The following is a 274,846-nucleotide window of genomic DNA, read 5'->3' as shown; positions in this document are numbered from 1 at the left end:
AATAAATAAAATCTTTAAAAAAAAAAAAAAAAGAAACATGTTGGGCGCCTGGGGGGCTCGGTTGGTTAAGCGACTGCCTTCGGCTCAGGTCATGATCCTGGAGTCCCTGGATCGAGTCCCGCATTGGGCTCCCTGCTCGGCAGGGAGTCTGCCTCTCTCTCTGGCCCTTCCCCCTCTCATGCTCTCTCTATCTCATTCTCTCTCTCTCAAATAAATAAATAAAATCTTTAAAAAAAAAAAAAAAAGAAACATGTTGGGCGCCTGGGGGGCTCGGTTGGTTAAGCGACTGCCTTGGGCTCAGGTCATGATCCTGGAGTCCCTGGATGGAGTCCTGCATCGGGCCCCCTGCTCGGCAGGGGGTCTGCTTCTCCCTCTTACCCTCCCCCTCTCAAGCTCTCTCTCTCTCATTCTCTCAAATAACTAAATAAAATCTTTAAAACAAACAAACAAAAACCAATACGCAGGCCAACAACTAGTGATTCTTTCCCTACCGTTTCCCAGAAAACTCCGTTTCCACAGATCAAGATCTCGCCGAGAAAACCTGCCACCTCCTCTGACAAAGGTTTGCAGGGATTTGGTGCGGTGCTAACGAACACCCGTGACACTTGACACGGGACCCCCGTCACCAGGACAACAAGCGCGTTTTGCGGCAGGGGCACAAAGCCGCGCGGGGACCCGCAACCTGAGGTTGCCGCGTCAGCTCACGAGCACGGGCCAAGCTCGCAAAGAAGAGCCCGGGTCACGGAGAGGGTCACGCAGGGCAGAAGCCGCCCGGCAGCTGTGCGCCCAAGTCCGCAGCCCGCACCCGCGCCCCACAGGGAGGCCCCGCCCCCGCCCCGGCCCCGCCCCCGGGCCCGCCCCGGCCCCGCCCCGGCCCCGCCCCCGGCCCTCCCGACGTTCGTCCCACCTGTCCTCTTGGTCTTCGTGTCTCCGCACGGCTGTGGGAGGCCGGGCCCCGGAAGGCTGACGTGTCCTGCTGGAGACACAGCGCGCACTAGGGTCCTCTCCCGGCATCAGCGGAACCCGCAGCATTACCTCCAGGGCGGCAGCGACGACCCATTTCTCGGTCATCAAGTCAAGCTGACGCAGAGGAGAGAGGATCGAGGTACGGTCAGAGGTCTGCACACGGCAGGAAGCCTTAGGTCGTGGAGGATCAGAGACTCCCAGGGACGCCTGGGTGGCTCGGTCGGTTAAGCGGCTGCCTTCGGCCCGGGTCATGGTCCCGGGGTCCTGGGGTCGAGCCCCGCATCGGGCTCCCTGCTCGGCGGGGGGTCTGCTTCTCCCTCTCCCACTCGCCCTGCTTGTGTTCCCTCTCTCGCTGTGTCTCTCTCTGTCCAATAAATAAATAAAATCTTTAAAAAAAAAAAAATGACCAGGGCACCTGGGTGGCTCAGACGGTTAAGCGTCTGCCTTCGGCCCAGGTCATGATCCCAGGGTCCTGGGGTCAAGCCCCGCATCGAGCTCCTTGCTCAGTGGGGAGCCTGCTTCTCCCTCTCTCTCCCTCTCCTTGTGCTCTCTCTGTCAAATAAATAAAATCTTTTAAAAAAATTAAAAAATAAACAGACTCCCAATTCTTTGTGCGCTCTTGAACACAGCGCTGATCAGAGAGCAAAGGCTCTTCATCCAGTTCAACAGTGAGTTTGCCGACGGCCTGCACGAGGGGGAGCTGTGGGTAGAGGGAACGCCGGTGGTCCCCGGGTGGAAACCAAGGCCGCCACAGTCGCCTCTGCTTGCCATCTGATCACTGCACGTCCCTGTAATTGGCCAGCGCCCAAATATCCACGTTGCTAATCATGGGCTTTCACCCCGGGGGCATGGTCATGGGAGGAGAAGCTGGCTCAGCACTAGACCGGGAGGCCACCTCCTTCCTCCTCATGTCGCCTGCCCAACCTCTCCCACACTTACGTCTCTCTGTGGAATCCCAAGCTGCTTTAAGAATTCTTTCCCCTGTTCCATCGAGAGCCTGGTGGGGTCCATCGGGGTTGGTCCGGCCCAGGGACTCTGTTGCCCTGTGGGGGACAGAAAATGAAACCACTGAATTCTGCACATCCCTGGACTCCCCAATGCACAACGCGGCCTGCTCCCACCTCTCTGCCCGCCGCCGTCTCCCCTTTTACCTTTTGTTCAAACTACACCTACATAATCTTCTACTAGTAACACAGTACCAATTTGAATGAGAAATAAGGCAATGGATTTTTAAAAAATTTCTCCACTAGACTTAACATGTTTTATATATATGTGAAATGCAGATTCCATATTTAGGGACCTTATACTGTACCATAAAACACTTGGAAAAAGTGATCATGTAATTGGGTTCAAAAAGAAAATTCAATATATTAGAAAACTGGATATCTTACACTCTATAGTTCCCCTTTGTCATAATTAAACAAAAGTAAATATAACTACACTATTTAACTTCTTTATAAGATTAGGTATGGCCAAACTATTCACTACATTTCCAGAAATTCTGAAATCAAATTCCTTAAAATCAAAAATGAAATTCAAATGGAAATTATAGAGAAGGAAATAAAAGATCAAGCACTTTATGCCAAAACTTAGGAGCAGGGCAAAACCTGGTTCAGGGGGAAATTCCTTAGTCTAAATGGCCATATTATATACAAATATAAAATTTATAGGAAGTGTTCATCTTAAGATATTGTAGCGGGGGGCGCCTGGGTGGCTCAGTCGCTAAGCAGCTGCCTTCGGCTCAGGTCATGATCCCAGGATCCTGGGATCGAGCCCCACATCGGGCTCTCTGCTCCGCGGGAAGCCTGCTTCTCCCTCTCCCACTCCCGCTGCTTGTGTTCCCTCTCTCGCTGTGTCTCTCTCTGTCAAATAAATAAATAAAATCTTAAAAAAAAAAAATATTGTAGTGGGGGGGGAAAGAAACTGAAGCAGAAAAACAAAAGATTACAAGAGGGGGGCGCCAGGGTGGCTCAGTCGTTTAAGCATCTGCCTTTAGCTCAGTTCATGATCCCAGCCTGCTTATCCCTCTCCCCACACCCCACTCATGTGCTCTCTATCTCTCTCAAACAAATAAATGAAATCTTTAAAAAAAAAGAAGAAGAAAAAAAATGAAATTAGTTAATCAAAAACTAAATGGGATTAGGAGTACCTGGCTGGCTCAGTTAGTAGAGCATGCAACTCTTGATCTCAGGGTGGTGAATTCAAGCCCCACATTGGGGCAGAGTTTACATACATACATACATACAGAAATGGGATCTAATGGGAAAATAGAGTATAATAGGAAAATACATTATTTCTTTGGAAACAGCAATAGAACACATTACCACAGACTGTCATAAAAGGATAGTAAAATTTATCATAATAGATTATATTAGAAGAAATGCCGTATGTAATCTTGAGGCAAACATATTTGAAAATCCAGTGTAAAGTACAATTTCCTCTTCGAATTTTTTTTTTTTAAGTAAACTCTGCACCCAGTGTGGGGTTGGAACTCTCCACCTCGAGATGAAGAGCCACATACTCCAGCGACTGAGTCAGCCAGGCGCCCCTCCTTCAAACTTTAAATGACCAAAATTGAGTAGCGCGAAGCATTTCCCAAGGACAAATTAAGGTAGGATAATTCTTGCCTCTCTGTTGGACTGGGAGCTGCTCTGTTTCATTTATGGCTTCATGATCAGGGCTCTGAATTTCAACCAGCTCCAAACAAGTTCTCATGAACACACCGGCATAAAAGATAAATTAATATAAGTCACTTACACTTTTTTAAAAGCCCTGGGTCTGGGTGATCATTCTCTGCAATGATCTGAAAGGTAACACTTGTCTAAAAATTAACATTTTTGAAATAGTTTTTGAATCAGGATCTGCCCGAAGAAATTCTATTAAACGATTAATGAATCTTTAACACCTAAAATGGCCCCCGCTCCCTATTTTCTTCTATTTCTGTGAGGGGTACACAGAGGCCCCAAATAGTCGTGGAAACTAACCTGTGGTTTTGTGTCTGTTGGTGGCCACTCAGATATGTGGATCCTGGGCCAACTCCACTGGAGACAGAGGACTTTCTGGGATGACTGAGAAGGCCAGGTCTTCTGCTGGGCTTTTATACAGCTTGGAATCCCCAGGAAATCCCTTCCCACTAATGCAATCAGCCTAATCTAATCTTGTGTGAGCTCATCTTTGTGTGTGAGCTAATCTTTGCCTGCCTGCCCAGGATTGGAAAGGATATTTGCTTTATTGGAAGAAATGTTTTATTGTTTACATCCTCAGCACTTTCATTGTATCTCATGTGTATGTATCTGAAACAATACACTATAATTTGGTTTTTGCCATTCCCAGGGATTTGTAAAAGATACACATATAACTATATATTTTCTAACACTATACACAATGCTAAAAATGTTTATGCACATGTTGCTGGTGGGAGAGGTTGCGCATGCGTCGGGGCATGGGCTATGTGGGAAATCTCTGAACCTCTGCTCAATATTGTTGTGAGCCAGAAACTGCCCCAAAGAATAAAATCTATTTTTATTTATTTGTATTTATTTTAAAGATTTTGTTTATTTATTTGACAGAGAGAGACATAGCGAGAGAGGGAACCCAAGCAGGGGGAGTGGGAGAGGGAGAAGCAGGCTCCCCACTGAGCAGGGAGCCTAATGTGGGGCTCAATCCCAGGACTCCGGGATCATGACCTGAGCTGAAGGCAGAGGCTTAACGACTGAGTCACCCAGGTGCCCCTAAAATCTATTTTTAAAAAATATTTACGACTATGCCAACATACTGGCTGATTCATTCTACATCTTGCTACGGACGGGGTAACTTAGTCTCCCCAAGCCAAGGAGCTCATTGGCAACCAGGGCTTTGAAAACCGAGGTGAAGAATGGTTCTGTTTATCCACAGAATTAGAGCCCGCTTCAGCTGCTGAGAATGCCAGCAGGGCCAGGGTCAGGGCCAGATTCTGTCATGGCGCAGGCAGGATGCTGCTCTTCAACCCCCAGGAGACCTGGAAGCCAGGAGGCATCCCAGGCCTGGGCAGGGAGGGAGATGCTCTGCCAAGGAGAAGGATCCCAGGAGGATTTCAGTATGAGGATGCAGTGGATGAAGAAGGAGATAGGTAGAGCTCAGGAGAGTTCTCAGGGAGGGTGTTCCCTGGGTGGGGTCTGCATTCAGGTGGGTTTCTCCACCCACATGCTTCCTGACTCTCTCCTAGGACTGGGGAGAGGGAATGTTTTGCACTTGGGAGTCCTTCTGCCGGTGGGTGGGGGGGTGGCATGGAGAAAGGGTATATTGATGACTGCATTTCTCAAAACTCAGGTGTGATTTCTAAGATAATCTCATCTGAAGACAAAGCTCAGAGAATTTAGGAGGAGAAAGAGAAGGGGTAGGAGGAGGGAATGACTGGCTTTTGGGTAAATGTCCCATCCTGGACATAGAATACTGTGTTCTCTCTTCCTCTACAAACACTGTGTTTTTAGGGCTTGAAAACCTTTACTTCTCTACCTCTGATGTTCCTGCCTAATGAGTTTTTAAAACCACTTTGTTCCTTTGATTTTCATTCAAGTGAAGGTCAATTCACTCAAAAAATAAAAATAGATGATTTTTGTGGTTTTATGCATTCTAATGTGAAAAGCATTTAGAATGGTTCCCAGTAAATGGTAAATGGTAAAATTCTTTGTTTTTGCTCTTCTCAAAACCACTTTAAACCCTATTATTTCTCTAAAATTTCTTGATTACAAAGTCATTCGTTAAGTCCTTCCTCAGTCTCTTAATTCCCTGTCACTCAGGGTGTGAACCATAGATTGGCAATATTGGAATAATCGGAAATCTTCTGAAAATGGAGAATCTTGGGTCCCACCCAGCATCTTCTACATACATGTCTGCCATTTAACAAAATCTCCAGGTAATTATTTTGTACATGAAAATTTAAAAAGTACATTTCCAAATCACCCTGCTCTCTCCTGAGAAATAGACAATTACTCTGTACGATTAAAAAAAAAAGCTCTTAGATACACATGTAGGTGGGCAATAAATAGGTAGATAATCTGTGTTGCTTCCATGCCTGTAGGTTTTTTTGATCTCCAAAAGTATCATACTGACAGTTTAACGAATCTCATGTTACCTTCTTTCCATCAGTATCTAAGACTGAATTAAATAATGTTATTTTCCCAAAAAAGTGATTTTTTTAAATTAATCAGATCGCTTGTGTCAACTGAAATGGTTCGTACAACCCTCTCCTTTTGTCTTGGGACACATTAAGTAGTCTTCTCTTGAGTCATTGCCAAAAGTGTTTTCATTTCAGGAAATGTTGCCCTTCAGATTTTTATGTCTATATGAAATGGAAAGTGGAAATGCCTGGACTCCGTTTAACCTTAAGCTGAGGTGGAGACACTGTGTCCGGATTTCATCCTTGAGCGCTCTGCTATGCATAGATAGATCTGGAGTTTGGGACAGAAGCCTTATCTCTGTTCTCATCGAAACTTCACCCTGCTCACACTGCTTCTTAGAAGGACAATTTTGTAATCTGTCCTGAGATTCCCCGCCTCGGTTGTCTCCTCACTGCAGCATAATTGATTGTAAAGTGGGAAAAGGAAAATTCTGGCAGCTGAGAGGAGAGTTGTCTTACTTGACTATTCTCCATTCTACCCAAATTCTGGTTTCTTCAAGAAGCCATTCCTCTATAGGCAGTTGGGAAACAGAAGGAGGTGCTCCACCCCACACAGGATCCGTCAGGCACAGAGTCCAGCTTCAACTCAGCCACGGGCACGAGTCTCCTCAGAAAAAAAACATAGCAGTTTTCTGTCGTGAGAAACACATACCTTTGGGTAGAGATACACTAACAGTGCAGACTGGAAACGAAAGTCTCAGGCTTGCATCACAGAGGGATGGAACCGTCATGAAGGAGTCTCAAGTATGGAGGCTGGAGCAAAAAAGAAGTGGACGCTCCCCTCACCCATCCTGGACCCACTTGACTCCTCCTTCTTCTCCAGTCTTGAAGACGCTTCACCTCCCGTCTTGTCATATCGTGCATAATATTTTATATTGACTCTATTTATTCCACATGCAACCCATAACATCACGGGGGTCTACCTTCACTCCATGGAAATCTTGCTTTATGATCTCATCCTTTCCACAACCTTCAAGTTCAGAAGATTCACCGAGAGTTTTTTGACAATTCTCAGGGATCAATGCTCTCATGATTTTCTCTGTTCCCACCTTACAGTTCCCCACAAAACCCATCTTTGCCTTATATCCACGCAGACATAGCCCTCAGCCCCCAGCATCGTCAACCCGAAACAATCCACGTGAAGACAAAATGAGTTAGTTAGCCACGGGACCTTTATTAAAGACTCTGAAAGTACGATGGTGGGGGAGGAATGCTGGCATTCCCAGCAGCAAGTTGTGTGATGAGTTCTCACAGAAGTTGTTTCATTCCCAAGGGCCTCCTTACTGCTCTACCATGAGAATCCTTCGTTCTTCTGCCCCAACTACCCAGTGCCCTCACTCACAGCCCCTTCTCCTCTATACCGGACACTCTCTTGCCCCGTCATTTTGCACTGGTCTTCTGTTTTTATTTATTTATTTATTTATTTACTTACTTAGTTATTTTTTTTTAAGATTTTATTTATTTGTCAGACAGAGAACAAGCAGGGGGAGAGGCAGGCAGAGGGAGAAGCAGGCTCCCCACTGAGCAAGGAGCCCGATGTGGGACTCGATCCCAGGATCCTGGGATCATGACCTGAGCCGAAGACAAGACGCTTAACTGACTGAGCCACCCAGGCGTCCCTGGTCTTCCATTTTTAGAGAACAATATTCTCCCAAGGTTTTTCTGCAAACTGCTCACTAAATTCTTCCTGACTTAAGGAATGAGTGTGTTTTTTGCATTATTCAAACACTTAAGACAGCGATTTTTTTTAAAGATTTTATTTATTTATTTGAGAGAGAGGATGAGAGAGAGCGAGCATGAGAGGGGGGAGGGTCAGAGGGAGAAGCAGGGTCCCTGCCGAGCAGGGAGCCCGATGCGGGACTCGATCCCGGGACTCCAGGATCATGACCTGAGCCGAAGGCAGTCGCTTAACCGACTGAGCCACCCAGGCGCCCAACAGCGAATTTTATAAGTTACTATATATATAATATATATATATATATATATACACACACACATACATATATATACACATCTATATATTTCAATATATACATCTACATACATATATTTTTTGCTCATATATATAACTTCTTACAACCTCTGGTAAGTATCAAGAATGTGAAGGGTCTTCGATTTTACCCTGCATGCAAACTAACAGCTTAAGATCCCACTGAGTCATGGTGCTACCAGGAAGACTCTGACTCTCCTGGGTGAGAAACAAGGACTTTATTACTCACAGCACAGCAGGAAACACGAACGTCATTTTCCCAGGAGTTCCTCTGTCCCTCAGGGCCCATGGGCCATGCGGAAAGGCTCAGGCAGATCCTGCACAAGCAGTGTGTTTAAGTCACATCTGAGGAAACATCAATATTTGAAAGGGAGCACCTAAGGCCACCTGCATACTCTTAACTTTTTTTTTTAAGAGCGAGAGAGAGAGGCGGGGGAGGGGCAGAGGGCGAGTGAGAGAGAGAATCTTAAGCAGGCTCCATGCCTAGACAGAGCCCAGTGCAGGGCTCGATCTCACAACCCTGAGATCACAACCTGAGTGGAAATCCCGAGTTGGATGCTTAACTGACTGAGCCACCCAGGAGCCCCATACACTTAACTTTTGAGGGAGGCTTTATATATATTTTCCTGCACAGCAAATAAATCTGCTCCTTGCCCCCAAAAGAGATACTGTATTTTCCAAGTTTATTTGCTATATGGTCTAGAATGAAAGCCGTCATTGCCTCCTCCAAGAAGATATCACAAGTATGAGAAACCCAGAGAGCTTTTCAACAATGCCCACTCCTCATTTCTACACTCTCTTGGCTTCCGGTTAACTTTCCCATGAGTACAACATCCCATTGGTCACTTTGACTAATCTCACTGACAGGGGCTGAGATTAAATCCATTCCATGTTTCTCATGCAGTCTTTAAAGCATGATCCGTCCACTGATGTCCCTCAGGATTCTGGACACCTTCAGCCTTACAAATTCTGTAAAAAAAAAATCAGGGTTTAACTTTGAAGACCAGATAACTATCCTAAATTTTACATTTGACATTTAAAATTAAATCCACATACAGCGTGATACATTAGTGATTGCATCCACTCCGCGTATGCTAGAAAGGAGGACATCCAGGACACATGCAACATCAGATCGCCAACACTCCAACTTTTCCACTTTGTGCCTTAACCTAGAGTAGCAATACTCACATCACTTTTTTTTTTTAAGATTTTATTTATTTGCGAGAGAGAGAGAATGAGAGACAGAGAGCATGAGAGGGAGGAGGGTCAGAGGGAGAAGCAGACTCCCCGCCGAGCAGGGAGCCCGATGCGGGACTCGATCCCGGGACTCCAGGATCATGACTTGAGCTGAAGGCAGTTGCTTAACCAACTGAGCCACCCAGGCGCCCCTCACATCACTTTTTATTCATTGCACATCATGATATCCTTGTGAGCGGTTGCAAAGTGGGAAGTTTTATAAAAGGTGGATTCATAAAGGGGCATGAATTACTACCATTCTTCCATATGTGAATACGATGGCTAGATACACAAGCTGTGTGAATGTCATTTTCGAGTGTCGATGGGACTGTGTGAATCTGTGTGAGTGTGTGTCATAGTAAGTGTGTATGATTCTAGCAGAGAGTTTGTACGTGTGGCTGGGCGTGAGTTTGTGATAGAATATGTATGTATATGAGTATGTGACAAATGTATACATTTGATTGATATGGCATTGCGTGCATGTGTTTGTATTGTGTGCTTTTGTGCGTGTGCTCACAGGCATGTGTGGAAGAGGTTGCCCACTCCTCTGCACCGTTATGGCTCTCATCCCAGGCTGGGAAATTGAGAGGCACTGGATAGTGGACCTGGATAAAATGTAGATTTGTTTGTAGGAAAAACCAAAGGGTTCATTTGAAGTCCTATTTTATATTTCTTCACGTATTACAAAAGCAACCAGTGCTCATTCCTGAAAATTCATCAAAAAGTAAGTGTGGAAGACTGTGGTGATCATCCAGTGCACTTGAACTGTGTACTCAGCATTTGCTTATTTCATAGAAAAGGAGCCATCTGGTGCTTAATCTAGACTTCCACATTAATTGGTGTTGAGTGCTTGTCTTTGGGTTCCACCTTTCACTTTGAAAATCCTCAGGTACCAACTTTTCGCGTATAACGTAATGACAGTTCACTTCAGTGGTCTGACGATTTAGGAAGAAATCACTTTTGGGTGGAAGAACTTGTTAGCAAAGCAGATCCAGGGAGACACACCGACTCACTGCCAGTCCCTCGGAGCCGTCAGACCTCTGAAATTTTCCGCTCCCCTCCACGTGAGAGCTGTCTGCCTTCAGAAATAGAAAACAGTCTCTACCAGTCATTTCAACCGTCCCTTTGTAGCGATTAACTAGAGACTTATAACTGGTTTTGGTAATTACCAGCTTCAAAAAAAAAGTTCTTCGTAAATGTTCTCAGGTCCCCAGCCAGCACTGTCATTGCCTGGAAAGGTGAAATGGTAATTGTTCTTCTGAGGGATGGTGAGGTCACAATCACTGCTCCATATCACAGGGTCCAGGGCTGCCTCCCCCCACAGGCACGAGCTCTTGTGACCATGTACTGTGAGCTCTATTTGATGATCCCAGTTGGTGGGTGGTGAGCATCTCTGCCTTAATCAGTGGATGTTTCCCAACTGCCTGTCCCTTTGTTCTCATGAACTGTGACTCCAGAGCATCCAGGTTCTACCTAGCCCGGATGAGGAACACATCACCCACTAAACTCCCGACAAATATGTAAATTGTATGTTTTGGCACAGTGTATGGTTATTTATTCATTCAGCCCCCAAATTGCAAGCATAATTATGTAACAATCACACCACAAGAGAGAGGTCAGCAAGCCAGAATGAGCTTCTTACTCATAAGAAACAATAAATAGTAATAGTAAATGTAAATGAAACATTATGGGATTGTTATGAAGATACTTATATAATTGAAATTTTATTCACACTTCTAGTGAAGTAATTTGGAATCTGTGCAATTAAAAAATTGTTCCTGAAACAATCCAGAGATTGTGAGGAGATCTTTGAGTGTGTAACTTTTAATGTGACAAATTAAATATATCCAGAAATTGACTAAGCTTCGAATTTTTGGAAAAGATTCAAGAGAAGTTAACATGTGAGATGGCCATTCAAGAAAGTGAAGAAGAAAATGTTCTTGGGGTGCCTGGGTGGCTCAGTTGGTTAAGCATCTGCCTTCAGCTCAGGCCATGATCCTGGGGTCCTGGGATCGAGCCCCACATTGGGCTCCCTGCTGAGCGGGCAGCCTGCTTTTCCCTCTCCCTCTGCTGTTCCCCCTGCTTGTGCTCTCTCGCACTTTCTGTCAAATAAATACAGATAACACTGTACCACTTTACAGATGGTGAAGATGCCTCAGGACAGAATATTTACAATTCCTCCCTCCCATTCCTTACAATATTGCTGTCATTTATTTTGCTTATCCATAAGCTGTAATCACCCAGTACCTTGTTGCTATATTGAGTTTGAACAGTTATCTATTACATCAGTTAAGAATAAGAAAAAAATAAAAATAAATAAAATCTTTTTAAAAAGAAAAGAACATGTTCTCAAGTAGCATGGGGTGAAGGTGGAGTGCAAATTCAGGTTCAGTTAGGAACATTTTGTAGGTCACAACCTTAGAGATAGTAGTTTTAAAAACAGGATTACATGGAGGGATATTAGCATATTTAAAACATTTTAATGTAGGAATAGACAAAGGACCTGGGTTAGGACAAAGGAGAGCACAAAAACTTATTTTCACTGATTAAAAAAAATGAGATGAGTGGTGACAATTAAAAAAAAAAACGCATCAGGCAACCAACTATGGGAGAAGATATTTGCAAATGATATACCTAATAAGGAGTTAATACCCAAAATATATAAGAACTCACACAACTCAACCAAAAAAAAAAAAATTGATTTAAAAATGCACAGAGGGGGGCGCCTGGGTGGCTCAGTCATTAAGCATCTGACTTCGGCTCAGGTCATGATCCCAGGGTCCTGGGATCGAGCCCCGCATCGGGCTCCCTGCTCCGAGGGAAGCCTGCTTCTCCCTCTCCCACTCCCCCTGCTTGTGTTCCCTCTCTCGCTGTCTCTCTCTCTGTCAAATAAATAAATAAGATCTTTAAAAATAAATAAATAAATATAAAAATGCACAGAGGACCTGAATAGACATTTTTCTAAAAATGACATACAGATGGCCAACAGACACATGAAAAGATGTTCATCATCACTTACCATCAGGGAAATGCAAATCAAAACCACAATGAGATATTGCCTCACACCATTCAGAATGGCTAGTATCAAAAATACAAGAAAGAGGGGCGCCTGGGTGGCTCAGTTGGTTAAGCGACTGCCTTCGGCTCAGGTCATGATCCTGGAGTCCCGGGATCGAGTCCCGCATCGGGCTCCCTGCTCGGCAGGGAGTCTGCTTCTCCCTCTGATCCTCCCCCCTCTCGTGCTCTCTGTCTCTCATTCTCTCTCTCTCAAATAAATAAATAAAATCTTAAAAAAAATATATATATATATATAAGAAAGAAAAAGTGTTGGCAAGGAGGTAGAGAAAAGGGAACCCTTGTGCACCATTGGTAGAAATGTCAATTGGTGCAGCCACTCTGGAAAACAGTATGGAGATTCCTCAAAATATTAAAAATAGAAACATGATACAACCCAGCAATTCTACTTTTGAGTATTTACCCAAGGAAAATGAAGACACTAATTTAAAAAGATACACCCATGCCTATGTCCACTGATAGGCAAATAGATAAAGATGTGATAATACAGGGGCACCTGGGTGGCTCAGTCATCTTCTGCCTTCGGCTCAGGTCATGATCCCAGGGTCCTGGGATAGAGCCCTGCATTGGGCTCCTTGCTCTGCAGGAAGCCCGCTTCTCCCTCTCCTCCCTGCTTGCACTCTCACTGTCCCTCCTTCTCTCTCAAATAAATAAAATCTTTAAAAAAAAAAAGATGTGATCTACATACATGATGGAATATTACTCAACCATAACAAAGAATAAAATCATGTCATTTGTGACAACACGAATAGACCTAGAGGGCATTATGCTATGTGAAATAAGTCAGAGAGAGAAAGACAAATACCATATGATTTCACTTATTTGCAGAATCTAAAAAACAAAACCAATGAACAAACAACAACAAAAAAGAAACAGACTCACAAATATAGAGAATGAACTAGTGGTTGCCAGTGGGGGTGAGGGTACAGGGATAGGTGAAACAGATGAAGGGGACTAAGAGGTACACATTTCCAGTTATAAAATAAGTCACAAGGATGAAAAGTATGGCATAGGGAATATAGTCAATAACATTGTTAATAACTTTGTGTGGTGACAGATGGTAACTATACCTATCATGGTGAGCATATCCTAATGTACATAGTTGTCAAATCACTATGTTTTACACCTGAAACTAGTATAATATTATGTGTCAACTCTACTTCAATAAAAAAATTTTTAGAAATTTTAAGAACACATGCGATCTGGGATAAAATCGCATGAATTTTTGGAAGGTAGATTTTTCTTTAAAGTGTGAAGGTACCAGTTGGCCACATTGGAATGAAGGAGATTTGGGGGGAGCACTCTCAAATCTCTAAAGTGAGGAAGTAAGTGGAGCCTTCTACTTTATTGAAATTCACTTCAGTGGATAAAGAAAATGTGGTATATATACACAATGGAATATTATCCAGCCATACAAAATAAGGAAATCCTGCCATTTGCAACAACATGGATGAATCTTCAGGACATTCTACTAAGTGAGACAAGTCAGAGAGAGAAAGACAAATAAATACATGATATATATATATATATGATATTGCTTACATGTGGAATCTAAATAAAACCAAACTCCCAGAGAGTTGAATGGTCATTGTCAGGGATGGGTGGCAGGTGAAATGGGGAGATGTTTGTCAAAGGATACAACCTTCCAGTTACAAGATGAACAAGTTCTTGGGTTCTAATGTATAGCAAGTATAGTAAGTATAAGATGGATCCACATGGATGGATCTCATCCCAGATTTCTTGACAGGTGGGTGACTTGTGAGAACAGATCCAGTATAGATCTATTCTTGGATAGGTGAATGGACATCAGCCCTGTAGGATGTTGTAGAAAAGACACCGTTCAAATAAAATATGTTTTACTCTCAATGAAGAGTAAAAAGACAACTCAAAAAGAAGAAAAAAAGACATAGGACCTATGGAAACATTTCACAGTAAAAGAAATGCAAATGGGCATTTCACATATAAAGAGGTACCCATCTTCAACGGAGGTCAGAGAAAAGTAAATTAAAAAATACCATGTTTGTTGTGTGACCACCAGCTTGTTAAGTTAAAAGGTTGCTGGGGCACCTGGGGGGCTCTGTTGGTTAAGTGTCTGACTCTTGATTTTGGCTGAGGTCTTGATCTCAGGGTCATGAGGTCTAGCCCCACATTGGGCTCCATGCTGGGTATGGAGCCTACTTTAGATAGATAGATAGATAGATAGATAGATAGATAGATAGATAGATAGATAGATAGATAGATAGATAAAAGTTTGCTGATATGGTCTTTCTGAGATTGGTAGAAACACACCACTTCATACATGAATGTAGGGAATATCAATGATCAGTGATTTTGAGAGACAATTAGGGATTCTTTATCAAGAGTTGAAAGATACATATTCTTGCATATGATTCTACCCGCTGGAAGACATTTGAACATGTACTCAGAAATGCCCCCACAGCTGTTACTGATGGGCATGCAAATAATAGCACAAAAACAAAGAAAAATACATATAAATCAGGGATCCCTTTGATTATCCTAGACTTTGAAGATAATCCCCTTACACGGGCGCCTGGGTGGCTCAGTCTGTTAAGTGTCTGCCCTCGGCTCAGGTCATGATCATGGAGTCCTGGGATCGAGTCCTGCATTGGGCTCCCTGCTCAGAGGAGAGCCTGCTTCTCCCTCTACCCCTTGCCCCGCTTGTGCTCTCTCTCTCAAATAAATAAATAAAATCTTAAAAAAGAAAGATAATCCCCTTACATGAGGGACACAGAAGTAAAGCAAATCAGGAGGCCTGTGAAGGGCAACAGAACAGGGCAAAAGAAGGGGAAACACCCTCAGAGTCACAAGGTTCTGTCATTTCCTTCCTTGTTGCTTCTCTGGAAGTCTCCTGGGAATCTTCTGGAGTCAAATCATCCTCTTCACCTCTTCTTGCTTACAGAAGAAACCATGTTAAGTGTCTGGACCTGCCCCAGCTTCCTGTCCCTATCTGGGCACTGGGAAGCAAGGGCACAGTCCTTACTCATTTTATGGGGTGAGAGAGGCATTGAAGGTTCTATGAACTTTGTCAAGGATTCTTCTTCCCTCATGTCAGATCCAGCCCCCAACTCCAGGCAGCTCCCCATGGTTTCTTGAGGTACAATGAAGAGATGATGTACTTCCATTTAGACTCTTTTGCTATTCTGCCCAATGTATGCAGTTTCAAGATTTCCCTATATATCGCCTCCCAGATGACCCTCCAGGACTACAATGAATGAATGTTTGTCTCTCCCAAGCATTTAAGAAATTTTAACATACATATATTTTTTTAATTTTATAATTTAATTTTATATTTTTATATATTATATATAATATAAAATTTAAAATATATAATACACAATAATATATAAAGTTTCAAACATGTTAAATATATATAACATATAAAATATATACTATAAAATTTAAAATGTTATATATTTTATATATTTTTATAACATATATATTTATATATACAATATCTAAATTTTTATATATTATATTGTATATTATATATACTATTATTATATATCATTTTATGCTCCTGAGTGAGGAACCCTGAAAGATATTGAGCTCTTTGTATGTTTCTGTTGCATTTCTCTGTCTGAGCTTGGAGATGGCTGTGCATGCAGGATAAAGAAAAAGTGTCCTTGGATTCCAGTTCTAAGGATGGTTTCCCGTACCCAGATTCCTCACCTCACCTGATCCTGCTGTCAGTCTTGCTAAAAGGCCTGTGGTCTGGAGTTGCTGAGGCTTCCTTAGTTCCAGATTCTCTTCCTCATTTGAGCCTGAGGGCTGGGAAACAAATGCCCCACGCCCCACACATCATGGGACACCTCCTGGTCCTCTCCGTGTGTCCAAAGGCCTGACAACAGTTCTTGCACATTATCTGTGGGTCGAAGAGAAGGGTGGTCAGTGAGTCAGCATCAATCACAGGCAGCTTCCAAAGGTTATCATCAAGACATATTTTTTGATGTGGGAATTGGTTTTTCTGGAGGGGACACAGACACATGGCTTGTGAAATTCATGATGCAATCAACAGTCATATCCACAACCCATTTTATATAGGGACACAAGGGAGGCACCTGGGTGACTCAGTCAGTTAAGCGTCTGCCTTCGGCTCAGGCCATGATCCCAGGGTCCTGGGATGGAGTCCCACGTCAGGCTCCTTGGGAGCCTGCTTCTTTCTCTCCCTCTGCCTGCCACTCCCCCTGCTTGTGCTCTCTCTCAAATAAAAAATCTTAAATAGGGACACACGGAGAAAAGATTAAAAGGTCCCAAGATGATGATAATGATTCAGTTGTCCTTATCAGCTCAGATCGTGGATGCTGAGCAAATTCCACGGAGCACAATGTAGCTTCCAGGATCACTGAGGAAGGATGAAGATGAAGGGGAGCCTCAGTTGGTCTTTATGTTGCCAAAGGAGGCCCCTCTCAAGCTCTGGCGCTAACCTAATCAGCTCGACACAGTCAACTTTGATCTAATCATCCCCCAAGATATAAAGGATTATTTACTTCCTGTTTACTTTTCCTCCGCATTTTTATTTTACCACGCCTGTATGTATCTGATATCATCAACCATAATTTGATAAGTCTAATTTCCAAGCATTTAAGAAATTTTAACATATATGCACATACTTTTTTTTTTTAGATTTTATTTATTTGAGAGAGACAGAGATAGTGAGATAGAGAGCACAAGTGGGGAGGAGAGGGAGAAGCAGGCTCCCCACAGAGCAGGGAGCCCAATGCGGGACTCGATCCCAGGACCCTGGGATCATGACCTGAGCCAAAGGCAGACGCTTAACCGACTGAGCCACCCAGGCGCCCTTAACATATACGCACATACTTTTAAAGCTAGATATTACTTCCTGCAAGTGCAAGATAGGTACACACGTCAATAGACTGTTTAATTCTGTATCATGACTTTTCTCTCAATTGTTTCTGGAAAATCCCCTTTTTACACATATACCTCTAGTTCACCCCATTTCACCACTGTTGGTCATTTATTTGTGTCGACGAACTGCACTTTTTGGTTTTAATCTCTGATCCTAGTCATTGGGCATTTGTTGTTTCTAATATTTTCCTTCCACTGGCAATGCTGCCACGAACATACTTGGGATATGTTCTTGTTTGCTATGATCTTCCCTGTTGCTATGAACAGAAAGTAAGGAACTAAATTTCTGCATCATCGTGCTCATGAATCTTCATGTTTAAACAGATTTTTAAATTTTTTTTTTAAGATTGTATTTATTTTGAGAGAATGAGAGAGAGAGTGGGAGAGAGCATGAGAGCAGGGTGAGGGGCAACGGGAGAAGCAGACTCCTCGCTGAGCAAGAAGCCCAATGCAGGGCTTGATCCCATGACTCCAGGATCATGACCTGAGCCGAAGGCAGACTTAACCGACTGAGCCACCCAGGCGCCCCCATGCATCTTCATGTGTAGCGACCATATTGTCCCCTGGGGTGGTTAAGCCAATCACACCCACACTAACCCTGGAGGAGAGTCTTCGATTCCCCACATCATTGCTACACCCAGTAATGTCTGAATTTTCACTGCTTGTATGTATATGAAATAGTGGTGGTTTTATTTCCATTTGTTTTATTATCAGCAATGCTGTATGTAACATAATATAATATCCATTACAGGTGAATTGTCTTTTTGAATTTCTTTTCCAATTTATTGTGGATTGTTTTCCTTTAGTTTTAATGGGTAGATATTAGTTTTTACATATTCTGGATATATTTCTGAGTGATGGGAATTGCAAGTATGTGCTTCCATTTTGTAACTGGTCTTAAATTATATTTTCAGACAGAAGGTACCAGTTTTAGTGATATAATAAGCGACAGTAATGTAGGAACTTTGTTTAGATCCTGGTTCAAAAAAATAATTTAGAGAATGTGTTTGAAAAAAAAGTGTGGTGGGGCACCTCGGTGGCTCAGTCGTTAAGCGTCTGCCTTCGGCTCAGGTCATGATCCCAGGGTCCTGGGATCGAGCCCCGCATCGGGCTCCCTGCTCTACAGGAAGCCTGCTTCTCCCTCTCCCACCCCCCCACTTGTGTTCCTGCTCTCGCTATCTCTCTCTCTGTGTCAAGTAGATAAATAAAATCTTTAAGAAAAAAAAAATTTTTTTTAAGTGTGTTGGAGTAATTTGAGAGAATGGATTATGAACTGGGTATTAGATGATATTAAGCAATTTAAAAATAGGAGCACCTGGCTGGCTCAGTCAGTAGAGCGTGTGACTCTTGATCTCAGGGTTGTAAGTTTGAGCCCCACGTTGGGTGCAGAGAGAATTTAAAAATAAAATCTTTAAAATAAAAAATAAATTAAAAAAATAATTTTGTGTTGTGATAGCCTGGGAGTCTTTTTTATTATCTTTTTAAAAAAGATTTTATTTATTTACTTGAGAGAGAAGGAGAGAGAGCACGAGCAGGGGGTGGGGCAGAGGGAGAATCAGACTCCCTGCTGAGCAAGGAGCCAGATGCAGGACTCGATCCCAGGACCCTGGGATCATGACCTGAGCCGAAGGCAGATTCTTAACCAACTGAGCAACCCAGGTGCCCTTTTTATTATCTTTTATATACTTGAATAATTATTTATTAGAGATGAATCTTATGGCTCATAACTTGTTTATTAGAGAAATACAGAATTCTAGGATTCCATCAAAGTATTCCAGCTCCATTTCCCACCCAACCCTCATCCCAAAGGAAAAGTTTGGAGTGGATGATACAAGACTGGCAAAACGCTGACATATCTTGAAGTGATCTTAAGGGTAAATAGAGATTGAATTTATTTTCTTTAATTGTGTGAATGCTTGAAACTTTCATATTAAAAGCTTTAAAGAAAATAAATCAATATTGGGAAACTATCTTCACCATTAATTATTTTTAGTTCGTGCTGGCTTCATTTTTATATAAAGATGCATGTCAGATGTACTCATGGGTAAGACTGACTTGTAAATTTACCTACAGAGACATCCAGTCCTTAAAGATCCAGGGCCGAGTTCCTGCTCTCTTTTGCCAAGAATGGGAAGACGGGAGAGAAATACTCCACTTGGGTAATGGGTCTGGTAGACATTTTTTTTTAAGGTCTGATTTTCCTGTCACTCATAATGAAATTATCAGTGAGAAGAATACTGAAAACATGTTTTTCATTGATACGGAAGAAACCCTTCTGATGAGCCTACGTAGTAATCCTTGTACCCTTCCTTGGGCAGCACTCACTTCTCATTTCACGGTGGAAGAAGCAGCAGAAATCTCGCAGGGTCTTAAATAGTTGTGGGTGGGAGCTGGGCCAGAAATAAGATAGGGAGGAGTCCCCTGTCTTCCAGGCCCTCTGCCCCCTGGCTGTGCTGTCCCGCTTTCTGACACCACGACAGGACCCTGCGAAAGTCTCGCCTTAGCTAAGTGTGGGGCTCTGCACTGGAAACACAGCCACCAACATCACTTCCCTCAGACCAGCCCAGGTTCTGAGGAGCGGCAGGAAGATGGAATTTTTCCAGCCAATAGGAGTGAACTGGGCCCTGCGAGGGGCCTATAAAAGGCAGGTCCTAGAGGCCAGTCCACACTGGCAGAGAGAGCATCGTCCCTGGGGGCTTCAGGATGGACCTGGGAACTGAAGGCGCAGACCCGCGCAGCCCCTCCATGCGACAGCCCACTGACCAGCCGCCCTGCCAACACAACTCCTTTAAAGAAAGGGGCTCAGGGGCGCCTGGGTGGCTCAGTCGTTAAGCGTCTGCCTTTGGCTCAGGTCGTGGTCCCGGGGTCCTGGGGTCGAGCCCCGCATCGGGCTCAAGAAGCCTGCTTCTCCCCTTCCTTGTGTTCCCTCCCTCACTGTCTCTCTCTCAAAAAATAAATAAAATCTTAAAAAAAAAAAAAAAAAAAAGAAAGGGGCTCAGATGTGGCAGAGAAACCACTCGAAGGAAAAGAAGGGACGTTCTCTTCCGTGTTAAGAGAGAGCTGCACCCAGCGGCAAGGTAGGGATCTGGGCAGTTTGTGTATGGAGGCTGGAAGGAGGGGTAGGGGTCGGGGGTTTTTCTGAGATAGGTGATAGGAAATGTCACCCAGTCCTCAGAGGGGCTTTGAGAAACATGGCAACGACCCCCTGGAACCACATTGCTCTGGTCCACCTCTGACACTGGCTGACAACCTCAGTTAAGAGAACTGTCCACAAAGTCGGTCGGGGATGGACTAGGGAGGTCTGTGGGCTTCGAGGGAGGCCAGTCACCGAAGCTCCCTTTTCCTCCAGGGTCAGTGCCCAAGACCGATGAGAATTCCAAGGAAACTGAGCTCAAAAGAGACGGCGGCGTCTCTGGATCAGGTAAGAGTTTATATTCGTGGGGAGGAGGGGCAGGACATAGGGTAACGCAGTCTCCCCGGTCAGAGCACTGGGAGCCCTAGGAACAGCCGGGAACCTAGTTCTGGTTGCCAGCTTTGGTCCTTGTGTGTCCGGGATGGACTGGGGTGTTGAGGCTGTCCTGTTGGAGACTCTCCTTATCCACAGGGTCGGAGGGCTCCAGTTAGAGGGAAATCCCCTCCAGGCTCTTGCTCTGGGCCTGCAGGTGTGCGGACAGAAACGCGGGTGAAACACGCAGGGCGTGGGCACGGAGGGGGTATGTTGAGTTGCTGAAGCGGGTTAGGAGGCTCTGGAATACAGGGAGCACTGGGGACCCTCGATGGGCCCGGCGGCGCCTCATCCCGTCGGAGGATGGGGCGGGACGGAGTGGGAGACAGGCGGCGTTCACCCGAGGGGGCGGGGGTCCTGGGAATCCATCTGGCAGGGGGTTCGCGCACGTGCTTCCTCGGCAGGGGCCCCTCTAGCAGCTGAGCGCGGTGTGACCCCGGGGAAGAAGAAACGGGGGGCGCCGGGCGAGGACCACGGCTGCGAGGGCGAGGTCACCGCGGAGCGCGGTGTGACCCCGGGGAAGAAGAAACGGGGGGCGCCGGGCGAGGACCACGGCTGCGAGGGCGAGGACACCGCGGAGCGCGGTGTGACCCCGGGGAAGAAGAAACGGGGGGCGCCGGGCGAGGGCCACGGCTGCGAGGGCGAGGACACCGCGGAGCGCGGTGTGACCCCGGGGAAGAAGAGACGGGGGGCGCCGGGCGAGGACCACGGCTGCGAGGGCGAGGAGACCGCGGAGCGCGGTGTGACCCCGGGGAAGAAGAGACGGGGGGCGCCGGGCGAGGGCCACGGCTGCGAGGGCGAGGTCACCGCGGAGCGCGGTGTGACCCCGGGGAAGAAGAGACGGGGGGCGCCGGGCGAGGGCCACGGCTGCGAGGGCGAGGAGACCGCGGAGCGCGGTGTGACCCCGGGGAAGAAGAGACGGGGGGCGCCGGGCGAGGGCCACGGCTGCGAGGGCGAGGAGACCGCGGAGCGCGGTGTGACCCCGGGGAAGAAGAGACGGGGGGCGCCGGGCGAGGACCACGGCTGCGAGGGCGAGGTCACCGCGGAGCGCGGTGTGACCCCGGGGAAGAAGAGACGGGGGGCGCCGGGCGAGGACCACGGCTGCGAGGGCGAGGACACCGCGGAGCGCGGTGTGACCCCGGGGAAGAAGAGACGGGGGGCGCCGGGCGAGGACCACGGCTGCGAGGGCGAGGAGACCGCGGAGCGCGGTGTGACCCCGGGGAAGAAGAGACGGGGGGCGCCGGGCGAGGACCACGGCTGCGAGGGCGAGGTCACCGCGGAGCGCGGTGTGACCCCGGGGAAGAAGAGACGGGGGGCGCCGGGCGAGGACCACGGCTGCGAGGGCGAGGAGACCGCGGAGCGCGGTGTGACCCCGGGGAAGAAGAGACGGGGGGCGCCGGGCGAGGACCACGGCTGCGAGGGCGAGGACACCGCGGAGCGCGGTGTGACCCCGGGGAAGAAGAGACGGGGGGCGCCGGGCGAGGACCACGGCTGGAGGGCGAGGAGACCGCGGAGCGCGGTGTGACCCCGGGGAAGAAGAGACGGGGGGCGCCGGGCGAGGACCACGGCTGCGAGGGCGAGGACACCGCGGAGCGCGGTGTGACCCCGGGGAAGAAGAGACGGGGGGCGCCGGGCGAGGGCCACGGCTGCGAGGGCGAGGACACCGCGGAGCGCGGTGTGACCCCGGGGAAGAAGAGACGGGGGGCGCCGGGCGAGGACCACGGCTGCGAGGGCGAGGACACCGCGGAGCGCGGTGTGACCCCGGGGAAGAAGAGACGGGGGGCGCCGGGCGAGGACCACGGCTGCGAGGGCGAGGAGACCGCGGAGCGCGGTGTGACCCCGGGGAAGAAGAGACGGGGGGCGCCGGGCGAGGACCACGGCTGCGAGGGCGAGGTCACCGCGGAGCGCGGTGTGACCCCGGGGAAGAAGAGACGGGGGGCGCCGGGCGAGGACCACGGCTGCGAGGGCGAGGAGACCGCGGAGCGCGGTGTGACCCCGGGGAAGAAGAGACGGGGGGCGCCGGGCGAGGACCACGGCTGCGAGGGCGAGGTCACCGCGGAGCGCGGTGTGACCCCGGGGAAGAAGAGACGGGGGGCGCCGGGCGAGGACCACGGCTGCGAGGGCGAGGTCACCGCGGACGCCCGCGCCGGGAGACGCCGGGCGCGGCGGGCGCGGCAGACACGGGTCCCCGGGACACCGGGCGCCTCCACTTCGGAAGAGGCTGGTGACCACCCTGCGCGCCCTGTCGGAGGCCATCGCCCAGCACGCGGCCCAGGCGTGCGAGCAGCGGGAGCACTGCCCGCTGAGCCGGGAGCAGCGCTCGGGGCTCGGGGAGCTCTGGGGACCCCGGACGCGGCCTTGCAGGCCGTCCTCGCCATGGCCGGCCAGGCGGCCTGCGTCTTCCCGGCCGAGAGCCGGCTCGTCCCAGGCCCGCCGCCGGGCCCCGGGGCCCCCGCTCGCGGTGGGGGAGAAGCCCGGGGCTCCCCGGGGCCCGAGCTGGGTTAGGCCCGGGCGTGGGAACAGAACCCTGCTCCGGCTCAGAGTCTCCCCCCAAACGAGCAGGGCGCGTTCTAGACACAGTGTGGCAGTAAGTGCCAGAGGACCCTGGGGTGGTCCGAGGAAAGGTACTCCCGACATGGACTCAGAATGGGGAGACAGACATTTTCGTGCATTTTGAGTATCTTGGGACAGCCCTGCCTTATTTTATAATGAGAACACGTATCAGGGTGTAATTCATGCGTCTTTGCGCATTTTAACGTGTGGCGAAGGAAGCAGACTTACATCCTCCCCTTTGATGCTGAAACGGCTCTAAGTCTTCGGCCTCCCACCTGCAGCACTGAGGCCACAGGCCTGGGGTAACATTCTGTGGGGAGAGATGGCTGTATCGTTCAGTTTGATGAAATCGTAAGACCTGAGTCGAGATGTATTCATGTTATTGACCGTATGTATTTATTCTTACAGCTGTCTCATATTATATGCCTAATTTTGAATTGTCTTCTCTTTTATAGATTTCAAGTTATCCTATTTATGAGAGGATATTAAAACTAACGTAGTCATATTTTATATATTTTCTTTTATACAGTTTCCTATTTGTATTTTATACGGGGATCACAGAGTCTTTCATCGTATAAATGTATATAAATTCTCTGTAAGAAAAATAAACATTTTTGGGTATTGTCTTATATTTGGTTCATAATTTCCATATTACATGTGATGAAATAAAAATTAATACCTCATGTATTCTACTTATCGAGATGGAGTTTGTTTTATGGCAGGTGTGGGTTAGGAGGCTGCTTCCTTTTCACCTCTACTACATTTCCACCTTGACTTTCCTCCACCTAGAAGCTCTTATTGTAGGTAGGGGATAGCAGTTAATCATCCTCATGAATGGGGCAATTCAATGATAATATATTACAGATCAATTTGAACCCATGACATGACTTCAAATTATATAAAACAAATGCCTGCATATGAACAAAAATTACAATTTGCAAGTTATATTTGGGGATTGAGGATGCAATTACAAAAGGATCAAAAAATAAAATCTTAAAATAGTAATACAACAGAATAAGATAAAATATCAGAATAAATCAATGAAAATGTATCAAATGTATATGAGAAACTAACTAAAATTTCTGAAATATATGAAAGTAGACATCAACAAATATAAAATCACATCAGTGAAAATTCCATATTATCAAACATCAATACCTAAACTAATTACACAAATTTAATTTGGTCTATCAGTTACTCATTGGAGCTAGGCAGCTTATTGCAAAAAAATCCTACAGATGAAAATACAAATAAGGATAGGCAAGAAAACTCTGAAAAAGAAAAAAAATGAGGATAAAGTTTTAGTTAAGCAAGATGAATAAGCTCCAGAGATCTGTATAATATTGCACATATAGTCATCAATGTATTGTACACTTAAAAATCCATTAAGAGGACAGATTTCATGTTAAGTGTTCTGAAGAATAAAGAAAAAAGAGGAAAAAATAAGGCTAGCTAGCTCTCTGAAACATGTTTCTTGAACGAGACAGGTCAGTAGAGATAAAAATTCAAAAACAGACCAAAGTATTTGAGAAAGTTAATAAGCAAGAAAATATTGGGGATGGCATCATTCCTACTTGGGGTTTGGGAACTTGATATTACCATCACAAAGGTAAGAAATTGATTTACTCTTCACATTCTATAACAACGACAAATACAACCGCATGGCCAAAAAAAAACCCCCAAAAAACAAACAAAAAAACCTCTTTTCAATACAGACTCTGCCTATTAAATTGAAATAGAAAATACACACTGACTCCCTCCTGCTGCCAGGACAGTGGGCTCCGTGAAGGTCATGGCAGCCAGGACACGTGGGAGAGAGGCAGCCAGATCCTAAGATAGGGGTGTGTGATTCTGTGACCTCCCCTCCCCTCAGAACTGCAGTGAGAGGTCAGGCTTGGGGAACTGAGAATATCATTGGAAAACTTTTTTTTTCCCCCCAATTGCTACTTGCCAAAAAAGAATTACAAATTCCCAGTTAGCATCTCTCAAATGTTTGGGAGAGGCTTTCTCTTTTCCACAAGCCCTGGAGGTAGACAAGTGTTCAGGGGGAGGGCAGGAAATGCTGAGGTCTGATAGTTGAGGGACTGTTAGTGAAACACCTGAATTTCCCTGGATTCTCTGCTCTGCTGAGAAATTCTACCCAAAATGGAGTTCTTTCTAATACTCAGACCACTGAGATGCCGTATCATTTAAGTTATAAGCATAGACATGAAATCAGATAAAGTGTCCAAAAAAGATTTGCAGAGTTATAATCACAAAGAGAAGAATATGCAGATGAGGGGCGCCTGGGTGGCTCAGTTGGTTAAGCGACTGCCTTCGGCTCAGGTCATGATCCTGGAGTCCCGGGATCGAGTCCCGCATCAGGCTCCCTGCTCAGCGGGGAGTCTACTTCTCCCTCTGACCCTCCCCCCTCCTCTCACGTGCTCTCTTTCTCTCTCTCAGATAAATGAATAAATAAAATCTTTAAAAAAAAAAGAATATGCAGATGATAATTTACATTGGGACTCATTGGACGTATTTGCCAATATACTTGAAAGTGTAGATGATACCGAAATTTGTTAGGAAAATATGCTTTGCCAATACTGATCTCCCTAGTGGTAACAGAAAGTCTGAACAGAGTAATAACTACCCAAAGGGAGAAGTTTATGAGACCCTCACAAATGAAAGCACCAGGATCAGATGGTTATTTTTTTTAAGATTTTATGTATTTATTTATGAGAGAGAGAGGCAGAGGGAGAAGCAGGCTCTCCACAGAGCAGGGAGCCGACGCGTGACTAGATAGATCCCAGGACACCCTGGGATCATGACCTGAGCCGAAGGCAGACTCTTAACCGACTAAAGCCACTCAGGCGCCCCAGGATCAGATGGTTAAATGGGCAGATTCTATCATTCCTTTAACTCTCTTATGAGCCAATACTCATTTAAATAGCATTGGGTGGTTACCACATCCTTCCACAGCTATATTTTTGCCGAGTTTTCAGTAATCAGCTCTGATTGCTTTTATAATTAATTAAGAAACCTGAGTTCAAAGTAATCATTCGTTTTCCCTACACACAAACACACAATTTGGTCCATGCCCACTATCAAATACTCCGATACCCAAGTCGGAGATCAGAGCCATAGTGGTGGACAACCCTTAGTTCCCAGACACACAAATACACAAACATTACACGCAGGTGCAAACACCCACGCATACGTACAACACACTCAAATGCACAGCCGTATACCCTCACACAGGTATACACACTCACAAACACTCCACAGCAAACCCACACTCATGCACACATTCATCAAATACAAGCATACACTCACATTTACACACCCTCACCCCTGCACTCACGTCCCCAGTCCCCCGTATGGGATCGCATTCATAGTCAGCATGCACATGTGTATCTCAATGTGCTCAGATGTGGGAGAATACAGGAATCTCCTGACCGTGGATGCCTGAAGATGGGGGAGAGGAGCACTTTCCACCTTTTTCACTCCTTCCATCCCTGCAACAACCCACAAAGATGATACTTACCACATGCAATATTTTAGAGTGCTGTGAGCATTGCCCGGGCAGAGCTGGCACGTGCAGGCATGTTGTAGACCAGGGTACAAATGAGGACAGAGGGAGGGGCTTAGAGGTGGTGTGCAGAGAGCATGGGAGTGTGGAGGATGCAAAACTTCATAGGCATGTCGTGCCATAACACTCGATAAATGCAGATAGGTACAGAAAAGCAAGGGGGAAGGCTAAATGAACCCTGAAGTCCTGGATCAGAGTCAGGGACATATGAACACACACTTAGCTGTGGGGACACGAGTAGACAGGTGGATAAAGAGAACTACAGATATATGTGTAAAGAGATCTCGTAGGTCTACTCAGAGGGCCTAACAGCAATGAAATGCCAGGAGAAAGGAGCACACCCAGCACCCACATCTTTTATCTAACACTGTTCTCTAATCAAAGCCTCCTTGGAGATATGGCTGAATCTATGGCAGGAGCAGGGAAAATACAAGATGAGCCTGGAGCATCTTGCAGTGACAAAATGTAAGAGTAAGGAAGTGCTCAAAAAACAAAAAACTGGGGGCTGCCTGGGTGGTCAGTTGGTTAAGCCATTAAGGGTCTACCTTCTGCTCAGGTCATGATCTCAGGTTCCTGGGATGGAGCCCCGCATTGGGCTCCCTGCTAGCGGGGAGCCTGCTTCTCCCTCTGCCCCTCCACTGCTTGTGCGCTCACGGGCACACTCTTACTCTCTCTCAAATAAATAAAATCTTGAAAAAAAAAAAAAAAACCTGGGGACATAGCAAAGGGACACAGTAGCGAAACCTGAAAGGACTCCCGCACTGCACCCTGTCAACAATTCTCTGATACCAGCTGGGTGTCCTGCAATTCCATGTAATTCTGACTTTCTTTGCTTAGTACAGACCGCACAAGTTAAGGGCAAGGCCCTTCCCGAGACTGCCCCCAGTCACAAATCACCACCTACAAGGCAGGCATTCCCAAACCCAGGCATCTGCCAGCCAGCTACAAATTTAAGGCTTCCCACAATCCCCTCTGGCTGGATATTTGCTGGGAAGACTCACAGAACTCAGGAAAGTACTGTATGTATGACGATCCTCGATAAAGTTAATTTGTCTATCGGGACCCCTAAAACAGAGGCCACCCCAGTAGCCCGACCCGCATCACAAATCTAAACCTAAGTTAGACTGCTCTTACGTGAAACACCCTGCAAGGAAACCTAACATACACCAATGACAATCCTCCAACTCAGCTTCAGCTAGCTGACCTTACCATGGAAAACAGTGCCTGCTGGCTTTATAAGGACATCCCTGACTTTCTAGTCAGTCATGCCAGGTTTCTGCATCGCCTCTTCTAAAACTCGCTCTCGCCCCAAATCCCTCAGGAAGAGCGCTCCACCCTTGTGAGGCTCTGTCCTCCCCCAGATCAAGGGTTGTCTTCCCTTGAATAACAGACAGCAAACTCGTTACTAAATTGTTTTAGTTTTGTCGTTTGACATCATCTTATTATAAAGGACAGCAATAAAAAGCCAAATGAAGGCATCCATAGAGCAAGATCTGGGAGGGCTGCCCACATAGTAGCTTCTGTTCCCCACCAAGAAGCTCCCTGGAGGTTCTCCAGATTTTTAAATTAAGGTCTCATTACCTAAGCATGGTTGGTTAAATCACTGGCCGTATGACTGAACTCAGTCTCCAGTCAGCCTCCTTCCCCTCCCCAGAGGTTGGGCAGCTGAGTATTCCAATCCAATCATGCAGTTGGTCTTTCAAAGGTGTTCAGTCCCCTGTTCTGAAGCTATGTGGGGAACCCCTGCCCACAGTTGCCTCCTTAATATAATACAGACACTCCTACCACTCAGAAAATCTCAAAGGTTTTTGGAGCTCTGAGCCAGGAACCTGAGACAAAGACCAGATGTACATGTTTTATTATACCATGGCTCCCAGTGACCAAAGCTGGAAAAATTTAAGCAACAAAATAAATTACATAGCATTGAATTATAGCACAAAGTATAAAATACGTATAAATGAGTTGAAGAAACAAATAAACAAGGGAGAAGTGACACAGCTTCCACACAGAAGAATGGCAAATAATATACGGGGCTACTTTGCCCTCCAGGAGGAGGTGCTTAACTCAACACCCCACCCCCACCCTCAAGCATCCTCCCTCCCTCCCCCGACTCCACACTTGGCTGTGGGCTGTGCTTAGAGTCTCCCAAAGAACAGAATATGGAAAGGCATGCAGAGTAATTTCACAGTGGAGAAGCCTGGTAAACACTACCTTTGCTAACTGATCAAGATTAACATCATCCAAGATAACTCATGTTAATTGCATGAACCTCTCAGGCCAGATGCTGTGATGAGATGTGATATTCTTCTCAAAAACCCATAAACCCAGTCTATCCATGAGAAACACTTCAGACAAATTCAACTTTAGAGGCATTCTAAAATGTATGGGACCAGTACTCCTCAAACCTGTCATGATAAAGAAGGGAAGTCTGAGAAAATGTCACAGAGCAGAAGAGACTGATGACATATAACGTGATGTCCTGGATTGGATCCTGACAGAGAAAAATGACAGTGTTAAAACAACTGGAATGTAAATAAAGTCTGGAGTTTAGGCAATAGTAACATACCAATGTTGGTTCCTTAGTTTTGACAAATAAACCATGGTAAAGTTAAGATGGTAACATTTGGGGTACTGGGTGAGAGATATTTTGGAACTCAGTGTTATCTTTACAAACTTTCTGCAAATCTAAAGTTATTCCAAAATAAAATGTTTACTTTAAAAAACTGCAAATGTTTATGATTTAATAACAGAATTATATTAAGGTATTTCTTTTTAAAAAGATTTTATTTTTAAGTAATCTCTACACCCAATGTGGGGCTTGAACTCACGATCCCAGGATTAAGAGTCACATGCTCTACCCCCTGAGCCAGCCAGGCGCCCCTAAAGTATTTCTTTCTTTTTTAAAAAAAATTTTTTTATTTATTTGACAGAGAGAGACAGTGAGAGAGGGAACACAAGCAGGGGGAGTGGGAGAGGAAGAAGTAGGTTTCCCGCTGAGCAGGGAGCCCGACTCGGGGGCTCGATCCCAGAACCCTGGGATCATGACCCAAGCCGAAGGCAGAGATTTAACGACTGAGCCACCCAGGCACCCCACCCTAAAGTATTTCTATGTTTGAGTTAATACCCTTTTATTTTTCCTTTCAAAGGTGTCCATTTTGCTCCGGTGGGGATTTCAAAAGGGATAATACTCCTCGTTAAACAAAATATATTCACATCATCCAGCTTCAGATTGCTACTTATCTACTGCCCCAAGCTTGGTGAAATGCTCCTCTGTAACCTCTTGTAACCTCAAGTTGGAAAAGCAGAAGTCCATCTTGAAATGTCTTTTTCGCCAACATAGCTAACTGCCACCAAGATTTAACACAGAACAATCTACCTTCTAAACATCCCCAAAGTCCATTCAATCTTTTCCTATACACCCAATCTGTTTACTGGCTGCCTACCACCTGCACCCTTTGTTTTTTGTTTGTTTGTTTGTTTGTTTTTTTAAAGATTTTATTTATTTATTCATGAGAGAGAGAGAGAGGCAGAGGGAGAAGCAGGCTCCCCACGGGGCAGGGAGCCCGATGCGGGACTCGATCCCAGGACCCTGGGATCATGACCTGAGCTGAAGGCAGATGCTTAACCGACTGAGCCACCCAGGCGTCCCTTCCACCTGCACCCTTTGTAAAATTCAACTGACACATCTTCCTATGTTCCTCTTTGTCCCCTGCAGTTTACTCTTCAAATGTTGACCTGAAAATATTTTAATATGCTCATCTTTCTCCATTAGCGTTATCGTATTTCAAATGTCCCCAGTTTCTCTTAGGATATAAAGCACAATATTTGCAACACAGCCTCCAAAGCCAGCAATAAGTAAAACCTGATTTTTCCCTCCAGCTTCACCCCAGGCCATTTGCATCACAAATCAGGACCACCGCTCCCATCCCTAGTTTCTGGGAAGACTACCCACATGCTATTCCCTCTTATCTGACTGTCTTTACAGTTCCAAGCTCAGGTACATCTTGGGAAATTTTAATATATCTCAATTTGAAAGTTACACATTCAAAGATATTTCCAGTATCCTCACATTATTTCAGGACTGTTCTATGGAATCTTAACTTCTGCACTGTAACTGTTAATAAAAAAACAACTAAGTATACACATGTTAATTACAGAAGAGTTCATGTACCGTGCTGTTGTTATTTACTATTTCATATTAGGCCATTGTCAGTCTGTCTTGCTCACCCCTCTCTCTGCAGTGAAACTGGTTCATAATTGTTCTTAACATGCTTTGAGGTCTGAGTGCATCCACGATTGAACAGGAGGAGGACAATTCATATTTCTCTGATGAGATGAGGGAATTATGTATTTCTTCCACAGCAGACACAGTAGAGCCCGGATATGCTGGGGTCATGGCTCAGGAGAACAAAGGGACTAACGGTTGGAAAACATGCAGTGATGAGTACAGCGGCGTTCGTTCACCAGCCACCAACTGGAATCATCAAAGAGAGCCAAGTAAACATAAATGATGGAGGAGAGGGCAAAAAATGATACAAAGGTAGTCACCAAAACAAGGATGTTTTGAGTGGCTCTGGACTCAGGGGAGGGTCTGGGGGAGAGACTGTTCTTATGGATGTGTTGGACCCTCTGCTTGTGCCTGGAAAGGAGGAAAACCATGGAGCTGCTGGCCAAGGTCATGAGTCCCAAACCCAAACTGTCATGGAAAGATGTCACTGCTGCATATGCTGAGTCTGCGATCTTGGCACGATGCTGTGAAGAACAATATCCCAAATCTCTTTTCTTTGTAATATTTTTGTTGTTCCATTTACCAGTCACATAAATAGGAAAAAACATATTTACCCCCATGTGCAGCACCCAGCACAGGATACTGGAGGAGCCAATGTACTTTGGAGCTTTCACTTTAAGGTCTACCCACCTGGAGTTGCCAGGGTGGATCATGATAACCTGGAAGACACTCAAGAGGCAGGTGGAACAAATGGACATACCTCTGGCTACTCTGTGAGCATATAAAAGAATGTAGCATTCATAATTGGTGAAATGTTTCAACCCTAAAGCTGCCATGGTCTCTGGGACCCCTCTAGAGAGAATGACCAAGGAGTTGGCTACAGTCAGGTGCCTGAGAATCAAATTTGTGCATCTTGGCTTGCATCCCCTGAAGTAAAGGGACGTGTGATGATATAAGAGTGAGAAGTTCCCCAGGACTCCAACGACTATCTGGAATAGCAAGATCATTCCTATATTCAAATCCACCGAGGCCATTCTGTCATTCTCCAGAACTCAATATTCAAATTCACAGGCAGAGGGTTCTACATGAAAACATGAGTTTTGGGCTGCATTTTCACAGGAAATAAAATCATATCCAAAGGACCATTGGAGTGTTTGAGAGAGACTCTTCCTTTTCCATTATTCCTTCCCCCTGAAAATTAATATCTAAAATATATTCTCTTTTATTAAGAGATTTCCCATTTTGTGTGTTTCTTTTTATAGCCCTTACAACGTGTGGGGAACTGTTATTAATGCTCTACCTATTCTAACTTATTTAATATTAACAACCCTATGAGTAAGGAACTAATATAACTCTCATTTTATAGGCGAGGAGAATTTAACCATGGGCAGTAAAGTGACTCATCTAAATAAAAGTAGAGGGGCGTCTGGGTGGCTCAGTTGGTTAGGCCTCTGCCTTTAGCTCGGGTCGTGATCCCATGGTCCTGGGATCGAGCCCCACGTCGGGCTCCCTGCTCAGCGGGGAGTCTGCTTCTCCCTCTCCCTCTGCCTGCCGCTCTCCTTGCTTGTGCTCTCTCTGCGTCAAATACATAAATAAAATCTTTAAAAAATAAATAAATAAATAAATAAAATAAAAAAATAAAAGTAGAATCAGGATTTGAACCTGGGTAGCCTAGTTGCAATGACATTAGTGTTTACTACTATACTATACTATGCCAAGTACCTAGTTATGGGTGCACACACACACAACACCTTCTCATATTTTAAATTTACTTTACTATATAAACTTGGTTTGACAGTTTCCCATTTTTGTCTAAGTATTTCTTTTATAACCAATATACTTAAGGAGTGAGGATTCAGAGGCCTTAATAAATTATAGATGCACTGAGTAATTTTATATGAGCCAATTTGATTTATTTAATGTAGACAAATGTTAAGATGGCAGCAGAAAAACTCATTTCATTTTTTGCCTGAACCAAAAAGACAATGGCACCCATAACAGAAATTACTGCACAAAACTGCTAAAATATGGGGCATGAAACATAAACAGTGATAAAGTATATCAGGGCAGGAAATAAATTAATCCCATAAAGATCACATCACTGTATGTTTATTATTTTAGAATAAACAAACTGAAACTCAAACTGATATTTGATTCGGAAAAGCTATTAAAATACAATACAAACATGCAAAATGGAATTTGAAGACTTGGAACCTTGAGCATTTAATAACTGAAAAGCAAGAGAGGTGAATAGTGAGCTGGTAATAATAATATTGAAATGATTTTTTAAAAGATTTATTTACTTATTTCAGAGAGAGGGAGAGAGAGTACGAGCATGGGGAGGAGCAGAGGGAGAGGGAGACAAGCAGACTCCCCTCTGAGTAGGAGGCCCGTCGCGGGGCTGGATCCCAGGACCCTGAGACCACAACCTGAGCCGAAGTCAGGAGTCGGACACTCAACCAAATGAGCCACCCAGGTGCCCCTGAAATGATTTTGAACCAGAGAAAATACAGCAAGAAACATTTGAACCTTAAAATTGTTTTTTTTTTTCTGATGAGATTGTATTTTTAAATTAATTCCTTATTTTAAAATTAAATTAAAATATAAAAATAAAGTCCTTAAGTTTTTGCTCTTTGCAACCCTCTATTATGATGCTAACTTTTCTTAAGGGACCTTTCCTAATTTCAGGGAAGAAAATTGTCTCACAGAACAATAGACCACAGATATTTTCCGTAGACACACATTTACTGTCTCCATTAAGCTCGTCACACTCAAGTTACAGAAGAATAAATTTCAGCAATTCCCATTCAGTCACACCTTTTCTGCTGTGAATCAGGTAATTTAATTCGTTCCATCATATTCGTTATCACACGTACATGCCTTTATAGAAATCTCAATATTGCTCCTGAAAATGTCCCTGTGACTCTCGCACACTATACCGAATAGCAGACTAATTCTGAAGTTACAATCTTGAAGCATCTTAAAATTCAGACTCTGAAAGCACTTGGGTCAAACACGAAGAACCCCTTTAAAGGAGGATATCGTTAAATTACATTAGCAGCAGTCATGCATTGACTTAGTGGCCTCTCCCCACAAGTTCAGCCTGTGCCTCAGGACTGCTCTCCCAGACCTGCTCACCTACCCAGATTCCTGCTGCATCTCCCCCTAACCTTCGAGACTCTAGTCTCAGACTAAACTAGGAGATACTCACAGACTCCTTCCTGCTGCCAGCACTGTGAGCCGGGTGTAAAGTAGCAGCCAAAGCATGTGTGGACGGGAGGAAGCCAGACCCTGAGACATGGGTTAGTGATTCTGTGACCTCACCTCCCCCAAGAAATGCAATCATCAATGTCACCTGTAGCGACAGTAACAGTTCACACTTGGGCAACAGTTCTGAAAAACTTCTTAATTACCAGGATCTATTAGAAGTTTCTAATGAGCATATCCAAAGGACCACTGGAGTGTTTGAGAGAGACTCTTCCTTTCCCATTATTCCTGGAAGCAGACAGGGTCTCACATGGAAGGAGGAAATGCTGTTTGTACCAAACCTAAAGTCTGTACCAGAAAGAATACCACAGAAAGATCTCACATCAGCCTACAGATGGTACCATCTAAAATAAATATTGCCAAAACCCCTGAAAAATAATATACAAATAACATATGATGACCAAGTAAAATTTACGTCTGGAATTCAAGAATGATTCACTATTAGAAAATTCATTAATATCGTTCATCATATTTATTAAGAGAAATCAAGAGATCTTACTTGTAGTTACAAAAACATTATTTGGGAGAATTCAACATGTATGGATATTAAATTAAAACACTCAAAATTGGGAATTGATGGATCTTTCCCAACTTGATAAAACAAAGTGTTCATCTTGCTCGCAGGGAAACACACTAGAGATATTCATTCCACTGAGACCAGAAACCACACTAAAAAAGCACATGATCACCTGTTCTATTCATTTATCATTGAGTCGGAGGTTTAGCCAGGCAATTTAAAATGGCAAAGGAATTAGAAACAAGGATGTAAAACTATGCTTGTAGATGATACAAGTATATATCTGGAAACACAAAGAACTGATAGAAAATCTATTAAGAAAAATAATTCAGTAAGCTAATAGGATATATTGTTATATAAAACCAACAGCCTTTTTGTACATAGGCTATTTTATTTTTAAGTAACCTCTGTTACTTAACTCTGTTACTTAACTGAGCTCACGACCCCAAGATCAAGAGTCACACCATCTACTGCCTGAGCCACCCAGGCACCCCTGTACAAAGGCTTTAACAATCATTTACAAGTTACAATGGGAGGGCCTGCAATTACAAAAGCGTAACATAAAATGAAATACACTAACCAGGAATAAATACAACAAAAATGTGTAAAGCCTATATGAGGAAAACTATAAAACATTCCTGAAATATATGAAAGTAGAAATAAATGAATGTAAATTTACATCATGTTCTGGGGTAGAAAAACTCAATATTGTAAAAAGGTCAATTTCCCTTAAGCTAATTTATAAATTTAAGTTTGATCCTGATATAGATACCATCAGTTTTTCAAACTAGCGATGTTACTACAAAAACCTTATAGAATAACAAATAAGAATAGCCACAAAAACTCTAGAAAAGAAACAAAATGAGTATGGCTATCCTTATGAGATATGTTTATTTATGAACAGACTATTAGATTAGTGAAGCTAAAAATTCAGAAGTATGCCAAAGTGCATAAGAAAAGTTAATAATCAGCAAAAACTACAGTGGGGATAACATCATTAATGCCTGGCATTTGGGAAATGGGAATTCCTATCACAATGACAATAAAAGAGGGGTGCCTGGCTGGCTCAGCCAGAAAAGCACGCAACTCTTGATCTCTGGGTCATTAGTTTGAGACCCACACTGGGTGTACAGATTACCTAAAAAAATAAAATCTTTTTTAAAAATGACAATAAATGGTCTTATTCTTCACATCCTATAGCAAGGTAAAGGTCAAACAAAAGAGAATATGGTAAAAAATCAGTAAAACATGGTTGAATTCCTTCCTACGACCTGCTTCTCGACCACCTGACTGTAGCCAGTGTCTGGCTCATTGTCCTTAAAGGAATCACTCGCTGACAGCTTTGGGGTTGAAAAATGTCCTTGTTGAGTTTTGATACAAGTTGGTTTTGCATGTTCAGAATGGCCAGTGGTGTATCCATTGGCACCACTGCTTCTTGAGTGTCTTCCAGAGCATCACGATTGGCCCCAGAAACTCCAAGATAATAGAGCTTAAAATAAAAGCTCCCCGGTACCTCTCTAACAAACAGCTACTTGATCCTGGACATGCTGGTAAAATGCCACTTTCCCTCCTCCCGTGACTGACAAATGAACAGCAAAAACGTCACAAAGAAGTATGGCCAGGGATTCTGAATAAGATCACACAATCACCACTTGCTGCACTTTCAATCTTCCCTCATGTCTTCGGTTGGGATTGGTGATCTGAGCCAGCATCTCCATAGTTTTCAACCTCTTAAGATATAAGCGGCGGGTCGAGCATATTCATAGGAACAACATCTCCTCCAGAATTTCCCCTGACATGAGGGCTACCCAAAGCATCCTTGTCTTGGTAACACCTTTGTATCTTTTTATGCTCTCTCTTCTACCTTTTCATTTTATTTGGCTCCTTCTGAAAATCCCAGTTGGTGGCTGCTGAACCCCTCTGCCCTGATCACTCCCTGTTTCCCAACAATCAGCCCTTTTGTTCTCTGGAGCCATGACCTTATTGTGTCTAGGGTCTTCTCTGCATGCAGCAAAAGGAATACACAACTCCCTAAAACGATACAATAGCCAAAAACTATTATAAATTGTTTAAACGATGTGTAGTCATTTGTTCATCCACTCCTTGCAGAGATTTAAGCAGGGAGTGAGCAGTCACCTAACAGAGAGGGTGTGAAAAGCAGATCCAGCCACACCAGCCTCAGAATTCCACAGGAAACAGAAGAGGAGCTAGTAACTTGCATATTTCATATGCAATTATGAAGTGTATATGATGGTACTGAAAATGTGAAAAAAAAAACCCCAGTTTTATTATTTGCTTGTATTGTTCACATAAAGAACAGACATCCTTATCACATGTCTCTAGAAATACTTCCAAACTAATATTTCGTCAGTACTAGGAAAAGTTAAATATCTCTGAAAGAGTACACCTTTTACAAGGCTCCTTATCTGCACTTGATAGAAAGCATTTAGAGGGGCGCCTGGGTGGCTCAGTCGTTAGGCGTCTGCCTTCAGCTCAGGTCATGATCCCAGGGTCCTGGGATCAAGCCCCACATCGGATCCCTGCTCGGCGGGAAGCCTGCTTCTCCTTCTCCCACTCCCCCTGCTTGTGTTCCCTCTCTCGCTGTGTCTCTCTCTGTCAAATAAATCAATAAAACCTTAAAAAAAAAATATTAATCTTGGGCGCCTGGGTGGCTCAGTCGTTAAGCGTCTGCCTTCGGCTCAGGTCATGATCCCAGAGTCCTGGGATCGAGCCCCGCATCGAGCCCCGCATCGGGCTCCCTGCTCCGCGGGAAGCCTGCTTCTCCCTCTCCCACTCCCCCTGCTTGTGTTCGCTCTCTCTGTCAAATAAATAAATAAAAATTTTTAAAAAGCATTTAGAAACTGAAAGAAAAGGTCGGTTAAAATACCTAATCTTCAAGTTAAAAATACTCTTCCAAATAACTGAGAATAAAGATTTTAGAAACTTGAGGGGCGCCTGGATGGCTCAGTCGTTAAGCGTCTGCCTTCGGCTCAGGTCGTGATCCCAGGGTCCTGGGATCGAGCCCCGCATCGGGCTCCCCGCTTGGCGGGAAGCCTGCTTCTCCCTCTCACACTCCCCTTGCTTGTGTTCCCTCTCTCGCTGCCTCTCTCTCTGTCAAATAAATAAATAAAATCTTAAAAAAAAAAAAAATAAAATAAAATATTTATAAAAAAAAAAAAAAAAAAAAAAAAAAAAAAGATTTTAGAAACTTGAAATTGCAACGGTACTTAGTAATTAATGCCGTAAGTAAAATACAGGATGCCACCCGGTAGGTCTCAAAGGCGATCTGTAATTCATCTTGAGAGGTGTGGATTCCGGCATCAAGTTTAAAGAGAGAGAAGTTAATTTACATCCACCCAGGCGCCCAGTTTTGGTTCTTTTAAAGGAACGTGCCAGCCCTCCGTCCCCGCAGCCCAAGGTCTGTCTGGCCGGAAGTCCCAGGAGCGCAGCCCAGCGAACGGGGGAGCGGAAGTGACAATTCCGCGAGAAAGAAGAGCTCTGGTGGACGTTAGTACAAAACCCACGTTCCCCAGAGCAGTTCCGCATTGCCCATCCGTCCTAGCTTCCCTCACCCCCACTCGCCCCTCCGGCTTTTGCTCAGTTAAGCGAGGAGCTGCCACTGTCAGCTCGGCCGCTCCACAAGGACCCCCGTCCCGCCCCAGGTCCCCGCGCTGCTCGGCCTCCCTCGCAGGAGGCGCGTCTCCACCACTCGCCAAAGTTTGAACGGGCACCGTGCTCGCTTGTCCAATACCGCCGCTTCAAATAAAAGCGGCCCACACTTCCCTGATGTCGGACCCAGCCTCGCTCCCAAAGACAGCAGCGGAGCGCGAAGGAACCCAAGAGCTGAAACTGAAACCGCCGGGCGGGAGAGACGAACGGACGCGAAGACGGCGCCACCCCGCGCGTTCCAGGCCCCGCCCCCAGCCCCGCCCCGCGGCGCACGCGCGCTCGCCTGCAGACCCGGAAGCGGATCGCGCGGAGCGACGGGCGCGCTCGGGAGAGGGAGTCTCCGTTTTTCTGGTTCGTGCCGCCGGCGCGCTCTTCAGGCCCCTCCTCCGCACCCAGTTTCGGGGGTCGCCTGGTAAGGTAAAGTCCTTGAGCCCCCTCGTCCCTCTCGCTGGGAGGTCGTCCCTATCGCCTCTCGCGGCGTCGCCGTGTGACGTCCCGAGTCCTGGCGCGCGGTGCGGGAGCCGGGAGTTTGCGATTCCGGTTAAGATCGCTCTGAGGCGGGCGCGGGCGCCAGCAGTGCTGCCTTCGGCCCTTGTAGACACCGATCGCGCTGCCGGTCGCTTTCCGGCTCAGAACCTTTCTCGGACTCCCGACTCTGCCCCCACCCCACCCGCGTCGGTACAGGGGTGCCTCGGTCCAGTGGATGCAGGCCCCTCGCTCCGCTCCAGGGAGGGCAGGGGGCAACAGAGATGGCGGGGAGGACGCAGGACCCTGCGCAGTTAGGGGGCCAGCAGAAAGTCTGGGGAGAAAGGACGGCAGGGATTGAAACAGGTTGCCGCAGAGCGGGGTCGAAGTGTTGGAGGAGGAATAGCGGCGGGGGGGACAGAAGGATGCGGAAACGGAGAGGGAAACACAGATGGACAAAAGGAGAGAAGAGAAACGAGGACAGAGAGACACACACAGAGACCAAAACACACAGTGTTTGGACCCAAACCCAGGTGAGTATTGAGTTGCCTGGATGTGGAATACTGAGTTGTGAAGTACTGATTTGTGGCTCTGTAATTAAAATTGGTTGAATTGTTTCAGTTATGCGGAAGAGAATGAGAGTTGTGAAACCAGGTGTTTGAGGCATCTGCACGTTCTAATTATTGCATCAGAAGAAGATTCCATTTGCAGCCCCTATTCATTTAGAGGGCAGAGGCCTAGCTTAGTCGGTTCCAGGTCATCCTCTTCCCTTCCAAGAAATGGGGGAAGACTTTCTGTCACCACATGGTGCTTTCCAAAAAGGCCATTATTAACAGTACCGTTTCTCTTTCCCCCTTTTTTCTGTGGCTCGTGTCATTCTTTTCTAAATTTGATGTATCCTCACACTTGTTTAACTTTAATCTCAGAATCCACTGGATATCTTTTAATTTCCAAATTATTTTCCTTCTTAATTTTTTGTTCAGATTATGAATTCTATGTGCTTTCTACTTTACCGTGTAGTGGAATTATTGTTTGATGTCTGGTAAATAATTTTATAGTATTTCATTATGCATCCGTTAAGGATGTGGGTAACTTTTTTTTTTTGACACTCAGAATCTAGTTTAGCCAGTTAATTTCATATTCAGCAGTTCCCTTCCCTTAAGTGATCTGATGAAATTACTGAACTCTGAGCAGAAGCTTCCAACTAAGTAAATGGTCCCCTCAAGTCCCCTTTGTCTTTTCTGTGCAGATGTTGGGAGGATGGGCTGAATTGATGTGGAACTTTATTCCAACAGAGCCCATCTGTTTATGATGCAGAGATTGCTCAGATCTCATCTCCACAGGTGACCCTTCTTCATGTTTTTCAGGACTAGTAACTATTTTCAATTTCATACATTTTTTTATTATATTTTTTCTGGAAAAGAGGAATTAAATTAACTTGGGTTTGATTAAACCCATTAAAGAGAATCTTCTCTTGTTCAGGAACATGAAAGGTAAGCTGGAATTAGGACAAGTCCTTTCTACTTAAACTTGTCTGGGCTACCATTTCAGAATTTACTTACACCCAGGTCTGCTCACTTAATTCAGACCTCTTAAAGGTAACTTGGTAAAAATATTCCCCCTCTGAGACTCAGTGCACCCGCCTGTGAAATGGAGACGATAGACCAGGAATTCTGAATCTGAGCTAATAAGATCCCTGAAATGATTTTGGGAGGAGCTCTGGAGCTGGGGTGGCCCTTAAGATTAAGAGTTGGTCCAAACTGATGGAAGACAGGCTTCTGTATCCTGCATCAACCATTCATTGGATGCTGGCTGCCTAGGGAGGAGCCAAGAGCTTGAATGGGGCAGTTCCTTTGGCCAAGTGCCAAGGGGACAAAAGACAGTGCAGTTTCAGTAGAATGTGTGGGTTTCAGCAGGAGGGGAGGGCTTTCTGAAGACATGGGTGAAAAATGTACTTGTTGCCCTCCATATAGGAGTTACTGTCCCTGTCTCCCTCCTGTTGCAGTTAGCAGCAAAGGACTTGTCTTTCCACCATATTAAGGTGCTCACATTATGTATATTGTGGCAGAGGAAGGGGTTATGTTGATTCTGAGCATTAAACAACATACTTTTTGTCACACAGAATAACCTTATCTGAGAAAGAAGCCCAGAAGAAGAGGGAAAAAAGGAGGAATGGCTCTTTCCCAGGTAAAAGTCGTATTTTTAGTTGATTGTTCTCCTGCCTAAAGTATTCACTCACACTTTCTCCCAATCTCCTCTCATCTCCATGCAGATTCCATCTCACTGTGACCCAGTGACATGGAACTTGGGAAGAGGCTCCTTTTAGGTGCTCATCCTGTGAAGGATTTTCTGTGCAGGCATTGACTGGAGATAGGGAGTAGGCTCTGTGGTGTCAGTGAGGTTGGACATTAAGGATTCTTCAGAGACCCCTTCTGGATGCCCTTTCAGCTCATATAAATAAAGATTAAAGAGATTACATATGTAAGTGATGTATTAATGTGTACAAATACTTGAGAAACTCTGGAAAAGAAGACTGACGGGGGATGTTTGCTTTTTCTAATTTTATAAATGTCTTCTGACGTTAAGGAAACCAGTATATTTCTGACTTCAAAATACTAATACTTTGGAAGAGAATGGGAAATTCAAAGTAGGAATAAGGAATAGAGAGGGTGTTTTGTTTTATTAACATAATTGGTTTTAAAACTTAGAATCAACCAACTTGTCTAACAGTAAGTGTTCTTTAAATTATTCATTGCACACCCATCTCGTAAAGACCATGAGGTCTTTATGGAACTCTTGAGGTCTTAGGAACTCTTACACAGCAGATCTTTTAGATAAAAATGTTTATAATTTAGCCAACACGTAAGAGCAGAACTTTCTGTCATTAGAGAGGCTGGGGCTAAATCTTGATTTTACTAATTATTGTTAAATGTTGTTTTTTGTTTGTTTTTTGTTTTTTTGTATTAAACCTCTCTGGTATATATTTCTGTGGTTCAATTCCACACATTGATGGAGTTTAGAAACTAAGAAGTAAAATATCCCCTTCCCATCTTATCTTCCACCATCACTGATTGTCTTCACCAGGAACCAATATTCTCTTTAGTAACTATTATAAAAATCTTATAAAAATGCATTTATATATTAATGTGATTTGAGAAAATATTCTTTTTTTTTTTTTTTTTTAAGATTTTATTTATTTGCGAGAATGAGAGAGAGGGAGCATGAGAGGGAGGAGGGTCAGAGGGAGAAGCAGACTCCCCGCTGAGCAGGGAGCCTGATGCGGGACTCGATCCCGGGATTCCAGGATCATGACCTGAGCCGAAGGCAGTCGCTTAACCAACTGAGCCACCCAGGCGCCCCGAGAAAATATTCTTCAGTAAATGTTTAAACATCATATTTTCTAAATTTAAATATTTACATACCATGTGTCTTGGAGTTGTTTTCATGTTAGTAAACAGAGATAGCTGCTTTTTTAGATCCTCATTGGACTAGTATCTAAATGAAGATACATGGGTCCTCTACAATTTCTTACTGTTACAAAGAATGCCTGCTTCTGAGCAGGCTGACTTCACTACAGATATCTAAGGATATCTCCAGATTGTATATCTTAAGCATGATTACCCGGTTAACCTGATAATGATAGTGTTCCTGAGGAGGCCAGACATTCCACTTACTAAGTAAAGATTTTAAATCAACTGTATTAAACATACTCGGCTAAAGGAAGCCGTGGAAGAGAACTAAGAAGTAGGAGATCAATGTTTCAACAAATAGAAAATACTAATAAAGAGAGAGAAATTATGGTAAAGGGATAGAATAGAAATTCTGGAGCTAAAAAGTAAAATAGCCAAAATTGAAGCAGATTGACAAGAAGAATAAAGAATCAGCGAACTTAAACATAGGTTAATTGAAATTATCCAGTGTGAGCAGAAGAAAAGGGGAAAAAAGAAAAATGAACAGAGACTAAGAAACCTTTGGGACACCATAGACACTATCAAGAATACTGATATAGGGGCACCTCGGTGGCTCAGTCAGTTGAGCAGCTGACTCTTGATTGCGGCTCAGGTCATGATCTTGGGGTCCTGGGATTGAGTCCTGCGTCGGGCTCCACACTCAATGGGGAGTCTGCTTGACAATTCTGTCTCTCCCCCTCCCTCCCACCCCCTCCCCGCACACATACCCTCTCTCTAAAATAAATAAATAAAACTTAAAAAACGGGGCGTCTGGGTGGCTCAGATGGTTAAGCATCTGCCTTCGGCTCAGGTCATGATCCCAGGGTCCTGGGATTGAGCCCCACGTCTGGCTCCTGGCTCAGCTGGGAGCCTGCTTCTCCCTCTCCCTCCGCCTCTCCCCCTGCTCATGCTCACTCTCTGTATCTCTGTGTCTTGAATGAATAAATGAAATCTTAAAAAGCAAAAAGAATACTGATATACATATAATAGGAGTCCTAGAAGGAAAGGACAAAGAAGAAAGAGCAGAAAGAATATTTGAAGAAATAAGATCTGAAAACCACCCAAATTTATCGAAATCATTAACCTTACACATCCAAGAAACTCAATGAACTTCAACTATGATAAATGCATGGAGATCCCTGGCAAGCATATAATCAACTTCTCTAAGACAAAAAGAATGTGGAAAGTAGCAAGACAGAAACAACTTCTGATGGATTCTCAAGAAGTTTAAGAGCTTATTTCTCATCAGAAACTGAAGGAAGCAATCTCATGAGATATTTAAAGTTTGAAAGATTAAAAATAAAATCTACCAGGAATTCATTATCAGGCAAACTATGCTTCAAAATTGATAGTGAAATTAAGAGACTCCTAGATAAACAAAAGCTGAGGAAGTTCACACTAATATCCTTAGCCTACATGAAATACCAGATGGAGTTCTTCAGACTGAAATGAATGGAAACTAGCAGTACCTCTAAGCCATAGGAACAAATAAAGAACACTAGTAAAGGTAACTATATAGGTAAATATAAAAGCCAGTGTTACTATATTTTTGTTTTCTAACTCATTTTTTTCTATGTGACCTAAAAGACAAATGTAGAAAACAATAATAAAAATCTGCTTTTGAGTGTATTAAACATCTGTCCATCTGTTTATAAAGAAGTAGTTTTTGAAAATAAGAACATAAAGGAAGACTATATAGGAGCAGTTATATGCTCTTAAAGCTAAGTTAATATCAACTGAAATTCAGATATTATTAGTTCAATATGTAAAGTGTAATCCCCAGAGTAACCACTCAAAAAATAACTTAAAAATATACAGAAAAATGACAAAGGCAATCAAAATGGTATGCACGCAAAGACACACAAAGAAGGAATTATGAAACAAAATATTAGACATACAGAAAGCAAATAGCTAAATAGGCAGAAGTCATACTTAGCAGTAGTAACTTGAAATGTAAATTGATTAAACTCTTCAATAAAAGACAAAGGAGTTAATTTTTAAAAATGATTTCACTCTAGATCTACAAAAGCCTCACTTTAGATACATGAATAGGTTGAAAGTGAAAGGATGGGGGCGCCTGGGTGGCTCAGTTGTTAAGTGTCTGTCTTTGGCTCAGGTCATGATCCCAGGTTCCTGAGATCAAGCCCTGCATCAGGCTCCCTGCTCTGCAGGAAGCCTGCTTCTCCCTCTCCTACTCCCCCTGCTTGTGTTCCCTCTCTCGCTGTGTCTCTCTCTGTCAAATAAGTAAATAAAATCTTAAAAAAAAAAAAAGTGGAAGGATGGAAAAAGATACTCCATGCAAATAGTAATGAAACCTAGGTGGGTAGCTATACAGATGATAGATCAAATAGACTAAGTTGTTTAATTGTTACCAGAGATGTTGAAAGACATTACATTTTGAAAAAAGGGTCAATCCATCAGGAAGATAAAACAACTATGAACAATATGTACATAACAACAAAGCCCCCAGTTTTTTGAAGCAAAAATTGAGGAGCTCTACTATAATAGTTGGAGACCTCAATACTCCCCTTTTAATAATGGAAAGAACAACCAGACATAATATCAGTAAGGAAATAAAGGACTGAGCAACACTAAATCAACTAGACTTAGCAGACATAAACAGAACACTCCCAACAAAAACAATGCACTAAAAAATTAGGAATAGAAGGGAACTTCATCAGTCTGAAAAAAAGGGTATTACTAAAATTCCACAGCTAACATTATACTCGATGGTAAAAGACTGAAAACTTACACCCTAATACTAAGAACAAAATAAGAGTGCCCCATTTTGTCACCACACTTTAACACTGTACTGAAGTTCTAACCAGAGAAAATAGAAAAGATAAATAAAATGTGTCAAAACTGGAAAAGAAATCAAACTATGTCTATTCACAGAATACATGATCTTATATTTAGAAATAATCCTCAAAAGAACTATTAGAGATACTACAGTGGATTAGTACAATATCAGCACTCAAAATTCAGTTGTATTTCTGTACACTAGCAATCAACAAATTGAAAGTAAGGAAACAATTCCATTTACAGAGCATCAAAATGGATGGGAATAAGTTTAACCAAGGAAATGGAAGATTTATACACACTGAAAACTACAAAGTTGCAGAGAAAAATTGAAACCTAAGTAAATGTCAAGATAGCCTGTGTTTGTGGATCAGAAGACATTAAGATGGCAGTACTCCCCAGAGTGAGATAAAGAGTAATGCAATCCCCAGCAAAATCTCAACAGCCTTTTTTGCACAAATGGGAAACCTGATTCTAAAACTCATCAATTTGGTTAAGGACCCCAAATAACCAAAATTAACATGAGAAAGAACAAGGTTGGAGGACCTAGAATTCCCAACACCAAACCTTTTTTTTTTTTTTTTAAAGATTTTATTTATTTGACAGAGACATAGCGAGAGAGGGAACACAAGCAGGGGGAGTGGGAGAGGGAGAAGCAGGCTTCCCGCTGAGCAGGGAGCCCGACGCGGAACTCGATCCCAGAGTTCCGCGTCAGGCTCCCTGAGCCAAAGGCAGACGCTTAACCGACTGAGCCACCCAGGCGCCCCCCAACATCAAACCTTACTACAAATCTTGAGTAATCAAAACTATAACTCCAGCAGAGGCTAGAAATATAGATCAAAGCGATAGAACTGAGCATCCATAAATAAACCCATACACCTATAGTCAATTCCTTTTTTATAAGGGTGCCAAAAACAGTCAGTGGAAAAAGAACACTCTATTAAATGGTGTTGGCACACTGGATATCCATGTGAAAGAGAATAAAATTGAAACTAACTTGTACCATATAAATAATTCAGAATTAATCAAAGACCAAATGTAAGAGCTAAAACAAACTCTTGGATGAAAACATAGAGGTAAATCTTCATGACCTTGGAGTTGGCAGTGGGTTTAATATATGACACCAAAAGCAAAAGAGAAAGAAAATAGATAAAGTGGTCATCATCAAAATTAATAATGTTTGTGCACTGAAGGACATTATCACAGAAGTGAAACATAATCTACCAAATGGGAGGAAATAGTTTGCAAATCACATACCTAGTAAGGATCTAGAACCTAGAATATATGAAGAACTTCTACAGTTCAACAACCAAAATAAAAAGAACCCAATTTAAAAAAATGGTTAAAGGATTTTAATAGACATTTCTCCATAGAAGATAAACAACTGAAACAGGCCACTGAAGAGAGGTTCAATGAAATTAGTCATTAGTGAACTGCAAAGTCAAAACCACAATGAGATACCATTTCACACCCACTAGGATGAGTACAGTAAAACAAAAAGTGTTGGTAAAGATGTGGAGAAATTAGAATCATGACACATTCTGTTAAAATGTTGTAGCTGCTGTGGAAAACAGTGGCAGATTCTTGAAAAATTAAACAATGTGACCCAGTAATTCCACTCCTAGGTATATAACCAAAAGAATTGAAAACAGGTATCCAAACATCTACTTGTACTTGAATGTTCATAGCAACATTCATTAGCAACATTAGCCAAAGGTGATAACCAAATGCCCATCAATAGATAGTGAATACAGTCTAGTCCTACAATGGAATACTATTCAGCCATAAAAAAGCAATGTACTGATACATACTACATCATGGATGAACCCCAAACATTATTCCAAGTCCAAGTGGCCAGATGCAAAAAAGTCACACTTTATACCATTCCATTTACATGAAAAATCCAAAATAGGTAAATCCATAGAGAAAAGCATTAGTGGTTGCCAGGGACTGGGGAAGAAAGGGGGAATAGGAAGCACTTGCTTAATGGGTAAAGGATTTCCATTGGGAATGATAAAAATGTTTTTGATCTAGACTGAGGTGATGTTTGTTCAACACTGTGAATGTACTAAATGCCACCGAATGGTACTTAAAAATGGCTAATTTTGTTATGTTGAGTTTCACTTAAGAAAATTGGAGAATTATAACTTGCTCAGAATTATCTTACACAGATCATTCGGAACACTCACTCCAGTCAAGTCAGCCTTTACACATCTCTGCTTCTTTTATTTTGTGTCAAAATCAGAACACTCTGCCTGTCCGCTTGGTGAAATGTGTTTTCATTTCAGGGACAGGTGACCTTCAGGGATGTGGCCATAGAATTCTCTGAGGAGGAGTGGGAGTGTCTGGACCCTGCTCAGAGGGCCTTGTACAGGGACGTGATGGTGGAGAACTACAGGAACCTGGTCTCCCTGGGTGAGGATAGTTTCCCTCCAGAAGTCGGTAATTACTTTTGTATATTTTTGCGTTTTCTCTTGAGAGCCCCTGACTTGATTGTATGAGTTTCAAATCCCTGTTCTTAAGGGAGTGATTGAAGCTGTTTTGATTGAGAATGGAAAGGCTTCAAAATGTCAAGTGGACTCTAACTTTCCTTTTCTTCAGAAGTTCTGCATTTTCATGCTTCATTAGGTGGTTGCAGAACATTAATGTCAGAAAACCGGGCGCCTGGATGGCTCAGTCGTTGAGCGTCTGCCTTCGGCTCAGGTCATGATCCCAGAGTCCTGGGATCAGGCCCCGCATCATGTCTCCTTTGTCATAAATTAATTGACCATGTGTGTGGGTTTATTTCTGGGTTCTCTTCTGTTGATTTCTGTGTCTGTTTTTATGCTAATACCATATTGTTTTAATTACCACAGCTTTGTAATGAAGGAGTTTGAAATCAGGGAATGTGATGCCTCTAACTTTGTTCTTCTTTCTCAAGATGCTTTGGCCATTCAGGGTCCTTTGTGGTTCCATACAGATTGTAGGATTTCTCTATTTTGTGTCCAGGTTTTTACATGGACATAAATTTTCAACTTATTTGTATAAATACCAAAGAGTTTGATTACTAAATCGTATTTAAGAGTATATTTAATTCTGTAAGAAAGTGGTATGGCATTTTGCATTCCCACCAGCAGTGAATGAGAGTTCTTATTATTCCACATCCTCAGTAGTATTTGGTATTTCAGTGTTCTCGATTTTGGCTATTCATAAATGTGTAGTGGTATCTCATTGTTTTAACACACATTTTCCTCAGTTGAATATATGACATTCTTTAAGCTGATAATTTGTGATATCTTGAGGACATACTTTTTAAGTTACTGCCTTAGTCACAGAAATACCATTCAATTGACTTGCCTTAGCTTTTTGTATAAGATACATTATTTTTTCCCTTTATATGTAGTTTTCTAAAAATAACTTTTGAATTTAATTTTCATTTTTTTCTTGCTACAAATAATTTATTCTAATATTCTTGTTTAGATTCATCATGTACATCTTGGTATACTAATCTAATATTTAAATATCTCATTTTATTTAAGGAAACAAAGGAAGTTTTTTTTATACTCCATGGTTTCCTTATTACTACTGCTCCTAATACTTGGGTTTCCCAGAAAATTTCTTAAGCTCTTGAAATTACATATTTCAGTTAACCCATGAAGCCTGCTTTGTTCCTGTCCTCATTTTCAACTGAACTCCATAAAAAACGTCACCTGGTCCTTGTTGACACACATCCCATTGCTGTCCTGTTTTTCTATGATTGGCTGCTTATGTTGCTAACCCCATCTATGCACATAGATGTCTGCTGTGGACCACAGTGATACAGCCAAAGATTGTTTCTATGTTTAAATACTGCTATTAACACTGTCCTTCCATATAAACATTCTGTGTTCTAGATCATTTAGTAATGCTCCTTAGGGGCACTAATTTCTGATGATGTTTTTGAAGTCAGATTATGTAACTATGTACACACACAACACACACATCTAGTTAAAAGCACTTCTCACCTGATGTCTCTTGAATGTTTGGGATTGGAATGTTAAAAGAAGATACGATTTCAGATAATTTACAAATTCCAGGAAAAGACATTGTTATTTTTCTATAACAAGCAAGGACATTTGGATTAAAAATCTTATCTAAATTGATGTTTCTCTTGTGCTCGCTTTGGCAGCACATATACTAAATTGATGTTTCTCTTTTTAAAAATACATAATTTAGTTAATATGTTACTTTTTTACCAAATATAATAACATCCCCAAAGAATTTAAACCTTGGCAAATGCTTCCTGCTAACTTATTTTCCACCATATAACCTTTGTGCCCCTAGCCAGAAGATTGTCAGTCATCCAGTACCCATGATCATCTTCCATTGCTGTACCTTTGAGAGTGTTTTATTGTATCTGCATGTGTTTATACAGTGAGTTTATCCATTCTCCTCTTGATAGCCATATCCAGGTTTTTGTTAAGAACATTCTTAAATGTGTCTGGAATATATCTATATGTATCTCATATAGTGTGTGTGTATACATATATAAGTGTATATATATAATATGTATAACTCTCTTGACTGTATACCTAGAAATGGAATTTGTGGGATAGTCAGTTTGATTTTTTTAGAGAGGTGTGAGCTGGGGTGGAGAGATAGGGGGAGGAGCAGAGGAAGAGGGAGAGAATCCCAGGCGGACTCTATGCTGAGCATGGAGCCCAACATGGGGCTCCATCCCATGACCCTGAGATCATGACCTGAGCCGAAATCAAGGGTCAGGTGCTTAACTGACTGAGCCACTCAGGTGCTCCAGAGTTTGATAGTTTTTGGAGCCAATACTGAAATAAATGCAAGCCTACAATCTTCCTGTAACACCATACTGTCTCCCTGTGGAATGTCTTCCACTTTCACCTCATACCCATGGTGTCAGTTCTGACAGAATGAGTCCGTATTCTTCCTGTTGCTCAATCGGCTCCTCTCTTTTTTCAAGGTCAGGCTTTTAACTGTCATAACACAATCATATCACCATAGATGTGCAAAGCACAAGCACTGCTCCCACTTTTCCTGTTGCTCCTTGTGCTTCACTCTTGCTTTTCTGAACCCAAATCCTGGCCTTTGCTCAGCTTTTTCATTGATCTAAACAAACTATTGGTATCTCCTGGTATATTAATTTTGAGCACCAACGCACCTCAGTGTCCACAGGACTTGCCCCTCCCCACACTGCCTTACCTACATAAGGAAAGACCCCTGTTCATACGCAGTACAGCTTGCTCAATACAGCAGTGTGATCTGGTGTTTAATAATAATGTATGCGGATATGATGAAAGAAAAAAAATACTTTAAGAAATCTGTGTGTTACAATTAAACAGTTGATAAATCTAGCAGGTTAAGTAACCAGTTACACAAAATAACAGTCTCTGGAATTCTAAAGAATTCTTCCCTGAGAACTAAAGAAAGAATTTACATTCCATAAGGAACACACAGTAGGAGAAATGAAAGACATGTTGAGAATCACTGAATTATGAAATATCAGGTTCAGGTAAACACATTTTTATTTTTTATTTTATTTTATTTTATTTTTTTTAAGATTTTATTTATTTATTTGAGAGAGAGAGAATGAGAGAGAGCACATGAGAGGGGGGAGGGCCAGAGGGAGAAGCAGACTCCCCGCCGAGCAGGGAGCCCGATGCGGGACTCGATCCAGGGACTTCCAGGATCATGACCTGAGCCGAAGGCAGTCACTTAACCAACTGAGCCACCCAGGCGCCCCCAGGTAAACACATTTTTATAAAGATTAAGAATTAGGGAAGACAGGGGCGCCTGGGTGGCTCAGTTGTTAAGCGTCTGCCTTCGGCTCAGGTCATGATCCCGGGGTCCTGGGAACGAGCCCCGCATGAGGCTCCCTGCTCGGTGGGAGGCCTGCTTCTCCCTCTCCCACTCCCCCTGCTTGTGTTCCTGCTCTCGCTCTCTCTCTGTCAAATAAATAAATATAAAAAATAAAAAAATAAAAAAATTAGGGAAGACAGAAACCTCAATTATGATCTCATGTACAGTTATGTAATAGCCAGTATATAGATCAGCTCCCTAATCATGAAGTATCAATTATCCAGGTGTCTGGCCAAAAAATATGTATAGTATATAAGGTATGTTTTGAAAACTTACCTTAAGATCAGAGAAAATAATATGGAAAAATTTATAAAAAGAAAACTTAAAAACATTATATATTACAGTAGTGTTTGTATATTACAATAGTGTTTGAAGACTGTGCTTGAGAAATTTCTTAGGTTCATTATAAGCATTTTTTTTGTAGGAGTATGTAATTCAGTATAAAATATTTACCTTCTGTTTGATAGGAAGCCTTTCTGCTGGATTTGCAATCAAGGACTTATCACCAATAGAGGACATTAATAAAGGAGAATTATACCACTTAGTGATACTGGAGAGAAATGAAAGCCATAGCCTCAAGGATTTTGATCTCAAGGAAGTCTGGGAAAATATGCATGAGTTTGAGAGTCACTGGAGATACGATGCAAGAAATTACAAAGAAGTGCCTTTGACACATAACAAAAATCTCATTCATAGAAAAGATCAACAGCTTAATAAATCCTCAGTTACTTTTCCTCAAAAGCAGAGTATTACTGTAAAAAATAATACATACCAATATTTCATGCATGACGAGCCATTTGTAAGGCATTTGTTAAAACTGGAAAATAACATAAGTGGTCCTGGAAACTGGTACATAAACTGTTTGGAAAATAGAATTGGATTAAGTTTGCAGGGACACCTGGCTGAACTGCAGAGATTTCATACTGAGGAAAAAATGTATGAATGTAATCAAGTTGAGAAATCTGTCAACAATGGTTCCTCTGTTTCACCACTTCAGAGAATTCCATCTAGTATCAAAAACATTTGGAATAAATACAGGAAGATTTTAAAATATCCTTTGTTACCTGCACAATACAGAAGAGCATACACTAGAGGAAAATCTTACAACTGTAATGACTGTGGGAAGGCTTTTAGCAAAAGTTCAAATCTCATGAGTCATGAGAGAATTCATTCAGGACAGAGACCTTACAAATGTAATGAGTGTGGCAAAGCCTTTACAGAGCGTTCACATCTTACTCAACATAAGAAAATCCATACTGGAGAGAAACCTTACAAATGTAATGAGTGTGGCAAAGCCTTTAACCAGTGTTCGAACCTCACTAGACATCAGAGAGTCCATACAGGAGAGAAACCATATAAATGTAACGTATGTGGCAAGGTCTGTAGTCAAAATTCAAACCTTGCAAATCATCAGAGAATGCATACTGGAGAGAAACCTTACAAATGTAATGAATGTGGTAAGGCCTTTATCCAACGTTCACACCTTTGGAGTCATGAGAGAATTCATACTGGAGAGAAACCTTACAAATGTAATGAATGCAGCAAAGCCTTTGCTGAACGTTCAGGCCTTACTCAGCATAAGAAGATCCATACCGGAGAGAAACCTTACAAATGTAATGAGTGTGGCAAAGCTTTTAAGCAGTGCTCACACCTCATTAGACATCAGAATACCCATCCTGGAGAGAAACCACACAAATGTAAGGTATGTGGCAAGGCCTTTATCCAAAGCTCTAGCCTTATAGAACATCAGAGAATTCATACAGGAGAAAAACCTTATAAATGTAATAAATGTGATAAGGCTTTTATCAGACGGTCACACCTATGGGGTCATGAGAGAACTCATACTGGAGAGAAACCTTATGAATGTATTGAGTGTGGCAAAGCCTTTGCTGAGCGTTCAAATCTTACTCAACATAGAAAAATCCATACTGGAGAGAAACCTTACAAATGTAATGAGTGTGGCAAAGCTTTTACCCAATTTGCAAACCTTACTAGGCATCAGAAAATACACACTGGAGAGAAACCACACAAATGTGATGTTTGTGACAAGGCTTTTATCCAAAGTTCAAGCCTTATGGAACATCAAAGAATTCACACAGGAGAAAAACCTTATAAATGTAATAAATGTGATAAGGCTTTTATTAAACGTTCTCACCTTTGGGGTCATGAGAGAACTCATACTGGAGAGAAACCTTATAAATGTAATGAGTGTGGCAAAGCCTTTACGGAGCGTTCACATCTTACTCAGCATAAGAAAATCCACACCGGAGAGAAACCTTATACATGTAATGAGTGTGGCAAAGCTTTTACCCAGTTTGCAAAACTTAACAGGCATCAGAAAATACATGGTGAAAAGAAACATTATAAATCTAGTATGTGTGGCAGTGGTTTTATTCAAAGCTCAAGCTTTGGGGATCATCAAAGAACTCACAGTAGCAAGAAACCTTACAAATAAAATGATTAAGCAAGTGTTCAAGCCTTATTCAACATCAGAATTCCATTATGGAGAGGAACCATATGAAACTAATGTGGCAAAGCCTGTAACCAGGGGTTTACACCTCTCTTGATATCAGAATATAAATCTCTAAAAGAAAGCACACAAATGTAATGTATGGCAAGGCTTATCCAAAGTTTATACGTTGTGGAACATAACAGTTCTTACTAGATAGAAACCTTACAAATGTAGTGAGTGTGATCAGCTTTATAAAAAATGTACAACTTGGGGGGTGGGGATAGGGGAATGTGATTAAGAGGTACAAATTTCCAGTGATTAAAAAAAAAAAGTACAACTTTGTGGTCATGAAAGAATTCATATGAGATGGAAACCATATAAATGTGTCAAGGTCCTTACCTCAGGAAACACCAAAGAATTCATACTGGACAGAAACATTACAAATATAATGAAGGTGATAATTTATTTAGCCAATTCTCTCAATGGACTACAATAAGAAAATTCATACTAGGGGAAGTAAGTCTATTTTGAGAATTAACCAATCTTAGATGTTAAATTCCACAGAAAATTTAAATTATTTAAAACTGATGAGATGATGTGTATCAGTAGAACAAGGATATCTGTGGAAAGACCTACTAATTATCTTCAGCTTACCATTTTTAAAGATATTTTAAGTAATATCAACACCCAATGTGGAATTCAAACTCACAACCCCAAGATCAAGAGTTGCATGCTTTTCTGACTGAGCCAGCCAGAAGTCACTGTAAATTTTTTTTACTCAATTACTTGAGGTTTCCTGAGGCTGCATTATTATTGATGACTTACAACCTGAAGTTTGGGACCCACTGATGTTATACTTTAATTACATGCATTTCATGTGTCACCATAATGGTCTCAGAAGGGATCAGTAAGGTGAAAGGACCTAGTTCATTAGCTGGGGCTTATTCATACCTATGTAACCTGGAAAAACTAGGACACTAATTTTAAGATACAGTAGGGTGTAAGTTTGAGAGCATAGGGAGTGGCAGGGAATAGTGTAAAACTGTTATCTAAATTGCCATGTTTTCTGTGATCACAGCCTCTTCTCTAGATTTGTTGGTATGACTGAGGGCCTTTGTTGATGATGATTACAGGAAAGGATGATGATGAAACAGTAGGCCAGGACATTGAGAGAATGAGACTTTCATGTGAGTAGAAGGACAGGTTACTAGGGATGGCATATGTGGTAGAAAAAATGGAGGGGGAATGATGATCTCTCCCTCTTTTGAAAGGTAATAGTTGTGTATCACAGATTAGTAGAAATTAGTCTTATTTTTGGAAACTGAAGAGAAAGTTCTAGAGGACATTTTAATCAAAAGAACCAGAGTAGTATGCTTGTGAAGGATTCAAATTTGGCCACTGAAATTGTGTTTTGATACCATTTTATTTAGGATATTATAAATTCTCATATCTAAATAAGTAAAATAGAAACCTTTTTTTGTAACACTGAATGAACCACGTGCCTTTTATTAGCCCAAGTGTATCCCACACCTCATTGGGGCATTTCATAATGAACACTAATAATACATCCTTGGGCTCCATAGGTTGAATGTCATCCCTAACAACTTTTTTCCATGTTAGATTCACACAACTTACAGTCTTGGAAATTCATATTCATAATTTCAACTTGAAAGTTACACAATTTCAAACTCTCACCCTCTAAAACCTGCCTCCCTGTTCATGAACACACACTGTATGATGATTACATTTCTACATGCCTTTCTTTTGTGCTGAAATGAGACCCATGGGTTGCACCTTTACATTAAATGAAAATAGAAAAATAGTAAGCATATGAAAAGTATTAGGAAATAAAATGTCGGAAATAAGGATAAAGATAATCTCTTTTGTGCTGGAGTGCTCAGGGAAATAAGTTGAAAAGATCAGTGTTCGTTGAGTTTACTCTCAAGAACAAATATTGACACAATGGGAATCTTTTGATAACTAGCAATCTCCGATATTTACCCTCTAAAACATTTTTTGCTAGTTTGCACTTGTGCTTACTTTGCTGGAAGAGGATGTTTGGATGTCATGAATGAGGACTTCATACAATAAAGTGTTACGAGAACGTTTATTACATAATGATGCTTTCTGGGGAGAGCAGGATAGACCTCCTCAGGTTGTTCTAAAAATGGCTAGAGAACGCAGGGAATGATGACTGGTTTGTTATGATGGTTACTATGTGGGGCTGGGGTGATGGCACTCACTTACGGTGTGCACTTTCAACTAATGCCAAGGGAAGGGGCACTTGGGCTTTATTAGCTTGCCTTGCCCAGATGGGCAGCATAGTAAGAGGTTATAATGAGGCTTAACAGGTATTGTTCGTCAGACATCAGAAATGGAGTCAGACTAACTGAATGTTTACTCCTGACTTGGTAGGGAAAAGACCACAATCTTCCTTATGCTAACACACTACCTTCATTTCCCTGGTACACATACAGACCCCGCTGCACAATATGATTGTTGAAAATGGTGAAATACTGTTTAGATAAATTATCTAAGGTATTTTTAATAAACTTAATGATGTCACAATTATATTGCTATTAAGTTACAGTCTAATATTAAAATATATGTGGAAAAATAGATGTGGAAGTGATAGAATATGTCCCAACTACAAGCCTGTTGTAGATCTCTCACTTTAAGGTAGAATGGAATGAATGGAATCTCAAAATCAGTCCTTTCATTTCTCTACCAAGATACTAGAATCAGAATATCTGTATTGAAACTTGGCAAATTATTTTAGTTTTAGGTTCAGATAAATAAATTAACTTAAATTTCAAAGGAAATAAATCTTTAAGTTAGAAAATGCTGAACTAGTAATTGTTGAATCTCATTTGGAACACCTATCAAGTCATGGGTTGCACAGAACATACTCAGGATAAAGAACAAAGTTCGCTGATAAAATCTGTCTCTCCCCACAGTTACCCTTGACTACCTTGTCATTTAATATTAATAAGGGGTATTTTTAATTTGGTCTGCAAAATGTTTTCTCTAACACCTTTTTCTTTTACCTTCTGTTGTTTAGGCGTGAATATGAAATTTGAAAAATCCCTAATATCCTTATTAAAATTGCATTATTAAAATTTCTAGCTGATTGGAAAAACTTACTGGGATTATCATTTCCATGTAAGCAAGACAAAACCTAATGATGAAAAGGGCTTTGCCCCTCACCATTCACCCTTGGTCATACAGTGGCTGTCCTGCTGTAAGGAGAGAGGGCTGCTAACGGAGGTAGAGCAGGCAGAGAACTGCCCAGGGGACCTGTCACATCCAGCACTACAACGAACACTACAACTCTGGGCTTCCTGTTACTTGGGAAATGATAAACCACCTACTTGTCTCAGCCACTGTTTTCCAGGAGGTCTGTCACTCAAAAACTGTCCTACCTGACAAATAAGATTCATATTTTGTATTGAGAGTAGAATGGAACATTTGAGAGGGGTTCCTGAATTTAAAATTTTGTAGCTTAGAAAAGCTTTATTAAAACATCCCTTCAGGGGCGCCTAGGTGGCTCAGTCAGTTAAGCGTCTGGCTTTTGATTTTGGCTCAGGTTATGATCTCAGGGTCACGAGACAGAGTCCCACATCGGGCTCTGCACTCATCGGGGAGTGTGCCCAAGATTCGCCCCCTCTCTCTGCCCTTCCCCCCCTCAAATAAACAAATCTTAAAAAAAAAAAAAAACCTTCACTGATGAGTTAGAGCTGTTTGGAACGTGTTGCCTAAAATTCACAATGTGAACAAAATATAGCATGAGAATTTATGACAAAATGTTCAGAACACTAAGAAAGTTACAGGAATAGGGAATTTGGCTCCACAAACAAAATTACATGTTTACTTATATTCCATAAGGGATAAGTCTATAAGCATAAAATATGATAATGCAAAGTTCATAAGTATGTTCATGTACAGTGATAGACTTGTAGGGTTTCCTAATTTAAACAGTTTTCTGGCAATGCCCATATGATGAGGTGATATCTGAGCAGAATCACTGAAAATGTATCATGCAAATACAAATAAGGGCAAATGGGTAGAGGAAACAGAAGGAGAAGATTGTCAGAATGGGAACATATTTACCGCAATTAGTATGTGGCTTGGTGAAATATTAAGTTTCTACTGGAGACATTTAAAATCTGGGACTCCTTAGAGTTACAATTTAAAAAATTTTAACAAAATTCCCCAGAGTACATAAGATGATATGTAATAGATCCAAAATAATGATGACCTGTTTGGAGAATGCACATATTTCTTTATGGTAGCCTTACCATTACCAAGAGAACGCAGGGGTGGGGTGGGGTAATGAATTAAAGGAAAGATAGTAAATACCATTTGTCAAAACTATCTGACAGGACGGGTCGCCTGGGTGGCTCAGTCATTAAGCGTCTGCCTTCAGCTCAGGTCATGATCCCAGGGTCCTGGGATCGAGCCCCGCATCGAGTCCCGCATCGGGCTCCCTGCTCGGCGGCAAGCCTGCTTCTCCCTCTCCCACTCCCCCTGCTTGCGTTCTCTCTCTCGCTGTCAAATAAATAAAATCTTAAAAAAAAAAACACAGAGGTTTGATCCCAGGACTTCTTAAGATACACACTTTTCCTTTTGTCTACACCCCTGTAGCCAGCCAGGGGTATATTGCTACTTCCACTTATGAATGTGTATCAAGTAAAACTGGTGGGTCTTTTACACCTCAGTTATATCTTAATGCCCGTATCATAAATTTTTTTTACCATATAATAAAATATTATACTTTGAAACTGAATAGTAACAAAACACATATTTCATATGTTTTCCTCATGAGTACAAGACCTACTGACTCCCATTTATTCCTAGTTTTACTCTTCAAATTGAGACCAGTCTTGTGTTACCAGTGCCTAATATTTGACTACAAAATTGACTTTTCAGTTATGTTTCAGATACCAAATTTTATACTAATTCAGATGTGATGAGAATGTGACTGTGTGTGCAAGGTTGGCAAACTTTTTATGTAAGGAACAGATAGTAAATATTTTATTCTTTGTAGGCCATACTGTTTCTGTTACAGCTATTCCAATATGTCCTTGTTGGATCAAAAGTACCTAAATATAGGTGTGGCTGCATTCCTATTATACTTCATCTAAAAACAGATGGTAGGCTGTATTTGGCTCATGTTCTGTAGGTTGGAGACTCCTGATCTACACAAAGGAATTAAGAGCACCAGAATAAGTACATGTGTAAATTAAAAATGACTTCCTATTTGCAAATCTCTTTAAAATACAGTGGGCTGTTTAAGAAACTAACAGTCTAGTACATATGTTTATAGCATATGTAATAGTAAACCTATAATAATGATAGCAAAGGGCAGGAGTGGAGAAATGGAAGCACACATGGAAAGGAAGGGTCTGATGCTCTATATGAGTTAAGTGTCAAGTCACATGAAGGTAGACTGGTAAGTTGTGTAGTACAACCCCTGAAGCAAGCACTTAAAAAACAGCTATAGCTAACACCAGTAAACCAAAAAAGGTTTCAAATAAAACCATTTCTAAAAATTCAGTTATTTCAAAGAAGAGAGAAAAAGGGGAAAGAACAAAGGAGACATGATGAAACCAATAGCAAGATAATTTAAATCTATATAATATCTGTAAAAGGAAATGGTCTAAAGACCCCAATGAAAAGCTAAAATTGTCAACTGTAATTTTCAAAGACCGACAACAATATGTTTCCTACAAGAAATTCAGTTCAAAAATTAAAGGACACGGGGCGGAGCAAGATGGCAGAGGAATAGGAGACCTGGATTTCGTCTGGTCTCAGGAAGTCAGCTGGATAGGGATCAAACCAATCTGAACACTTACGAACTCAACAGGAGATCGAAGAAAAGAAGAACAACAACTCTCTGAACAGAAAAGCAACCACTTTCTGGAAGGTAGGACGTGCGGAGAAGTGAATCCGAGGCGATATTCAGGAGGATAGATGGCGGGGGAGGGGCCTCCGTCAGCCGCTTCTGGCAAGTGACAGAGCCAGGGAGCACAGAATCGGAACTTTTCGAAGTCGGCTCCGCTGAGGGACGTCACTCCGGTGGCTAAGCGGGGGGTGGAACCCTCGTGGGACAGTGTGGTCTTAGGACCCTTGGGGTCACAGAAAGACTGGGAGTACCTGAGTGCAGCAGAGCTCCCAGGTATCGGAGCAGGGAAGCGGCTGCAGAGGCAGAGCCCAGGCGCGGGCTCTCAGCTTGGGGTTGTCATAAACCGTGATCCGCGGCACAGTCGGGCCCCTGCTCCTCCAGCAGGGACCCAACAAGCGGCAGATCCGGGGAGACTCCCCTTCCTCTCCCGGGAGGAGCGGTGTGGGAGCGCACCGCAGGGATCTGCTGGGTTTGGAGACTCCACCCAGGGTCGGGTGCCAGAGATAGAAACACGCGGTCACAGGCTGGGTGAGCACGGAGTGTGGCCGGAGACCGGGGAGACGGGAGGGACTGGCGGCTTTTCTCTGGGTGCTCACTGAGGAGTGGGCCCCGAGTTCTCGGCTCCTCCAAGGCAGAGATTGGGAGGCCGCCATTTTCACTCTCGGCCTCCAAAGTGGTACGGAAAGTTCGCAGGGAACAAAAGTTCTGGAGAGCAACCCGAGCAGATTACTTAGCCCGGACCGGGCAAGGGCGGGGCAATTCCGCCTCCGGCAAAGACACTTGGGAACCACGGCAACAGGCCCCTCCCCCAGAAGATCAGTGAGAACAGCCGGCCAAGACCAAGTTAACCAATCAATGAGAATGGCAGAACTCCAGCACTAGGGGAATACTGCACATAGAATTCATGGCTTTTTCCCCATGATTCTTTAGTCTTTCAAAGTTAATTTTTTTTAAACTTTTTTTAAATTTTTCTTTTTCCCTTTTTCAACCAACATCTTATCAATCCCTTTTTAAAAAAAAAATTTATTTTTTTTATTTTTCATTTTTAGAGTCATATTCTATCCCTTCATAGTAGTTACCCGTATTTTTGGCATATGTATATAAGTTGTTCTCTCTTTAAAATTTTGAGATAGTTTCTTCTAACAGATCAAAATATACCCTAAATCTCTATTGTATGGTTTTTTTCTACTCCCCTGCCTGATCACATTCTCTCCCTTTTTTTCTCTTTTTTTAAATCCTCTTCTTTCTTTTTTCAAACAACTTCTTATCAATTCCTTTTATAAAATTTTTTATAATTTCCATCTTAACAGTCATATTCCATCCCTTCATCTTATCAACCCTTATTTCTGTACATATATAAGTTTTTCTTTCTTTAAAATTTTGGGAGGCACTTTCTTCTAACAGACCAAATACACCCAAGATCTAGTGTGTGGCACTGATCTATATACCAGCCTGATCATATTTGATCATATTCTGGTGTTTTTTTTTGTTTTTTTTCTGTTTTTGTTTGTTTTTATCTTTTTCTTTTTCTTTTCCTTTTTTTTTTTTCTTTTTCTTTTTTCTCTCTTTCCCTTTCTTTTCCCACTGCTTCAGGTCTTTTCTGATTTGTTTAGAGTATATTTTCTGGGAACGTTGTTACCCTGTTAGCATTTTGTTCTCTCATTAATCTATTCTCCTCTGGACAAAATGACAAGACGGAAAAAATCACCTCAACAAAAAGAACAAGAGGTAGTACCGACTGCCAGGGACCTACTCAATACGGACATTAGTACGATGTCAGATCTAGAGTTCAGAATCATCACTTTAAAGATACTAGCTGGGCTTGAAAAAAGCATGGAAGGTATTAGAGAAACCCTTTCTGGAGAAGTAAAAGAACTAAAATCTAACCAAGTAGAAATCAAAAAGGCTATTAATGAGGTGCAATCAAATATGGGGGCACTAACTGCTAGGATAAATGAGGCAGAAGAGAGAATCAGTAATATAGAAGACCAAATGATGGAAAATAAAGAAGCTGAGAAAAAGAGAGGTAAACAACTACTGGATCAGGAGGGCAGAATTTGAGAAATAAGCGATACCATAAGATGAAACAACATTAGAATAATTGGGATCCCAGAAGAAGAAGAAAGAGAAAGAGGGGCAGAAGGTATAATGGAGCAAATTATAGCAGAGAACTTCCCTAATTTGGGGAAGGAAACAGGCATCAAAATCCAGGAAGCACAAAGAACCCCTCTCAAAATCAATAAAAATAGGTCAACACCCCGATATCTAATAGTAAAACTTACGAGTCTCAGAGACAAAGAGAAAATCCTGAAAGCAGCTCGGGAGAAGAGATATGTAACCTAAAATGGTAGAAACATTAGACTGGCAACAGACCTATCCACAGAGACCTGGCAGGCCAGAAAGGGCTGGCAGGATATATTGAGAGCACTAAATGGGAAAAATAGGCAGCCAAGAATACTATATCCAGCTAGGCCGTCACTGAAAAAAGAAGGAGAGATCAAAAGCTTCCAGGACAAACAAAAACTAAAGGAATTTGCAAACACGAAACCAGCCCTACAAGAAATCTTGAAAGGGGTCCTCTAAGCAAAGAGAGAGCCTGAAAGCAACATAGACCAGAAAGGAACACAGACAATATACAGTAACAGTCACCGTATAGGCAGTACAATGGCACTAAATTCCTATCTTTCAATAGTTACCCTGAATGTAAATGGGCTAAATGCCCCAATCAAAAGACACAGGCTATCAGATTGGATTAAAAAACAAGACCCATCGATATGCTGTCTGCAAGAGACTCATTTTAGACCCAAAGACACCCCAGATTGAAAGCGAGGGGGTGGAAAACCATTTACCATGCTAATGGACACCAAAAGAAAGCTGGGGTGGCAATCCTTATATCAGACAAATTAGATCTTAAGCCAAAGACTGTAATAAGAGATGAGGAAGGACACTATATCCGACTTAAAGGGTCTATCCAACAAAAAGATCTAACAATTGTAAATATCTATGCCCCTAACATGGGAGCAGCCAATTATATAAGGCAATTAATAACAAAAGCAAAGAAACACATCGACAAAAATACAATAATAGTGGCGGACTTTAATACCCCCCTCACTGAAATGGACAGATCATCTAAGCAAAAGATCAACAAGGAAATAAAGACTTTAAATGACACACTGGACCAAATGGACTTCACAGACATATTCAGAACATTCCATCCCAAAGCAACAGAATACACATTCTTCTCTAGTGCCCATGGAACATTCTCCAGAATCGATCACATCCTAGGTCATAAATCTGGTCTCAACTGGTATCAAAAGATTGGGATCATTCTCTATTTTCAGACCACAATGCTTTGAAACTAGAACTCAATCACAAGAGGAAAGTTGGAAAGAACTCAAATACATGGAGGCTAAAGAGCATCCTACTAAAGAATGAATGGGTCAACCAGGAAATTAAAGAAGAATTAAAAAAATTCATGTAAACCAATGAAAATGAAAACACAACTATTCAAAATCTTTGGGATGCAGCAAAGGTAGTCCTAAGAGGAAAGTATATAGCAATACAAGCCTTTCTCAAGAAACAAGAAAGGTCTCAAGTACACAACCTAACCCTACACCTAAAGGAGCTGGAGAAAGAACAGCAAATAAAGCCTAACCCAGCAGGAGAAGAGAAATAATAAAGATCAGAGCAGAAATCAATGAAATAGAAACCAAAAGAACAGTAGAACAGATCAACGAAACTAGGAGCTGGTTCTTTGAAAGAATAAGTAAGATTGATAAACCCCTGGCCAGACTTATCAAAAGGAAAAGAGAAATGACCCAAATCAACAAAATCATGAATGAAAGAGGAGAGATCACAACCAACACCAAAGAAATACAACCAATTATAAGAACATATTATGAGCAACTCTATGCCAGCAAATTAGATAACCTGGAAGAAATGGATGCATTCCTAGAGATGTATCAACTACCAAAACTGAACCAGGAAGAAATAGAAAACCTGAACAGACCTATAACCACTAAGGAAATTGAAGCAGTCATCAAAAATCTCCCAAAAAACAAAAGCCCAGGGCCAGATGGCTTCCCAGGGGAATTCTACCAAACATTTCAAGAAGAATTAATACCTATTCTTCTGAAACTGTTCCAAAAAATAGAAATGGAAGGAAAAGTTCCAAACCCATTTTATGAGGCCACCATTACCTTGATCCCCAAACCAGACAAAGACCCCATCAAAAAGGAGAACTACAGACCAATATCCCTGGTGAACATGGATGCAAAAATTCTCACCAAAATACTAGCCAATAGGATCCAACAGTACATTGAAAGGATTATTCACCACGATCAAGTGGGATTTATCCCTGGGCTGCAAGGTTGGTTCAACATCCGCAAATCAATCAACGTGATACAATACCTTAACAAAAGAAAGAACAAGAACCATATGATCCTCTCAATAGATGCAGAAAAAGCATTTGACAAAGTACAGCATCCTTTCTTGATCAAAACTCTTCAGAGTATAGGGATAGAGGGTACATACCTCAATACCATAAAAGCCATCTATGAAAAACCTACAGCGAATATCATTCTCAATGGGGAAAACTGAGAGCTTTCCCCCTAAGGTCAGGAACGCGGCAGGGATGTCCACTGTCACCACTGCTATTCAACATAGTGCTAGAAGTCCTAGCCACAGCAATCAGACAACAAAAAGAAATAAAAGGTATCCAAATTGGCAAAGAAGAAGTCAAACTCTCACTGTTTGCAGATGATATGATACTTTATGTGGAAAACCCAAAAGACTCCACCCCAAAACTACTAAAACTCATACAGGAATTCAGTAAAGTGGCAGGATGTAAAATCAATGCACAGAAGTCAGTGGCATTCCTATACACCAACAAGACAGAAGAAAGAGAAATTAAGGAGTTGATCCCATTTACAATTGCACCCAAAACCATAAGATACCTAGGCATAAATCTAACCAAAGAGGCAAAGGATCTGTACTCAGAAAACTAGAAAATACTCATGAAAGAAATTGAGGAAGACACAAAGAAATGGAAAAACGTTCCATGCTCATGGATTGGAAGAACAAGTATTATGAAGATGTCAATGCTACCTAGAGCAACCTACACATTCAATGCAATCCCCATCAAAATACCATCCACTTTTTTCAAAGAAATGGAACAAATAATCCTAAAATTTGTATGGAACCAGAAAAGACCCCGAATAGCCAGAGGAATGTTGAAAAAGAAAAGCAAAGCTGGCGGCATCACAATTCTGGACTTCCAGCTCTATTACAAAGCTGTCATCATCAAGACAGTATGGTACTGGCACAAAAACAGACACACAGATGAATGGAACAGAATAGAGAGCCCAGAAATGGACCCTCAACTCTACGGTCAACTAATCTTTGACAAAGCAGGAAAGAATGTCCAACTGAAAAAAGACAGTCTCTTCAAATGGTGTTGGGAAAACTGGACAGCCACATGCAGAAGAATGAAACTGGACCATTTCCTTACACCACACACAAAAATAGACTCCAAATGGTTGAAAGACCTCAATGTGAGACAGGAGTCCATCAAAATCCTAAAGGAGAACACAGGCAGCAACCTCTTCGACCTCAGCTGCAGCAACTTCTTTCTAGAAACATCGCCAAAGGCAAGGGAGGCAAGGGCAAAAATGAACTATTGGGACTTCATCAAGATAAAAAGCTTTTGCAAAGCAAAGGAAACAGTCAACAAAACCAAAAGACAACTGACAGAATGGGAGATGATATTTGCAAATGACATATCAGATAAAGGGCTAGTATCCAAAATCTATAAAGAACTTATCAAACTCAACACCCAAAGAACAACGAATCCAATCAAGAAATGGGCAGAAGACATGAACAGACATTTTTCCAAAGAAGACATCCAAATGGCCAACAGACACATGAAAAAGAGCTCAATATTGCTCGGCATCAGGGAAATCCAAATCAAAACGTCAATGAGATACCACCTCACACCAGTCAGAATGGCTAAAATTAAGAAGTCAGGAAATGACAGATGTTGGCACGGATGCAGAGAAAGGGGAACCCTCCTACACTGTTGGTGGGATTGCAAGCTGGTGCAGCCACTCTGGAAAACAGTATGGAGGTTCCTAAAAAAGTTGAAAGTAGAGCTACCATATGATCTAGCAATTACACTACTGGGTATTTACCCCAAAGATACAAAAGTAGGGATCCGAAAGGGTACGTGCACCCCGATGTTTATAGCAGCAATGTCCACAATAGCCAAACTGTGGAAAGAGCCAAGATGTCCATCGACAGATGAATGGATAAAGAAGTGGTATATATATACAATGGAATATTATGCAGTCATCAAAAGGAATGAGATCTTGCCATTTGCAATGAAGTGGATGGAACTGGAGGGTATTATGCTGAGCGAAATAAGTCAAACAGAGAAAGACATGTATCATATGACCTCACCGATATGAGGAATTCTTAATCTCAGGAAAGAAACTGAGGGTTGCTGGAGTGGGGGGTGGGGTGGGAGGGATGGGGTGACTGGGTGATAGACACTGGGGAGGGTATGTGCTCTGGTAAGCGCTGTGAATTGTGCAAGACTGTTGAATCTCAGATCTGTACCTCTGAAACAAATAATGCAATATATGTTAAGGAAAAAAAGAAGAAGAATAAGAAGATAGCAGGAGGGGAAGAATGAAGGGGGGGGAATCGGAGGAGTAGATGAACTATGAGAGATGATGGCCTCTGAAAAGCAAACTGAGGGTTCTAGAGGGGAGGGGGGTGGGAGGATGGGTTAGCCTGGTGATGGGTATTGAGGAGGGCATGTTCTGCATGGAGCACTGGGTGTTATGCACAAACAATGAATCATGGAACACTACATCTAAAACTAATGATGTAATGTATGGGGATTAACATAACAATAAAAAAGATGCAAAAAAAAAGAAAATTAAAGGACACAATGAAAAATCATGGAGAAAAGATAAACACTATTAAAAATAGGGTAGCTATATTAAGATCAAAGTTAATTAAAGAGCAAATAATATGGGGCGCCTGGGTGGCTCAGTCATTAAGCATCTGCCTTCGGCTCAGGTCATGATCCGAGGGCCATGGGATCGAGCCCTGCATCGGGCTCCCTGCTCGGCAGGAAGCCTGCTTCTCCCTTTCCCACTCCCCCTGCTTGTGTTCCCTCTCTCGCTGTGTCTCTCTCTGTCAAATAAATAAATAAAATCTTTAAAAAAGGAGAGAGCAAATAATAAGACCAGGAGTAATTATGAAATCTCTTTCATAGTTATAAAGGGATAAAGTCACCAGAATGGCACGAGAATCCTAAACCATGCACCCAGCAGCAGAACTTCAAAAACCTGAAAAAATGGACAGGACCACAATTACAGACCAATCCACAGTCACAGTCAAGAAATTTCCATGCCCCTTCTCTCCATAATAGAACAAGTAGACAGAAAATAAGGACCTAGACAGTTGTAACATGAATGTCAAGGAAACTGACCTAATTGACATTTACAGAGCCGTGAGATAATAGAAAATACATATTGGCTCTGCCTTTGGTTCCTGCACAGAGCTCCTTAAACCCTTATATTTTCCCAAGTGATAAGAGCACTAGGAGCATCTTTTGTTATACTGAGGCGACTCTGGGTGGGCTCCTGGGTGGGGCTGATCACCAGAAAAACCAAGCCATGATTAGAAGGTTGGGATCTTCAGCCCCATCCCCTCAACTACAGAGAGAGGAGAGGGGCTGGAAATGGAGTTAATGATCAGTCATGCATATGTGAGGAAATCTCCTTAAAATCCCAATAGTTGGAGGTTTGGAGAGCTTCTAGGCTGGCGAACACAGCCACTCCAGGAGGGTGACACACCCCAACTCCATGGGGACAGAAGCTTCTGCACTGAGGACCTTCCCAGACCTCACCCTGTGTACCTCTTCATCTGACTGTTCATCTGTATCCCTTATCATATCCTTTAATAAACTGGTAAATGTGTTTCCCTGACTTCTGTAAGCTGTTCTAGCAAACTAAAGCCAATGGGGGGGGGGGCGGGGATTGTTGGAACCTCCAATCTATAGCCAGTTGTTAGAAGCACAGGCCAACCAGGACTTGCAACTGGTGTCTAAAGTGTCTTGAGGGGCAGGAGGTATCCAGGTAGATAGTGTCAGAGTTGAGGTACATTGTAGGACACCCAGCTGATGTCGGAGACTGGCCTGTTGGTGTGGGGAAAAACCTCCCCAAGTTTGTGACTAGAAGTGTCAGATGTGCAGTGTTCTGTGTGAATAGTAAGGGAGACACAGAAGAAAGCAGCACACAGTAGAGAAGAACCAGATTTTTCCCTACACTGGAGGAGGAAAACTGACTTTTTCCTTTATAAGAACACTCCACTTAACAAGGGGATTATACACAACCTTTAAAAGTGCACGCAGTACTTTACCAAGAGAAACCATATTCTCGGCCATCAAAGTAGTCTTGCTAAATTTTAAAAGAATTCACATCACCCAAAATATGTCTGTGACCACAGTGGAATTATGATAGAAATCATTAACAGAAAAATATCTGGAAAATCCACAAATATTTGGAAAATAATGACCTCCTTGTGACTAACCCTGGGACAAAGAAGAAATTGGAAAAGAAATTAGAATGTATCCTGAATTGAATGAAAATGAAAGCAGAACATTTCATAATTTGCCACCACAGCAGGAGAAATTGAAAAACACCCTTGGGAAAGGGATAGCAACAGAACATCTATAAGCCTAAGGTATCTTTCATTTTTTTTTGTTTGCTTGGGATGTTGGACGGATCACTGTGAGCCTCCTGCTTGTAATGGGAAGTAAACTGGTAAGTGAGCTCATCTGGTTCTGAGGCTTGCTTAGTCAGGTGAACACAGCACAGTGAAAGAAGGCAAGTTTCTTGAGATTATTTGTAAATATCTGATTATGATAAACCAGTCAAGAATGTTGTAACTGAGAACAGTCCACTGGGGGTAGTTAGATGATGAAAGGCAATATGTTTATAGATGAATTAAAAATATATGGATAGGGGCGCCTGGGTGGCTCAGATGGTTAAGCGACTGCCTTCGGCTCAGGTCATGATCCCAGCATCCTGGGATCGAGCCCCACATCGGGCTCCTGGCTCGGTGGGGAGTCCGCTTCTCCCTCTCCCTCTGCTTCTCCCACTGCTCATGCTCTCTCTCTATATATATCTTTGTGTCTCAAATGAATAAATAAAATCTTAAAAATATATATATATGGACATGCTAATGGAAGTAGAAAATATAAAATGGAAGAGACAAGGGTGATAATACAGGAAGGGAATTACTGAAAACATGATTTCAAAGGTGGTACAATTACTGGAGATAATGACTTCGGGAGGTTAAGATGGGTAAGGAGAAAAGAAAAGGTCACTGAAAGTACCAGTCAGCTTTCTAGAAGATTTTCTATGGTAAAAAAAATATCCCTGCATTCTCATGCTCTTATAACAACAAACATTTATTTCTCCCTCCTGTCACATCTATCACCTCTTGCTTGGTTCTGTCATTTAAGTCTGGGATTCAGGGTAAAACTTGAGTGTACGTGGGATAGACCATTCTTGCACCAGAGAGAAGAGAGGATTAGAAGGAGCAAACAAAGCTTTTAAAGCTTACATTTACAATTAAAATACGCCAAATCAGCCAAGCTGGCCAAATTGGCCAAGCTGGCTATAAACTGGGCTACCCTCAAAGAGAAGGGTTACCTAAGTCAAGAGGGGACATGCATACTCTCACAAGAGGGTGATAATTAATTGGAAATGATATTACAATATATGATAGTACAGCTTCTACTGGAAGTAATTTTCCCTTCTTTGTTTACACAAAATAGACTTACCTTTGTCCCAAAAGAAAAAAAAAAAAAAAAAAACTCTACCCAAACATGGCTTCAGTAACATACGAGGGTGTCATAATAGTCTCGTGAGATTGTTCTTGGTTGAGAGCCTCATGTGGAGTCCTCGCTCATAACACATTATGGTGGAGCAGAGAAAAACCTCAATAAACCCTCCCATTCGGAAAAGAAAAAGAAAGGAGGGACCCAGTAGTCTCTGGTTCACAGCAAACAGGGGTAGGAATGAGGAATGATCCTTTCCTCAGCTCCTGCTTTTTTCCTGAGAATAGCTGTCCAGTCATTTGTCCTTTGTGTTTCACTATTCTTGACTTCAACTAATTACACCTGCTAGAGTATTAGAAACTCTGCCTTCCTCATACAACATTTCCCCCGCTACTTCCTTCCCATCACATTGTACAGTCCCAAAGATTATTGGACATCGACGAGATCAGTTTCTTTATAGTGCAAACTCGGTGTTCCGTCAACAGCGCGATATTTTTAAATAGCACTTATGTGATACCAAACAGCTACATTTTCCATTAGCTACAACCATGTTTTGCCAGACATGCTGAACTCTTCAGATTTCTTTCAGGGTCTTTGAGCTTCTCAGGGTCCTCTAGCAGAGCCATACCTGTGCTTTCTATTCCCTAAGCCATCTTGTCCAAAAGGAGCAATTCCACAGGAGACACTTTAATCAACTGCAGGTTACTTCAAAGGATATTAGGCCGTGTCCTTCATTTAGACTTGGCCATGATTTAGCATTTTAACTGCCCTGGACCCTCAAAAGTATTTTTTTTTTTTAAGATTTATTTGTTTGTGACAGAGAATGAGTGGGAGGGGCAGAGGGAGAGGGAGAGAGGCTCTCAAGCGACTTGGGGCTTAATCTCACAACGCTGAGATCATGACCTGAGCCGAAACCAAGAGTCAAACGCCTAACTGACTGTGCCACCCAGGCACCTGAACCCTCAGAGTATTTCTTAATTGTAAGTTTTACCCACTGGAGATGAGGCACAGTCACATCCTTAAATCCTGCCGGCAAGTCAGCTTGTTCATTTCTGATGTCAGGTCTTTACTGTAATACTGTGTTAAATGCAGTTGAGAACAAAGTGGCATGTTAGTATCTTTTGCTTTCCTGATCTCTATGTTGGTGGAGGTGATATACAGGCATGATAACATTTGCAAAGGAAACATTCGCCAAGATCTGGAGACATTTTTTTTATGTCATAATTGTGGTGGTTCTATTGGTATCTAGTGGGTATAGGACAGCGGTGCTGCTGAATATCCTCCAATGCACAGCTTCACACATCAGAGAATTATCTGACCCACAATGTCAACAGAATAGTACAACTTAGACCATGTAACATCAATCAAAAGAAAGGAGGAATGTCTATATTAATACCACATAGATTTCAGAGAAAATAAAATTACTGAGTAAAAAGGGGGAAAGTACATAGTGATAAAAGGGTCAATCAAAGCAGGTGACTTAGCAATCGTGAGTGTATATGCACCAAAGAACAGCTGCAAAAGATGTGAAGCAACAACTGATAGAAACTTACAGGAGAAATAGACAACCTTCACAGTTACAGCCCGAGACTTCAGTGCACATCTCTCAATAATTGATAGAACGATGACAGAAAACCAGCAGGACACTGATGAATTTTACACCACCAAGTCACAGGATCTAATCAGCATTTTTGTAACACAACCCAAACACAGGAGATTATACATTTTTTTTTTTTTTTTGAAGAACATGTGCCAGGACAGATCATATCCTGGGCCATAAAAACGCCCCTCAACAAATTTAAAAGAACGGAATCACAGACTCTGTTCACTGCCCACAATGGAATCCAACTACAAATCAAAAACAGAAAGCTAACGGGAAAATCTCCAAACACTTGGAAACTAAACAACTTACCTTCAAACAATCCACGGCTCAAAGAGGAAGACTCAAGGGAAATACATGGGCTGAAAGAAAATGAAGACACAACATGTCATAATCTGTGAGGTATAACTAAAGCAGCCCTGAGAGGGAAATTGATAGCACTCAATGTTTACGCTAGAAAAGGGGGAAAATAGCCAAGAATAATCTAAACTGCAGTTAAGAAATCAGAGCAGGGGCTCCCGGGTGGCTCAGATGGTTGAGCGTCTGCCTTCGGCTCAGGTCATGATCCCAGGGTCCTGGGATCGAGCCCCGCATCGGGCTCCTGGCTCAGCGAGGAGCCTGCTTCTCCCTCTCCCTCTGCCTCTCTCCCTGCTCATGCTTTCTCTCTCTCTCTCTGTATCTCTGTGTCTCAAATGAATAAATAAAATCTTTAAAAAAATTAAAAAAAAAAAAAGAAATCAGAGCAGAAAAAAATAAACACAAACCACACAAAAGGAAGGAAATAGTAAAGGCAAGAGCAAAAATAAGTAAAACTGAAAACAGGAAAACAGAGAAATAAAACAAAGAGCTGGTTCACTGAAAAGATCAATACAATTCACAATTCACTAGCAAAACTACCAGAGATAATAAGAGAAAACACAAATTACACATAACAAATTAAACAGGGACTTTTACTCCACAACTTGCAGACATCAAAAGGATAGTAAGGGACGAATACAAAACTCTGCACACGTATACTTGAAAACTTAGGTGAAATGGACCAATTCCTCTACACGGACGCCCTACCACAAATCACCCATGTGAAATAGATGATAGGAATACTTTGAATTGCGAAGTAAATTTGTAATCTTAAAATACCCTCCCAAAAAAGAAACCTGCAGGCAGTGAGTGGTGAGAGTTGAGCTAATATTGGTGCCTTATCATCCATTCTGTGTGGCCAGGTGGCCTGCAGCCACCTTGAACTGACATTACCTCCTCCCTTGAGCACATGCCCTAGATATGAGCCCACAGAGTCATAGGCAAATGTTGGTTCCTGATACAACTCTCCCAGCCGTCCCTATGATAAGCATTCTCCCCCACCTCCCAGGGCCTTCCCTTTGGCCCCTTTAGATAAGACCCCCCCACCCCCAAAAGCTTACCAAAACCTTGTTGCGTTTGGTTTGAGTTGACCAATGTGGCCTTAGCCCAGAACCACAAAGCGCTCCACTGAGGGACACTGATAAAGGCATGTGCCCCAGGTCCTGCCCTAAGCTCTCTGCCTGCACGCTGCCTTAACCTCCTCACATGACCCCTACAGGTGTGCAGAACAGCTCCCCCAGATCTGTGAGTAATAAACTTCTCCACTTCACTTTCCCTTACAGCCTTGTCATGGCTCACCATCCGACATCTAGGGCTCTACTTAACAAATGTTAATACAACAAAGTCACAATAGCAACACTAGACAATTCTATCAAACCTACAAATTGACAGAAATTCTACACAATTTCTTTCAGAAAATAGAAGGGGAAGCAATACTTTTCCCAGCTAAATTTATGAGGCCGATATTAGCATAATACCAAAACTACACAAAACATTAAGGGGGGGGGGGGAAGAGATAACTACCAACTAAATCCCAAATGAAGATGCAAAACTTCTTAGCCAAATATTAGCAGTAGAAATCAACAGTACACAGAAAGAATTGTACACCATGACCAAATGGGTTTATTTGAGGACAGAAGGCAGTTTCAAGTTCTAGCCAGTGAAGCAAGGGAAGAGTAAATAAAAGAGATAGAGAGAAAAGGAAGATAAAAGAATGGATCCATTTGCAGAAGACATCATGGTTGTGGTAGGCTGAATAATGCCCCCACCCCAAAGGATGTTCATGTCCTCATGCTTGTAACATGGGAGTGTTACTGTAAATGTCATAAGGGAGTTTGCAGATGTGCTCTGGTGAAGATCGTGAGGTGGGAGATTATCCTGGATGATCTGGTAAACTCGATATGGTCCTGAGGGTCCTTATAAGAAGGATGCAGGAAGAGTCAGTCATGTAGAAGCTGGTGAAGTGATGGAAGCCAAAGGGCAGAGCTAAACAAGTTTTAAGATGCTATCTTGCTGGCTTAAGATAGAGGAAGGGGACCATGAGGGAGAGGATGTAAGCAGCCTCTGGATATGGGGAGGTAAGGAAACAAATTCTAACCTGCAATATCCAGAAGGAGCACAGTGCTATGGATCCATGTTACACATCTGGCCTCCAGAACTGTAAGAGAATAAACTTGTTAGTTTAAGTCATTCAGGTTGTGGTAATTTGTCACAGCATCAATAGGAACATTTTTGAAGTTGCGTATGTAGAAAATCCAAAGGAATGCACAAAAATTTCCAGAAAAAGTAAAATTTGCAAGGTGTTAGAATACAAAAGCATGCAAAAATCTATTGCATTTCTATATACTAGCAATTTACACCTGGCAACTGAAATTAAAAATGGAGTAGTACCATGTATAATTGCTCAAAAAAGAGAAAGTACAAGAAATATGAGCCCAGGGCGCCTGGGTGGCTCAGTTGGTTAAGTGACTGCCTTTGGCTCAGGTCACGATCCTGGCGTCCCTGGATCGAGTCCCGCATCGGGCTTCCTTCTCAGCAAGGAGCCTGCTTCTCCCTCTAACCGTCCCCCCTCTCATGTACTCTCTCTTTCTCGCTCTCTCAAATAAATAAATCTTAAAAAAAAAAAAAAAAAAGAAATATGAGCCCATGTTCCAGTGCAGGGTCCTCTGGATCTGAGACAGATATCAGTCACTGGGAAATGTCAGAGTGACTCTAGGCATTTGGTAATACAGATTATCTCCTTTTCAGAAACTACAGTTGGAATCTCGATGACTTTCTATCTTATTCATCATTATATTTTCAGGTACTTCACTGTGTGCTTGTTAACCTCCACACACTTGATTTTCAAGCACCTGACTAAAGCCAACTATCACAGTAAGAGATTTCAGTTAACCATCTGGCCATTCAAGTTACTTCACATAAGACCTGAAAGAACTCTTCATATTTTGTACCTACTACTTTCTACCTGTCACTGCCTTATGTTCATTTTCATGTCACAAAAGTCTCAAAACAACCCACTGATTTATGTATCCCTTGGTGTAAAACAGGGGGGAAAAATGCAAACTAAACATATAATCTGGGTTACAATGTGTGGAAGGAAAAATTGTATTAAAAATTGGGGGTGGGGGGCACCTGGATGGCTCAGTTGGTTAAGCGTCTGCCTTTAGCTCAGGTCGTGATCCCAGGGTCCTGGGATCGAGCCCTGCGTTGGGCTCCTTGCTCAGAGGGGAACCTGCTTCTCCCTCTCCCTCTACCTGCTGCTCCCCCTGCTTGTGCTGTCAAATAAATAAAAAATCTGACTACAGTTGAAAATGGATCAGGTAACATATTGCTTAAGACCCTAATTTGAAATTGACCTTTTAAAATCATTGGTAGAATTGCTTCTAGTAATATTATCTAATAAACATTTCCAAACAACTTGCATTAAACTAGTGTAAGAATATCTTAAGGCAATTTATCTAAATAGTATTTTATAAGCATTTTCAACAACCACATCATACAATGGAACCTATGTGTAGAGGGGGAAAGGGAATGTAATAAATTATTAGCATGAAGAAAATTTTGTCTTTCCCAACGGAGAAATCAGGAGTTTCAAGAGTAAATATCCAGTGTTTTACTAAAGAGTATCCATTTCTTGATGGTTGACTACTGACATCTTTTAAGGCTCACTACTGCCTCTATTCTGCCCATCTGGGCAAGCTGATAAAAAAGTCCCTCCTTTAATACCAGCTGGAAGTTCAAACCACAGCAGGTACCCTCCCCCCAGCGCCACCCAGTAACCACCTTAACACACCAAACTGGTCACCATTCCCTGTTCCCTCAAGTCATTTTTGGACCAGCTTGGAAGTCTACTGTGCCCGCCCCAGAAATCTTCATTAGGTAACACATGTTCTCATAATGCTGTCAGCTCATGGCATCACCAATCTCGATATCCAAAGCCAACTTTGGTTAGGGTTCCACTGTTCCAGTGGATGGCCAAAGTGCAAATTAACAAATGTGTTGGAAGGTATATATATGAAATTTTTAGTTTATCTATTAAACAAAGGTTCCCATTATATTCTGTTCATCCTAAATTATTTCATGAGTGCTCCAAGTTCATATTTTTAATTTCTGAAATTATTTTATTTCTAAATTTTTCATGCTATGTTCCTACTTTCACTTTATTTAAATCAAGGTGCATACCATGGGTTTTATTTGGGCACAAAACACATGAAGAAATATAATCATATGGTGCAAATTCATGGATTGGGGGCAGATTTTAGGGGATCAGAGTCTTGAACTTGCACTGTCATGGCATTTTCATTATTGCCACATAAATACCCTGGGGTAGAGTGTATGTAGAGAATAACTTAAGTGCAAAGTGTAAGTATATAATCCCCAAATTGTTCTTTGATTCCATCATGGAGAGAAATTGTTATAGATTCCCTCAACTTTGAGAGCTTAATGGTGCATTGTTAGTGTGTGTTATGAAGTACTCTACAGAGGTGGTTAGATAAACTGTGTTGGAAAAAGAACATGACTCCTTCAGGGTTACGGGGAAAAAGCTTTATTAATTATAGCATGAGAGCTACAATACATTTTGAAGAAAACAGTAGCAAAATGTAATGGCAGGAGTTAACTATGAATCACGCACATACTGTTCTGGTTCTTTCCATTCCACTGCCTTCTCAGATAACTGCTCTCTTCAATTTCCAAGAAAAGGGAAATCTGCCAATAATATATCAATTTGTCACTGACAGTATAGAACAGCTATTACCATCTTCCCCTGTGTTGTTTCTATCACATAATCAGTCCCTAGTAAACAAACTATCACTGTCATCCCATGAAAGGCCAGTCCCTATAATTCATCTAGAGAAGGGGGCCCTGAAGGTAACAAGCATGATGACTTATGTGGAGGTTTGCATTATTCTCTGGCCCTCCCCAATGCTCACACGATAGTGAATCTGACAACTGTGTCCTTGTTCCAGGAAATGTGGATATGAGTCACACCCAATGAAGCAGACCCTTTCATCTTGATTCCTCCTCAGAGACCATCAGGAAAGGCCTATAAGGAAGGCTTAAGATCAATAGATTTCAAACTTCAGGTTGAAACTCGTAAGTAGTAATGTAGCCTTTTCAAGAAAACTCAAGTAAATACCTTGTACACAGAAAATAATGAGCTACTTCCACACATGGCCTTCTTCCCATGATATGAGAATTTTAACATTTTTTGACATAATTATTCTCCACTAACATCTCAGGTTAATCTCAAGAGAACTAAAGACTTAATTATTCCAGTTATATCCAGTTATTCCTGGATTCTCTAATGTGTGGTCTGTGAATTGGTCAAAAAATTTATCATATTTGTAAGAATTCTCCCCAGTATGACTTCATTGGTGAATCCCAAGAACACACTGTTCCTTAAAAGCATTTCCACATTTGGCGTATTTAAATAGGTATAGTTTCCCCTGCATAAATTCTCTCATTACTCCAAAGGTATGAACATTTGATGAAAGCCTTACGACATTCTTTACATTTGTAAGGTGGCTCTCCAATATAAATTCTCTGATGTTCCACGGTTTTGACGTTGGGGCAAAAGCCATAGCATACACGTTACTTTTGTGTGGTTTCTCTGAAAGATATATATCTTGATGTCACTGTGAGGCCCAGATAACAGCTCTGCCACATTTACATGGTTTCTTTTCAACATGGACTCTGTTGTTAAAAAATACTTGGAACTCAAGGTAAGGGCTTTGCCACACTTGTTGCATTTATAAGGTATTGCTCTAGTACGTTCCCCAATTTTGATCTTTGGGTAAAATCCTTGCCACACACATTACTTTGTGTGGTTTCTCTACTGGATATTTAATCATATCTAGTGAACAGTACTAATTTAAAACTCTGCCACATTTGTTACACTTGTAAATGTGAGCTATTTGGTGAACTCTGAGTTTAAGGCAATACCTAAAAGCCTTGCCATGTTCAGTACATTTGTAAGGTTCTCTCCAGTGTGGATTATCTGATGACTGGTGAGGTGTGACTCTCGAGTAAAGACTTTGCCACACTCGTGGCATTTGTAAGGTTTCTCTCCAGAATGAATTCTTTGGTGAATCCTGAGGTCAGACCACTGCCGAAAGGTCTTGCCACATTCAATACATGCATATGGCTTCTCTCCAGTATGATTTCTCCCATGATGCCTAAGGTGTGAACGCTTGGCAAAGGCCTTGCCGCATTCATTACATCGGTAAGGTTTCTCTCCAGTATGGATTACCTGATGGTAAATTAGGCTTGACCGCACACAAAGGCTCTACCACATTCACTACATTTGTACGGTTTCTCCCCAGTATGGATTCTCCGATGACTTGCTAGGTGTGAATTTTGATTGAAGACCTTCCCACATATATCACATTTATATGGTTTCTCTCCTGTACAGATTATCTGACGTTTGGTGAGGTGTGAGCCCTGAGTAAAGGCTTTGCCACACTCGTGGCATTTGAAAGGTTTCTCTCCAGCATGAATTCTTTGGTGAATCCTGATGTCAGACCATTGTCTGAAGGCCTTGCCACATTCAATACATTTGTAAGGTTTCTCTCCAGTATGGATTATCTGATGGCTTATTAGGCTTGGACGCACAATAAAAGCTTTGCCGCACACATTACATGTGTATGGTTTCTCTCCAGTATGACTTTTCTGATGGTCAACAGGCTTGAACTTTCGATAAAAGCTTTACCACACACGTTACATTTGTGTGGTTTCTCTCCACTATGTACTCTGTGATGTTTTACAAGCTTCGAACTTTGGCAAAAAGCCTTGCCACATTCATTACATTGGTAAGGTTTCTCTCCAGGATGTATTCTCCGGCGATTTGCAAGGTGTGAATTTTGACTAAAGGCTTTGCCACATTCGTTACATTTGTAAGGTTTTTCTCCGGTATGGATTCTCTGATGACTTGCAAGGTTTGAATTTTGACTAAAGACTTTCTCACATACATTACATTTATATGGTTTCTCTCCTGTATGCATTATCTGATGTCTAGTGAGGTGTGAGCCCTGATTAAAGGTTTTGCCACAATCATGACATTTGTAAGGTTTTTCCCTATGTGCTTTCTGCTCTTGCATCAGTGTCAAAGGGTGAATAAAGTCACCCCCACATTTACTAGCAATGTTGGTTTGGACCGTAGGAGGAATTCTCTGAAGTGGTGAAACTGAGGAACCACTGTTGATGGACTTCTCAACTTGATTACATGCATAAGTTTTCCCTTCAGTTTGAAACATGTGTAGTTTATCCCCAAAACTTAATCCAAGCCTATTTCCTGCATCACTTTTACCATGCTGATCTCTTCTATCAGTGAGACTGTGTTTATGGGTTACAGACATTTCTTTGTAATTTATTTCATTATCTCTCCACTGCCACTCAAAGTCATGCATTTTTTTCCTGGATTTCCCTGAAGTAAAAATCTTTGATTTCAAGGCCTTCATGCCTTTCCAACATCACTGTTTGGAATACTTCTCCTGTATTACTGTTCTCCTTTGGTTATAATTTATCTATAAGATATAAAGAGCCATAGGTATCCTATTAATTACAGTTCACAAATAAACATTGTGTGTTGAAAACACAGTATTACAACAAAAGTAATACTTATACCGAACACAGTTACAAAACTTCCCATGATGTTAAAAATTTTAGGAACACTAAAGGAATAGGATTTTTTTTTTTTTTACTAAAGAAAGAGTACTCATCTGTAAGACAAATTAATTTTAGGATAGCCTAGTTTCAAACACTCAATGACAAAAACACTCGTGCTGTACAAAATTATGTTAGCTCTCAAAGAAAGGGTATTTTTCTTTCTTTTTTAACCCCGGTACAGTTAACATACAGTGTTATATTAGTTTCAGGTGTACAACAGAGTGATTCAACAATTCCTACAACAAATGCACTCCTTAATCCTTATCACCTATTTAACCCATCCCCCACCCAACTCCTCTCTGGTAAAACATCAGTTTGTTCTCTATAGTTAAGAGTCTGTTTCTTTGGTTGTCTCTTTCCCTCTTTTTTCCCCCTTTGCTTGTTTGCCTTGTTTCTTGAATTCCATATATGAATGAAATCATATGGTATTTGTCTTTCTCTGACAGACTTATTTCACTTAGCATTATACTCTCCAGCTCCGTCCATGTTGTCGCAAATGGCAAGATTCGTTTTTTATGGCTGACTAGTATTCCGCTGTAAATATATGCCATATCTTCTTTATCCATTCGTCTACCGATGGACATGTGAGCCACTGCCATCATTTGGCTATTGTAAATAATGCTGCTATCAACATAGGGGCGTATGTATCCCTTTGAATTAGTGTGTTTGTAATTTGGGGGTAAATATCCAGTAGTGCAATGGCTAGATCTTAGTAGTTCTATTTTTAACTTTTTTTTTTTTTTAAAGATTTTATTTATTTATTCGACAGAGAGAGACATAGCGAGAGCAGGAACACAAGCAGGGGGAGCGGGAGAGGGAGAAGCAGGCTTCCCGCAGAGCAGGGAGCCCGATGTGGGGCTTGATCCCAGGACCCTGGGATCATGACCTGAGCCGAAGGCAGACGCTTAACGACTGAGCCACCCAGGCGCCCTATTTTTAACTTTTTAAGGAACCTCCATACCACAGTGGCTGCACCAGATTGCATTCCCAACAACAGTGCAAGAGTTCCTTTTTCTCCACATCCTCACCAACACTTGTTGTAAGATAGGGTATTTTCCCACCATGATCCCAAAGCACATACCAACTGGCAGTAAATATATGTCTCATAACTGAGAAAAAAATATTGTAATTTTCCGTATACTTGTCTATAAATAAATGCTGAAGAACAGATAATCTATTACAATGGTAAGTAATCCAAAACAAGTTTATCTGATGAATAATGTAAATAAATGGCAATCTAGAACTGCAAAACAAATATAGCATTGAGAAAATGAAGAATTTTTTTTTTTTAAGATTTTATTTATTTCAGAGAAAAACAGAGGTAGAGTGAAAGGGAGGAGACTCCCCACTAAGCAGAGAGCCTGATGACTGGCTCAATCCCAGGACCCTGAGATCATGACCTGACCTGAAGACAGATACTTAACCGACTGAGCTACCCAGGCACCCCGGAAAATGAAAAATTTAATAAAACAATGTTTACAAAATGGAATTGTATAAATACGTGTTATAAAATTATCTGTACCCATGAAATATAGGCATTTTACAACATTAACAAGTGGTGCATGTCAGTTATATTGCATAAAATATCTGTAAATCACAATAAAAATTAATAAATAAAATATTCTAGTAACCCTTGATAAAACCAGCAATAAATAATAAGTAACCATGTTATAGAAAATTATACTCTGTGGAGCTCTAAACAAGAATAAAAGAAAGCAGGGCACCTGGGTGGCTCAGTTGGTTAAGCGTCCAACTCTTGGTTTTGGCTCAGGTCATGATCTCAGGTCGTGAAATCGAGTCCTGTGCCAGGCTCCACGCTCAGTGCGGAGTCTGCTTGTGACTCTCTCCCTCTCCTTCTGCCCCTCCCCCCACTCACATGTTCTCGCTCTCTAAAATAATAAAATAAAATAAAAATAAAAGAAAGATTTCTATTCTAGAAAGAGCACACAATATGAAAACTGGAAAATATGTTGGGGTCACTGACTTCTAAAATATTAGGTCAGAAAAATACATTATAAAAGAACTGGAGAAAGACGTCAGAAGTCACAATTACGATTTCCTGCCTACAGTTATGTAACAACCAAGCAACAGAGCAACTCCCTATCTATGCAGTGCACTCTAGTTATCCAGTTCATTGGCTCCAAATACATGTAGCTCAGAGTGTATTCTTTGAAAATTTATTAACTAAGATCAGAGACAAAATTATTGAGAACTGCAAAATGAAAACACAGAATATAATGCAAAGGGAGATCTCATAATAAACATGACAAAGTTAGTATCTCTTATTAAACAAAAGTAACTTTTGAGTGTACTATAAAACATGCAATATTCCAAACCATCTAAAAGCACTAATCTGTATTTTTAGAAAGATTTGAGAGAGAGCATGTGTGAGAGAGTGAGCTGGGGGAGGGGCAACGGGAGAGGGAGAATCACAAGCAGACTCCCCGCTGAGCGTGGAGCTCCACATGGGGGTCAATCTCACAAGTGTGAGATCATGACCTGAGCTAAAAGCAAGAGTTGGATGCTTAACCAACTGTGCCACCCAAGTGACTCATCTGAAGCCTGAGTGATACATGAACGAGGAGAAAAATTTCCTCCGAGAGCTCACAAGAAAGACACCTTTGTTTTCCCACAGAACTCCACCACTGCAGAGTTTCTCAAACACTACTAAGGTGCGGCCCCCTCGCTGCCCTTCTGAGCTCTTCTCTGTGTTCCCACCTGTCACACATTCCCACCTGTTTGGTTTTACGCTATTTGCTCTTTGCCCTCCACAGTCTAGGACTCTTTCCCTTGCTCCAAAAGGACATAATATTCAGGTCAGAAACAGAAATTCCTGCTTATAAGAAGAAAAGAACATGAACATGATGTGCTATGGCTTTTCCAGAATCCTAGCTCTTTGTTGAGCTGAGGAGAGAGGATATCACAGATGGATCTAGAACAAACGAATCACAAATTCCTCCACTGCTTGCCTCCTAAGGGCACAGGAAACAGTATAACATGCAAATTTATAGCTATCTTCCAACACTACTGAATCCAAAGCACAGGGGAAGAAAACAGGAAACTGGATATTTTAAAAGTCTGCCATATGGTTTTATACATTCTTAAACTCTAGAACCCCTGAAGAAAGGAAAGTAGAAGTCAGGATGCCACATTGTGAGGCTTTTCATTTCTGAGTCAACAGGGCTTCGATCTCAGTCAAGCAGGGCAGGGGCTCCCAGAAGACAAACAAGGGAAAATGCAAAGATACGCAAGGGCAGATCCCCACTTCTGGAGGGACGTTTTCCTCACCCAGGGAGACCAGGTTCCTGTAGTTCTCCAACATCACACCCTTGTACAATTCCCGCTGAGCAGGGTCCAGGCACTCCCACTCCTCCTGAGAGAATTCTATGGCCACATCCCTGAAGGTCAACTGTCCCTGAAATGAAAACACATTGCACCAAAAGGCCATGGGGAAATTTCTTCACACAAAATAAGAGAGAAGTAAAAGTATCAATTTGGTAAAGTGAGTATTCAACAGATCCGTGTTATGGTATTTTGAGCAACTTATGTGTTTCTAATTTTAATTTCTTATGCATTCCCCTAAGAGATTATGATACCCTCCAAATTAAGTGTGGATTTCTCATTTTTGTGGACAATACATGAAATGAAGCATACACATAAAAAGTCAATACTGCATTATCTCTACAAAGTATTAGATATTATGTTCTATATGCTGAGTGATATCAATGAGCTATCTTCAGATGACAAAATTGACAGTGGCTTTAAAGAGAGGTCAGAATCCAAAAACCGTGATGAGGATAACAACGGCAATAACTTAGAAGTTTTGTTTTTTTTTTTTTTAAGATTTTATTTATTTATTTGACAGAGAGAGCAAGCGAGCACAAGCAGGGGGAGTGGCAGGCAGAGGGAGAGGGAGAAACAGACTCCCCACTGAGCAGGGAGCCTGATGCAGGGCTTGATTCCCTGGGATCGTGACCTGAGTTGAAGGCAGACGCTCAACCAACTGAGCCACCCAGGCGCCCCTAAACATGACTATTCTTACTACTATTCTACTATTTAAATCATTAGCCTGACAGTGTAGAAAGAACTGAAGGCCATGGAATATATTTAAGATATAATTTCCATTGCTAAAAAATATGAAATTTATTACGAAATGATGTCTTTTATAGAAACTATGGACTTTCACATCCATGCACTTGTACACACACATATAAATAATACAAAGTAGCCAAAATAAGAAGAGTTTTCTCAACATAATTTTGAATGACTTTCTTCATTATTTTCATTCACATGTATTTCAGTATGTTTGGGAAAATGAAAATGTATAAACTGTACTTAATTCAGTTTGTCAATATGACTGTATAGTAGGCTAGTAAAGAGATGGTACAAACATGAAAAAAATACAGACTACTTTAACTCCAGTCTCTATAAAATACCTGAATTCAAAAATATAAACACAATTTTATCCATTTAAATGTAGGTGTGTAAGCATTAACAAAAGCCAAACAGTTTGTTTATTCCACTAATAAAGCAACAGTTCAAGATTAGAAAAGTTATCAGTGTTATACACTAACTGAACAGATTAAGATTAAAAAAACATATCACTAATAGATACCGAAAAAAAATGACAAAAAGGAAACTGGGGAAAAAACTATTATTAAGCAAGAACATTTAACCAAATGTCATGACTCAGTCAAAACACTGTATGCATTTCCTCTGAAATTATGGTGGAGGAAAGAGGCTAGCCAGGGCCCCTGCCATTCCCCATCCTACAGCATGCGTGAGCAGGGATCAGAGGAAGAGGCTAAAGGAGGAAAAAACAGTGAGAGAGTCAAAGACCTGGAACTGTTGAAATTCACAGATCTAAGGACAGAAATAGGCTAAAAATGAAAGAGAGACAAAGATATTCCATGCAAGTGGGATCCTAAAGAGAGCAGGGGGCCTATATTGTGTCAGACAAAACAGACTATGAGACAAAAACGGTCACAAGAGACAAAGGACATTATAATAAGAGGGTCAATTCACCAGGAAGATGGAACAATTAGAAACACATAGGCAAGGACGCCTGGGTGGCTCAGTTGGTTAAGCGACTGCCTTCGGCTCAGGTCATGGTCCCGGGGTCCTGGGATCGAGTCCCTCATTGGGCTCCCTGCTCTGCGGGGAGCCTGCTTCTCCCTCTCCCATTCCCCCTGCTTGTGTTCCCTCTCTCGCTGTGTCTCTCTCTGTCAAATAAATAAATAAAATCTTAAAAAAAAAAAAATGTTTAGAAACACATAGGCATGTATCATTAGAACCCTCAAATATATGAAGTAAATAACAGTAGACTTCAATACCCAGTTTCAGAAGCTCTAGAAGGAAACAGAGGACCTAAACAGCACTATTACCAAATGCACCTACCAGACAGAACACTCCACCCAACAACAGCAGAACAGTCTTCTAAAGCACACATGAAACATTCTCCATGACAGACCACATGTCATGCCACAAAACAAATCTTTTTTTTTTTAAAGATTTTATTTGACGGAGAGAGAGAGACAGCGAGAGAGGGAACACAAGCAGGGGGAGTGGGCGAGGGAGAAGTAGGCTTCCCGTTGAGCAGGGAGCCCGATGCGGGGCTCGATCCCAGGACCCTGGGATCATGACCTGAGCTGAAGGCAGATGCTTAACGACTGAGCCACCCAGGCGCCCCGCCACAAAACAAATCTTAACAAATTTAGGAAGACTGAAACCATAAGAAGCATCTTCTCTAACCATAGTGAACTGACACTAGAAACAAAGAGCAAAAAGGAACCAAATGTGTAAATTAAAACAATTCATTCTTCAGCAATGGGTCAAGGAAGAAACCACAAGGAATTTTTAAAGCATCAGATGAAAATGAAACTACCACATACCCAGATGTAGGGATGTGGTGAAAGCAGCACTGAGGAGCGTCTCTATGGTGAATATTTACAAGAGGAAAGATCACAAATCAGAAATCTTATTTTACACCTCAAGGAAGCAGAAAAATAAGAACAATCTGAACCCAATTTAGCAGAAGGAAGAAAGATTACAGCAGAGGTAAATGAAAGAGGATAAAAAATATAAAAATCGACAAACCAAGAGTTGGTTTTTTGAAAAGATTAACAAACTGACAAGCCCTTAGCTAGACCAATTTAAAAAAAAAAAAAAGAGGCGCCTGGGTGGCACAGTTATTTAAGTGTCTGACTCTTGGTTTTGGCTCAGGACCTGATCTCAGGGTGGTAAGACTGAGCCCCACATGGGGCTCCACACTCAGCGTGGAGTCTGCTTAAGAATCTCTCTCCCCCGGGACGCCTGGGTGGCTCAGTTGGTTAGGCGACTGCCTTCGGCTCAGGTCATGATCCCGGAGTCCCAGGATCGAGTCCCGCATCGGGCTCTCTGCTCAGCAGGGAGTCTGCTTCTCCCTCTGACCCTCCCCCCTCTCATGCTCTATCTCATTCTCTCTCAAATAAATAAATAAAAAGAAAAAAAAAAAATCTTAAAAAAAAAAAAAAAGAATCTCTCTCCCCCTCCTTCTACGCTCCCCTCCCCACGCTCTCTCTCTCTCTCTCTCAAATAAAGGTTAAAAAAAAAAAAAAGAAGAAATGAAAGAGGGGACATTACAACTAATGACACAGAAAGTTTTAGAAAGGACTCTAAGGGTGCCTGGGTGGCTCAGTCGGTTAAGTGTCTGCCTTCGGCTCAGGTCATGATCCTAGGGTCCTGGGATCAAGCCCCACATCGGGCTCTCTGCTCAGTGGAGAGCCTGCTTCTTTCTCTCCCTCTGCTGCTCCCCCTGCTTGTATTCTCTCTCTCTGTCAAATAAATAAATAAAAAATCTTAAAAAAAAAAAAAAAGGACTCTAAGAGGGTACTAGAAACAACTCCATGCCAACAATACATAATCTAGAAGACAAAGGTAAATTCATGGAAACATACAACCTATGAGACCTAATCACCTAATCATGAAGAAATAACAAATATGAACAGAATTATACCTACAGAGGACATGCTGGCAGGAATCAAAGATCTCCAACAAAGAAGAGTCCAGGACCAGATGGCTTCACTGAAGAATTCTACCAAACATTTACAGAAAAATTAACACATATCCTGCTAAAAGTCATCCAAAGAATTGAAGATGGAACATTGCAAACTCATTCTATAAAGTCTGCATGATTCTGATACGAACCCCAGATAAAGATACAAGAACAAAACTACAGAATATCCCTGATGAATACTGAATCAAAAATCTTTAACAAAATACTAGCAAACCAAGTTCAATAGTACATTAAAACGGGTATCCATCATAACCAAGTGGAATTTATTCCTCCAAGATAAGGATGATTCAACAATATACAAAAATCAATCAAGGCAATACACTAATAGAATGTACTAACAGAAAGAAGGAAAAAAAAACCAAAAAACCCTGAACATCTCAATTAATGCAGGAAAAGCCTTTGACAAAATTCAACAACCTTTCAGGATAAAAACACTCAACAAACCAGGAAGAGGTAAACTACCCCAACATAATCAAAGCCGTATATGAAAAGCACACTGCTAACATACTCAATGGTGAGAGACAGAAAGCTTTTCCTCTAAGATAAAGAAGAAGGCAAGGATTCACGCTCTCAGCATTACTATTCCACAGAGTACCAGAAATCCTAGCCACAGAAATTACCAAGGAAAAGAAATAAAAGCCCTCCAAATTCAAAAAGGTTGATTTCATATTTTTAAATTGATGATAAATAAAATACTTTCCATTCCATTCCCAATCCTTAAAATTTTGAGTTTTGGTTTTTTGTTTTTTAAGTAATCTCTACACCCAACGTGGGGCTCGAACTCATGACCCTGAGATCAAGAGCACATGCTCTTCCGACTGAGTCAGCCAGGCACCTCTAATCATTAAATTTTGAAGGCACTGACTCATTTGTTCAGCTTCAAATGTAGTATAATAACAGGCAGAACAGATTTCTCCATATTGGTCTCTTTTTCTATTTTTTTTTTTTTTAAGATTTTATTTATTTATTTAACAGAGAGAGACATAGCGAGAGCAGGAACATAAGCAGGGGGAGTGGGAGAGGGAGAAGCAGGCTTCCCGCGGAGCAGGGAGCCCGATGTGGGACTCGATCCCAGGACCCTGGGATCATGACCTGAGCCGAAGGCAGACGCTTAACGACTGAGCCACCCAGGCGCCCAGTCTCTTTTTCTAGAAGTTACCAGGTTTTTGTGGACATTAATATATGATTTTCATGTGCAGTTTCTTCTACCCTAGCTTACAAAGATCTAGCAGTGCATCCAGATGCGGCCCCTGAACAATCCCTGCTGCCCAACCGCACTGACACCATGGAGTCCACACCCATCTCCAATCCACACCTGGTGTGAAGCCCATCAGGATGCGCCCAATGGAGTCTCCTCACAGGTTCCACGTCACTGGGTCACGATGAGATGAAATCTAAGTGGAGATGGGACTGAGGGAAAGCCTGAGTATGAATGAACATGTGTCAAGGGTCCTTTGGAGAGTAGCAAACCCAATAGGAAGGAGAAACAGAACATCAACCAAGAATACGAGCTTACCTGAGAAAAAGCCATTCTGGACTCTTTCTTTTCTCTTCCTCCTTTTCTGAGTCTCTTCCTCTGAACATGAGTCTTTCTTAAAAGTCAACCTTGAAAGTTGAAAATATGCCGTTTAATGCTTAGAATGCTCATATCCCATCCTATGCCACCACCACAGACACAGGGGAAGTCCTCACCATGTGGGAGAGACGGCCCTCTGAGGCCCACTGCCACAGGAGGGGCTCACGGACAGTACACTCCTACTCAAACACCAACAAGTAAGTTTTGCCCCCCCTCCCTTCAGCTCACATTCCCTTGCTGGTGAAGCCCTCACAAAAACTGCAGCAGTGGGAACCTCAGCTGCACTGACCCTCCCCTTCAAATCACAGACCTGCCCCGATCAAACCCCATGCCAAGCAGAAACCCATTCACCCTCAGCCAGGTCTCAGCCCTCAGATAGGAAGGACCCAGAGCCTTGGGGCTTAATGCTGAATATAGGTCAGAAACACCCGGGCCACTTTAAATATTATCGAGGCTGCTCCCCCCACCAACTATCTGAAAGGGAATCTGTAAGGGGGGCACAAAAGATGTAATTACAAAATGTCTGAGCAATCTCACATAAAGCTGGATTGAGCACCACCCAGAAGAGGCAAGATCAACACACCTCCCACCGTTTTTTCTTTTCCAGCTTTACTGAAGTATAATTGACAAATAAAAATTGTGTATATCTAGGTATACAGTGTGATCATTCAAAATATGTATACACTGTGAAATAATTATCACACTCAACTTATATCCATCACCTCACAATTACCATTCTGTGTACGTGTGGTGAGAACACTTAAGATGTGCTCTCTAGGCAAATTTCAAGTATATAATATGGTATGATTAACTACAGTCACTATTCTTTACATTATATACCCACACTGTTCATTTTACAATTGGTAGGTTGTACCTTTGACCAACATCTCCCCAATTTTCCCCACTTCCCAGCCCCTTGTAACCACCAAACTACTCTATGGTTCCAGGAGTTTGAAGTTTTTAGGTTCTACGTATCCACAAGATCACATAATATTTGTCTTTCTCTGGCTTATTTCACTTAGCATAATGTTCTCCAGGTTCATCCAGGTTGTCGTAAATAGTAGGATTTCCTTCATTTTTATGGTCAAATAATATTTCATTGTATACAAATATATCAGATTTTCTTTACCCATTCTTCTGTCGACATTTAGGTTGTTTCCATACCTTGGCTGTTATGAATAATGAACCAATAATGCACATGGGAGTGCAGATATTGCTTTAAGATACTGATTTCATTTCCTGTGGATATAGATCCAGAAGTGTGGTTGCTGAATCAATGGTAGTTCTATTTTTAATTTTTTGAGGAACCTCCATGCTGTTTTCCAAAATGGCTACACCCATTTACATTCCTGCCAACAGTGTACAAGGGTACCCTGCTCTCCACTTCCTCACCAACACTTCTCTCTTGTCTTTTCCTGATAGCCATCCTAACAGATATGCCACCTCCCACCTGCTCTCCCCTTGGAGCCTGCTGTCACCAGGACCCAGATCTGGAAGGGGAAGGAGCAGAAGGGAACATGAAGGGCAGGCGGCAGAGGTCAGGGGGAGGCGGCCAAGAGGCTCCCTTGAGAAGGCAGTATCAGATCGAGGACCTGGGCGAAGGAGGGTATTTGCCCCCTGCATCTGAGGGGCCAGACAGTTCCAGGCAGAGGGACAGGCCCTGGGAGGGCCCTGAGGCAGGAGCAAGCCTGGGCCCAGGAAAGGGGAAGAGGACAGCATGGCTGCATTAGGGTGAGGGGGGACCAGCAGGAGAGGAGGGCAGATCAGGAAGGGTGTGGTCTTCTAAAGAATTTTAGAAACTGATTTCTTCCTGTCATTTTAAGTAAACATTTAACTTTTTCTTATCTTATTAACACTTGCAAATAATGTAATTTCTTACATATTTTATGTTCATGCCAAGATGTGTATCTAAGCCCCAGGAAGTACAAGATGGCCCTTAATCAAGAGGTACAGGACCTTCAGAAAAGGTCAAGACCATTTTTGGACAAATTAAGGGGGAGACACCTGTTAGACATCCTAGCAGAGATGCAGAGCCCAGGGCACAAGCTGGGTACAGAAGGGAAAGAGAATCAGTCTTTCAAGGAAGACGGAGCAATCAACTGAGCCACATGCTGGTGACAGGAGCGGGGAGAAGAGGAAGCCAATCACTGGACTGACCAATGGGAGGTCCCTGGACAGTCTCAGCAGCACAGTGGCTGTGAAAGCTTGACCAGATGGGGTCTGAGTGGTGACCAAAAGCAAGGTTTGAAGACAGAGAGTGTTTCGTGTACTGTGCTCTGAAAAGGAACATAAAAATGGATGGTTAACGGGCGCCTGGGTGGCTCAGTTGGTTAAGCGACTGCCTTCGGCTCAGGTCATGATCCCAGGGTCCTGCAATAGAGCCCCGCATCAGGCTCCCTGCTCTGCGGGGGGTCTGCTTCTCCCTCTGACCCTCCCCCCTCTCATGTGCTTTCTCTCTCTCTCTCATTCTGTCTCAAATAAATAAATAAAATCTTTAAAAAAAAAAAAAGGATGCTTAACAAAGGGGAAACAGTTCATTGAGAATGTTTTGTTCCACAGATGGAAGAAGAGCGAATAAAAAGGGTCTGGGACACATGTGTCTCTGCGTCTGTTTCAGACACTACCACCTGTGCTTGCTGACCAAGTAGCTTCCGAAGAGCAGAAACGTACAATGAGGTGCAGGAAGGACGCCCAAAAGACCCCACAGAGGTCCCCGTGTGGAGCGGACGCTGGGGGGCAGCTCCCGATCCACCCCCTCAGGACCAAGGCACCATCCCGCTGCAGCCAGCTCTCCCTGGGCACACAGCTCAGGCCTCGGTTCTACCAACAGCACTGGGTAACGTGTCTCTGCCGAAGCCCAGTCCCTTCGTGCCTCCTCGGCTGTCATCCCGAGTCTCCCGATAAACCCCAGCGGGCAAATCTGTCTCAGCGTCTGTGTCCCTGGGAACCCGCGCTAGGACAATGGCACCCCACACGGACCCGTGCAGCCCCACAGCTACCCATAAACCCACTTCCAGGTGCTCCTGCTAGAACCGAGACACCCCTGTCCCACGGCTGCACCCATCCCTCAACCCCACAACCATGCTTGGGACACGTGCCCATGCCGTTCACCGGGCCATCTAGAGGCCCACACTTGCTTCCACGTCGCTCCTGCAGACCCCTCCAGGCTCACTTCCATTCCCCCCATGTTCCTACCTCTCCTGCAGGCACACACGAGCAAACTGGGCTAAGGCACAGGGACCACAGCAGTAACGGAACAAGGGCAAACTCAAGGGCGCCGGGCCTTCAGTACGGACACCAAGAGGTTGGCCCTGCTGGGAACACTTGTGAGCAACCGGGGACAACACGGAGTCCAGTTTAAAAACAGTCGAAGATTGGCTGGATGCAGTTCAGTGAGGACGTCAGAGACAGAGAAGCCCCCAGATCTCCCCTCCTCGCCCCACTCACAGCCGATTACAAGAGCCTCTAGTTCTTCAGCGTGTCTGTTTTATGCCCCCTTAGGCTCCTGACCTTGTCCCCAGCCTTCCTGAAGGGAAATTAGGATCCTTGACCCTGAGCAGATCAGTGCTGGAAGGCAAAGCCCCTGCCTGAGATGCAGTGGCTCCCTGGTGACGTGCACGGTGCGGATGACGCGGGGGCCAGCAGAGGGCAGTGACACCGCGGGTGACACATGTGGGGACCCTGGTCTGCAGGGTTTTCTGGGCGTCAGTACATCCCGTAAAATAAGCAGCCATGTGAGGGTTAGATCAATTGGTGCTGAAATTTCCAGAGTAATGGGCACCATCCTCATCACCTGCCCCAGCTCCTCGGTCTCCCTGAGGACTACTCAGCGCAACCCACAGCCCTAGCATCTAAACACGGCCCCAGAAGAAGGTGCGGCAGCCAGTCTGGGCGCCCTCCACTGTAGGGAAAACGGGAAAGACTCTAAACAGTCAACGGAGAAGAGCTTTTCTCATCTGGGTGACAGACATGGAGAGAAGTCAACCTGCCTAACATGGCAGTCTGACTCAGGGAGAGCACTTCAGATGACAGGTGGGCAGGAGAGACTGGAGACACATCTCTGAGCCTCTACCTGAAGGAGGAGAAAGGGCCAGAGCCGAGATGATTTAGAGACAAAAGGTAAGAGAGGGACCAGGTCCTGTGACAGAAAAGGTTGGCATCTGGGAACAGAGACAAGGTGAACGTGACTGGGGCAGAGTGAGCTGTGTGAACTGTGTAAGTTCCCAGGATGAGGCTGGAGACCCTGACAGGGGCCCTGATGACACAGGGCTGTGTAGCCACGGCGAGGGGTCTGCATTTTGTCCTGATGACAATGGGAGGCCAGCAGAGGGTCCAATGCCAGGGAGTGACATCATCTGCCTACAGATTTACCCCACTGCAGAGAAAGACATCTGATGATGGTCTAGGACTCGGGAGCCTGCGTCTCTGCCTCCATCCTAGTGTTTTTGTGTTTCAGTTTTGGAGGACTGGGGCCCATTTAAAATTTTAATGACAACTGGGAATTCCACCCACAAAGAACTGCCACATACAGACCCAATCTGACCAATCATTTCAGGAGTCAGTATTGCTCAGATTCAGTTTCTGGTCTAGTGTCCCATCTCCATGTTACAAGCAGGCTCACTGAGGCCCAGAGTGGGAGATCTTTCTGACCAGGTCTGAGTTGAGTGAACAGAACCAGGGGTACTGAATTCTGAAACGGAGTCTCATGGGCCAGAAGCAGTTTGTCCTTGTCCTCCTCCCCCTTAAGGCACCAAGACCTTCTTTCAGATGCCCCAGCAAAAGGTAAGTTTCTTTGAAAGTCTGATCACACTGATACCAAGCATTTAATTCCTCTTTTCCAGAAAATCACAGTAGAACATTTAAAAATCAGAATTGCAAAAACATAACCAAGGGTGCAGAACACACTGAAAGAGGGTCAGCTATAGAAATAAACTTTGACCGGCGCCTGGGCGGCTCAGTTGGTTAAGCGACTGCCTTCGGCTCAGGTCATGATCCTGGAGTCCCGGGATCGAGTCCCGCATCGGGCTCCCTGCTCGGCGGGGGGTCTGCTTCTCCCTCTGCCCTCTTCCCTCTCATGCTCTCTGTCTCTCATTCTCTCTTCAGGAAATGAATAAAATCTTAAAAAAAAAAAAAAATTAAAAAAAAAAATAAACTTTGACCACATTTTTTTAAATTTCAGTTTTGTTAGAGATTCCTTTGTTTACTTTGTGAGCAAATTTATTAATCATAAATAGATGAGCTCTTTTGGAAAAAAGTTCCAAGTCAATCCAGCCATCCTTCTATTTGCAGAGAAGCAGACAAAAGGGACTTGAGGACATCGACTTAGTGCTCACAGCTCACTGTTTTAAGGCATCACATAAGGGAAGAAGACAGAGCATTAGGCAGCTGGTTAAACTAGGTTTCAAATGCCAAAACCACTGACAACCTTACCAAGTACTCACTGAAACAACCTAAGAATATGTAGTAATTACCAAAAAATTTTTCTAACATATAAGATAGAGAAGAGGAATGTCTGGGTGGCTCAGCTGACTCTTGATTTTGGCTCAGGTTATGATCTCAGGGTTGTGGGATAGAGCCCCGAGTCAGGCTCTGTGCTCAGTGCTCACACGCGCTCTCCCCCTCTCCCTCTCACTGAAAAATAAATATTTTTTAAAAAGAGAGGAGAAAGCACACAGGCTCAATCTAAACCAGAAACAAATTTTTTTTTTTAAGATTTATTTATTTATTTGAGAGAGCGAGAATGAGAGAGAGAGAGAGAGTACATGAGAGGGGGGAGGGTTAGAGGGAGAAGCAGGCTCCTCGCCGAGCAGGGAGCCCGATGCGGGACTCGATCCAGGGACTCCAGGATCATGACCTGAGCCGAAGGCAGTCGCCTAACCAACTGAGCCACCCAGGCGCCCTAAACCAGAAACAAATTTAAAAGGCAAACAATTTTTAATTTTTAAAAATCTAAATAATTCTGGTGTCAAAGTAAAAAAAAATTAAGCATACCTCATATTGACTGGGTGATTAAAATAAAAACTTAAAAAAATATATATCATACTGAGAAAAGAGTAACATGACTTGAGTATAGGAGGCCACCAAAGCTTATTTCATAAGTTAATAATTGGGGCGCCTGGGTGGCTCAGTCATTAAGCGTCTGCCTTCGGCTCGGGTCTTGATCGCAGGATCCTGGGATCGAGCCCCGCATCGGGCTCCCTGCTCAGCGGGAAGCCTGCTTCTCCCTCTCCCACTCCCCCTGCTTGTGTTCCCTCTCTCGCTGTGCCTTTTTCTGTCAAATAAATAAATAAAATCTTAAAAAAAAAAAGAAGTTAATTATTTATAGAAAGGTGACAATGAAAAATAAAATGATGAAATCAGAGAGGGAGACAAACCATAAGACTCTTAATCATAGGAAACAAACTGAGGGTTGCTGGAGGGGCGGGAGGTGGGGGGATGGGATAACTGGGTGATGGCCATTAAGGAGGGCATATGATGAAATGGGCACTGTATCTAAATCGCTGAACTCTACCTCTGAAACCATTTGTTAATTAATTGAATTTAAATTAAAATAAATAAATAAATAAATAAATCGACGGGAAAAAAGAAAAGTGGCAACTGAGATTTATCTCAAGCTACAACAAGAATACCGAATCAAATAAAAGAGAAGTAGGGGGGGAAAAGTAAATCCATTACCAAAAAAACCCCCACAAAAAAAACCACAGTTAAGTGTAACGTTTCTTTTTTTTTCTTTTAAGATTTTATGGGCGCCTGGGTGGCTCAGTTGGTTAAGAAACTGCCTTCAGCTCAGGTCATGATCCTGGAGTCCCGGGATCGGGTCCCACATCAGGCTCCCTGCTCAGCAGGGGGTCTGCTTCTCCCTCTGCCCTCTTTCCTCTCATGCTCTCTGTCTCTCATTCTCTCTCAAATAAATAAATAAAATCTTAAAAAAAAAAAAAAAGATTTTATTTGACAGAGAGAGACACAGTGAGAGAGGGAATACAAGCAGGGAAGTGGGAGAGGGAGAAGCAGGCTTCCCGCTGAGCAGGGAGCCCGATGTGGGACTCGATCCCAGGACCCTGGGATCATGACCTGAGCCGAAGGCAAACGCTTAACGACTGAGCCACCCAGGCGCCCCAAGTGTAACGTTTCTTTACAAAGGCAGTGTGTAGTGAGTCACCGCTTGCCCCACTTCTCCCCTCCCCCACCCAGTCCCAGCCCAGGCAAAGGGAAGAGGGTGACCCACAACTGTCTGAGTCAAGTCACTGCCCCCTGACTGAAGAGGGTTTGCAAATGGAAATTATTTTCTGATGCAAATAAATATAAAACCCATAAGCCTTACAGACAGAGGAGTTTTGAAATTGTCATCCTCATCCATATAATTTAAACAAACTTTAAAGCCACAAATCAGTATTCCACAACTTAAATCTATATCCAGTCAAATCAGAATCATCTGGATTGAGGTCCACCCTCTTTTTTGGCTACAGTGTGTTTTCCTCTCTCATTCTATCTACCTCTGCGTTGATCGTTTTTTTCTTTTCTGTATTCCCCATGGGTTTCTGCTCATTGTTCCCCCCTCCTGTCCTGCTGTCTGTCCTGCTCTGGATCCCTTCTCTCACACCTGTCCTGCCCCACTCTGCAACTTGTTTCTCTTCTAGTTCCTATTTCTCGCCAATCTTTCTGATTATCCCCAGTCTCCATGATTTCTCCCCTTTCTTCTCCCATCTGGGCTCCTTTCCTGCTCTTCCTTACATTCCTCTCTTCTTTCCCTGATATTCCCTTGGTCCCCACTCTCTGGCACCCCCAGGTAGCTATACTCCCATTCTGGTCTGTTTCTTCCTCTGCTTTTCTTGTCACCTGTTTCCTCTGTCTCAGCTGCCCGTTGCTCAGACGGCCAAGGCTTTAACTCTTTTGTCCTCTCCCCCAGCCCTCCATCTGAATTCCCTCGCCAGTGTCGCCTCCGGCCCTGCCCCTGAACAGGGCCCTTCTACGTTGCTCTCCTTCACGTCCCTGGAGATCCCGCTTTCCTCTAACTGCTCTCTTTTTTCCACCTGCTTTCTCAGCTTATTCTCCTACTGTCGCTTTGCAGGTCCCTCACCCATCCTCTACGTTTTCTTTCAGTCGCAGTCTTTCTACCAATCTCCCTCGACCACACATGAAGTAGGCGTGGGATGGAACAAGGCGCTCGCCTCCCACAAGAGCGCACTACCCGGGCGGGAGGAATTGGGGACAGGACAGCGAGCGTCACTAGGCAGGCCCAGGTCACCCACCGCACTGCGGGGTCGGGGGAAGAGGGGACCAGGGACAGAGGGGACCAGGGACAGAGGGGACCAGGGACAGGAGCCTGGGAGCTGCTCAGAGGGGCGCGATTCTAGAAGCGGGCTGAGCTCTCCAGAATCCCAGGACCTCTCTCCCCCCCGAGGGGGCTGCAGGGGCTGCCGGCCGGGCCGAGACCGCGACGCTGGGGGGCTGGGGGCGCCAAGGGCATAAATCCACCTCGCGACGGGGGCTCTACGGGGCCGGGGCGGGCGCCGGGGTCCGAAGTCGGCTCCAAGCAGGACGCGGACGCGGAAGCCGGCGTCTGCGTGGACCCAACACGGAAGCGCCGAGGGCGGGGACCAGCCTGGCCGCGAGTTTCAACCCGAAGGGACGCGCGCCCGGCCTCCCACCGCGACGTCGGCATGTACTCGGCTGCAGGAGCGGGTGCGGGGATTTTACGGCCCGTAGCGACCCCCACACCCCGTCTATGGAGGACAGGGGACTGCGAAGACCAGAAACTCACGCTGCGCAGTGAGACCTTTGCTCCGCGCTTTCCGTTTCCGGGGCTACAGGAACTTGCTCGCGCACAGTGAAGAGGAGGGGCGGGGCGCAGAGGGAGGCGGGGCCTACGCAAGAATCGCGGGGGCGGGGCCTAGGCGGCACGCAACCGTCAAGGGGCGGGGCGCGGACCGGCGAGGCCAACACTGGGCGCGAGGAAGCGGACACGCAGGTGGGCCGTCGCTCGGAGAGGCGAGGCTTGCGCAGGTACCTCGAGAGGACGGGGCGAGGCGGGGGCGGGGCCTCGGGGGCGCGACCGTCAGAAGGCGCGGCCTCGGGGGCGCGACCGTCAGAAGGCGCGGCCTCGGGGGCGCGACCGTCAGAAGGCGCGGCCTCGGGGGCGCGACCGTCAGAAGGCGCGGCCTCGGGGGCGCGACCGTCAGAAGGCGCGGCCTCGGGGGCGCGACCGTCAGAAGGCGCGGCCTCGGGGGCGCGACCGTCAGAAGGCGCGGCCTCGGGGGCGCGACCGTCAGAAGGCGCGGCCTCGGGGGCGCGACCGTCAGAAGGCGCGGCCGGGGCGCGGAGTTGGGAGGCTGGCGCACGTTCCGCGAGACAGCGGGTGGCGCTCCAGCCGTTCCCAAGGTGTCACTTCCGGAGGTAAAAAGGATTCTTTCCTGTCTTCAGGAGCAGCCTTGCTTCCTGCTTATTTCACTATCTCTAACAGTTTTAAGGTAAAATCTCGTGAAGCTGAAGTAATTCGGGGGTCAGGGAACTGGGATCTCGGTGGTTGTGGGGACGTGGTGGGTCCAGGAACATTTTCCGACAGTTAGAATCAATTTAAGAGTTTAATTACACATGGGGCGCCTGGGTGGCTCAGTCGTTAAGCGTCTGCCTTCGGCTCAGGTCATGATCCCAGGGTCCTGGGATCGAGCCCCACATCGGGCTCCCTGCTCGGCGGGAAGCCTGCTTCTCCCTCTCCCACTCCCCCTGCTTGTGTTCCCTCTCTCGCTGTATCTCTCTCTGTCAAATCAATAAAATCTTTAAAAAAAAGGTTTAATTACACAGCTGGAGCTGTCTGTGTAGGGATTACAAATTAGAATGTGAAACACGAAGCTCCCCCTGGAGAGAAAGGGCAATGCTATACTGACACCCAACAAAATAGTGTTTCTTTTTCTAGTCCCCATTCACCCTGGAAGCTAAACTCCACGCTGAGCTCAGTTCTGAAGACTTTCATAGGGAGGAGACCTGGGCTATGAGGCGTGGAGGGCTAAGGCGTATGATAATTTGGGTTACCAACCACTGCTTTAAAAACAACAGGAAATTAAAAAAAAAAAAGTTTGTTTCTTTTTGTGTGTGAGTGAGAGAAATTGCGAGTGGGGGGTTGAGGCAAAGGGAGAGAGAATCTCAAGCAGGCTCATGCCCTGCGCAGAGCCCGAGGTGGGTCTAGATGTCAGGACCCAAGATCACGATCTGAGCGGAAATCAAGAGTCAGATGCTCAACCGACTGAGCCTTCCAGGCGCCCCAACAACAGTAACTTTTAAAAAATTTTGTTATAAATTGCCTAATATAATTTCTAATGTTTGTTATAATTATTCTGCTACACACTTGAGATGAATTACCTTCAAATACCTGAGATTAACTTGTCTACATCATAATACACTTAAATCAGTATCTAAATATAATTTTAAAATCACTATACATCAATTCTGAAATTATTTTTTGTTTACAAATTGTAATATATTTTAGCTTTTCTTCCTGAATACTTACAAAGCCTGTAAAACATGTAGTCTTTGAAAGACATTGGGACTTCTTTTCACTTAAAGAATAATCAATTTTGCAATATTTCTAAGGGCATTCAGTAGGGAAGTGTATGCTCTTTAATATGAACCCTAAGGAAAGTAAAATTAGATTATCAAATATCCAATAAATTTATATCTACCCTGAATTATTTTTCTGGCAGTATCTGTTAGTTAACATCTACTACAAATATGTTTTCTCTCATCCCTACATATTGAAGATTTCATCCATAGAGAACTGGCAGTCAATCAAAATATAATGTTTAGATAGGGAAATTAGCATATAAAATATTTTCAGGTAAAATTGAGCAGAATGTCCTGACATAGCACACATATGAATAGAAGAAGATATATCATCCCATTTTTAAAAGATGCAGTGACTATGCCCCCTCCCCTCCCCTTTAGAGGGGATGAGGCAGGAGCCATGTGACCTCGCTTCAGGCCACTGTCATATGATCCCAGAGGCAACCCCATTAGTTTGAGGACCTAGCTGGAGAGGGATTTTGCTTGCCAAAACTGGTCTGCAAAGTCTGAAAGAGGTGACTGCTCCTTCAAATGCACTGATTTATAAAGAAATCAATCAGGGGGGCCTGGCTGGCTCAATCTGTAAAGCATACAACTCTTGATCTCGGGGGTCATGAGTTTGAGCCCCAGGTTGGGTGTAGAGATAACTAAAAAAAATAAACTTAAAAAAAAAATCAGTTAATTAAATCAAACTCATAGAAACACTAGAAAAGTGGTTCCCAGGGCTGGGAGTGTGGGGAAACATGGAGAGGTTGGTTAAAGGGTACAAGCTTTCAGTTCCAAGACCAACAAGGACTAAGGAGCTAATGTAGAATATGGCAACTACATTCTATTGTATAATTGAAATCTATGAGAGAACTTAAATGTTCTCACACACAAAAGATAAATATGTGAAGTGATAGCTGTGACAACATGGGGAAAATCCTTTTACAATGTATATCAGATCATCACAATGTACACTTTAAGTATCATACAATTTTATTTGACAACTATACTTCAATAAAGGTGGGGGGAAAAGTAGCAAAAGTTATACCAGCACTTAAATGTGAATCATATACATGCATAAACTATACTGCTTCTTTTGATTAACTCTCCTGGTAACTGTTCTCTCTTCAACTGTCAAAAATAAGACTAATTTTCATTAATCTTTGAAACAAACCGCTATTACCATCCAAAGAACATAGCCACTGTCTCCTGTATTATTTCTATTATTACTAATCAGTAACCTATTCCTATCCTTCCATATAAATCCCAATCTCTTAATGTCTTGGCCTGCTTTATTTCATGGTCATTTGGAAGAACATTCCTTTCCTATAAACCACAGTGAGCCTGTCTAGAGAAGGGCACCCCTGAGTACAATAAGCACGATGACTTATAGCATCATTTTTCTACAGTATTCTCCCACATCCTCCCTAATTCAAATAATACTGAGTTTTAAAAGGAAAAATCCTTGTTCTAACAGGGAACATAAATATGAATGAACCTCAGCTAATGAAGTAGTATCTTCCATCTTCGTGATTCCTTCCCAGAGACCATGATGAAAGACCAGAAAGGGAAGCCTATCAAGAGATTCCAAATGTCAGGTTGAGACTCATAGATAATGAAGCAGCCTTCTAAAGAAATCTCAAATGATTGAATAAAATGCCGTGTAAAATTAAGAGAACTGGGCATTTGCACATATTTGTTCTTTTGATGCATATCATGTTGTGAATTTTAACATTTTGACTTGTATTTATTCTGCAGTATGTGATGTCTCAGATTAATCTTAAGAGAATAGAGACTTCAGTTATTCTTTGTATAAATATTTTGATGTGGAGTCTGTTGTGAAAATAAAATTAACATGTTCATTTTATTTGTAAGGTTTCTTTCTAGTATGAATTCTTTGGTCAATCCTCAGGACCCAAAACCTTTCCAGTTCAGTACAGTTGTATGGTTCCTCTCTGGTATGATTCTCTGATACCAAAGGTATGCGTGTTTGAAACAAAGCCTTACTACAAACTACCTTTGCAAGACCGCTCTACAATATAAATCCTAATGTTTTAGTTTTGATCTTTGGGTGAAGACTCGGCGTGCACGTTACATTTACGTGATTTCGTCAAAAATGCATATTCTAATGTCTAGGGACTTGTGAGGACCAGGTATAGCCTCTGATACATTTTTATAATTTCTGTTTAGTATGGACTCTCTGGTGTCAATTCATGCTTGCCCTCATGTTGAAGGTTTTCTACAGTTATTAACATTTATAAGGTTACTTGGTAGGCTGAATTCTCTGATGACTTGCAGGGCATGGATTCTGACTGAAGACACTGGTACGTTCATTACATTTATGTTTCTCTCCAGTATGAATCACCTGATGTCTAGTGAGCTGTGATTTCCCAATAAAGGCTTTGCCACATTCATTGCATTTGTAAGGTTTCTCTCCAGTATGAGTCATCTGATGTCTACTGAGATGTGATCCCCGAGTAAAGGCTTTGCCACATTCATTACATTTATAAGGTTTCTCTCCAGTATGAATTATCTGATGTCTAGTGAGCGCTGAGAACCAAGTAAAGGTTTTGCCACACTTACTACATTTATAACGTTTCTCTCCAGTGTCTATTACCTGATGGTTAGTGAGTTCTGAGCAGCAAGAAAAGGCTTTGCCACAGTCATTACATGTGTAAATTTTATTAACAGTATGCATTCTCTGATGACTTGCGAGGCTTGAATGTTGACTGAAGGCTTTGCCACACTCATTACATTTATAAGGTTTCTCTCCAGTATGCATTTACCTGATGGTTAGCGAGTTGTGAGCAATAAGAATAGGCTTTGCCGCAGTCATTACACTTGTAAAGTTTAACATTATGAAATCTCTCATGACGTACAAGGCTTAACTGTTGACTAAAGACTTTATTACACTTACTACATTTGTAAAGTTTCCCTTCAGTATGAATTCTGCGATCATGTGCAGGGTATGAACTGTGACCGAAGACCTTACCACATTCATTACATACAGTATGTACTGTATGGTGGTTATTAAGGCTTGAATGCACTGTAAAGGTTTTGCCACACTCATTACATTGATAAGGTTTCCCACCAGAATGAACTCCCTGATGACTTGCCAGATGCGAATTTTCACTGAAGACCTTACCACAGTCATTCCATTTGTAAGGTCTCTCTCCAGTACGAATCATATGATGTCTACTGAGGTGTGAGACTTGATAATAGGCTTTGCCACACTCATTACATTTGTAAAGTTTTTCCTTTTTTGCTTCCTGGTCTTGTGTCAGTCTTGAAGGATACATAAAATCACTCCCATCTTTATTAGAAATATTGGTTTGGACACTAGAAGGAATTCTTTGAAGTGGTAAAACTGAGGAACCATTGTTGACAGACTTCTCAACTTGATTACATTTGTAAGTTCTCCCTTTGGTTTGACATATGTGCAGTTCATCCTGTAACCTTAATCCAAGCCTACTTCCTATATCCCTTCTCCCAGGTTGATCTCTTCTACCACTGAGATTATTTTTATAACTCACAGGAAATCCTTTGTAATTTCTTTCATCTCTCCAATGACACTCAAAGTCATGCATGTTTTCCTGGATTACCCTGATGCAAAAATCTTTAATGTCATGGCCAGCATGCCTTTCCCACATCACTGTTTGGAAGACTTCTCCTATATTATTGTTCTCTTGTGGTGGTGATTTCTTGATGACAAGCGTAGGAGAGATAGCTATAAGATATAAAGAACCATCAGTTTCCTATTATAGCTGCTAAATATAAATATTTCATATTAAAAAACAGTATTTCACCAAGAGTAATACTTATATTGAACAGACTTAAGCAACTTCTCAACCATGATCTTCAACTTCTAGAAACACAAACGAAATAGGATTTTTTAATAAAGAAAGGGTGATTACATAGAAGTCAAGTTAATCTGGGGGAAGCCTAGTTTCAAAAAAATCTATGACCAAAACACTTTGTGGAAACTTAGGTTAGCCCTAAAAAAGGGATGGTTCCATTAAAACTCCACAGCACCGACAGCTGTCAGTAAACACATAGCTGCCTATTATTGGAAGAGGAAAAATACTGTATGTATATACTATATATGTGAATTAATGAGTGCTAAAGCAGGGGCTTAGCCAGTTAAGCATCTGACTCCTGGTTTTGGTAAAGGTCATGGTCTCATGGGGTGTGGGATTGAGCCCCACATCAGGCTCTGTGCTCAGTGGGGAGTCTGCTTGAAGATTCTCTCCCTCTGCCCCCCCCACTCGCTCTCTCTCATGCTGTCTCTCTAAAATAAATAAATCTTAAAAAAAAAATGCTAAAGCACATATGGTATATTGTAAAACCAAATGATCTCTACCATTATCTGATGAATAAATAAGTTTCAACACAAAATTTCAAATCAAGAATAGCAATAGGAAAATAAGGAAGTATTAATAAAAATTATAGAAATAAATTTTTTTTTTTTTAAGATTTCATTTATTTATTTGAGCGGGAGAAAATGAGAGATATCATGAGAGGGAAGAGGGTCAGAGGGAGAAGCAGGCTTCCTGCCGAGCAGGGAGCCCAATGTGGGACTCGATCCCAGGACTCCAGGATCATGACCTGAACCGAAGGCAGTCGCTTAACCAACTGAGCCACCCAGGCACCCGAAATAAATTTTTTTCTCAATACTGTTATAAACAACACCCATGCAGAACAGGCATTTTGCAACATTAAATCATTTAGTGGTTCATGTCATGACAACTAAACCAGCCCTACAAGAAATGTTAAGGGAACTCTCTGAGTGGAAAGGAAAGAGTAAAAAAAGTAGGAAGCACAAAAGCAGTAAAAATAAGTAGATCTGTAAAACTCAGTCAAGGGAGTTGCAAAATAAAAGGATGTAAAGTGTGACACCATATACCTAAAATGTGGGGAGGAGGAAACAATGAGTTCAAATGAAAGTGACCATCAACTTAATATAGACCACTATATGAAGAAGATGTTATATACAAACCTAGTAGTAACCACAAATCAAAAACCAGTAACAGATTTGCAAAAAAAAATAAAGAGAAAGGAATCTAAGTACATCACTAAAGAAAGCCAACTTACGGTGAGAGAAGAGAGTAAGAGAAGAAGGGATCAGAGAAGAACTATAAAAACTTCAAAACTACAAAAACAACCACAAAACAAGTAAGAAGAAAATAAATACATACCTATCGATAATTACTTTGAATGTTAATGGACTAAACACTCCAATCAAAAGACACAGGGTGAAGAAATGGATTAAAAAGAAAAATCTATATGCTGCCTAAAAGAGACTCATTTCAGACCTACAAACACATGCAGCTGGAAGTGAGGGGATGGAGAAACATTGATCATGCACATGGATGTCAAAAGAAAGCCTGGGTAGCAATACTTTTATCAGACAAAATAGACTGTGAAACAAAGACTATAACAAGAGAAAAATAAGGATACTATATAATCATTAAGGGGACAATCTAACAAGATGATACAACAATTGTGAATCTTTATGCACTCAACATGGGAGCACTCAAATCCTTAAAGCAGTTAATAGCATAAAGGAAGTAATTGATAGTAATACAATAATAGTAGGGGACTTTAACACCCCACTTACATCAATGGATAGACCATCTAAACAAAATCAACAAGGAAACAGTGGCTTTGAATGACACTGGGATTCGAAGGAGGAAGATGGCGGAGGTGTAGGGGACATTAGTTTTGTCTGGTCCCTGGAATTCAGCTAGACAGTTAGCAAATCATTCTGAACATCAGTGAACTCAACCAGAGATCTAAGAAAAGAATTGCTGCAATTCTACAAATAGAAAAGCGACCACTTTTTGCAAGGTAGGAGGTATGGAGAAGTGAATCTGAGGGGATATATCGGAAGATAAGCCATGGGGGGAGGGAGCCTCTGCAAGCTAGCTACCGGAAAGTGATATAGCAGCAGAGTGCAAAATTGGAACTTTTAGAAGTCTGCTCCCATGGGGAATGTCCCTGCCTGAAAGGTGCTTGGGTGGCGAAGCAGGGCAGAATCCTAGGTGAGATGGTGTTGTCTCAGGATCCCTGGGGTCACAGAAAGAACAGGGGTGCCTAAGTGCAGCAGGGTTCCCAGGCATCAGAACAGGAAAGCTACTACCAGTGAGTCCAGGAATGGGCTTTCAGCTGGTATTGCCATACAACCATGAACTGCAGCATGGTCAGGTCACTGCTCTCTGAGCTAGGGTCTAGCAAATGGCAGAACCTCGGGAAGATCCCCCTCCCTCTACCGGGAGGAGTGGCATGGGTGTGCACCCCAGGAGTCTGTAGGGTTTGGAGACTGGAAGTGGGGTTGTGTGCCTGAGATAGAAACGCGTGGTCCCAGGCTGGGTGAGTACAGAGTACAGATGGAGACCAGGGAGACAAGAGTGATTGCTATTCCCTGAGGGTGCACTGAGGATTGTGGGGCATGAGCTTTTGGCTCCAGGGCTAGATACTGGGAGGCCTCCATTTTCATTCTCATCCTCTAGAGCGGCACTGAAAGCCTTCAGGGAACAAAGCCACATAGATTAATCCCGAGCCATTTACATTTAGCCCAGCCCCCTGGCAAGGGCGGTGCAATTCCACCTGGGCAAAGACAACCAAGAATCAGCACAACAGTTCCCTTGGAAGATAAGCAAGAACATCTGGCTAATACCAAGTTTACTGATCACACAGAACTGCAAAACTCCAGTGGTAGAGGAAAGTAGTATACAGAATTCATGGTTTTTTCCTCATGATTCTTTAATCTTTCAATTTTCTTTTTTTTTCTTTTTCCTTTTCAACCAATTGCTTATTTTATCAACTCTATTTTTAAGTTCTTTTTAGTTTGCATTTTTACAGTTACATTCTATCCTTTCATTATATTTAATTTTATTTTTGTATATTTAAGTTTTTCTTTCTTTACAATTTTCGGATGTAAAGTTTCTTCTAACAAACAAACCAAAATAAACACAGGATCTACTGTATTGCTCTGTTCCATTCACCTGGTTATAGTTTTTTTGTTTTGTTTTTTGGGTTTTTTTTTCGGTTTCAGGTCTCTTCTGATTTCTTTAGTGTATATTTCTCTGGGGTCATTGTTGCTATTTTAGTATTTTATGCTCTAATTCATCTATTCTTCTCTGGATAGAATGACAAGACAGAAAAACTCATCTCAAAAAGAACACGAGGCAGTACTGACTGCCAGGGACCTAAAAAGGATGGATATAAGTAAGATGTTGGAACTAGAGTTCAGAATAACAATTATAAAGATACTAGCTGGGCTTGAAAAAAGCATAGAAGACACTACAGAATCCCTTTCTGGAGTAATAAAAGAACTAAAATCTAATCAAGTCAAAATAAAAAAGGCTATTAATGAGATGCAATAAAAAATGGAGGCTCTAACTGCTAAGATGAGGCAGGAGAGAGAATTAATGATATAGAAGACAAAATGATGGAGAATAGAGAAGCTGAGAAAAAGATAAATAACTACTGGATCACAAGGGGAGAATTTGAGAGATAAGTGATACCATAAAGTGACACATTAGAATAATTGAGATCCCAGAAGAAGAGAAGGGGGGAGCAGAAGATATATTTGAGCAAATTATAGCTGAGAACTTCCCTAAACTAGGGAAAGAAATAGGCATTCAAGTCCAGGAGACAGAGAGTACCCCCCTCAAAATCAATAAAAATAGGTCTACACCGGGGCGCCTGGGTGGCTCAGTTGGTTAAGCGACTGCCTTCAGCTTAGGTCATGATCCTGGAGTCCCTGGATCGAGTCCCGCATCGGGCTCCCTGTTCGGCAGGGAGTCTGCTTCTCCCTCTGACCCTCCCAACCCTTCCCCTCTCATGTGCTCTCTCTCTCAGTCTCTCGCTCTCAAATAAATAAATAAAATCTTAAAAAAAAAATAGGTCTACACCTTGACATATAATAGTAAAGCTTGCAAATTTCAGAGACAAAGAGAAAATCCTGAAAGCAGCTCAGGGCAAGAGGTCCATAACCTACAAGGGTAGAAATATTAGACTGGCAGCAAACCTATTCACAGAGACCTAGCATGCCAGAAAGGACTGGCATGATATATTCAGGGTGCTAAATGAGAAAAATATGCAGTCAAGAACACTTTAGAAGGAGAGGTAAAGAGCTTCCAGGACAAACAGAAACTGAAAGAATTTGTGATCACTAAAGCAGCCCTGCAAGAAATATTAAAGAGGATCCTTTAAGCAAAGAGAGAAACCAAAAGTAACATAGACCAGAAAGGAACAGAGACAATATACAGAAACAGTGCCTTTACAGGTAATACATGGCACTAAATTCATAGCTTTCAATAGTTACTCTGAATGTAAATGGGCTAAATGCCCCAATCAAGAGACACAGGGTATCAGATTGGATAAAAAAGCAAGACCCATCCATATTCTGTCTCCATGAGACTCATTTTAGACCCAAACATACCTCCAGATTTAAAGCGAGGGGGTGGAAGATGTTTTATCATGGTAATGGTCCTCAAAAGAACCCTGGGGTAGCAATCCTTATATCAGACAAATTAGATTTTAAACCAAAGACTGTAGTAAGAGATGAGTAAGGACACTATATCATAATTAAAGGGTCTATCCAACAAGAAGATCTAAAAATTGTAAATATTTATGCCCCTAACATGGGAGCAGCTAATTATACAAACCAATTAATAACAAAATTAAACTCACTGATAATAATACAATAATAGTAGGGACTCCCCCACTCACTGAAATGGACAGGTCATCTAAGCAGAAGATCAACAAGGAAACAAGGGCTTTGAATGACACACTGGATGAGATAGACTTCGCAGGTATAGATAGGCAGAGCATTCCATCCTAAAGCAACAGAATACAAATTCTTCTTGAGTGCCCATGGAACATTCTCCAGAATAGATCACATACTGGCTCACAAATCTGGTCTCAACTTGTACTAAAAGACTGGGATCATTCCCTGCATATTTTCAGACCACAATGCTTTGAAACTGGAATTCAATCTCAAAAGGAAATTTGGAAACAACTCAAATGGAGGTTAAAGAGCATCCTACTAAAGAATAAAAAAATAAAAAAAAAATCTTTAAAAAATGATCAACCAGGAAATTAAAGAAGAATTTTCAAAATTCATGGAAACAAATGAAAATGAAAACACAACTGTTCAAAATGTTTGAGATGCTGCAAAGGCGGTCCTAAGAGGGAAGTATAAGCAATACAGGCCTTTCTCAAGAAACAAGAAAGGTCTCAAATACACAACCTAACCTTACATCTAAAGGAGCTAGAGAAAGAATAGCAAATAAAGCCTAAATCCAGCAGGAGAAAATAAAGATTGGAGCAGAAATCAATGAAATAGAAATCAAAAGAACAGAACAGATCAACGAAACTAGGAGCTGGTTCTTTGAAAGAATTAATAAGATCAATAAACCCCTGGTGAGACTTGTCAAAAAAAGAGAAAGAACCCAAAAAAATAAAATCATGAATGAAAGAGGAGAGATCACAACCAACACCAAAGGAACACAAACAATTATAAGAACACATTATGAGCAACTATATGTCAACAAATTAGGCAATGTGGAAGAAATGGATGCAATCCTGGAAATTTATAAACTACCAAAACTAACCAGGAAGAAATAGAAAACCTGAACAGACCCATAACCAGCAAGGAAATTGAAGCAATAATCAAAAATCTCCCAACAAACAGAGAGTCCAGGGACAGATGCCTTCCCAGGGGAATTCTACCAAACATTTAAAGAAGAATTAATACCTATTCTTCTTAAACTGTTAAAAAAAATAGAAAAAGGAAGAAAACTTCCAAACACATTCTATGAGGCCAGCATTACCTTGATCCCAAAACCAAAGACCCCACCAAAAAGGAAAATTACAGACCAATATCCCTGATGAACATGGATGCAAAAATTCTCACCAAAATACTAGCCAACAGGATCCAACAGTACATTAAAAGGAATATTCATCACGACCAAGTGGGATTTATTCCCGGGCTGCAGCACAAATAAATCAATGTGATACACTACATTAATAAAAGAAAGGACAAGAACCATATGCTCCCCTCAATAGAGGAAGAAAAAGCATTCTTTCTTGATTAAAACACATCACAGTGTACGGATACAGGGAACATACCTCAATATCATAAAAGCCATATATGAAAAGCCCACAGTGAATACCATTCTCAATGGGGAAAAACTGAGAGTGCTTCCCCTAAGGTCAGGAATATGACAGGGGTGCCCACTCTCACCACTGCTGTTCAATATAGTACTAGAAGTCCTAACTTCAGCCATCAGACAACAAAAAGAGATAAAAGGGCATTAAAGAGGGCACGTGACAGGATGAGCACTGGGTATTACACTCAATTAATGAATCATTGAACATTATAACAAAAATTAATGATGTACTATAACTTGGCTAATTGAATTTATATAAAAATAAAAATAAAATAAATAAGAAGGCATCCAAATGGGCAAAGAAGTCAAACTCTCACTCTTTGCAGATGACATGATATTCTATGTGGAAGACCCAAAAGACTCCACCACAAAATTGCTAGAACTCATACCAGAATTCAACAAAGTGGCAGGATATAAAATCAATGCACAGAAATCAGTTGTATTTCTATACACTAACAATGTGAAAGAAGAAAGAGAAATTAAGGAGTTGATCCCATTTACAACGGCACCAAAAACCATAAGATACCTAGTAATACCCTAACCAAAGAGCAAAGGATCTGTACTCTCAAAACTATAGAACACTCATGAAAGAAATTGAGGAAGACACAAAGAAATGGAAAAACATTCCATGCTCATGAATTGGAAGAACAAATATTGTTAAAATGTCTAAGCTACCTAGTACAATCTATACATTCAATGCAATCCCTATCAAAATACCATCAACTTTTTTCACATAGCTGGAACAAATAATCCTAAAATTTGTGTGGAATTAGAAAAGACCCAAAATAGTCAAAGGAATGTTGAAAAAGAAAACCAAAGCTGGTGGCATCACAATTCCGGACTTCAAGCTCTATTACAAAGCTGTCATCATCAAGACAGTATGGTACTGGCACAGAAACAGACACATAAATCAGTGGAACAGAACAGAGAACCCAGAAATGGACCCTCAACTCCATGGTCAACTAATCATTGACAAAGCAGGAAAGAAAAGAATATCCAACAGAAAAAAGACAGTCTTTTCAACAAATGGTGTTGGGAAAATTGGACAACCACATGCAAAAGAACGAAACTGGACCATTTTCTTACACCATACACAAAAATAGACGCAAAATGGATGAAAGACCTAAATGTGAGACAGGAATCCATCAAAATCCTAGAGGAGAACACAGGCAGCAACCTCTGTGACCTCAGCCACAGCATCTTCTTCCTAGACACATCTCCAAAGGCAAGGGAAACAAAGGTAAAAATGAACTACTGGGACTTCATCAAGATAAAAAGCTTTTGCACAGCAAAGGAAACAGTCGACAAAACAAAAGACAACCAACAGAATGGGAGAAGATATTTGCAAATGTCTTTTCCGATAAAGGGCTAGTATCCAAGATCCATAAAGAACTTAATCAAACTCCATACCCAAAGAACAAATAATCCAGTCAAGAAATGGGCAGAAGACATGAACAGACATTTCTGCAAAGAAGACATCCAAATGGCCAACAGACACATGAAAAAATGGTCAACATAACTTGGAATCAGGGAAATACAAATCAAAACCACAATGAGATACCACCACACACTTCTCAGAATTGCTAAAATAAAAAACTCAAGAAACAACAAGTGCTGGCAAAGATGTGAAGAAAAAGGAATCTTCATGCACTGTTGGTGGGAATGCAAACTGGTGTAGTCACTGTGGAGAACAGTATGGAGGTTCCTCAAAAAGTTAAAAATAGAACTACTCCACAATCCAGGAATCAAACTACTGGGTATTTACCCTAAGAATACGAGAACACTAAATCGAAGGAATATATGCATCCCTATGCTTATTACAGCATTATTTACAAGAGCCAAACTATGGAAACAGTCCAACTGTCCATTGATAGATAATGGATAAAGAAGATGTGGTATATATACATATATGGATATATATATTATATAGAGAAATATGTTTTATATGTTGTACCATATATAGTCATATACAGTCATATATATTCATATATATATATATGAACTACACTGGTATTAAAACTTTTTTAAAAATTAATTTAAAAAAGTACAGAGGGTACTGGCATAAAAACAGGCATTTAAACCAATGGAACAGAATAGAAATAAACCCCTGCATACATAGTCAACTAATTTTTTTTTTAATTCCAGTAGAGTTAACACACAGTGTTACATTAGTTTCAGGAGTACAATACCACAATTCAACAAGTCCACACAACACCCAATGCTCATCAAGACAAGTGCCCTCCTTAATCCCTATTTCACCCATCTCCCCCCACACACCTCCCCTCCAGCAATCACCAGTTTGTTCTCAATAGTTAGTCCGTTTCTTGCCTTGTCTCTCTTTTTTTCCTTTGCCCATTTGTTTTGGTTCTTAAATTCCACATATGAGTGAAATCATATGGCATTTGCCTTTCTCTGACTGACAGATTTTGCTTAGCATTATACTGTCTAGTTCCATCCATATCATTGCAAATGGCAAGATTTCATTCTTTTTTTTTTTAAGATTTTATTTATTTATTTGACAGAGAGAGACAGCGAGAGAGGGAACACAAGCAGGGAGTGGGAGAGGGGGAAGCAGGCTTCCCCACCAAGCAGAGAGCCCGATGCGGCGCTCGATCCTAGGACCCTGGGATCATGACCTGACCCAAAGGCAGACACTCAACGACTGAGTCACCCAGGTGCCCAAGATTTCATTCTTTTTTATGGCTGACTAAGAATATTCCATTGTATACATATATATATCTCACATTTTCTTTATTCATTCATCTACCAATGGACACTTGGGCTGCTTCCATATCTTGGCTATTGTAAATAATTCTGCTATAAACACAGAAGTGCATGTATCCCTTTGAATTAGTACTTTTGTATTTTTTAGGTAAATACCCAATAGTACAATTACTGGATACTGGGGTCGTTCTATTATTAACTTTTTGAGGACCCTCCATACTGTTCTGCACAGTGGCTGCACCAGTTTGCATTCCCACCAACAGTGCAAGAAGTTTCCTTTTTCTCTGTATCTTTGATAGCACTTGCTGTTTCCACAGTCAACTAGTTTTTGACAACCACACCAAGAATACACAATTGGGAAAGGATAGTCTCTTCAGTAAATGTAGGGAAAACTGGTTATCTATGTGCACAAGAATGAAGCCAGACCCTTACCTTACAACATATACAAAAATCAACTCAAAATGGATTAAAGATTAAATGTAAGGTGTGAAACTGTAAAACTCCTAGAAGAAAATACAGGGGAAAATTTCCTTAACATTGGTTTTGGCAATGATTTTTTAGAATTGGAAACAAAAGTGCAGACCAAAACAACAACAACAACAACAAAAAATACATAAGACTACATCACACTAAAAAGTTTCCAAAAAGCAAAGAAACAATAAAATTAAAAGGCAACCTATGAAATGGGAGAAAATATCTGCAAAAGTTCAAGATGATAAGGTGTTGGGACGCCTGGGTGGCTCAGTCGGTTAAGCAACTGCCTTCGGCTCAGGTCATGATCCCGGGGTCCTGGGATCGAGTCCCACATCGGGCTCCCCCTGCTCTGCAGGGAGCCTGCTTCTCCCTCTGCCTCTGCCTGCCACTCCCCCTGCTTGTGTTCTCTCTGTCAAATAAATAAATATTTAAAAAAAATGATAAGGTGTTAATATCCAAAATATATAAGAACTTATAAAACTCAATAGCAAAACAAACCAAAAAGAATACAAAATACAACTATTAAAAAATGGACAGAGGACATGAATAGACATTTTTCCAAAGACATACAGATGGCCAACAGCCACAAGAAAAGATACTCAACATTGCCAATCATCAAGGAAATGCAAATCAGAACCAACATGGTATATCATCTTCTGTTAAGGCTATTATCAAAAAGTCAAAAGGTGACAAGTAGGGGCGCCTGGGTGGCTCAGTTGGTTAAGCGACTGCCTTCGGCTCAGGTCATGATCCTGGAGTCCCTGGATCGAGTCCCGCATCGGGCTCCCTCCTTGGCAGGGAGCCTGCTTCTCCCTCTGATCCTCCCCCCTCTCATGTGCTCTCTGTCTCATTCTCTCTGTCTCAAATAAATAAATAAAATCTTAAAAAAAAAAAAAAAGGTGACAAGTATTGGAGAGGATATAGAGAAATGAATCCTGTGCCCTATTGGTAGGAATGTAAATTAATGCAGCCACTGTGGAAAACAGTATGGGGGGTTCCTCAAAATATTAAAAATAGAAATACCATATGATCTTATAATCCTACCGGATATTTACCCAATGAAAACAAAAACATTAACTTGAAAACATAAATGTACTCTATGTTTACGACATGCAGAAGAATGAAACTGGACCACTTTCTTATACCACACACAAAAATAAATTCAAAATGGATGAAAGACCCAAATGTGAGACAGGAAACCATCAAAATCCTAGAGGAGAACACAGGCAGCAACCTCTTTGACCTTGGCCAGTAGCAACTTCTTTCCAGACACGTCTCTGGAGGCAAGGTTGTTTTCCACCTCACACCCGTCGGAATGGCTAAAATTAACAATGCAAGAAACAACAGGTATTGGGCAAGGATGTGGAGAAAGGGGAAACCTCGTGCATCGTTGGTGGGAATGCATACTGGTGCAGCCACTCTGGAGAATAGTTTGGAGGGTCCTCAAAAAGTTAAAAATAGAACTACCCTCGGATCCAGGAATTACACTACTAGGTATTTAGTAGATACAAAAGATGCAGAAGATACAAAAATGCAGACTTGAAGGGATACAAGCACCCCAATGTTTATAGCAGCATTCTTTACAATAGCCAAGACATGGAAGCAGCCCGAGTGTCCATGGATAGATGAATGGATAAAGAAGATATAGTATACATATACAATGGAATATTATTAGTCAGCCATAAAAAAAGAATGAAACTTCACTATCTGTGCAACATGAATGACACAGGGTATTATGCTAAATGAACTAAGAGAGAAAAAGACAAATACCATGATTCCACTTCTATCTACAATCTAAAAAACAAAATAAATGCACGAATGAATGAACGAACAGAAACAGACTCGTAAATACAGAGAATAAATTGTGGTTGCCAGAGGGGAGGAGATGGGCAATGAGCAAAACAGGTGAAGGGGACTAAGAGGTATCAACTTCCAGTTAGGAAATAAATAAATCACACGTATGAAAAGTATAACACAGGGAATATAATCAGTAATACTATAACAATGCTGCATTGTGACGCAGGGTAACTACATTTATCATGGTATTTTGTACTGTACATAATTGTAGAATCATCATGTTATATGCCTAAAACCAATATAATAATGCATATCATCCATACTTCAAGAAAAAAAAAACGCAATCTACCATAGAATCTTTAACTGGAAAATAGTATTGTATTCAACAAATAATTCATTAAGAAAAAAAAGCTTTGCCTTCATCTCTGTTGGAGCTGCAGCACCACTGGGGTGTGAAAGGGTAAATTTCACATGTCTGAAGAAGTTCGATATGGAGAGAAAAAAATTTCCTCCGAGAGCTCACAAGAAAGAAGCTGTTGTTTTCCCACAGAACTCTCCCACTGCGGAGAGTTTCTCGAACACCATTAATGGTGAGGCTCCCTCGCTGCCCTTCTGAGCTCTTGCCTGTGTTCCCACCTGTCAACATTCCCACCCATATGGTTTTTTTCACTTTGCCCTCCACAGTCCAGGGCTCTTTCCCTTGCTCCAAAGAAGAGATAATATTCAAATCAAAAGTGAGATTCCTGCTTATCACATAATGGAAATGTGATGCACTGAGGCTTTTCCAAAATCCAAGCCTTTTATTCAGCTGAGGAGCGAGGACGTTACAGGTGGATCTAGAAAAAGTATTTCACAAATTCCTCCACTGCTTGCCTCCTCCTGGATGCACAGAAGACAGTATAATTGTACACAAACCTCACTCTCTTCTACGAACCACAAGGCTGGAAAACAGGGAATTGGATATGTAAATGTTTATAAGGTTTATGCATACTTAAGTTCTGTAACACTCCTGATAGATCATGAAATGGGCAAATGATCTGAAGAAAGAGGAAGTGTAAAGTCCAGATGCTGCATTTCTTTTTAAAAGTGGGCTCGTGGAGCCCAACATGGAACTTGAACTCATGACCCTGAGATCAAGATTTGAGCTGAGATCAAGAGTCAGATGCTTAACCAACTGAGCCACCCAGGTGCCCCAAGAAGTTTATCACTTCTGCATCAACAGGGCTTCGATCTCAGTCAAGCAGGGCAGGGGCTCCCAGGAGGCAAACAAGGAAAAATACAAAGATACCCAAGGGCAGACCCCCACTGCTGGAGGGACATTTTCCTCACCCAGGGAGACCAGGTTCCTGTAGTTCTCCACCATCACGTCCCTGTACAAGGCCCTCTGGGCGGGGTCCAGGCACTCCCACTCCTCCTGAGAGAATTCTATGGCCACATCCCTGAATGTCAAGCGTCCCTGAAATGAAAACACATTTCACCAAGGAGCTATGGAGAGAGTTCTTATCTTCACATAAAAAAAAACAGAGATGGGAAGGATGGATTTTGTTTGAAGTAGTGTTCCTACAGATCCATATAAGATTTTTTTTATAGTTATGTTATGTTAACCACCATATATTACATCATTAGTTTTTGATGTAGTATTCCATGATTCATTGTCCATATAAGATATTTTTGAGCAAGTTATGTGTCCCTAATTTTGTCTTATTGTACTCTTCCCAGAAGAGGTTAGGATGGTCTCTAAATTGTGGAGTTCTCATTTTTGTAGATAATACAAGAAATACACACAAGTTCAACACAGTGTTAGCCATCTAGAAATGTGAGATATTATGTTCTACACACTCAGTGATATTCCACATCTAGATGACCTACAGCAGGAGTGGTATCTTCAGAGATGACAACTGCCCATGGTGGACTGAGGGTGCAGCAGCTCTTTCTGCCCATGGGTCCTGTCCCCATGCTTTAATAAAACCACCATTTTGCACCGAAAAAGAAAGAAAGAAAAAAAGGGGGATAAAGAGAAAGAAAAGAAAGGGTGAAATCTAAAACTTGTAATAATGAGAGTGACAGCGATGATTACCGGTTTTTAAACGTGTCCCACGTACTAGGCATTACTCTAAATGCTTTATACATGCAAGCTGATCTAACAAAGGACAAGCCCACTGAAGAAAGATCGGTCCTCAAATCACTGAAATTACATATTTCACCTGTATCACAGCTACTCTAAGAAACTTGCCTCAAGTCAAACAGCTAAGAAATGGCAGTCAGGGGGCGCCTGGGTGGCTCAGACGGTTAAGCTTCTGCTTCAGCTCGGGTCATGATCCCAGCGTCCTGGGATCGAGCCCCGCATTGGGCTCCCTGCTCAGCTGGAAGCCTGCTTCTCCCTCTCCTGCTCCCCCTCCTTGTGTTCCTTCTCTCTCTGTCAAATAAATTAAAAAAAAAAAAATCTTTAAAAAAATAAAAAAGAAAGAAAAGAAATGGCAGTCAGCTTCTGATCCCAGACGTCTGGACTTCAGAATTGAACTTAAGAATTAAACACTTAAATAACAGATACAGCATCTAAAGCGCATTCATAGAGGGTTCTCAACTGAGAAACCTTGAAACAAGTTCAAGGGTAATAACAAGGAACTGCATGACAGGTCACTGTAAATACACACACGCAAGAACACAACAAGTTATTATTCTTACTACTATTTTAATGATTGGCGAAAGAGTGTAAAAAAAATTTAAAGCCATGGAAATTATTTCAAATGTAATTCCAACTGTTAAAAAAAATATAAAACTTATTCATGAAAGGATGAGGTGTCTTTTATAAAAACCATGAGCCTACACATCCATGCATGCATTCATGCACACACAAAAATACACACTTAACTGAAATAAGAGTTGTCTCTCGACTATTTTTTGGGTGAATTTTTTCATCATTTTTGCTCACGTGTATTCAGTCTATTTGGGTCGATGAAAATATATACATTGTACTTCATTTAGTTTGTCAACATTATTCTATATATTAGGCCTTAAAACAAGTGATAAAACATGAAAAGATACATATAGACATTTTATTTTTTTTTAAGATTTTATTTATTCATTTTAAGAGAGCACAAGCAGCAGGGAGAGTCAGAGGAAGAAGCAGACTCCCCACTAAGCAGGGAGCCTGATGTGGGGCTTGACCCCAGGACCTGGAGATCATGACCTGAGCTGAAAGCAGATACTTAACAATCTGAGCCACCCAGGCGCCCCATATATAAACACTTTAACTCCAATCTCTATTAAATACCTCTGGTCAAAAGTATAAATATAATTTTACTATCTTAAATGTAGACATTTAGGGATTAAAAAAGAACAAAATCGAGTTTATTGGTTCATTCCACTAATAAACTAATAATCTGTAAGAATTCAAGGGTAGAAAATTTATTACTGGCATGCATTAATTTAACAGAATAAGATAAAAAATTTGGATTGCAGCAGTAGACACTTGAGAAATAAGTAGAAAATTAACAATCATGCAGAAAAGTTGAGGGAAAAAAAAAAAGCCATGTTTTTAAGCAAGAATATTTCATCAAATATCATGACCAAGAGTACACACTGGATGTATTTCCTCCAAATTAAGGCAGAGAAAAGGGGCCGGCCAGGCCTCCCTCAATTCACCACTGCACAGGATGCCTGAGGAGGGACCAGTACAAGACGGAAGAGGGAAAGAAAAAAAAGGAGGGGAGGGGAGAGAGTCAAAGACCTGGGTGTGTTAAATTCATGGATGACGTGATTGCCACTCAGCACAAGGTGGTCGCTGAAGCATGAGAATTAAAGCAAGATACTAAAAATGATATTCCTTCTTTAGTGGCACAGATTTCCTCTCATTGGTCTCCTTTTGAAGAATTTACCAAGGATTTGTGCCCATCCACAAACCCTGCTGCCAAACCAGACACCACGGGGCCCACACTTGTCTCCAATCCACGCCTGGTGTGAAGCCCATCATGGTGCGCCTGGGGCGGGGGGTTGGGGGGGGCTCCTGAAAGGCTCAACACCACTGGGTCACCATGAGGAATCTAAGTGGAAGGAGAGGGACTGAGGGAAGGCCTGGGGGCGTGTGGACAGACACGGCTCAGGCGGGACACTTTAGACTCAGAGAAGATTAGCGAGTCCAGCAAGGGCACAGCAGGATTGAGAGACAGAAAATCAACCAAGAATATGACTTTACCTGACAAACAGCCATTCCTGACTCCCTCCTTTCCTCTTCCTCCTCCTCTAAGCTGCTTCTTCCTCAGACAAGATCAGTCTTGAGAATTCAATCCTAAGGATCAAGAATCTGCAGTTTAATGCTTAGAATCCATCTACGTCCTTCTTGCAGCACAACGTCCCACAGGGAGACCTCTCCGTGTGGCAACGACAGTCCTCTGCTGCCCACTGCCACAGCAGGGGGGCTCAGGGACAGTGACCTGCTCCAGACACCAACAAGTGAGCGTCCGCACCCCTTTCTTCACAACTGGCTCCCACCCTGGTGAAGCCCCCCCCGCCAACTGCAGCAGTGGGGACCTGGGCTGGACCCGACGTTCCCCTCCAGGTCACAGACCCGCCCTGATCACACCCACGCAGAGCAGGGCCCCCTCCCCTCTCCCTCAGAAACAGAGGACCAGAGCCTTGGTGCTCAATGCTGGATACACATCAGAAGCACCTGGGACACTTCAACTGGTACTGAGGCTGGGCCCTATCCCCCCTTGACCACTGGAAGGGGACTCTCTGGGAGGGCCACCAGAGCGGTATCTGCAATCCAGTGTGAGGCTGGCTGCAGCGCACTCACAGGAGGCCAGCCCAGCACACCGCCCACCTTCTGGCTCTGCTCGCCCCTGGGGCCCTGTTGTCACCAGGACCCAGGCCTGGAAGGGGAAGGGGCAGAAGGGAACATGCAGGGCAGGCGGCAGAGGTCGGGGGGGAAGGGTGGGCAAAAGACTCCCCCGAGAAGGCGGTATCAGATCGAGGACCTGGGCGAAGGAGGGTGTTTGCCCCCTGCATCTGAGGGGCCAGGCAGTTCCAGGCAGAGGGACAGGCCCCCACACCCTGTCTATGGAGGACAGGGGACTGCGACGAGCAGGTTCAAACGAGAAAGACAGAAACTCACGCTCCCCGGCGGGACCTTCGCTCGCTCCGGGGCTACAGGAACCCGCACGTGCGCAGTGAAGAGGCGGGCGGCGAGAGGCGGAGCCTGCGCGGGAAGAGTAAGGGGCGGGGCGAGGCCGGGGCGGAGCCTTTGGTTGGGGCGGGGCCTGGGACCGGAGTCACGCCTCTCAGCTCGCAGGTCTGTTTCCCTGCTTTGGAAACCTGTCTTTTCCGTGGAGATGCCTTGCCTCCTGCCTAGCTCAGTTATGGTTCAAACAGCTTGAAGGTAAAGTTTAAAGGTGTGGGGGCCATTTATGTTGGAAACCAAGATTCTTTTGTTTTCGGGGGCGCCTAGGTGGCCCACTTGGTAGAGCGAGCAACTCCGGGTCTCAGAGTTGTGAGTTTCACCCCCAAGCTGGGCGAAGAGATTACTTAAAAATTAGAAAAAAAATAAGATGCTTTCCTTTACACGGTTGAAAATGTCTCAACAGTTATAAATTATAACAAGGCAATTTTTAACAATTTTTTTCAAGTTACTAGGGTTTTTTTGTTTTATTTCTTTTTTAAGATTTTATTTATTTATTTGAGAGAGAGAGAGCACAACTAGGCAGAGGGACAGGGAGAAGCAGGCTCTCCTCGGAGCAGGGAGCTCGACGCGGGGCTCAATCCCAGGACACTGGGATCATGACCTGAGCCGAAGGCAGACGCTTAACGACTGAGCCACCCAGGTGCCCCTAAGTTTATTGATTTTTTTAGTAATCTCTACACCCAATGTGGGGCTTGAACTCATGACCCAGAGATCAAGCACTGCATGCTCTTCCGAGTGAGCCAGCCAGGTGCCCCATGAGATGAGTAAATTCTGAGTACACAAGATCAACATTTTAAAAAATCTGTCTTGGGGTACCTGGGTGGCTGAGTCAGTTAAGTGTCTGACTCTTGATTTTGCCGCAGGTCATGATCTCAGGGTCGTGAGATCAAGTCCCATGTCGGGCTCTGTGCTCAGGGCAGAGTCTGCTTGAGATTCTCTCTCTTCCCCTCCCTTCGCCCCTCCCCACACTCATGCTCTCTCTAAAATAAAATCTTTCTAAAAATCTATCTCATTTCAATGCAGTAGCAATTAACAAGTGGAAACTGAAATCAAAAATACAGTATGTTGGGCGCCTGGGTGGCTCAGTTGGTTAAGCGACTGCCTTTGGCTCAGGTCATGATCCTGGAGTCCCGGGATCGAGTCCTGCATCGGGCTCCCTGCTCGGCAGGGAGTCTGCTTTGTCCTCTGCCCCTATCCCCTCTCATGTGTTCTCTCTCTCTCAAATAAATAAATAATTTAAAAAAAATCTTAAAAAAAAAAATACAATATATATGACTGCTCAAAAAGGAAAAAGTACAAACATACGTTAATTTAACAAAACACTGACAGGATTTTGATGCTAATAATCTATAAAAGATCACACAAATAGAGACATACCACAGCCATTTATTGGAAGATACAACATAGAAATGATGTCAAATGACCGCAAATTGATACACAGGCTTAACACAACTTCTATCAAGGTATCTTGCAGACACAAACAAGATTCTTCTAAAAGTTATAAGGAAAGGCAAAGGAACTAGAAGAGCTAAAACACCTGAGAGCGCCTGGGTGGCTCAGTTGGTTAAGCGACTGCCTTCGGCTCAGGTCATGATCCTAGAGTCCCGGGATCCAGTCCCGCATCAGGCTCCCTGCTTGGCGGGGAGTCTGCTTCTCCCTCTGACCCTCCCCCCCTCATGCTCTCTCTATCTCATTCTCTCTCTCAAATAAATAAATAAAATCTTTAAAAAAAAAATTTAAAAAAATAAAACCACCCTAAAAGGAAGAATAAAGTGGTTGGAATCACTCATTCTACATTTCTAATATGGTAGTCAAGACTACATTGTATTTGTGGAGTAAGAGACATATAGATCAATGGAAAAGGCCAGAAATGGCCCCACACAAGTACTTCCAACTGAGGTTTGACAAAGGTACCAAGGAAACCGAATGAAGAGAGAATTAAAAAAAAAAAAAATGATGGTGGACCACTTGATTTCCCATAACAGAAAAAAAATGTCTGCAAAGGGCGCCTGGGTGGCTCAGTTGGTTAAGCAACTGCCTTTGGCTCAGGACATGATCCTGGAGTCCCTGGATCGAGTCCCGCATCGGGCTCCCTGCTCGGCAGGGAGCCTGCTTCTCCCTCTGACCCTCCCCGCTCTCATGTGCTCTCTGTCTCTTTCATTCTCTCTGTCTCAAATACATAAATAAAATCTTAAAAAAAAAAAAAATGTCTGCAAAAACTTCACACCTGTACAAATAGTAGCTCAAAAATGATCATAGTTTTAAATGTGAAATGTAAAACAATAATACTTTAACCTAGAAAAGATTTAGAAAAGAAACAACAGAATTATATCTTTAGGATCTATATACCTTTGCTGTATCTCTATGTATCTTTTTTTTCTATCTAGAGTTGTAACACATTTTGGCTTTAAATTATTCTGTGGTATGTACTATCTCAGGTTAAATTTAGAGAACTTGAGAGTTAGTTATTTTAGTCCTCGTAAGAATTCTCTGCTGTGGATTCTGTTGTAAAAGTCATGGAAGAAATATAAAAATATTCATTACATTTGGAAGACTTCTTCCTACTTCGGATTATTTTGTTCTACGATGAACTGGTGAACCCCGAGGACACAGTGTTGCTTTAAAGGCCTTTAGATGTTCAGTAAATCTGTAGGTTTCTCTCTAGTATACTCTCATGACATCAAAGGCATGAATGTTTGCCAGAAAGCCTTCAGATTCATTAAACTTGCAAGGCTGCTCTCCAGTATGAGTGCTGTGATGTTCTGCAGTTTTGATCCATGGGCAAAAGCCTTAGCATGCACATTACATTAATGTGGTGTCATCAGAGATGTATATCCTGATGTCTAGTGAGTTGTGAAGCCTGTGTAAGTCCTCTGCCGCATGCGTTACATTTATATGATTTCTCTTTAGGGTGGCCTCTCTAATGCCAATTCATGCTTGAACTTACAATAAAGGCTTTGTCACACTCATTACGTCTGTTACTCCCCAGTATGAATTCTCTGATGACTTGCAAGGCTCGAATTTTGACTGAAGACCTTCCCACATACATTACATTTATATGGTTTCTCTCCTGTATGAATCATCTGATGTCTAGTGAGGTTTGAGCGTTGAATAAAAGATCTGCCACACTGATTACATTTGTATGGTTTCTCCCCAGTATGAATTCTCCGATGACTGGGAAGGCTCGAACTCTGACTGAAGACCTTGCCGCATTCATTACATTTGTAAGGCTTCTCCCTCGTATGGATGACCTGATGATAAGTAAGGCTTGAGTACATACTAAAGGCTCTGCCACATTCATTACACTGGTAAGGCTTCTCTCCAGAATGAATCCTGCGATGACGGGCAAGGTGTGAATCGTAACTGAAGACCTTCCCACATTCGTCACACTTGTAATGTTTCTCCCCTGTGTGGATTATTTGATGTCTAGTGAGATGGGAGCTCTGATTAAAGGCTTTGCCACACTCAGTACATTTGTAAGGCTTCACACCAGTGTGGATTACCTGGTGGTTAGTGAGTTGTGAACTATACGTAAAGGCTTTGCCACACTCAGTACATTTGTAAGGTTTCTCTCCAGTATGGATTCTTCGATGGCTTGCAAGGCCTGAACTCTGACTGAAGACCTTGCAACATTCGTTGCACTTGTAAGGTTTCTCCCCAGTATGGATTACCTGATGGTTAGTGAGACTTGAACACTCACTAAAGGCTTTACCACACTCATTGCAGTGGTAAGGTTTCTCCCCAGTGTGAATCCTGTGATGACGCACAAGGTGTGAATTGCGACCGAAGACCTTGCCACACTCGACGCACTTGTAAGGTTTCTCTCCGGTGTGAATTCTTCGATGACATGCAAGGTGTGAGTTGTGATTGAAGACCTTCCCACATACATCACATTTATATGGTTTCTCTCCTGGGTGGATTATCTGATGTCTAGTGAGGTGTAAACTGGGATTAACTGCTTTGTCACACTCATCACGTTTGTAAGGTTCTTCCCTAAGGTGTGCTTTCCGGTCTTGTGTGAGTAACGAAGAACGCAAGAAATCATTCCCACGTTCCCTAGAAATGCTGGTGTGGACACTAGGAAGAATTCTGGGATGTGGTGAAACTGAAGACCCAACGCTGACAGACTTCTCAGCTGGGTGACATTCATAAATTTTCCCTTCAGTATGAAGTATCTGCACTCCAGCCAGATGTGATTGAAAGCTTAGTCCAAACCTGTTTTCAATTGGCTTATTTCCTGCATCTCTTCCACCATATCGATCTCTTCCACCATTGAGATTTTTGTTAAGGGTCACAAGCACTGCTTTGTAATTTCTTTCACCGTCTCCCCACTGACACTCAAAGTCAGGAATATTTTTCCGGATTGCTCTAAAAGCATAATCGTCGGTGTCACGGCTTTTATGTCTTTCCAATATAACTGTCTGCAATACTTCCCCTGTATTACTGGTTTCTTTGGGTGGTAATTCCTTGATCATATATTTGGAAGAGATAGCTACAAGATATAAAGAACCATAGGTTTCCCATTAATTACAGAAAAATTTCATATTGAAAAACAAATTACACCAAAAGTACTACATATTTTGATCAGTTATGAAATGGAACCATGATCTTCAATTTTTAGGAACACAAAAGGAATAGGATTCTTTAAGATAAAAGGGTGACTCCATGGAATTCAAATTAATTTTAGAGAAGCCTACTTTAAATAATCAATGGCAAAAAAAAACAATCAGTGTACAAACTTACACTAGCCCTGAAAGAAGGGGTATTTTTCCATCATGGCCCCAAATCACACACCACTTCACAGAATATATATGGCTCTTTCCTATCTGAAGAGATAAAAATACCATCCATATTTACTGCGTATTTATTGTGCACTAATGCTCAAGTCCATCTAATGCTAAATAATCCGAAACAAACTTATCTAGTGAGTAATCTAGTAAATGGCAATTTGGAGTTGGAAAACCATAGCAGCGCTGGGGAGATGAGGAAGAATTTAATCAAACAACGTTACAAAAATATTTTTCTCAATACTGGTTATAAAACTGTAGTCACCATTTGGCGATATTAACAAGTGGTTTAAGTCAGTTATGTTGCATTATACATTCAGAAAAACCATCATCTATAAATCATGACAATTAATAAAACATTCTAGTAACCTATAGTGAAACCACGATAGAAATAATAAGTAAACACAATTACACAAAATTAGTTTGTGGAATTCTTAACAGATCTCTCTTAAGAAAAAAAGCAAAGGGACGCCTGAGTGGCTCAGTTGGTTAAGCGACTGCCTTCGGCTCAGGTCATGATCCTGGAGTCCCTAGATCGAGTCCCGCATCGGGCTCCCTGCTCGGCAGGGAGCCTGCTTCTGCCTCTGACCCTCCCCACTCTCATGTGCTCTCATCTCTCATTCTCTCTGTCTTAAATAAATAAATAAAATCTTTAAAAAAAAAAAAAGATCACAAGCTCTGAAATAAATACTTCGATGGAGACACCAGAGCTGAGTTGTGTTGCTAACAGTGTTACTCAGCCATCCTGAGTACCTCGTCACCCCTTGCACATATAAATTTCCATAGTGTCCTGAAACAGTGATACAGTGGATAAACAGGGATCTTTCCTTATACAGTGAGAGCAGTGTGGCTGGTGAGGGGGTCCTGTGGGAATGAGGGTGTTTAAGAGGACAAAATTAATATGCTAGTAAGCAATACTGTAGTCCATCCCGATGGAGGTACCATGTAAGGAAAGGCCAGAAGGAAGGTGAGGAGTGGAGGGCAGGAAGTCAAGAGCGCATGGGAGAAGTGACTGAACTTGCCAATCTATGGGAAGATAAATGTACCAGGGCAGTTAGAATTGCGGCCTTGGAAAAAAAGAAGGAACTGATGTGGCAAATACTATCACGCTGTCCCATTCTTAACTGCAGGAATTATAGTATGGATGTGGGACAAAAATGGAAGACATTTAACACGGAGGGAGCGTGATGACGAGGGAAGAAGCCATGTTTAGAAACAAGGGAGGATGGGTGGGTGCTGAGGGCGAGGCAGAGGGGAAATGGCAAAACGCTGGTAAAAGGGGACAAAATTTCAGCTCCATGGTGAATAAGGTGTGAGGAGCTAATGGACAACATGGTGACTATAGTTGATAATATGATATAACTGAAATTTGCTCAGAGAACAGGGCTTAAGTGTTCTCACCAAAAAAAAGAAAGAAAGAAAAAACAAGTGAGGTAATGCGTCTTACTTGATTATGGAAATCCTTTCACAATGTATGTGTATTTCAAATCATTGTGGGGTACACTTTAAATATATTACAATTTTCTTTGTCAATTACACCTCAGTAAAAACTGAAAAACAGTTTCAAAATTTTATCCACCCACTGCCTCCTCTGAAGACTTAGAGAACAGTTTATATAAATATCTCACTTTCTTCTAAGAACTACGGAATCAAAAGCACAAGGGTAGAACAAATGGAACTGGATATTTTGTTTTTCATAATATGGTTTTATGCATCCTTGAGCTCCGGCACCATGCCTGATTAAGTGCGCTGATCATCGGAAGAAAGTGTAAATGAAAAGTCCAGATGCCACATTCATTTCTGAGTCAACAGGGCTTCGATCTCAGTCAAGCAGGGCAGGGGCTCCCGGGCAAACAAGGGAAGATACAAAGATACCCAAGGGCAGACCCCCACTGCTGGAGGGACAGTTTGCTCACCCAGAGAGACCAGGTTCCTGTAGTTCTCCACCATCACGTCCCTGTACAAGGCCCTCTGAGCAGGGTTCAGGCACTCCCACTCCTCCTGAGAGAATTCTATGGCCACATCCCTGAAGGTCAACCATCCCTGAAATGAGAACACATTTCGCCAAGGAACTATGGAGAGAGTTCTTATCTTCACATAAAACGAGAAGAGGAGAGATGTGTAAGGATGGATTCAGATGAAGTGGGTGTTCTTACAGATCCACATAAGGTATTTCTGAGGAAGTTCTGTGTCCCTTGTTTTGGCCTATTATACTTTTCCATACGAGCTTAGGATGGCTTCTCAATCAATATGGCTTTTTTCAGTTTTGTGGACAATATAAGAAATATAAAAATAGGAAATCAGGGGTGCCTTGCTGGTTCAGCCAGGGAAGCATGTGAGCCTTAACCTTGGGGTTGTGAGTTTGAGCCCCACATTGGGTGTAGAGATTACTCAGAAAAAATAAACTTTAAAAAAAAATAGACAATCAGTACAGGGCTACCTGTAAGAAGTGTCATTTCTCGTGTTTTACACACATATTCAATATCTTAGATGAGCTAGGGCACGAGCGGTATCTTCAGAGATGACAATGTCCACAATGACTTTAGAGAAAGGCCAGAATCTAAAAATTGGGATAATGATAGCAACAGCAATGAACAAAAGCTCTTGAATGCTTCCCATGTGCTAGGCATTACACTAAATGCTTTACACGCACTAATTGTAACAACATCGTCACTCATTAAAGACAGATCTGTTCCCATCATCCTGAGGAGACTGTCACACACATTCCCCGAAACCCACCCAAGGTCAAATGCTAAGAAATGGCAGAACAAGCTCCTGAATCCAGATGTCTAGGCTTTGGAATTGAACTTGAACAATTAAACATATATAGCAGACGACATCCAGAGTACGCTAACAGAGGGTTCCCTGAGACAATCTGAAACAAGTTCAAGGCTAAGAACGTGGACATGAATAAAAGGTCATTATACGGGCGCCTGGGTGGCTCAGTTGGTTAAGCGACTGCCTTAGGCTCAGGTCATGATCCTGGAGTCCCGGGATCGAGTCCCGCATCGGGCTCCCTGCTCGGCGGGGAGCCTGCTTCTCCCTCTGACCCTTCCCCCTCTCATGTGCTCTCTGTCTCAAATAAATAAATAAAATCTTTAAAAAAAAAAAAGGTCATTATACATGAACACACATGCACATAAATGTCATTCTTCTTATAATGTTTAACTCGTGTTAGAGTAGGAAAAATGTAAAGCCATGGAAAAGATTAAGTTTAGGTTAAGATTTAACCTCAACAATTAATAACTTATTTATGAAGTAATGTTAATGTCCTTTCAAAAACTAGGGGCTTGCGCATTCATGCACATATATATATATATACACTTAAATGTACTGAAATAAAAGAAGTCGTCTCTCCATGACACAAAGGGGCCTCCTCACAGGCTCCACGTCATTGAGTCAGCTTGAGATGGACTCTAAGTGGAAGGAGAGGGACTGAGGGAAGGCCTGGGGGCGTGTGGACAGACACGGCTCAGGCGGGACACTTTAGAGTCAGAGAAGATTAGCGAGTCCAGCAAGGGCACAGCAGGATTGAGAGACAGAAAATCAACCAAGAATATGACTTTACCTGACAAACAGCCATTCCTGACTCCCTCCTTTCCTCTTCCTCCTCCTCTAAGCTGCTTCTTCCTCAGACAAGATCAGTCTTGAGAATTCAATCCTAAGGATCAAGAATCTGCAGTTTAATGCTTAGAATCCATCTACGTCCTTCCTGCAGCACAACGTCCCACAGGGAGACCTCTCCGTGTGGCAACGACAGTCCTCTGCTGCCCACTGCCACAGCGGGGGGCTCAGGGACAGTGAACTGCTCCAGACACCAACAAGTGAGCGTCCGCACCCCTTTCTTCACAACTGGCTCCCACCCTGGTGAAACTCCCCTCCCCCCCAACTGCAGCAGTGGGGACCTGGGCTGGACCCGACGTTCCCCTCCAGGTCACAGACCCGCCCTGATCACACCCACACAGAGCAGGGCCCCCTCCCCTCTCCCTCAGAAACAGAGGACCAGAGCCTTGGTGCTCAATGCTGGACACACATCAGAAGCACCTGGGACACTTCAACTGGTACTGATGCTGGGCCCTATCCCCCCTTGACCACTGGAAGGGGACTCTCTGGGAGGGCCACCAGAGCGGTATCTGCAATCCAGTGTGAGGCTGGCTGCAGCGCACTCACAGGAGGCCAGCCCAGCACACTGCCCACCTTCTGGCTCTGCTCGCCCCTGGGGCCCTGTTGTCACCAGGACCCAGACCTGGAAGGGGAAGGGGCAGAAGGGAACATGCAGGGCAGGCGGCAGAGGTCGGGGGGGAAGGGTGGGCAAAAGACTCCCCCGAGAAGGCGGTATCAGATCGAGGACCTGGACGAAGGAGGGTGTTTGCCCCCTGCATCTGAGGGGCCAGACAGTTCCAGGCAGAGGGACAGGCCCTGGGAGGGCCCTGAGGCAGGAGGAAGCCTGGGCCCAGGAAAGGGGAAGAGGCCAGCATGGCTGCAGCAGGGTAACGGGGGGACCGGCAGCAGACAAGGTCAGAGAGGCCCCCGGGGAAGTAGATCAGGAAGGGAGTGGTCCTCCAACATTTGCCTCCCACATCTTGAAAGAACTTTAGAAACCATGGATTCCTCCTCTCATTTTTAGCAAATTATCCAACTCTCTTCATCTTATACGTTAAAACATTTACAAATACTGGAACATCTTATATTTAGAATCATGCCAAGATGTGCACCTAGGCCTCAGGAAGTACAGGGTCGCCCCTATCCACGATGTGGAGAACGCAGGGGGAGGGCCCCTGGGGCGGGCTGAGTCAGTTTTGCACAAATGAAGATGCACATGCCCCAGCGGAGATGTCGAGGCAGCTGGACACGGGATGGAGGTCAGGGCAGAAGTCTGGTGGAGAGCGGAACCTGAGAGACATGCAGGTGGTGTTGAGAACCAGGAGAGGAGGGGATGAGGAAAGGCAGGGGTGTAGACACAGAAGAGGTACCAGGACTAGACCGTGGGGCGCCCCACACCCAGAGATCAGGCAGTTCGGCAGACACCAGCAGGAAAGCTGCGAGGCGACAGTGATCGGGAACCCAACAGGCGGACAGAGTAGTAAAGCTTAGCGGGACGTCCTCAAACCGAGAACAAACGTGTCCAGGAAGAGGGAGCGCTCACATGGGCCACCTGTGTCCGACGGGAGAAGCAAGATGAAGGCAGGAAATTCAATCCTGGACTGAGAAATGGGGTCACTGGGGACTCGGAACGAGAAAGTCTCAGGGGCGCAGTGGCTGCTGAAGGCTTGACTGGATGGGGTTCACGCGACAGCTGGAGGCGGGATTTGAAGAGAGTAGAAGCAAGCTTTTAGTGGCTGGTGTTCTGAAAGGGAGCGAGGAAGAGGAGGGCTTACTAGAGGGGCAATTAGTTAACAGAGAATGTTTTGTTTTAAACAGCCAAGAAGACAGTGAATACAAAGCTTTGGGGGGGGTGTGCGTGTGAAAGATGGGCAAAACCACCATCTGTGTATGCTGACTGAATTAAGTCCTGACACACACAAACTGAAGACGCAGTGGGGGAAGGATGCCATACAGTCCTGAGACGGTGAGTGGGGCTGGTGACCAGGGAACAATCTCAGGCACACGAAGTCATACTGGTACATTCTTTAGCATGGCCTTCATTTGGGGGGACTGAAATGTGCAGGAGTCCTGTATGTCCTTGGAACGGTCTTCATCATGAGGGATGGGGGAGCTGACCAGGAGCGGGAAGCCAAGAGTCCGGGGCACCTGGCTCAGTCAGTAGAACATGTGACTCTTGATCTCAGGGTTAAGTCGAGCCCCACACTGGGCATAGAGCTTACTTAAAGAAAAAAAAAAAAGAAAGCCAAGAGTCCTTCACTCAGACCCTCCTCCCTCTCAACAGATGTCTACAAGGGTGCACATGCCCCAGTCAGACCCCAACATCTTCTAAAAACACTGCAAGCTCTCATTTAGATCCTCCAAAATGCATCTGAATCGTTCTTGACTTGCAACCCAGAATAATCCAAAATAGCAAGTCATCCCCCAGAAGATTCTCTGAGACCGTTCCTCCAAATCCTCTGTATTGGACGATGAGTCTTGCATTCCTACACAGAACTTAATGAGTGACTCTTGCACAGACCCCACAGAGGTCCCCGTGTGGAGCGGACGCTGGGGGGCAGCTCCCGATCCACCCCCTCAGGACCAAGGCACCATCCTGCTGCAGCCAGCTCTCCCTGGGGACGCAGCTCAGGCCTCGGTTCTACCAACAGCACCGGGTAACGTGTCTCTGCCGAAGCCCAGTCCCTTCGTGCCTCCTCGGCTGTCATCCCGAGTCTCCCGATAAACCCCAGCGGGCAAATCTCAGTCTCAGCGTCTGTGTCCCTGGGAACCCGCGCTAGGACAATGGCACCCCACACGGACCCGTGCAGCCCCACAGCTACCCATAAACCCACTTCCAGGTGCTCCTGCTAGAACCGAGAAACCCCTTTCCCACGGCTGCACCCATCCCTCAACCCCACAACTGTGCTTGGGACACGTGCCCATGCCGTTCACCGGGCCATCTAGAGGTCCACACTTGCTTCCACGTCGCTCCTGCAGACCCCTCCAGGCTCACTTCCATTCCCCCCCCATGTTCCTACCTCTCCTGCAGGCACACACGAGCAAACTGGGCTAAGGCGCAGGGACCACAGCAGTAACGGAACAAGGGCAAACTCAAGGGCGCTGGGCCTTCAGTACGGACACCAAGAAGTTGGCCCTGCTGGGAACACTTGTGAGCAACCGGGGACAACACGGAGTCCAGTTTAAAAACAGTCGAAGATTGGCTGGATGCAGTTCAGTGAGGACGTCAGAGACAGAGCAGCCCCCAGATCTCCCCTCCTCGCCCCACTCACAGCCGATTACAAGAGCCTCTAGTTCTTCAGCGTGTCTGTTTTATGCCCCCTTAGGCTCCTGACCTTGTCCCCAGCCTTCCTGAAGGGAAATTAGGATCCTTGACCCTGAGCAGATCAGTGCTGGAAGGCAAAGCCCCTGCCTGAGATGCAGTGGCTCCCTGGTGACGTGCACGGTGCGGATGACGCGGGGGCCGGCAGAGGGCAGTGACACCGCGGGTGACACATGTGGGGACCCTGGTCTGCAGGGCTTCCTGGGCGTCAGTACATCCCGTAAAATAAGCACCCTTGCGAGGGTTAGATCAACTGGTGCTGAAATTTCCAGAGTAATGGGCACCATCCTCATCACCTGCCCCAGCTCCTCGGTCTCCCTGAGGACTACTCAGCGCAACCCACAGCCCTAGCATCTAAACAGGGCCCCAGAGGAAGGTGCGGCAGCCAGTCTGGGCGCCCTCCACCGTAGGGACTGAATTGAATTTTGTCAATCAATTCAGGGTTCAGTGTTGCTCAAAATCAGTTTCTGTCTAGTCCATCATGTCCATGTTGGGGTGGGCTCACTGAGGCCTACAAGGGAGTCATTTCACCAAGTTATCCTGAGAAGGTGTGCGTTGGGTAAGCAGAACGTGGTGTAATTGAATTCTCATATGGTGGCCTGAAGGGGCCAGTGGGCAGAACTTGCCCACATCACTCTTCAGGCTTAAAAATTCCAGGATCGGGGCGCCTGGGTGGCTCAGATGGTTAAGCGTCTGCCTTCGGCTCAGGTCACGATCCCAGGGTCCTAGGATCGAGTCCCGCATCGGGCTCCCTGCTCCTTGGGAGCCTGCTTCTCTCTCTCTCTCTGTCTCTCATGAATAAATAAATAAAATCTTTAAAAAAATAAAATAAAAATAAATAAAAAAATAAAAATTCCAGGACCATCTTTCACATGTCTGAGCAAAGGAAACTTCTATTTCTTTTCTTTTCAATAATCTTTAAGCCCAACATGGGGCTCAAACTCATGACCCTGAGATCAAGAGTCACATGCTCCACTGACTGAGCGAGCCAGGCATCCCTAGGAAACTTTTTTTTCAAGATATGATCACAATGATCTCAGGCACTAAATTCCTCTTTTCCAGGGCGCCTGGGTGGCTCAGTTGGTTAAGCGACTGCCTTCGGCTCAGGTCATGATCCTGGAGTCCCGGGATCGAGTCCCTGGATCGAGTCCCGCATCGGGCTCCCTGCTCGGCAGGGAGCCTGCTTCTCCCTCTGACCCTCCCCCCTCTCATGTGCTCTCTCTCTCTCTCTCATTCTGTCTCAAATAAATAAATAAAATCTTTAAAAAAAATAATAAGTTCCTCTTTTCCAGAACATCACAGTAAAAGATTTAAAAAATACAGAATTTTGGGGCACCTGGGTGGCTCAGTTGTTTAAGCAACTGCCTTCGGCTCAGGTCATGATCCTGAAGTCCCGGGATCGAGTCCCGCATCGGGCTCCCTGCTCTGCGGGGAGTCTGCCTCTCCCTCTGACTCTCCCCCTCTCATGCTCTCTCTCTGTCACTATCTCTCTCAATAAATAAATAAAAATCTTAAAAAAATAAAAAATAAAAAATACAGAATTTTGAACACATAAGAATTGCTGCTGTAAACACTGCAAGAGGGTCACCTATAGAAACAAGATAGTCACAAATTTCCTCATCAGGAACAGATGGGCTCTGTTAGGTGACATTTCCATGTAAATCAGCCCATTCGTCAACATTTGCAAAGAATGGACAAGAGGAACTTGAGGGGAATATCTATTTGGTCACTTGTAGCCCACTGTTTCAATAGATCACATAAAAGATAAGAAAACTGAGTATCACAGTAACAGATTAAATCAGGTTCCAACTTAGATAAAAGATTATTGACATATTTAACAAGTACACATGGAACAATCTAAAATTACTTACTATATACCAAAGAATGTTCTCAATATACATGACAAAGAGAAGAGAGCCTGCAGACCTCAGTGTGAACTGGACACAACTTAAAAATGAAAAAGTTAAAAAAAAATTTTAAGTTGAATGAAGTATGAGATCAAAATTTTTAAAAGTGGCAAGGTCATATTTATTTATTTATTTATGAAATTTATTTATTTGATAGAGAGCGTGTGCGCACAAGCAGAGGGAGGAGGAGCGGGAGAGGGAGAAGCAGGCTCAATCCCAGGACCCCAGGATCACGACCAACTTAACCAACTGAGCCATCCAGGCGGCCCTAAAAATGGGAAGGTCATAGTTAGAAAAGAATGCCATAAACTGTTTATAGGATAGCTCCAAAGCTTACTTCAGAAGTTAATAATTATTCATAGAAAAATAAAACTTAAATAACCAAGATTATTTTAAGGTTCAAAAAGAAAAATAGTACAAATATAAACGAAGAAGAATAAAGTAAATCTATTACAAAAAAGCAACACTTTTAATGTTCCTTAAAAAGGCACCATGTAGGGGCGCCTGGGTGGCTCAGTCGTTAAGTGTCTGCCTTTGGCTCAGGTCATGATTCCAGGGTCCTGGGATCCAGCCCCTCGTCGGGCTCCCTGCTCTGCGGGAAGCCTGCTTCTCCCTCCTCCACTCCCCCTGCTTGTGTTCCCTCTCTCGCTGGGTCTCTCTCTGTCAAATAAATAAAATATTAAAAAAAAAAAAAGGCATGGTGTAGTGACAGTCATTTCTTGCCCCACCTTCCTCTGAGCCCAGGCAAAGGGATGAAGGTGACCCGTCTCTGCCCTCTTGACTGAACAAGGATGACAAATAGAAGTTATCTTCTGATATAATTATAAAATGCACAAGCCTTTTAGACAGAAGTTTTGCAATGCTCATCCTGATCTGCATAATTTAATCTAATTTTAAGTGTATTATAAAGCTACGCATCAATGTAACATACTTACTCATCCATATCCAATCAATTCATCACTCCTCTGGGTCCCTTTCTTCACTATTGTCTTGCTCTCTCTCTCTCTCTCGATATTCATCTTCTTTTTTTTTCTTCTTGCTTTTCTGTTTTCCCCTTGGGTTTCTGCTCACTCTGTTCCCCTCTCCTGTCTTGCTGTTTCTCCCCTTCTCTGGATTCCTTCTGCAACTTCTCCCCTTCTCTGCCCCTTTCTGCAACTTGTTTCCCATCTTGTTGCTCTCTCTCCAACCTTTCTGATTATCCGTCTCCACACATTTCTGCCCCTTTCCTCCCCCATCTCTACTTCCCATCTACTCTCCCAGTTAAGTTTGCTCTTTCCCTGCCACTCCCCCTTTGTCCCCACTCTCTGGCACCCCCAGCTTGCTCAGCTTCCTACCTGCTGTTTCTCCCTCTGTTCCTGTCTCCCATTGCCCCCTCCTTTCCTCCAGCACCACATTGCTCTGTCTGCCGTGACTTCAACTCTTTTTTTTTAAGATTTATTTATTTATTTGAGAGAGAAAGAGAGATCGTAGGGTGGGGGGTGCAGAGAGAGAGAGAGAGAGAATACTGAGCAGACTCCCCACTGAGCCGGGAGCCTGACTTGGGGCTCCATCCCATGACCCTGAGATCATGACCTGAGATAGCAAGAGAGTTTGATGCTTAACCGACTGGGCACCCAATAGCCCCTGCCACGACTCCAGTTCTTTTAAACTCTCCCCTCACTGCCTGGGAAGTGCCTCCCCCTTTGTTACCTATGCTCCCATTGCCCATCTTCAAAAAAAGGGGTGGCTCCTCTCCACAGTTTGTTTCCCATTATCTATCTCCCTGTAGATCTCCTTCTTACTCTAAATTTCTCCATCTTCGGGGCGCCTGGGTGGCTCAGTTGGTTAAGCGACTGCCTTCGGCTCAGGTCATGATCCTGGAGTCCCGGGATCGAGTCCCGCATCGGGCTCCCTGCTCGGCAGGGAGTCTGCTTCTCCCTCTGACCCTTCTCCCTCTCATGCTCTCTGTCTCTCATTCTCTCTCTCTCAAATAAATAAATAAAATCTTTAAAATAAATAAAGTAAATAAATAAATAAATTTCTCCATCTTCTTTTCTCCCACTGCTGCTACTTTTCCATCTGTTTGTGGTTCTCCCTCATTCTTCTTTGTTCATTTTTCTATAATTCTCTCAGTGGGTCTTGTGAAAATAAATGAGGAAACCTCATTTAAAAAGGAGTGGGAAACCCCGAAGTGGGAGCTCCCAGGCAAGTACCACTCCCTGCACCCTGCTTTACCAGCAAGAAAAGAGAAGAGAATTATTTTTAAAAAGGGAGGGAATTTTTTACACGAGAATTTCACCTCCTGCTTTTAAGAAAAAAAGGAAGATCCCTTCCTGCCCCAGCAACAAACGCACTAACCACCACTTGCAGGCACCACCTCCACGCTTGTTCTCCAATGAACTTTTGTTTAACGCAACCCGGCCCCAATTTCCTCCCAAAAATAAAAGCTGACCTTCCTTTTCTCTCCCGACTTGCTTATGCACGCCATGCATGTCCCAAACTGCAATTCCTCTGTTTCTCCCAGAATAAACTCATTTTGCTAGTAAAATGACGGACTTGTGTTTTTAAGGTGGACAGCCCCTCCTCTTCTCCGGGTTCCTCTCACGCAGAAGGGGGATGTAGTAAGATGCCCGCCGCCTCCCACAAGAGCACATTACCCAGTGCGGGGTGCACTGGCTGCCTCAAGACAGGCCCTTTTTAGGGCGCCTGGGGGGCTCGGTTGGTTAAGCGACTGCCTTCGGCTCAGGTCGTGATCCTGGAGTCCCGGGATCGAGTCCCGCATCGGGCTCCCTGCTCGGCGAGGAGCCTGCTTCTCCCTCTGACCCTCCCCCCTTTCATGCTCTCTCTCTGTCTCTCATTCTCGCTCTCTCAAATAAATAAATAAAATCTTTAAAAAAAATTAAACCATCGGGCGCCTGGGTGGCTCAGTTGGTTGAGCGACTGCCTTCGGCTCAGGTCATGATCCTGGAGTCCGGGGATCGAGTCCCGCATCGGGCTCCCTGCTCGGCGGGGGGTCTGCTTCTCCCTCTGACCCTCCCCCCTCTCATGTGCTCTCTCTCTCTCATTCTGTCTCAAATAAATAAATAAAATCTTTAAAAAAAAAAAAAAGAGCCTTTTTAGTCACCTCCCCAACACAGGGTAAGGAGAGGCGAGGACTGACGGGCGTTGGCCTGCGGGGCAGAGGAGCCGGCCGAGCGGGACGCGAGGTGAGGGGAAGCGCGCGAGTCTCCGCGGAGGGCTGAGCTCGCCCCTCTCTCTCGGCCCAGGTGAGGACCAGCCTCTCCTGAGGGGCGGCCGGCGCTGCCCTCTAGGGGCTGAGAAAGGCGCGGACCCACCTCGCGGATTTCCAACCGAAAGGGCAGCCCCGGCCTCCCACGGAAGCGCCTGAATTTTGGGGTGCTGTCGGGGAGGGACTGCGAGGCGCAGGTTTAAGCAAGAAAGACGAAACTCACACGCCACAGACTGGCCTCGGCTCCACGAAACCCGCTTCCGGGTCCGCAGACAACTGCGCGCGCGCAGAGGGAAGAGGCGGGGCCTGGGCGGGGCGCGCAGCAAAAGCCAGCCCGCGAGGGGACGGCGGGAGGGGGAGCGAGGCCTGGGGGGGCGGGGCTGGCGGTAACCATAGAGACGAGGCGTTGGCGGGGCGAGGTCAGGCTGGGGCTGGGCCGGTGCGGGGCGGGACCTGGGGTTCGCTCCCGGGCTTTCAGGGTTGAGGCGCGCTCGAGTCCCGTTTCTTGTCCTGGGCAGCAGCGTTGCTTTCTTTTTCACGTTAATGTTTCAATTTTAAGGTAAGAACTGAGAGTTTTGTGGGCGCCACTTACGTTGGAGAGTAAGAGGTTAGCCTCTTCACAGCTGAGAACGGTTCAGGTCCCGCCAGAGAAGTTGGAGCAGCTCCGCCGTCTGGGAGCTGGGACCTCGGTGCGAGGTGCATGTGGGCGGTGGCTGGGTCCCGGAACACGGCTGCAACGTAACGAAACGAAAACGGGAGTATGTGTAGGCGATGCCTGGGCGCCATGTGCAGTCTCATTAGGGCGCCCAGAGCGTCGTTTCCGTCTCTACTGTCCATTCACCTGGGAGTCGGGGACTCAACCCTGTGGGGTTGCAGAGATTTTCCCAGGGGCAAGACCTGAGCCGTGGGACTAGGAGGGCTAAGGCGTGTAACAATATGTTACTTTAAAAAAATCAGTAACTTTAGGGGCACCTGGGTGGCTCAGGTCATGATCCCAGGGTCCTGGGATCGAGCCCCGCATCGGGCTCCTGCTCCGCGGGAAGCCTGTTTCTCCCTCTCCCACTCCCCTTGCTTGTGTTCCCTCTCTCGCTGTGTCTCTGTCAAATAAATAAGTAAAACCTTTAAAAAAAAATAAATAGGGCGCCTGGGTGGCTCAGTCGGTTAAGCGACTGCCTTCGGCTCGGGTTGTGATCCTGGAGTCCCGGGATCGAGTCCCGCATCGGGCTCCCTGCTCGGCGGGGAGTCTGCTTCTCCCTCTGCCCTCTTCCCTCTCGTGCTCTCTGTCTCTCATTCTCTCTCTCTCAAATAAATAAATAAAATCTTTAAAAACAAAAAAAGATTTTATTTATGTGGGCGCCTGGGTGGCTCAGTTGGTTGAGCGACTGCCTTCGGCTCAGGTCGTGATCCTGGAGTCCCGGGATCGAGCCCCGCATCGGGCTCCCTGCTCGGCGAAGAGCCTGCTTCTCCCTCTGACCCTCCCCCCTCTCATGCTCTCTCTCTATCTCATTCTCTCTCAAATAAATAAAATCTTTATTAAAAAAAAAAAGAAAGATGGGGCGCCTGGGTGGCTCAGTCGGTTAAGCGACTGCCTTCGGCTCAGGTCATGATCCTGGAATCCCGGGATCGAGTCCCGCATCGGGCTCCCTGCTCGGCGGGGAGTCTGCTTCTCCCTCTGCCCTCTTCCCTCTCGTGCTCTCTGTCTCTCACTCTCTCTCTCTCAAATAAATAAATAAAATCTTTAAAAAAAAAATCAGTAACTTTAAAAAAAGATTAAATTGCATGGCTGTTTTTATACTTATTATATTGTTCCACACTTGAGATGAATTATACTCAAATGCATTCGAGATCAACACTGTTGGCATCACAATATGGTTAAGTCGTAATTTCTAAATATAACAATTTCAAATTTACAATCACTCTGAAGATGATTAGAAAGCATGTTTTTTATTTAAAAATTTTAGCGGGGAGCCCGGCTGGCTCAGTCGGTAGAGCAGTCAACTCTTGATTTTGCCAGCCTGAGTTCGAGCGCCATATTGGGTGTAGAGATTACTTTTTTGTAAAGGTAGTATATTTTAGTGGTTTTCTTTGTTTTCTATTTCTGAATGTTCTGGCAGATGTGGATAACAAAGCCCGTAAAATATATAGTCCTTAAAAGACATTTCAGTTTATTTTCACCTAAAAATAATCTTGCAATATATCTAGGGTATTTATTTAGGTTTTTTAAAAAATAAAGCTTTAGAATATCTATCTATATCGATATACCTGAATGGTTCAGTTGGTTAAGCATCTGCTTTCAGCTCAGATCATGATCCAGGGGTCCTGGGATTGAGTCCTGAGTTCCGCATCAGGCTCCTTGCTCAGCGGGGAGCCTGCTTCTCCATCTGCCACTCCCCCCTGCTTGTGCTCACTCTCTGTCAAATAAATAAAATCTTTTAAAAAATCATGAGATAAAGAATATGTATGTAGATAAATAATAATATGGAGATATAAATTATTCACTTAACCATAGAGAAGTTACCTTTTGTAAGGAGAATTACATTTAACAGAAAGCTCTATTTTTACAGGTGTCTCCCTCTTTATAGGGGAAGAGAAGGATGACTCTATGCAAAAATTTTATCAAAAGCCTAACAAGTTTTACTTTTGTTTACGCAGCTTTCTTTGGTCAAGTCTTCATAGTTGGCTTTGCCCCATCTTTTTTTTTTTTTTTTTTTTTTAAGATTTTATTTATTTATTTGACAGAGAGAGACAGTGAGAGAGGGAACACAAGCAGGAGTGGGAGAGGGAGAAGCAGGCTCCCCGCTGAACAGAGAGCCCGATGCAGGGCTCGATCCCAGGACCCTGGGATCATGACCCGAGCCGAAGGCAGACGCTTAACGACTGAGCTACCCAGGCGCCCCTGCCCCATCTTTCTTTTGTCCTTAGTGGAAGGTGGTATTTCAGTAGGTGGCTTTAGGCCACCTGGGGAGTTACTTAGGTTTTCTGTGGGTCTCTCCCGTGTATATATGAGATAATACGTGTTCATAAACATGTTTGTTTTTCTCCTGTTAATCTATCTTTTATTACAGGGGTCTCAGCCAAGAACTCAGAAGAGTAGATGGAAAATTATTTTTCCTTCCCTATACCATGCGTGTTGGCAAGAAAGAAGTTTCCCCATGGACTTCCATAATCCCAAGCAAAGAAATAAGCTGATGGTGGAACTTTAAATTAAACCCAGAACAGTAGAGAAGTTAATTGTGAGAGTCATGAATCTATTTTGTTTATGAATTTTGTTGCTTGTAAAATTGTCGAGAGCAAAATAAATATATTCACAAGAAATTAAAAAAGGATATATCCTCATTTACAGGAATATTTTGATATGTCTCCCTGTAATATCAGTTAAAAACAGGTGCCACTTATTAAAGATTCAAAAATATGAAAAACACAGGAACTAGTTTGACCTAATGAATATATATTAAACCCTCTGACACAAATACAGAGAATAACACTTTCTAACCCAGATAAATCAACTAAAATATTTACCACTCGTGAATTAAAAAAAAAATCAAACTTAGGTAAGGAGAGGTTTTATTTGAGAGGATATTGTATTAGGGAAAACATTCCAACCACATCTACAAATGTCTCCAAAGCCAGACAGAAAAGTGATCTTCCTTTGTTTCAGGGGTAAACAGGTCTAGAAAAAAACAGAGGAGAATGGATGAGCCTGTGGCAAGACCTGTAACTGATCAGAGAATGTTTTACCTTGAAGTTGCCTATTCTTGGGAGGGGCTGTTATAATGGTGGGGTTGTTCTTAATTACAGTGCTCAAGGGGTCTAAATTCTGAGCTTTTGGGAAGGAGAGAAACTTAAGTAAAGTTAAGTCATTCTAACAAGCATTGTTCTGTAGGGGGGAAATTCTCTCCTTCCCTCTTGAGTCTCTGGCCGGGCTTAAGAATCAAACTGGCATGGGGCGCTTGGGTGGCTCAGTCATTAAGCGTCTGCCTTCAGCTCAGGTAATGATCCCAGGGTCCTGGGATGGAGCCCTGCATCCCTGCTCCGCGGGGTGCCTGCTTCTCCCTCTCCCACACCCCCTGCTTGTGTTCCCTCTCTCATGCTGTCTCTGTCAAATAAATAAATAAAATCATAAAAAAGGCATTAAACTGACCTAAGATTCACAGGAGAAAAGCAGACACATTTTATTGATTTTTTTTTACATGTATAAGGGAGCCTGCACAAGAGAATGAAGACCCAAAGAAGTGGCAGAACCCTGCCTGGACATGAGTATGTAGCACAAACCAGTCCTACCACCATCCTGCGCTGTCCCTGGGGGTACTTGATCTCCCCTACTCTCCCCCATTCTGCCTCTTCCTTCCTATCCAAACCTTTGGGCATGCACACAGAGAAGCCCGCGGCCTCTCAGGGCCTGAATGCAGCACCTCCCACAATCCATGTGTCTCTAGAACCGCACAGAGCCTGGCACTAGCTCCCCACAACTACCCCATGCCATATAAACGTATGAAGCCCTCCCAGGTCCTCGCTAAAGCTGCTCCTCAAAATTTCTTAGAATTCTATGTCATACTTTTGGCCTTACACAAGTATGCACACAGAGCTCAGCTGCCTCCAGAATCTGCACCCTGGAAGGCAATCTCTTCTGCCTAGCTGGGGTCCCCAGGGTTTAACAGAACGGTGAGACCAGGCACTCTCTCAAATAACCTCTTAGATACAGAATTTTCCTCTTGCACTCCTCCTACCCACAACCACCCTGAGGTCCTACCTCCTGAGAACTGCTTAGAGAACTTAGTTCAGGGCAGGTCCTCTGGCTGCCCATCCAGGACTGGCACTCATTTTCTGGATACCCAGATGCACATAAAGGAGAGCAAAAGTCCTTAAAATTTGGTAAATGAAAATTTGTTCTTTTGGTTATAACCTATGTATAGGGAATTCCTCAAAGCATGATGTCTCCAACTCCTGGGGGCCCCGCTGGTCACTCCACATGTTAAAAACAAAATACATGAGCACAAATGAACGAACCATCAGAAAATCCCTCAGAACCACTAATCCCACCACTCCTTTGTTTCCTTTTCTTCCGTGTATATTGCGCTACCGTCACATGAAGACCATTTTAATGATCAGTCATAGGGAAACAAAAGAGACACAGAGAATCTCCACCCCCAGATAGGGAAAAGCCCAGCACCTAAATCCTCCTGAGGAAAATGGATATATAAAACCCAACTCCGGGCACCTGGGTGGCTCAGATGGTTGAGCGTCTGCCTTCGGCTCAGGTCATGATCTCAGGGTCCTGGGATCGAGTCCCGCATCGGGCTTCCTGCTCCTTGGGAGCCTGCTTCTCCCTCTGCCTCTCTCTCTCTGTCTCTCATGAATAAATAAAAATAAAATCTTTAAAAAAAAAAAACAAACAAACCCAACTCCCACGGTATTACAAGAATTAACTCACATAATTTATGTGACATTCCCAGCACAGTTCCTGAGATGTAGTGCACACTACCATTCTTGTGAGCCCATCGCAGATGTTAAAAAACAATATTGCTTTAGTGAATGAATGCATATTGTTTCTGTAAGGAAAAATATAAACTAAAAATGAGAGAAAGAAAAGAGGTCTCTCTCTTGGGAAAAAAAAAAAAAGCAAAGAGACTTTTCTTCCTCCCTTTTCCTAGAGCATTTCCCCTAGAAAACTTTTAAGTTCTTTGTCTTCCTGTTTGAAATATATCTACGTCTTTGAAAAGCTAAATAAGGCTCTCGCCAACACTGTAACTCAGGAATGTTTGCTCAAGATCTGGGAGCCATCTCTTTGAAATGTAAACATCAAAGGAAATAGTATATTTATCTTGCAATTCCTGTGGGAGGATCGGTGCCTAACTCAGCAGGTGCCTTGCTCTGAGTGACAAAACTCCCTCCTGTCATAGAGATACGAGAAGTTTGTTTTCCCTCTGGTTAAAGCCAGTTAGCTAACACAAATGGCCACCCAGGTTACCTGGGGATGTTAGGATGAGCTATGTGTGACAAATGGTGCTGTCATGTCTTTTTGAGAACGAGCTATGATCTATCTTGAGAACATGTATGTAACCCTTCGTATCCCCTTGTCTTTTATGACAGGGTGAAATTCATTTCTGCGATCTCTCAAGATTGCCTGTGATGCACATCACATTCTGGTTTAATGCTTATTCACTTATGAAACTGTTTTTTTCCTCTACTACCTTTGTGGAGAGGATTGCTGGGTTGGGAGACGATTTTGTTTTTAATCATATTCCCCAACACCGCCCGCTGAGCTTTCAGTTTAACAGGAAAACATCTCAGCTTCTAATATAAGCGGCACTCACAACTAAGTTGTTTGAAACATTAACTTAAAATAGCCAGGAGAGGGGCGCCTGGGCGGCTCGGTCGTTAAGCGTCTGCCTTCGGCTCAGGTCATGATCCCAGGGTCCTGGGATCGAGCCCCACATCGGGCTCCCTGCTCTGCGGGAGCCCTGCTTCTCCCTCTCCCACTCCCCCTGCTTGTGTTCCCGCTCTCGCTGTCTCTCTCTCTGTCGAGTAAATAAATAAAATAAAAAATAAAAAAAATAGCCAGGAGACTGTTCGGTCCACGAGACCCCAAAGAGATTCAAACAAACTGAAAAGCTGAGAGTAAGGTACCTTCGGGCTGAAAAGGCAGGAAATGTTGAGAGGCGGGACCGAGGTCCAGACCCCGGTCCTACGTCGGCCACGCCCCTTCTGTCCAGCCCAGGCCACCGTCCACGGCCCGTCCCCCCGCCCCCGCAGCACGCCGCGCAGGCGCAGTACCCTGCAGACCCGGAAGCTGAGGGAAGGGCACAGTCAGGTGAGTCGGTGTCAGATTTTTGGTTCAACAGTGGCCTTTGTGGGACCCGACCCTCGCCCCAGGGCTCCGATCCGCAACCCGGACTTTGGGGTTGCCTCATAGATAAAACCGCTCCCGCGCCCAATGATTCCCGGCAGCACCGTCAGATATTGCAGGCCTGGGAGCTCCGCTGCGGGTCCGGGGGTCCACGTCTTTTTCGAGTTAAAGTTGCCGAGGCGCGTAACCGCCCTCCGTCCAGGTAGACAGCGATTGCGGACTTTTCCCTCTGAAAACCCTTCCAGGACTCCCGCCACGCTCCGGCCCTTTCCGCCTCTCAGCCACGCTGTGTGAGTCTTCCCTCGGTGGCCCCCAGGGCGGAGGCGCTCGTGCAGACCCCGACGCCCCATCTCCGTGGCCTCGGGGCTCTGCAGGCACCGACCCTCCCCTGACGCCCCCTCCACCTACGCGACCTCCGGAGCCGGCCCTCCTTGCCTACTTTGTACTCACCGCCCCAGGGGTTTGTTCCGCACAAACCACATGCTTCTGCTTGTCATCGTGTGTTTCCATTCCTGAAGCCCTACTGGAAAAGTGTTCTTCCCAGGCAAAGAACGTTTTTGTCCCATACCTGTGAGTGTGAGGGTGTGGGGCGAAGCAGAGACAGTCTGACGGAGAACGAGAAAGACTACGTGTGAGAGAAAGGAAGGAAGAGAGGGTAGAACTGGGCAGAGCAGGTGGATGTGGAGAGACAGTAAGAGTGGAGCGAACCAGGGCGCCTGGGTGGCTCAGTTGGTTGAGCGACTGCCTTCGGCTCAGGTCATGATCCTGGAGTCCCGGGATCGAGTCCCGCATCGGGCTCCCTGCTCGGCGGGGAGTCTGCTTCGTCCTCTGACCCTATCCCCTCTCATGTGTTCTCTCTCTCTCTCAAATAAATAAAATAAAAAATCTTAAAAAAAAAAAAAAGAGTGGAGTGAACCAGAGAAAAGTAGAGGGAGAAGAAAATAGAGAAATCTAGATTAAAAGGTATCTCCAGAGGTGAAGGGTAGCACACTGGACGAGACAGACCTTAACCGGGGACAGGAGTGGGATAGCAAGGAGCAGATACATCAGACTGAGATTGTGGGGGAAGGAATAGAAGAATTGGAGCCGTGACAGCCAGACAGAGGTGGTGCTGGGACAGAAAGGGGGGCAGTGGGTGACAGCAGATGGACAAACAGCAAGGAAGGGATCCCCTGGCTGTAATCCCTTCATTGGCTTCCTGTTGCCCTCAGGACAAAAATCCAGACCCCACTGTAGGGCTACAGCAGAGAGCTCTGGAGGTGGGGTGACTCTCCAGAGTTGGTCCAATTTGAGGGAAGGAGCAGGCTTCTCTTTCCTGCATTGACCAGACATTGGACACTGGCTGCCCAGCCAGGTGCTGCGATGAAGAGGCCACTGCTCCCTTTAGCTGAGTCAGTTTACAAGGAGGGAGTGAGCTGTCTAGTTGTCAGCAGCCAAACTGACAGCTGTGGGGCAGTTTGTGCCTGAATCCTGAGGGGTGGATCCAAGAAGCCCCATCTGGTGTTTATGTGGTTGACTTCTGTGGGGTCTCTTAGGACCCATAAGGGGTTGAAGGGAAAGTGTCACCATTTGGGTGGTAATCTGTAGTGGTTTTGGTCGGGGATCTCATTATTACAAGCAAAGCATTACTGAAAGTATCACACGTGTTTTGTGGGCTACAAATGACATTTTGGGGCATTTCATTAGTAGATACCTGAGTCTTGCTGGAGTATGTACATCATGTCAGACATTACTCTTATATTATGACATTATGGAGATATCTGAGTTTAGATAGTCTCCAAGAAGGAACATATCGGATCCTGGGGTGGTGGGTGTCTTCCTGCCAAAACGAAAGATTGATGTAAGGAACACAGTGTGGGATTCTTCGGCAGTGTATAGGTGATTAGGAGGTTCTGTCCTTTAATAATGTGGGGTGTCCACTGGGATTGTAGAACAAACACGATGGGAACTTGCAGGAGTGTCTGAGTCAAGAAGGGAGGCAGTGGGGGACTGGGGCCCAGGTGGTGGGTGTTTTCACTGGGGCAGGCTTGCTGGAAGTGGGTCTATGGGAACAGCAGCGAGGGGCGGTAAGGTCGAACAGTACAACAGTCTCAGGATCTTTTGCACACTGCCACTGCTCATCAATTCTTACCTTACCTCTAGGCAGTTACTTTGTTCACCATATACATATGGTAATGTCTCATCTTAAAAAGAATCCACAAAAATAAAGAGCCTTTTACTACATTCTCGCCTCTTTAAAATAAAACATCCTCTATTAGCTACATTTCCCACTCTGGTAATTGCTCTTTCTTATGCTCCATTTCAGAGCAGAATACACTAAACACATGCTTATACTCTGCTTTAGATCTTGCTTCCAGTTGTGTTTTTTTTTTTTTTTTAAGATTTTATTTATTTATTCGAGAGAGAGAGAAGAGTGCATGGGCAGGGGGAAGGGCAGAAGGAGAGGGAGAAACAGACTCCCCACTGAGCAGGGAGCATTACGTGGGGCTCAATCCTAGGACCCTGGGATCATGACCTCAGCCAAAGGCAGACACTTAACCGACTGAACCACCCAGGCACCCCCAGTTCTCACTTTCATATCCACCATGCCGCTGAGACTTTCCATGTCTGAGTCACTGGGGACCTCCCCACTTCTCAGTCCAGGAATTGGTGTGCTCTTACCACGCTGGTCCTAGCTATAGCGAGCTGGGCTCCCTCTTCCTGAAGCACTTTCTCTTGGCTTCCACATCACACTACTTTTTTAAAAGTAAATCTGTCTTCCAGTTACCTGTTTTAATTTTCTTCTCCCTGTTCATGTGTCTATTTCCTGTGCCTGTTTCCCCTAACTCCCTGGTCTCTGTGGAAGCACCCCTAGGCTTAGTCCCTGAACCCCTTCTCTTCTGTCTCCACCTCCTGCCTTTCCACGTCACTCCATCTCACGACTTTGAACACTGATGTCTCCTTTCACTGCTCCACCCAGACCTCCAGACCTCTTCCCTGAAACCAGGGTCCTGTATCCAGCTGCCTCAACATCTCTGCTGGGACAACAGTCTGGCGCCTTCACCTTAATATGTCCAGCAGTGACCCCCCAAACTCCTCCAAAAGTGTCCCCTGCAGTCTGCCTCCGCATATAGGGCGACCCTGTATTTCCTGCAGCCTAGCTGGGCATCTTGGCATGTTTGCAAAGTATACAAGACCCATTACTTATTAGTGTTTTAACTTAGGACAAAAGAAATAAAAATCAGATGTTTTCTCAAAATGGGTAAGGGAATACATGGTTTCCAGAAGTCTTCTCAGGTATAGGGGGAAAGCTTGAAGAATTCTAATCTGCTTTGGAACTTTCTGATCTGCTTCCTTTAATACTCTCTGATCTTACCTCCTCCACCTCTCCTCCACTCACCTGGCTCCAGCCATAGAGGCCTCCCTGCCCTTTCCGGAGCCCAAAATGCCACTACCTCAGGGTCTTCACATGCGTGTCCTGCCTAGAAGTCTCTGGCCTCTCACATGCAGGTGGCGAAGTCTCTTCTTGCCTTGGGTCTTTGTTCTGATACCACCCCTCAGTGGCTGCCTTCTCTGGCTTCTGTCCTCCCACCACCACTCCCTTTAACATTCCATCTACTCCCTCACCCTCAGTTCTGGTCCCTTTTGCCTGCTCTGCATATTTCTTTCTGCTCCTTCCCCTTCCACTGGCTGGATACTCATGACAGCAAGGCCCCAGGGGTGAGCAGAGCCAGAAGGTGGGAGGTGTGCTGGGCTGGCCTCCTGAGTGCGCTGCAGCCAGCCTCACACTGGATTGCAGATACCGCTCTGGTGGCCCTCCCAGAGAGTCCCCTTCCAGTGGTCAAGGGGGGATAGGGCCCAGCCTCAGTACCAGTTGAAGTGTCCCAGGTGCTTCTGATGTGTATCCAGCATTGAGCACCAAGGCTCTGGTCCTCTGTTTCTGAGGGAGAGGGGAGGGGGCCCTGCTCTGCGTGGGTGTGATCAGGGCGGGTCTGTGACCTGGAGGGGAACGTCGGGTCCAGCCCAGGTCCCCACTGCTGCAGTTGCGGGGGGGGCTTCACCAGGGTGGGAGCCAGTTGTGAAGAAAGGGGTGGGGACACTCACTTGTTGGTGTCTGGAGCAGGTCACTGTCCCTGAGCCCCCCTCCTGTGGCAGTGGGCAGCAGAGGACTGTCGTTGCCACACGGAGAGGTCTCCCTGTGGGACGTTGTGCTGCAGGAAGGACGTAGATTGATTCTAAGCATTAAACTGCAGATTCTTGATCCTTAGGATTGAATTCTCAAGACTGATCTTGTCTGAGGAAGAAGCAGCTTAGAGGAGGAGGAAGAGGAAAGGAGGGAGTCAGGAATGGCTGTTTGTCAGGTAAAGTCATATTCTTGGTTGACTTTCTCTCTTCTCATTCCTGCTGTGCCCTTGTTGGACTCGCTGATCTTCTCTGAAGTGTCCCGCCTGAGCTGTGTCTGTCCACATTCCCCCAGGTCTTCCCTCAGTCCCTCTCCTCTCCACTTAGATTGCATCTCATGGTGACCCAGTGACGTGGAGCCTTTGAGGAGCCCCCCTTCGCCCCCCCACCCCGGGCGCATCCTGATGGGCTTTACACCAGGCGTGGATTGGAGACAGGTGTGGGTGGGCCCCGTGGTGTCAGTATGGTTGGGCAGCAGGGATTGTTTTAGGGGCCACATCTGGATGCACTGTCAGCTCTCTGTAGCCAGGATCAAAGAAGCTACTTGTGGGAGTCATGTATTAATGTGTAAGAATAGTTGGAAAATTCTGGAAAACAAGCTCGATAAGAGGAAATCAGCTCTGCCTGACTTTATAATGCATTCAGAGCTAAACAAGTGAACCATGGTGTTTCTGGTTCTAAAATACTAATGATTTAGAATAAAGTTCAGAAGTAGGTATCAATAGGATTTTTTTCCTCCATAATTGGCTTTAAAATATGGAATCAACCTAAATAGCCAACAGTAAGAGGTTTTAAAAATCATTCTCAGCACATCTGTCCCACATTGACCATGGCATTCCTGTAGCAACTCTTGTGCAGCAGATGTTCTAGGTAAAAATGGTCGCAATGTAGCCAAGATGTGTAGCATAGAACTTACTCTTTGCCCTCAGAGATGCTGTAGCCAAATTCTGGTTCCACCATTATTTTTAAGTATTATATCTCTTTTATTTCCAAAATCTCATGTATGCATAGATGTATTGATTGACTGATTAAACTAACAAAGCAGCAGCTTAGGCACTAAGATGTAACAGGAAGGGGACGCCCCTCCCTGTCGTGTCCTCCCCCATTTGTGTCTCAGTGGGGAACCACTGTTGTCAGTTCTGTGGCAAGAGTCAGTCCAAACCTTGTAAAAATGCATTTACACATTGTTATAAAATTTTAGAAGAAACTCCTCAATGAAGTTTGTTGTAACATTTTATTCTGCAAGTTTAAAAAATGTACACAGCATGTCTAGAGGTTGTTTTCCTGTTAATAAACACAGACATAGCTTGCTCTTCAATCCTCACTGGAGCATTTTCTTAGTGAAGACACGTGGGACTTTCCCATTTCTCACTGATACAAAGAATGCCACAGTGGCTGTGTATGAGCAGACCGACCTCTCTGCAGATGTCTGAGGATTTCTCTTGACCTGTGATTACCGGGTTAAGGACAGTGCATTATACAAGGACAGATTCTGTCCGATGTGGTCTCCTAAAGCTGCAAAGTACCCTGTCCCAAAACAACACGTGAGATTCCCACCTCCCCCCCTTCCCCGCCCCATGTAAGCAAAACTTGGTACCATAATCTCTTTGTGTTTTGAAAATTGCGGGGGAAAGGACAATCCCTTGTATTTCCATTTTCTACCTACTTGTAACTTTCATTATTTTTGTGGAATAAAACATGGTTTTTCATATTTTGCTGTTTTCCTTTGATATATTTTTAGGAGCAATCTTTTTTTTTTTTTTTTTAAGATTTTATTTATTTATTTGAGAGAGAGAATGAGATAGAGGGCATGAGAGGGGGGAGGGTCAGAGAGAGAGGCAGACTCCCCGCTGAGCAGGGAGCCCGACGTGGGACTTGATCCCGGGACTCCAGGATCATGACCTGAGCCGAAGGCAGTCGCTTAACCAACTGAGCCACCCAGGTGCCCCATTTTTAGGAGCAATCTTATATTTTGTAGTTTAATTCTTTACATACAGGCTTGTGTCTTTCTTATATTATCAGTGTTTTGCAGTGAAACCTAAATCCTTCTTGCCCTCTGCTTTCTGATCTTACTTTGGAAGACCTCACCTAGCATAATCTCAAAGTACTGTGTTCCATTTAGTACTCCTTTGTTTAAAATAATCTCTTTGATTTGGCTTTTTTTTTTTTTTTTTGATTTGGCTTTTTAGTGTATGTCTCGTAGCTATTTATTTCATTGATTGAAAAATTTCATGTAACACACACACATTAACAGGTTCCTGTGTCATTTGGCAAGGCTCTCCATTTTTTCTTCTCAAAATTATTTCTCCTCAACATGATGGAGATTTTTTTTTCCTTTTAAGTCCCACGTTTCTTCTGCATTTGAATTGCTTTGAATTTCTAAATCACTGAGGTCTTTATGTCACCACATCTTCCAGTAAGAATTACGCTTGTCAGTCTTTGATGTCTTTGTTCTGTCTTTCAGTAAAGTTTTCTCTTCACATAGGCTGGGAAATGTCTTGCAAATAGAGGTCCCGGTACAACTGCTAATGGGAAGGGGTGACTCGCCACCTGGTCGGGCCTCAGGCATACCATGCAGTGCTGACTGGCAGGAACCTGGCTGGCCCACGGGCCTCAGTCTCACCTGTGGTGGAAATGCTGCCAGTGCTCACTATGGATTGTGATGCTTGGTGGAATGGTCTTGCTCAATAACAGGTTTTTAAATGTCCAGTTTGCCATGATTTTTAATCATCCAGTATTTCTTCCAAGAGCTGCTGTGATCAATCTGTGTCCTACTTAATCTGTTAAATTAACGTACAACATTAGTGAAGTTCCTCCTCATGAATTGGGGTTTCTTTTTTTAGTAGAATAAACTCCATTTGGCTAATCAACTCCATAATGGTTTAATGTCTGACTTTAAATGGAAACATGTAATTTGTATTTTTGCAGATCATTTGTCACACCTGAAGATGCCTCTTGTGCTCTAGATCCTCTAGGTGTGTAGAACTGTCACTAGTGTGGAGAACATAATATCCATGTCCACATAAACAACCGTGTGTTGGACATTTTTCATTTATATAGTTCTTTTATTTTCCACAAAAATGGGAAATCTATAGTGTTTTAGTAGATCTGATATCCTCTGATGGAAAAACATAATAAAACAAAATTAGGGATATATAAATTGCTCACAGTTATCTATTCTTGCTCAAAATGATGTCCAAACATTCATTTCAGTTGAATCAATCCTGACATCCCTTTCCTGCTCACATTTTGTGTGAACATGAGAATTCTCCCCAAGGTTCCTTGGTGAAATGTGTTTTTCATTTCAGGGACGCATGACATTCAGGGATGTGGCCATAGAATTCTCTCAGGAGGAGTGGGAGTGCCTGGACCCTGCTCAGAGGGCCTTGTACAGGGACGTGATGGTGGAGAACTACAGGAACCTGGTCTCCCTGGGTGAGGATAATGTTCCTCCAGAAGTCGGGATCTGCCCCAGTGAGTCTCTTAGGAGCCCCTGCTCTGCTTGACTGAGATTGAGGCCCTGTACCTTCTGAAATGAAAAAGTTTATGAGGCAGCATCTAGACCTTCACCTCCTCCTTTCTTCAGATGATCTTCCCACTCCATCCTAGATTAGTGACGCTTCCAGAAGCTAAGTAACAACAAAACCTTATGGCAAACTTTATTTTTTTTAATTTATTTTTTAAAATGTTTTATTTATTTATTCATGAGAGTCACAGAGAGAGAGAGAGAGGCAGAGGGAGAAGCAGGCTCCCCGCTGAGCAGGGAGCCTGATGCGGGACTCGATCCCAGGACCCTGGGATCATGACCTGAGCTGAAGGCAGACACTTAACCATCCAAGCCACCCAGGCACCCCCGTTATGGCAAACTTTAAAAAAATATCTGATTCTAGATCCACTTTTATCCCTGTACTTTTGACTCAGTAGTTCTTGGAAGAGAGCTGGATATCTATGCTTTAAAAACATCCCTTAAGCATTCAGGAGAGACTGAACAAGTTTGTGAAAAATTTTTTCTAGACACATCTGTAACATCCTCTCTCCTCAGTTGAACAAAGGGCTGGAATTTTATTCTGGAAAAGACACAGCACATCATGTTCCTTTTTTTTTATAAGCAGGAATCCCTCTTCCTGACTTGAATATCATCTTTATTTTGGAGCAAGGGAAAGAGCCCCAGACTGTGGAGAGCAAGGTTAAAACAGTGAAAAAGCCCAGTGGGTGGGAAGACAGGCAAGAGTTCAGAAGGGCAGAGAGTGTTAATAGTGTTTGGGCCACTTTCTCCCAGTGGGAGAGTTTTTCCTTCTTACTAGCTCTTAGAGGAAAGTTTATTTCCCTTCCCCTTGTCACTCCCTTCTGCAGACATGTGGAAGTGCATCCTCCCAACCTCTAGCTCATGCAAAGACCAAAGCAAAATCTTTATCATGACCTGTGGCCCTCTGTTATATGCCCTTATGACCTTTTTTTTTTTTAAGATTTTTAAGTAATCTCTACACCCAGTGTGGGGCTCAAACCTAAACCCAGAGATCAGGAGTTGCATGCTCTACACCCGGAGCCCCATGCCCCTATGACTTCTTTGGTCCCTTGACCTTAAGGAGCACTGGGAGGCTGGTTTTAAGGGGTCCTCTTTCTTCCTTAGCCTCTTCCCATTCTCGTTCCCATTCCACACGGGTCAGAGTTGAAGCCTCCCCAGTCCTGGCACCAGGCCTTTTCCAGGATCCATCCCATTCTGTGTACTTGGGAGACCTTCTTCTCGGGTTGGAAAACATCAGCATCTGGGGCCCAAGAGCTCTCTGCCTCTTCAGGCCCCCCAGCCGTTTCTTCAGTTCTGCTTTTGCCGCACATTGGAGAGAGGGTCTAACCGGGGAGTGGGGTGGGTCTCTCGATCCACCAGTAACACTGCTTTCTCTCAGCAGGGGTATAAGCATGTCCACACCACACTGTGCTGTAAGCTTTGCTATGTTGTGGTTTTATTTCTTTTCTCTCAAAGTATTTTCTAATTTCCCTTGTGATACCTTTTTTGACCCATTGGTTTAAGAGAGTTTAAAAATTTTCACGTATTTTTTAGCTTTCCAGTCTTACTTCAGTTCTTCATTTTCTAGTTTTGTTCTTTTGTGGAGAAAATAATTTGTATGATTTCACTCTTTTTCAATTTGTTGAGACTTGCTTCATGGACTAATATATGGTCTGTCCGGGAGAATGTTTCACACGCACGTAGAGAAGAATGTATTTTGCTCTTACTGGGTGCAGTACTCGACATATGTCTGTCAGTACTCATTGGTTTATAGTCGGGCTAAAATCATCTGTGTCCTTACTGAACTTCTGTCTAGCTGTACTCTCCATTTTTGAAAGTGAGTTCTGCAAGTCTCCAAACACTATTCTAGAACTATTTTTATTTCTCCCTTCAATTCTATAAATGTTTCATATATTTTGGGGTTCGCTTGTGTATATGTTCATATTTGTAATTCCTTAATGAGTTATCCTTTTAAGTATATATTGTCCTTTGTCTCATAAAAATTTTTAAAGTATATTTTGTCTCATAGTACAGCCACTGGGAAATGAAAAAATTCATTAGATTCACTATATTGCATTACCCTAGACCTGAACCCACAATATGTCCTAGGTATTATATGAAAACTTGGCTCCTCTATATTCTGTCCTTCTCTCCTGTTACTGTCATAAAATTATATCTCTATATATTGTGTACCATCAACGTAGATTAATTTTTATTTTATTATGTCATGTTAGTCATCATACAATAAATCATTAGTTTTTGATGTAGTGATTCACGATTCACTGTTTTCATATAACACCCAGTGCTCCATGCAGTTCGTGCCCTCCTTAATACCCATCACTGGGCTAACCCATCCCCCCACCCCCCTCCCCTCTAAAACCCTCAGATTGTTCCTCAGAGTCCATAGTTGCTCTCATGGTTCATCTCTCCCTCCGATTTCCCCCCCCGCTTCATTTTTCCCTCCCTTCACCTATGGTCCTCCGGACTATTCCTTACGTTCCACAAATAAGTGAAACCATATGATAATTTACTTTCTCTGCTTGACTTATTTCACTCAGCATAATCTCCTCCAGTCCCATCCATGTTGATGTAGAAGTTGGGTATTCATCCTTTCTGATGGCTGAGTAATATTCCATTGTATATATGGACCACATCTTCTTTATCCATTCATCTGTTGAAGGGCATCTCAGCTCTTTCCAGTTTGGCTATTGCGGACATTGCTGCTGTGAACGTTGGGGTGCATATGGCCCTTCTTTTCACTATATCTGTGTCTTTGGGGCATCAATGTAGATTTAAAATTAGTTTTGTTGGGCGCCTGGGTGGCTCAGTTGGTTAAGCGACTGCCTTCGGCTCAGGTCATGATCCTGGAGTCCCGGGATCGAGTCCCACATCGGGCTCCCTGCTCAGTGGGGGGTCTGCTTCTCCCTCTGACCCTCTTCCCTCTCGTGCTGTCTCTCATTGTCTCTCTCGCAAATAAATAAAATCTTAAAAAATAAATAAATAAATAATAAAATAATAAAATTAGCTTTGTTTTTTAAATCAATAGGGAAAAAGAGGAATGACAAACCAAAAATACATTAATACTAACCTTATACACACCTATGTACTGTCTTTATTACTGTTCCTTATTTCTTGATGTGGATTCGAGTTATTGTCTCTTCCTTCATTTTAGCCTGAGACATTCATTCCCTTTACCATTTTTGTTGGACTGGTCTACTAGCAAGGGACTCTCCGTTTTTGTGTTTTTTTTCTGGCAATGTTTTAAATTATCCTCTATTTTGAAGGATAGTTTTGAAGTATATAGAATTCGTAGTAGACTGTTAATTATCTTTAGCCCTATGAAAATGTCATCCCATTGCCTTCTTGTCCATATGGTTTCTGATGTGAAATCAGTAGGTAGTTTTATTGAGGATCTTTTACCAAAAGAACTGCCCATTGCTGCTTTCAGGATTCTGTGTCTTTGGCTCTTGACAGTTTGATTATGAAGTGTTTCACTGTGGGCTTCATTCAGTTTACCTCACTCGGGGCTTGCCAAACTCCTTGGATACATAGGTTTGTGTATTTCATCAAATTTGGGAATTTTTCTGCCTTATTAGTTCAAATATTTTTTTCTGCCCACTTCATTCTGTCCTTTCTGGGATTCCCATTATCTTTGTTGGTACACTTGAAGGTATCCCACAGGTCTCTTGTTCTCCATTCATTTTTCTTCATTCTTTTTTCTTTCTCCTGCTAAGATTGGATAATCTCAGTTGACTTAATCTTCAGGTTTCTTAGTTCTTTCTTCTGCCTGTTGAGTTTGGTGTTAAACTCCTTTAGGGCTTTTCCATTTTAGTTTTTGTACTTTTCAGCTCCAGAATTTTTTTTTGGGTTCCTTTTTATAATTTCTGTCTCTTTGTTGATTCTCTATTTTGGGAAATATTGTTCTTATTGTTTCCTTTGGTTCATTGCACATGGTTTCGTTTTAGTTCTTTCAGCATATTTAAAATAGTGACTTAAATTCTTTATCTAGCAAAGTCCAATATCTGGGCTTCCTCAGGAAAATTTTTGTTAAATTGCTTTTTTTCCTGCATGAGAGCTATACATCATTGTTAGTTTGCATGCCTCATAATTTTTTTCTTTAAAGCTAAACATTTTGAATATTATGACAACTCTGGAAGTCACATTCTCCTCCACCCACACCCTCATCCCAGCATTAGATGTTGCTGCTTACTGTAGTTGTTTTGTTTAGTAATTTTTTGGAGTTGATTTGTGAAGTCTGTATTCTTTGTCATGTGTGGCCACTCAGGTCTCTGGTTAGCTTAGTGGTCAGGTAGTGATTTAACACAGAACTTCTCAAACACCTGGAATCAGAAAAACCAAAAAGCAAAAAACTCCTAGTCTTTGTAAATAGATTCTGTATGTTTGGGAATATCTGAAACTCAGCTTGGCAATTTACAGCGATGCCTTAGCCTTTACCTTCTGCTTTTGCTGAGCCTGAAGGTTAGCAGGAGGTGAGGCATAGGGCTGCCTCATATGTTTTCTGAGCATTGATCCAGCCCTGAGCATGTGCATGACTTGGATTCCTAGGAACGTGTGGCAGCCTTTCAAAGTCCTTATTCCCCAAAGCATTTCACTCCCCAGCCCTTATTCCCTGGCTTTTCAGTTTGTCTGCTTTTTGCCCCAAGTGTCATCTGGTAATACATTTGCCTTTAAACGTGCTTGTCAAATGCTGCCCGCCCCCCACCCCCCAGCCCTATAGCACCTCTTGAATTAATAAGAAGCAAAGTAAAGGTAAAACTTTTTGAGCCAGTTTTTCAGTGAGCCACCAGGCAGGTCAAAGTAAAAGCCACAGTTCTTAGAGAATCAAGTCTTTTCTGCCACTTTCAGTACAGGAGACCTATACCAGGAACATGGGCTGCCCCTATGCTGGAGAGAATGGGATTGGGCCAGGGGAAGTTAAAATATCAGAAGCTCTTCAACTGAGATCAGCTGCCTGTTTCTTAAATATCTACATGTTTGCTGTAAACCTTTGTTTAGTTTCCAGAATTCCGATAAAGTTGATTCTGACAGTTTTTGCCAACTTACTTGCTGTTTTTGTGGAGAGATGCACTTATGATACTCAGTGATTTTCATGCTGTTACTTTTACCCAGTTTTTTTTTTTTTTTAAAGATTTTATTTATTTGAGACAGAGAGAATGAGAGACAGAGAGCATGAGAGGGAGGAGGGGCAGAGGGAGAAGCAGACTCCCTGCTGAGCAGGGAGCCCGATGCGGGACTCGATCCAGGGACTCCAGGATCATGACCTGAGCCGAAGGCAGTCGCTTAACCAACTGAGCCACCCAGGCGCCCCTACCCAGTTCTTTATAATACTATCTGAAAACTGGTATTTCAGAAGCCAGTGGACATGTGTGTAACTTAGACTGCTAGGAATATGTGAGAGCTTTTCTTAACATATTTTCCAATTCTCATCATGTGTGCTCTTTCTGGACTCTAAGTCCTTTCTCTTGTGCTTAAGTGAGAAATCATTAGAATTCCACAGTCTATAATTTTGTGTAATTGTGGTTACTTATTATTTACCTGTTGGGACTTACCTTGGTTTAGTTAAAAAATTTCATTTAATAACTTGTCATTTACAGATTATGGATTTTAGCATCTAGTTTGGAATATGACTGCAATTCACCAATTGTTAATGTTCCAAAATGCCTATTCTGCATAGAGTATAGATAGCTTTAGAGTAGATATTCAGAATATTTTGTTATTCCAATGATGTTGTATTAAATTCTTCTTGATTTTCCTATTACCCCTTTAGTTTTAGAATTCATAATTTCCGTGTATTTAGCTTATTAATTAAAAAAAAAAATTTTTTTTTTAAGTAATCTCTACACCCAACATGGGGCTCAAACTTACAACCCTGGTATGTCACATGCTCTACTGACTGAGCCAGCCAGGCACCCCTCATTAATTTTTTAAATGGATTATTTGTCCAAAAAAAATCTTATTACTTCATATATAGCTGCGCTTCAGCATTTGCATATAATAATTATGCCGTAAATATGCATTTGTATAATATGTTTCCTTTTTTTTTTTTTAAAGGGGGGGTAGGGGTAAGGGGGAGAGAGAGAGAAACCCAAGCAGTCTCCATGCTGAGCCCTTTGTGGGGCTCGATCTCACGACTCTGAGATCACGACCTTAGCCCAAATTAAGAGACACGTAATCAACTGTACAACCCAGACCCCTCAATATCTGTTTTCTTTTCAATATGAGACACCCATTTGTCTACTGCCAATTGGTGTGTGTTTTGGTGTGGTGGTCAAAGAATACCCTTTCTTGCAGAACTTATGTAAATTTACATAGTATGAATGATTTGGTCATAGGGTGTTTAAAAACAGGTTTACAGGGGTACCTGGGTGGCTTAGCTAAGTGTCTGACTCTTGATTTTGGCTCAGGTCATGATCTCAGGGTTGTGAGATTGAGCCCCACATTGGGCTCCGTGCTGGGTGTGGAGCCTGCTTAAGATTCTCTGTATCTCTCCCTCTGCCCCTCCTTCTGCTACCCTCTGCCCCTCTAAAACAAAAAACAAAAACAGAGAAAGAAAGTAGGTTTCCCTTAAAATAATTTGAAATACATGTCATCTTTTATTAAAGGATTCTATTCACTTTGCATTCTTAAACATTTGCAGACTTTGGTTGAGAAGTTATTATCTCTTCAATATATTACTTTTAGTGTAATATCCATTTTGCAACTCTACTTACTGAAGACTATGGTTTTCTATATCTTTCAGAAAGCTCTGCTAGATTCATGATCAAGGAATTACTACCAAAGAAAGAAATTAGTAACAGAGAATTATGCCAACCAGTGGTCTTGGGAAGACATGAAAGCCATGGCCTTGAGGATTTTGACTTCAGGGAAGTTTGGGGAAATATGTATGAATTTGAGAGTAAGTGTGGATATGAAGAAAGAAATTCCAAAGGAGTGCTTGTGACAGGTACTGTAAATCTCCCTGGTAGAAAAGATAAACAAGACAGCAAATCCTGGATTAATTTACCGATAAAGCAGAGTGTTTCTTTAAGAAAAAGTGCATATCAAAATTTTAAACAAGGGAAGTCATTAGTAAAAAATTTGTTAAAAATAAAAAATAATATAGTCTATGCAGGAAATAAGTATACAAAATGTTTTGAAAATAGAATTGGATTAAGCTTTCAGTCACATCTGGTTGAACTGCAGAGACTTCAAACTGAGGAGAAAATTAATGAATGTGATCAAGTTGAGAAGTCTGTCAAAACTTGTTCTTCAGTTTTGCCACTTCAAAGATTTCTTCCTAGTGTCAAAACCAACCTTTGTAATAAATATGGAAGGGTTTTTATGTTTCCTTCATTGTTCACACAGCACCAGAAAACAAAAATTAGAGAAAAACCATACAAATGTAATGAGTGTGGAAAGACTTTTAGCCATCATTCAGTCCTTACTAGTCATCAGAGAATTCATTCTGAGCAGAGACCTTACAAATGTAATGAGTGTGGTAAAGCCTTTAAGCAGTTCTCAAACCTCACAAGACATCAGAGAATCCATACGGGAGAGAAACCGTATAAATGTAATATCTGTGATAAGGTCTTTAATCAAAATTCCCACCTTACAAATCATTGGAGAATTCATACTGGAGAAAAACCATACAAATGTCATGAATGTGGTAAGGCTTTTATCAAATGTTCAGATCTCTGGCGTCATGAGAGAATTCATACTGGAGAGAAACCTTACAAATGTAATGAATGTGGTAAGGGTTTTACCAAACGTTCATATCTTTGGGATCATGAGAGAATTCATACTGGAGAGAAACCATACAAATGTATTGAATGTGGCAAGGTTTTTAGGCAGTGGTCTACCCTCAGGATTCACCGAAGAATTCATACTGGTGAGAAACCTTATAAGTGTAATGAGTGTGGCAAGGCTTTTAAGCAATGCTCACACCTCACTAAGCATCAGAATGTACATCCTGGAGAGAAGCCACACAAATGTACTATGTGCACCAAGGCTTTTATCCACATTTCAAGCCTTATGAAACATCAGAAAATCCATTCTGGAGAAAAACTATACAAATGTAATGAATGTGGTAAGGCTTTTATCCAAAGCTCAAGTCTTGTGGAACATCAGAGAATTCATACTGGTGAGAAACCTCACAAATGTAATGAATGTGGCAAAGCCTTTACTGTGCGTTCAAGCCTAACTAAACATAAAAAAAAACATACTGGTGAGAAACCTTATAAATGTAATGAATGTGATAAAACATATACACAACTTATACACCTTACTAGACATCAGAAAATACATAGTGAAAAGAAACATTATGAATCTAGCATACGTGATGATGCTTTTATTCAAAGCTCAAGCTTGGGGGATCATCAGAGAATTCATGGAAGAGAGAAACCTTACAGATGTCATGAGTGTGGCAAATCCTTTAACTGGTGTTCACGCCTTACTCGACATCAGAGAACCCATACTGGAGAGAAGCCATATAAATGTAATGTGTGTGGCAAGGCCTTTAGTCAAAATTCAAACCTTACAATTCATCAGAGAATTCATACTGGAGAGAAACCTTACAAGTGTAATGAGTGTGGCAAAGCCTTTAAGCAGTATTCAAGCCTCATAAGACATCAGAATATACATCCTGGAGAGAAACCACACAAATGTGTGTGGTAAGGCTTTTATCAAAGTTCACACCTTTGGGGTCATGAGGGAATGCATCCTAGAAAGAAGCCATACAAATGTATTGAATGTGGCAAGGCCTTTCGACGATGGTCTGACCTCAGGATTCACCAAAGAATTCATGCTGAAGAGGAACCTTAGAAATGTAATGAATGGCATAAATCAATTAACCGTTTTTCACAATACGCTATATATACATCAGAGAATTTTTTTTTTAATTTTTTAATTTATTTGCGAGAGAGAATGAGAGACAGAGAGCATGAGAGGGAGGAGGGTCAGAGGGAGAAGCAGACTCCCTGCTGAGCAGGGAGCCCGATGTGGGACTCGATCCCGGGACTCCAGGATCATGATCTGAGCCGAAGGCAGTCGCTTGACCAACTGAGGCACCCAGGCGCCCTACATCAGAGAATTTTTACTAGGGAGAACTAGTCCAAGATTAGTCAACCTCAGATGTTAAATTCTTCACAGTAAGTAAAAGTCAAAATCATTTTAAGACTCAAGAGATGAGTGTCAGTGGAGCAAGGAGAGCTTTAGGAATGTAACATTTCTTTTAAAAATACTTCTATTACTTGAGGTTCCTTGAAAGGCCTACATCACTATTGATGTCTTTTGATCTGAAGTTTGGAATTTGTTGATGTTATACCTTCATTACATGTTTTTCATGTGTTACCATGATGGTCTCTGGGAGCAGATCAGTAAGATAAAGGGCCTACTTTATTAAATGGGAATCATTCACATCGATATATCCTGAAGGAACACTGAATTTTAACATACAGTGTTTTGTGGAATTGAATGAGTACACAGGTTGGGCAGAGAATATATGTAAAAGAATGATGTAAATAATATGTTCAGGATCCCTTTTACAGATTTGTCTTTATAACAGAGGGCCACGGATTATCAGAAACCACTGCTCTGCCAGAGGAGCATGAAACAGCAGGCTTTGAGATTGAGAGACAGATTTTCATGATAGGTTAGTAGGGATTGCTTATGTGATAGAAATAATGGAGAAATGATGGTCATCCTCTCCCTTTAATGAAGATAGTGGTTGTATATCAAAGATGAGTGAACAGTTAGTCTTATTTTGGGGAACTAAAGAGCAGTTATCAGAAGAACTTAATCAAAACAACCAGAATACAGTGTACAGGTATAGTATTCCCGTTTAACCACTACACTGATGCTGTTTTACTCAGAATGTATCATACTTATGTTTTAAGTAATAAAATTTAAACATTTTTTTCAAAACTCTAAATGAATCATGTTTGTTTTCTTCTATCAGATCAAGACTATAGTTTCATTACAGTACTTCGTAACAAACAGTAATAGTACATCTTCAGGCTGTCAAGAGAGGTATCTGCAACAATTTTTGTCCATGACGGAACCAAACAACATACAATTTTATGAATGTGTACTCATCATTTACTTGAGTTATTCTCGCCATAGTCTGCTCCTTGGATATGTATGTGGCTGTGATTAAAATACCACAGCAGTGTAACTTTAGACTCTCCCTCTAAACATCTGAAGCACAATTCATGAATACGCACCTGATATTTCCACATGCCCTTTGTTATGCCTACATGAGACCCATGACTTGCAGTGGCCTTGATTTACATGAAGGTGTGTGTGTATAATTTTTTTAAAAAATATTTCATTAAGTAATCTCTACACCCAACATGGGCCTGAACTCATAATCCCAAGATCAGAGTCACATGCTTTACTGACTGAGCCAGCCAGGTGCCCAGAGGCAAATATATTATGCATATGAAAAGTGTTAGGAAATAAAAGAAAATTTCAGGAATAGAGAGAAGATATGAGCAGTCCTCCCCGCCCCCATCTTGTAGCTTTCATTAGAGTAACTTGGAAAGAGCACTGATTGAGGCTCTCCTTAAGAATGAACATATATGAGGAGGAGGAGCAAGATGGTGGAGTAGGAGACCTAAATTTCGTCTGGTCCCAGGAATTCAGCTAGATAGGGATCAAACCATTCTGAACACCTATGAACTCAACAGGAGATTGAAGAAAAGAATAGCAGCAACTCTGAACAGAAAAGCAACCACTTTCTGGAAGGTAGGACGTGCGGAGAAGTGAATCCGAGGCGATATTCAGGAGGATAGACGGCTGGGGAGGTGGCCTCCGTCGGCCGCTACCAGCAAGTGATAGAGCCACGGAGCACAAAATCAGAAATTTTAGAAGTCGGCTCTGCTGAGGGACGTCGCTCCAGTGGCTAAGCAGGGGGGTGAAACCCTTGCGGGATAGTGTGGTCTCAGGACCCTTGGGGTCACAGAAAGACCGGAGGTGCCTGAGTGCGGCAGAGCTCCCAGGTATTGGAGTGGGGAAGCAAGCTGCAGAGACGGAGTCGAGGCATGGGTTCTCAGCTCGGGGTTGCCATAAACCATGATCCGCAGCACAGTCAGGCCACTGCTCCTCCAGCAGGGACCCAACAAGCGGCAGATCCGGGGAGACTCCCCTTCTTCCCCCGGGAGGAGCGGCACGGGAGCGCACCGCAGGGATCTGCTGGGTTTGGAGACTCCACCTGGGGTCGGGTGCCAGAGATAGAAACCCTCGGTCACAGGCCGGGTGAGCACGGAGTGCGGCCGGAGACTGGGGAGACAGGAGTGACTGATGGCTTTTCTCTGGGGGCGCACTGGGGAGTGGGGCCCCGAGTTCTGGGCTCCTCCAGGGTGGAGATTGGGAGGCCACCATTTTCACTCTCATCCTCCAAAGCTGTATGGAAACCTTGCAGGGAACAAAAGCTCCGACAGCAAACCCGAGCAGATGACTTAGCCTGGACCCGGCAAGGGCGGGGCAATTCCGCCTCCAGCAAAGACATTTGGGAGCCACGGCAATGGGCCCCTCCCCCAGAAGATCAGCAAGAACCACCAGCCAAGACCAAGTTTACCATCAGTGAGAATGGCAGAACTCCAGAGCTAGGGGAATACTGCACATAGAACTCCTGGCTTTTTTTCCCATGATTCTTCAGTCTTTCAAAGTTAATTTTTTTAACTTTTTTTTTTTTTAATTTTCTTTTTCCCTTTTTCAACCAACATCTTATCAATTCCTTTTTTAAAAGAAATCTTTATTTTTCATTCTTAGAGTGATATTCTGTCCCTTCATAGTAGTTAACCTTATTTTTGGTATATATGTATAAGTTGTTCTCTCTTTAAAGCTTTGGGATACAGTTTCTTCTAACAGACCAAAATATACCCTAAATCTCTAGTGTATGGCTTTGTTCTAGTCTCCTGCCTGATCACATTCTCTCCCTTTTTTTCTTTCTTTTTTTTTTTAAATTCTCTTCTTTTTTCAACCAACTTCTTATCAATTCCTTTTATAAAATCTTTTATAATTTTCATCTTTACACTCATATTCTATCCCTTCATTGTATTTACCCTTATTTTTGTACATATATAAGTTTTTCTTTCTTTAAAATTTTGGGGGGCGCCTGGGTGGCTCAGACGTTAAATGTCTGCCTTTGGCTCAGGTCATGATCCCAAAGTCCTGGGATCGAGTCCCACATGGGGCTCCCTGCTCGGTGGGAAGCCTGCTTCTCCCTCTCCCACTCCCCCTGCTTGTGTTCCCTCTCTCGCTGTGTCTCTCTCTGTCAAATAAATAAAAATCTTTAAAAAATAAAAAAATAAAAAATAAAATAAAATTTTGGGAGGCACTTTCTTCTAACAGATCAAAATATGCCCAAAATCTAGTGTGTGGCACTGATCTATGCACCAGCCTGATCATATTTGATCATATTCTGGTTCTTCTTGTTTTTTGTTTGTTTTTTCTTTATCTTTTTTTCTTTCTTTCCCTTTCTTTTCCCCCGGTTTCAGGTCTCTTCTGATTTATTTAGTGTATATTTTCTGGGGTCATTGTTACCCTGTTAGTATTTTGTTCTCTCATTCATCTATTCTCCTCTGGACGAAATGACAAGACATAAAAACTCACCTCAAAAAAAAGAACAAGAGGCAGTACCGACTGCCAGGGACCTAATCAATACGGACATTTCGGAACTAGAGTTCAGAATGATGATTTTAAAGATACTAGCTGGGCTTGAAAAAAGCATGGAAGATATTAGAGAAACTCCTTCTGGAGAAATAAAAGAACTAAAATTTAACCAAGTCGAAATCAAAAAGGCTATTAATAAGGTGCAATCAAAAATGGAGGCTCTAATTGCTAGGATAAATGAGGCAGAAGAGAGAATTAGTGATATAGAAGACAAATTGATGGAAAATAAAGAAGCTGAGAAAAAGAGAGATAAACAACTACTGGATCACGAGGGCAGAATTCGAAAGATAAGTGATACCATAAGATGAAACAGTATTAGAATAATTGGAATCCCAGAATAAGAAGAAAGAGAGAGAGGGGCAGAAGGTATATTGGAGCAAATTATAGCAGAGAACTTCCCTAATTTGGGGAAGGAAACAGGCATCAAAATCCAGGACAGAACCCCCCCCTCAAAATCAATAAAAATAGGTCAAAACCCCGACATCTAATAGTAAAACTTATGAGTCTCAGAGACAAAAAGAAAATCCTGAAAGCAGCTCAGGAGAAGAGATATGTAACCTACAATGGTAGAAACATTAGATTGACAACAGCCCTACCCACAGAGACCTGGCAGGCCAGAAAGGACTGGCACGATATATTCAGAGCACTAAATGAGAAAAATATGCAGCCAAGAATACTACATCCAGCTAGGCTGTCATTGAAAATAGAAGGAGAGATCAAAAGCTTCCAGGACAAACAAAAACTAAAGGAATTTGCAAACACGAAACCAGCCCTACAAGAAATCTTGAAAGGGGTCCTCTAAGCAAAGAGAGAGCCTAAAAGTAACATAGGCCAGAAAGGAACACAGACAATATACAGTAACAGTCACCTTACAGGCAGCACAATGGCACTAAATTCCTATCTTTCAATAGTTACCCTGAATATAAATGGGCTAAATGCCCCAATCAAAAGACACAGGGTATCAGGTTGGATAAAAAAACAAGACCCATCAATATGCTGTCTGCAAGAGACTCATTTTAGACCCAAAGACACCCTCAGATTGAAAGAGAGGGGGTGGAAAACCATTTACCATGCTAATGGACACCAAAAGAAAGCTGGGGTGGCAATCCTTATATCAGACAAATTAGATTTTAAACCAAAGATTGTAGTAAGAGATGAGGAAGGACACTATATCCGACTTAAAGAGTCTATCCAACAACAAGATCTAACAATTGTAAATATCTATGCCCCTAACATGGGAGCAGCCAATTATATAAGGCAGTTAAATAACAAAAGCAAAGAAACACATCGACAATAATACAATAATAGTGGGGGACTTTAACACCCCCCTCACTGAAATGGACAGATCATCTAAGCAAAAGATCAACAAGGAAATAAAGACTTTAAATGACACACTGGACCAAATGGACTTCACAGATATATTCAGAACATTCCATCCCAAAGCAACAGAATACCCATTCTTCTCTAGTGCCCATGGAACATTCTCCAGAATCGATCACATCCTAGGTCATAAATCAGGTCTCAACCGGTACCAAAAGATTGGGATCATTCCCTGCCTATTTTCAGACCACAATGCTTTGAAACTAGAACTCAATCACAAGAGCAAAGTTGGAAAGAACTCAAATACATGGAGGCTAAAGAGCATCCTACTAAAGAATGAATGGGTCAACCAGGAAATGAAAGAAGAATTTAAAAAATTCATGGAAACCAATGAAAATGAAAACACAACTATTCAAAATCTTTGGGATGCAGCAAAGGCAGTCCTAAGAGGAAAGTATATAGCAATACAAGCCTTTCTCAAGAAACAAGAATCTCATATACACAACCTAACCCTACACCTAAAGGAGCTGGAGAAAGAACAGAAAATAAAGCCTAAACCCAGCAGGAGAAGAAAAATAATAAAGATCAGAGCAGAAATCAATGAAATAGAAACCAAAAGAACAGTAGAACAGATCAACAAAACTAGGAGCTTGTTCTTTGAAAGAATTAATAAGATGGATAAACCCCTGGCCAGACTTATCAAAAAGAAAAAAGAAATGACCCAAGTAAATAAAATCATGAATGAAAGAGGAGAGATCACAGCCAACACCAAAGAAATACATACAATTATAAGAGCATATTATGAGCAACTATATACCAGCAAATTAGATAATCTGGAAGAAATGGATGCATTCCTAGAGATGTATGAACTACCAAAACTGAACCAGAAAGAAATAGAAAACCCTCAATAGATCTATAACCACTAAGGAAATTGAAACAGTCATCAAAAATCTCCCAACAAACAAAAGCCCAGGGCCAGATGGCTTCCCAGGGGAATTCTACCAAACATTTAAAGAAGAATTAATACCTATTCTACTGAAACTGTTCCAAAAAATAGAAATGGAAGGAAAACTTCCAAACTCGTTTTATGAGGCCACCATTACCTGGATCCCAAAACCAAAGACCCCATCAAAAAGGAGAATTACAGACCAATATCCTTGATGAACTTGGATGCAAAAATTCTCACCGAAACACTAGCCAATAGGATCCAACAGTACATTGAAAGAATTATTCACCACGACCAAGTGGGATTTATCCCTGGGCTGCAAGGTTGGTTCAACATCCGCAAATCAATCAACGTGATACAATACCTTAACAAAAGAAAGAACAAGAATCATATGATCCTCTCAATAGATGCAGAAAAAGCATTTGACAAAGTACAGCATCCTTTCTTGATCAAAACTCTTCAGAGTATAGGGATAGAGGGTACATACCTCAATATCATAAAAGCCATCTATGAAAAACCCACAGCGAATAGCATTCTCAATGGGGAAAAACGAAGAGCTTTCTCCCTAAGGTCAGGAACATGGCAGGGATGTCCACTATCACCACTGCTATTCAACACAGTATTAGAAGTCCTAGCCACAGCAATCAGACAACAAAAAGAAATAAAATGCATCCAAATCAGCAAAGAAGTCAAACTCTCACTCTTTGCAGATGATACAATACTTTATGTGGAAAACCCCAAAGACTCCACCCCAAAACTGCTAGAACTCATACAGGAATTCAGTAAAGTGGCAGGATATAAAATCAATGCACAGAAATCAGTAGCATTCCTATACACCAACAACAAGACAAAAGAAAGAGAAATTAAGGAGTCGATCCCATTTACAATTGCACCCATAACCATAAGATACCTAGGAATAAATCTAACCAAAGAGGCAAAGAATCTGTACTCAGAAAACTATAAAATACTCATGAAAGAAATTGAGGAAGACACAAAGAAATGGAAAAACGTTCCATGCTCATGGATTGGAAGAACAAGTATTATGAAGATGTCAATGCTACCTAGAGCAATCTACACATTCAATGCAATCCCTATTAAAATACCATCAACTTTTTTTAAAGAAATGGAGCAAATAATCATAAAATTTTTATGGAACCGGGAAAGACCCTGAATAGCCAGAGGAATGTTGAAAAAGAAAAGCAAAGCTGGTGGCATCACAATTCCGGACTTGAAGCTCTATTATAAAGCTGTCATCATCAAGACAGTATGGTACTGGCACAGAAACAGACACATAGATCAATGTAACAGAATAGAGAGCCCAGAAATGGACCCTCAACTCTATGGTCAACTAATCTTCACCAAAGCAGGAAAGAATATCCAATGGAAAAAAAGACAGTCTCTTCAACAAATGGTGTTGGGAAAATTGGACAGCCACATGCAGAAGAATCAAACTGGACCATTTCCTTATACCACACACAAAAATAGACTCAAAATGGTTGAAAGACTTCAATGTGAGACCAGAGTCCATCAAAATCCTAAAGGAGAACACAGGCAGCAACCTCTTCGACGTCAGCTGCAGCAACTTCTTTCTAGAAACATCGCCAAAGGCAAGGGAAGCAAGGGCAAAAATGAACTACTGGTGTTCATCAAGATAAAAAGCTTTTGCACAGCAAAAGAAACAGTCAACAAAACCAAAAAACAACCGACAGGATGGGAGAAGATATTTGCAAATGACATATCAGATAAAGGGCTAGTATCCAAAATCTATAAAGAACTTATCAAACTCAACACCCAAAGAACAAATGATCCAATCAAGAAATGGGCAGAAGACATGAACAGACATTTTTCCAAAGAAGACATCCAACTGGCCAACAGACACATGAAAAAGTGCTCAACATCACTCGGCATCAGGGAAATCCACATCAAAACCTCCATGAGATACCACCTCACACTAGTTAGAATGGCTAAAATTAACAAGTCAGGAAATGACAGATGTTGGCGGGGATGCAGAGAAAGGGGAACCCTCCTACACTGTTGGTGGGAATGCAAGCTGGTGCAGCCACTCTGGAAAACAGTATGGAGGTTCCTCAAAAAGTTGAAAATAGAGCTACCATACGACCCAGCAATTGCTCTACTGGGTATTTACCCCAAGGATACAAAGGTAGAGATCCGAAGGGGTACATGCACCCCAATGTTTATAGCAGCAATGTCCACAATAGCCAAACTGTGGAAAGAGCCAAGATGTCCATCGACAGATGATTGGATAAAGAAGAAGTGGTATATATATACAATGGAATATTATGCAGCCATCAAAAGGAATGAAATCTTGCCATTTGCAACGATGTGGATGGAACTGGAGGGTATTATGCTGACCGAAATAAGCCAATCAGAGAAAGACATGTATCATATGACCTCACTGATATGAGGAATTTTTTTTTTTTAAAGATTTTATTTATTTGAGACAGAGAGAATGAGAAAGAGAGAGCACATGAGAGGGGGAGGGTCAGAGGCAGAAGCAGGCTCCCTGCCGAGCAGGGAGCCCGATGCGGGACTCGATCCAGGGACTCCAGGATCATGACCTGAGCCGAAGGCAGTCGCTTAACCAACTGAGCCACCCAGGCGCCCTGATATGAGGAATTCTTAATCTCAGGAAACAAACTGAGGGTTGCTGGAGTGGTGGGGGTGGGAGGGAAGGGTTGGCTGGGTGATAGACATTGGGGAGGGCATGTGCTATGGTGAGCGCTGTGAATTGTGTAAGACTGTTGAATCACAGACTTGTACCTCTGAAACAAATAATACATTATATGTTAAAAAAAAAAAAGATAGCAGGAACGGAAAAATGAAGGGTGGAAATCGGAGGGGGAGACGAACCATGAGAGACAATGGACTCTGAGAAACAAACTGAGGGTTCGGGGGGGGGGATGGGTTAGCTTGGTGATGGGTATTAAAGAGGACACGTACTGCATGGAGCACTGGGTGTTATACGCAAACAAATCATGGAACACTACATCAAAAACTAATGCTGTAATGTATGGTGATTAACATAACACACACACACACAAGGAATGAACATATATGGGGGTGCCTGAGTGGCTCAGTCGTTAAGCATCTGCCTTTGGCTCAGGTCATGATCCCAGGGTCCTAGGATCAAGCCCCACATCGGGCTCCCTGCTTGGCGGGAAGCCTGCTTTCTCTCTCCCACTCCCCCTGCTTGTGTTCCCTCTCTCGCTGTGTCTCTCTCTCTTTCAAATAAATAAAATCTTTTTTTTAAAATTATTTATTTATTTATTTGAGAGAGAGAGAGAGAGAAACAGCATGAGAGGGGATGGGGTCAGAGGGAGAAGCAGGCTCCCCGCTGAGCCGGGAGCCCGATGCAGGACTCGATCCCAGGACTCCAGGATCACGACCTGAGCCGAAGGCAGTCGCTTAAACAACTGAGCCACCCAGGCGTCCTCAAATAAATAAAATCTTAAAAAAAATTTAAGAATGAACATAAACATTTGAGGATACATTGGGTTTTTTTGTTTGTTTGTTTGTAGGCCAACTAGGAACTTAACATATTCACCCCCTCAGAAATAGTTAATTTAGTACTTTTAGATATCCCACAGACACAAGATGAACCCCTATCCAAAATTAGTCTTGGATGTCAAGACTGATAATGCTAGACACAAAGAGGGGATAAAAATATACAGAGCTGATTAACGGGGGCGCCTGGGTGGCTCAGTCATTAAGTGCGTCTGCCTTCCGGCTCAGGTCATGGTCCCAGGGTCCTGGGATCAAGGCCCACATCCGGGCTCCCTGCTTGATGGGGGGTCTGCTTCTCCCCCCACCCTCACTCCCCCTGCTTGTCTTCCCTCTCTCACTGTGTCTCTGTCAAATAAATAAAATCTTTTTAAAAAATGTTTAATGTATAATGAGACTTTCTGAGGAGAGTAGGGCAGGTTTCCAAAGTTGCCAGAAAAATGGCTTGAGAGAGCAAGAAAAGGAGACTCATTTTATGAGGTGGTCCTGCAAGTGGTTTGATCTTCCTGAGAGCACCAAACAAAAGAGCACCTGGATTTCTAAGTTTGACCACTTGTGGAGTAGAAGGGATGAGGGAGGATACATTGAATATGTGGTTTGGGGTTTTGGGGGGTTTTTTGTTTGTTTTTGGTATATCAATTATACCTTAAACTGTACCAGAAACAGGGAAGGCAATGGAGAGATGTGGAGGCTTAAAAGCTGACCATGGTCAAATATCAAAACAAACAAAAACAAAACTGGAGTGAAATTCTAATACAACACAGAATATTTACTCTCAAACCTCCTGATTGCTTGATTAGGAAAGAGCAGTTTTCTTCATGCTAATAACTTCTTGCACATCCTTTCCTGCTACATACATAGGACCCTTAACCCAGTATAACGGTTGAAAGTGAAATACTGAAATACTGTTTAGATAAACTGCCTAAGATACTTTTACACTAGTTTCATAGTCATTCATGTGTAGAAGTGTTTATCAGGCAATAAATAGGATTCAATAATGTTACTAGAAGAGTTTTTCAAAGGCTATAAAAATCTCAATTTATGATTTTACTATTAAGCATTACATGATTCTTTCAACTCTAGAAAAATTCCTTTTTATTTAGAAAATTTTCTATAACCTACTTTATATTTAGTTTACACATTTTCCCTGTGTTACTACATTAAAAATTTTGGGGAAAATGCATGAGTTAAAGATTCTTTTAAGAGTTGTATAACATGGGGGCGCCTGGGTGGCTCAGTCGTTAAGCGTCTGCCTTCGGCTCAGGTCATGATCACAGGGTCCTGGGATCGAGCCCCGCATCGGGCTCCCTGCTCCGCGGGAAGCCTGCTTCTCCCTCTCCCACTCCCCCTGCTTGTGTTCCCTCTCTCGCTGTGTCTCTCTCTGTCGAATAAATAAATAAAATCTTAAAAAGAAAAAAAAAAAAAGAGTTGTATAACATGAAAATGAGGGACGCCTGGATGGCTCAGTTGGTTAAGCGTCTGCCTTCAGCTCAGGTCATGATCCCAGAGTCCTGGGATCAGGTCCCACATCCAGCTCCCTGCTCAGGATGGAGTCTGCTTCTCCCTCTCCATCTACCTCTTCCCCTGATCATGCTTTCTCTCTCTCTCTCTCTCTCTTGCTCTCGCTCAAATAAATAAATAAAATCTTAAAAAAAAAAAAGAGTTGTAGAACATGAAAATGAACCCAGGACATAAGAAGTATAAAGGAAGTGTTCTATAGATACGAAGAGTAAGAGTCCTTTTATACCTTTAGTTCAGTGAAAGAAGTAGGACAGTATGAAACTGTAAACTGGAATCTAGTAAGATGGAGCCAGGAGACCTTTTGATACCCCATGAATCTAATACTGGGATTTGGGGAACACAGTATGTTCATTTTATGCTAGAATCACTTCCAATTCTAAAAAACAAAAATCATCTCTAATTTTTTTATTATAGCAATTATTATTGCTATAAGACTAATCATCTCTGTCCTACATTATTGCAATGGACACTGGACCTTATATCTCCAAGTCCTTGTAGTACAGGGTCAGGATATCAAATTTTTTTTCTAAGTTCAATGTGAAGCTATTAGATGTTTTTACTTGATTTACTAAGATACGTCATACCAAAAAATCCAGTTTTAAAATGTGTAATTCAGTGGCAAGGATGTCCTCTCACTATTCTTGTTCAACATCGTACTGGAAGTTCAACACTAGCTAATGCAATAAGAAAAAGAAGTACATAGGACAGTCATTAGGAAGCAAGAAATAAAACTGTCTTGTTCACAGATCATATTGTCTATGTAGAAACTCCACAGAATCAACAAAAAAACTTGCAGAACTAAAAAGTGATAATAGCAAGACTGAAGGACACAAGGTTAACACAATGTGCTGTTTGTGTTACCCACCTAAATGCCATATGGTGCAATTCTAACCCACAATGTGGTGGTATGTGGAACTGGTGCCTTTGGGAGGTAATTACTGCATGAGAGTGGAACCCTTATGAATGAGATTAGTAGCCTTATACAAGGGACCTCAGAGAGCTCTCTTACTCTCCATTATATGAGAATGCAACAAGATAGCCTTTTGCAGCCAAGAATAGGGTTCTCACTGATACCTAATTAGCTAGCACATTGATCTTGGTCTTCCCAGCCTCCAGAACTGTGAAAAACACCTGTTGTTTATAAACCACCTAGTCTATGTTACTTTTTTTATAACAGCTCAAACTAAGACAGAATATAAACGAGCAATGAACAAGTGGAACTTGAAAATAACACAATAGGCTAGCACCAGAAAAGACTTTACACTTAGGTATAAATCTAACATAGTATGTACAGGATCTACCTGAGGAAATATACAGAGCTGATTAACAGAATCAAAGAACTAAATAAAGAGATTATCCATGTACATGGACAGGAAGACTCAATATTTATAAGGTGTCAGTTCTTCCCAAATTGACTTACAGTCGATATTCAATGCAATCCCAAACTAAATAGGCAAGTTATTCTATGGATATCAACAAATTGATCCTAAAGTTTATATAGATAGTCAAAAGATGCACAGTGGCAAACAAAATATTGAAAGAAATGAACAAAGTCAGAGGACTGATATTACTTGATTTCAAGGCTTCCTATAAATATACAGTAATGAAAACTGTGGTATTGGCAAACGGATACATAAATTGATCAAAGGAGCATAATGGAGAGCTCAGAAATGGACCCATACAAATAGTCAACTGATTGTTGACAAAGAAGCAAAGGCAATAGTATAGAGAAAAGGTAGTCTTTTCAACAGATGTGCTGAAGCAACTGGACATCAATCTTTCAAAAAAAATTACATCTAGACATAGGTTCCTTATTCCTTTCACAAAATTCAACTCACAATGAATAATCACTGATGTAAATGTGAAATGCATAACTATAAAATTCTTAGAAGATGACACAGGAGAAAATCTAGATGACCTTGGTTTCATGATGACTTTTTCTGACCAACACCAAAGGCAGTAATAATTTGGATTTCATTAAAATTAAAAACTTCTGTTCTGCAAAACACACTGGCGAGAGAATGAGAAAACAAGCCACAGGCTGGGATAAAATATTTGTAAAGCACATTTCTAAATGGACTGTTATCCAGAATATACAAAGAACACTCTCAGAGCACAACAATAAGAGAACAAAAAACATCATTTAAATATGGGAAGACTGGAATAAACATCTCACCAAAGAAGATACACAGATGGCAAATCAAGCATATGAAAATATGTTCTACATTTTCTATTGTTAGACAACTGAAAAGTAAAACAATGAGTTACCACTACGCATCTACTACAGTGGCCAAAATCTAAAACACACCGCCAAATGCTAGTCCGGATGCTGAGCAACAGGTACTATCATTTGCTGCTTCTGGGAATGCTAGAGCCACTCTGGAAGGCAATTTAACTGTTTCTTACAAAACTAAACATACTCTTACCATATAATCTAGCACTCACATTCCTTGGTATTTATACAATGAGCTGAAAACTTACGTCCATGTAAAACCCTGCACATGAATGTTTATGGGAATTTATGCATAACTGCCAAAACTTGGAAGCAACCAAGATGTGTTTCAGTGGGTGAATTGTTAAATAATCTGTAACATATCCAGAAAATGGAATATTATTCATTGCTAAAAAATGAACTATCGAGCCAGGAAAAGACATGGAAGGACCTTAAAAGCATATTACTAGGTGAAAGACTCCAATCTGCAAAGGCTACATATTGTATGATTCTAAGTATATGACATTCTGGAAAAGTATGGACATGTTACAACATTTGGACTGGCAAAATACTTTCCCATGTAAACCAGCTAGCTGGTCAACCAGTCTATTAATCTGACACATGAGCTAGGACCCAATCCTACCTGTGAGGAAACAAATGGGTGTTGCCCTCAGGCTGCTACATTCACGGAAATCTATTACAACAGTAGATATTAATACACATAGAAACACGTTCAGGGGCGCCTGGGTGGCTCAGTCGTTAAGCGTCTGCCTTCGGCTCAGGTCATGATCCCAGGGTCCTGGGATCGAGCCCCGCATCGGGCTCCCTGCTCAGCGGGAAGCCTGCTTCTCCCTCTCCCACTCCCCCTGCTTTTGTTCCCTCTCTCGCTGTGTCTCTCTCTGTCAAATAAATAAAATCTTAAAAAAAAAAAAAGTTCAGGGAAAAAGTATTTATTCTTTTTTAAGATTTTATTTATTTGAGAGAGAGAGAGAGAGGACAAGCAGGCTGAGGGCAGAGGGAGAGGGAGAAGCAGGTTCTCTGCTGAGCAGGGAGCCCAATGCGGGGCTGGATCCCAGGATCCTGGGATCATGACCTGAGCCGAAGGCAGATGCTTAACCGACTGAGCCACCCAGGCGCCCCCCCCCCAGGGAAAAATATTTAAACAGTGAATTATTCCACAGCTGTTACCATTTTGATCTTCACATGTAGCATTTTCTTCAGTTTTAATTTCTCCTTCTCTAGGTGTGGTTTGTATCTGATACTGGACCATAAAGGCACAAACAGTACACACACCCTGCATTAAGATTTTCTGTTCTAGGGTGCCTGGGTGGCTCAGTTGGTTAAGCAACTGCCTTCGGCTCAGGTCATGATCCCAGAGTCCCGGGATTGAGTCCCACATTGGGCTCCCTACTCAGCGGGGAGTCTGCTTCTCCCTCTAACCCTACCCCCTCTTGCGCGCTCTCTCTCACTCTCTCTCTCAAATAAATAAATAAAATCTTAAAAAAAAAAAAAAAGATTTTCTGTTCTAGGTTCCACAGGTTTACATATGTGGTGTCGGTCTGGACTTACATCCAATCCAGTTGGTTTCCTGAATCAGTTATCAATGAAGGACACATTGTCACGTTAATAAAAAGAGATTTATCACATGCATTAAAATGCCACAGATTTTCCATGGAGATGATTAACTAATCATCTCTACTAAAACACTGCTTGTTTATACATTTGTAGAGTTGAATGCCCTGTATCACAGATTGCATGGAATGTGGATCAGTGATCATGTTGATTTTTGCACATGTGGATTATCTTGGTGGTTCTGAGACAAGGGGCTGCTGTACCACCACGGTGGCACTTTGGCTGTTGATGCCTAACTATTGCTATCAATGCAATAGTTGTGTTCCTCCAGATTCATAATGTGAAGGCTATTCCTCACTGGGATGTCAGTCTGGGGTGGGGTCTGTGGGGGTGATCAGATTTGGATGAAGTCTTGAGGGTGGAGCTTTCACATTAAGATGACGTGCCATGTAAGAAGAGACTAGAGCTCCCTCTCCCCAGCACGTGAGGATATGGCATGAAGATGGCTGTTTCCAAACCAGGAAGAGGACCGTTGGGACACAGAAAATCTACTAGAAACTTGGATCTTGGATCCTCTAATGTGGAGGTGGTTCTCCTAACACAATAAAACTACCACACATAAACACTAGACAGCCAATTTAGTAGACAGTCCATACACAGATTCTCCCCACTGATACAATGATGTCTTCTCTGTTTTTATAAATCTACAATCCAGTTATGGTGGACACTGTGTTTAATTGCCTTGACTCTCGTTTTCTTATACTAGAGTTGCCACTCCTTTGTCCTCAGGATAATGACAGTTTTGAAGAATGCACTCATTGCAGGATGTCCTTCAGTATGGATTTGTCTGATTGTATCTGTCACCCTTAGACTCAGGTACCACATTCCAGCAGAACTTCCCAACACAGATAATGGTGGCACCCTCTTAGTGCATCACTTTGATGATACAAGTATTTTCTATTATTGTTGGAGGCTAAGACATGCACTAGGCCCTCCTGGCCCTGGGGGCAAGGATGGCAATTCTGGCATCTGGGCACAGGCTGTCAGGAAACGACTTATCTTGCTAGTGGCTGGACCTGAGGCCAGGGGTTGCAATGTGGAAGTTGGGTCCTGAAAGCGATTTGCTTTGTTTCTGGCCACATGCCAATCTCCCAGGCTACTCACGCCTTGCCCAGACACTGGTCCAGTTCTGCCATTCACATACCCCAACTCTGTAACATTGCCTGTTCTAGGAGAGGTGCTATCTGCCCAAACCAGCACCAGTCGGAGCCCAAAGGTCTGGAAAATACCACCCCTCCCAACACAGAATTGGCAGCTGCAACCTGGCCCCTCCAGCCTGAGCCCCTGAACCACCTGCCCAGATGCATTTGCTACCCAAGCCCAGATTTCAGCTCCAGGTGGAACCAGAACCTGTCCTGCTAACATGGGCTATCCCTTCATGGGTCCCTGACTGCCCCCAATTCCACCTTTTCCTTCCAGCAATCCCTTGTGCATGTGCACACATGGTGCTCAGCATCCCCAGTCCCCTCCAGTCCCTGAATGCTGTACCTCCTAAAATTTAGATGCCTCTGAGGGCAGCACCTGGTCCTGGAACTAGACTCCCAAAATAAATAAGATAAGGTATCCAGCAGTGCTTACTCCACTTAGGCCCTAACAGTGGACACCAAGGTTCTGGCCCCACATGTGCACTCTGACACATAGCTGTGGGCTTGGCCCTCAGCTGCACCCAGAGTCTGGCCCAGGTACATGCTACTTGATCACTTTGGGGTCTGGAGGCACTAACAGAGCACTGTCCTCCTGATTTCCTCAAAAATAACCGCCCAGCAGGTGCCTGGGTGGCTCAGTCATTAAGCATCTGCCTTGGGCTCAGGTCATGATCCCGGGGTCCTGGGATCGAGCCCCGCATAGGGCTCCCCGCTCTGCAGGAAGCCTGCTTCTCCCTTTCCCAATCCTCCTGCTTGTATTCCTGCTCTCAGTGTCTGTCAAATAAATAAAATCTTAAAAAAAAAAAAAAACCACAAAAAAACTGCCCAGGTGGAGAACGTGTAGATCTAACCTGGCCTCTTCTCCAGGCAGGCTTCCTTAGACTCCTAACTTCTGCTGGGAAAGCTAGGGGTCACCCCACCTAACACTAAAGCCTGCAAAGGCGCATGGAGGTGGTAGCCACACCCACATGCAGGGCTCACATGCTCAGGCTTGCTCAAAGGCTAAGGATGCCACACCCCTCTGAAGACCTGCATCTGTGCTGCCCGTGAACCCCTGATGGGGTCCTCAGACCTTCCCTGTAGCAGCCCCTCCCTCCACAAAGGGGTCACCTGTCCTGGTTCAGTTCCTTCCTCATCATTTGCTGAATGCAAGAAAACCACAGTAGTGGTGTTGAGAAGGGACGGTAATCTGTTAAGAAGATCAAGAGTGCTCTCCTTGCTCTCTCTAGCTTAGTGCTGATGGAAGGGTATTGGGGGGATGCTGTGGAAAGGGCTCTGCAAGAGAAGCATCAGCACCACTAAGGACCCTGTTAAAAATAAAATTCACGGGACCACCTCAGAAGAAAGGCTGTTGGGGGGCGCCTGGGTGGCTCAGTTGGTTAAGCGACTGCCTTCGGCTCAGGTCATGATCCTGGAGTCCCGGGATCGAGTCCCACGTCGGGCTCCCTGCTCGGCAGGGAATCTGCCTCTCTCTCTGACCCTCCCCCTTCTCATGCTCTCTATCTCATTCTCTCTCTCAAATAAATAAATGAAATCTTTAAAAAAAAAAATCTTTAAATTTCTTCATACGCTTAATAACACAGACCACCGGGGCGCCTGGGTGGCTCAGTCGGTTAAGCGACTGCCTTCGGCTCAGGTCATGATCCTGGAGTCCCGGGATCGAGTCCCGCATCGGGCTCCCTGCTCGGCGAAGAGCCTGCTTCTCCCTCTGACCCTCCCCCCTCTCATGCTCTCTCTCTATCTCATTCTCTCTCAAATAAATAAAATCTTTATTAAAAAAAAAAAAGAAAGATGGGGCGCCTGGGTGGCTCAGTCGGTTAAGCGACTGCCTTCGGCTCAGGTCATGATCCTGGAGTCCCGGGATCGAGTCCCGAGCAGGGAGCCTGCTTCTCCCTCTGACCCTCCCCCCTCTCATGTGCTCTCTCTCTCTCATTCTCTCTCTCAAATAAATAAATAAAATCTTTAAAAAAAAAAAAATAACAGACCGCGGAAGGGCGGATACCGAACCAAAACAAATCCGCAAAAAGGCAGTTTACTGGCCCCACAGGCGCCTCATTCCGGAGACACCCACCTGACGCGGAGCTTCCCCAGACTCCACCAGCAGCTACCAACGACCGAACTCACTTCCCAAATTACCCCATCCCCGCGCTCCCTAGCGGTCGCTAGGGACGCTTCAGGTTTGTCTTCACCTCGCAGCGTTTCCGGAAGTTCTGGACGCGGAGGCGGCTCTATGACGCACGTGGCCACGCCCGCCTCGGCGATCTGGGCCCGAGAGGCTGAAGCGGCGGCGGCGGCCGAGCGCCGAAAGAGGAAACTGGAATCGATTGGGGGTATCTCCTTGCCTTTTCCGCCTTCTTGTTGGCTACAGCGCTGTAATGAGTAAGTCTTCAGAGGCGGACCCTATCCAAGGCGCGCGTCGCCGGGTGGTTTTCTAGTTAGCCTCTGGGGAAGATGGCGGCGCCCGTGAGCCATTACAGACGAGCACCGTGGGGGCGGCCATCTTTGCAGGAAGTGCAGTTCCCCTCGGTGGGGAAGACCTTGGGAGCTAAGGACAAGAGGAGCCTTCGACAGCCTTCGAGGTTTGTAGGAGCCAAGGCGTTAGAGGGGTGGCGGTCAGACCATGGACGAAATAAGGGAGACTTCGAGTTCTGGTGAGATTTGAGAGTGGGGCGGAGTGGAGGTAAGAACGAGTAGCGCAGTTCTGGATTAGGTAGGTCGGAGGCCTGTCCAAAGGGCCGACTGATGGTGGAGGGCGGGGCTGAGAAAATAGATCTCCTCAGGGACCTGGTAGGGGGCTACCTCTGGTAGGGAAGGGAGGGGGTGAGGCTTCAAATATACTCAAGTGTTTCCCCAAAATACCCGGGCACTGGAGAGTGATCAAATGATCTTTTATGCTACTACCTTTTTTTTTTTTTTTTAACATTTTATTTATTTGACAGAGACATAGCGAGAGAGGGAACACAAGCAGGGGGAGTGCGAGAGGGAGAAGCAGGGAACCTGATGGGCGGCTCGATCCCAGGACCCTGGGATCATGAACAAGCCGAAGGCTGACGCTTAACGACTGAGCCACCTAGGCACCGCTACGCTACTATCTTGTTTGGCATCATTTCCAAGTAAAATAAAGACCACACTTAAGAAATATTAGCCATTATTTTATGCAGGCAAAGAGGTGGGGGTAGTGAAGGATATAATCTATACATCTTCCCCCCCCAGGGTAATTTAGAATTATCTATACAGTTTAAATTTTTCATTCTCGTTGACCTAGAAATTCTAATGGTAAGAATCTTTGTTAAAAACTCTCTTTAGAACAAAGAATCCAATCAAGAAATGGGCAGAAGACATGAACAGACATTTTCCCAAAGAAGACATCCAAATGGCCAACAGACACATGAAAAAGTGCTCAATATCGCTCAGCATCAGGGAAATCCAAATCAAAACCTCAATGAGATACCACCTCACACCAGTCAGAATGGCTAAAATTAACAAGTCAGGAAATGACACATGTTGATGAGGATGCGGAGAAAGGGGAACCCTCCTACACCGTTGGTGGGAATGCAAGCTGGTGCAGCCACTCTGCAAAACAGTATGGAGGTTCCTCAAAAAGTTGAAAATAGAGCTACCATATGATCCAGCAATTGCACTACTGGATATTTACCCCAAAGATACAAATGTAGGGATCCAAAGGGGTGTGTGCACCCTGATATTTATAGCAGCAGTGTCCACAATAGCCAAACTGGAAAGAGCCAAGATGTCCATCGACAGATGAATGGATAAAGAAGAAGTGGTATATATATACAATGGAATATTATGCAGCCATCAAAAGGAATGAGATCTTGCCATTTGCAACAACGTGGATGGAACTGGAGGGTGTTATGCTGAGCGAAATAAGTCAATCAGAGAAAGACATGTATCATATGATCTCACTGATATGAGGAATTCTTAATCGCAGGAAACAAACTGAGGGTTGCTGGAGTGGGGGGTGGGGTGGGAGGGATGGGGTGACTGGTGATAGACACTGGGGAGGGTATGTGTTCTGGTAAGCGCTGTGAATTGTGCAAGACTGTTGAATCTCAGATCTGTACCTCTGAAACAAATAATGCAATATATGTTAAGAGAAAAAAAAAAGAAGGTAGCAGGAGGGGAAGAATGAAGGGGGGGAAATCGGAGGGGTAGACGAACCTTAAGAGACGATGGACTCTGAAAAACAAACTGAGGGTTCTAGAGGGGAGGGGGGTGGGAGGTTGGGTTAGCCTGGTGATGGGTATTGAGGAGGGCACGTTCTGCATGGAGCACTGGGTGTTATGCACAAACAATGAATCATGGAACACTACATCAAAAACAAATGATGTAATGTATGGGGATTAACGTAAGAATAAAAAAATTAAAAAAAAAACTCTCTTTAGGGGGCACCTTGGTGGCTCAGTTGGTTAAGCGACTGCCTTCAGCTCAGGTCATGATCCTGGAGTCCTGGGATCGAGTCCTGCATTGGGCTCCCTACTCAGCAAGGAGTCTGCTTCTCCCTCTGACCCTCCCCCCTCTCTCTATCTCATTCTCTCTCTCAAATAAATAAATAAAATCTTAAAAAAAAAAAAACCTCTATAGGGGTACCTGGGTGGTTCAGTTGGTTGAACACAGACTTGATTTTGGCTCAGATCATGATCTCAGGGTTGTAAGACTGAGCCCACTCAGGCTCACACTCAGCGGGGAGTTGCTTGAGATTCTCTCTCTCCCTTTCCACCTGCCCGCCCCCCATGTGCTCTCTCTCACTCGGGCTCTCTCTAAAATAAATAAATCTTAAAAGGGCGCCTGGGTGGCTCAGCTGGTTAAGCGACTGCCTTCGGCTCAGGTCATGATCCTAGAGTCCCGGGATCGAGTCCCGCATCGGGCTCCCTGCTCCGCGGGGAGTCTGCTTCTCCCTCTGACCCTCCCCCTCTCATGCTCTCTGTCTCCCATTCTCTCTCAGATAAATAAATAAAATCTTTAAAAAAAAAAAAAAAAGGCTGTTGGATTTCTGGGATTCTGCAGAATAGGCCACAGGTATGTGTTATCCTTCAAGTAAGGGGAGGTATGACTTTGAAAGGGGTTCAGAGATCCTGAGGGCTGCCATGGTCACCATGTGCCAGGCTGCCATTGCCCTGGGCTTTGGGGACAGGGCTGCTGCACAGGGCAGTGGGAGGAATCATGCAACCCAGACTGTCGGGGGATCACTGATGCTCCCGTGGGTCCGGGCAGACAGGGTTGCCATCGCTGTGGACCCAGAAGACAGAACATCCAGCAAAGAGGGTAACAGTTGACCCCTACAATGTAATGGAATTTGCCAGGCTTTCTAGGGCCACACAACTTGCTGCTGCTTCTCAATTTCTCCTTTTGGAATGGGAACGTCTATCTATGCCTATGCCTGTCCCACCACGGTTTTTTGGAAGCAGGGAATTCGTCTCTTTCAAAGGATGACAGCTGGATGGGTAGATGAATCACATCTGGAGTCATACCCACACTTGATCTGGAAGAGATTCAGGCCTTTCACTTGATGCTGGAAAGGGTTAAGACTTCAGGGCTGTCAGGATTGGAGTAAAGGTATTGTAAAAGTGAGAACAATATAAGTTTTGGAAGCCCACCAAGTGTTATGGGTGGTGTCCGCTCACCAAATTCATGTGTAATGAAAGATAGTCCCCAGAACTTCACAATAAGAATGTATTGGGAGAAAGGACCTTTGAAGGAGTGATTAAATTTAAATTGGGCCAACTGGGCGATCCTTAAACCAATATGACTGGTATCCCTATGATAAAAGGGAATTTGGACATACAGAGAAACACCTGAATCTGCTTGGACCCAGAGGAAAAACCTTGGAGGAAAAAGTGAAAAGGTAGCCACCTGCAAGCCAAAGAGGGAGACCTCAGAAGAAACCAAACCTGTCCTCACTTTGACCTGCAATTTAGCCTGCGGCATCCCACAGAGAAACACTGGGAAAGCATCACATTTGGGCCAGGAAGAAGCAGGAGAGGGGGAAAGCCTAGTCAGAGCCTTTATTGCAGTGTCCTGAGGAAAGACAAGGCAGGGCAGGATGAACAACTCAGAATCGGCGAGTGGGCCCTAATTGTCTGGTACCTGGTCCTGGGTTGATTTCAGGCAGTGGAAATATTGGCTTAGTGTGTCAGACCTTGAAAAAAAGATGTTTGGGGGTTTGGACTCTCTCTTTGTAAATCCGCATAAAAAGGGGTGCACTTGGGCGCCTGGATGGCTCAGTTGGTTAAGCGACTGCCTTCGGCTCAGGTCATGATCCTGGGGTCCTGGGATCGAGTCCCGCATCGGGCTCCCCGCTCGGCGGGGAGTCTGCTTCTCCCTCTGACCCTCCCCCCTCTCATGTGCTCTCTCTCATTCTCTCTCTCAAATAAATAAAATCTTCAAAAAAAAAAGGGGGGGTGCCCTTGTAAAGCCCTTTCCTATTTGTATGAATAGCTTAGTCATGGGAGAGGCAGCCTCTCGCTCACCAGCAAGGTCACAAATGTCAGAGCACCAAGAATACAGAAAATAAAGTAAATGTAACAGGCCCTGTGATGGATTTCAAATACAGAAACACAAAGGCTAATAAAAGAAAAAACCACAATTAGAACAGATCATTTGTCAGAAAAGAAAACAGGTACTGTGGGACCTTCTTTCTGAACAACTTCACCCCTCCTCTCTTTCCTGCATCTTTATCCCCAGACGGGATGTGCGATTAATTCTCGGTCCCCAGTGAAGCCCTGGGCTGACATGAGACAGAGGCAGATCCTATAGAGAGGGAAAATCTCTGGCTCTCAGGGGTGGCCTTCTGGATGCTGGAGGTAGCACTCATCACTGTCCCTGGCTCGAGGTAAGAGGGAGGCTTCTGGTCACTAATGAGTCCGTCCATGGCCTCTCCCTTGTCCTGGGGCCACTGCTGAGCTGACCTCCTCCAATGCTTGCAGTTCATGTGTGCACTCGCTTCTTTCCTAGGATTGGGCCAAGGTCTGTCTGGCTCTCCCAGGTTTCACTATCCCTACTGTTCACAATGAGAGCTCTGGCTGTAAGTGGATTCAGACTTTTTCAGAAGCTGATTCTTATGTGGCTTTTGGAAAAGGAATTTCCAGTCTTTGCTCTCCTGGAGTGAAGTCACTGATATATATGCCTGAGCTTGCCCTTTCCATGGCAGGAATGGATTATTTTGTGCACAAATATTTCTGCTTTATGTTTGAAAGGATGATGGGAACTCTTCCCTCTGGAATGGGAGATTCTAGTTCTGCATTCTGTCCTTAATATCATCCTGATTTCAATCTTGTACAATCATCTGTCCCTTCAGTTGGGGCTGAATTCTTATCGTGGACCTTTGGAACCTACAGCTTTGGGGTATTGGGGTCCAACTACAAGGGGTGTTCCCTCAGCCCTCCACAGGGCTCTAACAACACCTGGGATGCTAACAGATTTCCACCAAATACAGTCTGGAGATGAGCCAGCGAAACACTAAAAGCCAAGTTGCTGAGGAGGGCACTGTAGTGGAACCACTTTGAAACTGGTGCTGGGACTCTACCTCCAAATTTAGCTTCAACTCACCATCAAAACAGCTTGTGGGCCGCCTGGATGGCTCAGTCAGTTAAGTGTCTGCCTTCGGCTCAGGTCATGATCTTGGGATCCTGGGATCAAGCCCTGCATCAAGTGCCCCACTCAGTGGGGAGTCCGCTTCTCCCTCTCCCTCTGCCGCCCCCCTGCTTGTGTCCTAATAAGTAAATAAAATCTTAAAAAAAACCCCAAAAAACAGCTTGTTAAAAATGACTTTCCTACTACATTGGCAACCAGCATTCATGGTGGAGGAGACCATGGTGTGGTTACTGGAGCCCGTAGTGGCTCCTGATCCCCATTTAACTTCTGAAAGGTTTCCACCATGTCTTAGGTCTTCTCTTAATGTAAGCTAAGGATCAGGGGACCTCTCAGCCTTAACTTCTTCCCTGAACTTCTAAAATTCTTGTTGCCTTAGGTGTTGCTATTCCTTAGCTAGAGTCTGTTGTTCCCTGTACAGCAAACAAATCTGTCCTCTGCCCCAAACGTGACAGTCTCCCTATGATCTAAGGCTTTTTCCTATAGAACATCTATGAACTACAGTCTACAATAAAAGCTGCCCATGCCATTGCCTGAAAGACCTGCACATGCATAGGAATCCAGGCAGAATTGCCCCCAACAATATCCACCCCTCACTACTGTATTCACGCTTACCTGATATGCCCCTGAGTACACTCCTGGGAAACCACTCTGGTTCATCTCACTGTGGAGCTAGCACCAAATCCACTCAATTTCACTCAAAAAGCATTTGATGAAACTACTGTTTTCAGGATGACAGGTATCAGAATGAGGCCAAGCTGCTGTATTCACCTCCATTCTGCCTACGTGTGTCCCATACTGAAGCGGCCGATGAAACGCCAATGCGCATCAGTGTCCTCCTTTGAATGGTATGTGGCTTCTCCTTACATTCATTGTTGACTTTTCCAGAATGGGAAATGAATTAACAACAGGATACTGTACAAAAACATACAATTTATTTTTCCTGGTATGATTAAAGGATTTTATGTTCCTTATCCAGGAAAAGCAGAGCCTGGGTATAGTAGAGTCTTGACTCATGAGCAGGAAGGGGCTGACAGCTGGAAAACACACAGAAATCACCACAACAGTATTCACCAGCAACCATCTGGGATTATAAAAAAGACCAATACAAGCATGAAAGATGGAGGAGAGTAAGTAAAAAGACACAAAGGTGGTCACCAGGATAAGGATGCTCTGGGTGGCTCTGGACTCAGCACAGGATCTGGGGAGACATTATTAGTCCTGTGAATGTGTTGGCCCCACTGCCTGTGCCTGTGCAGGATGAAAACCATGGAGCCACTGGCCCAGATCATGAGCCCAGAAAATGAAACTTCAGAGAATATTATCAACAGTGCATAGAGCGGGGCTGTGACTGTCTCATGATCTATAGTAAAACAGTACCATAAATTTCCTTCGTCTGTGATGTTTTTCACGTTCCGTTTATCAGACACATAAAACACATACACATGAAAAATTAAATTTACAAACATGTACATGACCCAGCAGAAGGAGATGGAGAAGCCAACATACTTTGGGGCTTTGACTTTAAGATCCTTCCAAAAGGAGTTCATGGGGCTGATCCTGATGGTCTGGAACACACTCAAGAGGCAGGTGCTGCTAAGAGATACTCCCCTGCTCACTCTCTGAACATACAAAAGAAGTTTGCATCCAAATTTACTTAAAAAACTGTTTCAACCTGGGCGCCTGGGTGGCTCAGTTGGTTGAGCGACTGCCTTCGGCTCAGGTCATGATCCTGGAGTCCCGAGATCGAGTCCCGCATTGGGCTCCCTGCTTGGCAGGGAGTCTGCTTCTCCCTCTGACCCTCCTCCCTCTCATGCTCTCTCTCATTCTCTCTCTCTCTCAAATAAATAAATAAAATCTTTAAAAAAACAAAAAAACAAAAAAACTGTTTCAATCCAGAAGCCGCCGTTGTCTGGGGGACTCCTTTAGAGAGAAGAACCAAGGAGTTGGAGATGATCAGGTGCTTGAGAATCAAATGGGTGGACCTCACCTTGCATTCAGTGTGGCAGAGGAACAGGTAATGGCAAAGAAGAGATAGTGGGATAGTGGGGCACCTGGGTGGCTCAGTCATTAAGCATCTGCCTTCGGCTCAGGTCATGGTCCCAGGGTCCTGGGATCGAGCCCCGCATCGGGCTCCCTGCTTGGCGGGAGGCCCGCTTCTCGCTCTCCCACTCCCCCTGCTTGTGTTCCCTCTCTCGCTGTGTCCCTGTCAAAAAAATAAGTAAAATCTTAAAAAAAAAAAAAAAAAAAAAAGAGAGAGAGAGAGAGATAGTGCCCACAATTTCAACTGTCGTCAGTGACAGGGAGATTATTCCTATTATCAAATCCCTGGAGGCTATTCTGTCATTCAACATGTTTTCCTAAAAAATTATGGCAACAATTATTCCTCTGAGCAACAAGGCCAACTGAAGTTTTGACACCCAGAACCACTTTCATTGTGTGCTCCTGCTCAACTGCCAAAACTATCGGAGAGACACCTAGTACATTTCAGGTAAAAGTCAGCAGTAAGGGGCGCCTGGGTGGCTCAGTCGGTTAAGCGACTGCCTGCGGCTCAGGTCATGATCCTGGAGTCCCAGGATCGAGTCCCACGTCGGGCTCCCTGCTCGGCGGGGAGTCTGCTTCTCCCTCTGACCCTCCCCCCCTTTCATGTGCTCTCTCTCTCTCATTCTCTCTGTCTCAAATAAATAAATAAAATCTTTAAAAAAAAAAAAAAAAGAGTAACTAGAGGGGCGCCTGGGTGGCTCAGTCGGTTAAGCGACTGCCTTCGGCTCAGGTCATGATCCTGGAGTCCCGGGATCGAGTCCCGCATCAGGCTCCCTGCTTGGCGGGGAGTCTGCTTCTCCCTCTGACCCTCCTCCCTCTCGTGCTCTCTCTCTATCTCATTCTCTCTCTCAAATAAATAAATAAAATCTTTAAAAAAAAAAAAGTCAGCAGTAAGGATGAGGGGGTGTTAACCTGGGAGAGGTAATGACAAGTGAGAGCAAATGGAAAGAAAGAATAACACACGATCTTCAGAAGAAGTTGAAATTCGCTAGCCCTACTGGAGAAAAGAGAAAACTTGATCACTAGCCACACCATAAACCAAGTCAACTGTGAATAGATTGCTGATCTAAATTTTAAAGGCATAATATGTTTTTTAAGAAAAATAAAAACTTTCATTTGGTCCTTGAACAAAATATTTCTTAAACAGCACTGAATATATTAATCACATGATAAAATGATTTCATATTAAGGGGCGGTTCTCATCAAAACACCCCACCACACATACAATCTGTAACCAGCTTCCCATTCAATTGATGATATATAAAATTTATGAGCCAAAAGTCATTGCTATGGCTTTACCAACAGACAAATACGATCTCAACAACGTCCACTATCCATTTCCCTGTGAGGGTTTTTCATCATATGAGAGGTTGGAGGAACCACAGTCCACCTAGCACCACACCTAGTTCTTTTTGTTTTTTTAACTTAAATTCAATTTAGTTAACATATACTGTATTATTAATTTCAGGGATAGAATTTAGTGATTCATTAGTTGTATATAATACCAGTGCTCATTACATCAAGTGCTCTCCTTAATGCCCACCACCAAATTACCCCATTCCCCCACCCACCTCCCAACCAGCAACCCTCAGTTTGTTTCCTATAGTTAAGAGTCTCTTAATGGTTTGCCTCCCTCTGTTTTCATTTTATTTTCCTTCCTTCCTCTATTTTCATCTGCTTTGTTTCTTAAATTCCACATGAGTGAAATCACATGGTATTTGTCTTTCCCTGCCTGATTTATTTCACTTAGCATAGTACCCTCTAGTTCCATCCACATTGTTGCAAATGGCAAGATTTAGGTTTTTTTGATGGCTGATATTCCATTCAATGGATATACACCACATCTTCTTTATCCATTCATCTGTCAATGGATATCTGGGCTCTTTCCATAGTTTGGCTATTATGGACATTACTGCTATAAACACTGGGGTGCATGTACCCCTTTGAATCACTATATTTGTATCCTTTGGATAAATACCTAGCAGTGCTATTGCTGGGTCATAGGTAGTTCTATTTTTAACTTTTTGAGGAACCTCCACACTGTTTTCCAGAGTGGCTGCACCAGCTTGCATTCCCACCAACAGTGTAAGAGGGTTCCCCTTTCTCTAAATCTTCACCAACATCTGTTGTTTCCTGAGTTGTTAATTTTAGCCATTCTGACCAGACCACACCCATTTTTTTTTTTTTTAAATATTTAATGGGACCACACCTACGTCTGACACCAATTCAAGTTCAGGGTTCCTAAAACCACACACAGTTCTCAGAATTCTCCAGAAGGACTCCTAGAAGTCACCAAGAGCTGTTGTACTCACCACTATGGTTTACTAATCTGTATCTGAAAGGATAGGATACAGATTAATACCAGACAGGGAAGAAGTGTATGGGGTAGAGTCCAGGAGAAGTATGAAAGCAGAGTTCCAGTGTCCCTTCTGTGAAGTGATGGATGTGTTACTCTCCAGACATTGATATTTGAAAATACTCATAACATAATGCCACCAGGGATGTTCACCCAAACCTGGGTGCTCACACTTTTTACTGGAGCTCAACCAAATACTGACTGGATGGCTGGTGTTTATTCTCCTGTTCTAGGGAAGTCTGGCTGATAGCTTTTGTGTTCAGCTACTCCAGAAGCAGACCTGACACTGCATGGCCCAACGTCCCATCATAAATCACTATCAGACTGTCTGGTGGCCATGCCCTGAGATAAACAAAGGCAATACTATGAGCATGACATTCCAAGGGGTGGAGATTATCTTCCAGGGTGTGATGGCAAAGGACAGACTCTGTTAAATTTTGTTAAATTTTCCCTATATCCCCCCTACTCATCCAATATCCCAGTACAGGAATAGAACCATATGGCTGTCAACCCATTCGGCAAACACACAGGAACATGCACATACATGTTCACGCACTCAGGCACACACACACACAGTACACACACTCAAGACTCAAACACACAGAAATACACACTCACATACAGTCTTTCCCATCCTGGTATATAGAGGCTCACACCCACAACACATGTGCACACTGACCACATACAGACACACACATTCATACACACTCACAATACACACCCAAACACCACTGTACTACTCAATTTCACAAAAACCCTCACAAAGTCACCAGGTGTATGCTTCTCAGAAAAATGTGGGTTTTTTTGTTCTGTTTTGTTTTTCTGGATTTCAAGTTATATCACAAAGCTGTAGTAATCAAAACAATATGGTACTGGCACAAAAACAGACACACAGATCAATAGAACAGAACAGAAAACCTATCCTATAATTCTTTTTTTTTTTCTGGTATTACACTCTTTTATTTAGAGTTTAAACTAAATGCAGAGCTCTCCACATCTCTATAACAATTTTTTTAAGTTAAAAAGTATTTTTTTTTTACGTTTTTGATGTAGCGTTCGATGATTCATTGTCTGCATATAACACCCAGTGCTCCATGCAATACGTGCCCTCCTTAATACCCATCACCAGGCTCACCCATCCCCCAACCCCCCTCTAGAACCCTCAGTTTGTTTCTCAGAGTCCATAGTCTCTCATGGTTCATCTCTCCCTCCGATTTCCCCCCCTTCATTTTTCCCTTCCTTCTCCTAGTGTCCGCCATGCTATTCCTTATGTTCCACAAATAAGTGAAACCATATGACAATTGACTTTCTCTGCTTGACTTATTTCACTTAGCATAATCTCCTCCAGTCCCATCCATGTTGATGTAAAAGTTGGGTATTCATCCTTTCTGATGGCTGAGTAATATTCCATTGTATATATGGACCACATCTTTATCCATTCGTCTGCTGAAGGGCATCTCAGCTCCTTCCACAGTTTGGCCACAGTTTGCTGCCATGAACACTGGGGTGCATATGGCCCTTCTTTTCATTACATTTGTATCTTTGGGGTAAATACTCAGTAGGGCAATTGCAGCAAATATCATTCTCAATGGGGAAAAGCTAAGAGCCTTTCCCTTAAGATTAGGAACATGACAAGGATGCTCGCCACTATTGTTCAACATAGTACTGGAATCCTAGCAACAACAATCAGACAACAAAAAGAAATAAAAGGTATTCAAATTGGCAAAGAAGAAGTCAAACTCTCTCTTCGCAGATGACATGATACTTTATGTGGAAAACCCAAAAGACTCCACCCCAAAATTACTAGAACTCATACAGCAATTCAGTAATGTGGCAGGATACAAAATCAATGCACAGAAATCAGTTGCTTCCCTATACACTAACAATGTAACTGTAGAAAGAGAAATTAGGGAATCAATTCCATTTACGATAGCACCAAAAACCTTAAGATACCATGGAATAAACCTAACCAAAGAGGTAAATGATCTATACTCTAGAAACTACAGAACACTTATGAAGGAAATTGAAGAAGACACAAAAAGATGGAAAAACATTCCATGCTCATGGATTAGAAGAAAAAACATTGTTAAAATGTCTATGCTGCCCAGAGCAATCTATACTTTCAACGCCATCTCTATCAAAATACCAATGGCATTTTTCCAAGTGCTGGAACAAACAATCCTAAAATTTGTATGGAACCAGAAAAGACCCTGACTTGCCAAGGAATTGTTAAAAAAGAAAAACAAAACTGGGGGCATCACGCTGCCTGATTTCAGGCTATATTACAAAGCTGTGATCACCGAGACAGCGTGGTGCTGATACAGAAGTGGACACATGGATCAATGGAACAGAACAGAGCCAGATATGAACCCTCAACTCTATGGTCAACTAATCTTCGACAAAGCAGGAAAAAATACCCAATGGAAAAAAGACAGTCTCTTCAACAAATGGTGCTGGGAAAATTGGACAGCTATATACAGAAAAATGAAACTCAACCATTCTCTTACACCATACACAAAGATAAACTCTAAATGGATGAAAGACCTCAATATGAGACAGAAATCCATCAAAATCCTAGAGGAGAACATAGGCAGTAACCTTTTTGACATCGGCCACAGCAACTTCTTTCAAAACATGTCTTCAGGGGCACCTGGGTGGCTCAGTTGGTTAAGCAACTGCCTTCGGCTCAGGTCATGATCCTGGAGTCCCGGGATCAGTCCCGGGATCGAGTCCCACATCGGGCTCCCTGCTCGGCGGGGAGTCTGCCTCTCCCTCTAACACTCCCCCCTCTTATGCTCACTCTCTCTCCCTCTCTCAAATAAATAAATAAATAAATAAATAAATCTTTTTTAAAAAAACACATCTCCAAAGGCAAGGGAAACAAAAGCGAAAATGAACTTCTGGGACTTCATCCAGATAAAAAGCTTCTGCACAGCAAAGGAAACAGTCAACAAAACAAAGAGACAACCCACAGAATCGAAGAAGATATTTGCAAATGACACTACAGATAAAGGGCTAGTATCCAAGATCTATAAAGAACTTCTCAAACTGAACACCCAAAAACCAAATAATCCAGTCAAGAAATGGGCAGAAGACATAAACAGACTTCTCCAAAGAAGACATACAAATGGCTAACAGACACATGAAAAAACGTCCATCATCATTAGCCATCAGGGAAATCCAAATCAAAACCACATTGAGATACCACCTTACACCAATTAGAATGGCAAAAACTGACAAGACAAGAAACAACAAATGTTGGAGAGGTTGTGGAGAAAGGGGAACCCTCTTACACTGTGGTGGGAATGCAAGTTGGTATAGCCACTTTGGAAAACGGTGTGGAGGTTCCTCAAAAAGTTAAAAATAGAGCTACCCTATGACCCAGCAATGGCAGAAAAATGTTCGTATAAAGTAATTATTTTCATGTATCCAAGCCTGTGAATGCAAGAAAGAGGAGCCATGTCTGCAACTGCATTCCTTCCAACTGCAGATCCCAGGAGCACATTTTAAATGTGCAGCATTTCAAAACTTCTCTGAGCTCTGGCTCCGGAAATTCAGGGAGTGGTGAAAAATTTGGTGGTGAATGGCAGTTCATGAGCTGTAACAAAGCAGGAGAACAGGGAAGAGGGGAAGAGTGCAAAGCAATAAAACAGGGATGATGCACACAACGTGGTGACATGGGACAGTTTTAGTACAGTAGGGCTGCCATAACAAAATATCAAAGACTGGATGGCATAAACAACAGAAACTTATTTCCTCAGAGTTTTTAGGTGACAAAACCAAGATCTAGGTGTCAGCAGGGTTGGTTTCTTCTGAGGCCTCTCTCTTTGCTTGAATATGGCCACCTTCTCCCTGTGTGCTATTCACATGGCCTTTTTCTGGCCTCACACAACTACATTGCTGCTGTTTCCTAACTTCCTCTTCTTGTAGGGACACCAGTCGTATTGTATTAGGGTGCACTCATTTTTAACCTAATCATCTCTCTGAAGGCCACATCTCCACATTCTGATGTATTAGGTATTAGGACTATGAAATATGAATTCTGGGATACACAATTCAACTCCTAACAGGAATATACAGAGTGTGGGAGGTGAGAGAGTAGGCAGGATAAAAAGGCACACAGGACTTAAATGTTTCAAGTGCATTGCAGGTCTTAAGGGAACAAGGGGACAACGTGCATGGAAGTTAAGGGTGTAACACAACAGACATTAGTTTGGGGGCCTAGGGGTACAGTGGTCATAAGAACAAGGGGAAAAACGGGGAAGGGAGATAATCAGCAACAGTAGGGAGAGGGTGGGAAAGGGCAGGACAATTCATGTCCATGTGGGCTTAAGAGAACAGAAGGGAGGAAACATACATTTTGTAGGATTTAAAGGTTATTTGATGGTGGGACACAACACTATGACACCTGGATAGATGAAAGGCAGAACTCTTTATTACTAACAGCTCCAAAGAGAAGGATGCCACGCAGGGCCACGCTACGGGGAGGGGGCTGTACATGGGGACAGAGTAACAGCAAGCTAGAGCTACAGGAGCAGCTTATGTGTGGAAGCAGAGTGAGGGGAGCTAGTTTTCTAGAGTTCCCACTGAACTGGCTGACTTGAAACATTTCACAGGTTCAAAACATAAAGCTGTCCCTGACTGTCTGGTACCTGACCCTAGGTGGTCACAGCTGCTTATGTGAGCCCAGTAAAGGAAGTGATTAAGGTGTGGATTGGTCAGCTGCTTGGTCGGGGGAACTGACTGCTTTGTAGCTGGAACCTTGAAATAGCATCGATATGAAAGACAACAACAAAAACGACACTATGTTCTTGGAGTATGGATGCACTGGACATGGTTAGTGGTCCAGGACTGAAACTTTGCTGGGGGGATAATGGTGTGAGGGAAACAAAATGGGTGTGGGTGATGAAGTCAGCTGGGAAGAGAGTGGGAATGAAAAGACTAAGGGCATCACCTCAGAGGCAAAGGCTGTAAGTATCTTCTATTATTGCTGATTAAGTTTTCCTATTTGGTTATGATACCATCTACTATACCTGTTCATTTTCAAGGTGCTTTTCCCCTGCTTCATTAATAAGTAATTGCTGGAAAAATATATTTTCTATTTTTTTAAAAGATTTTATTTGAGAGAGAGAGCATGCACACGTCCAAGTGTGCGAGTAGGGGGAGGGGCAGAGGGAAGAGAGAGAATCCCAAAAGACTCCGAGATGAGTGCAGAGCCTGACTTGGGGCTTGATCTCATGACTCTGAGATCATGACCTGAGCCAAAACCAAGAGTTGGAGCTTAATGGAATGAGCCACTCAGGTGCCCCTGGAGTTCTATTTTGACATTGTTTGAACAACTTACGGCTCATCTAAGTATTTTAGCATCTACTGATGATTTTTATCTGAGTCAGTTATCAGATGATGGTTGCAAAATAGTTGTTCTAACATTCTACTACCTTTTTTCAAGTTTTTATTTAAATTCCACTTAGTTAACATACACTGCAATATTGGTTTCAGGAATAGAATTTAGTGATTCATCACTGACATACACCACCCAGTGCTCATCAAAACAAGTGCCTTCAGAGCACCTGGGTGGCTCAGTCAGTTAAGCTTCTGCCTTTGGTTCAGGTCATGATTCCGGGGTCCTGGGACTGAGCCCCATGTTGGGCTTTCTGCTCAGCAGGGAGCCTGCTTCTCCTTCTCCCTCTGCCTGCCACTCTGCCTACTTCTGTTCTCTATCAAATAAAAAAACAGAAACAAAAAACAAAACAAACAAAAACAAGTGCCCTCTTTAATACTCATCACCCATCTGGTCCATCCCCTACCCCCTCCCTCCATCAATCCTGTCTGTTCTCTATCTTTAAGAGTCTCTTGTGGCTGTTTCACTCTCTCCTTTTTACTTTTCCCCCTTCCCATATGTTCATCTGTTTTCTTTCTTAAGTTCCCATACGAGTGAAATCATATGGTATTTGTCTTTCTCTGACTTATTTCATTTAGCATAATACACTCTAGCTCTATCCAAGTCATTACAAATGGCAAGATTTCATTCTTTTTTATGACTGAGTGGTATTCCATTGTGTATATATACCACATCTTCCTTATCTTTTCATCAATTGATGGACATTTGTCCCTTTCTGTAATTTGGTTATTGTTGATAAAGCTGCTATAAACAAAGGGGTGCATATATCTCTTCCAATCGCTATTTTTGTATCCTTTGGGTAAATACTTAGTAGTGCAATTGCTGGATCATAAGGTAGTTCTATTTTTAGCTTTTTGAGGAACCACCATACTGTTCTCCAGAGTGGCTGCACCAGTTTGCATTCCCAACAGAGTAAGAGGGCTCCCCTTTCTGTGTTTCCTAACCAACACCTGTTGTTTCCCATGTTGTTAATTTTAGCCATTCTTAAAGGTGTGAGGTGATAGCTCATTGTAATTTTCATTTGTATTTCCCTGATGATGAGTGATGTTGAGCATCTTTTCATGTGTCTGTTAGCCATCTGTATGTCTTCTTTGGAAAAATGTCTACTCATGTCTTCTGCCCATTTTTTTTAAACTGGATTATTTGTGTTTTGGTTGTTCTTATTTGGTTATGATTTGGTTGTTCTTATTTGGTTATGATACCATCTTTGATAAGTTCTATATGTATTTTTTGTATACTAACCCTTACCAGATATGTCATTTGCAAACTCTTCTCCCATTCTGAAGGTTGCCTTTTAGTTTTGTTGATTGTTTCCTTTGCTGTGCAGAAGCTTTTTATCTTGAAGTCCCAGTAGTTTATTTTTGCTTTTGTTTCCCTTCCTCTAGCAAGGTTTCTAGGAAGAAGCTGTTATGGGCAAGGTCAAAGAGGTTACGGCCTATGTGCTCCTGTAGGATTTTGATGGTTTCCTGTGTCACATTTAGCCCTTTCATCCATTTTGAATTTATTTTTGTGTATGCTGTAAGAAAGCGGTCCTGTTTCATTCTTTTGCATGTTGCTCTCCAGTTTTCTCAACACCATTTATTGAAGAGGCTTTTTCCCATTGAATACTCTTTCTTGCTTTGGTGAAGATTAGTTGTCCATGTAGTTGTGGGTTAATGTCTGGGTTTTCTTTTCTGCCCCATTGATCTATGTGTGTGAGTGTTTGTGCCAGTACCATACTGTCTTGATCACTATAGCTTTGTAATATAACTTGAAAGTTTGGAATAGCGATGCCTCCAACTTTGGTTTGGTTTTTCAAGATTGCTTTGGCTATTCAGGGTCTTTTGTGCATCTATTCAAATTTGACGATTGATTGTTCTAGCTCTGTGAAAAACACTGATGGTATTTTGATAGGGATTGCTTTCAGTAATATGGAAATTTTAACAATATTTGTTCTTCCAATCCATGAGCATGGAATGCTTTTCCATTTCTTTGTGTTATCTTCAACTTCTTTCATCAGTGTTTTACAGTTTTCAGAGTACAGATCTTTTACCTTTTCAGTTAAGTTTATTCCTAGGTATCTTACGGTTTTCAGTGCTATTGTAAATGGGATCAATCCCTTGATTTCTTTTCCTGGTGCTTCATTATTGGTATATAGAAATAAAACAGATTTCTCTATGTTGATTTTGCATCCTGTGACTTTACTGAATTCGTGTATTGGTTCTAGCAATTTTTTGGTGGAGTCTTTTCAGTTTTCTATAGATATCATGTCATCTGTAAATAGGGAAAGTTTGACTTGTTCCTTGCCAATTTGGATGCCTTTTATTTCTCTTTGTTCTCTGATGCTAAGATAGGACTTCCATTACTGTGTTAACTAATAGTGGTGAGAGTAGACATTCCTGTATTGCTCCTGACTGTAGAGGAAAGGCTCTCAGTTTTTGCCCATGAGGATGATATTAGCTGTGGGTTTTTTAATATATGGCTTTTATGATATTGAGGTATATTGCCTCTATCCCTACTTTGTCGGGGGTTTTTATCAAGAATCGATGTTGTACTTTGCCAAATGCTTCTTCTGCATCTATTGAGAGGATCATATGATTCTTACCTTTCTTTTACTAATGTGGTGTACCATGTTGACTTGAGATATTGAACCACCCTTGCAGCAACCCTCCCACTGCCTTTACATGTGTATTAGTTAGCATTCCTGTGTAAAGGAGAGGTTTCCTTTTTCCCCTTCCCTACATCTATTATCACAATACATTCAAGATTTCCTTCCTATTTGCAGTGACATATTACTATATATTTTTTTGCTGCACAAATTATTCCAAATGTGCCCACTGGGGGTTCTTCACCCTGGCTACATCCCATCAAGTTTTGTTTGTTATCACAAGTTAAAATATACAGAACATAAAATGTACCCCCATGTTAGAGTGTACAATTCAGTAGCATTTCACACATTCACAATGTTGTGTAACCATAACCACTACCTACTTCATCATCCTACACAGAAAAATAGCCATTAAGCAGTACAGTTGACCCCTGAACAACACTAGTCTGAAGGACGCAGATTCACTTACATGTGGAATTTTTACAGATCAGTACTGTAAACCATTTTCTCTTACAATTTTCTTCACATTTTCTTTTCTCTAGCTTACTTTATCGTAAGAATACAGTATACGATACATAGAATATATAGTATATGTTAGCTCTTTGTTACCTGTAAGGCTTCTGGTCAACAGTAGGCATTAGTAGTTAAATGTTTGGGAAGCCAAACTTATATGCAGATTTTGATGGCACAAGGAATAGGCACCCCACCCAAATGTTGTTCCAGGGGCAGCTGTAATCGCTATTTCTTCCTGCCCCAAAACCCCAGCAATGACTGCATTTCTTTACTTTCTGAATCAACACACTGAAGACTCAGCTCATATTCTCTCTTCCCTAGCCTATATTAGGCCACTTATTCAAGGAGTACTGAGTGTTTTTATGTAGACCGCTATTTTTTTTTGTTTTCTGTTTTTATTAAAACTTTAGTTAACATACATCGTAATATCGGTTACTGGAGTAGAATTTAGTGATTCATCATTACATATGACACCTAGTGCTGATCACAACAATTGCCCTCTTTAATACCCATCACCCATCTAGCCCTTCCCCCACCCATGTCCCTCCATCCACCCTCAGTTTGTTCTCTATCATTTAGAGTCTCGTATGGCTTGTTTCTCTCTCAATTTTTCTTTTTTTCTCCTTCCCACATGTTCATCTGTTTTCCTTCTTAGATTCCACATATGAATGAGAACATATGGTGTCTGTCCTTCTCTGACTGGAGGTCTGGCATCAGTGCACAAGCTGTTAGCTCGAGTCGACTCCAGCAGCGCCTGGACCCGAGCACTGGGACTTGTTACATGGATGATGAGCGCAAGAAGCCGTGTGCTTTGTGTGCAGCCAACCCTTGCGCCCCCGCGTGGACGGTGGGGCAGTCTGTGTGCAGCCAACCCTTGAGCCGTACCCCACTTGAGACTGAGCCCCACAACCAGGCTGCGGCTGAGAAGGCCTCCCAACAATGCTGGTCCTGCTTAGGTGCAACCTCTCCTACCTCACAACTGTGCCCGGGTCTCCCGGCCCATCCTGCCCTCGTCAGGACCAGGATCTATAGTCCACACCTGATCCCACCACATCTGGACCCCCTGACCAGACCCCTCGACCACCCACAAGACCCAGCTCCTCCCCAAGACCACAGGCCAGGGCTCAGATTGCGCTCTTCATGCAAACAGAACCTGAAGCACAAACCCTTTTCCCTCTGCCCCTCCCCCTGCTCGTGCTCTCTCTCTCTCTCAAATAAATGAAATCTAAAAATAAATAAATAAACGAAGCACAAACCCATCTTTTCACTACCACGTGTTCTGCCCTCTCCAGGTGGGCCCCCGACTTCGCTCATTCCCACTTCCTCCCGGCCCAGGACCTCGCGCATGCGCTCCACGGGGCGCACCGCGTATGGCCCCTCGCCCCACCCCGGGGACCTGAAACCAGTGTCCCCTAAAATCTAGATAACCCCGAGGGCGGCACCAGGGCCCTGGGACTCGCTACTGAATACACACGGTTAAAGGCGCCACCAGACTCCAGTCCGAACAGTCCCTCTCACAGGACCCTCACACCCGCCTGTCGCGCGCGCTCAGGCTCTGGAGCAGCTGTGACCGCAGCGCTGAGCTGCCCGCAGCACGCAGTCCCCCTCCCTCCTTGGGGCCCCGCAAGCACTACCACACCAGCGTCTGCCCACATTCCTCACAACTAACCTTGCAGAAGGACAACCCGCTGCTATCCGCACTTCCTCAGCCGGAAGAGCGAAAGGCCCCTGAGGGCCCGAAGCCACCTGGGAAAACACGAGAGTCCTCTGACCCTGGTCCCAAGTGCGCAGGCGCAGGGAGGCAGTAGCCCCACCCACATTCGCGCTTGCGCAGAGGCCACCCACGAAGGCCTGCCCCGCCTGGGGCTTAGAGCCTGCAACTTCACGCCCCGCCGTGGCTCGTGGGGTCTTCAGACTTTGGGCTACAGCAGCCCCTCCCTCCCCACAGGAATCACCAGTCCTGGCTCCGTTCCGTTCCTTCCCCTTCATTTGCCAAATGCAGGGAACCCCCAGTATTTATGTTGAGATGTGATGGTAGCGTGTAGAGGACCAGGTGTGCTCTGCTTGCTTTCTCTAGTGTTGCTGAAAGAGGGGCTGGTGTTGGGGGGATGCTATGGAAACAGGGTTCTGAGGAGAAGAGCCCCCGGCCCCCAGAGACCTTGTTGAAAAGGCTCGTTCATGGGCCCCACCCCAGGTGTATCTCAAGCTCTTAGAGTGGGGTTCTCCTATGGATTCGGTTTCAACAGGAATTCAGGAGATGCACATACAAACGACACCTTGAGAGGCGATGTCTGGCTAAGTGGTCCTCAAGGCTGGATTCCCGTTAGGATCACCTGGGAGGTTTTCAGAACGACCATGTCCTGTGCCCAGTTCCTGCTCATGGACGGCCATCCTACCGCTGTGTACTCTCACGGTGGAGGGGGCTCTCTGGGGTCGTTCTTACAAGGTGAATGTTTTCATTCACGACAGCTCATCCTTATCACTTATGCATCGCCCAAAGCCTCCTCCCCAAATGCCATCACACTGGGGATCCGCTTTCACCATGAGATTTGGGGGTAGGGAGGAATAAATATTTAGTCTCTTACGTTGATGTAACTCCTTAGCAGATGTTTAACAAGACACACATTTTTATTTTTTATTATGTTCAGTTAGCCAGCATATAGTACATCATCAGTTTTTGATGCAGTGTTCAACGATTCATTAGTTGTATGTAACACCCAGTGCCCATCACAACCCATGCCCTCCTTAATACCCATCACCCAGTTACTCCATCCCCCCACCCCTCCCTTCTGTAACCCTGTTTGTTTCCCTGAGTCCAGAGTCTCTCATGGTTTGCCTCCCTCTCTGATTTCTTCCCATTCAGTTTTCCTTCCCTTCCCCTGTGGTCCTCTGTGCTATTGCTTATGTTCCACATATGAGTGAAACCATATCATAGTTGTCTTTCTCTGCTTATTTCACTAAGCATAATCCCCTCCAGTTCCATCCATGTTGATGCAAATGGTGGGATATTCCTCAGCCATCAGAAAGGATGAATACACATTTATTTTCTAACAGTTCTTACATCAAAAACATAGGGGACCTTGGCTGGTTACTCTGTTTAGAGTGTCACCATCTGAAATCAAGGTGTCAATCAGCCTGGGCTTCAATTTCCAGAGCCTGGGGTAGAATCCACTTCCATAACCTTTTACGTTGTTGGCACAATTAATTTCCTTCTTATGGTTTCCACATGTGCTCACCTACACTTCGGCTTCGAAGACAGCACTAGTCGGTTCAATCCCTCTTATGCTTCAAATCTCTGATTTCCTCTTCTATTGACTCTCTCTGGCTTCTCTCTTTTGAGGCCTCATAGAATTACTCTGGATCCACCACATAATCCGAGATAACATCTCTTTTTAAGGTCAGCTCATTAGTAACCTTAAACCCTCCAATTCTTTTCACTTAGTATCATAACAAAGCCAAGACCAAAGCCAATAACCCCCAAATTGGAGATGTGGCCATTGTATTATATCAGTGGAATTTTTGCAATTAAAAAAATATTTTAGGGGCGCCTGGGTGGCTCAGTTGGGTAAGCAACTGCCTTCGGCTCGGGTCATGATCCTGGAGTCCCGGGATCGAGTCCCGCATCGGGCTCCCTGCTCAGCGGGGAGTCTGCTTCTCCCTCTGTTCCTCCCCCTCTCATGCTCTCTGTCTCCCATTCTCTCTCTCAGATAAATAAATTTAAAAAAATATTTTAGAAATTATTAATCTGTCTACAACTCTGTTACCTCTGGTTCCCTTTTCTTATGGTTTCTTATAATGAAAAAACACAGGAGCGATATCCTCAAAATTTTCAGGTATCCCATGTCTTCTTGTTACATTAAAGTGCACAAATAAAGATTATTAAAGCTCATACAGGTAAAATAAAGTGTTAGATTCTAGAAATATCACAACACATAAAAGAATCTTCATCAGATCAGTATTGGGGCATACAATTTATTCGACCCAGAACAGATCATGAATAAATATGCAGAGTTTGGGACGGGATAGCTCTTACCAACACTTGCAACGCTGGATACCAGTAAACAGCCTCTACAGCCTGAGCCATCAAGGTCACATCCTGCTTCTGATTTCCCCAAGGAACGGTGAGAATGCAGTTGAGTGTCCCTATCCAAGATTGCACCTTCCCTCCTATACCGTATGGTCTATGTCATGATGTGAAAGGCGCATTTTACAGAAGAAGCAAGAGTTTTGCCTCCTGAACTGAAATTAGAAACTGCCCACGAAGCTTGTGATTTGAGCATAAATCGGAATTACTGAATAGAGTTCAGTGGCCTCCAATCTGCCCTGTGCCACCACCATCCCTCCTGGTTCCCTGGCTCCTCTACCCCAGCATGTGCCCCTCCCACAGCAACATCACCCATGCCCACACCCTAGAGCTGGAGCCACCTGCTAAACCTCCACACACCCCTCACCTGCAGTCAATCCTGTCACCCTTCTGCTTTGCACTCCAACCTCCTTCCTGTCATCTTTTTAACAGCTGTCCCTACCTAAGTACTATTCCAGGGACTACGGTGTGAACCTCCTCACCTTCCATCGATCTGCAAACCATACCATCCGAACTCTACTTTGTCTTGCAGAACATCCCAGTCCAAATTCCAGTATCTCAGCCCATTCTCTGGATCCTCTAAGCCCCACACCATCCAGTGCCCCAGCCTGAACTCCTACACAAACCAGATCCTCACGCACAGGCATTACCCCATCCCTATCACCCCTGAACCTTTCTCCTGGCTCCCTGGCTCCCTCACTGCCCTGTGCCTCTTTTGCCTCTCTCCTTGTGTTCACAGTCTCCTCCAGGGTCCCTCTCCTCTTCCAACATTCTCGATCTGCTTGGACCATGCTGTCTTCCGCCAAAATCCACCTGCCCCACAATAGTCCCCTTCCACCTCTCCAATCATGATTTTAATCCCTCCAAGACCTTGTCTCCTGTGAATTTCACCAACCATAGACTATTCCTTCCATTCCCCAGGAAACCCTGCACCTCTTTTTTCCCAGATCCCAATATGCCTCACTCCCTTCACTTCCTGGCACACTTTGTGTCCTTGTACCCTCACTTGAGAATGCCTCCCTGCAACAGTGAGCACACTTTTGTCTTTTATCCCTCAGCCTTCTTTCCTCTCGTGCACTCTCTTCTCCCCTTACCCCAGGACCTCTGCACCTCGTCCTTATATTTCTTTCACTGCACCCTCTCTCTCACCTGCTCTGTCACACACCCATGCACTGCCATTCCCCTACATACCACAACATTCCTACCACACGTCCTGACCTAGGGTGATAATGCTCAAAGAAATTTTTAAGAATCTATGTTGCAAATACTCTCCTGGTGGGTAGTTGCAGGCTTGGAAGGACTACAAATGATAAAAAAGAACCCCCATTTATGGCATCCAGAGGTCTGGAGATACAACTCTTCTTCTGTATATGAACATGTCATTAACACACACACACATACATGATGAATGTGTATGTTGACATTATGAAAGTGAATGTGAACTGCGAGTTTGAGTGAAGGTGTGGTGAACATTAAGGTCGATGAGGGTGAGTTTGTACGTGTTCAGTATGTGCCTGAATGTTTGTGAGTTTCAACTGTAATTGTGTGAGTACATGAGTGACCATGTATGTTTCTACTAGTATGTGAGTATATGTGAGTGTGGGTGTGCATATACACGTGTTTCCATCTGCTTGTAAGTGTGTAAATGAGTTCATGTTTGTGTGCAGTCTGAGTTGCCCACCATGGTGGCTCTGACTTGAAAATGACTGCTCACTGCATAGTGAACCTGCATCACATGTGGACTTGTTTGTAGGGAAAACCAAAGGATCAGTTTCAACTCCTAATTTGTATTTCTTCTTATCAAAGCAGTAAGAGCTCATTACTGAAAATTCAAACACAACAACAACAAAACAGTAAAGAACTGTTGTAACCATGTGATCCTCTTGAATTAAGTACCTGAGGGTTGGCTCATCCAATATTTACAGGACTGGTAGAATCTTCTGGTTGAGCCATCTGATCCTGCTGCTTTAAATCTGTGACACACTCTTTTAGAAACGTCCTTCTTTCTTCTGTGGATATTGTTCTGTCTGTATTTCTTATGAGTAGAGGTCAATTATGGTAAAGCATATGTTCCTAAACAATTTTCCCATTAATTGGCAGTGAATTATTCAAACAAGGCCAAATTCATTAACTTTGATTTGTAAAATAATTTCTATACCATGTTATTTACATCATGTTCCTCCTTTTACTTGTATCTCTGAATATTCTTACCAGGTATTTTGTCTCATTGTTTCTCTACTAATAAACTTAATTGATGGTTCAGTTCAGTGGTCAGAAGATTAGCAAAATACTAGTTTCTGGGTAGAGAAACTTCTCTGGGAAGTGCAGAATCCAGTGAGACACACAGACTTAGCCACCAGTCCCTCACATGTCAGAACTCAATATTTCTTCATAGAATACCTTATCTACCTACAGGGATCAAGGGGGAAAAAAGAGCCTCACAGAAATACTCAAAATAGTCTCCTATGGGGTTCTAACTAGAAACTCATAATTGTTTTTCATAATTAACAACTGAGGGGAAAATTTTCAGAAACATCTTCAGCTCCCAAACCCACACTCCCAGTGTGGCTATAAATGAAATACTTGCAGTTGTGAGGGCGGGGACCTCACAGAATCACAAACCTCTATCTCAGGGTCTGGCTGCCCCCCTCCCACAAACATACTGGCTGCCGTGTCCTTCACACTGAGCCCCTCCTGGCAGCAGGAAGGAGTTGGTGAGGATTTCTACTTCAGACTGAGAGGGGTGTCTGTTTAAGAAAAGGGATATCAAGAATCTGGGTGAGTGATCATATCAGAAAAGGGCAATCTTCTGTGTATCACCTGATTCATTTTGAAAGCCATGCAGGAAGGTGTAATAATTCTGAGGTTTGCACTCAGCTAGGAAAGAGAGATGGGATCCTAGATTTTCACCAATCCCTGATGGCTCCTAATGCAATAAAGGTCATCTCTGCTCATAGTGACTGTCGGTGTTTGCTGCAGGTAATAATACACACAGATTTTTAAGCCCTTAAGGACTGAGTGGTAAAATCAATCTGCTGTACAGTCCACGTCACAGGAATTGTAGACTAAATGTTCCGGGTTACTAGGGGTGCACCTGTAACACCTCCATGCTTGTAGCGAAGACTATGAAGAGTATGCATGTGGTGAAGAGTACGTCCAGGAAGCATCTGATCCTATGCAGAAAGTTTATCATCCAAATGGTAATGACTTGAATGGAAAGATGTCTCTAACTCTGGATGTATCACGAAATTATGGGGACATTAATTGAGTGTGCACCAGAAACCTCCACAATCTGTCAATGATAGTGAAACTTACTCATTTTGGAAGTTAGGAAATGAGCACGTAAGGAACAGTTGACAAAATGATGATGCATTCCAGATGGCAGCTGTCAGGTGCATATCATGTTCTTTCCACCCATTTAAAAATTATTCTACTATCGGGGCACCTGGGTGGCTCAGTCAGTTGAGCATCTGTCTTTGGCTCAGGTCATGATCCCAGCGTCCTGGGATCGAGCCCCGCATCGGGCTCCCTGCTCGGCGGGAAGCCTGCTTCTCCCTCTGCCTCTGCCGCTCCCCCTGCTTGTGCTCTCTCTCTGTCAAACAGGCAAATAAAACCTTTAAAAAAATTATTCTACTATCAATACAAAAACCCAGTACTTGGATTTAAAGAGTGTGTAAGAATACATGCCTTACAGATGCCAATTTGCAGTGATGTATTTAACGTTAATATCATTCACAAATCTGAGGGCATTGTTAATAGGTTTACTCAACTGAGGTATTAATAAGTAGGTAAGTGTATCATTTGAAATCAATACTAACTTAATTTCTGCCTTACACGATTACTATTTTATCATGTGTCAGTGTTTTATGTCGCAAAGTTTACAGAATTACATGTGATTATTCAACAACTCCTGTGATTGCTGCCATTACACTTCGTTCCTGACATAAAAGCAAATTAGTCTTTCTGTTGCCATCTTGGTATCAAGCCAGACTTGCATCCACTACATATAACTTGTCAGGGGACAGGCTCCTGCAGTATTCTGCCCACAGTGCAGGTACATTTACTAAGATATTGAACACTTTACCCATAATTGATATTGTCCTGTTGAATAAATCGTTACAAGTGAACGGAAAGTTGTTGTAATGAAAATTATAGAATACCACCACTTTACAATCAAACCACAAGGTGGCAAATCAAAACTGACTGCAGGTCTGGATTTCGATGAACACAGCTGCCCAGCTTTCTAGCAGACCATGGTGGCTCAGTGCACTACCACGGTTTCCAGCCCAGCTGGTGGCCAGTCCCCACACAGCCTGGAGGAGCAGATGTGGACAAATACTTAACCTCTCTGTGTGTCTGTTCTCTTCATCTTTTAGTTACATCCACAATAGTGCTAGCCTCATAGATTTGTGAAGCGTGAAGATGTTCTCATGTGAGTGCCTTCGCAGGAGAGATTTTACATTATAAAGGCTCTTTAAAAGTTCTACATTCAGCCCTCAGAAAGCTGTTATGAAAAAATAAACATTAAATAGGTGTTTCCAAGGGGGAACGAATGGAAAGGGGAACATACTGGATTTCAGCTGACGTGATCCATGTGGCCCATGCCTTATGTTCCCATGCAGGACATTCTAGCTCAGAAGGCAACTAACAGTGACTGGGAAGAGAGAAAATGGCCAACAGGGAACTGGCAGTAGGACTGATCTTCTTAACACAGACTACGGTTGGCATCCTGGGCAATTTCTCACTTCTTTGTCATTATGTCCTTCTCTCCTTCACTGACTACAGGTTGAAGTCCACAGATTTCATTCACAAGCACCTGACTGTGGCCAACTTCTTAACCCTGCTCTGTAGAGGAGTCCCCCAGACCATGGCAGCGTTTGGGTGGAAACATAGCCTTAGTCACTTTGGATGCAAACTTCTTTTCTTTCTTCACAGGGTGGGGAGGGGAGTATCCATTGGTAGCATCTGCATCTTGAGTGTCTACCAGGCCATCACAACCAGCCCCAGAAACTCCTGGTGGGCAGAGCTTAAAGTAAAAGCTCCCAAGTACATTGTTCTCTCTATCTTCCTGTGTTAGATGCTGCAAATGCTGGTCAATGTCATTTTTCCTGTCTACTTAACTAGCACATTGAGTGAGAAAAACATCACAAAAGGATGTGATAAGGATTTCGGATACTGTTCTTTGGTTCGTCATGACAAAACCAGAGACTCGTATGCAGCACTGTTGTCATTCCCTGATGTGCTGTGTTTGGGGCTCATGCTCTGGGCAAGCAGCACCATGCTTTTCATCTTGTACAGGCACAAGAAGCGGGTCCAACATATACGAAGAACCATTTCCTCCAGGTCCTCCCCTGAGTCCAGAGCCACCAAAACCATCCTTCTTCTGCTGAGCACCTTTGTCTATTTTTACACCCTCTCCTCTGTCTTTCAAGTTGTTTTGACTCTTTCTGATGATCCCAGCTGGGTCCTCCTGAACATCACTGCAATCATGGCTATGTGTTTCCCAACTGTCAGCCCCTTTCTGCTCATGAGCCACAACTCCAAGGTACCTAGGCTCTGCTTTGTCTGGGCAGGGAATATAAAATACCCTCGTCTTATGAGAAATATGTAAACTGTATGTATTTCTACAACATACAGTTGCCAATTCATTCATCCCCCTCAGGGTCCTAAATAAAATTATGAGCCCAAGACAACAGTAAACAGGACATGCTGAGCATCTTCTTCAAAATAAACAATAAATCATAACAATATTGTAATGAAACACCATTATCTTACAAATACTTATATAATTGAAGTTTTCCTAATACTGCCAGTAAAGGAGTTCAGAATTTATGCAATAATAAACACCAGGTCTTGACACAATCTGGGTATTACAGAGAAGTCTTCAAGTGTGTGGCTTTCAATCTAATGCAATAAATTTCCAAGAAATGAACCTGGCATGAAATTTCAGGAAAAGGTACATGAACATGGGTTAGAGCGTGGCCTTGTCCTTCCTCCAACTAAAGAAAATAATTTCCCCACCACATAAAGAATAGCCTGGGTGCGGCTGGAGGAAACATCCATTCTTGGGCAGTAGTGTTTCTGGGAGCCAGTTACAAGTTTTGTAGGTAAGTCATATCCTTAGAGAGATGGCACTGATTTGTTTGAAATATGAGGTGATGAAGGGAGATGGGCATGTTTACCATATTTTCATGTAGAAATGGCCAGATTAAAGAGGAGCAGGGCAAAGGAAAGCACAAAAACAAAAATACATTTCTGCTGGTATTTAAAGATAATCAAGTGAGTGCTGACGATGTAAACAGACATGTGTTGAGATCTGGAGAAAGCAGAGTTTTCTCTGTTATGTTAAGGAGACTTGGGCATATTGGCAGGAAGGAGGTTTGGAGACCCAGGCTCAGGTCTCCTTCAGGGCACACACAGTCCTTTGGGTCATTTACACGGAGCCTAAGCTGGGAATTAGAATCCTAAGCTCATCCTTTTCTTTCTTTCTTTTTTTTTAAGATTTTATTTATTTATTTGAGACAGAGAGAATGAGAGACAGCATGAGAGGGAGGAGGGTCAGAGGGAGAAGCAGACTCCCTGCCGAGCAGGGAGCCCGATGCGGGACTCGATCCCGGGACTCCAGGATCATGACCTGAGCCGAAGGCAGTCGCTTAACCAGCTGAGCCACCCAGGCGCCCTCATCCTTTTCTTTCACCCTCGTTTAGCTACATTAAGAGCAACCAGCCAATGTTATCATGTTTATAAGTTATCTAAAATTGTGTGCAGGTAGCAAATACATGCCATCCATATACTTTTTATTTTTTTTAAAGATTTTATTTATTTATTTATTTATTTATTTATTTATTTATTTATTTATTTATTTATTTGAGAGAGAGAAGGTGCGAATGAGTGGGCGGGGGTGTGGAGGAGTAGAGGGGTAGGGGGAAGAGGGGGTAAGAATCCGAAGCCAACTCCATGCAGAGCATGACCAGAGCCAAGAGTCCGATGCTTGACTGACTGAGCCACTCAGGCGCCCTTGATACTTACTTCTTTTAAATGGCTGATAAGGAGTGTCAAGGACAGATAATCTGTGATGTGCTTCCTTTTACAATTTTTTTTTAAGATTTTATTTATTTATTTGAGACAGAGAGCATGAGAGGGAGGAGGGTCAGAGGGAGAAGCAGACTCCCTGCTGAGCAGGGAGCCCGATGCGGGACTCGATCCAGGGACTCCAGGATCATGACCTGAGCCGAAGGCAGTTGCCTAACCAACTGAGCCACCCAGGCGCCCTACAATTTTTTTTTTTTTTAAGATTTTACTCATTTAAGAGAGAGAGAGTGTGAGAGAGCACAAGCAGGCGGAGTGGCAGAGAGAGAGGGAGAAACAGGCTCTTCACTGAGCAGAGAGCCCGACGTGGGGCTCGATCCTAGGACCCTGAGATTATGACCTGAGCCAAAGGCAAATGCCTAACTGACTGAGCCACCCAGGAGCCCTCTTTTACGATCTTTAATTTTTTTTTTTTTAGATTTTATTTATTCAAGAAAGAGGGAGAGAGCATGAGAGAGAAAGCAACCATGAATGGGCTGAGGCAAGAGCAGAGGGAGAAGCAGACTCCTCGCTGAGCAGGGAGCCTGACATGGGGCTCAATCCCACACCCTGAGATCATGACGTGAGCCGAAGGCAGACGCTTAACCAACTGAGCCACCCAGGCACTCTTCTTTTGCATTTTTAAATCTAATCAGATTAGAAAGCCACTTCTAGAAACCCAGGAACCAGCTCAGAAAACTCATCCTTAAATCTTGTTTCTCTTGACCCACTCTTGGTCACAAGTGGAATGATTAATTGTTTGATATTCCTAAAATGGAATTCTATACAGCCAGTGGATGAGTCACAACAACATATAACCATAAATTCTCAAACAACTTAAATGAAAAAAGTCAAATACAAGAGTTAATGCTCTATTATTTTCTTTACATTAAATACCAAATAGGGCGCCTGGGTGGCTCAGTCGGTTAAGCGACTGCCTTCGGCTCAGGTCATGATCCTGGAGTCCCGGGATCGAGTCCCGCATCGGGCTCCCTGCTCAGCGGGGAGTCTGCTTCTCCCTCTGACCCTCCTCCCTCTCGTGCTCTCTGTCTCTCATTCTCTCTCTCACAAATAAATAAATAAAATCTTTAAAAAAAAAAAAAAATAAATAAAAAAATAAAAAAAAAAAATAAATAAATAAATACCAAATAGACAATAATAATGTATGCTGGCAGAGGTCACCACTGTGTTTACCCTGTGAGGGGTGACAGGTAGGGACAGCAATGGGAGCTTCCAGAGGTCTGATGATATTCTGTGCATTGATATAAGTGCTGTGTACAGATATGTCATCAGTATGCAGTTTCATTATCTGTGCACTATATCTGTATTTTTCAATTTAAAAAATACGTATCACCAATAAAAACCATGGGATATAGTGAGTACATTTATGTATAATGTCCTTACATTGTGAAGGAGTTTAAACGTATTGAAGAAAAAGACTCTTAGAATTTTTCAAATCAGGGGCGCCTGGGTGGCTCAGTCGTTCAGCGTCTGCCCTCGGCTCAGGTCATGATCCCAGGGTCCTGGGATCGAGCCCCGCATCGGGCTCCCTGCTCAGCGGGGGGCCTGCTTCTCCCTCTCCCACTTCCCCTGCTTGTGTTCTCTCTCTCGCTGTGTATCTCTCTCTGTCAAATAAATAAAATCTTAAAAAAAAAAAAGAAGAAGAAAACACTGGTCAAAATCTTCATGACATTAGATTTGACAATGACTTCTTGGGTGTGACACCCAAGACACTTCTGTGGGTATGACAAAGGCAAAGGCGACAAAAGGAAATATAGAAAAACTGGACTACATGAAAATTTAACACTTTTGTGATCAAAAGTCACCATCAACGAAGTGAAAAGGCCCAACAAAATGGGAGACAGTATTTGTAGTTCACGTATCTGTTAAGGGGTTGTATACAGAATATATGGAGAAATCCTACGACTCAAAAGTAAAAAGGGGAAAAAAGTTCAGTAATTGGCAAAGGACTTGAACAGACACTTCTCCAAAGAAGATATACAAATAGCCAATAAGCACATGAAACATCACAATTCATTAGGGAAAATATAAATCAAAACCATGATGTGATACCACCTCATACAGTACGGCTACTATAAAACAAACAAAAAAAGAAAAGAGCAAGGACAGCAAGGATGTGGAGCAACTGGAACCCTGTGCTGAGGCAGTGGGAATAAAAATCAAAGCCACCAGTGATGCCTGGATGGCGCAGTCCATTAAGCGTCTGACTCTTGATTTTGGTTCAGGTCAGGATCTCAGGGCCCTGAGATCAAGCCCTGCAGGGGCCCCCACGCTCAGCAGGGAGTCTGTTTGATATTCTCTCCCTCTCCCTCTGCCCCTCTCCCTGCTCACCCTCTCAAAAAATAATTAAAAAAAAAATAACAGCCATTGTAGAAAACAGTTTGACAATTCCACAAAAAATTAAAAATAGAATTACCACAGGATCCTGCAATCCCACTTCCAGGTATGTACTGAAAAGGATTGGAAGCAGGGTCTTGAAGAGGTATTTGTGCACTCGTGTTCACAGCAGCATCGTTCACAATAGCTAAAACATGCAAGCAACCCAAGTGTCCAACAGATGAATGGAAAAGCAAACAGTGGAATATTGTTCAGCCTTAAAAAGGAAGGACATCCTGCCACAAGTGAAAACATGGATGAACCTTGAGGACATTATGCTAAGTGAAATGAGCCAGTCAAAAAAAGACAAATCCTGTATGATCCCACTTATATGAGGGGCTTATAGTAGAAAATCATAGAGAAAGCAGGATGGTGGGTGCCAGGGTCTTGCGGGAGGAGAGATGGGGAGTTGGTGTTTAATGGGTATGGTGTTTCAGAAGTGCAAGATGAAAAGAGTTCTGGGATGGACAGTGGTGATAAGGTTGCATATAAATATGAATACACTTAACCACTGAACTGTACACTTAAAACAGTTAAGATGGTAAAATTTATGTTACATTTAGATTTACCACAATTTTAAAAATTAGGAAAAAAGTTCTGTGAGCTCTGCCACATGAGGTGAAGGTGGGGAGTGTGGGTATGACTGAGTATGGTGGTGACAGGACACGGACAGGGGACATAAGGGTAAGATGGCAGGGGTTCATGAGCATAGGGTTTGGGGGATACACAGTGCAGAAGGAGAGGGTACAGAGGGCAAATGCACACAGGGGTTCAAAGGTGCTGCGTGTTTAAAGTGTACTGAGGCGTCTGAAGACACACAGAGGATAAGTGTGCAAAGCAGTGAAGGGTGGAACTCATACTGGGCCCTGTGTGATAAGGGTTATAGCAGTCATGGGCACAACGGGGATATTTGGGAGGGGACAGTGGGCAGGAGCAAGGACGGGCAGGGCTGGACAAAAGGCACAGGTAAGTTCATGTCCACAGGGGTAAAGAATACGGGGGGAGGGGACTCTGTTTTTTAAGATTTAAAGACTCTTTTGATGGCAGGATATAACAGAATAACACACATATACACACACACACACACAAATGGAAGGCAGAACTCTTTATTACTTATGGCTCTGCATGAGAGAAGGACAGACAGGCTACATGGGGGATTGCTCCCCAGGAACAGGGTAACCGTAAGCTGAAGCTGTAGGCACAGCTTCTGCATGGCAAGTGGGATGGGGTTAGCTAGGGTTCGAGGGCACCCTTTGAATTGGCTAATTTAAATAATCTCACAGGTTCCAGAGCATAAGGGCTGTCCCTCGTTGTCTGGTACCTGACCCTGGGCAGTCACAGCTGCTGCAAAGTGGCCCATTGTGTGCGAGCCCAGTTAGGGCAGTGGTTGAGGTGTAGACTTGGTCAGATGCTCAAGAGGGGAGACTGCCCACCCACTAGCCAGAGCCCCCAAACTGGGTCAAGACAACATTTAAAACACAAAAGAAACTACACTATAGTGTGTTGTTATGGCGTGGATGTGCTGGATATGGTTGTGGTCCAAGACAGAAATAGAGGGTGGAAGGGAAGCTGGAGCCTTGCATGGGGGGAAATGGGCTCAGGCAAAATGTGTGGGTGATGAAGTCAGCTGGGGAGATGGTGGGCATGAGGAAGCTAAAGGACCCAGAGGAAAAGGACAGTTGCGGTGGTGTGCATGGGGTACACAGGGAGCTGATAGTGCCCAATGTTTCACAGCTGGAATTTTGAGGGATGCACCATAGAGGACACAGAAAATAGAGTGAAGTCACTGGGATGGGGGCAAATATAGGTAAAGGGGGAAGGCAGATGTGGAGGTGATAGGAGGCAAGAAGTGTTGGGTTGAGCTCTCTGGAAGGGTTGGGGGGGAAAGTGGAGGAAAGGATGGATTTCAAAGTGGGTACAGGATGGAAATGGGTATGGAAGCCTAGAAAGGCCAGGTGCAGGTGGGATGGAGCAGGGGCAAGTCAAGAGTTTGGAGGGTGATGGGGCAGGTGGAGATCTAGGGGATGGATACAGATTTAAGGAGTTGCAGGGTGCAGGTCTAGGGGGCTACAGAGGTAGGAAGAGGGGCAACATAAAGATTGAGGAAATGGAAATACATATGCAATGACCTTATTTCCAAATACATTCTGAGGTAGTAGGGGTTAGGACTTCAATATATTAATTTGAGGAAACACAACTCAAACAGATTGCTATGATTTAAACTGTATGTTAATTCCATATACAAGGCATAGTCTCAAAATGCAGCTATGATTTTTCAAGACAATGAAAAAGACGGCAAGAGAAGAAAAGGGAGTGTCTTTCTCCAGTAAATGCTGAGTCCCAGGATGGATGCTGCACCCTCTCTTCCTCCTAAAATGCCATACCTTTTGGTTGTTTGTTTTAGTAATCTCTACACTCAATGTGGTGCTCGAACTCGTGGCCCTGAGATTGAGAGTCATGTACTCTTCCAACTGAGCCAGCCAGGTGCCCCCTGCCATACCCCCCCCCCTTTTAAAGATTTTATTTGTCAGAGAGAGAGGAGGAGAACAAGCAGGGGGAGCGGCAGGCAGAGGGAGAGGGAGAAACAGGCTCCTTACTGAGCAGGAAGCCCAATGCGGGACTCAATCCTAGGACTCTAGGATCGTGACTTAAGCCGAAGGCAGATGCTTAACGGCTCAGCCACCCAGGCATCCCTGCCATAGCTCTTTTTATATAATTTGAAAAGCATTACTTCTCTACCATGGAGATACTGAGCCAAACAGAATATGGGGTGTGTGTGTGTGTGTGTGTGTGTGTGTGTAGTGAGATTTTTAAAAAATTTTATTTGAGAGAGTGAGAGAGAGAATGAGCTGGGGGAGTGGCAGATAGAGAGGGAGAGGCAGACTCCCCACTGAGCAGGGAACCCGATGAGGGGCACGATCCCCCCAGGACCCTGGAATCATGACCTGAGCTGAAGGCAGATGCTTAACCAACTGAGCCACCCAGATGCCCCTGTAGTGCGATTTTGATACAAGTTCAGATATGCTCTGAAACTGCATAAGAAGAAGGATACCCCTCAGTGATAAAAACTAACATCTGGAGATCATGGGTAATTCATGAATACTTTTACTCTATTACTTAAATATTTTACCATTAAAATTGTTCCCCAACCTCCTTCCCATCATCTTTTGGACATCTGTCCCTACATGACCACTATTCCAGGGACTCCAATGCGACCCTCCTCACCTTCCAATGCCCCCTCAAACCACACCATCTGCACCCTTGTCTTGCTGAACATTCACTCCCGATTCCAGTATCTCCCCCCGTTCCCTGGGTCCTCAACACTCCACACCATCCGCTGCCCCAGCCTGAACTCCTGCACAGACCCAATCCACACCCACATGCACTACCCTACTCCTATCACCCCTTTCTCCTGGCTCCCTCCCCTGTGCCTCTCTCTTCGCGCTCACGGTCTCCTCCAGGGTCCCTCTCTGCCAACATTGTCTGTCTTGGACCATGGTGTCTTCCTCCAAGGTCTGCCTGCCTGCCGCACACATCTTCCCCTTCCTCCTCTCCCACCATGATTTTAATCCCTCCAAGACCTTGTCTCCTGTGAATTTCACCAACCAAAGACCATGAGTATCTTCCCTGTGAAGTGCCCATACCCGTGACCCCCTTCATTTCCATGAAACGCTGCCTTCTTTCCCCAGATCCCAATATGCCTCACCCCCTTCACTGCCCTGCACACTGTCTCCTTGTACCCTTAAATGTGGAAATGCTCCTTGTGACATTGAGCACACTTGTCTTTTATCCCTCTGCCTTCTTTCTTCTCCTGTACTCTCTTCTCCCCTCATCCCAGGACCTGTGTACCACCCTCTATCTTGTCTCTATATCCTGCTTTCCCCACGCCCTCTCTCTCACCTGCTCTGTCATACACCCATGCACTGCCACTCCCCCATGTACCCTAACATTCCCACCCCACATCCCAACCTAAGGTGGTAATGCTTACAGCACTTTGTAAATGCTGCATATTATAAATACTGCCTTTGTAGGCTGTTGCAGGATTAGGATTTTAAAGGGGGTAAGAGAAGTCCCCTTCCCAGGCATCCAGAAGTATGGAGATGTAACTTTTCTTCTGTATAAGGACATGCTATTGAGATTCACACATGCCTGGTGACTGTGTGTGGTTTTACGAAAATGATTAACTGTGAAGTTGCATAATGTCACTTTCTGTGTTTATGAGAGTACGCTTGTGTGTGGTGTTCCAGAATGTTTGTGTGCAAGTAAGATGGTGTCACGGTTAAGTATGCATGTGTGTATGTTAGTGTGTATTTCGCTGAGTGTGCATGCCCTTGTGCATTTGCGTGTGTAAATGAGTTTGTGCGTGTGAGTTATCTCGATTGCCCACCACGGTAGCTCTAAAGCCTGACTTGAACACTGGGGGTGATTGGATAGTGAATCTGGATCAAATTGTGGATTTGTTTGTAGGAAAGATCAAAGAACCAAACTGAACTCTGAATTTATGTTTCTTAATTACCAAAGCATCAAGTGCTCATGCAGTGTGGAGAACTGGTAACCATTTGCTGCTTTGGAATTAGGTAAGTAGCACTGGCTTATATGACAGTTTCAGGAATGGTAGAATCTCCCTGTTAAACCATTTGATCCCAGTGCTTTTACCTGTGAAGGGCTCTTTCAGAAGCTTCTCTCTTTCTTCTGTGGATATTGTTCTGTGTCTACTTCCTATCATTAGAGGAGGGAGGCAAACAATGGTAAAGTGTATTTTCCTATAAAATTTCCATTAATAATTGGCATTAAATTATGCAAATGAGTCCAAAGTAGTTGACTTTGATGTGGGCAAGTGAGTTCAATGATTTCTGATTGTAAATTGTTGGCATCATGTTCTTCCATCTATTTGCAACTCTTTGAAAACCCTTCGTATTTTATCTTATTCCATTTCTCTGCTAATAACTTAAATGATGGTTCAGCTCAGTGGAATGAAAACTGGGAAAGAACTAGACACTGCGGAAACTTCTGCAGGAAGTAAAGAGCCCAGTGAGACACACATAATCACTGCCAGTCCGTCACACTGCAGACTTCAGCATTTCCTGCTGTCCCCCATGTGAGACCCTGTTTGCCTCCAGGGATAATGGAAAAGAAAGAGCCTCTCAAAACCATTCTAATACTCTCTTAGGAGATGCTAACTAGAAACCTGTAATTGTTTTTGGTAATTAGCAATCAGAAAAAGTTTTCAGAAATATTGTCAACTCCCAAGCCTACACTCCCAGACACAGATGAAATGATAATTGCAGTTCTGAGGGAGATTACCTCACAGAATCACAAACCTGTACGTCAGGGTCTGTCTACCTATGTTCTGCCTGTAGTGACCACCACACTGAGCCCACCCTCCTGACAGCAGGAAAGAGTCAAGCAGGTATTTTCTATTTCAGTCTGAGAGGCGTAGCCTGTAACGGAAGGAGGCATATTGGGATTCCGCGTAAGTGATCAAATCAGAAAAAGACATTCTCTGGTTTTGAATCTGGTCCAGTGCCGAAGCACAGAGGAAGAATTAATTCCTGAGGAACAGAGTGAGCTAGTAAAGAGAGATGGGAGTCCTAGACCCTACCTGATGGCACCTAATGCAATGTAATATAATCCTGACAGTGACTGTTTTTTTTTTATGTTCAGTTAGCCATACAGTACATTGTTAGTTTTTGATGTAGTGTTCAGCAATTCATTAGTTGCGTATAACACCCAGTGCGCATCACAACACGTGCCCTCCTTAATATCCATCAACCGGTGACAGTGATTGTTGATGTTTAATGCAAGGAATAATAAAACCTGATTTTTAAGATGCTTAAGGATGTAGTGGTAAAATCAATCTGCTACTCAGCCTACTTTACAGGAATCATAGACCAAAACTTCAGGATTACTAGAGGTACATCTATAACACCTCCATGCTTATGATAGAATTTATAGGAATCATCTGATCCTGTGCAGAAAGTGTATCCAAATGGTAATGGCTTGAATGGAAAAGTTTTCTCTCACTCTGGCGACAATTAACGGAGACCGTAATTGTCTCTTGAAAACACTGCAGTCTACTGATTATGGTAAGGCTATTTTCCTTCTTAAATTTAGGGAGGAACACCAAAGGAAGGGTTAATATAATAATTACGTGTTTCACACAACTGTCTGGCTCATATCATCTTGTTTTCACCTGTTTGAAAATATTTTCATAGATCGTAACAAAGGTACCACTCTAGTGCGGGACTGACAGGGAGTATATGGGAAATCCCTGTACCTTCCACTCAATTTTGCTGTGAGCTTAAAACTGATGGAAAAAATAAAGTCTACTATTTATATTCTCATAACAGTCCAAAAATCTGTATCAACTTACAAAATGCACAAAATTTCGTGCCTTGCACATGCCATTTTGCGTGTCATATCATTTATGAATATTGCATTGTTGCAAGTAATTTTACATAATTCAGGTATTCATAGGTAAATATGTGATCTAAAATTAATAATTTCGTTTCTAGCCTACAGTATTTTATCGTGTATTAGTGTTTTATGTCCCCAAACGTAAGGAATAATGTGATTATTCAACACGTCCTATGATAGGTACCATTATACCTGCGTTCTTGATATAAGAATGAATCTTTTTGTTGTCATCCTAGTATCAAGCCAGTCTTACATCCATTACACATACCTTGTGATGGAGCAGGTTCCTGCAGTACTCTGCCAACAGTTCATCTACATTTATTAAAATATCTAAAGCTTTATTCATTACTGATACTGGCCTATAAATCTTTACAAAATGGAAACTTGTTACATCCAACGCTACAATAACAAAAATCTAAAGTCAAATGACAAGGTGTAAAATCAAAACTAAATATAGATCTGGATTATTTGATGAACACAGCTAACTATTTTTTTTTTTAAACACAAGGTTGGAAGATGGTTTTTTTCCTTTTTTTAATTATGATCAATTAGCCAACACATAATACATCAGTTTTTGATGTAGTGTTTAAAAATTCATTAATTGCGTATAACACCCAGTGCTCATCACCACACGGGCCCTCCTTAATACCCATCACCCAGCTTCTTCCACTCCTTCCCTTCTGAAACCCTCAGTTTGTTTCCTGGACTCCTGAGTCTCTCATGGTTTGTCTCCCTCTCTGATTTCTTCCCATTCAGTTTTCCCTCCCTTCCCCTGCGGTCCTCCGCACTATTTCTTATGTTCCACATGAGTGAAACCATATGGTAATTGTCTTTCTCTGCTTGACTTATTTCTCCAGTTCCACCCGTGTCGATGCAAATGGTGGTATTCATCCTTTCTGATGGCTGAGTAATATTCCATTGTATCTATGGACCACATCTTCTTTATCCATTTGTCTGCTGAAGGGTATCTCGGCTCCTTCCACAGTTTGGCTATTGCGGATATTGCTGCTGTGAACACTGGGGTGCATATGGCCCTTCTTTTCACTACCTCTGTATCTTTGGGGTAAATACCTAGTAGTACAAACTAGCTTTTAATAGAGGATGGCAGTTTAATGCAATATCTTTGTTACCAGCTATGAAATTAACTATAAAATGGATACCGGACTTAAAAATTCCCTGAGCAGACAAAACCCTTTAAGCCACATAAGAAAAACTAAAATCTAGCTTATTTCATGAACATAATAAGCAAAACATAGGTTATTCCTTGTGAATGCCTCTGATAATCATTAAAAATTTATCTTCCTAAAAAAAGGAGTAAGATAATCACTTTTAAGCAATCCCTTGTCATCTGGAAAGCCCCCTGTAATAACCAATCATTGTAATCACTTTATAAGCCATCCTGGCACATTATGCCCCCAACCTTCATAGGTTTTAAGTTTGAAAGCTCCCTGTTCATCAACAGTTCTCATATACACAATGAAGTCTTACTGAATACTATTTGTTGATTAGGGTGTTTTAATTCCACTATTTCTGGAATTTTGACACAGCACAACCCATTTCAAGTCTCTGCTCTGCCCTAAGCAGATTTTGACAAATACTTAACCTCTCTGTGTATCTGTTCTCTTCATCTTTTAGTTACAGCCACAGTGGTGCCAGCCTCATAGATTCGTGAAGCATGAAGAAGTTCTCACATGGGTGCCTTCACAGAAGTGATTTTACCTTATAAGGGCTCTTTAAAAGTTACACATTCAACCTGCGGAAAACTCTTAGTAAAAGAAAAACATTAAGTCAACATTTCTTAGTGGAACTAATAGTAAGTGGAGAATAATGGATTTCAGTTGACATGATACACCTAACCTGCGCCCATTCAAGATCCTTTAGCTCAGAAGATAAACTTAGTCACTGGGAACTGACAAGATGACTGTTGGGGATTTGGCAGTGGGGATGATTTCATCATAGACTATGGCTGGAATCCAGGGCAATTTCTCTCTTCTTTACCATTATATCATCCTTTATTTTACTGGGTGCAGGCCAAGGTCCATAGATTTGATTCTCAAGCCCCTGATTATAGCCAACTCCTTGGGCTTTCTGCCTAAAGGAGTCCCCACATAACGATACCTTTTGGGTTGAGACATTTCCTCAATGATTTTGGATGCAAACTTTTTTTGTATGTTCACAGAGTGGGCAGGGTTGTGTCCAAGGGTAGCACCTGCTTCTGGAGTGTCTTCCAGGCCATCATGCTCAGTCCCAGGAACTCCAGGTGGAGAGGGCTTAAAGCGAAAGCTCCCAAGTACATAAGCACCTCCACAGCCCTGTGCTGGATCCTGCACAGGCTGGTAAACACAATTTTTCTTATGTGTATCACCGGTAAATGGAGCAACAAAAACATCGCAAACAGATTTTGAATACTGTTCTTCGGTTCGTCATGACAAAGCCAGAGACTCATTGTATGCAGCATTGTTATCATCCCCTGATGTGCTGTGTTTGGGGCTCAGGCTCTGGGCCAGCAGCCGCATGGTTTTTATCCTGGACAGGCACAAACAGAAGGTCCAACACATTCACAGGACCAGCGTCTCCTCCACATCATCTGAGTCCACAGCCACCAAAACCATCTTTCTCCTGGTGAGCACCTTTGTCTACTTTAACATCCTCTCCTCCATCTTTCAAGTCATTATGTCTGTTTTTGATAATCCCAACTGGATCTTCGGGAGCACCACTTCAGTAATCACAGTTTCCCAACTGTCTGTTCATAAGCCATGAGCACAGTGTATCCATGCTCTGCCTTGCCTACATAATACAAAGTCCCTCGTCTAGGAGGAAAATGTAAACTGAGGGTTTCACCCAATATTCAGTCATTCATTCACTCATCCCCCTCAAAATCGTAGGAAACAGTGAAATTACAAGAGTGGTGGTAAACACACACACGTGCACATATTTGTATATTATAAAATGTGTGCGTGTGTTTACACATTCATGTGTGTTCATATCAATCTGATTATGATCACCCACCCACAATAATATTGGAAAATTGTATATAAGAATGTAAAATTCAAAATACTTATCTTGCCCTTCTAGTTGATTACCTTAACATATATGAAATGTATTTTTCATTTATGTACTTTAGTTCTTATGTCCTAGTTCTATCTCTTGATAAAAATATCTAAATGAATGTAGTCAAACATTTGACTTTAACAGGATTAGTCTTTCATGTTTAACAATGGGCAAATTTGGAAAACATTTACCAACTTATTATGTGTGCTTCATGGTACCTGTTCTAGTTTATTCTAGGTTGACTTCTGTGTTAATAATTCCACATTTTACCTTTTTTGAGGTGCTGTAGATTTAGTATCTTAGATTTCAACCCAGAATTTGCACAATACTTGTAAAAACAACCTCCACCTTGACAATATAAGGTCACTGAATACTAACCTATTTACCTTCTTACAACTAATTTCTTTTAGTTGCTGATATGTATTAAAAAGTATTTTTTATGCATAGCTCATGAGTGCACCGCTCACTCAAATTTCACAAACTGAACACACTTGTGTATAGATCCTAGATTAAAAAAGAAAACACTGATAACCTTATGGATGTTTCCTCATGCCCTCCCAGTTACTATCCCCAAGAGTAACCACTATTGTGACATCTAACTGCATACATCAATTTCACCTCTTTGTAATTCAAATGAACAGAATCCTACAGCATGAACTCTTTTGTATTTGGCTTTTAAAATTCCTTGTTTGGGGGCACCTGAGTGGCTCAGTTGGTTGTGTCCAACTCATGATTTCAGCTTAGGTCATGATCTCATGGGTTGTGGAATTGAGCCCCATGTCAGGCTCCATGCTCAGTGGGGAGTATGCTTAGGAGTCTCCCTCCCTCTCTCTCTGTCCCTCTCCCCACTCGCATGAGTGACCGCTCTCTCAAGTAAATAAATCTTTTTAAAAAAATAAAATTCCATGTTTGTTAATTTATCTGTTTGGGTTTTTTTCATGCTATTGGTGACAGAATTCCATTGTGTGAACATCAATTTTTTTTTAATCAATCAACCAATTTAATCATTCTTCTGTCCATGCATGTGAGTGGGTTTCATTTTGGGGCTATCATGAATAGATAGCACTGGTATGTAAATTCTACAATGTGGCTTGGTGATACATGTATAAATTTCTTTTGGGTACATATTTGATAGAGGAACTTTTGGGTCACAGGTTTACATCTACTCAGCTTTTGGAGATAACAGCCAGTTTTCAAGAAGTTTGTACAAATTTCATACCCACCAAAAGTGTATGACACGCCTGGTTTATACACAACTTTATCCATGCCTAGTATTTTCTGTCATTTTCATTTTAGTCTTGTGGTTGGTGTGTGATGTTAACCCAGGCAGTGAGAGGCAGGCCTGAAACAAACAGCTTGACTAGTTTGTTTTTATTCTCCTTCCGGTAGGATAACTGAGGAGTTATCAAGGCTGACAGAAACTGGGTGAATGAAAAGCATTATACCTACATTTCTCTTACCAGTGAACAGCCAAAGGCTGTTGGAAACAAGGAAATGTGCCTGTGAGGGTGGTGTCAGAATGCCCAGAACCCTCCTTTCCCCAACAGACACAGTGATTCAACAACAAAAAACAGATGCATTCCTTTTGTTTGAAAGCCATAAACTAGTTGAGAGGTTCCTGCATCCTGGGTGAGCGTCAAACCAGTCACACTGAGGCTGGTAGGAAAATCTGAGACACTCTTGCCATAATCCCTACCCCTGGCACAGCTCCCAGCGTCCCTGAGGGAAGAAAGAGCTGTATCACACAACCAAAGTTCCAACTTTTCCAAGGGCTGCCCAAGGGATTGGTTTGTCTTCTGTCTCAGAGGGCTGATGGAACCTGGTATACTCTAGATGCCTGGAGGCCAAGGGAATAAAGAGAGGTTTAAACAAGCATATAAGCAGGCAACGTAACTCCTCTTCCAGCTCAACGCAGTGTGAACAGAAGAAAAAGTTTAGATTCCACATTCTCCCTGGGCAGAGAAGAGTGGACTGTATGTCCAAAGTCCCAACTTCTCTGGGGGATGCCTGAAAGACTGGCTTCTGTCTCACCTCTCTCAGACTGACAGGACTCAGCATATTTTAGATGTCTGGGGCCACTACAACAAAGATAGTAGTTCGGACTACTGTGTGAAGATTTGAGAGGCTCCCAAAATCTACAAGCCCAGTCCATGAAGACTGGTACAGGTGGCTGTTTTTTCCCTAATGCACAGATACCAACACAGAGTCAAGGAAAATGATGAAACAGGGAAACATATCTCAAACAAAGGAAGGAGATAAATCTCCAGAAACCAACCCTAATAAAATGTAAATATATGATTTACCTGACAAAGAGTTCAAAATAACCATCACAGGTTACTCAATCAAGTCAGGAGAACAGTGCATGAACAAAGAGAATTTCAACAAAGAGAAAATACAAGTATCAAACAGAAATCTTGGAGCTGAAGAATCAGAACAAAGGAACTGAAAAATTTACTACAGATATTGAACAACAGTCTAGAGCAGAAGAAAGGATGCACATAGGCTGAAAGTGAAGGAATGGAAAAAGATATTCCATACAAATGGAAACCAAAGAGAGTAAGAGCAGCTATACTTACATCAGATAAGACAGATTTTCAGTCATTATCAGTCATAAGAGACAAAAAACGTCAACATATAGTGATAAAGGGGTCAATTCATCAAGAGGCTACAACAAATATACATACATATAACCCAGTATTAGAGTACCCCAGTATTTAAAGCAAATACTGACAGACCTGAAGGGAAAAATGGACAATAATACAATGACAGTAAGGAACTTCAATACCCCATTTTCAACACTAATGCATCATCCAGCAGAAAATCAGCAAGGAAAGAGCAGACATGAAGAACACTATAGACCAAATGGACCTAACAGACATATATAGAACATTCCATCCAACAGCCCTAGAATAAAATCTTTTCAAGCGTACATGGAGCATTTTATAAGGCATATCATATGTTGGGCTATAAGGCACATCTTAACAAATTTAAGAAGACTGAAATCATATCATGTATTTTTTCTGAAACATAATGGCATGAAACTAGAAATCAGTAAAAGGAGGAAAACTGGGAAATTCACAGAAATGTGAAAATTAACACACTCCTGAACAATCAACAAGTCAAAAAAAAATCAAAAGGGGAAATCAGAAAGTATACTGAGACAAATGAAAATGGAAACACAACATACCAAAAGTTATAGGATGCAGCAAAAGCAGTTCTAAGAGGAAGATTATAGTAATAAATACCTACATTAAGAAAAAATATCTCATATAAGCAATGTAACATTATGCCTCAAGAAACTAAAAAAAAAAAAAAAAAAAAGAACAAACTAAGACTTAACAGAAGGGAGGAAATAATAAGGAGTAGACCAGAACTAAATGTAATAGAGACAAGAAATACAATAGAAAAAAAAAATCTGAAACTAAGGGTTTTTTTTTTCTTTAAGAAAATGACAAATTGTTAGCTAGACAAACCAAAAAAAAAAAAGGGGGGGGACTCAAAAAAATTGTAAACGAAAGAGGAAACATTACAACTGATTCCACAGAAATACAAAGGATCATAAGAAATCACTATGAAAAATAATATGCTAACAAACCAGATAATCTAGAAGAAATAAATTCCTAGATACATACAAGCCTACCAAGACTGGATAATGAAGAAACAGAAAATCTGAACAGACCAATAACGAATAAAGAGACTGAATAAGCAATCAAAAACCCAACAAAAAAAAGCCCAGGTCCAGATCGTTTCACCCGTGAATTCTACCAAACATTTAAAGAATTAACACCAGTTCTTCTAAAACTCCTCCAAAAAACTGAAGAGGGGGGAACACTCCCAAACTCATTTCACAAGGTCAGCATGACCCTGATACCAAAGCCAGAGAAGGACACTATAAGGAAACAAAACTACAGGTCAATATACCTGATGAATACTGATGCAAAAATCCTCAACAAATTATTAGCAAACCCAATTCAAAAGCACATAAAAAGTTCCATACACCATAATCAAGTAAGATTTATCCTTGGGATGTAAGGATGGTTCAACATAAGCAAATCAACAAATGTCATAGACCACATTAACAGAATGAAGGATAAAAATGATGATCATGTCAGTAACTGTAGAAAGCACTTAACAAACTTCAAAATCCTTTCATGATAAAAACTCTCAACAAACTGAGTATAGAAGGAATGCACCTCAACAAAATAAAGGCTATATATGAAAAGCCCACAGCCAATTATCACATACTCAAGAGTTAAAGTAAAGCTTTTCCTCTGAGATTAAGAACAATGGTGCCCACTCTCATCACTTCTATTCAACACAGTACTAGAAGTCCTAAACAGAGGAAATCTGTAAGAAAAAAAGGCATCCAAATTGGAAAGGAAAAAGTAAAATTATGTTTGCAGATGATAAAATCTTCTATGTAGAAAAGCCTAAAAATTCCAGAATAAAACTGTTAGAATAAATGAATTCACCAAACTAGCAAAATAAAAAGTCAACAGAAAAATCAGTTGCATTTTTATATGCTAGCAATGAACAATCTGAAAAGGAAATTATAAAAACAATTTCATTTACAATAGCATCAAAAAGAATAAGGAATTAACCAAAGGTAAAAGACTTCTACAATGAAAACTACTAAACATTTCTCAAAGAATTAAACATATAAAATAAATGGAAATGCATCCCATGTTCATGGATGGGAAGACTATTGCTAAAATGTCACTACTACCCAAAGCAATCTACAGATTTAATGCAATCCCTATCAAAACCCCAATGATGTCTTTTGCAGAAATAGAAAAACCCATCCTAATCTTCATATGGAATCTTAAGGGACCCTCAATAACCAAAACAATCTTGAAAAAGAACAAAGCTACTGTACTGAACTCACTTTCCTGATTTCAAAACAAAGCTCCTGTAATCAAGGTAGTGTGGTACTTGCCTTTATGGTCAAATGATTTTTAAGAGTGCCAAGGCTATTCAAGAAATGGTACTAGGATAACTGAATACCCACAGGCCAAAAAAATGAAGTTGGATTCCTACCTAACACCATATACAAAAATTAACTCAAAATGCATCAAAGACCTAAAACTCTTAGAATAAAACATTGGTCAAAACCTTCATGACATTAGATTTGGCAATGATTTCTCAGATATGATACCAAAGGTACAAGTAAAACAGAATCCTACAATAATACTTGGCCTTTTGTGTCTGGCTACTTTCATGAGATGTTTCCAAAATCCATCCATGTTGTAGCATGTATCAATACTTCACTTTTTCTAAATGATTTATTTTGAGAGAGCGTGAACAGGAGGAGGAACAGAGGGAAAGAATCTCAAGCAGGCTCCCTGCTGAGCGGGGAGCCCTACACAGGGCTCTATCTCATGACCCCAAGATCATGATCTGAATCAAAATCAAGAGTCAGACACTCAACTGACTGAGCCACCCAGGCACCCCAATCCTTCATTCATTTTCATGGCTAATACCCATTATATGGATACACTACATTTCATCAGTTGATGGACATTTGGGTAGTTTCCACATTTTGGCTATTGTGAAGAATGCTGTTATCAGTATTTGTGTATAAGTTCTTATGGGGACATAGGTTTTCAATTCTCTTGGGTATATACCTAGAAGTACAATAGGTGGGCAAAATGGTAACTCAGTGGAACTGCCACATTGCTTTCCAAAGTGATTGCACCATTTTCCATTCCCACTGGCAGTGTATGAGGATTCCAGTATCTCCACTTACTTACCAACATTATCTGCCAATGTACAGACATACAAATTATTTTTGTATATTTGTGTCCTGCAATCTTACTGAACTTGTTTACTGTTTTTTTTTTTTTAGTGGATTCCTTAGGATTTCCTATATACATGATCATGTCATCCGCAAATACAGTTCTACTTCTTCCTTTCCAATCTGCATGCCTTTTCTTTTATTTTTTTGCCTAATTACCCTGAACTACTACTACAATGCTGAAAAGAAGTGGCAGGAGTGGGTATTTTTGTCTCGCTTATCTTATATGGTAAGAACCCAATCTTTTACCATTATTATGTTATGTGTGGGTTTTTGTAGATACCTTTTACCAGGTTATGGAAATTCCTATTTCTAGTTTATTGAGTGTTTTTATCGTGAAAAGTGTGGATTTTGTTAAATGCTTTTTTTTTTTTTTAGCATCAATGGAGATGATCATGTTGTCTTTTATTGATAGGGCATATTACACTAATGCTGGCCTCAGAATGAGTTGGGAAGTGTTCTCTCCTCTTCTACTTCTGAAAAAGTTTGTGAAAAATTGGTATTAATCCTTTAAATGTTTTGGTAGAATTCACTGAAGCCATCTGGGCCCAGACTTCTGTGGACAGTCCTTTGATTACTAATTGAATACATTCCATATATTCCCAAGACACTATTTCTGGCTGTGGTGTGTATTCCATGCAAGAGGGATAAAAACTCTTAAAGTCTAAGTGGGGGTTTTGCTACTATAGTAGCTCAGATCAGGTTTTGCCCCAAATAACTCATTAAAAAGCCTACCATGGATTTCTACATTTTGCATCATGGTTAAGAGATTAGGACTCCAATTTCCTATAGGGCCAGCCATGCCCTGCTTCTTCTCATCTAGCTTGTAGGGCCAGCTTCCGTCCTTGGCTGGGCCCTAAAAGGATCTTAAGCTACCAGAGGAAATTAAGGCATTTTTTTCTTCTGGGAGAGATTTGTTGAGTTCTGATCTGGTAAGTCCGTAAGAGCCCACATCAGACACCCAAAACACTCTGGGTCTGTGTCCTCATCTGGAAAACATAGCTGGACAGGGAAGAACTAAAGGGAGTGGCTTGAGTGGGGATTTCCTCGAGACAGGAGGGCTGATGACAGGGCATGTGTTGAGACTTCATGTTTTGATTAATCTGAAAAGAGAAGAGCAACAGGACCTTCCTTCCAGCTGCTTCTCTTGTAACTTCCTGTGGGTTTGAAAAGCAGAAGTGGCCTCAAAGCCACCTCCTCAATGTCTCTGCATACTCTCCTCAGCCCCAGACCCACCTTCCTTCCCTTGCCCCCAGGACCATCATCCCAGCCTCCTCCGCGGCACCCTGACCTCATCTGACCCTGGAAAGATCCCCTGCCCCCCCCCACCCCCAGCCAAGTCTTACTCCATCTGGTCCCTCTGGGTCACATTCAATCCCTTCCCGGTATTTGGAGGCTCATCAAGATCTGGCCCCTACACACTTATCCATGCTCCCCTATGCCACTCCACCTCTTTCCCCACTCTCCGTACTGAATTACTTCTGTTTCCCAAGAAGCGAGGAGGGAAAGCTTTCCAGGAAGAGGTTCAAAGGCTGGAGATGCTGAAGTACATGTGGGTTTGCAGGAACCCTCCTTTCCCAGGTGAATCTCAGAAGCCTTGAATCCTGGTTGCCAAGATGACTGCATCCTTCCCTTTACTCCCCTATCCAAGTGTCACCAAGTCCCAATCTGTCTCCTTGGGAAGCTTTGTTTCCCTTTTTACCTACAACCTCCCCAACTGCATGGTACCTGCCTCCAGCTCAAAACTCCTCTCTTGCTTAGACCATATTCTCCCAGGTTTCCTGGCTTCAGGCCTCCCCCTTCAATTCTGATACTGTCAGTCCTTTACCAAAAACCCGTGTGGCTGCTCTGGCTTCCAGGATAAAGTTTAAATCTTCAGCTTGCTCCAAACGCTCGATATACTCTGTAATCGGCCTTGTCTCCTTATGCTGTTGATGCCTCCACCTGCCTGTAGCAGAGCAAAGATGGAGCCCAAAGTTTCTCTCTGGACCATGTGTGGCCGACTGTCACATTGGCATCCCCCAGTGAACCACACCTCTAGGTTTCCACATCTTGCGAGGTCACCTCCTGCACTGACTCTGGACTTGGCCACGTGACTTGTTTCAGCTTGTGATGCAAGCAGAGGTTTGAAAGCACTTGTAAACTGGGACTTGTTCTCTTGGAAACAGCTCTGGAACCATAAGCCATCAGATAAAGAGATCCAGCCACCCTGGGGAGGCCACAGTGAGAGATGGTGTACCAGGCCTCAGCTGAGGTGGTACTCCCAGACATGGGGGTGAAGAAGTTGTCTTGAACATTCCAGCCCCAGTAGATACCGTATGGAGCAGAGGAATCTTCCAACTGAGCTGAGCTCAGACTGCAGAATTATGAGGAATAATACATTTTCATTGTTTTAAATCACTAATTTTTGGGGGTGGGTTGTTATCCAGTAAAATATAAATGAAACACGATGGAGCATTCATTTGAATGTCCTTTTAGGAATTAGTGGTGGATTGCCAACTGAACTTTCATTCATCAGGCTGACCACACTGCCCCACCTCCCAAACTCATCAATTCTTCACTCAGTGAGTCCTTCAAGTATTTATATCCTAGGAAAGTACGGTACATTTGTGTTGGGTGTAGGGTGGGGGACCAAACTTAAACCACAGGTCCTTCTCTTATGAAACTAACATAAGCGAATAATGGGAGGAACAGGATCTCCTACCCCTCATCCCCCAGAACAGTTGGGCCTAACAATCAGTAAGGATTCAGTAACATGAGGGCTGAGCCAGGAATATCACTTTGCCACCCAGTGCCAATTTCCCCTCCACCCTGTTGAGCAAAATTTCACTCAGTATCACATCCTTTGTGAAACCTTACACGTACCACCATCCACTAAGTCTCCTGCTCCTCTCTCCGGGGCTCTTTGGCCCCTGCATCAGTTAGAATTCGGGTGACCTGCAAGTGATGAAACCCCAAATGAACAGTCACTCAAACAGTTTAACTCTCCCAGGTAACCAATATTGGTGTGGGCTTTCACAGCACCAGGGACCCAGGCTCCTCTTATCTTGTTCTGCCACCTTGCTGGGCCTATGCTCCTAAGATCACTTCCTGGCCCAAGACGGTTGCTCCCGCTCCAGCCATCTGGTCTACAGTCCAGATGCAGGAAGGAGGAAACGCAGGGGGCATATACCTCCTCCCTTAGGAACACTTCCTAGAGGCAGCACACACCACTTCTGTTCACATGTTATTGGCCAGAATTTAGTCATAGCACCACACTGAATGTCCAGAGACCTGGAAAAATGCCTTGAAGTCAGGCACACATGTGCCCTGCTACAAATCAGTGTCTCTATTAATTAGTGAAGAAATGGGAGCACAGATATTGAGGGAAATGGGTTCCCATCTTGCCAGTCCCCTTCCCATTCCCTGTTACAACCCTGATTTTCCTGGGACTTCCTCAGGGACAGAGCCTGACCCACAGGGGGCTCTCCAGCAACTTACAGCTGACTCCAACTGACTGCTTCTCACATGCCATGCAGCACAGTTATCCACTTTACATGTATTAACTCATTTAGTCTCACGCTGCGATTTAGATTCTATCATTATTCTCATTTTAAAGGTACAAAACTGAGTTAGAGAAACTGGGTAACCTACTAAAGGTCACACAGCCATTAATTAAAAGAACTAGGCTCTGGACCCAGGCAGTCTGACTCCAAGGCACCTGCTCTGAACCACCACATACTTGACTAACGTCTGTGAAACTAGCTGCACCACCGGACTCTCCTAGCCAGAAACCTCATGGACTCTCTATCCTGGAGGCCAGCTGCACTCCTGGTGTGGCACCCCCCTCCATGCTATTGACTAAAACCAGAGCACCAGCTATTTCTAGACCTTTATTTCTCTGTGAAAAGGGAAAACAGGAATAAAATAAAAACAGCACAGTTGACACACAAAAAAAACCCACTGGGGGGGTGGGTATAAGGAAAGGAAGAAGGGAGAAAGGAGGTGGAGAAGTAGATGGGGTAGGGGGTCCCCATTACAGCAGCAGGAGCCAGTGACCTGGGACGCTCACATCTCTCCCCTGCGAGCAGAAGTGGCCCCTTCCTCCCAGGGTCACTGCCCTGTCCCACCTGGGCTCCCCCAAGCCTCTTGGGAGGTGGGCAGTGAGAAGTCAGATTCCCAGGCTGGGGAGAGGAAAAACCGTGCTGAGGGAAGGGGCCTGGGGTCAGACCATGCACAGGGAGTGACAGCCAAAGTCCCCCCACTGTCTCCCCAAGGAAGGGACCTGGGGGGGGGAGGGTGGACACCAGAGGCCGGCGTTGGCTCCTCTTCCAGCATCAGGCGAGAGACAGAACTGGGGGAACAGGAACAGGAGGGAGTCAGAACCACAGCTAGCCCTCTGCCCATAAGTGCTCCTGCATATCCCCCTCCCAGGAGCTGCTGTTCTCAGGCCTAGGCCCATCCTTGCAGACCACCCTCCCAATGGGGTCTCCGAGTTCACGCCTTACCAGTCAGAGCTTCCTGGGCAAAGTATTTGACATCCACATCCTGATCCTGGGTCAGCTTCTCTAGGATGGGCTTGACTTCGCTCTGCAGCGTGCTGGAAGGACAAAGGGAAGGCAAGGAAAGGGGTGAGCCAAGCTGGGCAGGAGGGCACAACGCAGGCAGAGGGCTCCTGGGCAAGGAGGGGTTCACACACACAGACGGCATGTGAGCCCAGAGATGAAAGTACTTTGTAGGCTGGAAGTCTAATAACAAACTAGAACAGAGGTCTCAGTGATCCAGAATAGGCAAAGGGAGGTCAGACAGTCTGGGAAAGTGGGGCACAGAATAACAGGACCCACAGGTCTCTGAGGCTCAGCAAATGGATGTCTTTATTTAAAGTATTTACTGAGGCCTACTCTGCATTAGGTTGAGCAGAGTGGTAAATCCAACACCTGATTCTTGCCCATGGAGAGCTTGGGCTAGAAGGAAGACACAGACCAAACTGACCATAAGTAACAGAGAAGCGTCAAGTGCCAAAGAAGTACCTGGCCCAATGGGAGCCAAGGGGAGGTATCTACTCTCACGTAAGGGGCCCTAGGAAATCTACCTGCACTGAAAGTCAGGTGTTTGGGAGAAATGAAGGCATGTCCCCTTCAGTTAACAAACTGTTCCTCTGCCCCATACAACTACCATTCTTACTTCTACCATCTAGATCCGTTTTGCCTATTTTTGAACTTGATATAAATGGAATCACAGACTATGTTTTCTTGGGTCTGGCTTCTCACTGAACATGAGGTTGGTGAGAATCATCTGTGTTGTTAAGCAGAGCAAGAGTCTTCATCACTGAACAGTCTCCAATTGTAGGAACAAACCACAGTTTATCCACTGTACTGTGGACAGGCACTTGGGCTGTTTCCAGTTCATGGCTAACATGAAGAAAGCTACCACAAACATCCTTTTGCTAGAAATAAGCACTCACTTCTCTTGGATATATGCCCAGAAATAGACATGTTGTGCCAGCTCACAGTGAACACATTCTTAGCTTCGTTAGATTCTACCAGTTTTCAGTGACTGTACCCATTTACCACTTACAGCCCCATCTGCTGTGTATGAGAATTCCAGCCATTCTACCAACACCAAATGACCCTGAGTTTTTTTAAGGTTAGCCATTCTGGGGTGTCCTTTTCTCTTCTAAAGATTTTATTTATTTGACAGAGAGCGAGCGAGGGAGTGCACAAGTGGGGGATTGGGAAAGGGAGAAGCAGGCTCCCTGCTGAGGGGCTCGATCCCAAGACCCCAGCATCATGACCTGAGCAGAAGGCAGAGGCTTAACCGACTGAGCCACCCAGGTGCCCCCTGGGGTCTTTTCATTTACAATTTCCCAATGACTGATGATGCTGAGCACCTTGTCATGTACATATTGGCTACGAGGAGATCTTCTTTTGGAAGTACCTGTTCAAGTTGGGTTTTGCCTATCTCTTGCATTTGTCTAATTGACTAGTAGGAAAGTACTCTGGATGAATCAGTCCTTTGTCAGAAAAATGTATTACAAATACGTCCTCCCCCCATCAGTGGCTCACCATTTTACTCTCATAATGTTCTCCCTCAATGAAGTTCTTTTACTCAAGGTGAGCTCATCAGCCTTTTCCCATGGGGAGCTATTTAACAAATCTGAGCAATTTAAACAAATCTTTGCAAGTCTTAAAGATGTTGTCCTGTTTTCTTCCAGAATCTTTACTTATTTTTCTGATTCTGGTCTGTTAACTCTAATTTGCTTATGTACCCAAGTGGGAGGTTCCTCCCACCCCCACATGCATATCCAATTGACCCAGTCATGTATGAAAATACCTACATCTCCCTCCTGAACTGCAGTGGTACCTACTGTTATATACACATGGGTCTGTTTCTGTGCCCTTGACTCTGTTTCTTTGGGCTGTATCATTGTGCCAACACCTCACTTCTTAATTACTGTGGCGTCCTAAGTCTTGGTATCTGGTAGTTGAAGTCTTCCAACTTTTTTCTTTTTTAGGACCACCTTTGCTACTCCAGATCTTTTCATTTCCATGTTAACTTCAGAATCAACTTGTCAAATTTTCAGTAAAGGATTTGCTAAGACTGACTGAGATTATAATGAATCCATACATAAATTTGGGGAACCATCCCATGCATGAATATTAAGCAGATCTTTAATTTCTCAAAGCAGTGTTTCATAGTTTTCACTAAAGATGTGATACACCTCTCATTAAATTTATTCCCTGGTATTTGATGATTTTGGTGCAACAAATTGCATACATATGCAAAAATAATTTATATTTGTTAATTTCATTTTCTAACATGTTGCTACTAGTATATAGAACTGCCACCCCACTGTCCCCTCCCACTATGAGATAGGCCATGGGAATTCTCATTCCACATCTGAGGAAACTACGACCTTGGGAAGGTGAAGAGATAAGCCAAGTTTACACAGTAAGCGAAGACATACACTGGGTCTCAAACCCTAGGCTCCAACTTCAAAGGTCAAAGATTAGGATGCCTAGAACCAGTCCCACCAGCGTGTGAGGGAGGATCCAAGCCTCACCTGTTGTCCAGGATAGGCCCTATCTTCTGTAGGGACTTGGCCACATTGAAGCGGACGTTGGCGACAGGGTCCCCAGCCATACGCAGGACTGTCGGCAGCATGTGCTTGGTGGTGATGTCCTGCCCACAGACCTCAGACAGCACCTGGGGGCGGTGAGCAACAGAGGGGTGATTATACAAAGTTCATGGCTAACTCCCATTTCCCCCTTCCTCTGACCAGGCCACCTCAGGGATGAACAGGCCTGAGGGTGACACTGGGCAATATGGGGGATTCTGAGCCCAGGTTCGCCCACCCTGGGGTCAGCTGCTTCTCCTGAAACTAACATCTCCACTAATGCCAAATACCACTGTCTCCTTGTCCTGGAAACCCCCAGCCCAGACTCTCCTGGTCCCATTCCCCCATCCTCAGAATTCTCTTTATCTTCTGGGGATGGGCTTGATTCCTAACCCTTGGCATGCCTTCCTTTAGTGTGATGGTCTCCAAGGTGAGATGTGGGAAGAAATCATCAGAGAACACTCAGTTCTACCTATATGTTTTTAAATTCTATCTTTTAATTTTTAGTTATGTGTATGGTTTATTTAAATGAATAGAAAGGAACCCTTGCTGCATATTACATTAACTGCTCTAAACCCTTTGCACGTACGGCCAGATTAATCTTCACCACCTCATGAGTACTGTGATTACCAGCACGAGTGCTCTACTAGTAAGAAAACTAAAGCACCCGAGCAGTTAGGAAATGTCCCAAGGTCCGTGACTAATATATGGCAGAGCTAGAATTAAAGAGTAGGTCTGACTCCAGAGCCTGCACACAAAACCAATGATCATAAACAAGTATACGTATACACTTTGTGGAGGAGAGGGATGCTTGGAAAGGTTTGGCAGTCACTGCTCAGCAGGCCAAGCCTCCCTAGTCTTGGGGTTCCCACCATGCAGGTCCCCACCCCCTGGCCTGTAGTTCCTCAGGGACTCATCCCTACCCCCCCAAACCTCACCATGTCCCCACTCCCAAGCCAGACGTCTTCCTTAGGACGCCCGCCATCCCTCCTCTCCCAGGTACTCCCAGTTCCCTGGGCACAGGCCAGCGGGCAGGTGGGGGCGCTCACATTGATGCAGAAGAGCGTAGTCATACGGTGCAGGTAGTTGGGGTCCCCAGACATGGCCAAGACCTTGGGGATGATAGTGGCATGGGCCCACTCCTTCCCAAATTTCTCCACCAACTTCTTCAGGTTGCTGGTGGCCGCCTCACGGATGGCATAGACTGCAGAAGGGCAGGGGTTCAGGAGGTGGAGGAGTGAGCAGGCAGGGAGTGACAGGCAGTCGCATACCTAGGTACTAAGCTGCAGGTGAACCGAACAGTTTGCTATGTGCTAAAGGTAGGGTTATCTTCCCAATGGCTCTAAGACACAGGTTTCACTACTGGCCTTTTATAAACGGGCAAACTACAGCTCTAAGAAGTGATGTGCCCAAGCAAATCATTCAGTAATTAGTACTTGGAACAGTAACGATACAGACCATTGTTAACTTCAATTTTTACCCGTCAGTGAAAACAATGAGCAGTTCTCACAACAGCCCCGAAAGACTGAGAAGCCCCCTCTTTCACAAAGGCGTGTGCTTGAGCTTCCACAGCCAGGGGGCAGGATTCCAGCCCAGGTCATCTGCCCGGTGGCCCTCACACTCTCTCTCTACTGTACCAGGCCACCCCTACGTGATCTGCTCTATCCCCCTCCCATCTTGCATTTCTCTAGGATTCTAAAAAGCCAAGGAGTTGGTCCACATAAGCAGCTGGCCTGGGAGAGTGACTCCACACCCCTCCCGGTCCCAGCCAATGCCCATCTATCCTTCCTGGAGCACCAGCACCCTCCCCCATCCTACTGGAGAGACTCACCATGATCCACAAGCCAGGCCATGCACAAGGAGTTGAGCTTCTCATCAAAGAACTCCACCCCCTTCAGAAGAAAAAAAGGTTAAGGAAATCAAGGGAGACTGGGTAGTTTCCAGCGATACCCCAGGGAAACACCCCCACCCAAACACATCGGGTATTTCTCAGCTTCATCTGGGGGGCTCCTCTCCCTTCTCTTTTCTAACTGAAGTCTACTCACCTTTATAGCCCCATTGCCCGTGCCCCTTCCTCCTAATCCCCAGACAGCCCGTACAGGCCCCAGTGACACTGTCATAGCCCTGGACACACTGCCCACGACAAGGCCTGAGCCCAAGCCACCTCACTCACCAGCTGTCCAGCCAGCAGGGGCATGTACTCAATGATGGCCAGCCGCACTCGCCACTTGGCGTCTTCAGCCAGCTCCACAATGGCGGGGAGCAGGGACTGGGACAGCTGCCGGATCCCGATCACCTCATTCACGCAGTCCAGGTTGGAGATGATGTTCAGCCGCACCTCCGGGCACTGAGGAGAAGACAGGGGTCTGAGAAGATGCACCTGGCCCAGAAGAGGGCTGAGAAAGTTGCGCCGCAACAACTCCGTAGAAGCCGCACTTCCTGAGGGCCTGCTACTGCCCTGCCCGGCTCCTCCTGAGCAAGAAACATGGGTTATTATGGGAGGCAGTTTTCAAATCTCACCAGAGAGCACAAGACATGTTCATTCATTCTGAAGAACCTGCAGGAATCACTGCAGAAATATGGTGCTCTGGAAAAAAGAGACATGGTAACATTCCTACTCTGCTGGGTGCCGGCTGGGAGCCCATCAGCAGGGGACGGTATCTCCCTGGCTGTTAATCTGTGACAGGGAAGCAAGCATCTAGCCTCGGGGGTGGTTGAGGTCATTAGAGTGCCTGCTGGCGTCTGATCCACAAGAGGCCTGATGTGTGGGAGCTCATTAGAATCACTTCTGTGACTTCTATTCTCGCTGCTGGTCTTTTTTTTTTTTTTTAAAGATTTTATTTATTTATTCATGAGAGACAGAGAAAGAGAGGCAGAGGGAGAAGCAGGCTCCCAAGGAGCAGAGAGCCTGATGCGGGACTCCATCCCAGGATGCTGGGATCATGACCTGAGCCGAAGGCAGACGCTTAACCATCTGAGCCACCCAGGCACCCCTCGCTGCTGGTCTTTGAGCTCTGTAAGGAGCACGTCTCATTCATCCTTATGTCTCCGGTACCTGGCACAGTCTCTGGCCCATAGCAGGTGCTCAACACATTTCTGCTCAAAGAATGCACAAAGGAATAAGGAAATATTTTTGAGTTGCCTGTTGACTACCAGTATTATGAACACTGACTTACTACGTATGTATACACGCACATACGTTACTATACATGTATATACATATACACACATAGGTACCCCACCTACTTCCATAAAGCATGTGAACAACTTGTAAGAAAAGGCACATAAACACAATTAGTTGTTAATCAAAACAGAAGCCCTACTAATCCTTGTCTCAAATCACATATTCCTAGATGGCAGACATCACAAGAAGTTCTAACTTGAACCAAGTGAGAAACAAATCACTGAACCAAGTAAACCAGTGTGCTTTGCAATAAAGGGTTAACTCAGCAAGTCCAGGTTGCTCAAACTCGGCACATTCCGAACAAGGGTTGGGCCCTTGACCAGTTTCTGGGAGATCTCTAAGCCCCTGGAATATCCTGTGTGGTGAGAGTATCCTTGTGGTTACCTGGGAGACTTGGGCTGTGCCAGACATTATGCTAACAACATGATTTACAGCAAGGACCGAGCTATCCACTTGACCTCTGGAGGGCCTGCAGACCGAGTAACTGAGGTCAACCATGCAGGCAGCTCCAATCCATGGCCATGTAACCAAACCCCAATAAAATCCCTGGAAACCAAGGCACAGTGACCTTCTGTGGTTGGCAATACTCTGTGGATGCTGTCACATGTCATCCATGGGAGATTTAAGCTCCGTCCACAGGACTGCACAGGAGAGGACACCTGGCAGCTCATGTCGAGTCTCCGCTGTGCACCTTTTTCCTGACTTTATCCTTTCACTGTGACCAACAGCAACCCCAAGTAGGAGAGCTTTTCTGAGAGGGCTGTCTTAGCAAATCACTGAACCTGAGCATGGTGGTGGGAAGACAGACGCAGAAAGCAGTGAAGAGTAATGCAACTGCTGAAAGGACAAGGGGGGGCTCGGCTGGCACCTCTCAAGTAAAATCCCCAGAGTCCCGCCAACAAATGCCTCTTTCCTTTATCAAACACAGTAAGGCTCTTATTTAGGAACAGAAGACAGACAATTCCCTGCTGGCTAGTCCAATGGCTGAAGAACTCTCAGAACCAACACCATTTCCCTCCCTACACGGTACTAATTCATTCCTTTCTAGAGCCAAGGATACTTAGGGAGGGAGAAACTATCCCAATACTGACTACCCTGTTGGTTTCCCCTTTCTATGACAGTTGCTTTAAATCTTACAGAGTGGATTTAAACCTTTTTTTTTTAAGATTTTATTTATTTATTTGACAGAAAGAGACACAGTGAGAGAGGGAAAAGAAGCAGGGGGAGTGGGAGAGGGAGAAGTAGGCTTCCCGCTGAGCAGAGAGCCCAATGCGGGGCTCGATCCCAGGACCCCGGGATCATGACCTGAGCTGAAGGCAGACGCTTAATGACTGAGCCACCCAGGCACCCCAGGACTGAAATGTTTGTGAAACGCTTGTGAAACGTTGATTACATAAATTGTATCAACTCATGTAAATAACTGAACATTAAGTCAACTTTTCTTTCTCTCTTTTTTTTTTTTTTTAAGAGATGGGGAGAGGGGAGCGGTGGGAGAGGCAGAGGGAAGGAGAGAGGGAATCTTAAGCAGGCTCCACACTTTGCATGGAGCCCAATGTGGGGCTCAGGGCTCGATCTCATGACCCTGAGATCATGATCTAAGCCATTTTGACGTGAGTCAAAATCAAGAGTCAGATGCTTAACCGTTCAAGTCACCCAGGCACCCCTCAACGTTGCTTTTCTTTTTTTCTTTTAAAGATTTTATTTATTTGACAGAGACACAGCGAGAGGGAACACAAGCAGGGGGAGTGGGAGAGGGAGAAGCAGGCTTCCTGCGGAGCAGGGAGCCCGATGCAGGGCTCGATCCCAGGACCCTGGGATCATGACCTGAGCTGAAGGCAGACGCTTAACAACTGAGCTACCCAGGCACCCCCTCAACGCTGCTTTTCTTAAAGGGACAATGTTTTATAAACATATAAACAATGTTTTATAAACATTATAATGTTTATAAAAGCCTGAACTGTCATAATGTTAAGAGATTATTCCTATTCTTTCTTTTCCTAAGAAAGATTTCTGGAGTGGGAACAGCCCCATCTGCCACCCTAACCCCAGTCTAGGAAGGCAAGTTAGTTTGGATGTGCATGTGTCAGAATCTACTCCAGGGGAATGTAATAAAGATGATCCAAGTCAACTGGGCGGACCAAGATGTGGTCAGAGTCAGGGCTGGCAAGGGTGAGGAGGGAGCCTCGCATTATCCCTCACTTGGTATGAAGGCATCAGCAACACCCAATATAAAGAGGGAAATTTCTTCTTTGAATAAATTGGAAATCAACCAGATTGAGGTCTCATTTGAATAAAAAACAAGTGAAAGGCATCTAAAACCATCGTGATGGCCTTTCTGTACTGTGTAGAGACCCACGTGCTGAGTCTGGCCTGCTTTCAAATGTGATGAAGAATTAAGGGAGTTAGCACCTACCCAGGGCTGTGAATGTCCTGACAGTGAATGGGCCTCTTTACTTTCCCTGAAGGTTAGCCATACACAATCCTAAAGATGGAAAATACTGCACGTACCCATATGGGAGTCTCACCTCTGGAGACGAGGAAGAAATGAGCATCTAACAAACCACCACCTAACTGAGTATGGACTCTGCAGCAACACACGAGCCAAACCAAGCCTCCTGTGTCAACAGGCTTACTTCCCCCAGTTGCCATGTCACTCCCTGGTGCAGAGCATCAGAAAGCCCATCTCAGAAGGCCCAGAGGAGGAACTCTGGGCCACAGCTGAAGAGCAACTCTTGCTGGGGTATCTGAAAGGTCAGGTATAATTCTGAGACTCCATGTCAGCCAGAGACCAGAGACAGGAGAAGCCTTTCTCAGATGAAGGCTTTCCCACAAACCACCACTTACCCTCAGGAAGGGCAGAAAACTATTTCCTTATTGAAACTACTCTGGTCATAAAACAACAACAAAACAAGGCTTTGAAATGAGCCAATAAACCAAGTGAGTGTGTGTGTGCAGTGAAGGGTTAACTCAGCAGGCCTGGACTGTCCGAAACCTACACTTTTCAAAGACAGGGCTGGCCCCCACCTAGCTCCTGGGAGGTCACCTGAGCCCCTGGTGCATAAGGCACGGTGTCCTGAACACATGAGAAGAGAAGGCGCAAACAAATACAACGCCTTACGCCACGTAACTTCAGGCATATCCAGAAAAAGGCCTTTTATTTGGATAAGTTTATAAACCTTATCACATATAAAATATAAAGTTCACAGATCTAAAATTGAAATCTCAAATACAAGCCAGATGACTAACTCACACCAAGAAAACCACGATGGGTTTTTTTCTTTTCTTCTTTGCAAGAGAAGCTGCGCTGGGACAGACCGCGGCTGCGGGAGTATGATCGCCACGCAGCACTTGCTAACGGCGAAACCAGTGCAGAAACCGGCTCTGGCTCCGGCTCCCGCACTGTTTTAGCACGTGTGGGCTCACCTTCACACTCAAGCTCAGTGTGGATCTCTCCTCGACGCCAGAAAGCAAAATGCTCCCCAAGGCCCTGGTGAGGTGTTAAAAGGACACAAAAGCCAATTCGAGGGACTCTCACCAGGCAAGCTGTCCCCATTTAAGCATCAGAAGTGAATATAAATCATAACAAGTTATAACTACAAAAAGCATACTTCTAAAAGAAAACATATGTGAAGCACTTTACTTGGGTCATAAAATTCAAGTCATTACAAAAATTATGGTTTAAACTGTAACAACTGATACAAATAAATGACCAAAAGTAAGATTACTAAGCTTCTCTTTAAAGGGCGCATTGTCTGTAATTCTGTGGCTGAGAGATTATCCCATCATAGCAGAATTTAAAAACGTGACATTTTGGGGCCAGTGGCAGAGGACTCAGGCTGATGTGATTTCCTAGTACTGGGTGTGCTGGGGGGCGGGGGGTGTAGGGAGAGCAGGGAGGCAGGAAGACTGAGGCCTTTGGCAGAATGAGTCACAGTCCAGCAAACTGTCTCACCATCTGCCTGGTCACCACCATGACAAGAACCAGGGAGCCTGCAAACCACCCCTGCCCCACATGGTCCTGTCCGCATCTCTGCAGCCACACCTCTCTCCCACCAGCCTGGTCTCCCTGTACCTCTCCTGGCCTCCCCACTGCATTCTTTCTTTGACAGTAGCCTCAGGGTTCCTTTCTTTTTTTTTTTTTTTTTTTTTTAAGATTTTATTTATTTATTTGAGAGAGAGCGAGAGAATGAGAGAGAGCACATGAGAGGGGGGAGGGTCAGAGGGAGCAGCAGACTCCCTGCTCAGCAGGGAGCCCGATGCGGGACTCGATCCAGGGACTCCAGGATCATGACCTGAGCCGAAGGCAGTCGCTTAACCAACTGAGCCACCCAGGCGCCCAGGGTTCCTTTCTAACACCCAGATCTGTTCCAGTGCCTCCAGCTGCCCACCGTTTGGTTCAAGTCCAAACTCCTTCCTTGGCTGTCACCCCACGACCTGTCCAGCCATCACCCAGCACACACTCATCTTCTGTGCTCCAGGCCAACTGAACCCGCAAGGTGTGGTCGCATGACTGGCTCTGGCCAATGGGGTGTGTGGGGAGGGAACAGACTGATGGGTGCTCTCTTTTGGGTCTTGCCCTTACGAGGACCACACTTCCTGCTGTCTAATACCTTCTGCCTCCATACTGGCTGGGGGTGGTGAAAATCAGAGCAGCTGTCTCAGACCCAGAGAGCGCGGAGGTCAGCAGGGCTAACCCCCAGCGTAGGCCCACCTAGCTCTGAACTGTTGTGAGAAAATTAATTCTCTTATGTAAGCCACTGTATTTTGGGGTCTTCATTACAGCACCTTTACCTAAATTTTAAAAGACACAAATGTATCACAGCACCTACATGATCATGGAATCATGGGATTGCCCATCTGTCTCTCTCTACTGTCAGTCTCTGAAGGTCTCTGAGAAGTACAACTGTCTTAGATTTTTTTGGTATCCCTGACACCCAGAAAAAGAACCAGCACAGAGCAAGGGCATGCAAAACGTTGCCTAATAAGTGAATGAGCGAATGCACAGTAGACAGTGCCCACCAGTATTCAACTCATTCGGGACCTGGGTGTCTGTTAAGATTCTAGGAGACTCCCGGCCAATCTGGGAAAGCAGCTGACCCACCTGTCACCTCTGCCAACCGAGGGCTCGAGCCTTTGCGGCACCCTTACCTCATCCTTCAGCTGAGCCAGGAAGAGGGGCAAGAGGTGCTCAATGGTGTTGTCTTTGCCCAGGATGGGCGAGAGGCCCATGATGACGGAGGCCAGGGCCGACTTCACGTGTTGGTTGGCATCTGACACCAGCTCCTGGGAGGGAGAAGGAAGGGGGAGCCACAGGGTCAGGATGACCCCTGCAGCAGCAAGTGACCAAGCACACTCCCACCTGCTATGAGGCCTGAGCCCTGGCCTGCTTCTGCCCTTCTCCCTCATGGAGCAGGGATGGTTTAGGGTACAAAGGTATAAGGCAGTTTCTTTACCTGTCCCGCCTGCTTAGAGCTCCATGAGCCTGCTCCTAGAAGCCCCCCACCCTAAGGCCAAAGCTCTTAGAACTTTTGAGGGGAAGCACTCCCACTCCAAGCTCAGCCCCAAACCTCAGATTCTGCCTGCACTCAGGGACCCCACCTGCTTCCAACCCAACACCGCCCAGTCCTAGAAGGCTGGGGACTGTTTGCCTCTGAATGTCCATAAAGCCCAATGTCCACCCCTCCTCTTCAGCAGGCTAAGATCTGCCCTATTCCTCCCACCAAACTCCTTGTTACCTTGATGCAGGGTAAGATCTGGGTCATGATCACATTCTCCCGACAGTCAGCTGAGAGATTTTCACAGAATTCTGTGGGAGGGAGAAGGGAGGCAGAGGAAGGTGAGACCTGATGTCCTGGTTCTGCCTCGGGCCCCTCGGACACCCTCCCATTTGCTGTGTTCTGGTTGCCAGCACCAACCTTTGACCTTGTGGGAGGCTGCGGCCCTCACCTCGGCCTCACAGTCTTTCATCAGGTTCTGGAAGGCAGGCACCAGGTCTGTCTTGGTGATCTCAGGCCCCACTGCTTTCTGGAGCTGCAGACAGAAAGCAGGGGGAGTGAGAGGGCTGGGCAGTACTCTGGGTGAATGAGACCAGAATCGAAGTTAAAGGCACCAGAACTGGGGGTGAGAAGAACGCGGCCCTTGGAATCACTGCTGAGATCTACTCCCAGCACCACGGGGTGAGCCCAGGCAAGTCTCCAAGTCTCTCTGAGCCTGTTTCCTCAAAAGCAGAATGAGGGCCATGAGTACCTACCGCACAGTGTTGTCTGCATTAAAAATAACAACAGGTCTCCTTACTGCTCAAGCCATTTGGGGTGGGGTTTTCTGTTATCTGATCCAAAAACATTCTAGTGGTATGGCTCCTCCTTTTTATTAATTTTAGTTAAATATTAATTTTAATTTATATTCTATATTTTTCAAATTGGTTACCCGACCCTGTATTACTTTTTTTTTTTTTTTTTAAAGATTTTTTTATTTATTTGAAGAGAGAGACACAGCGAGAGAGGGAACACAAGCAGGGGGAGTGAGAGAGGGAGAAGCAGGCTCCCCGCGGAGCAGGGAGCCCGACGCGGGGCTCGATCCCAGGACCCTGGGATCACGACCTGAGCCGAAGGCAGACGCTTAACGACTGAGCCACCCAGGCGCCCCCCTGTATTACTCTTGCAACGAAATGGCGCGTCAAGACTGAGGGGGAAGAAGGCATGCCAGGGAAGGCACCTGTGTTCTGCTGAAAAGCTGGCTCCGGAAGACTTCGCAGGAAGCAGGACAGCTCATGACTAAGAAGGCAACAAACAAAAACTCTGAAGGGCCCAATGCTACCTGGGGCAAGTGCTGCCCCTCAGACAAAACAGGACACCTACTGAGTGTCTCCTGCGCACTGCGCACTGCTTAACTCTAAAATCCCTGCCTTCATTGAGCTTTTATCTAAAACCCAGTGTGATACAGGTCATGCTGTCCAGAAGCCGAGGATGGAAGAATCGTCTTTAACCAGGTGCTGAGCCTCCAGGGTGCAGCCGCCCTGTGCTAACATTTTCACGGGGAACACGGATGGTCCAGGAAATGTTATCCTGAGGCTCCAAGTCCTTCCAGCAAACACCATGGAAATAAGCACACTCACAGGAACAGGGAGCCACAGGGTAGAATGGCACCCAAGACTCGAACCCTGTGCTTCTCTCCAGCTTTCTCTCATGTGGGGCCCCCAAGAGCAAGTCCTGAATGTTCTCACTTGCACTGGTTCTGGACTCCCAGGGCTCCATGCGCATGCTGTCCTTTTGTTGGAACACAGTCCTAACCCAGCTCTCACCCACTCATCTTCTAGAACCAGCTGCAGCACCACCTCCTCTTCTCAATGCCCCACACAGGTCTGTCGGCTTTGGGGCTGACAGTTTCCCTCTATCTCAGCGGACCCTCCCCTTCAGGCTGCCTGCTCCTTGGGGAGGCTGGGAATATGAATTCACTGGATCCCCAGCACCCACAAAAAGAGCCAATGCTCAACAAACATGATGGTGGGATAAGCAAACTTGAGTCTCTGTGGAAAGAGCACTGTCCTAGGATCTTGTCAGAGACCTGGGATCTTTTCCTTGTTCTGCCTGCCTGGTGGTGTCATTCTGACCGGTTCTGAGCTGTGCTATGGGCTGAACTGAGCCTCCAAAATTCCTATGTTGCAGGCCCTAACCCCTCAGTACCTCAGAAAGTGACTGTATTTGAAGACAGGGTTTTAAGAGGTAATTAAGGTGGCCCTACTCCAAAATGACTGGAATCCTTATAAGAGGGGGAGATTAGGACACAGGCATGCACAGAGGGGAGACCATGTGAAGATATGGGAAAAGACCATCTACAAGCCAAGAAAAGAAGTCTCGGAGGGGCGCTTGGGTGGCTCAGTCAGTTAAGTGCCAGACTCTTGATTTTGGCTCAGGTAATGATCTCAGGGTCCTGGGATCAAGCCCTCCGGTGGGCTCTGTGCTCAGTGAGGAGTCTACTTGTCCCTCTCTCTCTGTTCCTCCTCTCTCGCCCAATAAATAAGTAAATAAAATCTTAAAAAAAAAAGTCCTGGACTAATCTCCAGCACAGTGAGCAAATAAAGTACCCTCCAGTCTGTGGTACTGTGTCATGGCAGTCCCCAAAACTAATACAGGCTATGCCCTCCCTTTTGTAAAAGGGGAGAGTTTGATTAGGTCAAGAGCACACACATATTACCCTTCTCTGCTCTGTGGCTCTCCACAGAACCTGAACTTGGCTTCAGAATCCTTCCCAACACAGCTCTTCAAGTTGCGACTATTACTCAACCCGGGTTGGCAATATGAAGTGAGACGCAGCCAGATGATCAGAGATCTTACTGCTCAAACACCCAATAATTTGTTGGATATAACTAAAAACCCAGCTTCTACGTGTGGCCCCATCCCTACCCCTCTGAGGGCCTCAGTTTCCCCATCTGTGAGTTGTGAACTGTCCCCACCTCTGTGAACTTGTCAGCCACCATGTATCGGACGCGCCAGGACTTGTCCTCAGCAGCCTGGCGCAGAGTGGGCATCACCAGGGCCTCCAGATCCTCCTGGGGTAGTAGCTGGGCGATGTTCACACATGCCTCCACCGCCAGCAGCCGCACCGAGTCCTGCGGAGAGGATCAGAGCTGTGAGGGCCGCAGAGACCCGTTACCTTTGGGAGTCCCTTTTAGACACAGGATCTGCTAGAGGAAGGGGATGGAGTAGGGGGTTGGGGAGCAGAGCCCACCTGCTCGTCAGAGGCCAGGTTGGAGAACATGGGGATGATCTCACTCTTGACATTGTCCAGCTCCAGCACCTTGGCGAACTCCCCCAGCTTGGAGGCTGCGGCCCGCCGCACCATGGGGGTGTCATCTGAGCATAGGTTCCGGAAGTACCTGGGGGTTGGAAGTGGGACTCAGGGGGAGGAAGGCCTAGGATCCCATAGCAGCACACAGAGGAAGAGAGGAGAAAGCAGACGCAGTCACGCCAAGTCCTGGCTTTGCCTGAGCGACCCCGGACAAGCGATGAGCCCCCGAGTCTTCCCAGGCCTATAGAATGGAGCTGATGGTGATACTTCCCACCGCACAAGGTCACGATGAGGTTTACACGAGATAATGTGCGTGAAAGCAGAGCAGCCGATCTGCACATAGTAAGTCCTAGTGAACGGCAGTTACTGACTGTATCATTCTGACCATATAAAGTTGTTGGGCTAAGATGCTGTCCAGGGGTTCCTCAAAGGTTTTACTTTTCAGGAGTGTGGGGGATGCACGCATGCACACAGACCTCTAAGCAAACGTGGGCAGCTGTAAACCAGTATTCTGTCATGTGTAAGAACTCAGGGCCTGCGCTTGCTGCTCAACAGTCTGTGCAGCTGGTGAGTGAATGACGTCCAGAGGGAGGGGAAGAAACACATACTAATGGGAAATTTTAATCCACTTAGAAGCATTTTCATTCACTGTTCCTGGAGAGGAGTCTTACATACAAGGAATTCTCTGGAGTATCAAGCCTAAGGGGAGGAGGGCGGAGGAGGCGGCCAAACTGAGCCAGTGTATCTGTGAGGGTTCTGGACCGGGGGCAGGCCTGAAATGGCACCCACCCCACGGGTGGGGTGCTTTTATGAGCCAGATCTGTTCCCCGCACTTTGTATGTGGTCGTTCTTGTAAATCCTCACGATGCCCAATGGGAGGAAGGAGCTATCATTTCTCCATTTCCTAAATGAGCAAGAGGCTGTGTCTGGCCCCGGCCTGGGGACGCCGCTCTCTGAGGGGCGGAGGAGGGGCGGAGTGGGGGCTGAGCCTGAGAGAAGGGGTCCAAGCTGAGGCAAGGCTAGGACTCACTGTCGAAGTTCTGCCTTGACGGCGCTGGACACGCGGGGGTAGCAGACAGAGAAGAGGCCGCAAGCGGAGGTGCGGGAGGTGAACCAGTCGCCGCCCGCCAACCGCTTCACCAGCGGCACGAAGTGGGCCTCGAGGTCAGAGGGTGAGTGCTCGTGCGAGATGGCCCGCAAGGACTCCACCGCCTTATCCCGCACCACCGTCTCTTCCACCGTGGCCAGCGACTCCAGGGGTGGCTGCGGGACAGAGCACAAGGTCACAGCAGGTCCCCTCCTCACCACCCCAGCCTCGAGCCCTACCCCATGCCCCTCGTGGCTCATCTCAGAGAAACCTTCCTTGACCTCCCCACCTGCAGGCCTTCCTGAAGAGCCCCAACAAAGAGCCTCACATAGAGGCCCTTGAAGGAGCTTCATTGAGGGCCAGGATCCTCACAATTCTACCTATCACTTTCTGAGCAGAGGGCCACAGCTGTCCTTGGCTCCTCACAGTGCATGGATAATCATGGATACTGACTGGAACATCTATCTGCTGGGTGTCCTAAGCAGGGTCACTGTGTCACACAACCTGGGACCTGGGACCTGGGGGGGGTGGTGGTGGAAGAGAACAGGGGACAATGTCGACTCTATGAAGCAGGTCCCGTGACGGTCTTCATTTTACAGAAGAGGAAACTGAGGCAGGCAAGTTAAATTAACTTGCCCACTCTAGTGCTAGCTACAAGACAGGATCCAAACCAGGCCACCGGGTTCCCGAGTTTGCAAAGGGTTAAAAGCACGGCTGTGGTTTCTGATAGGGGACTGCCCCAGGAGCTCACGTGACTGGCAAACCTGAGGCTTGGGACCGCAGGCCTGGAGGGGTCCTGCTCCTTTAGGGACATCTGACTGGTTCATCACATGTCCCCAGAACCCAGCAGAGCTCCTCGGACAGGGCGGGAGCTCAGCAATTACTGACTGAATAAAGGGAGGCTTAAGTGATTCTAGTCTGTTCAAATAAAGGTGTGAAGATCTGCGGTCTGAAGTCCAGTGTGGCCTGACAGGTGTAGAAGGCAGGAAGAAATCGTACACGGAAATGCCTCCAGAACCCAAGCAGGCAAGAGAATGGAGCAAGGAGCAAAGGTGGCGGGTGGGGACAACTGAAGGAGGCAGAAACTGTGGCATGTAGCCTAGGAAGGACAGCTGCTTCCCAGCTCCATCAACTGTCTCCCCAGGAAAACACAGCTGGTAAAAGCAATCAGTTTTCCAAAAGCAGCCAAAGGGGGCAGGTGTGTATATGTCAAAAATCTCATTTAACACATGCTACACAATGAATGAACACTGAAGACATTATGCTGAGTGAAATAAGGCAGTCAGAGAAGGCCACACGTTGTAGGATTCCTTTGTATGAAGACCCTAGAGTAACCAGATTCATAGACACAGAGAGTGGAATGGTGGGCCCCAAGGGGCAGGGGAGGAGGGGATATGGGGAGTTACTGGTTAATGGGGGAAGATGACAGATGGTGGTGGTGGCCGCACCACAATGTGAATACACTTAATGCCACAAAACCGTATCCTTAAAAATGGTTGTTGGTATTTTTAACCACGATGGATATAAACAAAAAAAAATTCACAAAAGACTGGCAGTGATTCAAGAGGAAAATGTGACACTATGGCAGCCTGGGGGCCGCCAGTGTGTGGCCTCTGTCCTAACGCCATGCTATCGCAGGGTCTCTGGCTCGTCTCATAGGAGTGCGGCTGAAGGTGGGGACGCTGGGCTACTGAAGGGACTGGGCTCCTCTCTGTTCCTGGTCTTCCCGCTTCCCACGCCGGCACATGGAGGTGGGTCCGCAATCAGTATTTGCCATTCACCTGTTCCATCCAGAGAGTGACCGAGGCCAAGTGGTACTTATGTCGCGCCAGGGTGCCGGCCCTAGGGGGTCGCTGCGGGCGGTGGTTCGCACAGTGAGGTCTGTGATCACCCAGGAGGCCTAGCTCACTCAGCACAGACCAACAGAATCAGACCCTCCAGGGCGGGGCCCAGGAAGGTGCATGTTTAGGAAACTCCAAGGGATGCTTTCCCACAATGAGAAGTCGTGCTGTGGGTTCTCCATGAAGGAGAGAGGGCAGAGTTCTCAAACCCAGAGAATATGCGGGGGAGGGGTGTGAACCTCCTAAAATCACTGTACTTTTAGGAGGCTCTAGAGTTTTCATCAGATTTTCAAAGCGACCCAGGATTCCAAAACGGTTAAGAGCTGTAGATACAGAATCAATCCTTGTGCCGTAGCTACGCGGCTCCCTGTGAAATTAATCCCATTTCACCCCTCCAGAGACACGAGGGCTGGATGGCTCTGACACACCTCTGGGTTCCGGAGCCCATACTTGGTACTCATGTTCGTGGAGCGAACAAATTGCACAATAGCCATTTTCCATTTCTCTTTGTCAAAATCCAGATCCATTGGTACCTCCTCCAGGAGGCCTTCGCTGACAGCTCCCCCTTCCCATCCGGAACAGGTCAGGTGCCTCCTCCAGGTTCTAAGGTCCCCCAGCTTCCCTCTTGCCCAGCTCTAATCAGCCTGTAGAGCTACTGAGAGCCCTTGGGGGGGGGGGGGCGATAAGAGAGAGGAGTGGCAGTGATTAAGAGGCAGGAGCCTGGGTTTGAATCCTGACTCTGTCTCTTCCCAGCTCAGGCAATTCAACCTAAACCAGACCTCGAGCCTCAGTTTCCTTCCTCATCTGTGAACTGGGGCTAGCACCAGTGTGCATCTCATAGGGCCCCTAGGGGACATGACAGGTGACTGTGCAGAAGGCACCTGCAGGCACCAAGGAGCACCAGCATTCGGGCCTGACTGGCCTCTGGGTTACCAGTGCTCCCTGGCCCAGGGTCCTCAGGATGTGTTACCAGTGCTCCCTGGCCCAGGGCCCCCAGGATGAACACTGGTCCCAGAGGACACGTGACTCTTCCCCAAAATATGTGTGGGATGACCCTGACCTGGTAAGGCAAGGACTCCAGGGTTCCAGTCCTGCTCCCCAGCAAGCCTGAGCCCTACACCATCTGAGGGCCTTGGGGCCCCTTGTTGAAGCTATGGGATCCGTGTTTTCTGCTCCCAAGTCCTCTGAGATGCTGCTGAAAGCTACAAATTCTCTCCTCAGTAAAACTGATAAATTCCAGGGCTTACAGAAAGTTCCATGGAGCTCAAGGGACCCCTTTTTCACGCTGGCCCCCAGACCTCATCATGTTTGTGTTAAGCAGCCCTAATCTGTGTAAAATGCAGGAAATGATCTCATTCGCATACAACTGTCTGTGTGTACATACACATAAATTATACACGTACACACAGATGAAAGCTGACAGACCAATATTTAATGACAATTATCCAATTTCTTCAGAAACAACACTGTTTAGAAGAAATATCTGTTCAAACCCGAAATCCCCTCAATTTTAAGAAATGCCATTATTTTATACACCACTAAAAGGAAAAAGGCTATGATAAAAATTAAGACATCATTAAGTGCAGATGCCAAATATAAAACTGTGTCTTCAGAAGCATGACATACAGGATTATCGGGGGCAGGGGGAGAGCAGGCAGGAGCAGTGACCTGGGGCTCTGAGGAACAACGAAAACCAAGGGGCTCGGAAACCCGAGGCTCCTCCTTCCCGGATGGCAGGACCAGAGTGTTTCCCTGGTGACAATGGAGTCCACCTTGCTCTTCTCACAAACAGCAGTTACTATTGGTATCTGACCCATCTCTGTGTCCCTAGCCATCACCAAGCACAGGGGCGCACAGGCAGGCACCTGGAACCCCAGCTCTGCTACTTACTACCTGCGAGGCCTTGGCCAAGGTGCTTACCCCTCAGTGTGCCCAGTGGCTCATTTACGAAAAGGGAAATGTCCCTACCCCAAAGGGTGGACATGACCTCGTAACATATGGCATAATGACACTGGCAGCTAACACCTGATAGTATTTACCATGTGCCAAGTACCACACCAAGGGCTTTAATCAATTAAAAAGATACATTTTAATGACTCCCATTTTACGGATGAGGAAAGTATAACACAGAGAGGTTAAGTAACTCTTACAAGTTGCACAGCAAAAGAGTGATAGAACTCAGACTGCCTCCAAGCCCAAAGCCCAAAGCCCTCTATGTTGGGCCAAGTGCCCAGCTAACAGGAAGATAAACAAGTGTATTTTTGGTATTGCTATATGAAACGCTACTACTAATCTGGTGGATTAAAGGGAATGTCCAAGGCTTGCCTGTTCCTAGAACATGACCCCCAGCCTCTCCTGCATTCTTCCCATCCTGCTCCTGGCAGGGCCATGGATCTGACCCCCAAGGGGTGGGCAGGAGACCTCCCTGCCTCCAGACTCACCAGCAGGCAGTGCACGTACTCGGGGCCTCCCACCAGCGTAGTGAAGGTTCCCAGCTGTTCTGCCAGGGCCAAGAGGACCTCATCCTCATCGTAGATGGTGTCTGTGGAACAAAGACAGACTCTGTTACAGTCCCATGCCAAGTCTGACTCCAGCCCCTGAGTGACCCAAGCTGGGAACAAGCAGGCTCCATTCTGCTTCCTCTAACTCTCACCCTCCACCCTGACTGGTGCAGAGATCAAGGTGCAGGCTTGGGTCAGAGGACAGAGCACCAAAGTCCCTCTTCTGCCCTTTACTAGGTGAGGGACACTGGGTGAGTGAGACCAGTCTGCGAACCCATTTCTGCACCTGTAAAATGGTGCTAATGTACATCTCAGCAGGAATTACAGTGAGGAGCAAACAAGACCATGCATATGAGCACAGAGCCTGGTAAATGGGGGCTTTTCGGTTTGGTCCAGCTTTTACCCTCAGCACTGCCTTCTCTGCCAAGAACTAATCTTTCTCTTCAGTCTGAGAAATTCTTCTCCATCCTTCAAGATTCAGTTCAGGTTTCCTGACCAGACCAGGGCACGTCCCTTCTCTACGCTCCCCTCAATCCCAAGCCACCTTTATCAGAGTCCTTAGGAGTCCAGGACCGGCTCCTCTCTGTACCCCATTTTCTGCCAGAGATGAGCACAGCAGGAGCTCAGTCCAGGTTTGCTGGAAGAACACTGGATGACTGTGTAAAGACAGAGCTGCTGTGTCCTAATGCTCAAACCAAAGGCCTTTCTCAACAGTATGGCAGAAGATGCTTCCAGTAGGAACTGCTGACCTCTGTGGCAGAAGACGCTAACATCCCTGACATCTATGCTAGCATTTCAACTTGCCGAGATTAAGCCAAGCATACGGCAGCCCAGCCAGACATCTCCAGGCTCCCCTGCAGCTGGCAGGCCAAGGGACCCTGCTCTGGCCGATGGGGTGTGAGAAGTGGTAGGTTCACACTCTGGGTCACTTCCTCACCACCCTCTCTGCTCATGGGGCTGTCCTCATCCTCCTCACCTTGTGGTGGGTTCTCTGCTCTACTGCTGGCTGGGTGTGCGGCCATTCACTTCACCTCTGAGCCTGTTTTCTCACCCCACATCCCAACAGAGCTGTGTGAGACCAAAGCAAAGTGATGTTTTCTGTGAAGAGCTCAGCATGGGGTCTGGCCCGAGTCAGCGCTTCAGAGAACACACCAGTGTGGCTCCGGGCCCACCAGGCCCTTGGGTCCTTCCCAGCCTCAGTTTCCCTGGCCCTCTCTGTACACAGTTAACTTCGCCCTCTCCGTACATAGTTAACTTCACCCTCCCCATTTTCTCTATCTCCCGGAGACCTTGTGCATATCCATGGCCTCAATTCGTATTCAACTCAGTCCTCAGTCCAGACTCCCTGGCCCAGCTGCGTTCCTGAAAGCCAAATACGTGGAACCTGCCAGCACCTCCTATTTTCATGGTCCCCACCCCCACAGAACCGCCTTCCCAGCCTCCCCATCTTCTCGGCCTCAGAGGCTTAGGGATGCCTCCTCCCCACCTCTCTGATGCAGACCTGTCCACCGTCCACCTCAGTGTCCCTCTGATGACCACCATCTTGCTGGATGACTACAACTGCTTCCTAACTGATTTTTCTGCTTCTGCCCTGGCCCCCAAACCACCCAGCTTCCTTCCAGAGTCCTGAGTGATGCTTTAAATCATGACACTCCCCTACCTCCATCTTCCAATGGTTTCTAAGGAACATGAATTAAAATCCTGACTCCATACACCATGATCCCAGGTGATGTGGCCACTGTACCGATCTCCAACCCACATCTTCCCTCCAACACTGTGCCCATCCACGCCTGCCTCTTCCTGTACCTGGAACATTCTTCTCCCAAAGTCCTACACGGCAGGTGCCATTCAGACCACAGCCCCAGGAAGACCTGCCCTGGCCACCACTGGAATATCCCTTACCCTTATTTCCACTTTGTGTCTCTCTGGCTTCATCACTACTTATTCCCCTGACTGGAACAGAAGCTCCATGAAGACGGGAACTTTGATTTGCTCTCCATCTCACAGCCCACAGTGGTGTGCGTTAGATATTTATGAAATATGCCTACAAATGGCCTCCTTCGAGGTATTTTTTAACTATACCGTGTATTCGCTTAAATGAACCCAGATCTTTTAAACAGAAAAGACTCTGTCCTGAGCTTGAAGAGATGCCATGAACGCGATGAAAGGCAGCAACAAGCCACTCTCCTCTGCTCAGGGAACCTGCATTCATACACCTTCCCAACAAAACCATGTGGTGTGTTTAAGGCAAATCTGGGATTTCTGAGGATACTTTTCACTGGTGTTTGCCTGGGTACAAGCCTTTAAATGGCACGTGACTTTTCAGCCACTGGCACACACAAGTGACCTGACTCACCCTGGAACCCATCCGCATCTCACTGTGGCCAAAAAATTACCAACACCTGTTTCCAACACACTGGGGCATCACGTGGTAATTTTCCCCTCATAACACTGCGACTGTTCTGTAGGTGTGAGCTGAGAGAGGGCTTTCAGCTTGTTCTGAAACAGTACCACCTTTTCTGAAAGACGCAATGTATCTACCATTTGCTATTTTGAACATTTTGCAAAGGGTGAAGCCCAAAGGAAAGAAAATCTGCCACCACTTAACGAAAGCACCCCAAAGAAATGTGTCTTGAATGCCTGACTCCTCTTCCATCTCATGGCTTCTACAGTTCCTCTCACTTGCATTACTGTGATGTCACATGTGGCTCTATGATGAAATAAAGAGGACACATATGTTAGATTCACTGAATTTTGGGGCGCCTGGGTGGCTCAGCTGGTTAAGCATCTGCCTTCGGCTCAGGTCACGATTCCGGGGTCCTGGGATCAAGTCCCGTATCGGGCTCCCTGCTCAGTGGGGAGCCTGCTTCTCCCTCTGCCTGCCATCACCCCTCCTTGTGCTCACTCTCTCCACCTCTGTCAAATAAATCTTTAAAAAAAAATTCACTGAATCTTAACAGCAGCCCACATATTAGATGATGATTCCCGTTTTACAGAGGAAATGAAGCATGTCCTGGCTGGGACTGAACCAGGTTGCCCAACCCCTGGGTCTTTGCTCTCAGCCACTGACCCCAAGTCAACTGCCTCTGCTGTTTTCTTGCCCATACCCACCCCCCCCTTACAATGCTGTGTGCACAGGTTTATTTTCTACATCTCATTCGCCCACCCTCCAGAACCTATCTACAATGGCTGCCTACCTTCACCTATAGGATTAATCCCAGACTGCCGCCTGGCACTCAGAATTGGCAACCCCCCCCCCCACCTGCCCCTGTGCCTCTCCCTTCATCCAATCACCATGTTCAATCCTGCCTCCATTTGCTGTTTACTCCTGCCAGTCCCCTCCCTCCCCCAGGCTGCCTTCCCCACTACCTCACCATAGAGGGACCAGCACTTCCCAAGCATTTTCTACAGACTCAGCTCCGCATGGAGCACTTAATCCTCAACAGCCCTGAGTTAGGTACTCCTCTTACCCCTTGACAGATAAGGGAGTTGAGGCTAGGGGAAATGGAGTAGCTGACCCAGGTTTGCTAGCAGGCTGGTGGCACAGCTGGATTCAAACCCAGGTCCCACCAACTTCTTTACCCACTTTATTTTCTTTTAATCTTTTACTTACTTGAGAGTGAGAGTGCACATGAGCGGGGGGAGGGGGGGTTGAAGGATGGATGACAGAAGGAGAAGCAGGCTCCCCGCTGAGCAGGGAGCCCAAGGTGGGGGCTCAATCCCAGGATCATGACCTGAGCCAAAGGCAGACACAACCGACTGAGCCACCCAGGCACCCCCTTTACCCACTTTATTACACCACCATGCCACACATCACACTCCTTGTGGCCCAGCTGCCCCATCTCAGCACTCAAGAGCTTTCAAGTCTTGCCCACAGTTCACCAGTGGAAGCCACTCAGTTCAGGTCACCTGCTCAGTGTCACATGGATACCTGCTCATGTGGTGTTCGCAGGCAGATAAACCTGTGCTCCTCAGTCATTAGCCGTTGTCACCGTGGGCAATCCCTGTGTCTCTATAGGCCTTCATGTCCCCACATGTCAAAAGAAGGAATAATCATCTCCGCTCCCTTCCTCCCCGGCATCACCACTAAGCCCAAATTAAAGGATCAGGTAGGAGTTTCACAGTGACTCTGAGCCTTCAGTTGCTATTTCAATTAGTATAAAGTAGTAAGAAGAACAGTGGGAACAGAGGATTTACCTCTAACTGGTGGTCCGGTGTGTCAGACACTGTGCTGAGTGCTCTGCACGCATCTGCAGACAGGAGGTGAGCGGGGCAGTCTAACCACTAACACTTGGCAGCTTTTCCCATGTGCTGAGCACAGCCTGTGTGAGCACTTCACATGGCATCTTATTTAAGCTTGGTATCGGGTTACACGGTTAGGCCCACTTCACACACGAAGAATCAGAGGCAGGCAGATGTGAAATACCTTGCCCATGGTCACACAGCTAGAAGGTGCTGGGGCTCGGGTTTGAACCCAGGTCGTCAGGACCCTGAGTCATTAACCAGTGCTGTTAAGTCTGCAGCCAGCATGACTAGATAAATAACCCCTGTGGGTCACCTCTTAGCTGTCTCAGGCAAATGTACTCCTTCACCTCTTCAACCCCAGCGCCCTCACCTATAAAATGGGGGCAGCAGTCTTCCCTACCTTAAGGAGCTGCTGTGAGATTAACAACGGGGAACAATACTCATGTGTACTTACTGAGCAAAGGCCCCCGTTCTGAGGACCATGAACTAACCCAATCCTCACAAGAGAGGGTTGAGAGCACTGCCTGGCACATGGCAGGCAGAGGATAAATGTCAGCAATTACTCTTACTGTTACTTAATGCTCACATCAATGTTATAGCACATGTGTGTTTAATCTGCACTTTATACATAAAAACTCTAAGGAACAGTTAGGTTAAATGACTCACCTCGAGATACCAGCTTTTAACTGTTAGTGCTGTGATTCAAACCTGGCTCCATCTGCCTCCAGACCCCATTCACCAATCCTGCCTCCACCCCACCGTGCCTAGCACGGGGCAGACCCTCACAGTCTGTTAAATCCCTAACGAGGCCTCTCTTACCCAACAGGAACCAAGCCCCCCACCCCCCGGACAGTCCCCACTCCGCCTGGGCCCCAGGAGTCCACCTCCTCACCTGTCAGGAAGGGCAGGAGCTCGCTGCGGGTCCTTTCCACCCCAAGGGCCAGGGCGATGGTGGACAGTTTCTTGATGCTGTTGAGACGAAGCTAATGAGAGAACGAGAAGAGCAGGGAAGAATGTTAGCATGCCCAGACTTAGGGGTGTGTGTCAGCTCCAGACCCAGGCAGCCTCTGGAAGCCTAATGTGTGTAAGGATGTGGCACATACCTACCAAATGCCTGAGTCAGTAAATTACAACGGGAGCAGCAGCCTCACCAAAAGCACCCATGGAGTCTTACTGGGCAGACACCCACTCAGTGGTGCTTTCCAAGACCACTCTCTAAAGCTGCACACTGCATCCCCACACGCCTGATCCTCCTCCTCTGCTTTGGTCCCCTCCTGCACCCAGCACCACCTGACACGCTCCAACAGGGGCGGCCACGTTCCAGCACATTTGCTCTGTGCCGGGTCCTAGGCTGGGTACTCACACACACAGGCTCTCACGACAACCGGGAGGTCAGAGCTGTTATAAGCCTCATTCTACATAGCAGGAAACAGGCTTAGGGAACAAAAGTCCCCTCTAAGGGTTACACAGTTCAGATGCTGTGGGGCAGGGACTGAAACCCAGGACCACCAGCTAATAGAAGACAGTATTATAACAACAGTGCTGTATAAACAGGAGTACCTTCAGCACTAGTAACAGCACTAGCATAAGGGGTTGAATAGTGGCCCCCAGAAGATATGCTCTAGTCCTAACCCCCAGGACTCAAGAATGTGAAAATAGGGACTTTGCAGATGTAATTAAGTCAGCATCTCAAGATGAAATCATCCCAAATTTAGGGGGGAGTCCTTGTGAAACAGTGAAACAGAAGATATGTTTACTGGTCTCTGCCCCTGGTTCCTGCACAGAGTTCCTTGGAATTTCCTCAGTGACAGCAGTGTCTTCCGTTTTAATGAAGCATATCTTGGTGGGCTCCTGGATGGGGACTGGTCACCAGAAAGACCAAGCCATAGTCAGAAGCTTGGAACTTTCAGCCCTACCCTCATCACTGGGAGAGCAGCTGGAAATGGACTTAATGATCAACCATGCCTGCATGATGAAGCTTTCACAAAAATCCTCAAAATATAGAGCTTGGGGAGCTTCCAGGTTGGTGAAAACATCCATATACCAAGAGGGTGGCACACCCCAACTGAAGAGGAACAGAAGCTCCTGTATGCAGGACCCTTCCAGACCTCACCCTATGTAGCTCTTCATGTGCGTGTTCATCTAAATCCTTTATCATATCTTTTATAAGATGATAAGCTGATAAACGTTAAGTGTTTCCCTGAGTTCTGTGAGCTGTTCTGAAAAATCATTAATCCAAGGACAGGGTCATGAGAACCTCAATTTGTAGCCAAGTCTGACAGAAGCTGTCAGTAATGTGGGGACCTATTACTTGCGACAGGCGTCTGAAATGGGGGGTGGTCTTGGGGGACAGAGCCCTTCATCTGCGGGGTTGGCGCGGACTCTGGTGAGAGTTACAACTGAACTGAATTGTAAGACATCCAGCTGGTATTGCAGAGAACTGCTTGGCCTGGGGAAAAACCTCACATGTGGTGGCAGAAGGCGGTAAATATAAACCTTCCCTGTAAATTGCCAGCAAGTACGTATTTTCAGCATCTTGGGCCACGGAGTCTCTGCCCTAACTACTCAACTGTGCGTTGGCGCAAAAGCAGCCACAGATCCAGACACGTATGCAGCCTAAGGGGCAGGGCCGTGTTCCAACAAAACTGCATCTGCAAAAGCAGGCCACGGGCTGAATTCGGTCCATGGACCGTAGTTTGCTGGCCTTTGTACAAGTCTTTAAATGTTCTATAGGTCTGAAGTTTCCCGTAATAAAATATGGGGGAGGGATCCTGACTTAGTTGCCTGTTTCCTTCCTCTTCGTCGTCTCCCAGTTAGATCTCTGGGTTCTTCTCTCAGCTGGGCTATGGGGAAACGCGTGCAAGGGCCAGGGCCCCGACAGCTGCGCGCAGCCCTGAGGACGAGACACCAGCAGGGAATGAGCACAAGCACAAGGCCAGCGACAACAGCTGCTAACATCTGACTGCCTGCGATGTGCCTGACAGCATCCAAGTGCTTGACGTGGAGAAGTAACACACTGGATCCTGAGAACTGAGCTCCAAGGTAGGTACTGTTTAAGGGTGAGGATGCTGAGGCACAGAGACGCTGTCATTTGCCAGAAAGCAGCAGAGCCCAGACTGGAAGCCAGGCACCCAGACTCTTCATCTCAACATCTCTGTAGTTTAGGAAAGGTGCCCAAGGGGTGGGCGCATAGGAATCAGGCCATCTCTGCCATGCTGGAGAGCCCCCCTCCCTCCTGTCTCTGGAGATGCTGGTTTTGGTGTCGTTGAGAATGTCAGCTTAGTTTCGTCAGTCTGCACAGGCGGCACCAGGAACACTCAAGAAAGGCAGCACAGGGTGGCACTCTGGAGCCACGTGGTCTGGGTTCAAGGCTAAGCAGCTTGGGATCCTGGGCCACTCTGTACCTTTCTGGGCCTCAATTTCCTCACCTGTGAAATGGGGATTATAATACCACCCATCCTCAGGTTACTGTGAGTACCAAGGACATAAACCTGGGAACACCCTCTGTGACCTCACCCTGTTGACAGCATCCCGATTTTGTTCAGATACCACAAGAAGGGCACGCGTGGCAGCAGGCTAGCTGTCCCCCCAGGTCTCCTTTCCTTTCTCTTACGGTGAAAGAAAAATAATAATAAATACTCCCATGGTGCATACGGTGTGCCAGGCACCGTTCTAGGTGCCTTCATGTCTTAACTCATTTGATCCTCGAGACAACCTCATGAAGATTCTGGATCAACCATTACGTGGCCAAGGAAACAAAGGCACAGGGAGGTTAAGTAACCTCACACAGCTTATAGGTGGCAGAGCCAGGATGAGAACCCCAGTCACCTGGCTCTTAACAAGTACCATCAATTTTCATTTCTGTGTTTTTAATTTGGGGGGGGGAGGGTAGTGGTGCCCTGAGCAGGTCTAATAACCACAATTTTGAAACAGAGGAGAACACAGACAACACTAGAAGTACCTGCAACAGCTGAAATGAGATGTGCACAGTCATGATTTCCACAGGCTTTGCTGACACTATTTATATTTTGCTATTGTAATACTACAATTCATAATAGGAGGAAGGTTAAATTGGAGTTACAGGTTATTGAAAATAAAGATGTTATTTTCCCCATCCGAATTCACGGACCTGTGCTGGAATTCTGGACGCGCCCCAGGTTAAGAGCTCCTGCACTGGGTTACACTGCCGCTCATAACTCCTGGTTTTCAGCTGTGCACACGACTCCCAGGAAAAGACATTTCTGAATTGCCTTTTCATCCAACATGACCAGGAGATTAACACCCAGCCAGTGAAATCCCAGTGGGAATGGTGTGTGTGACTTCTAGGAAGTGTCCTTAAGGGGACCTGCGGTCACACTCTTCTTCCCTCTTTCCTGCATGGAATGGGGGGCTATGATGGCTGGGCTTCAGCAGCCACCTGGGGATCGTGAGGTAACCTGGAGATGGGGCGGGCAGGATGGAGGACATACAAGCAGAGTACAACATGGAAGAGCCTGAGACCCTGACACCAAAGAGTGAAAGAGTGGCACACCAGCCTGCACGGCCATCAGACTTTTTGGTCATAAGCCAGAAATAAACTTCAAGCCATTTAAGCCTCTTTTAGAATTTTTCTCTTATTTATAGACAAAATGAATTCCAGTGAACTCAGCACATGACCTAGTTCTGGACAAAGAGACAAGGGCAAGTCAGCCAAGGAGCTTCAAAAAAGATTTTCCTCCCGGGGGGGGGGGGGGGGAGGAGGGAGGATGACAAGGTAAAAAAACGTCTCTGTCCTGCGTTCTCTGTGACATTCCTGATGGAGCAGCTATTAATAACATCAGTAAGAAATCCTTACTGTCCCTTGATCGTGGCATAGTGCTGAAGTCTACCCTGTGCACGGCCCCCCAAGCAGGTGCCTGTCAAGCACCCGTGACGTTCCACATACGTGGTTTCGCGACAGCCCATCACCCTGGGCTGGGGCTGCCTGTATGCCCAGCAGCCCTCAGCACACAGCCCAGTACAGAGAGACATAACGTATAAAATCTTCCTCCCCGCCGCTACATCCACCTGTAGAAGAACTACTCACTTTTTAAGGCCCATGTTCCCACTGGATCCACAAAGCTTCCTGACACGAACACGTGCAGTGTGGCCCCAGGGAGCTTCCCCGCCACAAATGTGTACGGTCTGAGCCACAGGCAATCCATCTTCCCTTCACAGACTGAAATCCAAAGGCCCTGCTATGGCCTATGAAGTCCAATGTAATCTAGCCCCCTCCCCACGCACTCGCCCTGCCCACCGCCCCCCTGCCCCTGGAAATTCTGTCACAATGGTTTCCTTGAGAGTAACCAACAAACCAACAACGCAACACCACTCTCACCAAGCTCTTCGCACTCGCTGATGTACTATTTCCTCAGCCTGAAACACTCTCCCTTCAGACACCTCAGGGTGTCCCCCTACTTCACCCAGGTCTCTGCTGGATCCCCTCACACGACCACCCAGAGAAAATAGCATGCCATCACTCTCCCCATATATGACCTCTCACCACTCTCGACACAGACTTCTTTGTTCAGTCTGTCCTTCCCCACCGGAACATCAGCTTCGCAGGGTAGGGACTCTGTCTTCTTCACCCTGTGCCCCAAGAACCTAGGACACCACCTGGCACAGAGTTAGAGCCTAATAAATACCTGGGGGATTAATTTTTTTTTTAAATAAAGGAACTACAGAGGTGAATACAGCAGAGATAAAAAGTTTCTAGAGGAATATGCTCCAAATTGTTACTGTTTGGAACAGGTGGGGGCTGTCAACGGGGTGGTGGGGTCTGTAATGTAAGGCATGTGCTTTAGCAAGGAGCCTCGGCTGGCCGGGGGAAATGCTCAGTGAGTGACACAAGTCTCTCTACCTCCTATAAAGTCCTGAAGTCTATATATCTTTCTTCCTTATTCCACAAAGGATCATGTTTTTAAATGAACATAATGTATGTGGGTGTGAAAAACTAAGCACCCAGCTGGTCATCATTTAGCATTGCTGAAGAGTGAAAATGGGCATCACAACCTGTATTTCTACATGATTTTTTTTTTTTTTTTTTTAAATAACAAATGAGCACGTAACTCTGGCTTTACCCACTAGCTAAGGGTCCCGGGCAAGTCTGGGCACCTCGGAGCTTCCGTTTCCTCTCTGTAAAATGGGAATTACAACAGTGCTGAATTCACGGGATTGCTGGACTGATCAAATAGGGAGAACCTAGAGACAGAGCCTGGCAGGTTGCAAGCACCTCACTGTTAGCTGTTATTCTTTACCACTGTCTCTTATGTATTTGACATTTCAGGGGCAGGAGTGAACGGTAATCGCTCCACCCTCAGAAGCTGCAGCACTGGCGGGAATACTTCACGCAGCAGTTTGCCTGGCATGATAATCATTTATGGACGTGCCCGTTTCCCTCGTTTGGAAGGTGACTTGTCTCTGGGACAAGGGTCAGGACTGTCATCAATGGTGATTCCTGAACCTAGTACAGGGCTGGGCATGCTAAAAAAGCATAAAAAGAAACAATTTCAGTTTTTAAAAACTCAACTACAATTTAGAGTCCTTAATATGTGCCAGGTACAGGGGCGCCTGGGTGGCTCAGTTGGTTGGGCGACTGCCTTCGACTCAGGTCATGATCCTGGAGACCCGGGATCGAGTCCCACATCGGGCTCCCTGCTCGGCATGGAGTCTGCTTCTCCCTCTGACCCTCCCCCCTCTCATGCTCTCTCTCTCAAATAAATAAATAAAATCTTAAAAAAAAAAAAAATATGTGCCAGGTACACAGCTAGGTACTCTATACACATGTTCTCTCTTTTCGCGCAAGAGACAGACATCAGCCCCACACTCATCCTACAGCCAGGCAAGCAAGGCAGAGAGGAGAATGCAGGCCACCCAGTGAACTGGGACGGAACCTGCAACCTGAACCCAGTTCTGCACTGCCTTCCTACACAACTCCTCTCTTCCAGTTTAAACTTTCAGAGAGCAACCTTAGTTCTAAGTTCTGCTTCACCAGTTCCCCATGCATCCCATTAAAAGAAGTCGGAGCTTTAACTCCACGTTCCTGAGACATGGACATGGGGCAAGCTGCTGCAAGGTCTCAGACAGTAGCCAGTGACTGCAGGGTCTTTACACAGTCCGTCTCACTAACCCACACCACCCAGCCTCTGAGTCTTCCACCCTTTTTTCATTTAACAAGAAAACCAAGGCCAGAAGGGTTGAATAATTTGGAAAGTGGCCAGACCAGGATTCAAAATCCCAGTCTGCTTCCACCCATGGCACTGTCTCCCTGTGTTACTTCCAGGCCTAGACTTTGCACAGGGGGCTCAGTTGGTGGTAAGGAGTGAATGCTGCCCTGAAACCCAGTGTCCTTGGCTATTTCCTAGTGTCATTACTTACTAGGCTGTGGGAAACTGAGTATCCTTATTGATTAAATGCCAAGATTACAAATTCACAAACTGTTTTAAACAAGCCAAATGTAAAGGAGACTTCTGAAGCAATCGGGGAAATCTGATTATGAACTGAGGTTTAAATGATACTGAGGAATCACAGTTAGAACTGCTTGGCATGATGCAGATGATTGCACCATGGCTATAAAAACATCCGGTTTTAGCCATGCCTAACAAAGCACGTGGAGAAAATGTCTGAAGCCTGGAACTGACTTTTAAAATACTTAAAAACAGGGCGCCTGGGTGGCTCAGTTGGTTAAGCGACTGCCTTCGGCTCAGGTCATGATCCCGGGGTCCTGGGATCAAGCCCCACATCGGGCTCCCTGCTCGGTGGGAAGCCTGCTTCTCCCTCTCCCACCCCCCCTGCTTGTGTTCCCTCTCTCACTGTGTCTCTCTCTTTCAGATAAATAAATAAATAAAAAAAATCTTAAAATACTTAAAAACAAACCCCCAAAAAACCTGAGGGAGGGTGAGGACGGGTGAAAATGTGTGGCAATTTCTGACATCGGATATTTAACTACTAAAAAAACTTTTAAAGGAAAGTGAATTAGCACCTATCTCAGATGTCTTCTGTGAGGACTTAGCACAAAGTACTCACCATGCTACTGGGCACATGGCAGGGTTTCTAATTGAGCTGGATCACCCTTGTGGTGGGGGCCGTCCTGTGTATCGTAAGACGCTGGGCAGCATCACCGGCCCCTCCCCGCGGGATCCCAGATGCACTCCCCCCACCAGCCCTGACACAGCCGAAAATATCTCCGGACATTTGTCTCCTGGGGAAACGAAGCCAGCCCAAGTTGAGAACCACTGCTTAGAGTAATCATGAAAAGAATAGTCTTTAAAGACTCCTGGGTGGCGCAGCAGGTTGGGTGTCCAATTACTGATTTCAGCTCAGGTCATGATCTCCAGGTCCTGGGATCAAGCCCCACATCAGGCTCCACGCTCAGCAGGGAGTCTGCTTCTCCCTCTCCCTGCTCTCGCTCATGCATGCGTGCTCTCTCTTAAATAAACAGAACAGTCTTTAAAAATACCCAAGCACCTGACCTTGACAAAGCCCCCATTATCTTATCACCACCATGACTACAACGGGCCAACACTTACTAAATACTTATAACACGTCAGGCACTGACTTTTCTAAGCATTTTCCATGTACCACACTATTTAATCCTCACAACCCCCTTACAAACTCCTAAATTACAAAATCCCATTTTACAGATGAGAAAACACAGAGAAGGTCTAACACAGAGATCTAGCCTCTCAACCAGTGGACCACACTGTAAGCAACATGGGGCCCCAAACACCTACGGATACTGCAGTCCAGCCTCTGCCTCCTACTGACTGGGGAGGCCTTAGCTAAGGGACGCGATCTCTTTGCACATCATTTTCCCAAGTATAAAACAATAAGCTACCACAACAACTGAACAACGTCGTCACTTACTGAATGCTTACTTCTAGGCAGCCACTTAATTTGCCGATTCCACTGCATCTTCACAACCTCCACAGCAGATGCTGCTTCCTCATCATTAGTCCCGCTCTACAGTTGAGGAATCCCGGCCCAATGAAGAAAAGGAATTGGTCCAAGCACACACAGGGAACAAACTGGCAGAGCTGGGATTCAAAGCTCAGTCACCCCTGACTCCCCCTTCACCACCCAACACATTACATCCTATCCACCAGCAAACCCCAACAGCCCTCCTCTCAACATACCCAGAATCTAACCTCTTCTCACTACATCCATGCCAACACCAGTCCTGGGTGCTCTGAAAGGACACCCCAATAGGTCTATCTGCTCCTGCCCGGCCCCTACTCAACAGCCGGGAGGATCCTTTAGAATTAAGTCAGAACACGTCATTCTTCCACGCAAATCCTTGCAACAGCTCCTGAAACTCAGAGAAGCCCTCGCTCTGGTCCACGGGCCTTCACTTATCTCATTCTGGACTAGTCCTCACCTCTCACCACTTTGCCATTCTTTCTGCTTTAGCCACGCTGGCCTGCTTGCTCTTCTCTAACACAATGAGCATGCTCCCACCTCAGGGTCTTTGTACCAACTGTTTGGACTGCCCCCCCCATTCATTCTCCCTCATTTCTTCAAGTCCTTGCTCACTATCACTTCCTCAGAGATCCTCACTTCCTCCACTATCACCTTCCCTCACTACCCTATCTAAAAAGCAGCCCTGGGGGGCGCCTGGGGGTCTCAGCTGGTTAAGCAGCTGACTTTCCCTCAGGTCATGATCTACAAGTCCTGGGATTGAGCCCCACATCGGGCTCAGTGGGGAGTCTGCTTCTCCCTCTCCCTCAAATAAATAAAACCTTTAAAAATAAATAAATAAAATTAAACAAACAAACAAAAAACCAGCAGCCCTGGGCTTGCTCTAGACCCTGATGCCTGCCTTATTCTTTTTTTTTTTTTTAAAGATTTTATTTATTTATTTGAGAGAGAGAATGAGAGAGAGAGAACACATGAGAGGGGATAGGGTCAGAGGATGAAGCAGACTCCCTGCCAAGCAGGGAGCCCGATGCGGGACTCGATCCAGGGACTCCAGGATCATGACCTGAGCCGAAGGCAGACGCCCAACCGACTGAGCCACCCAGGCGCCCGCCTGCCTTATTCTTCTAGTAAGCAATTACTGCCACTGACATCACACTCCTGATCCACTGCCTGCCTCCTCTACTAGACCGTAAGCTCCATGAAGGCAGCAGCTTTGCTGTTTTACTCCCTGCCATATTCTAGCATTTAAAACAGTCTGGTGCATAGGAGGTGCTGAACATGTATTTGCTGAGCAAATCAATCAAGACTAGAGGATTCCAAAACCCATGTTCTTCCTAGTATCCTAGACTGTCTCATTAAAGGCCAATTAAAATACCTGGCATATGGATATGGTCAGCAAGTCTCTGTCCACCCGAAATTCTCTTCTCTCCTCAGGTCTTACACTTCCTTTGGGAACCTTTCCTGGGTCCTCCACTTCTCAGCTGCATGAATTTGGCCAAGTTACATACTATGCTGTGCTTCATTTCCTCATCAGGAAAACGTAGGTATGCACAGGACCTACTTCAGAGGGTGGCTGAGAATTCAGGAAGCTCGTAAATGTACTGCCCTTTGTAGCAGTTAGCTTAGAGCAAGCACCCAAGAGATACCAGCTGTTATTTTTATTCAACCCTTTCTGAGCTCCTCAATTCTGAGGCCTGTACTGAGCCACTGAATCCTAAGAGATGAATCAGAGCCAAGCCCTGTCCTCAGAAAGCCCACACACATGGGCACAGATGCAATCTCTGAGATTTGGTCTCTGATTCTTGGGAAAATGTTCAAACTCCTTTTAAACACAGATCTGTATGTACCTGCATGAAAAGATACGGAAGAAATACTAAGTGAAAAGTGCAAGTTGTAGAACAAAATATTTAGTGTTTAAAAAAATAAAAACCCAATAGAAAAAAAATGCAGACAAAAAAAAAAAGAAAGAAAATGCAGACAATAAACGCAAGCCATACATGTAAGTTTATATTTTCTGGTAACATTTTAAAAAAGTAATACGCATACAAAATTAATCTTAATGTATTTTATTCAACCCCAAATTTTTATCATTTCAACGGGTAATCAAGATGAAAAGCTTCACTGAGATGTTTAACACTCTCCATAGCACGTCTTTGAAATCTGGTATGTATGTTATTTACAAGTACATCTCAACTCAATCTAGCCACATCTCATGTGTTCAACAGCCACAAAGTGGCCACCACACTGAACAGCACATGTCTACCAAGGTTTGTAAGGACCTGATAACATGGGCCACTTTGGGGGCAGGGAGGTGGGCAGGGTGGGGAAGAGAGGATGGGATTTAATACAGAGGTGGCTTAAGTCAAAGGCTGGCATTCTCTTTACTGTAAAGAACTAGGTAGGAAATATTATAGGCTTTAAGGGGCCAAACGGTCTCTGTTGCAACTACTCAATTCTACCCTGCCGTTGTGTCACAAAAGCAGCCCTGGATAGTATGTAAATGAAAGGGTCTGTGTTTTCAAATAATAATTTATTTAAAAATAAAAACGCAAAGGGCCACCCCTGGCCATTTGCCAATCCCTGTGATGAGGGAAAGAAGCAGGAAAATGTTCACCTTTAGCCCAGAAGGCTGACGTATAGCCTGCATAGTTTCAGTAAGGAGCAAATAGGAGCTGTTTGCTACGTTCTTAAAGGGTCTCATGACTGCCTATACATCTCACCAAGAGTTAATACCAAGCTAAATGATAAGCACCAGAGAAACCTTGTGAAAGTAGTTTTACGAGTAGAAATCCAAAGAAAACATTTATGATCTAATACTCCCTGCACGTCCCCTGCCCCTTGAGCACTAAGCATATAACCACTGGCTTCATACAGCAGAAGTACAGCTCCTTCTACCCCCATGCTACTAAATAAACTTGTCAAGTTGCACTGTAAAACATCTCAAGAACTCCTTCTTGAATCGTGCTCAATGATCTGGCAACACCTGGTTTAAGTGACTGCTCACAAGATCCTTCTGAGTCATAGCCCCTTTCATTTTCATCTCCCAACACCAACGACTCATTCTCTTGGCTCCAGTCACACTGGCTTCCTGCAGTTCACAGAACATGCATTGCATATTGCTGCCTCAGGACCTTTGCACTCGCTTCCTTTACCTGGAATGCTATTCCCCAGATATCTATGAGGGCCTGCTCCTCAGGTTCACATCTCTGCTCAAATGTCCCCTTCGCAATAAGGCCTTCCCTAGCCATTCTATCTAAACTTGTAACACTTTCCTGTCCTCCACATCCCTGCTTCATTTTTCTCCAAAGCACTTATCGCCATCTTACATAGTGTACATTTTAACTTAATTGTCTCATCGTCAGTTTCCCCGCACTGCGACATAAAGCTCCATGAGGCCACTAGTTTTGGTTCCCTGTTGTATACCTGTGCCTAAAATAATGCCCTACTCAGAGCTGAGGCCCAATACTGATTCACCATCACAATACCCTGTTGTTGTCTTCCCACATCTCGCACCTGTTCATAATGTATTCAGCTGTTTCACAGCTGGTGCCTCCTGAATACCAACTGGTGTCACCATTACGTCCTCAGGGCCCTAACTGATAGGTGGCAAGTGTTTACTGAACAAACGAATTCACACAAGAGCCCTATGAACTAGATAATTACCTCCATTTGAGAGAAGAGGAAAGCCAAGGACTAAGGAGATTACCCAACTTGCCCATGTCAATTAGGAAGAAGTAGAAGCGCCAGGAGTCTGTCTGACTCCACAACCAGTGATGTACCTCGAACTTCAGAGGCTGCGCCCAGTGACGTCCGCTCAATTTCATAAACAAAAATTGAGGCCCCTATAAGTGGAATGGGAGCTCTTCAATCACTCCTCCCAATAACTGCCGCTAACATTTACTGGGCCTTTATATAACAACGAGGCACCGTTCTATTTTACTCGTAGTCTTAACTCATCTAGTCCATCACAACCACCCAGGGAGGCCTAAACTATTATTAGCCCACATTTCAGGGAAAACGGGCCCAGAGCCGCGAAGTAATTTGCACAAGGTCACACGGCGGGTGGGAGGTGGAGCTGGGATGGACAAACCCTGGAGTCCTTAGCCTTCTCAACCATTCGCCAGCGCGGCTCAGCCGGGCCCCCGTCCCGCTCCCCAGAAACGTGTTAGCCTGTTGAGTAAACCGCCCACCCGCGGCTCGGCAGGATCCCAGAAGGGGGGAGAATTTCTACCTAAATCCGCGTTTCGATTTGGCTAGTTGCCCCCTTGGGAACGGAGTGATTTCGCCGCCCCTCCCCTTCGGGAATCTACACGGAAACCGAAGAGGAAGGGAGAGCAGGAACTGGGGAAGGGAGCTGTCATCTCTCGGTCCTCATTTAGGAAGTTCACCCCACAGTGCGGGGGCCCAGCCGCCGGAGCAGAGTAAGGAGAAAACCTGCCCGGGCCCCTCCCCCACTCGGAGCAAGCCGCGTGCCCCCGTCCCCAAGGGGCCATTCAGCGGCAGCCGCCAATCACCGAGCCCTTCCCCCTGCCCCACCCAGTGGCCCGACCCCTTCCCCGGTCGCGGCTTCCGTGGACCCGGGCCGCCGCGCGCACCTTGGCAGGCCCGGGACCCCTCCAGGGTGGCCTGCCTCCCGCCCTCCGGTGGGCTAATACCCAATCCCGTGCGCCGCCTCATCCAGCCTGGGGTCCTGGAGACGTGAGAGCTGGGCGCTGATTGGCCGCCGCCCCCTTCCGCCACTCCCAGCGAACACTGAGCCTTCTCCGCGAGGGCCGTCCGCGCCCCCATTACCCCTTCCCGTATTCCCCAAGACCCCCGGGGCCTCCGGACCTGAACATCCTCGTTGCGAAGCTCGTCTATCAACACCGCGATGGGGTACAGCGAGTCGTCGCCGTCGGCGGCCGCCATCTTGGCTCCGTCCCGTCCCTGTCAGGCTGCGGCCGGCGCCGTGCTGAAAAAGGGGCAGGGAGGGGTAGGGCTGGAAAGAGGGCGAAAGACGAGCGTGGGGGCGCCCGAGCCACTTTACAGGGGCTGCCCCACGGTCATTGGCCGCGCTACGCCGGGCCAAACCCGCATTTCGTTGGTCCAGACAAGCGAGGCCCCGCCCACTGCCCATTTGCCATTGGTCGAAGGCATTGCGGTCAGGCTGCCTCAGTACTTCGGAGAGGGGAAGGAAACGGAAGTACGCGGTATCTTAGAGACCAAGATTGTACCCGCCTACGTCGCCGCTGACAACGAGCGAGACGAGCAGTTGTTCCTAGCCAATAAACGGAGGGATTCAAAGGAGGCAAAACCTGCCCTCTGGCGAGTCCGGCACAAAGCTTCTGCGCATGCGTTGCTAGGATTGCATGACGTCATGTGGGGGGGGTACCCAGACAGCCTGCAAGTTTTGGCTCCTGCTCGTGTCCTGGTGGCTGGTGGGCTTTTAGCGGCAACTTTGTGAGGGAGGAGACGGGAGTGAGCCTTGGTTTTTGCCTTATTATGCGGAGGCCCAAAGAAGGGTGGTGACTTGCCTTACTCTGGATGAAACTCAAAACCCTCGGGCTGATATTCAAGGCCCTTGTGGGTCTGGTTCCTAAACCGGGTTTAGGCACATCTTCCACTCCCGGTTTTACACGTCAGCGGTCCTGGAAAATTCGTGCCCTCTCACGACATCATGCTTTTTCACGTCAAACAGCATTTATCCAAACCATCCCTTTACTTGGAGAGCAGTTCCTATTTAATGCTCAGATCTCTGCATAAATGTCTCCCCTTCACTGCTTCTCTTCAGCCTTGGTCCTCCAGCCCCCAGAACCACCTACAACCACCACCATCACAACCCCGCGTGTCCGTCTGTCTCTGTCTCCGAAAATCCATCCCTAGGGCTGGCACTGTGACCATGCGTCGGAGTCGGTCTCCTCACACAGTGGGAGCACTGTTGCCTCTGACTAATCTCTGTTCCAAGCCTCACTCATCAAAGTCCCCCACCCACCTCTGAGGACCACCTTAACAGAGGGAGTTGGGGATGGGGAAGGGAAGGCCTGGGATGATTCTTCCCCCTTCGTTGCACCTCTTGAAGGGCAAGGCTGAGCTAGGACTCCTGGACACATCTGAACAACCCAAGTTTCTTTTCCAAACACCCCTCACCACTCCACTTAGGAAACTGCTGCTTCCTGTAAAAAGGGAACGGTGGGGGTGTTGTATATTTCAATCCTTGACCTCCATGTGCCCAAGATCTCCCCACCACCCTACCAGCTCACTGAGACTATGGGTATTCATAGCTAAGGGTGCATTTTAAGTGTCATACGATTTTATTTCTCAAATATACCTCAATAATGCTGGGGGGGGGTGTCACAAGTGTGCCATGCAGAGATACCTCTTGCGTCAGAAACAGGCTCAATCAGCAGCTTGATTCTGGTCAGTCTCTGTGAAGAACAGACCCTTACCATAGGCATCTAAATGAGTGACCCAGACAAGTATTTCAGCACTGCAATTGGTTTCCACAGTACATAGCCCAACAAGGCAGTGAGTGGATGGAGGGGGTCCTTAATCTGCAGGTCCATAGTTTTCCAAATAACATACTGAACAGCTGGACCCTTGGCAGCAGCCCAGGTTTCTGAGATGTGACAATGAAGGAAGGACCTGCCTCTGATTTCGGTTCTGCAGAGGTGGCATGAGACTAACCAGACCCAGTGGCCCAGGGGACACCTAAACCATCAGTGATCAGGGCCATGCATGAGGGTTCCTAGGACCAGTGGCTTTGGCTACAATGTGGAGCTTAAAATTTCCTGTGAAGGGATAGGTACCACTTATTCCTGTCAAGCTGAGATGCTGCTGGAAAGAATCAGCCTTCATTCTTGAATATGCACTTTCTATGGGACACGGGACTTTTGGGGCCCTTCCTACCCTGTTACAGTCGAGTCCGTGTTGACTCATTCCAAAACTGGAATATCAGGCCAGAGAGCTGATGTAGTTTTTGAATGTTGGTGAGGTCAGGAGCCGATGGCCAAGAAAAAATTCTTGAGACATCTTTGATGCAAAAAGGTGATTTTATTAAAGCGTGGGGACAGGACCCATGGGCAGAAAGTGCTGCTGCACCTGGACTGTGAGGGGTGGCTATTATATACTTGGGAGTTGGGGGAGGTAAAGAAAAGGGAGATTTTCAAAAGAAATTTCATACGCTAAAGAGGACCTACAAGATATTGGAGGACTTGCCATTGTCAAGTCAAGGTGGTTTTTCCCTCTAGCAAAGCATTAATATTAAGACACTTCCTTCTGGAAGTTAGGTTATTGGTAAGAATGCTTTTTTCTTGTAAATCTCTAAGACATTTGTAAACTGAGGGAGACTCACGTCTTGCAGGACTATAATCTCTATAATTAACCATTTGTTTTTCCTTCCCTTAGCTTTAGGACAGCAAGGGTTGTCCCAGTCAGGGTGAGGTGCAGGTAGAGAAGTGTTACTGGGACACAGGGCCTTTCATGTGCCACCAGCGGGGTAGGGTGAGTCTGAGATATGAATTTGGGTATAAGCTACCCAGCCTGTGGGATTCTCTTATACCACTCCACGCAGACTGAGGGAGGCCCCAAGGACCACATTAACTTAGCGTCTCTCTGTTACTATGGCAACTCCCAAAGGCCAGTGCCTGTAGGGTTCAATTTGCGGGGTGTCAGCTTGTGCTTTGTTCTCAGCTTGCCTTCTGGTCCCTCATCACACTCACAACACATCTAAGGGTCAGTTTTGAGGAGAGCTCCCTAATAAGCTCATCGCTCTTTTGTAAAAAACTTCATTTAGTTTGGGTTTTAATCACTGCTATTTTATTTTATTTTATTTTTTAAAGATTTTATTTATTTATTTGACAGAGAGAGACACGGTGAGAGAGGGAACACAAGCAGGGGAGGTGGGAGAGGGAGAAGCAGGCTTCCCGCCAAGCAGGGAGCCCGATGTGGGGCTCGATCCCAGGACCCTGGGATCATGACCTGAGCCGAAGGCAGACGCTTAACGACTGAGCCACCCAGGCGCCCCAATCACTGCTATTTTAAAAGGGCACGCCTGTTAGTTGTGTCAGGAGGTCCCAAATCCATACACCAAGTGGGGTTTCCAGGTGGAGGCTTCCTCCCTTTGCCAAAGGCTCCAAAGGACAGACTCATCCCTAACAGAGACTTGTGTCATCTCCCATATGCCAGGAGTCCAGTAGGGGCTGGACCCCCTTTTAAATGATGGGAAGCCAAAGAGACCAGGGTTTTCCTTCACTGTTGGAGGGAATGAGCACTGTGCACCTTGCCATAGAGTTCCAGTGAATTGTCACTGGGAAACAGGACTCTGAATTTGGTCAGGTTATATCAGCCACCCCTACTGGCAGAGAGGTGATAGCCCCTGAGACAGGGCAACTGAGACTCAGGCCTCTAACTTGCCAACGGACAGAATATCACGTACGTTCTGAGAACCTGGTATATCAGAGGTTGACCTAAATCCTTACTCCCCTCAATCACCCCCCACCCCACTGGTGGCAAATGAAAGGCCCTGTGTCCCAGTAACACTTCTCTACCTACACCTCACCCTGACTGGGAAACTCCCCTCTGGCACTTCTGGGATGGGAAGCACAAGCCTGTAGCACCACAATGCCTATTACATTGTGATGTAGAAACAACTGGTGTTGAACTTTTCCCAAAGGGTCCGGCTATGGCCTCTTTGTGTCCCCTCAAATTTCATACAGTGAGACCTAACTCCCAAGGCGATGACATTTGGATGTGGGGCCTTTGGGAAGTGATTGGGAGGCTCTGCCCCATGAATGGGATTGGGGCCCTTTACTAAGAGGCCTGAGAGCTCCCTCGCTCCTCCCACCTTGTGAAGATCCCAGAAGGCTGCAACCCACAGGAAGGGCCTCGCCGACCACACTGGCACCCTGATCTCAGATTTTCATCCTCCAAAACTGTGACATATGAACTTGGGTATAAGCTACCCAGCCTGTGGAATTCTCTTATATCACTCCATACAGACTGAGGGAGGCCCTAAGGACCACATTAACTTAGCTTCTCTCTCTGCTACTATGGCAACTCCCAAAGGCCAGTGCCTGTAGGGTTCAATGGCTATCCCATCCTCCCTGCCAAGACTGTCAAGAAAGGTAAAGGGTGTAAGATGTTACTCCATTTGCAAACCAGTAAGTTAGCCTGCTAGTTGCATGGATGCTGGGAGAAGACATGAGAGTCCAGGGACAGAGACAAAAGGCATAGTTATTCATGAACAACAGGCAGCAAGAGTTTCTGGTTCACATCTCTTCCCTGTGCTTCCACAAGCCTCATGGAGGCCATGCAAAGAGATCCAGGTGGATGCTGCACATACAGTAGGTTCGTGTCACAGCTGAAGAACACTAAGCTTCAGAAAAGCCAGTCTTTTCAAGTAAATCATAAATGCACCTGCCCAACATTTGCCTCTGTACATCGGTCTAGTACATTGGTCAGGTAGTTAATCTGCCCTTTCCCCCAAGAAAGACAGCATTGCCATCCTCAGAGGCTGTTACACAAAAACCTTTGCAAGCTAGTCCAGAACAGAAGCTGATACAATATATGAAAAAAAATTGAGAGGCTCAGGGAGAATTGTTCCCCAATAGGGTGAACCTTTCCCTTAAAAATTAGGTTATGACAGATTGAGTAAAAAGATCCATTGAAGATTTTTGATACCAAGACTGCCCTTGGTCATGTGCTGCTGTTGGACTGTGAAAGACTGAAGAAGTGGGAAGAAACACTGATTTACCAGGAGACTTCATGGGAAAGAGAGATCCAAGGGAGAGGTAAGTTAACCTGCGTGAGCAAGGAGAGGTGAGAGCAAATGACAAGAAGGAACTATATCATGGGGCGCCTGGGTGGCTCAGTTGGTTAAGCAACTGCCTTCGGCTCAGGTCATGATCCTGGAGTCCCGGGATCGAGTCCCGCATCGGGCTCCCTGCTCAGCGGGGGGTCTGCTTCTCCCTCTGACCCTCCCCCCTCTCATGTGCTCTCTCTCTCTCATTCTCTCTCTCAAAAAAAAAAAAAAAAGAAGGAACTATATCACATATTCTCAATGAAACTTGTTAGCTTATCAGAAGAAAATAGAATTCACTATCCACACATACAACAAATCAGTAATGAAATTGAAGCAGTGATCAAAAACCTCCCAAAAAACAAGAGTCTAGGGCCAGATGGCTTCCCGGGGGAATTCTACCAAACATTTAAAGAAGAAATCATACCTATTCTACTGAAGCTGTTTCAAAAAAAATAGAAATGGGAGGAAAACTTCCAAACTCATTCTGTGAGGCCAGCATTACCCTGATCCCACAACCAAAGACCCCATCAAAAAGGAGAATTACAGGGCGCCTGGGTGGCTCAGTTGGTTAAGCGACTGCCTTCGGCTCAGGTCATGATCCTGGAGTCCCGGGATCGAGTCCCGCATCGGGCTCCCTGCTCAGCGAGGAGCCTGCTCCTCCCTCTGACCCTCCCCCCCTCATGCTGTCTCTCTATCTCATTCTCTCTTAAATAAATAAATAAAATCTTTATTTAAAAAAAAAAAAGATGGGGCGCCTGGGTGGTTCAGTCGGTTAAGCGACTGCCTTGGGCCCGGGTCATGATCCTGGAGTCCCGGGATCGAGTCCCACATCGGGCTCCCTGCTCGGCGGGGGGTCTGCTTCTCCCTCTGACCCTCCCCCCTCTCATGTGCTCTCTCTCTCTCTCATTCTCTCTAATAAATAAAATCTTAAAAAAAAAAAAAAAAGGAGAATTACAGACCAATATCCCTGAAGAACATGGATGCCAAAATACTCAACAAGATACTAGCCAATAGGATTCAACAGTACATTAAAAGGACTATTCACCACCACCAGGTGGGGTTTATTACTGGGATGCAAGGGTGGTTCAACATTCGCAAATCAATCATCGTGATAGATAACATTAATAAGAGACAAGAACCATATGATCCTCTCAATTGCTGCAAAAAAAGCATTTGATAAAATACAGCATCCTTTCCTGATTAAAACTCTTCAAAGTACAGCCCCGCTGGCTGCTCTGAAAAGCCATCTTTGCATTGTTCCCTGTTGGGCTCCCAGTTCCACGAAGCAACCACCTCTGCCCCACCTCCTCCGCCACCGCGGACTCCGGCAGCTTTCTCGCCAGCGTCCTCGAACTCTTGCTTTTTTTAAATCCGCTGCATCGGGTCACCGGGGTACCCCATCATGTCAGATACATCCATGGACACCAGCTCTGAGATCACCACAAAGGACTTAAAGGAGAAGAAGGAAGTTGTGGAGGGCGCAGAGAATGGAAGAGATGCACCTGCTAATGGGAACGCTAATGAGGAAAATGGGGAGCAGGAGGCTGACAATGAGGTAGATGAAGAAGAGGAAAAGGGGGGTTGGAAGAGGAGGAGGAAGTAACGGTGAGGAAGAAGATGGAGATGAAGATGAGGAGGCCGAGGCAGCTACGGATAAACGGGCAGCTGAAGATGATGAAGATGACGATGTCGACACCAAGAAGCAGAAGACTAATGAGGATGACTAGACAGCAAAAAAAGGAAAAGTTAAACTTAACAAAAAAAGGCCACCGTGACCTCTTAACCCTCCACTTCCCGTCTCAGATCTAAACGTGGTCACCTTCGAGAGTCCCGCCCACCTGCCCAACGCGGGCAGCGCCACCCACAGATGACACACGCTCTCCACCACCCAACCAGAACACAAGGTGAGTTTGCAACAGGGGAGGAAAGAAGAACCAAAACTTCCAAGGCCCTGCTTTTGTTTCTTAAAAGTACTTTAAAGAGGAAAATTTGTTGGTACTTTTATTTACATTTTACATTTTTGTACATATTGTTAGGGGTCAGCCATTTTTTTAAAGATTTTATTTATTTATTTGACAGAGAGAGAGCGAGAGCAGGAACACAAACAGGGGGAGAGGGAGAAGCAGGCTTCCCACGGAGCAGGGAGCCCAATGCGGGGCTCGATCCTAGGACCCTGGGATCATGACCTGAGCCAAGGCAGACGCTTAATGACTGAGCCACCCAAACACCCCATGGGGTCAGCCATTTTTAATGACCTCAGATCACCAAACCAGTCTTGGGAGCGTTCTCTGTCTTACTTCTGACTTTACTTGTGCTGTGACCATGTTATTATAATCTCAAAGGAGAAAAAAAAAAACTTGTAAAAAAAAGCAAAAACAACAAAAAATCTTATTCTGAGCATTCCAGTAACTATTTTTGTGTATGTACTTAGCTGTACTATAAGTAGTTGGTTTGTATGAGATGGTTAAAAAGGCCAAAGATAAAAGGTTTCTTTTTTCCTTTTTTGTCTATGAAGTTGTTGTTTATTTATTTTTTTTTTGGCCTGTTTGATGTATGTGTGAAACAATGTTGTCCAACAATAAACCGGAATTTTATTTTGCTGAGTTGTTCTAACAAAAACGAAACAAAACAAAACAACTCTTCAAAGTACTGGGATAGAGGGAACATACCTCAATATCATAAAAGCCATTTACAAAAAGCCCAAAGAGAATATCATTCTCAATGGGGAAAAACTGAGTGCTTTTCCCCTAAGGTCAGGAACACAACAGGGATGCCCACTCTCACCACTGTTGTTCAACATAGCACTAGAAGTCCTAGCCTCAGCAATCAAACAACAAAAAGAAATAAAAGATATTCAATCAGCAAAAAAGAAGTCAAACTCTCTCTCTTCGAAGATGACATGATACTTTATCTGGAAAACCCAAAAGACTACACCCCAAAATTGCTAGAACTCATACAGCAATTCAGCAACATGGCAGGATACAAAATCAATGCACAGAAATCAGCTGCATTTCTATACACTAACAATGTGATGGAAGAAAGAGAAATAAGGGAATCAATTCCATTTACAATTGCATCAAAAACTGTAAGGTACCTAGGAATAAACCTAACCAAAGAGGTAAAGGATCTATACTCTAGAAAATACAGAACACTTATGAAAGAAATTGAGGAAGACACAAAGAGATGGAAAAAGATTCCATACTCATGGATTGGAAGAATAAACATT

General features: G+C 44.2%; 9 protein-coding genes, 1 long non-coding RNA gene and 2 pseudogenes across 18 annotated transcripts; 5 read left to right on the top strand and 7 right to left on the bottom strand.

The window, feature by feature from the left end:
* Positions 1-31,298: 31,298 nt before the first annotated feature.
* LOC123856118 (vomeronasal type-1 receptor 2) lies at positions 31,299-33,061 on the bottom strand. Its single transcript, XM_045892271.2, has one exon. It carries the CDS (start codon positions 32,198-32,200, stop codon positions 31,355-31,357), a length of 846 nt encoding a protein of 281 aa, XP_045748227.2. The 5' UTR covers positions 32,201-33,061; the 3' UTR covers positions 31,299-31,354.
* Positions 33,062-38,888: 5,827 nt separating this feature from the next.
* On the top strand, positions 38,889-92,932 carry LOC123856086 (zinc finger protein 677-like). 5 transcript variants are annotated; one of them, XM_064581761.1, is made up of 5 exons: positions 38,889-39,036; positions 41,207-41,271; positions 47,621-47,747; positions 87,283-90,480; positions 90,851-92,932. In XM_064581761.1, exons 2-4 carry the CDS (start codon positions 41,257-41,259, stop codon positions 87,390-87,392), a joined length of 252 nt encoding a protein of 83 aa, XP_064437831.1. In that variant the 5' UTR covers positions 38,889-39,036; positions 41,207-41,256; the 3' UTR covers positions 87,393-90,480; positions 90,851-92,932. The 5 variants fall into 5 exon arrangements, with proteins under 5 accessions (XP_064437831.1, XP_064437830.1, XP_064437833.1 ...); XM_064581760.1 differs by having other exon boundaries at positions 38,890-39,036; positions 47,621-47,774; positions 90,851-92,931; XM_064581763.1 differs by lacking the exons at positions 87,283-90,480; positions 90,851-92,932 and adding an exon at positions 76,317-77,546 and having other exon boundaries at positions 38,890-39,036; positions 47,621-47,774.
* On the bottom strand, positions 77,543-86,021 carry LOC123855956 (zinc finger protein 347-like). The gene is given in 5 exon segments (XM_045892076.1): positions 77,543-78,029; positions 78,032-78,764; positions 78,766-78,872; positions 82,303-82,429; positions 86,013-86,021. Coding segments are annotated over 5 exon segments (1,395 nt in total). The 3' UTR covers positions 77,543-77,610.
* A 7,954-nt stretch (positions 92,933-100,886) lies between the features above and the next one.
* Positions 100,887-118,027, bottom strand: LOC123855955 (zinc finger protein 160-like). Its single transcript, XM_064581814.1, has 3 exons — positions 117,555-118,027; positions 114,689-114,815; positions 100,887-101,913 (listed from the first exon to the last, which is right to left on the bottom strand). Exons 1-3 carry the CDS (start codon positions 117,567-117,569, stop codon positions 100,943-100,945), a joined length of 1,113 nt encoding a protein of 370 aa, XP_064437884.1. The 5' UTR covers positions 117,570-118,027; the 3' UTR covers positions 100,887-100,942.
* Positions 118,028-119,904: 1,877 nt separating this feature from the next.
* On the bottom strand, positions 119,905-135,932 carry LOC123841670 (zinc finger protein 347-like). The gene is made up of 4 exons (XM_064581788.1): positions 135,589-135,932; positions 126,894-126,986; positions 125,242-125,368; positions 119,905-123,030 (listed from the first exon to the last, which is right to left on the bottom strand). The coding sequence occupies exons 2-4, from the start codon at positions 126,906-126,908 to the stop codon at positions 121,517-121,519; spliced, it is 1,656 nt and encodes a 551-aa protein (XP_064437858.1). The 5' UTR covers positions 126,909-126,986; positions 135,589-135,932; the 3' UTR covers positions 119,905-121,516.
* Positions 135,933-138,867: 2,935 nt separating this feature from the next.
* Positions 138,868-142,085, bottom strand: LOC129045722 (uncharacterized). Its single transcript, XR_010408305.1, has 4 exons — positions 141,993-142,085; positions 140,797-140,914; positions 140,584-140,708; positions 138,868-139,035 (listed from the first exon to the last, which is right to left on the bottom strand). It is a non-coding gene; the product is annotated as an uncharacterized LOC129045722 (long non-coding RNA).
* A 1-nt stretch (position 142,086) lies between these two features.
* On the top strand, positions 142,087-159,785 carry LOC123856089 (zinc finger protein 677-like). The gene is made up of 4 exons (XM_064581764.1): positions 142,087-142,176; positions 146,460-146,552; positions 149,682-149,847; positions 156,639-159,785. The coding sequence occupies exons 2-4, from the start codon at positions 146,538-146,540 to the stop codon at positions 158,549-158,551; spliced, it is 2,094 nt and encodes a 697-aa protein (XP_064437834.1). The 5' UTR covers positions 142,087-142,176; positions 146,460-146,537; the 3' UTR covers positions 158,552-159,785.
* A 21,923-nt stretch (positions 159,786-181,708) lies between these two features.
* LOC123842065 (vomeronasal type-1 receptor 4-like) lies at positions 181,709-184,126 on the bottom strand (the record flags this gene model as incomplete). Its single annotated transcript, XM_064580608.1, is given in 2 exon segments — positions 181,709-183,652; positions 183,655-184,126. Coding segments are annotated over 2 exon segments (840 nt in total), but the record flags the coding sequence as incomplete, so codon positions are not given.
* Positions 184,127-204,109: 19,983 nt separating this feature from the next.
* Positions 204,110-205,051, top strand: LOC123856117 (vomeronasal type-1 receptor 4-like). The gene is given in 1 exon segment (XM_045892268.1): positions 204,110-205,051. A coding segment is annotated over 1 exon segment (942 nt).
* An 11,928-nt stretch (positions 205,052-216,979) lies between these two features.
* Positions 216,980-218,082, top strand: LOC123855096 (vomeronasal type-1 receptor 4-like; annotated as a pseudogene). The gene has a single exon (XR_006793443.1). The product of XR_006793443.1 is annotated as a vomeronasal type-1 receptor 4-like (transcript).
* Positions 218,017-266,844, bottom strand: LOC123856093 (serine/threonine-protein phosphatase 2A 65 kDa regulatory subunit A alpha isoform). Of its 4 annotated transcripts, none has more exons than XR_010408296.1 (16): positions 266,673-266,844; positions 253,801-253,891; positions 248,604-248,704; positions 244,265-244,497; positions 243,175-243,322; positions 242,900-243,055; positions 240,363-240,477; positions 240,183-240,253; positions 239,596-239,730; positions 233,437-233,610; positions 233,095-233,155; positions 232,313-232,467; positions 231,210-231,352; positions 228,655-228,746; positions 227,033-227,104; positions 218,017-226,115 (listed from the first exon to the last, which is right to left on the bottom strand). XR_010408296.1 is itself a non-coding variant. In XM_064581780.1 (15 exons), exons 1-15 carry the CDS (start codon positions 266,748-266,750, stop codon positions 227,085-227,087), a joined length of 1,773 nt encoding a protein of 590 aa, XP_064437850.1. In that variant the 5' UTR covers positions 266,751-266,844; the 3' UTR covers positions 218,017-227,084. The 4 variants fall into 4 exon arrangements, 2 of the variants coding, with proteins under 2 accessions (XP_064437850.1, XP_045748175.1); XR_010408297.1 differs by having other exon boundaries at positions 218,017-225,270; XM_064581780.1 differs by having other exon boundaries at positions 218,017-227,104.
* Positions 266,845-272,950: 6,106 nt separating this feature from the next.
* Positions 272,951-273,979, top strand: LOC123856142 (prothymosin alpha-like; annotated as a pseudogene).
* The last annotated feature ends 867 nt before the right edge of the window (positions 273,980-274,846 follow it).

This window comes from Mirounga angustirostris, unplaced genomic scaffold (assembly GCF_029215605.1).
Source record: "Mirounga angustirostris isolate CCGP_5_RB_7025 unplaced genomic scaffold, mMirAng1.0.hap1 SCAF_16, whole genome shotgun sequence".
NCBI lineage: Eukaryota > Metazoa > Chordata > Mammalia > Carnivora > Phocidae > Mirounga > Mirounga angustirostris.
This window is presented reverse-complemented; position numbering and strand designations above follow the sequence as displayed.

Excerpts from the sequence above, each read along its gene's own strand:
- LOC123856093 (XM_064581780.1), bottom strand. The coding sequence starts at position 266,750 with ATGGCGGCCGCCGACGGCGACGACTCGCTGTACCCCATCGCGGTGTTG. Across the intron at positions 248,705-253,800 it reads GCTCCTGCCCTTCCTGACAG|ACACCATCTACGATGAGGAT; the intron begins GTGAGGAGGTGG and ends TTTGTTCCACAG. Across the intron at positions 243,323-244,264 it reads GTCAAGGCAGAACTTCGACA|GTACTTCCGGAACCTATGCT; the intron begins GTGAGTCCTAGC and ends TCCAACCCCCAG.
- LOC123856086 (XM_064581759.1), top strand. Across the intron at positions 47,775-51,646 it reads TAGTTTCCCTCCAGAAGTCG|GAAGCCTTTCTGCTGGATTT; the intron begins GTAATTACTTTT and ends TCTGTTTGATAG.
- LOC123855955 (XM_064581814.1), bottom strand. Across the intron at positions 101,914-114,688 it reads CAGGAACCTGGTCTCCCTGG|CTATCTCTCCTACGCTTGTC; the intron begins GTGAGGAAAATG and ends TATATCTTATAG.
- LOC123856089 (XM_064581764.1), top strand. Across the intron at positions 149,848-156,638 it reads AGAAGTCGGGATCTGCCCCA|AAAGCTCTGCTAGATTCATG; the intron begins GTGAGTCTCTTA and ends TATATCTTTCAG.
- LOC123841670 (XM_064581788.1), bottom strand. Across the intron at positions 123,031-125,241 it reads CAGGAACCTGGTCTCTCTGG|CTATCTCTTCCAAATATATG; the intron begins GTGAGCAAACTG and ends TATATCTTGTAG.
- LOC123856118 (XM_045892271.2), bottom strand. The coding sequence starts at position 32,200 with ATGGCCTCGGTGGATTTGAATATAGGAATGATCTTGCTATTCCAGATA.